The following is a 288,358-nucleotide window of genomic DNA, read 5'->3' as shown; positions in this document are numbered from 1 at the left end:
AACCGGAGGAAACACGCTTACAGATGAACAAGGGAAATTGAAGGCCTCGAACAAATGACCCTACATACATAATGCTAGACAGGAAACAGTGGAACTATAGCATAAAGAGTTTTAGTCTTTCCCTTGGGTCTCACATGCGCATGTGCACACATACACACACTAGCAGGTCCTACAAACTCAGCACTATAAGATCCTACTAATATTCACAGTTTAGGATTATACTTTTTCTAACTACAGTTGTCTATATGCAGACTAAGTTTATTGTTAAGTTAAATAAGACATGTGACTAAATTTGTTCTCAAGTTCCATCCATCTCAGATCCTGAGGACCTAGAAGGTGCCCACCAGATCCTGCCTGATGACTGATTCCTCATCACCAAGAGGTTCAACAGACGTCGTAACCTCAAACCTAGAGATGACAGCCCATTCCAAGTCCTGTCTACTACCACAGAAGTCCATGGGTCCATGCTTCCCACTGCAAGGAGTTGCCAGATCCAGAATCCAGTGGCGGCTGCCACTCTTCATCCGTCTGACACTTATTCTTCACCTAGTCCAAGGGGTAGCCAGTCACCAAAGGGTAGTCACTCATGAGGAGGGTATAGTGACATTTTGGTATAATATCTCCACCCCAAGAGTAACATATCAATTTGACTATTGCCTCATAGTAGAATGCCCAGGCCCCATGGCACAGTTTGACATATGGCTAAACACACAATTCATCTGTGTCACCATTGCTGAAACAGGGGAAGGTTCAATCTGTGAGGATTGGTCACTTGTTGGGTGGCAAACTGGTGAAAGTGACTGGGGATATCAACCAGTCCAGGCCCTGCAACACAGAGACAAATGGGGAATCAGCCTATTAACCCGCATGACCCTGTCCAAAGCCCCATTTCCAGTTTCAATACTCCACAACCCTGCAACTCATTGCCCCAAGGAGGGATGCATAGCTCTGTACCTCACCATTGACAACCCCTCAGAGAATGACCAAGGGTTATATGTACTAGACTCAAGTACTAAACTTGGGAGGGAGAATGGTGGCACAAAAGGTACATTTTGGCTAAGAAGCATAGATACCAGTGAGGGCACACAGGGGGTACCTGATACATTCAAAGCCAGGAACGAGACAGCAGTTGGGCTTAAACCCATCATTCCCATAAATAAGAACATACAGTGGATAAACTACCTATACTATAATCAACAACGGTTTATAAAATACACTGGGGATGCCATAACTTATTGGCCCATTAAGTTTACAATAGCTATTCTATCTGCTTTAACTGTATTAGCCTTAATTCTTTACCCGCATAGCTACATGCCTTAAGAAAATGATGATGAGGACCATGGAAACCAAAGTGATGACGACCATACATGCTGATTTCAAAGATCCCCTAGATGAAAGATGCTGCTGTGAAACCATGAGAGGATCCACGTCCCCCGGAATATGTCTGCCTGAATCACGCCGATGAGGGAGAGACCAGGATCTGACTTCCTCCTGTGCAAAGTCCATTAGGAGGGGTTCCATCTACTAGAGATGGACCATCTCGTGTACTCGTGTATACGGTGAAGATTAGTTAGTTAGGGTCCAGCATTTTGAGTCAGGTAGGCCAGGAGGACAGATCGATAGGTTAGACAAGATTAGAGTTTGATTTTGCATATCTCCAAAGGGGGGACTGTTAAGGGGAGAATGTATGGCATATGAAGATATTCTGAAATCAAACTTATATGGACACTTTGCTTAATATTAGATTCATGTCACTTTCAGGTTTTCTAATTCACTGTTATAAGACTTAATTCTGTTTATTATTTCATCCCAGGATGTGCCAAGATATGCCCCTAGTCTTATCAAGAGTAAATGCACCAGTATGTAGGGAGATCAATTCCCAATAAACCAAAGATAAGTAAAATACGTGCATAGACAGATGTCAGGCCGACCTAAAAGGCCATTAGGGTGATAACGGTACAGAAATAGGCTAAAAGCAATAATCATTAGAATAATGGTCCAATAATAATAAAGATAATAACATAGAACATGTTATGATCAAAGTGACTTGTGATAATTATTACGTTGGAAAGACCTATGATGTAATGTGCTGAGACCGCCCGATTTCTCTTATAAAAAGAGCGGTCCGACCAATAAAATCAGAAATCTATTGAGAGACAATTGCTTGCATTTGTGTCCTGATTTCTCTGGCCGTAAAACCTCACATCCAATTTGGCAGCAGACAACTAAGATGAGAACACACGCATCCTGTGTGCCCTAACAGTATATAGCACTGTCACGCAGTATATAACACAGCCACGTAGTATATAGCACAGCAACATAGTATATAGCACAGCCCACATAGTATAAAACACAGCCCACGTAGTATAAAACACAGCTCATCAGTAAATAACACAGCCCTTTGTTGTGAATTCCGTTCTCGGGCTCCCTCCTGTGGTCGTGAATGGTACTTTGGTGAGTTCTGTCCTTGGACACCCTCTGGTGGCTTTGAGTGGAACTGCTGATCTTTGAGGTTGGCTTTCTCAGCTGCCCTCGCTTATTGCTTCTGCTGGCTTCCCTATTTAACTCTGCTCAGATCGTTAGTTCATGCCAGCTGTCAATGTCTCAGTACTGGTTCAGTTCTCTCTTGGATTTCTCAGATGACCTGTCTACTCCAGCAGAAGCTAAGTCCCTGCTAGTTCATTTGTTTGTTCATGGGTTTTTGAATATATTTCTTAGTACATGCTATGTTTCTAGTCCAGCTTGCTATTATGATATTTCCTTGCTAGCTGGAAGCTCTGGGGGTGCAGAGTTGCACCTCCACACCGTGAGTGGGGGTGGAGGTCTTTTTGCACACTCTGCGTGGTTTTTGTAGTTTTTAATACTGACCGCATAGTTCCCTTTCCTATCCTCTGTCTATCTAGAGAAGATTCGGCCTCCTTTGCTAAAATCTGTTTCATTCCTGTGTTTGTCACTTCCCTCTTAACTCACAGTCATTATTTGTGGGGGGCTACCTTTCCTTTGGGGAATTTCTCTGAGGCAAGGTAGGCTTCTATTTCTGTCTTTAGGCGTAGTTAGCTCTTAGGCTGTGAAGAGGCGTCTAGGGAGAGTTAGGCACGCTCCACGGCTATTTCTAGTGTGTGTGATAGGATTAGGGATTGCGGTCAGTAGAGTTACCACCTCCTCAGAGCTTGTCCCAGGTTTCCCGTTTTAACCATCAGGTCATTCCGGGTGCTCCTAACCACCAGGTCCATAACAGCCAACGTAGTATATAACACAGCCCACGTAGTATATAGCACAGCCATGTAGTATATAACAGCCACATAGTATAATCTCTATACCCATGCGAATGAGGATCCCTCATGATTAAAAAAGAATTAAAATAAAACATAGTTATATACCCACCTTCCGGCGGCCCCTGGATCCAGCCAAGGCCTTTAGCGATGCTCCCGGCAGGTCTGTTCCCAGTGATGCTTTGCGGCAATATCCCATGATGATTTAGCAGTCTTGCAAGACTGCTATGTCATCTAGGGTCATTACCGCAAAGCATTACTGGGACCGGCGCATCGCAAGGAGCGGGAAAAGCTGCCGGGGACGCCGGAAGGTGAGAATATCATGATTTTTTTTTTATTATTTTTAACATTAGATCTTTTTACTATTGATGCTGCATAGGCAGCATCAATAGTAAAAAGTGAGGCGGTGTTTAAATCCCGCCCCAATATCGTTGATTGGTCGCCCCGGCTGCGACAGACAAACAGAAGGAAGTGGACCTTAGACAATTATATATATATAGATATATATGAACAATGAACATCAAACAGAAAGGGATTGGAAAAAAATAACAACAAGAAGCTAATATAGAATAATAAATAAGGCCACGAAATATATATTGGTAAAATTGCCTTTCTTTAATTTTTGGCAGCTGGCACTACAGCATGTGCCTGTACTTGGAAAAGTTAAAAATATATAAAAGAATTGAGCATAATAGATAGTGAATATTGGGACGGACAATAATATATACAACTTGTGTAAGACTTGGAAAAAACAGCACAATATATCAACAAAGGAATAAATAATTATATGTAGCTATTTATAGCTACATCTCATCAGTCCATAGCCATGTGGAAGAAAACTGCAATTGTGCAAACATGCAAGGAACAAAGGTGCATAGTGCCAAACAATATGTGACCTTACGATAGGCACAATATACCCACAAAAAATATATAAATAAAAAATAGATGAATATCTATATAGCACTATATCTCATTCACAATCAAATTGAAACAATTGTGCAGGATATGCAAAGGGGTGTATGATGCCAAAAAATATATAAAAAATAATATATATGTGGAGGTAGTGAAAAAACAACAATGTGCTGATGTAAAGAGTATTATAAATCAAAGGGTGTTAAAGCAACTTAGGCTAGAGACTAATGAGAAGGAATAAATAATAAATCTATGTATATGGGCAGTATATCATGCCCAAATGTAAAATATACCAGAGACAAGTGTTAGGGGAATGTGACCTATATCATAGGAGACGTGTGTTGATGTGCTGAGAGCAATGTGAATGAGGGGAGTATGGTGAGCGACAGCACAATGTAAGAAAAACAATTGACCAATGTCCTGCAGAAAAGTCCCAGAAAAGTGGGATTATACCTAGTAAAGTCCGTTCCTCCAAGTACAGAGTACCCCGACGCGCGTTTCGGATTAAATCCTTCGTCGGGGGTCAAAAAATCTGTGGCTGAAGCCCTGCTATGTGTAGCACAAACAATGGGGATGATCACAGCTTCAAGTGTACTAAGGGGACTATGGAAACAAGTAAAACGTAGAAGAAAAGTTTTTAAAAAAATATATAAAAAATATAAATATAAAAGTTAAAATCGCCCTTTTGTTGCATTTAAAGTAAAACAATAAAAAATACACATTTGGTATTACTGCGTTCAGAGACGCCCAATCTATTAAAGTATAAACTAAATTAACCGATTGGTAAATTGTGTAACGACAAGAAAAATCTGAACACCAGAATTAAGTTTTTTTGAAAGCAGCACCATTGAGATAAAATGCAATAACAGGCGATCAAAACATGTCTATCACAAATTTGTTGGATAAAAAACAACCCCTCACCCTGCCACAGATCCCGAAAAACGGAGACACTGCGAGTCTTGGAATATGGTGGCTTTTTTTTCGCATAAACTTAGGATTTTTTTCACAACTTAAGTAAAAAATAACCTATACATGATAGTACTCTTAATGACCTGGAGATACATAATGACAGGTCCGTTTTAGCATTTAGTGAACATGATGAAAAAAAATAAAAAATGTCGAATTGCACTTTTTTTGCAATTTCATCGCACTTGAAGTTTTTTTCCCTGTTTTCCAGTTTACTATATGGTAGAATCAATGGTGTTGTTCCAAAGTACAACTCGTCCCACAAAAAAAACAGCCCTCACACGGCCATATTGATGGAAAAATAAAAAAGTTAATGCTCTAAAAAGAAAGGGAGCAGAAATTAAAAATGCAAAAGTGAAAAATTCTGAGGTAATGAAGGGGTTAAACACAGCCTAGAAGAATGATATTATCGCCCCCTGAAGAAGAGAGGTGAAATGGCGTCGGAGTGGAGGCACACATGCTGCAGAGCCCTACTGGCAGCTAAGCAAGCCTACCAAAGTAACATTACCATTACATTGTTGTGATGCTATGGTTGCCACATGTTATCTACCTAAAGTCCTAGATTGGTTTTATTTGGCCTCAAAGTTACATGGAGGATTATGAATAGTGAATTATCTAATATAACTGGCCCATGCACTTTACCATTCTTCACCTTACATTTGCAGATATTTTTTCCAATCTCAATGCTCTAATTGGTAAAATTTAGGTCATGTGCTCCTTGCAAAGATCTTTAGTGTTTTATTATATTTTCTTTCTATAAAAATGGTAATTTTGTAGTACTTATTTGGCATACAGTATGTCTTTTCTTATCCCAGGACAATATAATTTACCTATGTTGTGTTTAAACATGCAGTTTATAATTGCCTAGTCAAAGCTCTGCTTTGCATTGTTATTAGCCATAAATATCTTGACATGGTGAAATAAAGGAGATCATAATTCTCTATGAAGCCACTGATGATGTTCTAAAAGCATTATTGAATATGTGCTGAAAGTGTTATATTGCAATGCAACATCTGGTCCTCATAAAATGTACAAATGTTTGCTATGTAAAATATATATTAATTTTGACAGTGAGCTGTTGCACACATTATGCAAGCCAAAGCAAACAATTCATATAAAACTTAAGAGCATCTTATCGCTGTTATAATCATGGATTCTCTAAATGATTTTCCATGCCTTATAAGATGTCCATCAATCATAGGCTATCACAGGAAAAAAAACACAAAATAAAAGGAGATTGAGCTAAAGAAGAAAAGAACAATGACTAATACGTTCCACAGACATCTTTCTATGAAGTATGACTGCAGAGCATGATTACAAAGGTTATGTTTGCACTATGTAACTATAAAGTAATGTATGTGTGCACAGGAGCTCTAGACTTAAAATGGAAAAAGATAAAGTGGTTTTACCGCTGACATAAATATAACTGAAACATTAGATATTGCAAAAAAAAATATTTTTTTTAAATGTCTGTTTTAATAGTTATTGGTTTACCAGTTTTCCATTTCATTATTATGTTTGATTAATCTGTGGCCAAATGTAGCGTCTACTAGCAGCACTTGGATAATTGGTCATGCATGTGCAAGTCTGTGTCTTATCCCCGCAATGTTCAGTGCCTAGTATCTTCTTTTCAAAGACTAACCATTCATGGATTCACTTTTCCTAAACTTGTGTTGTGTGGAGTACCACTGGGGCACTTTACCAATGGGGTCAGCTAACATAGCTCAGCTATACAAAGAGCCTATTGGGATCATAAAAGTTGAACAATCTGTATATCTCATTTAACTTAAGACTATTTGTAAAGTTGCAAATAACACTATTTCTGTTTTCTTTCATGTATTTTCCTTCTTATACTTTACTATGCCAATAAATAATATATATTTCTTATTATCACAAGGAAAAGAGGCCTAAACAGTTTAGAAAGCTTCATGCATATTTTGCTTACCTGTAGAAATTAGTGGATCACCGCAAATCTCATTAACAAAAAACCTCTTATTGCCTGTAAAATATGTGTATAATACTATGATGTCTTGATGTATCTTAGCCCCTTTACCAACTTGGGTTTTTACACTTTTGAGTTGTTTTTTTGCTCCCCTTCTTCCTAGTCATAACTTTTTTTTACTATTCAGTCAATATGGCCGTGTGAGGGCTTCTTTTTTGTGGTATGAGTTGCACTTTTGAACGACACCATTGGTTTTACCACATAGTCTACTGAAAAATGGGAAAAAAAAATCAAATTGCAGTGAAATTACAAATATAAAATAATTTCAATTTTTTTTTACCATGTACACTAAATCTAAATCTGACCAGCCATTAAAATTTTCCAGGTCATTACAAATTCATAGATGCCAAACATGTATAAGTTTCTTTTTATTTAAGTGATGAAAAAATTCCAAAGTTTGTTGGAAATTATTTTTTTGAGACCCACAGCGTCTCCATTTCATGTGATCTTGGGCTGCGTGAGGGCTTATTTTTGGGCACCAAGCTGATATTTTTATTGATACCAGTTTGGGGTAGATACGATATTTTTACCACCCATTATTGCATTTTAGTGCAAAGTTGGGACAACCTAAAAGCCATAATTCTGGCGCTTTGATTTTTTTTCTTATTATGCGGTTTTACCAATCGGATTAATTATTTTTATATATTGATGGGGTTATTCTGAATGCAGCGATATCAATATGTGTTTGTTTTTTTACTGTTTTTTGTTGAATGGGGCAAAAGGGGAGTGATTTGACCTTTTATATTTTAATTTTCTAAATATTTTACAAACTTTTTTTACTGGCTTCAATAGTATCCATGGGAGACTAGAAGCTGCGATCTTCCAATTCCGTGTTCTGCACATGGCAAGCCTACGAGCTATGAGTGCAATTCCATACGTGGCTGTTAACGGGTACATGTCAGCTGAAAAAATCAGCTGATGTGCCAGAAAACTTGCCTGCATCAGCCCACAGCAAAAAAGGGGAGACGGCCTATGTCTTAAGGCCCCATCTCACATAGCGAGATCGCTAGCGAGATCGCTGCTGAGTCACTAGTTTTGTGACGCAACAGCGACCTCAGTAGCGATCTCGCTATGTGTGACACGTACCAGCGATCAGGCCCCTGCTGTGAGATCGCTTCTCATGTCGGAATGGCCTGGACCGTTTTTTGGTCGTTGAGGTCCTGCTGACATTGCTGAATCGGTGTGTGTGACACCGATCCAGCGATGTCTTCACTGGTAACCAGGGTAAACATCGGGTTACTAAGCGCAGGGCCGTGCTTAGTAACCCGAAGTTTACACCCTGGTTACCAGCGTAAATGTAAAAAAAACCAAACACTACATACTCACCATATGATGTCCGTCAGGTCCCTTGCCGTCTGCTTCCTGCTCTGAGTGCCGCCGTACAGTGAGAGCGCAGCACAGCAGTGACGTCACCGCTGCGCTCTGCTCTCACTGTACGGCGGCTCAGTCAGAGCAGGAAGCAGACGGCAAGGGACCTGACGGACACCGAAAGGCGAGTATGTACTGTTTGTTTTTTTTGGCAACCAGGGTAAACATCGGGTTACTAAGCGCGGCCCTGCGCTTAGTAACCCGATGTTTACCCTGGTTACCCGGGTGCTGCAGGGGGACTTCGGCATCGTTGAAGACAGTTTCAACGATGCCGAAGTCGTTCCCCTGATCATTGGTCGCTGAAGAGAGCTGTCTGTGTGACAGCTCCCCAGCGACCACACAACGACTTACCAACGATCACGGCCAGGTCGTATCGCTGGTCATGATCGTTGGTAAATCGCTATGTGAGACGGGGCCTTTAGTTACACGTCATAGGTCATAAAGGGGTTAAACCTGCTTTGAGCTTTGTAATGCAAATACAGCCTTCTTAGTGTCTAGCTAAAGAAAAATGTAATGTAAATAGTGGTATCCAACAGTTGTATTCTGGAGGCATGCTGGTCTGTTTTTGGACTGTTACAACAACGTCTGCAAAAGGAGCACATTTAGGGTATGTGTCCACGTTCAGGATTGCATCAGGATTTGGTCAGGATTTTATGCAGGTAAAATCCTGACCAAATCTGCACCTGAGGTCACTGGCAGGTCACATGCTTTGTCCTTGCGTTGTTTCAGCAATGTAAGGACATGCTGCGTTCTTAAAAGACGCGCCGCATGTCTGTTTCCGCGGGTGTGCCGCATGCATCTTTTAATGCATAGTGGAGACGGGATTTCATGAAATCCCCTCCACTGTGCTGTAACATCTGGACGCTGCGTGTTTGACGCTGCGGCACTACGCAGCGTCAAACACGCAGCGTTTCCTGAACGTGGAAACATATCCTTAGGCCCCTTTCACACATCAGTTTTTTGCTATTAGTCACAATTAGTGTTGAGCGATACCGTCCGATACTTGAAAGTATCGGTATCGGAAAGTATCGGCCGATACCGGCAAAGTATCGGATCCAATCCGATACCGATACCCGATACCAATACAAGTCAATGGGACTCAAGTATCGGACGGTATCCCTGATGGTTCCCAGGGTCTGAAGGAGAGGAAACTCTCCTTCAGGCCCTGGGATCCATATTAATGTGTAAAAGAAAGAATTAAAATAAAAAATATTGCTATACTCACCTCTCCGACGCAGCCTGGACCTCACCGAGGGAACCGGCAGCGTTCTTTGCTTAAAATTTGCACGTTTACTTCCTTACGTGAAGTCCCGGCTTGTGATTGGTCGCGTGCCGCCCATGTGGCCGCGACGCGACCAATCACAGCAAGCCGTGACGTAATTTCAGGTCCTTCAGGATTTTAAAATTACGTTCTGGCTTGTGATTGGTCGTGTCGCGGTCACATGGGCGACGCGACCAATCACAAGCCGTGACGTCACGGGAGGCTGGACACGCGCGCATTTTAAGCAAACAACGCTGCCGGTTCCCTCGGTGAGGTCCAGGCTGCGTCGGAGAGGTGAGTATAGCAATATTTTTTATTTTAATTCTCTCTTTTACACATTATTACATTAATGTTGTTTCGATACCGATACCCGATACCACAAAAGTATCGGATCTCGGTATCGGAATTCCGATACCCGCAAGTATCGGCCGATACCCGATACTTGCGGTATCGGAATGCTCAACACTAGTCACAATCCGTCAAATTTAGAAAAAAACGAATCCCCGGATTAGTTTTTTTCTCATAGACTTGTATTAGCGACGGATTGCGACGGATGGCCTCATGTTTCATCCGTTGTTCGAAAATTGTTTGTCCGGGGACCGGAGGCGACAGACAAAGTAACGTTTTTTGTGTACATCGAAAAATCGGACAGTGACGGATCCGTCGCCATCCGTCGTTTGCTCGAATGGAAGCCTATGGGCACCGAATCCATCAAATGATGGAATCCGTGACGGATTCCATTTTTTTACACCGAGCATGCTCCAATTTATTTAAGATCCAATTAGCCAGATCTGCTAGTTGAATCCGTTGAAAAAACGAATCCGTCACATCAGTTTTTCACAATCTGCAACAGATCCGTCGATCCGTCCAGTCAACGGATTGTGACCGATGGCAAAAAACTGATGTGTGAAAGGGGCCTAAGGCTACTTTCACACTAGCGTTGTTGGCTGCACGTCGCAATGCGTCGTTTAGGAGAAAAAACGCATCTGCAAAGTTGTCTACAGGATGCATTTTTTCCCCATAGACTAACATTAGCGATGCATTGCGACGTAAGGCCACACGTCGCAACCGTCATGCGACGGTTGCGTCGTGTTTTGGCGGACCGTCGGCACAAAAAAAGTTACATGTAACTTTTTTGTGCTTCGTGTCCGTCATTCTCGCCCCCTCCTCCCCGAACCTTATAGTGGGGCAGCGGAAGCGTCATAAGACTGCTTCCGCTGCCCACGTCGGGCATTATTTTCACAACGTGCGTCGGCATGTCGGGCCGACGCATAGCGATGGCCCCGTGCCGACGCTAGTGTGAAAGCAGCCTTAGATAGCTAGACAGTTGTGTTTAAATTTCTGGATTAGGTAGATTTTTCTTTAGGAGGTTAAAAATGGCTTGCTTGTCTTACCATGCGAGAAGCACCCTTTCTGTGATACAAGCCTTGAGTTAAAGATTTTGAATTTGTAGCAGAAACAGCACTATGGGGTTTAATACAGCTATCCTTGTTTTCGGTATGAGAAAAATAAAATATTGATGTCATGCACCCTTGAGTATGTCCTTTGTGGTAGGCTTCTCTGTCTGCTGTATCACAGCAGATGCACCTTTTCTGCAGGTGTTTGGGTTCTGTTATCCTTGCTTATGTCTAAGGTAACAGGTGATTTTATTTACTCATTTTGTCTGCCTGATTACCTATTGGGTGCGGCTTTATATTCTTTCCCCCTGCTGGTATGTTCTGCTGATAATATTCTCATTTAGATGTCCAGTCATACTGCTGTAGTATCAGCCAGTCAGTAAAAGATCAGTTAGGGTTTATTTCTATGCTGTTTATGTTCTTTACCTAGCACCAATCTTCTGTTTCTTTTTGGGAAGTAGGTAGCATAATTCTAACAGTACATACCTTTAATCCTTTATTTTGCATTTCTTCCTTTGTTTTACTCACTGTGGGATTTCTTTCTAGTTCAGTACACTTTCCCTTGTGTGGGTAATTTGCACTCTGCTCTGCCCCACTTTTTTTTTCGGAGGAAATTCTTGGGGACCTTTCAGGCAGCATAGGTCCGAGTTGCGTTTGTCTAATCTGTGGTTAGGGCTAACTCAGCTCATGCAGGAACCACTAGGGACTGTGGGGTCAAGATCTCTAGTCTGTACGGGAACTGGTAAGGGCAGTTGCAGTTTTTAGCATGTTACCTATTTTCCCAAGCTTTTTGCTATACTATCATAACAGGCTGCCATTAATGTGCTATTTTTGCAGTACGGTATATCTCAGATCAATTCTGTCACACTGAGTGACTATGCAAATACAGTACTCCCCTACACATCCCTTGAATATTTGGATTGCTATTCACAGACTGAGGCTAGCACTCCCATTTTAGTCTTTTAGAGCACTGAAGGTAATACATTACCTGACCTTCAATCCTTACGCTGTACAAACATAAAATGGTGCTCCAAAGCCAGGCCCCATCTTTTATTTTGGCTATGACTGCCCCATTAACTGACTGCACTTGACCATGTGAAGTGATAGCTGCAGGTTATTATTTAACCTCTTCATGACCGGAGGTTTTTTCAGTTTTGCTTTTTCGTTTTTTGCTCCCCTTCTTCCCAGAGCCATAACTTTTTTTTTATATTTCAGTCAATATGGCCATTTGAGGGCTTGTTTTTTGCAGGACGAGTTGTACTTTTGAACAACACTATTGGTTAACATATCTTGTACTGGAAAAAGAGAAAAAAAAATCCAAGTGCGGTGAAATTGCAAAAAAGTGCAATTCCACAATGTTTTTTTGTTTTGTTTTTTACTGTTTTCACTAAATGCTAAAACTGACCTGCTAGTATTATCATATCAATATGATTTCATAAACACCAAATATGTATAGGTTGTTTTTTATCTAAGTGTTGAAAAAAAATTCCAAAGTTTGTTAAAAAAAATTGCGCCATATTCTGATACCTGTAGCATCTCCATTTTTCTTGATCTCTACTTGGGTTAGGGCTTATTTTTTGCGTGCCGAGCTGATGTTTATAATGATATCATTTTGGTGCAGATACAATCTTTTAATCGCCCGTTGTTGCATTTCAATGCAATGTTGTGGCAACCAAAAAACGTAATTCTTACGTTTTTAAATTTTTTTTTTCATTACGCTGGTTAGCGTTCGGGTTTATTCTTTTTTTTAATATTGATAGAATGGGCGATTCTGAATGCAGCGATATCAAATATGTGTATGTTTGATTTTTTTATTGTTTTATTTTGAATGGGGCAAAAGGGGGTGATTTGAACTTTTATTTTTTTAATTTTTTAATATTTTTGTAAAACTTTTTTTAAACTTTTGATATGCTTCAATAGTTTCCATTGGAGACTAGAAGCTGTCATAACTCGATCACCTCTGCTACATACAGTCAATAATCAGATCGCCTGTATGTAGCAGAATTGCTGTCTTGCAATGAGCGCCGACCACAGGGTGGCACTCATAGCAAACTGGCAGTGACAACCATAGAGGTCTGCTGGAGACCTCTGGTTGTCATGCCAACCCATCAGTAACCCGAGGTCATGTGACACGGATGCCGATGGGCGGGATTTCCCGCATGCTTGCCGGAAGCACGTGTTAAATACTGCTGTCAGAGATTAACAGCAGCAGGTGGATTCCCCCACAGCTGCTAGCGGCACATGTCAGCTGTTAAAAACAGCTGACATGTGTTGGAAAAGATGTGGGCTCATCGCCAGAGCCCACATCAAAGGGAGGGTGTCTGTCATTGGCGAACTATTGCGCCCGATGTCGGAAAGAGGTTAAAAACCTGCTGGCCCATGCCTGACGCCATTAACCCACTCTTAGTCTACAGTAGTATGTGAAATGGCTCAAAGTATTTTTTACTGCCAATCTCCACAAATCAAATAGAACTGTTGGAATCAGTTGGAACTTCGTATTTCAAGAAATTCTACTCAAACTCGATTCGCCATGGATCCATCTGCTCATCACTACTTGCCAGGAATATGAAGTAGTTTTAAAGGGTTGTCAAGAATTAAAAAAATAGCAAACAGCCACTAATGTTTTAATGGTAAAATCATTATTCAGTCCTTTGCCGTCATTCCAGTGGTCACATAGCCTGTGCATCAATAATGTCAAATGCATTATTTTTATTACTGCTGCAGCCAATCGCCAGCTTCAGAAGTGATGTTTTCATGTATGGGACATGGTAATGGAGGTGAGTGGTTGGGAGGATTGGTTAAATGAATAATTAAAAGACTCCACTTACGCCATCGATGTAAGCAGGAACCACAAGTGCGCTGGTACTGGACTGGCAGACAATCAAATTGGTAATTAATAGTTATTTTATTATGTTAGCACAGTACCAGCTCCCACTTATCTTTTTAAATTTCACAACCAACCCCTTTAAAGAAAGTGAGTTTTGAAAGTTGTCCAGTCATTGAAATTACAGAAAAATTTCTCAGTCAGTCCCTTGGTTTTAATGGCTCAATCTTTTTTGAGCAAATGAATGAAGGCCCCTTTCATATTGACATCAATGTCAGCAGCTCTGTACACTTCTAGTGAATAGGACATTTAAAAAGCCTGTGCTGTGAAAGAATAAATGTTTTTGAAACTTCCAGATGGAAAAATTAGATGTTTTGTTTTTATTCCAATGAGCACAATAGTATTTAGAAGATAATTGTGGTTGAATGTCTTCCAGGCTGTGTCAGAATCTAATGAAGTAGCTTTAGGGGTTTTTCTCAGACTGAAGAAAAAAGTATTGGACAAGCCAGAAGAAGCTTCCTCTGCATGTGGCCAGCCAAGCAGATCACTGCCATTGTTTGTCCAGCATTATAGCAAGGGCCATGGATCAAGTATCTTTTCTTTGCTCTGGACACCTGCAAGATATTTCTTGACCCTTTGTCGCATATTGATTTTTCTTTTTTGTTTCTCTAGCAATGATTGAAAGAGACACATGTTATTTAACTGTTTCAGTGCCTTGTTAATGATTTATGAGTTTACATGAAATGGGTCCATAATTATGACTCACAGATAATAAGCAACATTGTGATATTTTATATGATATCTGCTACTACTATAAATTTAAGTGCTCAAAATATAAATTCTTGTTGATTTCGTCGAACAATTATAGTCCTATCATATTGTCTATATAATCAAGAAATCTATAAAAGATTGTGCTTGTCATAGATGGTAGCATAATGGCTAGACTCAGGGAACAATTCCTATTTGTCTCTTCCCTTCCACTGAACTTCCATTTCATTAAACTACGGTAATCAGTTGAAACAATATTGAAGAGCATTCTTACGTACATTTTTCATCTAATGATTTCTAATAGCCACTCATTTTACTTTGTGTTTTGCATAGTCCCAAATTCCAAAAGTTTATCTTCTTAGTAGAACTTGTAACCATAGCTGAACAATTGGCAACATGGTGCCTTCTTTCGATGTGTAGGTAGAACTCTTTGTAAACATACATCCAGAGTCGGACAATCTGCAAGGACAGTATATTTGCCTTTTGTAGTCCAATGCTTCATCATAATGCACACTTTTATTTGTTTTTGACAGTATCTGTTTTGGGGGTAAAAGTGGGCCCCATTACCTCTTATTCCCCTGTATGGATGCAAACATTCCTTCCTGCCTTTGTTTACAGTCCTGAAGGTTAGACAGACATATGATACTTGTCTGCAGAGTGGAAGGGTCTACATTCACTTAGCCACACACAAATGATACTAGCGCACCGGCGTGCGCCTCTGAGAGCCTTTAAGACATTAGGTTCCACCCCAAACACTCACGCCCAGCCGGCCGTGACATCGCCTACAGGCCAATCCGGAGCTGCCACATCACGGACATGCTCAGTAAGGTGATTTCTGGACTTAGGCTCCAGAGCACAAGACTGCACCTGCGCAACATTGGTTACTATAGGTTTGGCTGGAGAGACAGCAGTAACCAAGCACATACCAGGAGCCTGAGAAATGTTCTGGGAGTGATGTCTATGCTGAGCAGCAATCTCAGCAGGACCTAAATGGGAGATCGCACAGGCAGATAAAGCTTGGGATCTATCCTGTACAGTTTGAGATCCGATGCCTAACATTACTTCCCCTCTTAGCGTCTACTTCCCCTCTTAGCGTCCCCCCGGCAACGTTTGCTACGCTTGGAAGTTGCCACAAGCTGGGAGACATGGATGTTCTCTTGCTCATCGGCTGTAGCTCTCTATGCTTCAACCGTTCGGTGGTCCTTTTAGTACTAGAGGGACCACCCTGTTTAAAAATATGTGCCCCAGAGTGACCCTCTATCTGAATATTAGATGGTACATACAGTACAGACCAAAAGTTTGGACACACCTTCTCATTTAAAGATTTTTCTGTATTTTCATGACTATGAAAATTGTACATTCACAGTGAAGCCATCAAAACTATAAATTAACATATGTGGAATTATATATTTAACAAAAAAGTGTGAAACAACTGAAATTATGTCTTATATTCTAGGTTCTTCAAAGTAGCCACCTTTTGCTTTGATGACTGTTTTGTACACTCTTGGCATTCTCTTGATGAGCTTCAAGAGGTAGTCACCGGAAATGGTTTTCAATTCACAGGTGTGCCCTGTCAAGTTTAATAAGTGGGATTTCTTGCCTTATAAAAGGGACCATCAGTTGTGTTGTGCAGAAGTCTGGTGGATACACAGCTGATAGTCCTACTGAATAGACTGTTAGAATTTGTACTATGGCAAGAAAAAAGCAGCTAAGTAAAGAAAAATGAGTGGCCATTGCTTTAAGAAATGAAGGTCAGTCAGTCCGAAAAATTGGGAAAACTTTGAAAGTGTCCCCAAGTGCAGTGGCAAAAACCATCAAGCGCTACAAAGAAATTGGCTCACATGAGGACCACCCCAGGATAAGAAGACCAAGAGTCACCTCTGCTTCTGAGGATAAGTTTATCCGAGTCACCAGCCTCAGAAATCACAGGTTAACAGCAGCTCAGATTAGAGACCAGGTCAATGCCACACAGAGTTCTAGCAGCAGACACATCTCTACAACAACTGTTAAGAGGAGACTTTGTGTAGCAGGCCTTCATTGTAAAATGGCTGCTAGGAAACCACTGCTAAGGACAGGCAACAAGCTGAAGAGACTTGTTTGGGCTAAAGAACACAAGGAATGGACACTAGACCAGTGGAAATCTGTGCTTTGGTCTGATGAGTCCAAATTTGAGATCTTTGGTTCCGACCACCGTGGATTTGTGCGGAGCATAAAAGGTGAACGGATGGACTCTACATGCCTGGTTCCCACCGTGAAGCATGGAGGATGAGGTGTGATGGTGTGGGGGTGCTTTGCTGGTGACACTTGGGGATTTATTCAAAATTGAAGGCATACTGAACCAGCATGGCTACCACAGCATCTTGCAGCAGCATGCTATTCCATCCGGTTGTGTTTAGTTGGACCATCATTTATTTTTCAACAGGACAATGACCCCAAACACACCTCCAGGCTGTGTAAGGGCTATTTGACCAAGAAGGAGGGTGATTGGGTGCTACGCCAGATGACCTGGCCTCCACAGTCACCAGACCTGAACCCAACCGAGATGGTTTGGGGTGTGCTGGATCACAGTGTGAAGGCAAAAGGGCCAGCAAGTGCTAAGTATCTCTGGGAACTCCTTCAAGATTGTTGGAAGACCATTCCCGGTGACTACCTCTTGAAGCTCATCAAGAGAATACCAAGAGCGTGCAAAGCAGTCATCAAAGCAAAAGGTTGTTACTTTGAAGAACCTAGAATATAAGACATCATTTCAGTTGTTTCACACTTTTTTGTTAAGTATATAATTCCACGTGTTAATTCATAGTTTTGATGCCTTCAGTGTGAATGTACAATTTTCATAGTCATGAAAATGCAGAAAAATCTATAAATGAGGTGTGTCCAAACTTTTGGTCTGTACTGTAGGTCTCACCCGGGGGTACCTGGGTCTTAAGACACAGACTCTCACAGAAACTGCCCCGTTTCTGTATACTCCCTGCTGCCCAATCAATCTGGGGAGAATAAAGGCACTGCCAAGGCATACCCAGAAGTACCTCATCCATACCCTCAGTGATAACCAGAAAAGAGTCTGTCTCCTGATGTTTTGGAGACATAGTGAGAGTAAGAGGTATTGTCTTATGGTAAATCGGGGTTGGTAAAACGGACCCATTAGCTACCCGAATGGATGTCGGCTTAGGGAGTCTCACTAATGGTATTACGTGCCATTGAGCAAAGGTAGCTGACATGAAATTTCCCTCAGCCCCAGAGTCCACGCAAGCCTCTGCATTGAAAGTAGTTGACCCAAATGACAAAAAACCCTAAAGGCTAATTTAGGTGACACATCCACAGAAACTAGTGAGCCTCTCCTCAAAGCCACTAGAGGCTGTGGCTCCATCTGACGCTTGGAACATTTATTGTAAAAATGACCGATTTGCCTTCAGACAAAACAAGTCATTTGTAGATGTTCTGAGCAAGCAATAGATTCCGCTTGTGAGACATCTGTAGGCTCCACGGGGTCAACAACCTGAGTTGAGGAATTCTCGGAATTGGCGAAGTTCAGAGCCAACCAAATCCCAGATCTACTCTGAGCTCGCTCCAATCCCCGCTCAGCATGCCAAAGATCTATGCGGGTGGAGATGGATATTTATTCTTCCAGAGTAGTGGGAATCTCCCTAGTTGCCAAAGCATCCCTGACATGATCAGCTATACCCCTCCAAAAGATAGGTATCAGGACCTTATCAGGCCACTCCAACTCGGCTGCCAGAGTAAAAAAACGGATGGAAAATTGACTAGCCAGGGACGAACCCTAAGTTAAAGCCAGCAGTTGGAGTGCGGTATCATTGGTTACTTGTGGCCCCCAAAATACCTCTTTCAGGGCCCCCAAAAATGAGAGGCATTTAAAATCAGATAGTCATCTCGCTCCCATAATGGCGAAGCCTACTCCAATGCTCTGCCTGACAAAAGCGAAAATACAAATCCCGTCTTGGTTCGCTCAGTAGGGAATCGTGTAGCCAGTAACTCCAGATGAATTGAGCACCGGTTCACAGCACCTCTGCAGGCCTTACTGTCCCCGGAAAATTTATCAGGCAGCGAGAAACGTGGTACAGGTGAAACATGCTGCAGCAGAAACCATAGAGGCTGCTTTGCTAGCTGCCTGCTCTGCCACGACAGCAAAATCAACAGCTGAAGCCACCTGCTCAAGAGAGGACAACTTGCTCTCCAGCTTCTGGATGTACTGCTGGAGACTCTATCACAATGATAAAAAAAAAATAGTAAATCAAACCCCCCTTTATCACCTTATTAGGTAAAAAAAAATACAAAATATATATGTATTTCCATTTTTTCATAAGGTTTGGAGTTGGTCTAAAGTTCAAGTTGGGCTAAAGTTTGGTTTGGGCTAAAGTTAGGGTTGGGCTAAGGTTAGGCATGTGGTTATGGTTGGGATTACAGTTAGGGTTAGTATTAGGGTTAGGGGTGTATTAGGGGAAGATTTGTGGTTAGGGTTAGGGTTAGGCGTGTGGTGGGGTTAGGATTGGAGTTAGAATTGGGGGGTTCCACTGTTTAGGTACATCAAGGGGTCTCCAAACGCAACATGACACCACCATTGATTTCAGTCAATTTTGCGTTCAAAAAGTCAAATGGTGCCCCCCTCCCTTCTGAGCCCTGCCATGTGCCCAAAAACTGGCTTACCCCTACATACAGGGTATTGGCATACTCAGGAGAAATTGCACAACAAATTGTGTGGTCCAGTTTCTCCTGAAATCTTTTTGAAAATAAAAAAATTGATTCCAAATTAAATTTGTAAGCTGTTCATTTTTTCCTTCCACATTGCTTTAGTTGTCGTGAAGCACCTGAAGGGTTAATAAACTTCTTGAATGTTGTTTTGTGCACCCTGAGGAGTGCATTTTTAGAATGGTGTACTTTTGGGTATTTTCTGTTATATTGACCCTCAAAACTCACTTTAAATGTGAGGTGGTCCCAAAAAATTGTTTTTGTAAATATTGTTGGAAAAATGAGAAATTGCTGGTCAAATTTAACCCTTATAAAGTCCTAATGAAAAAATTAGGTTTCCAAAATTGTGCTGATGTAAAGTAGACATGTGGGAAATGGTATTTATTAACTATTTTGTGTGACTCCTCTGTCCAATTTATGAGTACAAAAATTAAAAGTTTTAAAATTTTCAACATTTTTGCAAAATTTCCACTTTTTTCTTAAATAAACGCAAGATATATCTAAGAAACTTTACCACTAACATGAAGAACAGTATGTCATGAAAAAACACTCTCAGAATCAGTGGGAAAGGTTGAAGCGTTCCAGAGGTATAATTTCATAAAGTGACAGTGGTCAGAATTTTAAAAATTGGCTTAGTCATTAAGTACCAAATTGCCTCTGTCACTAAGGGGTTAAACCAATAGAAAATTATTTTTATTTTTAGATTGCCTTGCTGACACACTGCAACAGCGCACTAATGAAAATTATTGCCATTGTTAATTTCTGATGTTTGTTTACCTCTGACCAGATTGTGCTAATCGCACAACTGCTAAATAAAGATACACTATTTATTAAACCAACAGAATTTTTTTTATTTTTAGATTGCCTTGCTGACACACTGCAACAGTGGACTAATGAAAATTATTGCCATTGATAAATTGTGACGTTTGTTTATATCTGTCCAGATTGTACCAGTCGCACAACTGCTAGATAAAGTTACGCATTTTAATAAAGCAATAGACAATTATTTTTATTTTTAGATTGCCTTGCTGACACTGCAACAGCGGACTAATGAAAATTATCGCCACTGCTAAATTGTGACGTTTGTTTATCTCTTTTCAGATTGTGCCAGTCAAACAACTGCTAGATAAATATATGCTGTTTATTAACCCCTTCATGACCTTGGGATTTTCCGTTTTTCCATGTTCGTTTTTCCCAGAGCCATAACTTTTTTATTTTTCCGACAATTTGGCCATGTGAGGGCTTATTTTTTGCGGAACGAGTTGCACTTTTGAAAAACATCATTGGTTTTACCATGTCGTGTACTAGGAAACGGGAAAAAAATTCCAAGTGCGGTGAAATTGCAAAAAAAAGTGCAGTCCCACACTTGTTTTTTGTTTGGCTTTTTTGCTAGGTTCAATAAATGCTAAAACTGACCTGCCATTATGATTCTCCAGGTCAGTACGAGTTCATAGACACCTAACATGTCCAGGTTATTTTTTATCTAAGTGGTGAAAAAAAATTCCAAACTTTGCTAAAAAAAAAAAATTGCGCCATTTTCCGATACTCGTAGCGTCTCCACTTTTCATGATCTGGGGTCGGTTGAGGGCTTGTTTTTTGCGATCCGACCTGGCGTTTTTAATGATACCATTTCGGTGCAGATAGGTTCTTTTGATCGCCCGTTATTGCATTTTAATGCAATGTCGCGGCGACCAAAAAAATGTAATTCTGGTGTTTCGAATTTTTTTCTCGTTACGCCGTTTAGCGATCAGGTTAATGCTTTTTTTATTGATAGATTGGGCTATTCTGAATGCGGCGATACCAAATATGTGTAGATTTGATTTTTTTTTATTGATTTATTTTGATTGGGGCGAAAGGGGGGTGATTTAAACTTTTATATTTTTTTATTTTTTTCACTTTTTTTTACTTTTTTTAAACTTTTGCCATGCTTCTATAGCCTCCATAGGAGCTAGAAGCTGGCACAACACGATCGCCTCTGCTACATAGCAGCGATCTGATGTTCGCTGCTATGTAGCAGAATTGCAGGTGTGCTGTGAGCACCGACCACAGGGTGGCGCTCACAGCTGCCGGGGATCAGTAACCATAGAGGTCTCAAGGACCTCTATGGTTACTATTCTGAAGCATCGCTGACCTCCGATCATGTGACTGGGGTCGGCGATGCGATCATTTCCGGCTGCCTGGACGGAAGCAGTAGTTAAATGCCGCTGTCTGCGTTTGACAGCGGCATTTAACTAGTTAATAGGCGCGGGCAGATCACGATTCTGCCCGCGCCTATTACGGGCACATGTCAGCTGTTCAAAACAGCTGACATGTCCCGGCTTTGATGCGGGCTCACCGCCGGAGCCCGCATCAAAGCGGGGCTTCTGACCTCGGACGTACTATCCCGTCCGAGGTCAGAAAGGGGTTAAACTGATAGAAAATTATTTTTATTTTTAGATTATCTTGCTGACACACTGCAACAGCAGGCTAATGAAAAACATTGCTACTACTAAATTGTGAGGTTTGCTTATTTCGGCACAGACTGCACCAGTTACACAACTGCTATGTAAAAATACACTATTTATTTTACCTATAGAATTTTTGTGGGATTTTTTAGATCACCTTTATGGGACACGCCAACCTCAGACTTAGGGAAATTACTGGTAAATAGTGACGTTTCCGTAGCTTAGTAGGTTTTGCGCCAGTCGCACAACTGCTAGATAAATATCAGCTATTTAAGCAATAGACAAGGAATATTACTGGATCTTACTATATGCTGGCACTGTGGAATATTATTTAGCTGTAAAAAAGAATATTTTTTATAGGCTGCTACACAGGAATATTATATAGTTCCAAAAAAATGGTTTATATGCTGGTATTACCTAATATTATTTGCCTCCAAAAAGAGCTAATTTGCATATTATGGTAGCGGATGAAACCCTCCCTATTTCCCCCTAATCCCACTGTCTGTTCCTAATACTAAACTATACTGTACAACACAATGAAAAATAACAGAGATCTGCAGCATGTACTTGCAATGATGATAACACCCAGGTGCTTGCCTTTTACTCTCCCTCCTATTAAATTTCTCCCTAAGCTATCTCCACCTAACAAAGAACTAATCTTCACAATCTTCAGCTCTTAAAAGAGCTTTTTGGAATGCTTAACTCTCCCTATACTCTTCTATCACTCTCCCTATGCTCACTCTATGCTCTCTCTGCACTGTTTCTGGCTGCATTGTGCACAAGATAGCGCTGGCAGCCATTAAATATCCCTATAGTGCTGTAAGGCCAGCCAATCACCATAATGCTGAACCAAAGATGGCACCGGCATTACTGTTATTGGCAAGCCAGCCCATCATTTTTATTGGCTGCAAATGAAGCGCCAAACATGCTAGGTGGGTCTCTCGAATATAACGAGTATTTTTTAGTGCTTGGAGATTTAGTTTTCATTGCCTCAGCTGAATAATTTACAGCTATTAGCCAGGCTAAGTACATGTGGGGGTTGCCTGGTTGCTAGAGAATCCCCACATGTAATCAAGCAGGCTAGTAGCTGTAAATCATCCAGGTGCAGCAAAGAAAACTAAATCTCCGAGCACTAAAAAATACTCGGAGGACACCCGAGCGTGCTCGGGAAATCTCGAGTAACAAGAATATTCGCTCATCACTAGTAACTAACCACATGTTTTATGTAGCTTCTGTGCTTTCTTTTTGTAGCGCATATGGATATTTTAAGAACATAACACGTGCAGCAAAATTGTGTACAGTATGTTATATTGAAGATGGTATAAATCTAAATGAAGACAACATAAAATGTAAATATGCATTAAAGCGGAAGTGAAAAGCCTTTACATGCCTGACCCAAATGATGCTGCATTCTAATACTTCTTATGTGAAGTGTATTGATTGAGGGCTAAAAATAAAAGATGATAGAAAAAAAGTCAGGTTATAGTATACTTTACAATTACTGGAAGGAAAATAGTAAATATTGATGAAATGGTTTAGCTTTGATTGAATTGACAGCACACAGGACAAGGCAAGAATTTGCGCCCCCTAACTCATGTACCATAAGCATTCCCTGAGTCATTTTTACCACACCAATATTGAAATCCTCAATGCACAAGCACATATATTGCATTTTAAGAAAATCTTGATGTATAGTTCGCCCTTTGACTGTAATTTTTTGCTTTTTGCTGAAATGCAAAACAAAAGTTATATATATTATATCTATTTTTTCATTACATATTTGTGATTTTATGTAACTATTTTATTACCCGTGTCCTAACCCATGTCCTATATACAGTATAACCCTAGAACCTAATCCTTAACTATTTCCTAGAAAGAGGAGGAGAATAGTTGTTAAGATAATAACATGATTGGGATGTAATACATCACAAATAGATTTGATTAAAAAAAAATCTTGTAAAAATAATATTAACTTTATTTTTATATAAGACTACTGAGTAAACACCCAATGATAACAACAATGAGAATAGTGAAAACTATATTAAAGTGTAATGGGAAGTATATAAGGAGTAACTGTGACCAACAGATAAACCACAAGTAGATGGCCTTAGTAATTAGAATCTAAACATAGTTTTCATGTCCCTACGGTAAAGTTCAGTTTTCTAATTATATTTCAATAAAATCATATTTAGCTATTTGATGGGTGTGTTCTTTATTATGCCACGTTACAGTCCTTTATAGGTATTTTATGTTTAAGTAAGATCATAACATAAATCAACTTTCTGGCATCTAGCATCTAAAAGGTTATTTAGGGTCTGGAATCAAGTAACATGTAGTCTTAGGCCACATTCACACGCTCAGTATTTGCTGAGGTTTTCACTTCAGTGTAAGACTAAACTAGGAGTAGAACAATTAAAGGAACAGTAGAATAGAAACATGTCACCACTTGGGCATTTTTTACCCACACCTGGTTCTGGTTTACAAGTACTGACTGAGGTAAAAACTCACCAAATACTCAATGTGTGCACGTGGCCATAGAAAGTAAACTTACTGCAGTATATTGCCTTCAATATAACATCTGCATCAGGCATCCAAATCTCGATATCTATAGTATTATTAGACTTCTTATATTAATCTGAGTGATTTTTTTAGTTACCCCCATTCTCCAGGGTGCAGGTGTGACTGCAACCTCTGCAGACACTATAGTTACACCTGTGATTAGTAGTGTTGAGCGATACCGTCCGATACTTGAAAGTATCGGTATCGGAAAGTATCGGCCGATACCGGCAAAGTATCGGATCTAATCCGATACCGATACCCGATACCAATACAAGTCAATGGGACTCAAGTATCGGACGGTATCCTGATGGTTCCCAGGGTCTGAAGGAGAGGAAACTCTCCTTCAGGCCCTGGGATCCATATTAATGTGTAAAAGAAAGAATTAAAATAAAAAATATTGCAATACTCACCTCTCCGACGCAGCCTGGACCTCACCGAGGGAACCAGCAGCGTTCTTTGCTTAAAATGCGCGCTTTTACTTCCTTCCATGACGTCATGGCTTGTGATTGGTCGCGTGCCGCCCATGTGGCCGCGACGCGACCAATCACAGCAAGCCGTGACGTAATTTTCAGGTCCTCAATGCCTAATTCTAGGCATTCAGGAATTTAAAATTACGTTCCGGCTTGTGATTGGTCGCGTCGCGGTCACATGGGCGACGCGACCAATCACAAGCCGTGACGTCACGGGAGGCAGGAGACGTGCGCATTTTTAAAATTACGTCACGGCTTGTGATTGGTTGCGTGCCGCCCATGTGACCGCGACGCGACCAATCACAGCAAGCCGTGACGTAATTTCAGGTCCTGATGCCTATTTCTGCATTGAGGACCTGAAATTACGTCACGGCTTGCTGTGATTGGTCGCGTTGCGGTCACATGGGCGGCACGCAACCAATCACAAGCCGTGACGTAATTTTAAAAATGCGCGCGTCTCCTGCCTCCCGTGACGTCATGGCTTGTGATTGGTCGCGTCGCCCATGTGACCGCGACGCGACCAATCACAAGCCGGAACGTAATTTTAAATTCCTGAATGCCTAGAATTAGGCATTGAGGACCTGAAAATTACGTCACGGCTTGCTGTGATTGGTCGCGTCGCGGCCACATGGGCGGCACCCGACCAATCACAAGCCGTGACATCACGGAAGGAAGTAAAAGCGCGCATTTTAAGCAAAGAACGCTGCCGGTTCCCTCGGTGAAGTCCAGGCTGCGTCGGAGAGGTGAGTATAGCAATATTTTTTATTTTAATTCTTAATTTTACACATTAATGTTGTTTCGATACCGATACCCGATACCACAAAAGTATCGGATCTCGGTATTGGAATTCCGATACCCGCAAGTATCGGCCGATACCCGATACTTGCGGTATTGGAATGCTCAACACTAGTGATTAGGAAAATTCTAAATTTTGTATATACTCGAGTATAAGCCAACCCGAGTATAAGCCGAGACCCCTAATTTTGCCACAAACAACTGGGAAAACTTAATGACTCGAGAATAAGACTAGGGTGGAAAATGCAGCAGCTACCGGTAAATGTCAAAAATAAAAATAGATACCAATAAAAGTAAAATTAATTGAGACATCAGTAGGTTAAATGTTTTTGAATATCCATATTGAATCAGGAGCCCCATATAATGCTCCATACAGTTCATGATGGGCCCCATAAGGTGCTCCATATTAAAATATGCCCCATATAATGCTGCACAAATGCTGATTATGGTCCCATAATATGCTACATACAGACATTTGCCCCATATAATGCTGCACAAATGTGATTGTGGCCCCATGAGATGCTCCATACAGACATTTGCCCCATAAGATGCTCTACAAATGCTGATTATGGTCCCATAAGATGCTCCATAGAGACATTTGCCTCATATGCTGTTGCTGCAATTAAAAGAAAAAAAAAGTCACATACTCACCTCTCGTCGCTCAGGCCCCCGGCCCTTGCTATAGTCACCTTTCCCCATTCCACCGCCGGGCAACGCTGCGTCTTCTGCACTGAAGTTCAGGCAGAGGGTGGCACGCACACTAATTGCGTCATCGCCCCCTCTGACCTGAGAGTCACTCACTACAGAGGACACGGAAGACTGAGCGGTGGTGGAATGCGGACACGTGAATATCGCGCAATGCCCCTGTTCCTGGCGCGGTCCCTGCACGTCCCTGGTTCTCTGGGCGCTGCAGCTTCTTCCTGTGTTGAGCGGTCACATGGTACCGCTCATTACAGTAATGAATATGCGGCTCCACCCCTATGTGACGTGCAGGGACCGCGCCAGGAACAGGTGAGTATGATTAGACAGCTGCCACTCCCCCTCCCCTGCCAACCCCCTGGGAATGACTCGAGTATAAGCCGTAAGGGGCAATTTCAGCCTAAAAAAATGGGCTGAAATTCTCGGCTTATACTCGAGTATATAAGGCAAATTGAAATACAACGTTAACAAACTAAATTATATTTAAAATGGTATGACTTAAAAGTGTTGCGATTCCTAGATCGATCACCCTCTACTCTACCCTCTAGTGTTTATCTAAACATTAAAAGCTGCTTTATTACCTTGTTATATTAATTGGAAATGTATTCCTTGCCTTTTTTATAGCTTATTTTTGTCACTTGTTTTCTTTTTCTCTGATATTCCCATAAGAGGTTTGTTTGTTTGCGGACAGTCTAATCATAGTATGAAGGATGTTGTACACAGAACTATATACAAATTCTTTTATGTAAAATGTCTTGAGAAAAAGGGTGTAATTCCCAAATCTCAAGAGGTGACAGATCAGCAAATGCAGACACAGCTCTTGACATCATTCCAACAATGATTACTACTGTACACAAATAACCATTTGACAGGTACTTATGTAAATAAATGCAAAAAGTAAAACATTCATGCAGTGCAGGTTCTTCATTGAAAGAGGCTGAATCAATATTGGCTTTAATTTGTCTTTGTTGAACTAAGAAAAAATTATTATTATTATTATTTATTTATATAGCACCATTGATTCCATGGTGCTGTACATGAGAAGGGGTTACATCAAAATACAAATATCTCTTACAGTAAGCAAACTAACAATGACAGTCTGGTACAGAGGGAAGAGGACCCTGCCCTTGCGGGCTTACATTCTACAGGATGGTGGGGAAGTAGGCAGTAGGTCGGGGATTGCAGTACCTCCGATGGTGTTGGGGTGCACGTGTGGTCATTACAGGTTGTAAGCTTTCTTGAAGAGGTGGGTTTTCAGGTTTCTTTTGAAGGATCCAAATGTGGTGGATAACCGGACGTCTGGGGGCACAGAATTCCAGATGATGGGGGATATTCCGAAGAAGTCTAAAAATAGATCATTGTTTCAAAAACCCCTAGAGTTTTAATTTTCTTTTACAATTCAGTTGTTGCTGTTTCAATCCTTTTTATTAAAGTTAATGGTCGCAAGTTGTCTCGCAAAATGAAGAGGTAAAAAACATTATTTTATTGGCAAGGTTTTTTTTTAACCCCTTCACCCCTTGGAGATTTGCCCTTTTTTCGTTTTCGTATTTTTCCTCCCCTTCTTCCAAGAGTCAATTACTTTTTTACTTTTACATCTATTTAACCTAATAAGGTGTTAGGGCTGGCGGAATGCACCAAATAATATTAAGGAGGATATAAGGTGCGTTCGCAGCCTGGGGTCCACTGTACAGAGATGACACCTGCTGCTTAGTAATGGCAGACAGAATATGGCGGTTTAACGTGTACACACGCGGGTTAACTTCATCCAGTATGTAGGAAGCGAACCCTTTTGCGTCACAGGGCCGCAATACTGCAGAGTGAAGGCTACTGTTTTGGTCACAGGACCCTGCCTGTTATGGACCTGGTGGTTAGGAGCACCGGGAATGACCTGAGGAGTAAACTAGAAATCGGGACTAGCTCTGGGGAAGTGGGAACTCTGCTGACCGCAAACCCTACTCCTATCGCACACAATAGAAATAGCCGTGGAGCGTACCTAACTCTCCCTAGACGCCTCTTCACAGCCTAAGAGCTAACTACCCCTAAAGATAGAAATAGAAGCCTTACCTTGCCTCAGAGAAATTCCCCAAAGGTAAAGGCAGCCCCCCACATATATTAACTGTGAGTTAAGAGGAAAGTCACAAACACAGGAATGAAACAGGTTTTAGCAAAGGAGGCCAGACTACACTAAATAGTCAGAGGATAGAAAAGGGAACTATGCGGTCAGCACAAAAAACTACAAAAACCACGCAGAGTATGCAAAAGACCTCCACACCGACTCACGGTGTGGAGGTGCCACTCTGCACCCCCAGAGCTTCCAGCTAGCAAGGAAATATAATGATAGCAAGCTGGACTAGAATTTAGCAGTACTAAGAAATATATTCAGGAAGCAGTAACAACAAATGAACTAGCAAGGACTTAGCTTCTGCTGGAATAGACAGGTCCTCAGAGAAGTCCAAGAGAGATCTGAACCAATACTGAGACATTGACAGCTGGCATGAAGTAACGATCTGAGTGGAGTTAAATAAGGAAGCCAGCATAGCAATAAACGAGGGCAGCTGGGAAAGCCAACCTCAGTGACCAGCAGTACCACTCAAAGCCACCAGAGGGAGTCCAAGAGCAGAACTAACCAAAGTACCATTCATGACCACAGGAGGGAGTCTGAGAACGGAATTCACAACACCTGCCCCAAGGACACAGGGCTTGAGTCCCTCTAGAGCCACTAGTGTGCGGCGCTGCAATTGCAGTGCCATGGAGAAATTAACTAAAGATTTACCACACAATGTGCGTACAGCGCTGCTCTGGCGGACACCACTAACCACCCTAAAAATGGGCCAGGAAAGCGTACTATTTGCGCACTGCGCCGCTCTGACGGACACTGCTATAGATGCTGTACTGTTGTGCCTTGTGCTGAATAGCACAATCTGGCGCTAGTTAGCTCCAATCAGCCACACTCAGTCAACAACACTAGGGAAGGGGATCAATTAGGAGCTCTCATCAGATTGCATACACACATCCACACATACACGAGCGGCCATGCAAACCTTTTATAGCAGCGTCCTTCCAGGACCTTCCCAGTGGTCCAATCAGGGCCGCTTCAGGATCTGAGAATGTGACCCCCGACCACCAATGAGAGGTCATCCCACGGGCATGCTCAGTTGACAAAAACAGGACTTAGTCCCTGGAGCGTCTGCTCGCCACTGATTAATGCTGGTTACAATGGCTGAACCTGGGATGGCAGCAGTAAGCAGATGCTCAGCATCAGCTTGAGCAAGACGCTGGGACTGAGGTCTCTGCTGAGCAGACTCCTCTGTGGCTTGGGAAGAATGGGAGACTGCAGGGGGCATGGTTTGAGATTCCCCCTGTGCAGTGGAGGGAACTTGGCACCTAACATAAGGGCTTTGTTTTTTGCTTTTTTGGGGGAAAAGTTGTATTTTTGATTGACATCATTCATTTTATTATGTCATGCATTGGAAGGCATGAAAAAATTCAAAGTGCAAAAAATTGCAAAAAAAAGTGCAATTTCACTGTTTTTTTTTTTTTTTTTTGGGGGGGTGGAGGAGTATTTTCCATATTCACTAAACAGTAAAAACAATGCGATTATGCAGATACCAAACGTATGCTGTATATTTTTTTCTCATTACACTGTTTAGTGATCAGATTAATTTCTTTTAGATTTTGATGTATCTGACATTTACAAATGCGGCAATATCAAATATGTATTTTTTAATTTTTTATTTTTGCTGTATTTAGTAATCTTTAAGTTGCAATCGAGTGATCACTTGTGCTGTACATAGTAGTGCATCAGCAGTAGTATATATATAGAGCAAATCAAGATCTCCTATGCACACGAGGTTTATGGACACTAGTTCTGAAAAACCTACTGCTTTTCTCTAGTGTTCACAGCGTACGACAGAAAAAGAAGCACCATCAATGTTTCTTTTTTTTTCGGCAACACTTTCTACTGTGCATCTGCAAGCCGCCCGCTACATTCTTGGATTGCAGATATCAGCAGGCATGAATCAGCCTGGTCCTGAGCCAATCAGTGATAAGAGGGGCTTCACTACCTTTCCTCCTCTTCAGTCTGCCTCAGAAGGACAGAAGGCACTACTGCCACCGGCCATATTCTTTTGATGTGCGGCTCCCTCTCTGGTGGATCTCAGGCTCTCTCCAACAGCTCACAGTCTCTCTTCAGCGGCTCCCAAGTTCTCTCTTTCTAGTGGGCCAGCCAGGCGGCAGTGACTCATCGGTACATGTTAAATGCCACTGTCAGAGATTGACAGCGGGATTTAACAGGTTAATAGACATGAGTGCGGCCCGCATCAAAGGCATGTACAAAGTGCATGTATGTCCTACCTCATAAGGGGTTAAGTATTCTCCAAGTGTGTATTTAAACAGTTTCTTCAAAAGACTGTTTCTTCCCAAGACAATTTTCCTCCACGAGGCTTCATATTCACAGTGCCTATAGCTTTGTCATGAGAAATCTAGAGACTTTGTGCACAGAGTCCGACAAGAGTTTAAATGAAAACATAAAATATCCTACATTCAAAAATCATACAACCATAAAACTCTAAATCCTCCACTTTTAGTGAAAATTCTCATCTATGCATAATGTCTTTGCAAATTAAAATTATAAGTAGTCATTTTGTCGTACAGAAGAAATTATATTTTTCCAGTCATAGAGTAAAGCGATTATTATTCTGATATACAGTGTTCATTTATTAGAAGAGCCATTCTGCCTTAAACATTAAGCTGTTATATGCCTGCCCCATCATGCATGAGACCTATTTGATTAATGGTACATAAAGTCAAAATGTACTATAAGGTCTGCAGCAAACTATGTGAAGCCGCATTGATAGAACTCAAAATATATCAGCCAATGGAGCAACTAGCTATGATTAATATAAGGAAAAGTCCATAGGTTGGGTTTATTTTGGAAATTCTTACTGACTTTACTGTACACTGTTGATTTTAAGAAATTATTGAAAGTATTAAGTCTTTTCTGATTGCTTCAAAGCAATTACTTCCGTAAATACAGGTTGCTCATCTATTTTGTATGAGAGCAGCAAAAAGTAGTTTCAAAGTCATAAAGTGATAAAGATATATAGAACTGGAATGATGTCAACATGATACAGCTTCTTAAACCTAAATATTTTTTTTAAAGGGAACCAATGAGGTCCGACAACACTATTAATCTGCAGATATGGGGTTAATCTGTAGGTTAATAACATTATGAAAGTGCCCGGTTACAGTAATGAAAGTGCAGCACCAGGGAGAAAATGAACTTTACTTCTCCCGGGAGCCGCTTGCTTTCCATCATGCAGGAATGGCAGGAGCAATTACAGTCTTCGCTCACACAGAGTGGCAGCTGTAAGCACACCCTGGGACTGACTGACAGCCAGCTCTATGCCGATGCACTTTCGGTATTGCAGCCAGACACCTTGATAACACTATTAAATGCAGATTAACCCAATAATGTTATAGTGTTGGATTAATTAAGTGTTATCAGACGTAACAAGTTCCCTTTTTGTAAGGAATGTGTAAAATATTAGTTCAGAAGATTGTTACATGCAGGAGGTGCAGGAGTAGATATGCAGATTAAATAGTTGACTCATAATCATATTATTAACAGTGCATGGTTAGCTTGAAAATACATAATCCTTGATACCCCCCCAAAAAGTCCATCTGGGTAAGATCTTATGACCGTTGTGGTTATTCAACCACGCCATGTCTGCCTAACTACTTTTTAGGATAAAAATAAATTTTTGAACAGACAACGTATGCCTACATATGTGTCTGTTGTATTTTAACTTGTGGATCGCTCATCATCATTAGTCTTTTATGTGTGATGGATAGAATGAAGCTATGAAGAATCTTGATACATCTATAACCTATATTGAGTTGAATCTATAATATAGTGTATTTTTTTTAACTAGGCTTTCTAATATAGCCTCATTTCTCACTGTTTCTCTTATTCATTCTCATCTGGACTATTGCATCTCTCTACTGATCGGTCTCTCGCTTACTAAACTCTTCCCTCACCAATCTGTCCTGAATGCTGCAGCCAGGATCATATTCCTCACCAATCATTACACCGATGCCTCTATGATGAGCCAGTCATGGCCTCACAAAAACCCATTCATACAATGAAAACACAAAACACTATTGATGTGGATAAAAATGGCCGTGTAGTTTATTTAGGGTTACATAAATTAAATAAATACCAATAAATAAACTCATCAATTAAAACCAAAGTTCCATACTTCTCCAGTAAACCAATCCACCCATACATGGGTGATTTTCCCACAATTAAACTACACGACAGTGAATTACAAGCATTAACCAAGGGGGAGGGAGGGTGGTCTTCTTCTTTTCTTCTTTCTCCGGCAGAGTGACCAAAAACCCCTGAAACCAGGGTTTATATACACAAAAATCGGGTGCCAAACACCCCAACAGCCAATAAAAAACTGCTAAAAAAGGCGCCAGGCAGACCAGAAAAAACTGGATAGAACCAGTTTCTAATCTCCACACCTGACTGACCTGACCTTTAGTTGACCTATCAGTAAAGAACGCCCATACATGGGTGATTTTCCCACCAGGCCAAGGCACAACGAGACATGACCCCCCAAAAACCACACAGCCATTTTTCAATGATCGACTGTAAGTCAAGGTTAAAAATGTCCAAACCAATATCTGATAAATGAACTAGATCAGGCCTATAAAGGCCTGGTAAAAAACCTTCCAATTCAAAATGCCTAAAAGAGAACCCTGAAATCAAAGGGAAAAATTTCTCCATAGATTTGTTGACTCTTTTCCGTATTTTCTCCAGGAAAGAAAGATGACTGTTATGCCATAAGAGTCTGGGGATGATCTCGGAAAAAACAAAAGAAGAATAAGGCAAAATTTGCCTAATACCGATAACATCTGATCTCATAGATGATAACAAGTCAAGAGTCCTGATTTTTCCGAGATCATTACCAGACACATGAAAAATGATTAAATTGGGAGAAGGGTATTTAACTAGCCATTTTTTAACTTGATCAACCACGGAAAACCATTTCAAACCTCGAACTCCAAGCCACCAAACCTGAATATCAGAAGGATTAAAAGATAAGTTTTCTGTGTAAATTTGCTGACTAGCCCTCTTCTGGGCCCAGAAGACAAAAGAATGTCCGACTATCCAGATAACTAATGGACCTAAAAGAAAACCAATAATTAATAATCATAAAGATCATGTCTGATATACAATTTGAACCTCTTGAAGTTCCATCTACCCAATTCTTTTATTCCAGACTCAGAAAGCCCGGCCCTAGAAGCCTCAGTAGCCGCTCCGATTCTAAATGAATGGGAAGTAATTTTAAGATGTTTCAAATCTAAAAAGCTCAAACACTTCTTCATGATAAAGTTAAATTGGAATACTGTCACCGGTGATAAGTCCCTATGAATGAACAATGGGCCTTGATTTAAAGGTCTAGTTTTAATCCAATTTGACAACTTGTTCACAGGGCAAATGGCTGGGTCAGAGGCTGCGTTAATTTTCAACCTGGAACCTCTACCTAACTGATCCGTCTTTGACTTCCTAATAAAAAGGATTAAAAAGGCTTCATGAATTTGAACATCCGATATCATGAGTCCTGACGGTTTAGATTTCTTAGCAGACACTACTTCGCCAATGCGAAGTGCACCGAAAAAAAGACAAAGAAAAAATAGCGCTAAATAATAGCGCCTCATCAGAAATCAAACAGACGTGAATGAGACTAGAGCATAAATCTCTGAGTAGTGATAGAGATATAGGTCTTCTAGCATCAGGCATAAAATTAGACTTTTTAAGGCCCTTCAAAAACTGTTTCACCGGAAAAAGATTGGATAAAGGAATGTTGCCTGAATGTTTAAGGAAAAATGAAACTCCCGCAAGGCATTTAGCTATTGCTGAGTACGACAGACCCCTCTGGACCATGTCTGCAGCAAATTTCAGCGCTGCTACTGGGTTAGAAACCAATGGGTCAAAATAATTTAATTCGCAATAATTATTCCAATTACGCCATGCGGCTGAATAATCAGCCCATGATCTCTCAGATAAAGAATGTTTAATAAAATGTGGTATTAGAGTGTAATCACGTCCCAGATTGAAGGGGATAAGAGGGTCGCTTCTGAGTCCGCACTGGGAACCTGCAGAAAAAAATGTGACCACTGACGATTAAGCAAAGAGTCCGTTAAACTTAAAGTTTACTCTGTCCTAAATTAGCCTTCAGCCATATATTACATTTTAGGCATAAAAAAACCAATTGTCTCAAGATTTTAGCTACAACAGTATTTTTTGAAGATAAAGTATTAATGGCAAAAACCACTGCCTAGTTAGAGGAAAGAAATAAAATTCTAGAGTTCTGCATTAGTGACCCCCAGGTATTAAATCCAGCAAAAATAGAAAAAATTTCTAGGACTGTCAAATTAAAAACTAACCGCTCAGACACCCAATTCGTAGGCCATTGGAAAGAAGTCCAATGGGAAATAAAAAAGATGCTACCGCCGAGATGCTTATCAAAAGAAAAAACAAACGGAAAATAATCAGCTGACACAAAATATGACTGCCACAAAGATCTGCCGTTATGCTCTGATAAAAAGGAGAGCCATATTCTAGCATCCTCCTTCAGATCAGAATGAATCCTAATATGAGAATGAGGTGAAGATACGCCTTTGGTGGCATCATATAAACTTCTACAAAAAGCCCGACCAATCGGAATAACCCGAACTGCAAAATTCAATAATCCTAACAAGGATTGAAGTTCTTTAAGAGTAACCTTATCTTTTGACAAAAAATTAGATAACGCAGTGCGAAGTTTCAAAATTTTTTCAACCGGAGGTCGAGATTCCATTTTTTGAGAATCCAGAGTGATTCCCAAAAACTCAATGGATCTAGAAGGACCAACTGTCTTTTCATGGGCGATAGGGACACCGAAGTATTCACACATATGAATAAATTTATTAAGGGCGTCCTCACATGTGGGGGAGCCGAAAGGACAAATAAACAAAAAATCGTCTAAATAATGGAGGATACCCGCGTCTTTGCAATTATTTTGTAAAACCCAATGAAGAAAAGAGGAAAAACTTTCAAAATAAAAGCAAGACAAGGAAAAACCCATGGGCAAGCACTTATCGTAAAAGAAACAGTCATCAAAATAAAAACCTAGGGAATTAAAACCGGACGGGTGGATGGGGAGGAGTCTAAAAGCAGACTTAATGTCCGACTTAGACATCAAGGCATTGCAGCCGAATTTTTTAAGGATCTCTAATGCAGAATCAAAAGAAGAGTAAGATACTAACTAAGGACTTATCCACTTCATCATTCAGAGATGAACCGGATGGGTGGGATAAGTGATGAATTAGCCGAAATGAGCCCTCGTCTTTTTTAGGTACTATACCCAAAGGAGATATACGAAAATTAAGAAACGGAGGTGTTTCAAAAGGGCCTGCAACTCTGCCTAGCTGGATTTCATTAATAATTTTATCCCTTGCAACCTCCGGGTTGGCCTTTAACCCCTTAGTGACAGAGCCAATTTGGTACTTAATGACCGAGCCAATTTTTACAATTCTGACCAGTGTCACTTTAAGAGGTTATAACTCTGGAACGCTTTATAGTTGACCTATCAGTAAAGAACGCCATATTACTAACAATAGGGTTTATGAGGCCATGAGACCCCCGCTGTATTCTTTTTGTGTTTCCGCGGGGGGGCTAACATTACACTGGTTACCCATCCATTCCTGAATCCAATACAAACTTATTGCCCTCACCCAAAAAGCACTCTATGGCTCAGCACCACTTTACATCTCCTCCCTCGTCTCAATCTACCACCCTACCCGTTCCCTCTGTTCTGATTATGACCTGAGGTTAGCATCCTCAATAATCAGAACCTCCCACTCTCATGTTCAAGACTTTTCATGTGCTGCGACAATTCTTTGAAATACCGTATTTTCCGGCGTATAAGACGACTGGGCGTATAAGACGACCCCCCAACTTTACCAGTTAAAATATAAAATCTTCTTAAAAGTCGGGGGTCTTCTTATACACCCTATGTCGTCTTATAGGGCCGGTGAATATGTGCCTTTTGGGGGGGGGGGGGGGAGTGATCCTGATGACGAGGGGGCGTCTCACAGGAAAGTGAGTATCCCCCATTACCTTATCATAGCGGTGCAGCGTGGGGGTCTCAGTGCTGGGAGTGGCGGCGGCGGCTGCTGTGCTCTGGTGCGGCGGCTGCTGTGCTCTGGTGCGGCGGCTGCTGTGCTCTGGTGCGGCGGCTCCTCTTCTGTGTGGGGCCTCTGTGCTGTGCGGTGGCGGTGGCGGCGGCATATCTTTATCCAGTTGGGGCTCCTCCGGCATCTCCTTAGCCCTGGAGGCCCCGCCGCAACTCCATGAGTGCAATGCAGCGGCCATTTTCCCGGAGGCAGCTCAATAGGTGCGATATGGTGGCCTCCGGGAAAATGGCCGCTGCTCAGATTCAGATCTCGTCCCGAAATCTCGGGACACGAGATCTGAATCTGAGCAGCGGCCATTTTCCCGGAAGCCACCACATTGCACCGATGGAGTTGCGGCGGGGCCTCCAGGGCTAAGGAGATGCCGGAGGAGCCCCAACTGGATAAAGATACGCCGCTGCCGCCGCCACCTCACAGCACAGAGGCCCCACACAGCAGCCGCCGCCGCTCCCAGCACTGACACCCCCACGCTGCACCGCTAGGATAAGGTAATGGGGATTACTCACTTTCCTGTGAGACGCCCCCTCGTCATCAGGATCACTCCCCCTCCCCACCCACCATATACACCGGCGTACAAGTCGATTCCCGGCGTATAAGACGACCCCCGACTTTTAAGAAGATTTTCGGGGGTTAAAAAGTCGTCTTATACGCCGGAAAATACGGTACACTACCCAGGTTAACACCATTAATCCCCAATCACCTCAGTTTTAAGCGTGCTCTAAAAACAGACTGGCCTACCGTCCAATGCATTATCCTAACTATCCCTATGTTGCCCATTCAAAATTTTTACCATAACCAGGTCCCTCGCATCATGTTCTTACATGCTTAATGCATTTAATAGCCCTCTGTGTCTGTACTGTTACATACTTAGGCTGATAACCGATTCATGCAGCTTTACATGAACACCCGATCCTTACACTATGGCTGGTCCGAACAATGAAAGCAATTGTTACCATCCACCTCTCGTGTCTCCCCTTTTTCTCATGGATTGTAAGCTTGCGAGCAGGGCCCTCATTCCTCTTGGTATCTGTTTTGATCTATGTGTTTACTGTTATGCTGTAATGTCTATTGTATGTACAAGTCCCCTCTAAAATGTAAAGTGCTGCGGAATATGTCGGAGCTATAGAAATAAAATTATTATTATTATTATTATTATATGTCCAAGATATTTAGTACTGAACATGGTGCACAAATTAGCCAAAATTACTCTTCTGTTTACTTGGCCAATAAAAAAAAATTCAGCTCTGGCACAGACAGATTTAAGGAAATCATTAAAACCCTTTGGAACTCCTTAATATTCAAGTGAGCTTATTACAGTACATGCTATTAACCCCTTAACCCCTGGAGCTTTTTTCAGTTTTGCGTTTTCGTTTTTCACTCCCCTCCTTCCCAGAGCCATAACATTTTTATTTTTCCATCAATATGGCCATGTGAGGGCTTATTTTGTGCAGGACGAGTTGTACTTTTGAACAACACCATTGGTTTTACCATGTCCTGTACTAGAAAGCGGGAAAAAATTCCAAGTGCAGGGAAATTTTCTAGGTTCACTACATGCTAAAATTGACCAGCCATTATGATTCTCCAGGTCATTACAAGTTCATAGACACCAAACATGTCTAGGTTATTTTTTATGTAAGTGGTGAAAAAAAATTCAAACTTTGCTAAAAAAAAAAAAATTGCCCGTAGCATCTCCATTTTCGGGATCTCGAGTCGGGTGAGGGCTTATTTCTTGTGCACCGAGCCCCACATTTTTAATAATACCATTTTGATCACCCGTTATTGCATTTTAAATCAATGTTGCGGCAAACAAAAAAACTTAATTCTGGCGTTTGGAATTTTTTTCTCGTTACGCCATTTAGCGATCAGGTTAATTCTTTTTTTCATTGATAGATCAGGCGATTCTGAATGCAGCAATACCAAATACACTCACCGGCCACTTTATTAGGTACACCTGTCCAACTTCTTGTTAACACTTAATTTCTAATCAGCCAATCACATGGCGGCAACTCAGTGCATTTAGGCATGTAGACATGGTCAAGACAATCTCCTGCAGTTCAAACCGAGCATTAGTATGGGGAAGAAAGGTGATTTGAGTGCCTTTGAACGTGGCATGGTTGTTGGTGCCAGAAGGGCTGGTCTGAGTATTTCAGAAACTGCTGATCTACTGGGATTTTCACGCACAACCATCTCTAGGGTTTACAGAGAATGGTCCGAAAAAGAAAAAAAATCCAGTGAGCGGCAGTTCTGTGGGCGGAAATGCCTTGTTGATGCCAGAGGTCAGAGGAGAATGGGCAGACTGGTTCGAGCTGATAGAAAGGCAACAGTGACTCAAATCGCCACCCGTTACAACCAAGGTAGGCCTAAGAGCATCTCTGAACGCACAGTGCGTCGAACTTTGAGACAGATGGGCTACAGCAGCAGAAGACCACACCGGGTACCACTCCTTTCAGCTAAGAACAGGAAACTGAGGCTACAATTTGTACAAGCTCATCGAAATTGGACAGTAGAAGATTGGAAAAACGTTGCTTGGTCTGATGAGTCTCGATTTCTGCTGCGACATTCGGATGGTAGGGTCAGAATTTGGCGTAAACAACATGAAAGCATGGATCCATCCTGCCTTGTATGGAGCATCTTTGGGATGTGCAGCCGACAAATCTGCGGCAACTGTGTGATGCCATCATGTCAATATGGACCAAAATCTCTGAGGAATGCTTCCAGCACCTTGTTGAATCTATGCCACAAAGAATTGAGGCAGTTCTGAAGGCAAAAGGGGGTCCAACCCGTTACTAGCATGGTGTACCTAATAAAGTGGCCGGTGAGTGTATGTGTAGGCTTGTTTTTTTAATTTTTTTTATTTTGAATGGGGTGAAAGGGGGGTGATTTAAACATTTATATTTTTTTACATTTTTTTCATATTTTTTAAAACATTTTTTTTTTACTTTTGCCATGCTTCAATAGCCTCCATCGACAGCATTGACAGCGGCATTTAACTAGATAATAGTGGCAGGTGGATCGCGATTCCACCCGCCACTATTGCGGGCACATGTCAGCTGTACAAAACAGCTGACATGTCTCGGCTTTGATGCGGGCTCACCGCCGTAGCCTGCATCAAAGCAGGGGATCTGCCATCGGACATACTATTCCATCCGATGGCAGAAAGGGGTTAAAAACCTTAATACCTGTCACTATAAAAATACAATCCAATCTGCAGGCACCATGTTATAAAGCAGGGAGAGCTGAGTAGATTGATACTTGGTTTTGTGAGACAAAATTCAGTATAACTTGTAATAATCATTTAATCCTCTGCTTTTTCTGTACTTTTCAGTACAGTGTCAATCCTATCAGTGACTGATAGCTTTCTTTGGATAACAGTGCATATAGAATGAGCTGTCAGTAACTGAAATGATTTAAATAAGTTATACTGAATCTTTTCTCCCAAAACTATATATAAATTACTATATGTAAATCTGACTCTTCGGCTTTAGAACGTGATGTCTACCGATTGTAATATTTTTTCATGGTGACAGGTCCCATTTAACTACCATATGTTCTGCTGGGTTCCTTATACCTGTTCAAAAATAATTATGTCTTACCTGGCAGCAATAAGCTCTTTAATTCTTTGAACCATACAGTTGTGTGAAAAAGTCATGGGATGACAACCAGAGACATCAGAAGAATGAGTAACAGCTGTTGTGCATGAGTACACACTTTTTCCATCTCACTCTTCTTTTGCTTATCTACTACCATATTTTTCAGACTATAAAACGCACTTTTTTTCTCCAAAATTGTTGAAGAAAGTGTGGGGGGGTGTCTTATTCACCAGATGTACCTTAGTCCTCTGTGGCTATGGAATGGAGCAGGGGGAGCGTCAGTGGTAGAGGAGTGGGTCACAGGAGGCGAGAGCTGGTTGCTGCAGCTAGCACGTGTGCCTGTTGTTGAAGAAAATTAATATTCACTGCTTCCCATGCCCATAGTTCCTCCCACGTCTACGCACCAAAGCCAGCACCAAGAGGTGGGAGGGATTAAAGGAGTTGAGAGCTGTATATATTCATTTTCTTTAATAGCGGGAACACTGTTTACCCAGCAGCTACAGAAACCAGTGGCTTACAATGTACCCGCTATTAAATAGAATGAGTATTCTCTGCTCCCCACACCCATGGGTACATGGGCACACATAATGCATTTGCTGGTGGCTGTGGCTAATAGTCTGCTCGCTTTTAAAAAAGATGAATATTCACTGCTCTCCACTCCTATTGTCCCATGTGTGGGGAGCAGTGAATATTCCAACAGCTGACGTTGGAGTGCTAGGGCGCATGGCAGTGACGTCATGTGCTTTTACATGCTGAAATCAGCTGCAGGCATTAGGACAGGATGGCACACTGCGGGAAATTATATGTTGGGGGCCATATATACCATGACGGGGGGGGTCATATATACCATGATGGGGGGCCATTTATACCATGATAATTTCCATGTAAATTGGGATGGGGGGCCATATCTACCAGGATAGGTGCCATGTATACAAGGTTGGGGCCATGTATACCAGGATGGGTATGAGGGGGCCATGTATACCAGAATTTGGAGAAGGGGGCCATGTATACCATGATGGGGAGCCATGTATACCAGGAATGGTGGAGCATGTATATCTTGATGGGGGGAGATGTATACTTGGATGGGTGGGCTATGTATTCCAGTATGGAGATGGCGGGCATGTATACCAGGAAGAGGTGCCATGTATACCTGGATGGGGGCCATACATACCAGTTAGGAGGGTGTAATACCCATAAAGCTTCTCAGGCTATTAATATCAGCTTACAACTGTATACTTTGCCTTTACTGGCTGTTCAAATGGGGGACCCTAAAAAATGACGTAGGGTCCCCCTATAATTAATAACCAGCAAAGGCTATGCAGACAGCTGCTGGCTGATATTAATAGCCCTAGAAGGGCCATGGATACTTGCCACCTCCAGGCTAAAACCATCAGGTCTCAGCCACCCCAGAAAAGGTGCATCTCTAAGATACACCATTTCTGGCACTTAGCCTCGCTCTCTCCCACTTGCCCTGTAGCGGTGGCAAGTGGGGTGATAGTTGGGGGAGTTGATGTTACCGTTGTATTGTCAGGTGACATCAAGCCCCAAGGTTAGCAATGGAAAGCCATCAATAAGACACCCCCATTACTAACCCCATAGTCATATTGTATAAAAACTTAAACACCCAGAAAAAATCCTTTAATTGAAAGAAAGACACAGACTCCTTTAATAATCCTAATTAAACCATACTTACGAACTCGCCCATTCCCTCGATGCCCTTGTCATCTGCAAAATAGGTAAAAAAACAACAATATTCCTCACCTTTATGCAGAGATTCTTTTAATCTATTTGTCCCGCATCATGTCTAGCTCTGCTACAGCTAGATGGCAGGCTGCATGGTTGCATAAAGTGACCATGCAGCCTGTCATCCAGTAGATACTGAGCACCATGTGCTCAGTGTCTGCCTGTGAACTACTATTTCCTGTCTGAGGGCACAGCCAGCGTGATAAATTTCTCCTGCTCAGGGTGCCATCTGGCAGGTCCTGCGAATTCATGGCCAATGAACTTACTTCACCTTTCTGACATCAACATGAGCGGCATGGGAAAATAGCAAAAGAGGTAAAAAAACAACAATATTCCTCACCTTTCCGCAGTGATGCTTTTTATTCCATTTGTCCCACGACGGGTCTAGCTCTGCCACATCTAGATGGCAGGCTGCATGGTTGCATTATGTGAACATGCAGCCTGTCATCCAGTAGACGTGACCTCAGCACCATGGAAAAAGTCAGTGATGAGGTCACCACAGTTCAAGCTCAGTGACTTCACCGCTGATCACAGTGATAAATTCTCATGTGATCTGCTGTGAAGTCACTGAGCTTGAACTGCAGTGAACTCAGTGACTTTTTCCCATGGTGCTGAGGTCATGGCAGTTCAGTCCTGCTGGGAAAGCAGCTTCAGTAACTAGAGGTAACCTTGATGACATCACAGACGGTCACTGACGCTCAGTCATCAGTGGTTCTCAGCCTGGACAGTCGCATCTTGGAACCGTCCAGGTTGAAAACTATTAATCCCCCAGATATTGATTACAGTGTGGGACAGAACGACAGACAGTTGAGGGATATTGTTTTTTATTTTAGTTCTATTACAGCCGAATGAGGGCTTCGGTGGAATAAGTGTTGGGTGAGTATAACTGTGTTTGTTATTTTTAAGCAAAATGGAAATCTGTGTTTAGTCTTATTTCTAATAAAGGACTTTATTCTGGATCTGTCTTTATTTACCATGTGACAATAGGATTAGTATTGGATAGGTGTCTTATAGATGCCTCTCCACTAGTAATCCGTAGGCTTGATGTCACCGGACAATACAAAGGTGACATTACCCCACAAATACGAACTCCACTTGCCACCACTACGGGGAAAGTGGGGAGAGCCTAGCAAAATGCCAGAATTGGTGCATCTAATATATGTGCCTTTTCTGGGCAGCTGCGGGCTGCTATTTTTAGGCTGTGGTGGGCCAATATCCATGGCAGCCCCAGCTGTCTGCTTATCCAGGCTGCTTGTCAAAAATGGGGGGACCCTATGCTGGTTTTTTAATTATTTATCTAACTAATTAAAAATACGACATGGGGACCCCTCTATTCTTGATAACCAACCTTGCTAAAGCAGACAGCTGAGGGTTGCAGCCCCCAGCTGTGAGTTTTGCCTGGCTGGTTATCAAAAATTAAGGGGAACCCACGCAGGGTTTTTTTTTTTTATTTATTCACAGTGCAGTAGCGGCTGATGAATACTCCCATCAGCCGCTCCTGCTCTCACTGTTATTAGCGGCAGCAGGTGTCAGCTGATGGGAGCTGTAGTCCCATCAGCTGACACCAGTGACCAGAGGTAAACTTTATTTCTCCGATAACAGCTGAGCGCTCATGCTGTCTTCTGATAGAGTGGGAACCGCAGCTCTCTGACCAGCGGGGATGATTCACCGCCGATCAGAAGTGCTATGCCGGTGTTTCCCACGCTGTCACACAGCATGGGAAACACCAGCTGTTATGCTGCCTATATTCAGCAAATATTTGCTGATCAAATCGTCGAATGTTGCAAATTCAGCAATCTTGAGCAAAACCGAAATTGAAATATTTCCTCATCGCTAGTCATGACCAAATTTTTTTCCTATTTTCCTTTAAATCCTTAGTATATCTTATGGTTCAGTTTGTCTTATGGTCTGAAAAATAAGATACTTATTGATTATGAAATAAGCTATCCAGAAGTTGAACACTGCAATACCTGACGATCAGGTATGAAAACCTTTTGTTTGATCCTGTATTTCTTCAATTTGGATGTAGTAGCAGTGTCAGCATTTTTCTCTTCTATTTTTTTTTTTCTTTACAGAGTAACTACATTTTTGGGAGGGTTATTTTCACATGTTATGGCTCTTTAATTCTGAGGCCCCCACCAGTCGATCAAAAGTGTCTTAAAAGTGCTAAGTAGGCTTGTAATGATAATGATAAAGATAAAGTGCAAAAAAACCCCATTTCAATGTATGCAAGGTATTGGTTCATATTGGGGCCCAATATATAAGCTGGCAACCCACGTCAAGGGTCCTTACATTTTGCCAGTCCTAACGCTAAATATCTCCTAATGCTAATCAAACAAGGCTCACCGATTCAAAAAGAGGACTTAAAAAATTCTCCAAAAATGTTTTCAAAAAGTCACAGAGAAAGAAGCAGAGATGTTTACCTGCTCTGGCCTCCAAATCAAATGCACTGGCAGGGTGCAGCGGACCCGATTAATGATGGCAGAAACACAGGTGCAACAATACTGATGAAACAACCACTTTACCCCCTGCCATGGCGGACAGGCTCTGGGAAATGGTCAGGATGGACTTTGTGGTGGGCTTACCCAAGTCCCATAGCTGCACAGTCATCTGGGTAGTCACTGAACATTTCTCCAAAATGGTGCACCTGGTGTCCATTCCACGGGTACCTTCTGCATGGGTCTTGGTGGCGTTGTTCATTAAGCATATTTTTTGGCTACACGGTATGCCTGACAAAATTGTCAGTGACCGGGGTCCCTAGTTTGCATCTCGGTTCTGGAGAGAGCTTTGTCGCCTACTCAGCATTGAGTTGAACCTCTCTTCAGCTTACCATCCTGAGACGAATGGGTTGGTAGAAATGGCCATCCAGACCCTGGTCACATATCTGCGACATTTTGTTTTGGCCAGGCAGGATGACTGGGCATCCTTACCACCGTGGGCAGAGTTTGCGCTGAACAATGCCATAGCCGATTCCACTGGGCAAACCCCATTTCTCCTTAACTACAGCCAGCATCTGTGGGTTCCTGTACCCATGCCCCTGTCTTCCACCGAATCTAGGGTGGCAGACTGTGCGGTGGAGGTACATGACATTTGGGATCACACACAGGATGCCATCTGGGCCTCCAAGGAGAGAATGAGGGTTTCTTCAGATGCACACTGGTGCCCCGCTCCGACCTTTGCTCCTGGCGACTTAGTGTGCGTCTCCGCCCATAATATCAGGCTGCGAGTTGAGTCTACTAAGTTTGTGCCTCACTACATAGGTCTCTTCAAGCTCCTGGAACAAGTTAACCCTGTGGTCTATCATCTGGCCCTTCCTCCACACCTAGGTATCACCGATACCTTTCATGTGTCCCTCTTAAAACCCGTTCACATGTCCTGGATTTCCGAGTCATCTGCCAGAACATTGTGCTCATCTACGGATGATTATGAGGTGAACGCTATTGTTGGGTGCAAGGTGGTATGTGGCAAAAAATATTATCTCGTGGACTGGAAAGGTCATGGCCCAGATGACAGGGCCTGGGGACCTGTTGAGTACATTCGGGCTCCTCAGCTCATCGCAGCTTTTGAACATAGCGAGGCCCAAGGAGGGGGGCCATGTTAGGTGCTGAGTTCCCACCACTGCACAGAAGGAATCTCGAACCATGTCCTCTGCAGTCTCCCATTCTTCCCCAGCGGAGCCTGCTCAGCAGAGATGTCGGTCCCAGCGTCTTGCTCAAGTTGGTGCTGAGCATCTGGTTACTGCTGCCATCCCAGGTTCAGCTACTATAACCAGCATTAGTCAGCGGTGAGCTGATGCTCCAGGGACCAAGTCCTGCTTTTCGTCAACTGAGCATGCCCATGGGACGACCTCTCATTGGAGGTCGAGAGTGACAATGCTCAGGTCCTGAAGCGGTCCTGATTGGACCACATTGAAGGTCCCGGAAGGACGCAGCTATAAAAGGTTTGCATGGCCGCTCCGCCATGCGGTAGTATAAATCCAAAATCATGTATGTGTGAATATGTGTATGAAATCTGGTGAAAGCTCCTAATTGATCCCCTTCCCTATCATTGTTGACTGAGTGTGGGTGATTGGAGCTAACTAGCTCCAGATTGTGCCATCAGCACAAGGCACGATAGTACTGCATCTACAGCAGCGCCCACCAGAGCGGCACCGTGTGCAAATAGTGCTCTTTCCTGGCCCAAGCTTAGGGTGGTTAGTGGCGTCCGCCAGAGCGGCGTTGTACGCACATAGTGCGGTAAATCTTTAGTTAGTTGTTCCCTGGCACCGCAGTTGCGGTGCCGGACACTAGTGGGTCTAGAGCAGTGTTTGTCAACTCCAGTCCTCAAGATCCACCAACAGGTCATGTTTTCAGGATTTCCTTAGTATTACCCAGGTGATAATTTCATTACCTGCTCAAGCATTAATTCCATCACCTGGGCAATACTATAGAAATCCTGAAAACATGACCTGTTGGTGGGTCTTGAGGACTGGAGTTGAGAAACACTGGTCTAGAGGAACTCTAACCCCAAGTCCTTGGGGCAGGGTCTTGTGACCAAAACACTAGCGTTCACTTGCGGTATTGCAGCCCTGTGACGCATCAGGGTTCGCCTCCTACATACCAGGTGAAGTTAATCCGCATGCGTTTATGTTATACCGCCATATACTGTCCGTCATTACTAAGCAGCAGGTGTCATCTCTGCACGGTGGACCCTAGACTGCGAACGCACCTTATATCCTCTTCAATATTATTTGGTGCGTTCTGCCAGCCATAACACTCCCTCACTTGAGGTACCACACAACTGCTCTCCCTCATTTAATGTCCTATACATGCAATTATGTTCCCACATTTTATGTCCCCTAGAGGCCATAGTGCTCCATCACTTTATGTCTTTATATTATTCATGTACTGCATCCCAACCATCATATAATCAATGTATCGCATCACTTGCCTCACAAACCCTATGTATCACATCACTGCCCTCATATTTTCCATGTACCACATTGCTTCCCCATGTCCATCACATAATTGCCCCATGTACCCCATATACCACATCCCTGCCCCATGTACTCCATGTACCACAACACTGCCCCATGTACTCCATTGTCCAACATCACTGGCCCATATATGCCACCTACCACATCCCTGCCCCATGTACTCCATGTATCACATTACTGCCCCATGTACTCCATGTACCCGATCCCAGTCCTCATATACCCCATGTATCACATCACTGCCCCAGGTACCACATCCCTGCCATCATGTATTCCATGTACAACATTGCCCCATGTGCTACATCACTGGCCTCATGTACTCCATGTACATCACTGCCCTTGTACTCCATGTACCACATCCCTGCCCTCATGTACTCCATCCCTGCCCTCGTGTACTCCATGTACCACATCGCTGCCATCATGTACTCCATCCCTGCCCTTGTGTACTCCATCCCTGCCCTTGTGTACTCCATGTACAACACTGCCCCATGTGCCACATCACTGGCCTCATGTACTCCATGTACCACATCACTGCCCTCGAACTCCATGTGCCACATCACTGCCCTCATACCGTACTCTATGTACCACATCCCTGCCCACATGTACCACATCCCTGCCCTCATGTACCACATCCCTGCCCTCATGTACTAGATCCCTGCCCTCATCTACCACATCCCTGCCTTCATGTACTCCATCCCTGCCCTCATGTACTCCATCCCTGCCCTTGTGTACTCTATGTACTCCATCCCTGCCCTCATGTACTCCATCCCTGCCCTCGTGTACTCATCCCTGCCCTCGTGTACTCCATGTACAATACGGCCCCATGTGCCACATCACTGGCCTCGTGTACTCCATGCACATCACTGCCCTGGTACTCCATGTACCATATCACTGCCCTCGTACCATACTCCATGTACCACATCCCTGCCCTCATATCGTACTCCATGTACCACATCCCTGCCCTCATGTACCACATCTCTGCCCTCGTGTACTCCATCCCTGCCCTCTTGTACTCCATGCACAACACTGCCCCATGTGCCACATCAGTGACCTCATGTACTCCATGTACATCACTGCCCTGGTACTCCATGTACCATATCACTGCCCACGTACCGTACTCCATATACCACATCCCTGCCCTTGTGTACTCCATCTCTGCCCTCATGTACTCCATCCCTGCCCTCATGTACTCCATGTACATCACAGCCTCATGCACCCCATCTACCACCTAATTCGGTACTTACGAGCAAAGAACCTCCTTGAATTCAAAGATCTTCTTTATGTCCTCCACCTGCTTTTTCTAGGAGATGCTATTTTCTCCATTCTCCTGAGCCATGGCAACAAGTGAGACTTGATAAGTCCCCCTCAAACAAGAGTTCACCTCACGATGCCCCTTCCTCTTCTCCGGACTCAATTCCTCTGTCAGCAGATACTTCCTGGTTTGCTTCACCCCAAAAGAGTGGAGCCGATGAGCCCTGCTATCTGGCTGCACTGTCACATTGAAGGTGACTGCTGCTCACTGACGATGTGCTGCTGCGGGCACTGCAGCCTCTCCCTCTGCCCCCAGTCCTGCACTGAGCCTCACACTAGAGGTGAGGACTGGAGAGCTGGTATCCCCTGTCACAGAGCGCTCCCTCCCAGCACACAGCGATGCATGGCAGTGTTATCAGACACAAGCAGGGGGTGGTGCTGCCAATTGCAGGCTGGGCTCGCCACTGCACCGCCAGCAGAGGATTACTGCATGTTGTTATGGGGATAGCACGCTGGAGCGGTGTGTGAGTTCCCTACTCTGGATGGACCCCGGACTAAAAAATAAAACAAAAAAAAAACAAACCTTGCTCAGGTGCTGCCCCCCAGCATCCTGGCACCCTAGGCACATGCCACTCAAGTGTCTAGTGGCAAACACGGCCCTGTGTGTGATAATTTCCTTAATTCTCCTACTGTAGTTTAACCCCATCCTCCACTATCCGGTGTTTACCACTTGTGTTTATGTGTGTATAATTGAATGACTGGTATTTTCCTTTATCCCTGTTTGTATTGCCTTGTTAGTCTGATTGATGTATCATGATACACTACTACTCCCCTCTTCCCTGGGTGGGGAAGGATACAGACAGAGGGTGGATTCAGTAGATAAGGCAAGGTACTTGGCCCAGAATCTTCACCATCAGAAGTAATCCAGAGAACAGAGCGAGCTAGGGTGCCCCTAACTTTAGGGACAGCGAAGGAGCCCGTGATCCTGGGACACCCGGCAACAGTCAACACAATAACACTGCATTTTTTATTAAACGCAGATTTCTAGTAACTCCAATGTTAGGGGAAAGTTGCTAGCACAATCAGAATTTTAATCTTGTTTTGTTGCATATCCTAATTAGCTTGATTAGTGGGGCTAGAATACATTTAGTGCTGAGCTGTACAACCCAGTCAGCCAATATCCCTTAAAATTAACAATTCCAGAAAGGATAATAATAATCTTTATTTTTTTATATAACGCTAACATATTCCGCAGCGTTTTACAGGTTGCACACATTATCATCGCTGTCCCCGTTGGGGATCACAATCTAAATTCCCTATCAGTATGTCTTTGGAATGTGGGAGGAAACCCACGCAAACACAGAGAGAACATACAAACTCTTTGCAGATGCTGTCCTTGGTGGGGTTTGAACCCAGGACTCCAGTGCTGCAAGGCTGCTGTGCTAACCACTGAGCCACCGTGCTGCCCAGGATGAAGAAATGGGGGAAACAAACAAAAAGCATTAGCTGAGCGTAGTAAGCATACACAAATTTTACTAAAGATGAATGCTTGTATGTCACACTTACCTGTGAAAGTTGTGCAATTAAGTACAACTTTAAATGTAGTTTAAATACCCCAAGGGTTCCTTCACTGGTATGCTACTATTCCAGTAACCTGGTACGTAATTATTCCTTTCCAAATAATTTGTTGCCATGTGAGTTTATGTCAAAACGATGCAAAAATTAGGAAATTCTGGCAGGCGCTTCTGTCCAGAAAGAAACTCCAAACTGAGTGTTAGTTAACCAACAGGGTTTCTTCATGAATGCTGACAATTATAAAAATCTATCTTTTTAGTGATGAGTGAATACATTCGGCACTATTTGTTACTCGCACGAATAGTACATATTTTGGCTATTTGTTAATCGGTGAGTAATTTGCTATTCGCCTCGGTATATTCAAGTGACCCGCTCAGCATGTTTGGTGCTTTATTTGCAGCCAATGAATATGCTGGTCTTGCTTGCCAATCACAATAATTCTGGTGCCATATTTGGTGTGGCATTACTGTGATTGGCTGGCCTTACAGTGGCGTAGGGGATATTTAATCCCTGCTGGCGCTATCTTGCGCACATTGCAGCCGGAAACAGCATAGTGAAAGTGTAGTGTGAGTGCAGAGAAAGTGAAAGCAGCATACAGGGAGAGTTTGTGATTCCAAAAGGCTGTTTTAAGAGCTACTGAGGGTGAAGATTAGTTCTTTGTTAGGTGATGATAGCATAGGGACTTGGGAGAGATTTACTACAAGGGAGAGTGAAAGGCAGGCACCTGGGTGTTATCAATCATCATTACAAGTACATGCTGGAGATCTCTGCTAGTTTGCATTGTGTTGTATTGTTTAGGAACAGACTATGGGATTAGGGAGAGATAGGCATGGCTTCATCCACTACCATAATATACAAAGGTCTTTTTAGAGCCAAAAAATATTAGTTAGTGCCAGCATATACTAAATACATTTTTGGAAGCTACATAATATTCCTGCGTACCAGCATAACATTTTTTTTTACAGCTAAATAATATTCGTCAGTGCCAGCATACAGTAAATACCCATTTTAAAACCTAATTGCTAATTAATATTCCTCACCTATTGCTGAAATAGCTAATATTTATATAGCAGTTGTGTGAGTGGTGCAATACTTGCTGAGCTACAGAAACATCACTATTTACTAATAATTTCCCTGAGTCTGCTGTTGGCCTGTCACAAAAAGGTGATGTAAAAAAAAAAAAATTGAATTTGGCTAAATAAATAGCATATCTTTATCTAGCAGTTGTGCAACTGGCCAGCAGAAATAAGCAAACATCACAATTTACCAGTGGCAATAATTTTCCTTAATCTGCTGCTGGTGTGTGTTGCAAAGGCGATATAAAAAATTAGGATTGTCTGTTGATTAAATAAATAGCGTATCTTTATCTATCAGTTGTGCGACTCACCTGTAGACATGCACAAACGTCACAAATTACCAGTAGCAATTATTTTCCTTTATCTGCTGTAGGCATGTGCCATAAAGGTGATATAAAAAAAATTCTATTGGTTAAATAGTGTATAGTTATCTATCAGTTGTGCGACTGGCGCAAAGCATGCAGAGATGTGCAAACATCACTATTTACCAGTGTGCTGTTGGCATGTGTCATAAAGGCAATATTAAAAAAATTAACATTTGAATCTTTGTAGTCTAACACACGGCACAGATTATGTCCAGATGCCTTTCCCAAGACCCTCTCGTGAAAGACATTTTTTCCACCATGAAATACTGGCTGTGCACCTTTCTTGACCCACAGTACAAAGAGAAATTTCCTTCTTTCATGTCAGAGGCAGACATGCCATTTTCAGTGCATGCATGGCAGAGTGTCACAGTTCCACCCCTCAGGGTGTCTGGGATGCAGTTACTGACAGCTCGGCCGTCCAATCTGGTACAGGGGTGTGCTGAATCTGTCAGTACTTTGATGGACAGCATGACCATCCAGTCTGGTTCAGGGGCATGCTGAGCTGTAAGTATGTTTATTGACAGCTCGGCTAGCCAAACTGTGACTGGGAGGCATCGGCTGTCTCAGGTGTTCACTATCCCGGGTAATGGCCATGCCTACTTAACTGAGCAGCTTCTCACAAACCACTGCCATACGTACATTCATCTTGTGAGGTTTGTGCTTTGTGCTTCCGGTGCCTTGAGTTCCATATGCTTGATCGGTTGCATGACCTTGGACTTCGTTCTAACCATCCACCTATTTAACCCCTTCAGCTCTGATCCGTTATCCTCCCGGTATTCTGACCTCAGAACGTTACCTGACTACGCTTTTGTCTCTTCCTTCTGTTTATGACGTACCCTCCTGGCTTCTGACCTTGGACTCCCTGACAAATCTGACTCACGGCTTAGCCGTGAGAAGTGACTACCGTCACACAGTGCCGTTGTGGAAACCTTGCTGAAAAGATTACCCTCAGACAATGCTGTTGGCAGAGGTACCGGCTCTTTTCACCCTCAAGGATTACAAGGGAGGGACACGCACACCAGGTGCAACTCGGGGGGATGTCCACCAATTGGGTCATTTTCATGAAACCATCACATCAGCAAGGATGTAGGATGTAGGTGTAACTATGAGAAGGAGAGAGAAGTTGACCAAGATGGTGAAGGAGTACTTAAGTGACCAAACTAATGTCCTTCCTGATTCTTAAGTGCCCTTTAACTATTGGTTGTCCAAGCTGCACACTTGGCCTGACCTCTCCTTGTATACCTTAGAGGTGCTGCCATTCCCTGCTGCAAGTGTGTTGTCTGTGCGGATTTTTAGTTCAGCCAGTGCAATCATAACGGATAGGAGCACACACCTGTCAACAGAAAATGCAGACAGGCCGACTTTTCTAAAATTGAACAAGGGCTGGATTTCCTCTGACTTTGTAAGCCTTATGGATGACAGCAACCCAAAGTAAGTGCAGCCCAAATGTTCTCTTTTGGAAATTGTCTTAATGTCCATGCCTTACCATGCAAACCCATTTTATTCAGGAAATCACATCCTACTCCTCCTGCTTCTGCAATAAGTACTTAGTGGTCATATATGCAGGGGCGGACTGGGCCGGGTGGCAGGAATGCATTTGCCTAAGCCACTGCACAGGGCCACTGGAGGACCTGTAATGAGCAGGAACAGGAGGGCGGGACATGCAGTGTGCATCTGTGGCCGGAGCCATGGCCAGCTTCAGTAATGTGCATGCTGAGGTGAGAGGGGGAAGCTCCACGCACATAAGAAGAGGAGGAGGCTGCGTTACTTCCATAGTGATCGCACACAGCCTCCTCTTCTTCTGTGTGCAGATCTGTCTCCAATGTCCGATCAGCCAGGCCTGGAGAGGGAGGAGCTACAGTGTGCAGACTAGAGCAGCAGCACAGGACAGCAGGACATAGACAAGATGAGAGGTAGCTGCTCTGTGTGCCCACTGCCCAGCACACGCCAGGTAACCTCTCCAGCTGCCCATCTCAATGCTTGCTGTGCTAAGTGGCAGGGGGAGGGGGGCATTTAACAAATTAAACATGGCAGGTCAGAGAATGTGTTTTCCTGAGTGGGTGTGTGGGTGTGTTTTCCTGAGTGTGTGTGTGTGTTTTTGTGAGTGTGCTTTCCTGAGTGTGTGTGTGTGTGTGTGTATGTATGTGTGTGTGTTTTCCTGAGTTTGCGGGTGTGTGTGTTTTCCTCAGTGTGTGTGTGTTTTGCTGAGTATGTGGGTGGGGGTGTGTGCGTGTGAGTTTTCCTGAGTGTGTGTGCGTGCACGTGTGCCCGCACGGCAGCAGTTAAAGCCGCAAGCTAATTAGAGGCTGGCAGCTGACATCAGCGCACATGTCACCAGCGTATGACATCATTGTTATTCGCTGGTGAGTCCACGTTAAAATGCCAGGGATGGACGTCGGCGCTGGACCGTGGCCAGGTAAGGAGAAAGGTGTTTTTTTTTTATTGAATGCAGCAATCCCGGGGCAGAATGGAGACATGGGGGCAGGAATGGAAACAACACATGGGGCAGGAATGGAAACAACACATGGGGCAGGAATGGAAACAACACATGGGGCAGGAATGGAAACAACCCAGGGGGCAGGAATGGAAACAACACGGGGCAGGATGGAGACAACACGGGGCAGGAATGGAAACAACACGGGGCAGGAATGGAAACAACCCAGGGGGCAGGAATGGAAACAACCCAGGGGGCAGGAATGGAAACAACCCAGGGGGCAGGAATGGAAACAACTCAGGGGGCAGGAATGGAAACAACCCAGGGGGCAGGAATGGAAACAACCCAGGGGGCAGGAATGGAAACAACCCAGGGGGCAGGAATGGAAACAACACATAGGGCAGGCATGGAAACAACACGGGGCAGGAATGGAAACAACACGGGGCAGGAAAGGAAACAACACGGGGCAGGATGTGAGACACGGAGGCATGGGAGACATGGGGGCAGGATGGAGACAAATAGGGCAGGAATATGGAGACAGATGGGGCAGGATGGAGGCAGATGGGGCAGGACCATGGTGCAGGATGGAGACAAATGATGCATGATCAGGGGGCAGGATGCATACGATGGAGACAGATGGGGTGTTAGGATCATGGGACAGATGGGGCAGGATCATGGGACAGATGGGGCAGGATGCGGAGATCATATGGGGGCAGAATGGATCCTCATGAGGGCAGAATGGGAGAACATAAGGCTGGAGCCAGGAATGAGATGCATGGGGCCAGGATGGGGGATATTATTACCATAGGGGCTAATTAAGGGATATTATTACTGCAGTTATATATTTATTTTATTTTTTGAGGATACTGTTTTAAATGAGGGGGCGGTCCTGTTACTGTGCAGAGCGACATTATGTTGCCCTTTTTTCTTCATATCGTGCAGTGTAGAAGTTGGGAAAAAATTAAGTAATGTGTTCTGCAAGCTGAGCTCTAGATAACTGTGTTATTTCCTGCAGGGACCCATCCTGGCTGGAAGATGTGATGGCGTTCTGTGCTGGTTGAGGATGAAAAGCGAAGCTGAAGGACTTCACCTAGAGACGTCACTGGTGAGTCAGTGTGTTACCTGTATACTGACACTATACACTATATGCAGAGTTCCTGTCTACAATGTCACCAGTGATGATCACTGTATTACCTGTACACTGGCACTATATACAGAGGTCCTGTGTACAATGTCACCAGTGATCACTGTATTACATTTACACTGACACTATATACAGAGCTCCTGTGTATATTGTCACTGGTGATCACTGTATTACCTGTACACTGACACTGTATACAGAGCTCCTGTGTATAATGTCACCTGTGATCACTGTATTACCTGTACACAGACACAGCATACTAAGTACAGATCTCCTGTGCATAGTGGCACTTTTGGTGATAGTATTGTGTTTTGTTTTTTATTAAATTAATGATCAGTACTGTAGTATTCAGTCACTATGTGGTGGTAATATGTGGTCCGGTCATCTTGTTGCAGTATTTGTCTCTGTATGTGCTATTATTCGGTAACTCTGGTGGTAATATGTGGACTGGTCATGGTGTGGTGGTATTTGTTCCCTGTATGTGGTATTATTGGTCACTATGTGGTAGTAATATGTGATCTTGACATGGTGTGATGGTGTTTGTTCCTTGTATGTGATATTAGTTGGTCACTGTGGTGGTAATATGTGATCTGGACATGGTGTGGCAGTATTTGTTCCTCGTATGTGGTATTATAGGTCACTATGTGGTGGTAATATGTGGTCTGGTCATGTTGTGTTGGTATTTGTTCCTTGTATGTGGTGTTATTGGTCACCATGTGGTGGTAATATGTGGTTTGGACATGGTGCGGTTGTATTTGTCCCTTGTATGTGATATTGTTGGGTCACTGTGGTGGTAATATGGTGTCTGGTCATGGTACGGTGGTATTTGTCCCTTTGGATGTGACATTATTGATCATTTAAAAAATTGAAAAATAAATAAAAATATACCTAAAATGTATTGCATATTTTAACAAATTTTTTATAGGTTAGCGTAGAGTAGGGCTCGGCCAAATGAGTCTACCTTGTCGTGGTGGCAGATTAGAAAAATCTTTTGGCCAAAACAAAAGCTGCTGGCTATATGTGTGATCTGGTGATGGGAACTGTTAATGTGTGATTGGTGAGAAGTGGAGTTTTTCCAAGAGAGAGCAGTGAGACTGTGGACAGTTCGAGGGGTGGAGACGAGGCTGGGGTTGGAGTCTGGGCAGAGTCTAAATGGGCCCCGAAAATTTGGTCAGTATGGGGCCCCAAAATTCCTAGTGGCAGCCCTGTTTGAAGGTTGAAGGTTTGAAGGTTCTGTATGGTGATGTTAAGGAGGTACTCTATAGTGGAGTTATGGAGGTTTTGTAGGTGCCGTTATCCACATATGAGCTGAAAATTACATGGCCTGACAAGGGGAGAGGAGGGAAGGGAGTATTGGGCAAAGTGTTTTACTGCTAGCGCATTTAAAGGACTGTGGTGTGTGTGTCATTATACAGTGGGGCTGTGCGTGTGTGCCATTATACAGTGGGGCTGTGCATGTGTGTGTCATTGGTGCATTCACTCTGTGTCATTCTATGTGACTGCAGACTTGTGAATCCTCACATTGCTCACAGTGCTGTGCTTATTCAGCGGGTGTGTGACTGCAAGTTTGTGATTTGTATACATGTGGTCACATGCTGACTAGACTTGCATGGCCTTATGCAACTGTATTGAACAAGGCCAGAAACAGTCTAGTCAGAATGTGGCTGGGAATATATATATATTGCATGCTTGTGGTCACAAGACCACCCTTCCCGGCACCTGCACCAGAGAATCTTCACAGCGCACAGTGCGCACGATATGAGGATTCACACATAGTGACTGTAGACATATAGCATATGATCTGACAACCCCTTTAAGGATGGGCCGCTACTCATGGGCCACTGCTGTGTGCTTGCCCCCCAGGCTAAAATTTGCCAGCCAGCCCCTACATATATGTATACCCCACTTTGGTAATGTTTTAACATTTTTGAAAACCTTTGTACATTGTGCAATGGTGAAAATTGTACTCCCTATCTCTACCTATTGTAGTAACTGCAAAATGTATTGCGAGGTTCTCATCACGCCTCTTTTAACATGTACAGTTGTGGCCAAAAGTATTGACACCCCTGCAGTTCTGTCAGATAATACTCAGTTTCTTCCTGAAAATGATTGCAATCACAAATTATTTGGTATTATTATCTTCATTTAATTTGTCTTAAATGAAAAAACACAAAAGAGAATGAAGCAAAAAGCAAAACATTGATCATTTCACACAAAACTCCAAAAATGGGCCAGACAAAAGTATTGGCACCCTTAGCCTAATACTTGGTTGCACAACCTTTAACCAAAATAACTGCGACCAACCACTTCCGGTAACCATCAATGAGTTTCTTACAATGCTCTGCTGGAATTTTAGACCATTCTTCTTTGGCAAACTGCTCCAGGTCCCTGATATTTGAAGGGTGCCTTCTCCAAACTGCCATTTTTAGATCTCTCCACAGGTGTTCTATGGGATTCAGGTCTGGACTCATTGCTGGCCACCTTAGAAGTCTCCAGTGCTTTCTCTCAAACCATTTTCTAGTGCTTTTTGAAGTGTGTTTTGGGTCATTGTCCTGCTGGAAGACCCATGACCTCTGAGGGAGACCCAGCTTTCTCACACTGGACCCTACATTATGCTGCAAAATTTGTTGGAAGTCTTCAGACTTCATAATGCCATGCACACGGTCAAGCAGTCCAGTGCCAGAGGCAGCAAAGCAACTCCAAAACATCAGGGAACCTCAGCCATGTTTGACTGTAGGGACCGTTTTCTTTTCTTTGAATGCCTCTTTTTTCTCCTGTAAACTCTATGTTGATGCCTTTGGCCAAAAAGCTCTACTTTTGTCTCATCTGACCAGAGAACATTCTTCCAAAACGTTTTAGGCTTTTCAGGTAAGTTTTGGCAAACTCCAGCCTGGCTTTTATATGTCTCGGGGTAAGAAGTGGGGTCTTCCTCGGTCTCCTACCATACAGTCCCCTTTCATTCAGATGCCGACAGATAGTACGGGTTGACACTGTTGTACCCTCGGACTGCAGGGCAGCTTGAACTTGTTTGGATGTTAGTCGAGGTTCTTTATCCAACATCCGCACAATGTTGCGTTGAAATCTCTTGTCAATTTTTCTTTTCCATCCACATCTAGGGAGGTTAGCCACAGTGCCATGGGCTTTAAACTTCTTGATGACACTGCGCACGGAAGACAAAGGAACATTCAGGTCTTTGGAGATGGACTTATAGCCTTGAGATTGCTCATGCTTCCTCACAATTTGGTTTCTCAAGTCCTCAGACAGTTCTTTGGTCTTCTTTCCTTTCTCCATGATCAAGGTGGCACACACAAGGACACAGGAAAGAGGTTGAGTCAACTTTAATCCATGTCAACTGGCTGCAAGTGTGATTTAGTTATTGCCAACACCTGTTAGGTGCCACAGGTAAGTTACAGGTGCTGTTAATTACACAAATTAGAGAAGCATCACATGATTTTTCGAACAGTGCCAATACTTTTGTCCACCCACTTTTTTATGTTTTGTGTGGAATTATATTCAACTTGGCTTTAGGAAAATTCTTTTTGTGTTTTTTCATTTAAGACAAATGAAATGAAGATAATAATAACAAAGAATTTGTGTTTGCAATCATTTTCAGGAAGAAACTGAGTATTATCTGACAGAATTGCAGGGGTGTCAATACTTTTGGCCACAACTGTATGATACAGATCCCTAGGATAATTTTTGGAAAACTTTTACTCTATATCTCTTCCTCTTGTAATAATTGTAATAGTGTATTGTGATGTCCCCATCACGGTGTCTTTCAGCTGGTCTGAGAGAGACCCCTTGGCTAATTTTTTGAAACCTTTACACATTGTGCAATGGTGAATCTTGTACTCCCTATCTTTAGCTACTCACATTACAGCAAAATGTATTGTGAGCTCACCATAACAGCATCTTTCAGTGTGTATTATACAGACCTGTTGAGTAATTTTTGGAAAACTTTGCACATTGTGCAATGGTGAATTATGCACTTCCTATCTCTACCTATTGTCAGAACTATAAAACCAAAAAGAGAAAGTACCGAACAAGGATCAGAACACAATAGGGACAAGAAAAGTTAAGATTTCAAATACCTTTATTAGTGAGGGAAAATTTTAGCACTACAAAAAAGAGGTGCCCACATGAATAAATAGGCAATACATAATTAAACAAAAAAAGATGAGTAAATAATCAAAAGAAAAAAATAATATAAAATGATGATAAATAATTACTCAATTTTAGACCAAAATGTACAGTAGTATAAATAAGATAATAAATATAAATAATAAGGGATTAATGTAGTAAATAATAAGGATCAACGTGGAAACCAACACACCATGTTTTATCTTCAAGAAATTAATTAAAGCATTGCAATGCAGATAGTATGAAAAAAGGGAGGTGGGAGGGGAAAAGGAGGGAAAGGGGAATATTTGTGCAAACAATGTAAGAGACACTAATATGGTATAATAAATAAAAAATATGTGCAAAAAAATAGCAAAAATTGCTGAAAAAATGTAATAAATAATCAAGGGTGACCCAAACTGTGTCACACATTACCCCCTTAACCCCCAAGGGTGGTTTGCATGTTAATGATCGGGCCAATTTTTACAATTCTGACCACTGTCCCTTTATGAGGTTATAACTCTAGAACGCTTGCATGGATCCCGGTGATTCTGACCTTATTTTCTCATGACATATTGTACTTCATGTTTGTGGTTTAAATTTCCTTGACATTACTTTCGCAATTTTCCAACTTTGAATTTTCATGCCCTTAAATCACAGAGATATGTCACAAAAAATACTTAATAAGTAATATTTTCCACATGTCTACTTTACATCAGCACAACATTGGAACCAATTTTTTTTGGTGTTAGGGAGTTATAAGGATTAAAAGTTGACCAGCAATTTCTCATTTTTACACCATTTTTTTTAGGGACCACATCACATTTGAAGTCACTTTGAGGGGTCTATATGATAGAAAGTACCCAGTGTGACACCATTGTAAAAACTGCACCCCTTAAGGTGCTCAAAACCACATTCATGAAGTTTATTAACCCTTCAGGTGTTTCACAGGAATTTTTGGAATGTTTAATAAAAAATGAACATTTAACTTTTTTCACAAAAAATGTACTTCAGATCCATTTTGTTTTATTTTACCAAGGGTAACAGGAGAAATTGGACCCCAATAGTTGTTGTACAATTTGTCCTGAGTACGCCGATACCCCATATGTGGGGGCATTCCGCTGTTTGGGCGCATGGCAGAGCTCGGAAGGGTAGGAGTGCCATTTGACTTTTCAATGCAAATTGGCTGGAATTGAGATAGGACGCCATGTCTAATTTGGAGAGCCCCTGATGTGCCTAAACAGTGGAAACCCCATAGAAATGACGCCATTTTGGAAAGTAGACCCCATAAGGAACTTATCTAGATGTGTGGTGAGCACTTTGAACACCCAAGTGCTTCACAGAAGTTTATAATGTAGAGCCGTAAAAATGGAAAATCTTATTTTTTTCGCCAAAAATGATTTTTCGCCCCCAATATTTTATTTTCCCAAGGGTAACAGGAGAAATTGGACCACAAGCGTTGTTGTGCAATTTGTCCTGAGTATGCTGATACTCAATATATTGGGGTAAACCACTGTTTGGGCGCACGGCAGAGCTCAGAAGGGAAGGAGCGCCATTTGACTCTTCAATGCAAAATTGGCTGGAATTGAGATAGGATGCCATGTCTCATTTGGAGAGCCCCTGATGTGCCTAAACAGTGGAAACCCCCAAAAATGACACTATTTTAGAAAGTAGACCCCCTCAGGAACTTATCTAGATACATGGTGAGCACTTTGAACCGCCAAGTGCTTCACAGAAGTTTATAATGTAGAGCTGTAAAAATATAAAATCTTATTTTTTTTCACAAAAATGATTTTTTGCCCCCAATTTTTTATTTTCCCAAGGGTAACAGTAGAAATTGGAACACACAAGTTGTTTTGCAATTTGTCCTGAGTACACTGATACCACATATGTGGGGTAAACCACTGTTTGGGCGCATGGCAGAGCTCAGAAGGGAAGGAGCGCCATTTGACTTTTCAATGCAAAATTGGCTTAAATTGAGATAGGACGCCATGTCTTGTTTGGAGAGCCCCTGATGGGCCTAAACAGTGGAAACCCCATATAAATGACACCATTTTGGAAAGTAGACCCCATAAGGAACTTATCTAGATGTGTGGTGAGCACTTAGAACTCCCAAGTGTTTCACTAAAGTTTATAACACAGAGCCGTGAAAATAAAAAATCTTTTTTTTCCACAAAAATAATTTTTTATCCCCTAGTTTTGTATTTTCCCAAGGGTAACAGGAGAAATTGGACCCCAAAAGTTGTTGTCCAATTTGTCTTGAGTATGCTGATCCCCCAGATGTGGGGGTAAACCACTGTTTGGGCACATGGCAGAGCTCGGAAGGGAAGAAGCACCGTTTTACTTTTTCAAAGCAGAATTGGATGGAATTGAGATCGGACATCATGTTGCATTTGCAGAGCCCCTGGTATGTCTAAACAGTGGAAACCTCCCAATTCTAACTCCAATCCATACCCCAACACACCCCTAACCTGAATCCCAACCCTAACCACACCCTTAACCCCAACACAGCACTAACCCTATTCCCAACCCTAACCACACCCCTATCCCGAACACAACCCTAACCCTAATCCCAACCCCAACACACTCCTAACCCCAACACACCCCTAACCCTAATCCCAACCCTAACCATACCCCTAACCCTGACACACCCCTAACCCAACTGTAAACATAATCCAAACGCTAACCCCAACTCTTGCCCCAACCCTAACTTTAGCCCAACCCTACCCCTAACTTTAGCCCCAACACTAACCCTAACTTTAGCCCCAACCCTAACCCTAACCATAATGGGAAAATGGAAATAAATACTTTTTTGATTTTATTATTTTTGCCTAACTAAGGCAGTGATAAAGGGGTTTGATTTACTATTTATAGCAGGTTTTTATAGCGGGTTTTTATGTTTGGCAGCTGTCACACACTAAAAGACTATTTTTATTGCAAAAAATATTTTTTGCATTACCACATTCTGAGAGCTATAATTTTTCCATATTTTGGTCCACAGAGTCATGTGAGGTCTTGTTTTTTGCAGGACGAGTTGACATTTTTATTGGTACCATTTTTGGGCACATGACATTTTTTGATCGCTTTTTATTCTGATTTTTGTGCTCACCATACATCTAGATAAGCTCATTGGGGGGTCTAGTTTCCAAAATGGGGTCACTTGTGGGGGGTTTCAGCACATCAGGGGCTCTGCAAATGCAATGTGACGCCCACAGACCATTCCATCAAAGTCTGCATTTCAAAACATCAGTACCTCAAGCCTCGACGTATGCCCAAACAGTAGTTTAGTCCCACATATGGGGTATCAGCGTACTGAAGACAAACTGGACAACAACTTTTGGGGTCCAATTTCTCCTGTTACCCTTGGGTAAATAAAATATTGTGGGCTAAAAAATCATTTTGGAGGAAAGAAAAATGATTTTTTATTTTCACGGCTCTGCGTTATAAACGTCTGTGAAGCACTTGGGGGTTCAAAGTGCTCACCACACATCTATATTAGTTCCTTGGGAGGTCTAGTTTCCAAAATAATGTTACTTGTGGGGGAGCTCCAATGTTTAGGTGCACAGGGGCTTTCCAAATGCGACATGCTGTCCGCTAACGATTGGAGCTAATTTTTCATTCAAAAAGTCAAATGGCACTCCTTCCCTTCTGAGCCCTGTAGTGCGCCCAAACAGTGGTCCCCCCCCACATATAGGGTATCGGTGTACTCAGGACAAATTGGACAACAACCTGTTCCAGTTTCTCCTTTTACCCTTGGGAAAATAAAAAAATTGCTGCTAAAAGATCATTTTTGGGACTAAAAAGTGAAATATTTATTTTTTCCTTCCATGTAGCTTCTGCTGCTGTGAAGCACCTGAAGGGTTAATAAACTTCTTGAATGTGGTTTTGAGCACATTGAGGGGTGCAGTATTTAGAATGGTGTCACGTTTGGGTATTTTCAGCCATATAGACCCCTTAAACTGACTTCAAATGTGAAGTGGTCCCTAAAAAAAATGGTTTTGTAAATTTTGTTGTAAAATGAGAAATCGCTGGTCAAATTTTAACCCTTATAACTTCCTAGCAAAAAAAAATTTTGTATCCAAAATTGTGCTGATGTAAAGTAGACATGTGGGAAATGTTATTTATCAATTATTTTGTGTCTCATAGCTCTCTGGTTTAACAGAATAAAAATTCAAAAATTTGAAAATTGCTAAATTTTCAAAATTTTCACCAAATTTCTGTTTTTTTCCCACAAATAAACACAAAAATTATCGACCTGAATTTACCACTAACATAAAGCCAAATATGTCACGAAAAAACAATTTCTGAATTGCTAGGATCCGTTGAAGCGTTTCTGAGTTATTACCTCATAAAAGGACACTGGTCAGAATTGCAAAAATGGCCAGGTCATTAAGGTGAAATTAGGCTGGGTCATGAAGGGGTTAAAAAAAATTCAGCCCAAAATAGTGTTTACTATTTAGAGCTAGGGTAACACACAGCAAAAAAAGGTGAATGGAAGCCTGAAAAGCACTCTTTGTAGACCAAAGATACATGAGGCGTGTCATGGAGATACCACACTGTAAAATATGTGGCCTGTGTTTTTATTTGGGCCCTAAAAATAGTGTATAGAAATCAGGTCAAAGACAGTAAATGTAGTGGAATGTAGCCCAGAAATACCACAATTTGTAGGCCACAGATACATCTGGCTTTTGACTGAGATACCAGACTCTTAAATAAGTGGCCTGTATATATGTTTTTTAATGCTAAATAGTGTTTATCGCTAGGGTAACACACCGCAAAAAGAGGAGAACAGAAGCCTCAAAAGCACACTTTGTAGCCCACAGATAGATGTGTGTCACCTAACTACCACACTGTAATATATGATTGTTTGTTTTTTTTACCAAGATAGCGTATAGACCTAGGGTATTAGACAGACTAAAAATTGGAATGTATGCATGAAAAACAATTATTTTTAGACCATACATAGAAAGGGCGTTGGACGGAGATAAGTGGCCTGTCAATATGTGGCCTGTATTTTTACAAATTTTTAAAACCACAAAATACTGTATACACCAAGGGTATCAGACCAAAAACTGTAATGTATGGCTGAAAAGCCAAGATTTGCAGACCACTGATAGACAAGACGTGTGACTGAGAAAACAAACTGTTTCAATGTGTGGCCTGTATTTTGTCCAAATAATAAAAAAAAATACTGTATACAGCAAGGGTAGCAGACCACAAAGTGGAATATACACTCACCGGCCACTTTATTAGGTACACCTGTCCAACTTCTTGTTAACACTTAATTTCTAATCAGCCAATCACATGGCGGCAACTCAGTGCATTTAGGCATGTAGACATGGTCAAGACAATCTCCTGCAGTTCAAACCGAGCATCAGTATGGGGAAGAAAGGTGATTTGAGTACCTTTGAACGTGGCATGGTTGTTGGTGCCAGAAGGGCTGGTCTGAGTATTTCAGAAACTGCTGATCTACTGGGATTTTCACGCACAACCATCTCTAGGGTTTACAGAGAATGGTCCGAAAAAGAAAAAAAATCCAGTGAGCGGCAGTTCTGTGGGCGGAAATGCCTTGTTGATGCCAGAGGTCAGAGGAGAATGGGCAGACTGGTTCGAGCTGATAGAAAGGCAACAGTGACTCAAATCGCCACCCGTTACAACCAAGGTAGGCCTAAGAGCATCTCTGAACGCACAGTGCGTCGAACTTTGAGGCAGATGGGCTACAGCAGCAGAAGACCACACCGGGTACCACTCCTTTCAGCTAAGAACAGGAAACTGAGGCTACAATTTGTACAAGCTCATCGAAATTGGACAGTAGAAGATTGGAAAAACGTTGCTTGGTCTGATGAGTCTCGATTTCTGCTGCGACATTCGGATGGTAGGGTCAGAATTTGGCATAAACAACATGAAAGCATGGATCCATCCTGCCTTGTATGGAGCATCTTTGGGATGTGCAGCCGACAAATCTGCGGCAACTGTGTGATGCCATCATGTCAATATGGACCAAAATCTCTGAGGAATGCTTCCAGCACCTTGTTGAATCTATGCCATGAAGAATTGAGGCAGTTCTGAAGGCAAAAGGGGGTCCAACCCGTTACTAGCATGGTGTACCTAATAAAGTGGCCGGTGAGTGTATGTCTGAGAAGCCAAGATTTGAAGACCACAGATAGACCAGACGTGTGACTGAGATAACAGCAAGGATAGCTGACCAAAAAATGCAATGTATGCCTGTAAAGCAAGGATATGGACACCACAGATACACCGTGCCTCTGATGGAGATAACAGAGTAATCAAAATGCGACCTTGATTTTTTTTGGCCCACCAAAATTGTGTCAATAAGTAGGCTATGAGACTAAAATAAAACATATGTAGTAATAAAATTGTACAATATTTAGCGCAACGATATGCACTGCGTGTGACGTACAAATAACAGTGCTAAATATAAGAACTGTAGCTAAATATGTTTTTGCCAGCTAAAGATTTTTTGGTCACCAAAATGTTGTCCAAAAATGTAGTAATACACTCCAATAAAAATATATAGTTCACAGAAAAAATCTGATGCCTGGGACAAAAACAACCATTTTAAATTGCTAGATTTTAATGCTGCTGTATTAAAATTACCTGGCTGTAGTCTGCAGTGTGACCAAGCCAATAATTGCTGTAAAAAATGGGGCTCTGTATTGCTTTGTAATAACATTTGCAGGTATAAGGTGCCCCCTAAAAAAAATCATGGCCACGGATAACTGCAGCTAGGTATATATAAAATACGCAGCAGCAGACAGTAATGGAGCCTTTTGATGTATGCAGGGAGATCTATAGACTCACATACAGTGCCTGCATGCCTTGCAGTGATGTAGATATGTGTACATAGACCCCTGACTACCTAGCACAATTAAAAACTAGGCCCAATGTAAAGGAGCATGTCTCCTAGACTTGTAATGCCCATACACAAAGTGTATGGGCTGACAAACATGTCCCCATTGGTTACATATTTTAAAATTATTTTATGGGCATCATAGATACCCTTTCCAAAAATTGGACTGGCTGTAGCAGCACAGAACATGTTCACCCTGGTAATCTAGTGGCGGAGAATGAGAAGACATTAGAATGATAAATCATACAAATGAATAAAGCATGTGAATCCACCTATGAAAGAAAATAACAGAAGGGAGGGGTGAGCACAGGTTCACAGATATGAAGCCAGAATGTGTCCAATAAGATATGTTGGTCCCCAGCAACAGCTTGGAGACAGGGATATAAATAAAAATATAATTTAATGGTATTTCAATTTTTTTATATGGGAGAGGTATACACTAGGTCATAAGAGGGTGGTCCAGAGATAGGAAAAATGGAAAATATAACAATAAATGGGAAGAATATACATACATCTCATTTTTATGACATTTCCCCCTGGGTGAGTAACATTTGTTTTGGTTTCAAATTAGTAACGGGCATCATAAAAATACCCTTGCACAAAAATTCAGTGACTTTTGCATCATGGAATACGTTCAACCTGGTGTTCTACTGATTGTGGATGATGAGGATGAGGATAAGGAGGAGGAAAACACCAAACAGACCAAATCAGGAAGCGGATAACAATGTGTGGTTGTAAAGAGGTGCATGAGAATACACCTCCAAAAAAAAGTCAATGTATTTGAGGTTATGTTTCGCTGTTTTCATTCGGTGGTGTACAGAATTCATGCCCAATCCAGCCATTGTTCATTTTTATAAGAGTCAGCCTGTCAGCATTTTCAATCGACAGGCAGATGCGCTTAACTGTTATAATTCCACCAGCGACACTAAAAGTCCGCTCTGACAGAACGCTAGCAGCAGGACAGGCCAGGACCTCCAAGGCATAGAGAGCCAGTTCATGCCACGTGTCCAGCTTGGATACCCAATAATTAAAAGGCACAGAGGAATCATGGAGGATGTTTGTACGATCTACAAGTACTCCCTCAGCATCTTCCCAAACATTGCACTTCTTGTGACAGCACCCCTTTCCTCTGTGCTGGCACGATGGGAGGGTCTGAGAAAACTGTCCCAGAACTTTGCCATTCTTCCCCTGTCTTCCTCCTCCTCCTCACTGTCCTCAGGCCATCCACGCTGAATAGACGGTATGACAGCTGTGCTTGTAGTACCATCTTATAGCTCATGAAAGTAGCTCCTGTTCTTCCTCCTCCTACTCCTTGTCTACTAATCCACGTTGGGACGATGGATCACCCCGTCAGGGCAGCGGGGTACTCGGTATCAGGTCCTCCTTTTATCCCTCATTTAAATGCTCCATTTTTGGTTGTCTCAGGATGTTTTTCCTTTTTCCCAATTAATTCCGAGGGCTAAATCCTGCTGTTATTGTTAGAATCTGTTTAGTTTGTGACTATCCGCCATTTTCTTGTGGAGTTCTGTCTGCCAGTCTTTTTCCTCTGGTGCTGGGTTTGTCTTGGATCAGGTGTTTGTTTCACTCTTTATTAACCAGCCCCTGCCTCCTACTCCTTGCTGGATAACAGTCTTTATCTGCTTGAGCTCTAGCTTGGTGCTTTGCTGTGTCTTCTGTGTGTGTTATTTGTGCAGTGCTGGTACCTCTGGTTCTGCTAGCCTTAGTTTCTGTTTTCTATTGGTTTCTGCATGTAGAATAAATTTCTTAAGTAGGGGATCATTTTGGAGAAGATATCAGTATTTATTTAATATACTCCTAATAAATTTATTGCCCTTGTTGTAAGCAGTTATAAAACTATATTTCCATCTTGATATCTCCCTATAAGTTTTGACGATTTTTGTTTTTGTTTAAAAAGGGACACGTTTAGACATTTTTTCAGTGTTAGACTAAGATTGTTTAAATAGGCTATTTCAATTAGTGTTCTGGGGTACCGCATCTCTTTAAAGCGAACCTTTCAGCAGAATTTTGCTTAGTAAACTACACACAGTGCCAGGTTGTTGCCGTTATACTGATTAAAATGACACCTTGGTTGATGAAATCCGTCTTGTGGTGGTTGTTTAATCTGGAACACAAAGTCCATTTACTAAGAAAGGAGTACCAACGGAGCATAGAGGTAATGAAAAATAGTAAATTTTATTAAGTTAACAAGCATAAAGTGCATCATTAGTCAATATACAATAAGGTGCAAAAGGATGGTTAAAAAGAAAGGTGAGTATCCCCCGGTGTGAACTGCCACTATATATATCTCATGCATCATGCCAGAAAGGAAAGGCCGGAGCAAGCCGTACCCCCTCACCCCACGGCGTAGGCGAAGGCCTGCATGACAATGGGGGGGAGTGGGGTAGGTAAGGGGTTAACGAGAGGGGAGGGAAGGTCTTTTGGCCTGAGGGTTTATGGGAGTTTGGGGGGTGGGATTAGTCACTTCCCGCACTTTTGGATCGAGAGCAGTCCCGCCCTCCCGCCCTATTGCTGTTTTTTCTATAAAAAAAAAAAAAAAAAAAATGGAGATAGTTGTGTCATGTTTTCGATCATTCAATGGCAAGGTTGTTTTACTTCGGGTCATTGTGGCCGTGGCGGCTGGGGGGAGTCCTGGGAGTTGGTAATAAATTGGTTTGGGGATCCATTTTGGCTTATGGCTCCTCTGTTTTGGTGTTGGTGTCTTTTGAATCTGGTGAATGGTGGTTGGGGAGTTCCGGCAGGGGTGGCCGGATCTCCTGGGATTTTTTACCGTGAACAGGGAACCCTTGGGTGGGTTTTTGGTGCTCCCGAGCCAGGGTTTTGAACGGCTGGGAGTAAAGTTGGTGTTATGTACGTTCACGGTATGGGTTGTCAATCACCAGATTCTTGGGGCTCCGAGGACTCCTTCTAGCCTTTAAAAATGTTTTGATTGCTTTGTATTTATGTATTTATTGTTTATGTTTAATAAAAAGGCTACTGTGGCCTATATCATTCCAAAGAATTAATGATGTCTTGTCTTTATTGTTTATAGGAATGATAGATGGGGGTCACGGTGGGAGAAGAGGTGTGGGTGGGGGTGGGTCTTTTTCCTAGAAGACTACCCCGTCTACAATACCAGGGTCAGGGAAAAGCAGCCCAAAATCAATGATTTTGCAATTGATCGCTGTGCTGAACTTTATGTGTTCTTGTACTGATGGTGGTTCTGATCCTGTAGCAATCACACTTGATAATAGATCATTATTAGGTCAGTGAGCTGTACATTCTACATGGACAACACAAATACTAAAAATACAGCCAAACAACACTTTAGAATACTGTCCGCTGAATGACTGTTCAGCCAATCTTTCAGCCGGCAGCTATCTTGTCCAAGTCTCCTACGCACAGGAGAGCTCTGTGTCTTCTGTTAGAGAGCCGCTGCCAGACAACTTTGGTGGCAGCCTATCTCTTACAGGACAAAGGAATCTGCAGTCAGATATTGGACATGCCAGATCATTATCTCCCCCAGCAATCATCTCTCAAGGGGCCCATTACATTTTATTCTAAGTTCTTATGGTGAGTGTGGAGTGTATGAGATTTATGGAAATTTCATGCCCAGTGTGCATTTTACACTGCAGAAAATCACCTACCGTGCAACTTTGAAATCTAAAACATGTCAATTTCTCTTGCAGGAAATATGCATTTTATCTGTAGATTTTACCCATAGACTTGAATGAGATGAGAGAAATCAACAGATAAAAAACATATATATGTTTTAGCGCATTTCAGCAGTGGAAACACAACAAAGGTGTTTGTATTCTACAAATTACTATTTTAATGAAGTTATTTCAAAGCTAAGTAGCAGGATTTATTCAAAACAATCTAGCGCTATTCACAGCATGACACACCAAAAAGAGACAGAGAGAAGAAAAAAACGTGATAAAAACACAGGTAAAAAATGCAAATAACCTAATTTATCTAATTGGCACAGAAAATCTGCAAGATGAAAATCTCACCAAATACTCATTGTAGGGCGTGAGACCACTTAAAGTGCTTAAGGCAGCATGAACGCCAAATTCTTCCCTGCATGTACACCTAGTCTAAATATATTTAATTATAATATTCATTACTAAGCATGAATTTGTTTTTTGACAAGCTCTTCTGACTTAACACCAAATAAATTAGGTATAAATAATGTTCATCACTAGTGGCTGCAATTTTAGAAATTACCAATGCTTCTCTTATATGAAAACTTTGATTTATAAAAGTGCTCTGTTATTTGGGTGACTTTCCTGCATGATGACTTTCTAAATCTACACAGAGAAAATAGAGAACTGAATCCTAGAATATGTTTTAGTAAAATACATAGTATGTATGAATAAATACATTTTACTACTTGATTTATTTGGACATTTTGCGTGACCATTGAAAGAATTACAGTCCGTCACATGTGCATGTCAGATTGGAAAAAAAGCATATAACCAGATGCCCTTCAAACATTTTTATAATCCATATCAAAGTCTTACATCCCCCAAAAATGATTTTGACAGAATTGTTTTCATGACTTGTCCTATATTTAATGTTGTGACAGCAGATGATAAGACTCCTTTATGCTTCCATCGAGCATCGTACCAGATGTCAGTGTATCCAGAAAAAGATGCTGCACCTCCTTATTTTCTGTTTCTAAGGCTATGTGCAGACAAAGTTTTTGAGGTTTTTTCTGAGTGGACAAAGTCTAAGAAAAGCTAAAAAAAAAAAAATAGCTTAAAAGGATTCTTCCTATACAGTAGTGTTCAAACTAATAGCAGTATGTTCAAATACATTAGTTAATCACAGTCTTTATACTAGTTTTTATTTGCATGCATTGGGAACATTGCACACTGTTTTCTAATTCAAAACATGAAGAGAAATGTATATAATGTTTAACTACGTTACAGAAAATTACAAAAAATGAACATTGAGCTGGCCTAAAAAATAGCAGCGTCTGCATATGACTTTCCAAACTCACGATACGTACTATTTTTTGTGGATTTAGCATTCCTGTAAATCACTAACCTAATTTTTAGCTGTAGACTTACAATTTTTTAGAACTGCTTCATATCTATGTTGCATAGATTCAACGAACTTCTGGCACCTGTCAACTGTTGTTCCAGCCAAGAATGCTGGGACTACATCACAAATTTTTGGCATTTTTTGGCTTTGCCTCAGAAATGACATTTTTAATGTCACCCCACAAGTGTTCTATCTGATTAAGGTCCACTCAATAACTTCAATTTTGTTGGATTGAAACCAAGATTTTGCTCTTTTACTGGTTTGTTTAAGGTCCTTGTCTTGCTGAAGCACCCATTTCAAGGTCATATCATCTTCAGCGCAAGGCAACATGACCTCTTCAAGTATTTTAATATATACAAACTAGTCCATGATCCTTGGTATGCTGTAAATAGGTCTGGCACCATAGTAAGAGAAACATGCCCATATCATGATACTTGCACCACCATACTTCCCTGTCTTCAGAGTGTACTGTGGCTTGAATACAGAGTTTGGGGTCATCTGACGAACTGTCTGCAACCCTTGTACCCAAAAGAACAATTTTACTTTCATCAGTCCACAAAATATTTCTTCATTTCTGTTTAGGCCTGTTGATGTGTTCTTTGGCCAATTTGATTTGCTTCAGTACATGTCTTTTCCACGTTGGGTCTTCATCGTGTGGGTTGCCAGTGTAAGTAGGGCTCCCAGACAGGCGGGCCAGCACTTATTTTCAGTCAATTACCTGTGTTACTATTCTTACATTTTTCTAGCAATAGTAGTCTATAAAACAGATGTTTGTGCCATCTGAGTGTGGCTGGAATAAAAAAAAATATATAAAAAATTGGAGGTGTTGCATGAGGGGTGAGGTCTACCAGCTCAGAAGGCTTACATAGCTCCCTTAACTGCAAGGTCCTAATTGAAACTTCAATGTCAAGCTGTGGATCAATTGATGCCACTTTTCATGTTGTCTGCCCCTAGTTTTAGCTGTTTGGGAAGCTTTTGTCACCCTTAAGGTGTTGCCTATGTGTTTGGTTTTGCCTCCCATTGAATCTAATGGGGTTTGGGTACATTCATCGAATCGTTCGGCGAACTGTTTGTTGGTCCATTTGGCGAATGCAAACCTTGAAAGGTTTGCTGATTTCTAGTTAGGTGCTACATACACACCAAAGAAGACACTTTAAATACTAGCCAGGGTAAAGGATACAATCTTCTGTGGTTTTTTTCTCCATTTTAATATCTTATCATATGTACTTGTTTTTATTGCTTGTTTAATAAATATGATTTTATCCTTTACTCTGGCTAGTATTTAAAGTGTCTTCTTTGGTGTGTGTATATAATATATAACTTTAAGGCCCTGTATTGTAGGATCTACTTTATCAGTGTTTCTAGTTAGGTAATACACATCATGTATTGCATATCAATGGGAGTCTGAGTCCTGAGACATACAGTACATCGATCACTGAAAAAGTAACTGCAGCAAACTGCTTGTAGGCAGAAGCACTGCTTGACCTCAGGGCCGCCATCAGGGCATTACTGCCCTTACTGCTGTATGGGGCCTGGTGAATAGCAGTACACAGAGGGGACCACATGTCCGGGGCCCCGCTTATGTGCTACTGTTCATCGGGCCCCATCCTGCAGCACAGTTGTGGTGCTGCAGCGCACATGTCGGCGCTGGGGCCCGGATGCTTTCCCTGAGCTGTGAATGGCCATCTTACCGGGTGACAGCACATACACAATAACGCCATCGCATACGTGCCACCCGACATGTACCGGATGCTGGAGGCTGTTGTGAAATTGGATTTTGGGCTCCCCCGGTGGCCACTGGTGGAATTGAACTGGTGTGCATCATCCTCTCTGTTCACCTGTTTCCATCAGGATGTGGGAGTCGCTATTTAGCCTTGCTCCTCTGTCACTTCCATGCCGGTCAACATTGTAATCAGAAGCCTTTCTGTGCATGTTCCTGCTGCTAGACAACTCCCAGCTAAGTTGGACTTAGTCCTTGTTTGTTTTTGCATTTTGTTCCAGTTCACAGCTGTAGTTTCGTTTCTGTGTCTGGAAAGCTCTTGTGATCTGAAATTGCCACTCTGATGTTATGAGTTAATACTAGAGTCTTAAAGTAATTTCAGGATGGTATTTTGATAGGGTTTTCAGCTGACCATGAAAGTGCCCTTTCTGTCTTCCTGCTATCTAGTAAGCGGACCTCAATTTTGCTAAACCTATTTTCATACTACGTTTGTCATTTCATCTAAAATCACCGCCAATATTTGTGGGGGCCTCTGTCTGCCTTTCGGGGAAATTTCTCTAGAGGTGAGCCAGGACTATATTTTCCTCTGCCAGGATTAGTTAGTCCTCCGGCCGGCGCTGGGCGTCTAGGGATTAAACGCAGGCTACGCTACCCGGCTACTGTTAGTTGTGCGGCAGGTTTAGTTCATGGTCAGTTTAGTTTCCATCCTTCCAAGAGCTAGTTCTTATGTTTGCTGGGCTATGTTCTCTTGCCATTGAGAACCATAACAGTTTGACCGGCCTAAAAGGGTTAAATTAATTGACAGAGAAAGGAGAGAAAAGAGAAGTCTGCTGAAGATTTTTTTTTTTTGTTTGTTTCTCAGTTCTGAGTGTGCTTGTAATTGAATCTCTTGCAAGTCTGCCTATATTGCAGCCTTTCTCTCTCTCTCTCCTTCTAATCCTGGAATGGCTCTGTGTTCACCTGTTTAAAATGGATATTCAGAGTTTAGCTGCAGGTTTGAATAATCTCACCACGAAAGTTCAAAACTTACAAGATTTTGTTGTTCATGTTCCTATATCTGAACCTAGAATTCCTTTGCCTGAATTTTTCTCGGGGAATAGATCTTGCTTTCAAAATTTCAAAAATAATTGCAAGTTGTTTTTGTCCCTGAAATCTCGCTCTGCTGGAGATCCTGCTCAGCAGGTCAGGATTGTGATTTCTTTGCTCCGGGGCGACCCTCAGGATTGGGCTTTTGCATTGGCTCCAGGGGATCCTGCGTTGCTCAATGTGGATGCGTTTTTTCTGGCCTTGGGGTTGCTTTATGAGGAACCTCAGTTAGAACTTCAGGCGGAAAAGGCCTTGATGTCCCTATCTCAGGGGCAAGACGAAGCTGAAATATACTGCCAGAAATTCCGTAAATGGGCTGTGCTTACTCAGTGGAATGAGTGCGCCCTGGCGGCGAATTTCAGAGAGGGTCTCTCTGATGCCATTAAGGATGTTATAGTGGGGTTCCCTGTGCCTGCGGGTCTGAATGAGTCCATGACAATGGCTATCCAGATCGATAGGCGTCTGCGGGAGCGCAAACCTGTGCACCATTTGGCGGTGTCTACTGAGAAGACGCCAGAGAATATGCAATGTGATAGAATTCTGTCCAGAAGTGAACGGCAGAATTTTAGACGAAAAAATGGGTTGTGCTTCTATTGCGGTGATTCAACTCATGTTATATCAGCATGCTCTAAGCGTACTAAGAAGCTTGATAAGTCTGTTTCAATTGGCACTTTACAGTCTAAGTTTATTCTATCTGTGACCCTGATTTGTTCTTTATCATCTATTACCGCGGATGCCTATGTCGACTCTGGCGCCGCTTTGAGTCTTATGGATTGGTCCTTTGCCAAACGCTGTGGGTATGATTTGGAGCCTCTTGAAACTCCTATACCCCTGAAGGGGATTGACTCCACCCCATTGGCTAGCAATAAACCACAATACTGGACACAAGTAACTATGCGGATTAATCCGGATCACCAGGAGATTATTCGCTTTCTTGTGCTGTATAACCTACATGATGTGTTGGTGCTTGGATTGCCATGGCTGCAATCTCATAACCCAGTCCTTGACTGGAAAGCTATGTCTGTGTTAAGCTGGGGATGTAAGGGGACGCATGGGGATGTACCTGTGGTTTCCATTTCATCATCTATTCCCTCTGAGATTCCTGAATTCTTGACTGAATATCGTGACGTTTTTGAAGAACCTAAGCTTGGTTCATTACCTCCGCACCGGGAGTGCGATTGTGCCATAGATTTGATTCCGGGTAGTAAATACCCTAAGGGTCGTTTATTTAATCTGTCTGTGCCTGAACATGCTGCTATGCGAGAATATATAAAGGAGTCCTTGGAAAAGGGACATATTCGTCCTTCGTCATCTCCCTTAGGAGCCGGTTTTTTCTTTGTGGCTAAGAAAGATGGCTCTTTGAGGCCGTGCATTGATTATCGGCTTTTGAATAAAATCACGGTTAAATATCAATATCCGTTGCCACTGCTGACTGATTTGTTTGCTCGCATAAAGGGGGCCAAGTGGTTCTCTAAGATAGATCTTCGTGGGGCGTATAATTTGGTGCGAATTAAACAGGGGGATGAGTGGAAAACCGCATTTAATACGCCCGAGGGCCACTTTGAGTATTTGGTGATGCCTTTTGGTCTTTCAAATGCCCCTTCAGTCTTTCAGTCCTTTATGCATGACATTTTCCGTGATTATTTGGATAAATTTATGATTGTGTATCTGGATGATATTTTGATTTTTTCGGATGACTGGGACTCTCATGTCCAGCAGGTCAGGAGGGTTTTTCAGGTTTTGCGGTCTAATTCCTTGTGTGTGAAGGGTTCTAAGTGCGTTTTTGGGGTTCAAAAGATTTCCTTTTTGGGATATATTTTTTCCCCCTCTTCCATCGAGATGGATCCTGTCAAGGTTCAGGCTATTTGTGATTGGACGCAACCCTCTTCTCTTAAGAGTCTTCAGAAATTTTTGGGCTTTGCTAACTTTTATCGTCGATTTATTGCTGGTTTTTCTGATGTTGTTAAACCATTGACTGATTTGACTAAGAAGGGTGCTGATGTTGCTGATTGGTCCCCTGCTGCTGTGGAGGCCTTTCGGGAGCTTAAGCGCCGCTTTTCTTCCGCCCCTGTGTTGCGTCAGCCTGATGTTGCTCTTCCTTTTCAGGTTGAGGTCGACGCTTCTGAAATCGGAGCTGGGGCGGTTTTGTCGCAGAGAAGTTCCGATTGCTCCGTGATGAGACCTTGTGCTTTTTTCTCGCGTAAATTTTCGCCCGCCGAGCGGAATTATGATGTTGGGAATCGGGAGCTTTTGGCCATGAAGTGGGCTTTTGAGGAGTGGCGTCATTGGCTTGAGGGGGCTAGACATCAGGTGGTGGTATTGACTGACCACAAAAATCTAATTTATCTTGAGTCCGCCAGACGCCTGAATCCTAGACAGGCGCGCTGGTCGTTGTTTTTCTCTCGGTTTAATTTTGTGGTGTCCTACCTGCCGGGTTCTAAGAATGTTAAGGCGGATGCCCTTTCTAGGAGTTTTGAGCCTGACTCCCCTGGTAATTCTGAACCTACAGGTATCCTTAAGGATGGAGTGATATTGTCTGCCGTTTCTCCAGACCTGCGGCGGGCCTTGCAGGAGTTTCAGGCGGATAGACCTGATCGTTGCCCACCTGGTAGACTGTTTGTTCCTGATGATTGGACCAGTAAAGTCATTTCTGAGGTTCATTCTTCTGCGTTGGCAGGTCATCCTGGAATCTTTGGTACCAGGGATTTGGTGGCAAGGTCCTTCTGGTGGCCTTCCCTGTCTCGAGATGTGCGAGGCTTCGTGCAGTCTTGTGACGTTTGTGCTCGGGCCAAGCCTTGTTGTTCTCGGGCTAGTGGATTGTTGTTGCCCTTGCCTATCCCAAAGAGGCCCTGGACGCACATCTCGATGGATTTTATTTCGGATCTTCCTGTTTCTCAGAAGATGTCTGTCATCTGGGTGGTGTGTGATCGTTTCTCTAAGATGGTCCATTTGGTTCCCCTGCCTAAGTTGCCTTCTTCTTCCGAGTTGGTTCCTCTGTTTTTTCAAAATGTGGTCCGTTTGCATGGTATTCCGGAGAATATCGTTTCTGACAGAGGTACCCAATTCGTGTCTAGATTTTGGCGAGCATTCTGTGCTAGGATGGGCATAGATTTGTCTTTCTCGTCTGCTTTCCATCCTCAGACTAATGGCCAGACCGAGCGGACGAATCAGACCTTGGAGACATATTTGAGGTGTTTTGTGTCTGCAGATCAGGATGATTGGGTTGCTTTTTTGCCTTTAGCGGAGTTTGCCCTCAATAATCGGGCCAGCTCTGCCACCTTGGTGTCTCCCTTTTTCTGTAATTCGGGGTTTCATCCTCGATTTTCTTCTGGTCAGGTGGAATCTTCGGATTGTCCTGGAGTGGATGCTGTGGTGGAGAGGTTGCATCAGATTTGGGGGCAGGTAGTGGACAATTTGAAGTTGTCCCAGGAGAAGACTCAGCTTTTTGCCAACCGCCGGCGTCGGGTTGGTCCTCGGCTTTGTGTTGGGGACTTGGTGTGGTTGTCTTCTCGTTTTGTCCCTATGAGGGTTTCTTCTCCCAAGTTTAAGCCTCGGTTCATCGGCCCGTACAAGATATTGGAGATTCTTAACCCTGTGTGCTTCCGTTTGGACCTCCCTGCATCTTTTTCTATTCATAATGTTTTTCATCGGTCATTATTGCGCAGGTATGAGGTACCGGTTGTGCCTTCCGTTGAGCCTCCTGCTCCGGTGTTGGTTGAGGGCGAGTTGGAGTACGTTGTGGAAAAAATCTTGGACTCCCGTGTTTCCAGACGGAAACTCCAGTATCTGGTCAAATGGAAGGGATACGGTCAGGAGGATAATTCTTGGGTGACTGCCTCTGATGTTCATGCCTCCGATTTGGTCCGTGCCTTTCATAGGGCTCATCCTGATCACCCTGGTGGTTCTGGTGAGGGTTCGGTGCCCCCTCCTTGAGGGGGGGGTACTGTTGTGAAATTGGATTTTGGGCTCCCCCGGTGGCCACTGGTGGAATTGAACTGGTGTGCATCATCCTCTCTGTTCACCTGTTTCCATCAGGATGTGGGAGTCGCTATTTAGCCTTGCTCCTCTGTCACTTCCATGCCGGTCAACATTGTAATCAGAAGCCTTTCTGTGCATGTTCCTGCTGCTAGACAACTCCCAGCTAAGTTGGACTTAGTCCTTGTTTGTTTTTGCATTTTGTTCCAGTTCACAGCTGTAGTTTCGTTTCTGTGTCTGGAAAGCTCTTGTGATCTGAAATTGCCACTCTGATGTTATGAGTTAATACTAGAGTCTTAAAGTAATTTCAGGATGGTATTTTGATAGGGTTTTCAGCTGACCATGAAAGTGCCCTTTCTGTCTTCCTGCTATCTAGTAAGCGGACCTCAATTTTGCTAAACCTATTTTCATACTACGTTTGTCATTTCATCTAAAATCACCGCCAATATTTGTGGGGGCCTCTGTCTGCCTTTCGGGGAAATTTCTCTAGAGGTGAGCCAGGACTATATTTTCCTCTGCCAGGATTAGTTAGTCCTCCGGCTGGCGCTGGGCGTCTAGGGATTAAACGCAGGCTACGCTACCCGGCTACTGTTAGTTGTGCGGCAGGTTTAGTTCATGGTCAGTTTAGTTTCCATCCTTCCAAGAGCTAGTTCTTATGTTTGCTGGGCTATGTTCTCTTGCCATTGAGAACCATAACAGGAGGCAGTGCCGCACTGCTGGGGAACGACTGTGAAGTAAGTTTTCAAAACTTTTTTGTTTTCTGTACAAAATGAATTAAATGAGTGAGGGAAGGAGGAGGAACTGCACATGATGACGGGAGGAAGGAGTAAGAGGGACTGCACATGATGATGTGCGGAGGGAGGTTAAAGAGGGGACTGCACATGATGATGTGGGGGTTAACAGGGGACTGCACATAATGATGTGGTTAAAGGGGGACTGCACATGATAATGTGTGGGTTAAAAGGGGGAATGCACGTGATGTGGGGATGGGGTTAAAGGGGGACTGCACATGATGATGTCAGGGGTTAGGGGGGCTGCACATGTGGGAAGGGGGTTAAAGGGGACTGCACATGATGATGTGGGGAGGCTGTTAAAGGGGGACTGCACATGAAGTGAGGATTAAAAGGAACTGCAAAGGATGACATGGGGTAAAAAGGACCACACATGATGAAGTGGGGGAGGGGAAGGGAGACTGCAAATGATGAATTGAGAGTGAGGGAAGAGGGACAGCAATTGAATTGAAGGTGACTGGTGAGGAGAGCAAATGATGATCAGAGATAGCAAATAATAATGAATTTTGAGGATGGTGGAGTAAATGATGTATTGAATGTGGGGGTAGAGCTGTTGATAATGAATAGAGGGTGGGAGAGAGAAGACATGACAATGAATTGGGGCATAAGGGACATGTAAATATAATGAGTCGGGGGAGCGGGAGGTACATAGTGGGGGATGTTGAGTTTGCAGTGACTGGTAATGAATTTGGGGAAAGAGTAGAGGGGCTAATTAGTTTATATATTTATTAGGTGGGGAAAGTAACTAAGTATAGCAAGAAGGGGCTCAGTGGCATATTATAATTTATATTTGGAATGGTGGGTTGCATAATAACCAATTATACATTAATGGTGGGTGCATATCTATATTCAGATATGTAGTGTAGAAGAGAGGGGAATGTGCTCTGGAAGTCTTGCTCTAGGTAACTGTTATTTTATGCAGAGGTGAGTCCTGGCTGGAAAAGTGATGGTGGTCTATGCTGCATGAAAAGAAAAGCAAAGATAAAGGACTTCAGCTAGAGACATCACTGGTGAGTCAGTGTGTTACCTGTACACTGACACTATACACTGTATACTCTCTACAGAGCTCCTGTGTATAATGTCACCAGTGATCACTGTATTACCTATACACTGACATTGCATACTATATACAGAGCTTCTGTGTATAATGTTACTGGTGATCACTGTTTACCTGTATACTGACAATAAATACAGAGTTCCTGTGTATAATGTCACTTAGTATTGTTTTTTTATTAATGATCAGTATTGTAGTATTCAGTCACTATGTGGTGGTAATATGTGGTCTGGTCATGGTATGGTGGTATTTGTTCCTTGTATGTGGTATTATTTGGTCACTATGTGGTAGTAATATGTGGTCTGGTCATGGTGTGATGGTATTTGTCCCTTGTATGTTGTACTAATGGTCTTTTAAAAAAAAGTATTTGACTCATTCCCTTGAAGAAAAATACATAAAAATATATTTATATTTAATAGGTTAGAGTAGAGTAGGGTCCAGCCAAAAGAGCCTACCGTGTCGTTGTGGCGGCTTAAAAATTATTTTGGCCATAACAAAAGCTGCTGGCTATGTGTGTGATATGGTGTTTGATGGGAACTCTTAATATCTGATTGATGAGGATGTGGTGGAGAAGTTGAGTTTTTCCAAGAGTGAACGGTGGGACTGTGGAAGGTTCGAAGGGTGGAAGCGGAACTGGGCTGGGGTGGAGCCTGGGTGGAGTCTCAAGGGGGCCCAAAAATTTTGCCAGTATAGGGCCCCGAAATTCCTAGTGGTGGCCCTGCTTGAGCTTATACCTTAGCATGCACACAGATCAGAGAAAAGACTTTTATTGTGCCCGGTCACTTCTCTGAGCTTAACCCCCCTGACCTCGGACGGGATAGTACGTCCAAGGTCAGAACCCCTGCTTTGATGCGGGCTCCGACGGTGAGTCCGCATCAAAGCCGGGACATGTCAGCTGTTTTGAACAGCTGACATGTGCCCGCAATAGCGGCTGGTGAAATTGCGATTCTCCCGCCGCTATTAACTAGTTAAATGCCACTGTCAAACGCAGACAGCGGCATTTAACCAGCGCTTCCGGCCGGGCGGCCGGAAATGAGCGCATCGCTGACCCCGTCACATGGTGGGGGGTCAGCGATGCTTCTGTATAGCAACCGTAGAGGTCCTTGAGACCTCTGTGGTTACTGATCCCCAGTAGCTGTGAGCGTCACCCTGTGGTCGGCGCTCATAGCACACCTGCATTTCTGCTGCATAGCAGTGATCTGATGAACGCTGCTATATAGCAGAGGCGATCGAGTTGTGCCAGCTTCTAGCCTCCCATGGAGGCTATTGAAGCATGGCAAAAATTAAAAAAAAGTAAAAAAAAATGAAAAAAATAAAAAATATATAAAAGTTCAAATCACCCCCCTTTCACCCCATTCAAAATAAATCAATAAAAACAAATCAAACCTACACATATTTGGTATCGCCGCGTTCAGAATCGCCCGATCTATCAATAAAAAAAAGCATTAACCTGATCGCTAAACAGCGTAGCGAGAAAAAAATTTGAAACGCCAGAAGTACGTTTTTTTTGGTCGCCACGATTTGCATTAAAATACAATAAAAGAATGTATCTGCACCAAAATGGCATCATTAAAAACACCAGCTCAGCACACAAAAAATAAGCCCTCAACCGACCCAGATCATGAAAAATGGAGACGCTACGGGTATCGGAAAATGGCGCAATTTTTTTTTTTTAGCAAAGTTTGGAATTTTTTTTCACCACTTAGATAAAAACCTAGTCATGTTAGGTGTCCATGAACTCGTAATGACCTGGAGAATCATAATGGCAGGTCAGTTTTAGCATTTAGTGAACCTAGCAAAAAAGCCAGACAAAAAACAAGTGTAGGAGTGCATTTTTTTTTGCAATTTCACCGCACTTGGAATTTTTTTTCCCGTTTTCTAGTACATGATATGCTAAAACCAATGATGTAGTTCAAAAGTACAACTTGTTTCGCAAAAAATAAGCCCTCACATGGCCATATTGACGGAAAAATAAAAAAGTTATGGCTCTGGGAAGGAGGGGAGCAAAAAACAAACACAGAAAAATGTAAAATCCCAAGGTCATGAAGGGGTTAAAAATAGGCAATAGCCCCGCCCTTCTGCCTGCTGAGCAGCGTTTTTGAGCATTGAGTGGGGTCTCATAACATGAAGCCACACAAATCTTCCACGCATATAAGTTGGTATCAATAAATAAAAAAAGTGATATGTACTATTAAAAAACAAGCAACGTCTTTAAGAAAACTTAAAATTTTCAATGAATAATCTGTTTTATTTTTCACGGCAATTTTAAATGTAAATACATGTCAGAGCTGGAAGCAGCTAACGTTGTGTTAATTATTTTGCTTAAGACTTATAAACTCAAATTCTCACAAGTATGAATTGCGTCTTGGAATCTTGAATGAATTAGCAGCCAACTCCTTAATTAATTCACAGAAGCTGCAAAGCTTCACAGACTATAATAACACTGTCACTTCTGTCCAACAAATGAATCATAAATTTGCTCACTAAACTCAAAAACGTTTATTGGTAATGATATCATTATAGAGCCATAAAACAATATTATAAAACAAAGAGCAACAATTAAAGACAACTTCAAAAGGCGGCAAAAGCTTTTCTGTGTCGAAATAAGGAGATCAGCTGGATACAATAATGCTGCCCTTGATGAATTCATTTTATTTCTGCTTATGTTCAGCCTTGATTAGGTGTTACTCCAGCACTGTTCCTCACCTTCCTCTGATCACAAGACTCCAGACACAAGTTGTTTTGCTCTATTTCACTCAACACCTTACACCCCTGCAGGCTTCCACCCTCTCAATTTCCTCTTCAGCGTAAAATGCTTTTTAGAGAATTACCAAATTCTTCCTTTCATTATAAGGATTTTTTTTTTTATTAGTTTATTTTGGTTTGGTATTTATCTATGATATAACTGTTTAGTGGCATAGAACTGAAAAGTAACTGTAAGCTAAAAACAAGACTATATTGATAGATATTTTTTTTAAAAAGATTCATATTTGGGGCTTTAGTTTAAGACTTTATATACAGCACCACAGTCATATGAAACTTCAATTTACCTGTATGGAAAAAAAAGTTGCAAAAGCTTCAACTATGCAACTTTTGGAAACACTGTGATTGTTTCAGTCAGGTCAGGGTAATATTTCAGTTTTTCCACTGCTCATGCTGAGGTCATGTTGATGTGGTGCCTTGTATTCCCTTGTGTTGAGATTAGAGATGAGCAGATCGATCCGTGGAGGATAGAGTTTGAGTCGAATTTTCTGCAAGACAAAAATATAGAATTTAGTGAAATTCACGGTTTCACGCAAATCATTTTGAGATTCGATTTGAAAAAAAAAATTGACTGGTACAATTTCATACACTGCTGACACCGCTAAAGCAACAGAGAGCAGGCTTTTCTCATTTTGCATTGCTGCACTGGCTTCCCTAAAATGCACTGCAGCTATGACATCTTATGGATTATTACACCTTGTATACATTGGGTTAGTTCCCGGGCCATCAGATAAGCGATTCCCATAGGAGGACGGTTTGTAGAGCAGAATCGTTTTAAATCTCCTGTAGAGTATAAGCTCTTATAATTAGTGGGGTCCTCTCTTTTCATCTCTGTAGAGTGTAAAAGCCCTGATGGTCAATGGGGTCATCTCTCTCCTGTAGAGTGTAAGCTCTTATGGTCAATTGGGTCCTTGCTCTCCTGTTGAGTGTAACTTTTATGATCAATAGGGTCATTTCTCTCTTACTTGTAACATGTAAGCTCTTATGGTGAGCGGGGTTTTCTCGCTCTCTGCCTCCTCTCTCCTACATGTATATTGAGAGCAGTTACAAAATTTCCAGTTTGCGTAAATTTATTAACCACAAATCAATTTTTTTGTGGAACAGTTAGCCAAGATGGCGAATTCGAATTTCAAAACATTTACTCATCTGTAATTAAGATATTGGTATACTACTATTTATGTTGGGCAATAATGCTCTTTTACAAAACAAACCACACAGCTGTGCCCAAATGTTATAGTCAGATCAACACAATTCAGTGTGGTTGTTTTTTCCATTTTTCCTAACTAAAGCCAGGAGTATGGACTTATGAAACTGTATGCCCATTAAAGGGAACCTGTCAGCAGGATTGTGCCCAGTAATCTAGGCACAGTGTCAGGTCGGCGCCGTTATACTGATTAAAATGATACGTTGGTTGATGAAATCTGTCTTGTGGTTGTTTTTAATCTTTATTTTCAGTTTTGTGTTAATGATATGCCCGTGCTATGGGCGCAAAAAAGTACACCCCCACGTACATGGCAGCCTTTAATGACCTTACAAGGGTTTACAAGGAACAAATCTCCTCCTGGTGGGAAATACAAAGTTTGGATAGCTATACAAAGACCAATATAGTACCCAGAGGTTTACGCATCACTCTCCTACCAGAACAACATTGCAGAACCCCCCAATTGATGAGTATATACTCGAGTATAAGCTGAAGCACCTAATTTTGCCATGAGAAATTGGGTAAGTTTATTGACTCAAGTATAAGCCGGGTATGTATTGTCCCCTCATTCCTATCCTGGTATGCGTGGTTCCCCCATCCTGTTCTGATCTGTGTGGCACCCCCGAGGGGGGCGTTTTCAGCACAAAAAATGTGCTGAAAATCTCAGCTTATACACAAGTAATATGGTAAGTGGGAAAAAGAAGCAACCGCGAGCTCCTTGAGACTGATGCAACTCCTCCTTAATGAGGAGAAGTTAAACTTTGAAATTCTCAATGAAAAACTAAAAGAGCAAATTGAAATTACAAAAATTTTTTACACGGAAAGTGACTTCAGTGTTAAAGAAATGTTATTGCAGAATACAATCGAAAAATATTTTTAACATCATTTGAAAGAAAGAATACACAAATAGTTCTTGTCATGTCGGACGCTGTTCACACTAGGGTGTCCGACAGACAGCAGTAATTCCACTTACGTCCACTACACGCTCAGTGGTATCGGCTAGATTTTATCCAGCTTTCTCAGGGTTAATCTAGCTGGTAATCAGGTTGGAGGTTGGGTCACGCCCACGGCCTTTAAATAGTCGCGCTGGACTTTGGGCGTCGCCGATTATAGCTTTTGCTTTATGCCTGGTGATTCCGGTCTGGAGTGGTGGTCTTGTCTTGTATCTGGTGGTGTATAATCCTTTGTCTTATTCCTCCTTCCTATTTGTATTTGTTTTGCCCTGTGCACATTATAGTGTATTCCTGTGTGTCTGCGGTGTGGTGCGTTTTTCAGTTTTCCCTGTCTGTGCTTTCTGTGGGGATTGGTGTGTGGTCTCTTCACGGGGTGGCGGGTGGTGGTTTCAGCTTAGGGCTGAAACAGGAGTCAGGGTCAGGCCTGGTGGCCCAGACATGCACACCTTTATTATAACTTCTGGGAAAGGGACAGACAGGGTTTCTCTAGCCAGAGGGATATCGCAGGGGCCCGGGTAACCAACCTTAGTCTACCCAGTTCCCCCGTGACAGTTCTGCAGGGATCTGCAGGACTTTAAGGATAACAAGGTCTATCAATTTTTGGGGAGTAGACAAGATAGGGAGAGGGAAACAGACCAGTCTTCTACTGAAACTGAACACTCAGATACTGATGTGAGACATAAAAGCTTCAGGGGGCGACATAGAGGAAGAAATAGGGGTTTTGCTGGAAGGGAACATTATACATCTTCCTCACCCAGGGGAGGCTTTTTAGATTGAGCGCATCCCCTACGGAATCACAACCACTTTCACAATGAGTTGATTTGCAGGTTATTAACCTCTCTCAAAGACTCATAACAGAGACAGAAATGACCATTTTAAGTAATGGACTTTCCTTCATACCCACTACAAATATGTCACTCTTTGATACCAGTAAAGATATCAACCTTTTTGTAATAAAATTAAGGTGGCTTAAATTATTTATACAAAGGGACAATAAAACCTGTAAGGATTTTAATATCCCACCTGATTTATTTTCAGATGTTCAGTTTGTAGCTAAACTTGATGAAATTATGCCAACATCTCAGAGGCAAGGTCTGTTCACCTCTCTCAAAAACGCCAGCTCGAAAATGCCACCACCAAGAGGATATTTTTCTGCCATAGATATTTTCCTTAATTTGGTCACAAGTGAAATTAAAGGAATTAAGAAATCGCATGGCCCAAGTAACTTATCAAGGGAGCAGATGATAGCACTGTGATTTGGAGAGAGATGCATTCATAGTAATAAAACCCTATAAGATGGGGAATGTTGTGATTATGGATGTGAAACAGTATAAAAACATATGCCTATCCTCATTACAGGGCTCCTCAACATACAAGACATTGAGAGGTAACCCCATACCAGCATCCTTGGGTAGTCTCAGGAAACTTCTATCGATGGCTAAAAATAACAAACTTACCAGTCAGGATGAGTTTTCCTTTCTTCTCCCTCAGCATCCGTCATGATCATATTTTACCATTTACCAAAAGTTCATAAGGAATATACCCCCCCTTAGGGTAAGACCCATTGTGTCCCGGAATTGGAAGTATATGTCACAATATAGGGACCTATGTTGATGACATACTTTTGTGAGCACACTGCCATCATATATCAGGGACACTAGTTGAACCACAAACAATGCTGGCAAGCATCGATGTGGAGGCATTGTACTCCTCCATACCACATGACAAGGGTATTGGAGGTGTTAAACACTTCCTGCACACCAGAGGATGACAGTACGAACAGCATAATAATTTTGCAATCAATCTTCTTGAATTTTCTCTCAGAAATAACGTTTTCATTTTTGATGGCAAGACCTACCACCAACTCAGGAGCACCGCTATGGGCAGTCCATCTGTGCCAAGCTATGCAAATTTGTTCCTGGGCTGGTGGGAAGGCACCATCTTTCTCTCTGGAGATCTTAGTGGTTACACAAATTCATTGAACTTTGGATAAGATTTATCAGCAATGTCTTCATTCTCTGGAAAGGCACTAAAGAAATGTTCAAATCTATCGTTGACCGTCTCAATATCAACAAGATAGGTTTATGCTTCACCTTTGAAATAGAAACAGAAACTTTGTAATTTCTGGATGTACAAATAAGCAAAACAGGGAATGGAGAGACTTTGACCAAGTCAATATTTTGTAAACCTAATTCAACTAATTCTTTATTGAGGTGGACAGCCACCACCTTTTCGCACAGAAGAGAGGAATCCCGAAAGAGCAGTATCTGAGATTGAAACGTAATTGCTCTAATAATTAAGACTTTAAGGTTAAAGCCAACGATCTGAGAGAAAGATTCTGGAGAAGGGGGTATCCTGACCGGGTGCTGAGGGATGCATATCAACACGCACAGCGACAAAGAAGGGAAGACTCACTGATGCCAAAAGTGAAAACTAAGGGAAATGAAAAGATTATCTATCTATTTGCCACCTTTGACAATGGAGCACCTTTGGTCAGAAACATTCTTATGAAACATTGGAGTATACTCCAAATGGACAGGGACATTGCGGATGCTATTGGTGAATCACCACAGATCATGTATATAAAGAGCTAGATCCTGAATGATAGACTGGTACATAGTCATCTTTTGAAATCCCAAGAGAAGGGAACTTGGTTGCCAGAGAAACCAAAAGGATGTTATAAATGTGGCACATGTGTGGCATGCAATTCAATTCAAACAGGAAGGATATTTCAGAATGACCACACATGAAAAATTTCAGGTCAAACAATTTATTAATTGTAAAACAATAGGTGTCATATACAAGCCTACGTGTGATTGTGGAAAGTCATACGTGGGAAGAACTATCAGGGAATTCAGGAGGAGGGTGGGGAAACACTTCTGAGCTATAGGTAATGGAAGAGATACACCACTGGCCAAACACATGAATAGTCATCGTGGGGGGAACTGTGGGGCCATCAAATTCATGGGCATTGATAAAGTCGAACCACCGGTGAGGGGTAGCAATTTTGACAAAATGGTGCTACAAAGAGAATGCCGATTGATATTTTGGCTAGATACACAACAACCCTTGGGGTTAAATGAACAATTAAATTATAGTTGTCTTTTATAACCATCATTGTTGGATCACATGGAAAGGGTAATATGTTATCAGTTTTTATCATTATAATTTATTTGATTCCCTCCCCCTACCCCCTTCCTCCATTTTTTCTGTGATGAGGTGTCAGTTGGAATTTAGGAGGCTAAGCCTTAAAAACAGTTTTGGGTTATTTACATATACCCACATTATATTTATCAACCTAGACTGTATTTACAGTGAAATCCAGGACTGTGACTTCATTTTTGTAATCACGAATGGCGATGGTGATAATTGGGATTCACCTACACTATTGAATAGTGAAGACACCCAGCTAAGTGTACTGGTTTTGGGGGTCCTATATATTCTATCATGCCAGCTATTAGATATGGATACCCCTTTCTTGACATCCCTCACTTTGTAATATACCCTCTGCAAGGGGATTAATAGGGATATCGATAGAGAGATGCAGCGATCATGTGACATGTATAGTAATAGAATTTTGATCCGGCTGCAGGACCTGCGGTCAGGTGACCGGAAGTTACGTCATGGTATATCCATGCATTCCCCAAGGAATGCAGTGAGGTTCAACGGACTGAAGTGGTCCAGTGGAACTAATCTGCCTCTTACCGGTAAGAAGCAGGTAGTCACAAAGACGCCATAAGCGTTCCACGAGTACATGGTTTTGGAACACTAACCAGCAGAAGGGACATAGAGGTGAATACTAGGGGTTTGTGTATAGCACAGAATACAGTATGGGCACTATAATTGAAGGGACCAATCAGCTCTCAACGGGATATGATGTCAGACACCACAGAAACATGGGACCACCCACTGACCCTATTTAAGGCAGCATACCGGAGAAGGGATGAGACCATATGTCCCTAGATAGAGGCAATGACATCATTAGTCAGTTAGCCGGGTTTGACTTGCCACTGCAAGTACCCACATATCTTTTTCTTCCCTCCTCTGATGAAACCCCTAAACAGGGGAAGAAACGCGTACATAAACTATATGGGCATTTGATAAATAGGCTAACACTTGGGTACTGCTCTCGTCAGGGTGGGAGCAAAGCAGGGGCACAACAAGGAGGAACATAGGGACCTGTCATGATTCCCAATGGCAAGGGAAAGTCAGAGAACATAAATAACAGAACAGCTCTTGGGTGATGGAATCTCGAGCTGACCGTGAGCTAAACCTACCACACAACTAACAGTGGCCGGGTGGCGTACCTACGTTTTATCCCTAGACGCCTAGCGCCAGCCGGAGGACTAACTAACCCTAATAGAGGAAAAGACAGACCTGGCTTACCTCTAGGGAAATTCCCCCCAAAAGGAGACAGAAGCCCCCCACATATATTGACGGTGAGTTCAGAGGAAAAGACATACGCAGTATGAAGGTAGACGAGAGGAGAAATGGGGATTTCCAGCACATCCATCCAGTATAAGTAAAATAACCAAAATTTATTAGGACATTTTAAAAAACAATATTAAAAAAGAGAGAAGAACTCTCTTTGCCTGACGCGTTTCTGGCGCACCACGGCGCCCTTAGTCATAGGAACCTATGACCTATGTTCCTATGACTAAGGGCGCCGTGGTGCGCCAGAAACGCGTCAGGCAAAGAGAGTTCTCTCTTTTTTTAATATTGTTTTTTAAAATGTCCTAATAAATTTTGGTTATTTTACTTATACTGGATGGATGTGCTGGAAATCCCCATTTCTCCTCTCGTCTACATCAGCTGTTAATCACCAGCAGGTACGGCACCCACCAGTTATATTCATTTGCAACGGTTCTTAGATGCCTGTCTCGGCGTGTCAAGCTTCAACCCTTCCTCTTCCCCCCTCCTCCCCTTCTGAATTGTTTATGCAGTATGAAGGTAGGTTCAGCAAAGCGAGGTCCGCTTACTAGATAGCAAGAAGATACAATAGGGAACTTCACGGTCAGCTGAAAACCCTATTAAAATACCATCCCAAAATTACTTTAAGACTCATGTGTCAACTCATGACACCGGAGTGGCAATTTCGGCCCACAAGAGCTTCCAGCTACAGAAAAATAACATAACTGTGAACTGGAACAAAAATGCAAAACAAACTTAGGACTAAGAGTCCAACTTAGCTGATAGTAGTCTAGAAGCAGGAACATGCAACAGAAAGGCTCTGGTTACATTGATGGCCGGCACTAGAATAACTGAGCAGCAAGGCTAAATAGGATACTCCCATATCCTGATGGAAACAGGTGAACAGAGAAAGTGAAGCACACAAGTCCAGTACCACCAGTGACCACCGGGGGAGCCCAAAAACCAAATTCACAACAGTACCCCCCCCTCAAGGAGGGGGCACCGAACCCTCACAAGAACCACCAGGGCAATCAGGATGAGCCCTATGAAAGGCACGGACCAAATCAGAGGCATGAACATCAGAGGCTGTCACCCAAGAATTATCCTCCTGACCGTAGCCCTTCCACTTGACCAGATACTGAAGTTTCCGTCTGGAAAAACGGGAGTCCAAGATCTTCTCCACAACGTACTCCAATTCACCCTCAACCAACACCGGAGCGGGAGGCTCAACGGAAGGCACAACCGGTACCTCATACCTGCGCAATAATGACCGATGGAAGACATTATGGATAGAAAAAGTTGCTGGGAGGTCCAATCGAAAGGACACGGGGTTAAGAATCTCCAAAATCTTATACGGGCCGATGAACCGAGGCTTAAACTTAGGAGAAGAAACCCTCATAGGGACAAAACGAGAAGACAACCACACCAAGTCCCCAACACGAAGACGAGGACCAACACGACGACGGCGGTTAGCAAAATGCCGAGTCTTTTCCTGGGACAACTCCAAATTGTCCACCACCTGTCCCCAAATCCGATGCAACCTATCCACCACAGTATCCACTCCAGGACAATCCGAAGACTCCACCTGACCGGAAGAAAAACGAGGATGAAACCCCGAATTGCAAAAGAAAGGAGAAACCAAAGTGGCAGAACTAGCCCGATTATTGAGGGCAAACTCCGCCAACAGCAAAAAGGCAACCCAGTCATCCTGATCCACAGACACAAAACACCTCAAATAAGTCTCCAAGGTCTGATTAGTTCGCTCAGTCTGGCCATTAGTCTGAGGATGGAACGCAGACGAAAAAGACAAATCAATGCCCATCCTAGCACAGAACGCCCGCCAAAATCTAGACACGAACTGGGTCCCTCTGTCAGAAACGATATTCTCCGGAATACCATGCAAGCGAACCACATTTTGAAAAAACAGAGGAACCAACTCGGATGAGGAAGGCAACTTAGGCAAGGGCACCAAATGAACCATCTTTGAAAAATGGTCACACACCACCCAGATGACAGACATTTTCTGAGAAACAGGGAGATCAGAAATAAAATCCATAGAGATGTGAGTCCAAGGCCTCTTCGGAATAGGCAAAGATAACAACAATCCGCTAGCCCGAGAACAACAAGGTTTGGCCCGAGCACAAACATCACAAGACTGCACAAAAACTCGTACATCTCGAGACAGGGAAGGCCACCAGAAGGACCTAGCCACCAAATCCCTGGTACCAAAGATCCCGGGATGACCTGCCAACACAGAAGAATGAACCTCCGAGATGACTCTACTGGTCCAATCATCAGGAACAAACAGTCTACCAGGCGGGCAACGATCAGGTCTATCCGCCTGAAGCTCCTGCAAAGCCCGTCGCAGGTCTGGGGAAACAGCAAATAATATCACCCCATCCTTAAGGATACCTGTAGGTTCAGAATCACCAGGGGAATCAGGCTCAAAACTCCTAGAAAGGGCATCCGCCTTCACATTTTTAGAACCTGGTAAGTATGAGACCACAAAATTAAACCGAGAGAAAAACAACGACCAGCGCGCCTGTCTAGGATTCAGGCGCCTGGCAGACTCAAGATAAATCAAATTCTTGTGATCGGTCAATACCACCACCTGATGTCTAGCCCCCTCAAGCCAATGACGCCACTCCTCAAAAGCCCACTTCATAGTCAAAAGCTCCCGATTACCAATATCATAATTTCGCTCGGCGGGCGAAAATTTTCGAGAAAAGAACGCACAAGGTCTCATCACGGAGCAGTCGGAACTTTTCTGCGACAAGACCGCCCCAGCTCCGATCTCGGAAGCATCGACCTCAACCTGAAAAGGAAGAGTAACATCAGGCTGACGCAACACAGGGGCGGAAGAAAAGCGGCGCTTAAGCTCCCGAAAGGCCTCCACAGCAGCAGGGGACCAATCAGCAACATCAGCACCCTTTTTGGTCAAATCAGTCAAAGGTTTAGCAACATCAGAAAAACCAGTTATAAATCGACGATAAAAATTATCAAAGCCCAAAAATTTCTGAAGGCTCTTAAGAGAAGAAGGTTGCGTCCAATCACAAATAGCCCGAACCTTGACAGGATCCATCTCAATGGAAGAGGGGGAAAAAAAGTACCCCAAAAAAGAAATCTTTTGAACCCCAAAAATACACTTAGAACCCTTCACACACAAGGAATTAGCCCGCAAAACCTGAAAAACCCTCCTGACCTGTTGGACATAAGAATCCCAGTCATCCGAAAAAATCAAAATATCATCCAGATACACGATCATAAATTTATCCAAATATTCACGGAAAATGTCATGCATAAAGGACTGAAAGACTGAAGGGGCATTTGAAAGACCAAAAGGCATTACTAAATACTCAAAATGGCCCTCGGGCGTATTAAATGCGGTTTTCCACTCATCCCCCTGCTTAATTCGCAACAAATTATACGCCCCATGGAGATCAATCTTAGAGAACCACTTAGCCCCCTTTATTCGAGCAAACAAATCAGTAAGCAGTAGCAGAGGATACTGATATTTGACTGTAATTTTATTCAAGAGTCGATAATCAATACACGGCCTCAAAGAGCCATCTTTTTTAGATACAAAGAAAAAACCGGCTCCTAAGGGAGATGAAGAAGGACGAATATGTCCCTTTTCCAGGGACTCCTTAATATATTCTCGCATAGCAGCATGTTCAGGTACAGATAGATTAAATAAACGACCCTTTGGAAATTTACTGCCCAGAATCAGATCTATGGCACAATCGCAATCTCTGTGAGGAGGTAGTGAACCAAGCTTAGGCTCCTCAAAAACATCACGATAATCAGATAAAAATTCCGGAATCTCAGAGGGAATAGATGACGAAATAGAAACCAAAGGTACGTCCCCATGAGCCCACTGACATCCCCAGCTTAACACAGACATTGCTTTCCAGTCAAGGACTGGGTTATGAGATTGTAACCATGGTAATCCGAGCACCAAAACGTCATGTAGATTGTACAACACAAGGAAGCGAATCATCTCCTGATGGTCTGGATTCATACGCATAGTCACTTGTGTTCAGTATTGTGGTTTATTACTAGCCAATGGTGTAGAGTCAATACCCTTCAGAGGTATAGGAACTTCCAGAGGCTCTAGATCAAACCCACAGCGCCTGGCAAAGGACCAATCCATTAGACTCAAAGCGGCGCCAGAGTCGACATAGGCATCCGCGGTAATTGACGATAATGAACAAATCAAGGTCACAGACAGAATAAACTTAGACTGTAAAGTGCAAATAGAAATAGACTTATCAACCTTTTTTGTACGTTTAGAGCATGCTGATATAACATGAGTTGAATCACCACAATAGAAGCACAACCCATTTTTTCGCCTAAAATTCTGCCGTTCGCTTCTGGACAGAATTCTATCACATTGCATATTTTCTGGAGCCTTCTCAGAAGACACCGCCAAATGGTACACAGGTTTGTGCTCCCGCAAACGCCGATCAATCTGAATAGCCATTGTCATGGACTCATTCAGACCTGTAGGTGCAGGGAACCCCACCATAACATCTTTAATGGCATCAGAGAGACCCTCTCTGAAATTCGCCGCCAGGGCGCACTCATTCCACTGAGTAAGCACAGACCATTTACGAAATTTTTGGCAGTATATTTCAGCTTCATCTTGCCCTTGAGATAGGGCCATCAAGGCTTTTTCAGCCTGAATCTCTAAGTTAGGTTCCTCATAAAGCAACCCCAAAGCCAGAAAAAACGCATCCACATTGAGCAACGCAGGATCCCCGGGTGCCAATGCAAATGCCCAGTCTTGAGGGTCACCCCGCAGCAAGGAAATTACTATCCTAACCTGCTGTGCGGGATCTCCAGCGGAGCGAGATCTCAGGGAAAGAAATAATTTACAATTATTTTTGAAATTCAGGAAACGAGATCTATCCCCGGAGAAAAATTCTGGTATAAGAATTCTAGGTTCAGATATAGGAGCATGAACAACAAAATCCTGTAAATTTTGAACCTTCGTAGCAAGATTATTCAAACCTGTAGCCAAACTCTGAGGATCCATTTTAATCAGGTGAGATCAGAGCCATTCAAGGATTAGAAGGAGAGAGAGATAGAGGCTGCAATTAGAGCAGAAATGCAACTAAGTCAACTATAGAGCAAGCTCAGAGGAAAAAAAAAAAATAAAAATCTGCAGACTTCTTTTTCTCTCCTTTCTTCTGCCAACGGTTTTAACACTGGGCCGGCCATACTGTCATGATTCCCAATGGCAAGGGAAAGTCAGAGAACATAAATAACAGAACAGCTCTTGGGTGATGGAATCTCGAGCTGACCGTGAGCTAAACCTACCACACAACTAACAGTGGCCGGGTGGCGTACCTACATTTTATCCCTAGACGCCTAGCGCCAGCCGGAGGACTAACTAACCCTAATAGAGGAAAAGACAGACCTGGCTTACCTCTAGGGAAATTCCCCCAAAAAGGAGACAGAAGCCCCCCACATATATTGACGGTGAGTTCAGAGGAAAAGACATACGCAGTATGAAGGTAGGTTCAGCAAAGCGAGGTCCGCTTACTAGATAGCAAGAAGATACAATAGGGAACTTCACGGTCAGCTGAAAACCCTATTAAAATACCATCCCAAAATTACTTTAAGACTCATGTGTCAACTCATGACACCGGAGTGGCAATTTCGGCCCACAAGAGCTTCCAGCTACAGAAAAATAACATAACTGTGAACTGGAACAAAAATGCAAAACAAACTTAGGACTAAGAGTCCAACTTAGCTGATAGTAGTCTAGAAGCAGGAACATGCAACAGAAAGGCTCTGGTTACATTGATGGCCGGCACTAGAATAACTGAGCAGCAAGGCTAAATAGGATACTCCCATATCCTGATGGAAACAGGTGAACAGAGAAAGTGAAGCACACAAGTCCAGTACCACCAGTGACCACCGGGGGAGCCCAAAAACCAAATTCACAACAGGGACCCTTTCTTTATTGTAATCTCCCCCCTCCCCTGCTCTTGATTTTCCTGAATGATGGACAGACTACCGAGGAATAGGAATCTGTATTGGTGAGACCGAATCATTTTTTAACTAGAGCATCATTAAACATGAGCACCTGCACTTTGTGACAATTGTTGCATGTTTGTCTAAGGTATATGTTGGCCACCATTTTAAGTATACTTAGTAAAGGTTAAGTTTTAACTATATGTTTTTCTGGTCATGGTTTGATCTCATCTTGCCTGATTGGTTTGTTTTTTTTGGATTAGTACAAAAACTGATCCTTTTTGGTAGTTATTATTAAAAGAACATAATTGCCTGACATAAATAGTAATATAGATTACTGCACAATCCTAAAGCCTACAAGAAAAAAGTAAGCAAAAAGGGACAGTCCTACACTGTCTAATATTAAAACCTTTCCATGTGTCAATGTTGACCTCAGTGTGAATAAGGGCATACAAAAGGACTGGGCCCAACCAGTGAAACACCAGACTGGAGAAGCCTTATAAATAGTCTCTAGCTCAGAAACAGGGAGGCCACACCCCGGCTTGCACAGAATGCAACAATACAGAGAAAAAAACCACAGAAATTGAGCTTAACTTGAGTTGGTACACATGCAGAGGTTAAAAGCACAATCCTGCTGACAGGTGCCCTGTAAAAAGAAAGTTTTATGCACAGTTGACTAGGCTCTTCAGAAAAGCTGAGGCAAAAGTACCCTTTTTTTTACTTTTTTGCCATTTGCTGTTTACCAAGTCTGTGAGTACTTTAAATGAGTAGGTTGGTGCATTTGTCTAGTGTATACACCAAAAAATTAAAACTAAATACAATTGATTATTTCTATTATTATATATCTCTTTATAAAGACACATATCAAAATCTGCATTGAGCTGACCTAACAATAGTGGATTTCTATTATTTCCATTTGTAGTAATGAAACTCCAAACTATACTCACTAATCTGTAAAGATATTTAAACTGAAAATCCACAACAAGTTTGTGGCTAATCCTTATGCAGAAACATAGCCAAAGTGTTTCGTAGCTGAATCTCTAACTTTATTAATTGCCTTGTTTTTTTGGATTTTAAATAAATAATATAAATATTTTAACTATAAGTTCGATGTAATTACATTCTATGCAAGTATGTAACAACCTACTATATTTAACACTTGGTCATGTAGCTCTGAAAGGGGTTGTCTCATTAATTGTACTGGGTAAAAAAAGAGAGTGTGAAAAGAAGTATATTTGCAATATATATAAATTAAAAACAGTCAATGGTTTTGTAAATAGTAGTGATGACTGAATATTTTGCAATTCGAATTTGGCACGTTCAGTTCATTTTTCCTAAAAAGTAGATGAACATAGAATAGATTTTCCACAAATCGCAATCACTCTGAAAAGATTGGTGTAACATACTGCCATCTCCTAAGGGGTGTTTCACATGTCAGTGTCTCTGGTAAGTGTGCTGACAGTTTTCGCACTTACAGGAGACACTTAAGGTACTTTCACACTAAACTTTCCAACGAGAACGTCAACGATCCGTGACGTTGCAGCGTCCTGGATAGCGATCTCATTGAGTTTGACATGCAGCAGCGATCTGTTATATCGCTGGTCGGAGCTACAAGTCTGGAACTTTATTTGGTCGCTAGATCGGCGTTACGTCACTGGATTGCCCCTGCATCGTTCTGGAGTTGCTGTGTTGGACGTCTCTACAGCGACCTAACAGCGACGCTCCAGCGATCTAGTTTAGGTCGGATCGTTGTCTATATCGCTGGAGCGTCGCTTAGTGTAACGGTACCTTTACACAAGTAGCACATCTTCCCAGTCTGAAAGGTTACCTGAGTTCAAGCCACTGGGTCTCATGGTAGATCCAGTGATGAACTGTTGAAAGACGAAGTGCCGAGTGCCAGACAAGCGGCCATTCATCAGTCCGGCACTAACACTTGCAAAGCAAGAGAAACAGCTATTATGAACTCAAGTGACCATACTGTTCTTGTTGACAATTAAAAAGTAATAAAAACAAATCCTTGTGTGTCCTCTGTAATTCTCATAATCAGCAGAGGTAAAGCTGGGGCTGATGTTAATGAATAAAAGACAAAGAAAAAAGACAATATTCATAAAAGTTTCCAGACTAGTAATATCAGTTCACAGCTGAATTCTTAGCCTTTCCTGGTTATTAAAATGGGAGACCCCCCAAAAAATGACATAGGTCCCCCTATAATTAATAACAAGCAAAGGGTAGGCAGAAAGCTACGGGCTGATGTTACACCCGGTCCCAGTCCTCTACCTTTTTGGGGTCCCCGCCGGAACTCCCATTCTGTGCCGGCCCCACACCATCCTGCTGCAGCCTCTGCTTTCTCTCTTCCCCTTGCTTCCTGGTGAGTGACCAGCAGGTTCTTGGGTAGAGTGCTTAGGTCGCGCGCGAGCGCTCTCCCGTTCTCTTAAAGAGACAGCGCACACTTTTCAAAAAGTACTTCTGACCAATGGCGTGTTAGTAATTACTATTTCTAGCCCCTCCACCATAGGGAGGGTGTCAAAGCAACAAGTATCCTCTGTTGCTAGCTTCCGGTTTCGGCTAGTGTGTGCTTTAGCTTCTGAAGTGTTCTGACAGTGCTTCGCTTACACTGTTTGTCTCCGCAGACTATCAGCTACCTGTTACCCGGCTATCCTGGATGACGACTGTTCTGTCTACACCAGTTCCGTCATGTTCTGCCATTCAGCCATCCGTATCTCTGGACAACTCCAGTACCACCTGTGTCAGCTCCATGACATCTGTTAACCCTGCTTGTCTGTCTGTCCCGCTGGGAGAGCTGCCACGTGTCCGGGGTCTAACTGGAGGTAGCACCCATGTCCCCCAGGCATTCCATTCTGACCCTTTTTGAAGGGACTTATTATGGGTGCCTGGGGCTCACGTAGTCATGCCCCCTTCGGAGCCCCCCAGACCGTGGTGCCGAGGTTCCACAAAAATATCAATAAAAATCGAATGTGAACTTCACCACCTGTGCCTCCGCTTCCATTCATTACAGTTTGCTCTGGTCAAGGAACCCATTGGATCCCTGGTACCTTCGGCTTTGGAGCTATGTCAACCCATCTGAGGGATCAACAGGACAAGATCTCGACCTATCTGTGCAAGTTGTCTACTCGCATGGATTCCCTGATTTCTTCGACTGGATCCGTCTCTGCTACCGGCATCCAGCTATCTAGTTGCACAGCAAGAAAAGGCCCTTGCCTGACAGCCCCCACCCACTTCCATGGTGACCACGTTCAGTGTCAGGGGTTCACTAACGAATGCATGATGCACTTTGAACTCTTGGGGCATATGTTTGCTTCTGATTGGCTAAGGTGGGCTTGATTATGTTTCACCTTGCTGGAGAGGCCCTCGACTGGCTGAATCTGCTGTAGAAAAGAGGGGATCCTCTGGTTACTAATCTTCAGTCTTTTCTAGAAGCATTCTGCAGGACCTTTGACAAACCCAGTCGTGTCACGTCGACAGCTTCAGCTCTTCTTCGGCTATTCTAGGAGGCTCTTACAATGGCTCAATATGCTGTTCGGTTCCATACCCTTTCGTCTGAGTTATCCTGGAACAATGAGGCCTTGGTGGCCGGTCTTTCAGGAAGATTAAAGGATAAGCTGGTGGGACGGGACATGCCTATAACTCTGGATAACCTGATTTCCCTGGCAGTCCGGATAGACCTATGGTTTCAGGAACGTTCCAAGGAAATCAATCGTGATAAGCGGCCCTACCACCTGGTTTCTAGTTCAGCAAAACCTGCGGCCTCCCTGACTTTGTCCTCCTCTCCTGAGGCTATGGAAGTGGATCAAGTAAGCTTGGCCAACCACCGCCAGGAGGCGCGTCACCTGGAGGGGAACTGTTTCTACTGTGGCAGTTCTGAGCATCTGATCCGCTCCTGCTCAAAGAAGTCGGGAAACTCCAGTGCCTAGGGTCTGTAGGAGGGGCTACCCTAGGTAAGCAACATCTCTCTCCATCACTGTAAATAGTGGTCTCTATGTTCTTAGGCACGATAAAATGTTCGGAACTCTATCACCTGGACTCTGGAGCCGCAAGGAATCTCATTCAGCAGGCGGTCATGGACCGATACCAGATACCAGTCCAGTATCTTCCAGATCTGTTGCAGGTGACATCCGTGGATGGCAAACCCCTGACCAAGCCCATTCGGTTCCAGATTGTGCTAGTGGAATTTTGGGTTGGTCTAACGCATTAAGAAAGAATCTGCTTTTATGTGCTGCCTGGTTTGTCTGACCCCTTGCTTTTAGGTCTACCCTGGCTCCGGATGCATGTTCCAGTCTTAAATGGGAAGACAGGAGAAGTTCTGTGCTGGGGAGACTCTTGCTCAGACCAATGTATCATCCCTGTTCAACCTGTTCCACCTCCGGTCCAGCCAACTGCCATGCTGGGTCTACCTTCCTTTTACTGGGCCTTCGCTGATGTCTTTGGGAAGAAGGAAGCAGAAAGACTACCACCGCACAGGTCGTATGACTGTCCGATTGATGTGCTTCCTGGAACATCTCCTCGATGGAGAATCTATCCTGTTTCTCAAGCACAGACCCTGTCCATGTCTGATTACATCCAGGAGAACCTGGCCAGAGGGTTTATCCGAAAGTCATCTTCGCCGGCAGGGGCAGGATTCTTCTTCGTGAAGAAAAAAGACGGATCTTTACGGCCCTGCATCACTTACAGGGGGGCTGAACCAAATCACAGTAAAGAACAGGAACCCATTATCTCTTATTTCAGAGCTATTTGATCCTCTCTCAGGGGCCAAGATCTTCACTAAACTGGATCTCAGAGGGGCCTATAACCTGATTCGTATACGTAAAGTAGATGAGTGGAAAACAGTTTTTAACACCCGGGATGGACACTATGAATACCTGGTAATGCCGTTCGGCCTAAGTAATGCACACGCAGTTTTCAAGGAATTTGTAAATGACATTTTCAGAGTTCTGCTCTATTCTTCTGTTGTTGTTTACTTGGATGATATCCTGATCTTCTCTGCAGACTTAAGGTACCGTCACATTAAGCGACGCTGCAGCGATATAGACAACGAGCCGATCACTGCAGCGTCGCTGTTTAGGTCACTAGGAGACGTCAGACACCGGCAACAGCAGAACGATGCAGGAGCGATCCAGTGACGTACTTATCGTTCTCGCTGGTTGTTCGCTCCAGTTCGCTCCATGAAGAAACATTGCAGGCATCGTTGCTTTTGCTGTCAAGCATTACGATGCACGCCGATCTGACGGCCAAATAAAGTTCTGGACTTCTAGCTCCGACCAGCGATATCACAGCGGGATCCAGATCACTGCTGCGTGTCAAACACAACGAGATCGCTATCCAGGACGCTGCAACGTCACGGATCGTTGTCGTTCTCGTTGGAAAGTTGTTTAGTGTGAAGGTACCTTTAGCCTCACACTGGAGGCAAGTACGTCAGGTCTTACAAAGACTCAGGGAGAACAGACTTTATGCCAAATTTGAAAAGTGCCTCTTTGAACAATCCTCTCTGCCTTCCCTCGGTTATATAGTCTCATCCACGAGGTTAAAGATGGATCCGGAGATGGTGTCCACCATCCATAAGTGGCCCAGGCCATCCAGGCTGAAAGCCATACAACAGTTCCTGGGGTTCACCAACGACTACCGTCTATTCATTCCACACTTTTTCACCCTAGTGGCACCCATCTCAGCTTTGACCCTGAAAGGTGCAAACACCAAGGATTGGACTCTCGAGGCAGAGGAAGCTTTTAATTCTCTAAAACAGGACTTCTCTTCCACACCTGTTTTCCATCGACCGGACTCTGATAAGCAATTTTTGCTTGAGGTTGAAGCTTCCTCCATAGGTGCTGGAGCGGCTCTCACCCAGAAATTGTCTAACGGTCTTATGGTCACCTGTGTTTTTTTCTAGAAGGTTTTTTCCACTTCTAAAAGGAACTATTCCATGGGAGATCAAGAATTGCTGGCAATCAAGTTGGCTCTGCAAGAGAGGTGACATCTCCTTGATGGAGCAGTCCATCAGGTTTTCATTTTCACAAATCATAAAAACCTCGCTTATCTCCAATCCGCTCAGAGGCTGAATCCCAATCCAGCCCGGTGGGCCTTGTTTTTTGCCCAATTTAATTTTGTCGTTCATTTTCGTCCAACTGACAAGAACATTAAAGCTGATGCACTCTCTAGAGCTTTCTTGCCTCCTGATTCTGAGGAAGAACCGCAACACATCATCGAGCCATCAAGGTTGATGCCCATAGCCTCAGTTTACCTTGCTAGGCTTCCCCCAGGAAAGACTCTCATGCCCACATCGGACCGAAGTCGTGTCGTCCGGTGGGGTCACTCCTCCAAGTTGGCTGGCCATGCTGGTCAGAAAAAGACTCTGCAACTCATCTTCTGTTATTACTGGTGGCCTACCATGGGCAAAGATATCCAGGAATATGTCGCAGCCTGTCCTTCCTGTGCCTGCAGCAAGACTGCTAAAAATCTGCCCTTCGGGCAGCTATTACCTATTTCTGTTCCTTCAGTTCCCTGGCAGCACATCGCAATGGACTTCATTTTGGATCTTCCCATCTCTTGCAGATGTTATCTGGGTAGTGGTGGATAGCTTCTCAAAGATGGCTCTCTTCATTCCGTTACCCAATCTTCCATCTGCTCCAGAGCTCACTAACCATTTCATACCGCACATCTTCCCTCTTCATGGGCTTCCTCTCCGTATTGTGTCCAACAGAGGAGTCCAGTTCACCTCTAAGTTCTGGAGAGCAGTTTGTAAATTAGTGAAAGTGGAGCTGGAATTTTCTTCTGCATACCACCCTCAATCCAATGGGCAAGTAGAGAGGACCAATCAAATCTTGACCGGATTCCTGTGTCACTTAGTCAATGCGCATCATGATGATTGGGTCAAGTTGCTGCCTTGGGCAGAATTCTCGTATAACAATCAAGTGAATCCTCAGGAAGATCTCCCTTTCAGATTGTGTTTTGACTCCAACCTGGGATCCCTCTTTGCATCTCTGGGTCTTCAAGCATCCCTGCAGCTGACACCTTTACAGAGGAATTCTCAAAAGTGTAGAGCGACACCAATGTCGCCTCGGAGAAAGCCTCACAACGTATGAAGAAGCATATGGACAAAAGACGCCTGTATGGTCCAATCTTTCGGAGATAAGGTGTGGCTCTTCTCCAGGTACATCTGACTGAAGGTGTCCTCCTACAAACTGGGTCCCCACTTCATTGATCCTTTTGAAGTCTTGAAACAGATCAACGCAATCTCGTACAAATCGAAATTGCCTGCTTCCTTACGTGTGCCTAACTCTTTCCATGTTTCCCTCCTCAAACCAGTAGTTTTGATCTCCTTCTTAAAGACCCAGATTCCACTCCTGATCACGTCAGTGAGGAAGATGTCTTTGAGGTAGAAAATATCTTGGCCACTAAGAGAGCAAGGGGTAAGACCTATCATTTGTTGGATTGGAGGGGCTTTGGTCCCAAGGAGAGGTCATGGGAGCCTAAAGAGACTATCCAGGCCCCTCTCCTACTGAAAAGATTCCATGCAGGCTTGAAAAAGAGGGGGTGTAAAGAGGGGGATACTGTAACACCAGTCCCGGTCCTGTACCTTCGTGGGGTCCTCGTCAGGACTCCCACTCTGTGCCGGCCCCACTACGTCCTGCTGCAGCCTCTGCTTCCTCTCGTCCCCCTGCTTCCTGGCACGTGGCCAGCAGGTTCTCCGGTAGAGTGCTTAGGCACGCGCTACCAGTCTCTTAAAGAGACAACACATTTTTCAAAAAGTACTTCTGACCAATGGCGTGTTAGTAATTATTATTTCTAGCCCCTCCGCCATAGGGAGGGTGCCGGAGCAACAAGTATCCTCTTCCTAGCTTCCGGTTTCAGCTGGTGTGTGCTTTAGCTTCTGAAGTGTTCTGACAATGCGCCGCTTACGCTGCTTGTCTCGGCAGAATATCAGCTACCTGTTACCCGGCTATGCTGGACGACGACCATTCTGTCTATGCCAGTTTCGTCACGTTCCACCATTCAGCCATACGTACCTCTGGACAATGCCATTACCACCTGTGTCAGCTCCATGACATCTGCTAACCCTGCTTGTCCTTCCGTCCCGCAGAAACAGATGCCAAGTGTCCGGGGTCTAACTGGAGGTAGCACCCATGTCCCCCAGGCATTCCATTCTGACCCTGTTCGAGGGGACTTACTATGGGTGCCTGGGGCTCACGTAGTCAGCCCCCTTTGGAGCCCCCTGGACCGTGGTCTCAAGGTTCCACAGAAATATCAATAAAAGTGAATGTGAACTTCACCACCTGTGCCTCCGCTTCTAATCGTTGCAGCTGATATTATTAGCCTAGGAAGGGGCCATGAATATTGGCCCCTACAGTCTACAAACATCAGCTCCTAGCAGCCCCAGAAATGGGGCATCAATAAGATGTGCCAAATCTGGCACTTAGCGTCGCTCTTCCAACTTGCCATTGTGTGGTGGCAAGTGGGGTGATAGTTGGGGGGTTGATGTCACCTTTGTATTACCAGATGACATCAAGCCCAGGGGTTAGCAAAGGAGAGGCATCTATAAGTTTCCCCCTTTACGAACACCATAGTCAAATTGTAAATAAAAAAACACAGCCATAATTAAGTCCTTTATTAAAAATAACAAACACAGTTTTACTTTTTTATCTAAAAATAACAAAGTTATACTTACCTAACACCAATTCAAATGGCCCTGGTCTCCTGTAAGAAAATAAAAATAAAAATAAAAAAACCCATATCTCTCACCTGTACGAACTGAAGATGTCTCACATCGTTATCCATGTCTGCGATAAATGGTTTTCAACCTGGATGGTGCCAAAATGCCCGCATCCAGGCTGAAAATCATGGGAAGAATGAACTGCTGCGAGCGCAGCATCAGTGACTAGCAGTGACATCGTCGAGGTTACTGCACGTCACTGTGGCTGCTTTCCCAGGTGGGCCAATAAACTGCGGAGACCTCAGTGAGATCACTGCTCTCAGTGTGAGACAAAGTGTCATAGTGTGGTGCTGAGCAGTTCAACCGGTGAACTCACTGACACTTGCACGGTGCAGCACTGAGCTCAGTGAGTTTACCTCAATGGGCTCAGCAGCTGAACAGTGGTGAACTCACTGAGCTCAGAGCTGCACTGAGACACTTTGTCTCATGGTGCGAGCAGTGATCTCACTGAGTTAAAGCAAAGAAAGGCGGGCACCGCACAAAAGATATATAAGCTCCAGGGATCAGCCACGTGCATATAAAATATATACACTCAACACAAAGAAAAAGAATATGCACACAGTGGGATCAACCTTATATGATAAATTTCATTTTATTATAGAATAACACCTCACTACACATAAAGGCAAAACAGGAAGGAACATACATTTAAAAACATCTAAAAACCGGACAGACCTACCCTCAACCCCCCACATGTACAATCAAGGGCCTATAAATGCAAAAATGTGCATATGCAAAATACCGTAGAGAGCATACAAATGGGCAAATAAGAGACAATACAGGTATATAAATTTAATTTCTGATATAGCCAATTGGCATAATGCCCCTACACAAACAAATATATTAATAGAACCCTAAACAATAGCCCTACCTCCCAGTCCTGTTACAGGCCTGTGGTAAAAACACAATACCATTTACCAGGTTAATACCTGGTGTAACCACAGCCTGTCCTAGGTCTAACACCCCAAGTCATACATTACCAAGCTTTATGTGAAGTGTCCTGCCACCAAAGATGATAGTGTATCTAAGTCCAAGGAATGCCTATGGGGCAGGAACACAACAGGCTGGTGGAGGTATATATACCTAAGTGCGGCTGGGGTAGATGAAAAAGTCCAGGACCGGATCCAAGGCAACATAGAGAAGGGGGGGGGGGGAAGGGGGACAAAGGCCCCACGCGTATCGACGCTGCTAGAGCGTCTTCGTCAGGGGAAGGTAATCACTGAGGTCACCGCAGTTCATAGGCCCAGCTGGGGATGCATCCTCAGTGACATGCAGTAATCTCGATGACGTCACCGCTAGTCACTGAGGCTGCACTCGCAGTGGCTCATTCTCCTATGGTTTTCAGCCTGGCTGGTTGCATCTTGGCACCATCCAGGCTGAAAACTGTTTATCACCAGGCATGGATTACGACGTGGCACAGAATGACAGACAGGTGAGAGATACCATTGTTTTTTTATTTATGTTTCTTTTTTTACAGGAGACCAGGGATCCACTGGAATGGGTGTTAGGTGAGTATTTTTGTTTATTATTTTATTTTTTTTTTATTCAGGAGACCATGGCTTCAATGGAAGGAGCATAAGGTGAGTACAACTATGTTTGTGATTTTTAAATAAAAAGTAAACCTGTGTGTCTGTTTATTTCTAATAAAGGACTTTATTCTGACTGTGTGTTTATTTACAATTTGGCTATAGGGTTAGCAATGGGGGCATCTTATACACACCTCTCCATTACTAACCCCCTGGGTTTGATGTCACCTGACAATGCAAAGGTGATATCAACCCCACAACCATTACCCCACTTGCTACCGCCACAGGGCAAGTGGGAAGAACCCGGCAAAGCACCAGAATTGATGCATCTAATAGATGCGCCTTTTCTGGGGTGGCTGAGGGCTGCTATTTTTAGGCTGGATGGGCCAATATCCATGGCTCCTTCCCAGCATGAGTATACCAGCCCCCAGCTGGAACACTGAGTGTACTCTCATGCACTATAATGGTGGTCTAACATGCTCAGTAGCTTTTTAGCTCTGTCCGTGCTCATGCTGCATAGTGATCCGTCTTTGAAGTGGTCAAAATTACATGATAGGGGCAGGAAAACTACAGCATGTAGATGTAGCAAGCTAGGATGAGAGAGGAAATAGAATATGTAAATATATGTAGACAAATGTAAAGATATGATGAAGACAATAGAAAGATGTGATATTAAGTAAATGATAGATGAGAAATTAGCAAAATCTGCCTTCAAGGCGCTCAAGGAAATTCAGTTGCTCCCTGGTCACATGGAGCTGCTACCCTCTTAATAGAATAAAAAAGATAAAAAATGCAGAGCAGTGAGTAGACAAGCAGAAAGGGGGAAAGTTGTATGAAGAATGGTGTTTTTTTACATGGATCCAGAGATTGTTTTTTTTTCAATTCGTGGAATAACCATACATTTGCATAAGTAAGCAATGTAGCAATACTAGAGAAATTCACACCATGTTTAATATCAATTTTTAACAGAAGCATTTGAACATAAATATCTGATCAGTAGTGTTGAGCATTCCGATACTGCAAGTATCGGGTATCGGCCGATATTTGCGGTATCGGAATTCCGATACCGAGTTCTGATATTTTCCGTATATCGGATACCGGAATCGGAAGTTCCCAGAATTCAAAGTGCCCGAATTCAGCCAATGAGGAATGATTAGAAGTGCGGGCACATCCTGTTCTGCATGGTGGGCATGTAACTACTGGCATGGCTGTGATTGGCTGCTGAAATGATGTCATGATGCACTATAAAAGTCGCTGCCGCCATTTTGGGCTCACTCTGCTGTGAATTCAGTTAGGGACAGGACGCTGTGTTCTGACTGAGGGCCAGTTTAGAGATAGCGATTTGCTTCATTGTGTTTTACCCAGGCTAATTTAGCAACTGCTGTGTGAGAACCTTGCTTTTGCCTTGCAGCACAGTTCACAGCTGTCTGCAAGGTCTCTGTGTGTGAGTGCAGCTCACTCTGTAGTCTGTCCGCAGCCAAAGCCGATTGTAGTCAGCTCAGGGTGCGTCACTGCCTCATACTGTTCTATCCATTGTCCTTTTTTGCAATTAGTGCAGCCTGCTGCACATTTTTTCAAATATTTCCTATTAGTGGCTTTCCATCCGTATCCAGCTAAATTGTGGAAAAACACTACATAGGATAACATAGAGGAGGTTTTTTTGGCCTTGCAGAGCCATTAATGGCTGTCTGCACGGTCTCTGTGTGAGTGCACATTGCTCTGTAGTCTGTCCGCAGCCACAGCCAGTTGTAGTCAGCTCAGGGTGCGTCACTTCCTCATACTGTTCAATCCATTTCCTTTTTTGCAATTAGTGCAGCCTACTGCACATTTTTCAAATATTTCCTATTAGTGGCTTTCTATCCCTATCCAGCTAAATTTTGGAAAAACACTACATAGGATTACATAGAGGAGGTTTTTTTGGCCTTGCAGCGCCATTAACGGCTGTCTGCACGGTCTCTGTGTGAGTGCACATCGCTCTGTAGTCTGTCCGCAGCCACAGCCGGTTGCAGTCAGCTCAGGGTGTGTCACTGCCTCATACCGTTCCATTGTCTGTTTCTCAATTAGTGCAGCCTGCTGCACATTTTTTCAAATTTATCCTATTAGTGGCTTCCCCTCTGTATCCTGCTAGATTGTGGAAAAACACTATATAGGAGCTTGTTTTGGCCTTGCAGTGCCATTCACGGCTGTCTGCTTGGTCTGTGTGTGAGTGCAGCTCACTCTGTAGTCAGTTCTGCAAAAAAAAAAAAATAATAAAGTTCACCAAACACACCACTTTACAGTTGAAGAACAAATTGAATCCATTGTTGGATGGATGGCAGCTAATGCATCGATTTCAATTAGTGCCACATCCTCTCAGGCACAGAGCACTGGAGAGCACCCATCTGTCTCTTCACCACCTGCCAAATTACCCAGGCAGTCAGAAAGCCCAGGACAGGAGCCATCTCTACTTCTGTTCTCTGAATCTCTTGGCTTGGAAACAGGGGGCCAGCCAAGCAGCATTGGAGAAATGGAAGAAGAGGCAGTATGCAGTGATGCCCAACAGCTTTGTCTCTCTGACTCTGAAGAGACGGGTGAGCCAGTGCCTCCGGTCACCACACCTCAGTACGCATCTGATGATGAGACTCAGGTGCCACTTTCAGGTGCATACTGTGCTGCCAAGACTACCCAGGAGAAGCAGTTGGTGGAAGAGGGGAGTGTAGATGATGAGGTCCTTGACCCATCATGGCGTGAGGTACGGGAAGGTGGTGGGAGCAGCTCTGAGGAAGAGATTCCCCGAACGGCCCAAAGAGGGAGAGGGAGGGGGAAGACTGCGGAGCCTGTAGCCTCCACTTTGGCACCCGTTAGGGGCATGCCTCTTCCAAAAGCCAAAACGGGCGCTCCCAAGACTTGCAGTGCCTGGTCCTTTTTTGACACAGTTGCAGATGACATTTGCTTTGTCAAATGCAAGGTGTGTCATCAGAAAGTCAAAAGAGAGAAATGTCAGCAACCTCAATACCACAAATATGTGGAAACATGTGCGGACCAGGCACGCGGTGGAGTTACAAAAACACACTGAAGACCTAGGCCAACCTATAGCAGCACCTACCACCTCTTCAGCTCATGTTGTTGCCTCTTCCTCCAGCTCCCACACAGCTGGTTCGGCTTCCTCACAGGATCGCCATGGAAGAACCTCTGGCACTGTTGTCCACAGACCCAGTGTAATTCCACCCACAGCACCACGTTCCCAGTCATCCTCACACTCCCAGCCCAGTCTACAGCCATCGGTAGCACAGGCATGGAAGAAAAGGTGGCCATTCTCGGCAAACCACCCCCGAGCACAGGCTCTGAATGCAGGCATTGCAAAACTACTGTCCCTTTAAATGCTGTCATTCAGGCTGGTGGAGACTGACAGCTTCCGTATCTTGATGGCATTGGCAGTCCCACAATACAATGTGCCCAGCCGCTTTTATTTCAGCAGGCAAGCTGTCCCTGCCCTGCACAAGCATGTGGAGGGACACATAAAATACGCGCTACTGAATGCCGTCAGTAGCAAGGTCCACCTCACCACCGATGCGTGGACCAGTCACCATGGACAGGGGCGATACCTTTCCCTCACTGCCCATTGGGTTAATGTTGTTGAGCCGGGTACAGATTGTGCGAGTGGCGCAGGGCGTGTTCTGCCAACTCCAAGGATTGCAGGAATCCAGTCTGTATGCACTGACTCCTCCTCATACACAAGTTCCTCAGAATCTTCGCCGCAGGAGCCGTCACATTCCACCTCCACATGGACCCATGAACATTTACCTGTTACGACCGATATGAGCACAGCCGTGGACAAATGTCAAAAGACTGTCTTGAAATTAATTTCTTTGTGGAATCGAAGCCACACAGCTCAGGAGCTCTGGAATGCCATCAAGCAGGAGAGCGACGTGAGGTTTATGCCAGCGAATCTCCAGCCAGGCATGGTAGTGTGTGACAATGGCTGAAATCTGATGGTAGCTCTGGGCCTAGGCAACCTCACTCACATCCCATGTCTGGCACATGTGCTCCACTTGGTCATGCAGAGTTTTTTGAGGGACTATCCGGATCTTGATGCACTGCTGCACAAGGTCCCCCTAGAGTGTGCTCACTTGTGGCGTTCCAGCATGGCAAGATCGCGCATTGCAGCTCTGCAGCGCCAATTCCGCCTTCCAGAACATTGCATCATATGTGACCTACCCACCAGGTGGAATTCCACGTTACATATGTTGGAGCGGTTGTGTGAGCAGCAGCAAGCAGTAATGGAGTACCAGCTGCATCAGGCGCAAAGAAGTCGCACTGCGCGCTGTTCAGACTTCACAACCACAGAGTGGGCCACTATGAAGGACGTCTGCCAGGTTTTGCGTTCCTTCGATGATTCCACGCAGATGGCGAGTGCAGATGATGCACTAGTCAGCATGACTGTCCCCTTATCTACCTGCTTCAACAAACACTGCAAGCGATAAAGGGATGATGTTGTGGAAGAGGTGGAGGATGAGGAGTCACCAATTCCATCAGCTTCTGGACAGTCAGCGCTTCGTGGTTCCTCACAAAGGCCTAGGCAGGGGACACTTTGTGAGGAGGATGAGGAGGAGTCAATGGAGGAGGAAGACATCGGTCCAGAGGAGGGAGTTACACAATTCTCCAATAGTCAGTGTGTAGAGCGAGGGTGGGGTGATGCAGAGCAGGCAGAGATCACGCCTCAAGCAGGGGACAGCATTTCTTGGCCAGTTGGCAGTCTGCAGCACATTGTTGATTACATGCTGCAGTGCCTGAGAAATGAGCGCCACATCACCCTCAACATGGCTGATTATTGGGTGTACACCCTCCTAGATCCTCGCTACTGGGACAACTTACAATGCCTCATAACACCGTTGAACCAGGAGCGTAAAATGCGGGAGTACCAAGACACACTGGTGAATTCCATAATCTTCTCCAGTCCAACTGAGAGCAGTGCCGCTAGTGGTTTGCAAAGCAGCTTAGTGCGTCGAGGCAGTGGAGGAGGCTCTGCACAAATAGGGAGCAGATGCAGTGCCTCAGCACAAGGCAAGACCAGTATGGCCCAACTGTGGCACAGTTTTGTGTGCCCGCCACAAATGTCTACACCATCACAGGCGGCTCCAGTCAGCAGGAGGCAACGTTTCCGTCAGATGGTGACAGACTACATGTCTTGCCCTCTTACTGTACTCCCAGACGGCTCTTCCCCCTTCAAGTTTTGGGTCTCTAAGCTGGATACATGGCCAGAGCTAAGCCAGTATACATTGGAGGTTCTGGCTTGCCCTGCTGCTAGTGCATTATCGGAACGCGTCTTTAGTGCTGCAGGTGGTGTACTAACAGACAGTCGCATGCGACTATCCTCCAATAACGTTGACCGGCTTACTTTTCTGAAAATGAACAAGGCCTGGATCTCGCAGGAATTTGCCAATCCTCTTCCAGATTAAATAATTGGTTGTCTACAGTATCCAGGTCTCCTGGTCCCCCCCCCCCCAGGTGTTTGTTACTGAAAGAGCCACCTTGTGCAGCAGTAATGCTGCACAAGGAAAAGGTAGCTCTTTTAGTTTTGCTCCTTGCACACGCTGAACTTAACACTTATAAAATGTGTCCCCTGATAACGTAAAACCATTCCAGAGGTGGGACTTTCCTTCGTAATGGAACGCAGCCCAGCCGTCATCCCTACCCCCTTGGCGCCGTGCGCTTCTTCCGTAGCGTTGTTTAAATCTGTCCCTTAGCCTGCGCTGTTATGTTCAACCTTGGCCATGCGCTCTTTGCGCTGCCCGTCTTCTGACATCATTTGGTGTCAGGCGGACTGGGCCTGTGCGGCCGCGCTCCCCGAGATCCCACCTCGCAGTCTCTTCTGATTTAATCATACTGCGGGCCTGGGATCCATGGGCATGCGCAGTGCATATCTTCACCTCAGGCTCTCACTCATCTCCCTCCACCTTCTTCAGACTCGGCACCACCAGCTGATCCCTAATAGCATGCCACGGCCATCATGCTGAACAGTCTGAGGAAGCCGAAAGTAGGTGAGTGAGAGGCAAAGATATGCCCATGGATCCCAGGCCCGCAGTGTGATTACATTAGACGACACTGCGAAGTGGGATCTCGGGCAGCGCGGCTGCACCGGCACAGCCTGCCTGACACCAAATGATGTGAGAAGACGGGCAGCGCTAACTGCGCATGGCCAAGGTTGAACATAACAGCGTAGGCTCGGTGACAGATTCAAACAACGCTGAGGAGGCGGTGCACGCCACCAAGGGGGTAGGAATAACGGCTGTGCTGCGTCCCATCACGAAGGAAAGTCCCACCTCCGGGACGATTTCACGGTATCAGGGGACACATTATATAAGTGTTTAGTTCTGCGTTTGCAAGGAGCATAATTAAAAGAGCCACCTTTTCCTTTTGCAGCATTAGTGCTGCACAAGTTGGCTCTTTCAGCTACAAACGCCTGCGGGGGGGGTTAAAGGTACCCTTTCAACTTGCTCCAATTAGGCCTCAGCCTACACTCTGCTCCTCCTGCTTTCCCTGGGCTTCAACACCGCCAGTTGCTGCCCGGAAGTGCTGTCTGCACAGTTAACAGTTGCTCCTCTGTTTTGGGGGTTCAGTAACGCCAGCTGCTCCCATGCTGTGTTGCGGCAATAACTCTAGCCTGCTCCTCCTGCTATCCCTGGGCTTCAACACCACCAGTTGTTGCCCTGAAGTGCTGTCTGCACAGTTAACAGTTGCTCCTCTGTTTTTGGGGTTCAGTAACGTCAGCTGCTCCCCTGCTGTGTTGCGGCAATAACTCTAGCCTGCTCCTCCTGCTATCCCTGGGCTTCAACACCACCAGTTGTTGCCCGGAAGTGCTGTCTGCACAGTTAATAGTTGCTCCTCTGTTTTTGGGGATCAGTAACGTCAGCTGCTCCCCTGCTGTGTATCCAGCAATGTGTCCAGCGACCGCCACGCGGACACTCCATCAGATATAAAGCGGCCTCGAGTGCAGGCTTCGGCCTACACTCTGCTCCTCCTGCTGACCCTGGGTTCCAACACCACCAGTTGGTGCTTGGAAGTGCTGTTTGCACAGAGAAAAACACTTGCTCCTGTGATAGTGGGGTTCAGTAATGTCAGCTGCTCCCCTGCTGTGTATCCGGCAATGTGTCCAGTGACCGCCACGCGGACACTCCATCAGATGTAAAACTGCCTTGAGTGCAGGCTTTGGCCTACACTCTGCTCCTCCTGCTGACCCTGGGTTCCAACACCGCCAGTTGGTGCTCGGAAGTGCTGTTTGCACAGAGAAAAACACTTGCTCCTGTGTTAGTTGGGTTCAGTAATGTCAGCTGCTTCCCTGCTGTGTATCTGGCATTGTGTCCAGCGACCGCCACGCGGACACTCCATCAGATATAAAACTGCCTCGAGTGCAGGCTTCGGCCTACACTCTGCTCTTCCTGCTAACCCTGGGTTCCAACACCGCCAGTTGGTGCTTGGAAGTGCTGTTTGCACAGAGAAAAACACTTGCTCCTGTGTTAGTGGGGTTCAGTAACGTCAGCTGCTCCCCTGCTGTGTATCCGGCAATGTGTCCAGCGACCGCCACGCTGACACCACAACACAAATTAAAGAGAACCTTTCCCCCCCAGGCGTTTGTAACTAGAAGAGCCACCTTGTACAGCAGTAATGCTGCATTTTTACAAGGTGGCTCATTTAGATATTCTCCTTGCACACGTCGAACTAAACACGTATAAAATGTGTCCCCTGATACCGTTAAACCGTCCCTGAGGTGTGACTTTCCTTTGTAATGACACGCAGCAACCCCCTTTGCGCCGTGCGCCGCCTCCTCAGCGTAGTTTGAATCTGCCTCGGAGCCTGCGCTGTTATGTTCAACCTTGGCCATAAGCAGTTAGCGCTGCCCGTCTTCTGACATCATTGGTTTTCAGGCTGGCTGTACATGTGCGGCCGCCCTGCCCGAGATAACGCCCAGCAGTGTCTTATTTATTCTCACTGCGGGGGTGTGATTCATGGGCATGTGCAGTGCATATCTTCGCCTCTCACTCATCTCCTTCCTCCTTCTTCAGACTATGCGGCTTCACGGTCATGGCATGCGATAAGGGATCAGCTGACGCCGCACAGTCTGAAGCAGGTGTAAGGACCCGAGTGAGAGGTGAACATATTTACTGTGCAAGGCCATGAATCCCAGCCCCGCAGTGTGAATAAATAAGAAGACACTAAGGGGCTTGGATTCATGGGCATGCGTGGTGCATATTTTCGCCTCTCACTCATCTCCTTCCGCCTTCTTCAGACTGTGCGGCTTCACGGCCGTGGCATGCGATAAGGGATCAGCTGACGCCGCACAGTCTGAAGCAGGTGTAAGGACATGAGTGAGAGGTGAACATATTTACTGTGCAAGGCCATTAATCCCAGCCCCGCAGTGTGAATAACTCTGAAGACACTGTGGGGCTGGGATTCATGAGCAGTGCGACTGCACCGGCTGACATCAATTGATCTCAGAAGACGGGTAGCGCTAACAGCGCATGCCCAAGGGATAACACAACAGTGCAGACTCCGGTACACCAAAAAACAATGCTCAGGAGGCTGCGCCCAGCACCAAGGGGTTACTTTTGACAGCTGTGCTGCAGCTCATTAAGAAGGAAAGTCCCGCCTCTGAGACAGTTTCACGGTATAAGGGGCAAATTTTTATAAGTGTTTCATTCAGCGTGTGCAAGGAACATAATTAAAAGAGCCACCTTTTCTTTGTGCAGAATTACTGCTGCACAAGGTGGCTCTTCTAGTTAGTAATGCCTGGGGGGTTTAGAGGTTCCCTTTCAATTTGCTCCAATTAGGCTTCGGCCTACACTCTGCTCCCCCTGCTGACCCTGGGCTCCAACACCTCCAGTTGGTGCCCGGAAGTGCTGGCTGCACAGAGAAAAACACTCGCCACTGTGTCAGTGGGGTTCAGTAATGCCAGCTGTTCCCCTACTGTGTAGCCGGCAATGTGTCCTGCGACCGCCATGCAGACACAACAACAGATATTAAACTACCTCGAGTGCAGGCTTCTGCCTACACTCTGCTCCTCCTGCTGACCCTGGGCTCCAACACTGCTAGTTGCTGCTCGGAAGTGCTGTTTGCACAATCAACACTTGCTGCCGTGTTATTGGGTTTCAGTAACGTCAGCTGAACCCCAGCTGTGTATCCGGCAATGTATCCTGCGACCGCCACGCTGACACTCCAACAGATGTTAAACTGCCTCGAGTGCAGGCTTTGGCCTACACTAGGGTTGAGCGAAACGGGTCGATCATTTTCAAAAGTCGCCGACTTTTGGCTAAGTCGGCGTCTCATGAAACCCGATCCGACCCCTGTGCTTGTCGGCCATGCGGTACGCGACTTTCGCGCCAAAGTCGCGTTTCAATGACGCGAAAAGCGCCATTTCTCAGCCAATGAAGGTGAACGCAGAGTGTGGGCAGCGTGATGACATAGATCCTGGTCCCCACCATCTTAGAGAAGGGCATTGCAGTGATTGGCGTCACAGGGGCTATAAAGGGGCGTTCCCGCCGACCGCCATCTTACTGCTGCTGATCTGAGCTTAGGGACAGGTTGCTGCCGCTTTGTCAGAAGCAGGGAGAGCGTTAGGCAGGGTCCACTAACCACCAAACCGCTTGTGCTGCAGCGATTTCCACTGTCCAACACCACCTTCGGTGTGCAGGGACTGTGGAAGCTATTTTTTTTTTTTTTCCCCTCAGCGCTGTAGCTCATTGGGCTGCCCTAGAAGGCTCCGTGATAGCTGTATTGCTGTGTGTACGCCACTGTGGAAACCAACTGCTTTTTTCAAAGCACATATCCTCTTGTTCCTTCCTTTCTGCACAGCTATCTTTTTTGTTTGTCCACACTTTTTATTTAATTTGTGCATCAGTCCACTCCTATTGCTGCCTGCCATACCTGGCTTAGATTACTGCAGGGAGATAGTAATTGTAGGACAGTCCCTGTTTTTTTTTTTTTTTTTTTTGTGGGAGATTAAGATTGGCATTTCTGCTACAGTGCCATCCCTGTGTGTGCCATCTCTCACTGAGTGGGCCATAGAAAGCCTATTTATTTTTTCCGTGATTTGAGTTCTAAATTCTACCTCAACACAAAAACACTACATCAATCAGTGGGAGAAAAATATTGGCCTCAGTCAGGGCTTGTGTGCCACTGCTGTGTGTGCTATCTCTCATTCAGTGGGCTATAGAAAGCCTATTTTTTTTTTTTTTTTTTTTTAATATTATTTGGTTTCTAAAGTCTCCCTGAAAAAAAAAAATACCTAAAAAAACAGTGGGAGAGTAATATTGCCCTTTCAGCTTGTGTGCCAGTCTTGACTCCTGGGTGTGCCACCTCTCTCTCTCATTCAGTGGGCCATAGAAAGGCTATTTTTTTTTTGTTTTTTTTAATATTATTTGGTTTCTAAAGTCTCCCTGAAAAAAAAAAAAAAAACATAAAAAAACAGTGGGAGAGTAATATTGCCCTTTCAGCTTGTGTGCCAGTCTTGACTCCTGGGTGTGCCACCTCTCTCCCTCTCATTCAGTGGGCCATAGAAAGCCTATTTTTTTTTTTTTTTAAATATTATTGGGTTTCTAAAGTCTCCCTTAAAAAACAAAAAATACATAAAAAAACAGTGGGAGAGTAATATTGCCCTTTCAGCTTGTGTGCCAGGCTTGACTCCTGGGTGTGCCACCTCTCTCCCTCTCATTCAGTGGGCCATAGAAAGCCTATTTTTTTTTTTTTTTAAATATTATTGGGTTTCTAAAGTCTCCCTTAAAAAACAAAAAATACATAAAAAAACAGTGGGAGAGTAATATTGCCCTTTCAGCTTGTGTGCCAGTCTTGACTCCTGGGTGTGCCACCTCTCTCTCATTCAGTGGGCCATAGAAAGCATTTTTTTTTTTTCCTTGATTTGTGTTCTAAAATCTACCTCAACACAAAAACACTACATCAATCAGTGGGAGAAAAATATTGGCCTCAGTCAGGGCTTGTGTGCCACTGCTGTGTGTGCTATCTCTCATTCAGTGGGCTATAGAAAGCCTATTTATTTATTTATTTTTTTTCTTATTATTTGGTTTCTAAAGTCTCCCTGAAAAAAAAAAAAAAAACATAAAAAAACAGTGGGAGAGTAATATTGCCCTTTCAGCTTGTGTGCCAGTCTTGACTCCTGGGTGTGCCACCTCTCTCCCTCTCATTCAGTGGGCCATAGAAAGCCTATTTATTTTTTTTTTTTTAAATATTATTGGGTTTCTAAAGTCTCCCTTAAAAAACAAAAAATACATAAAAAAACAGTGGGAGAGTAATATTGCCCTTTCAGCTTGTGTGCCAGTCTTGACTCCTGGGTGTGCCACCTCTCTCTCTCATTCAGTGGGCCATAGAAAGGCTATTTTTTTTTTGGTTTTTTTAATATTATTTGGTTTCTAAAGTCTCCCTGAAAAAAAAAAAAAAAACATAAAAAAACAGTGGGAGAGTAATATTGCCCTTTCAGCTTGTGTGCCAGTCTTGACTCCTGGGTGTGCCACCTCTCTCCCTTTCATTCAGTGGGCCATAGAAAGCCTATTTTTTTTTTTTTTAAATATTATTGGGTTTCTAAAGTCTCCCTTAAAAAACAAAAAATACATAAAAAAACAGTGGGAGAGTAATATTGCCCTTTCAGCTTGTGTGCCAGGCTTGACTCCTGGGTGTGCCACCTCTCTCCCTCTCATTCAGTGGGCCATAGAAAGCCTATTTTTTTTTTTTAAATATTATTGGGTTTCTAAAGTCTCCCTTAAAAAACAAAAAATACATAAAAAAACAGTGGGAGAGTAATATTGCCCTTTCAGCTTGTGTGCCAGGCTTGACTCCTGGGTGTGCCACCTCTCTCCCTCTCATTCAGTGGGCCATAGAAAGCCTATTTATTTATTTTTTTAAATATTATTGGGTTTCTAAAGTCTTCCTTAAAAAACAAAAAATACATAAAAAAACAGTGGGAGAGTAATATTGCCCTTTCAGCTTGTGTGCCAGTCTTGACTCCTGGGTGTGCCACCTCTCTCTCATTCAGTGGGCCATAGAAAGCATTTTTTTTTTTTCCTTGATTTGTGTTCTAAAATCTACCTCAACACAAAAACACTACATCAATCAGTGGGAGAAAAATATTGGCCTCAGTCAGGGCTTGTGTGCCACTGCTGTGTGTGCTATCTCTCATTCAGTGGGCTATAGAAAGCCTATTTATTTATTTATTTTTTTTCTTATTATTTGGTTTCTAAAGTCTCCCTGAAAAAAAAAAAAAACATAAAAAAACAGTGGGAGAGTAATATTGCCCTTTCAGCTTGTGTGCCAGTCTTGACTCCTGGGTGTGCCACCTCTCTCCCTCTCATTCAGTGGGCCATAGAAAGCCTATTTACTTTTTTTTTAAAATATTATTGGGTTTCTAAAGTCTCCCTTAAAAAACAAAAAATACATAAAAAAACAGTGGGAGAGTAATATTGCCCTTTCAGCTTGTGTGCCAGTCTTGACTCCTGGGTGTGCCACCTCTCTCTCTCATTCAGTGGGCCATAGAAAGGCTATTTTTTTTTTGTTTTTTTAATATTATTTGGTTTCTAAAGTCTCCCTGAAAAAAAAAAAAAAACATAAAAAAACAGTGGGAGAGTAATATTGCCCTTTCAGCTTGTGTGCCAGTCTTGACTCCTGGGTGTGCCACCTCTCTCCCTTTCATTCAGTGGGCCATAGAAAGCCTATTTATTTATTTTTTTAAATATTATTGGGTTTCTAAAGTCTCCCTTAAAAAACAAAAAATACATAAAAAAACAGTGGGAGAGTAATATTGCCCTTTCAGCTTGTGTGCCAGTCTTGACTCCTGGGTGTGCCACCTCTCTCCCTCTCATTCAGTGGGCCATAGAAAGCCTATTTATTTTTTTTTTTAAATATTATTGGGTTTCTAAAGTCTCCCTTAAAAAACAAAAAATACATAAAAAAACAGTGGGAGAGTAATATTGCCCTTTCAGCTTGTGTGCCAGTCTTGACTCCTGGGTGTGCCACCTCTCTCTCTCATTCAGTGGGCCATAGAAAGGCTATTTTTTTTTTGGTTTTTTTAATATTATTTGGTTTCTAAAGTCTCCCTGAAAAAAAAAAAAAAAACATAAAAAAACAGTGGGAGAGTAATATTGCCCTTTCAGCTTGTGTGCCAGTCTTGACTCCTGGGTGTGCCACCTCTCTCCCTTTCATTCAGTGGGCCATAGAAAGCCTATTTATTTATTTTTTTAAATATTATTGGGTTTCTAAAGTCTCCCTTAAAAAACAAAAAATACATAAAAAAACAGTGGGAGAGTAATATTGCCCTTTCAGCTTGTGTGCCAGTCTTGACTCCTGGGTGTGCCACCTCTCTCTCTCATTCAGTGGGCCATAGAAAGGCTATTTTTTTTTTGGTTTTTTTAATATTATTTGGTTTCTAAAGTCTCCCTGAAAAAAAAAAAAAAAACATAAAAAAACAGTGGGAGAGTAATATTGCCCTTTCAGCTTGTGTGCCAGTCTTGACTCCTGGGTGTGCCACCTCTCTCCCTTTCATTCAGTGGGCCATAGAAAGCCTATTTATTTATTTTTTTAAATATTATTGGGTTTCTAAAGTCTCCCTTAAAAAACAAAAAATACATAAAAAAACAGTGGGAGAGTAATATTGCCCTTTCAGCTTGTGTGCCAGTCTTGACTCCTGGGTGTGCCACCTCTCTCTCTCATTCAGTGGGCCATAGAAAGGCTATTTTTTTTTTGGTTTTTTTAATATTATTTGGTTTCTAAAGTCTCCCTGAAAAAAAAAAAAAAACATAAAAAAACAGTGGGAGAGTAATATTGCCCTTTCAGCTTGTGTGCCAGTCTTGACTCCTGGGTGTGCCACCTCTCTCCCTTTCATTCAGTGGGCCATAGAAAGCCTATTTATTTATTTTTTTAAATATTATTGGGTTTCTAAAGTCTCCCTTAAAAAACAAAAAATACATAAAAAAACAGTGGGAGAGTAATATTGCCCTTTCAGCTTGTGTGCCAGTCTTGACTCCTGGGTGTGCCACCTCTCTCTCTCATTCAGTGGGCCATAGAAAGGCTATTTTTTTTTTGGTTTTTTTAATATTATTTGGTTTCTAAAGTCTCCCTGAAAAAAAAAAAAAACATAAAAAAACAGTGGGAGAGTAATATTGCCCTTTCAGCTTGTGTGCCAGTCTTGACTCCTGGGTGTGCCACCTCTCTCCCTTTCATTCAGTGGGCCATAGAAAGCCTATTTATTTATTTTTTTAAATATTATTGGGTTTCTAAAGTCTCCCTTAAAAAACAAAAAATACATAAAAAAACAGTGGGAGAGTAATATTGCCCTTTCAGCTTGTGTGCCAGTCTTGACTCCTGGGTGTGCCACCTCTCTCTCTCATTCAGTGGGCCATAGAAAGGCTATTTTTTTTTGGTTTTTTTAATATTATTTGGTTTCTAAAGTCTCCCTGAAAAAAAAAAAAAAACATAAAAAAACAGTGGGAGAGTAATATTGCCCTTTCAGCTTGTGTGCCAGTCTTGACTCCTGGGTGTGCCACCTCTCTCCCTTTCATTCAGTGGGCCATAGAAAGCCTATTTATTTATTTTTTTAAATATTATTGGGTTTCTAAAGTCTCCCTTAAAAAACAAAAAATACATAAAAAAACAGTGGGAGAGTAATATTGCCCTTTCAGCTTGTGTGCCAGTCTTGACTCCTGGGTGTGCCACCTCTCTCTCTCATTCAGTGGGCCATAGAAAGGCAATTTTTTTTTTGGTTTTTTTAATATTATTTGGTTTCTAAAGTCTCCCTGAAAAAAAAAAAAAACATAAAAAAACAGTGGGAGAGTAATATTGCCCTTTCAGCTTGTGTGCCAGTCTTGACTCCTGGGTGTGCCACCTCTCTCCCTTTCATTCAGTGGGCCATAGAAAGCCTATTTGTTTATTTTTTTTAAATATTATTGGGTTTCTAAAGTCTCCCTTAAAAAACAAAAAATACATAAAAAAACAGTGGGAGAGTAATATTGCCCTTTCAGCTTGTGTGCCAGTCTTGACTCCTGGGTGTGCCACCTCTCTCCCTTTCATTCAGTGGGCCATAGAAAGCCTATTTATTTATTTTTTTAAATATTATTGGGTTTCTAAAGTCTCCCTTAAAAAACAAAAAATACATAAAAAAACAGTGGGAGAGTAATATTGCCCTTTCAGCTTGTGTGCCAGTCTTGACTCCTGGGTGTGCCACCTCTCTCTCTCATTCAGTGGGCCATAGAAAGGCTATTTTTTTTTGGTTTTTTTAATATTATTTGGTTTCTAAAGTCTCCCTGAAAAAAAAAAAAAAACATAAAAAAACAGTGGGAGAGTAATATTGCCCTTTCAGCTTGTGTGCCAGTCTTGACTCCTGGGTGTGCCACCTCTCTCCCTTTCATTCAGTGGGCCATAGAAAGCCTATTTATTTATTTTTTTAAATATTATTGGGTTTCTAAAGTCTCCCTTAAAAAACAAAAAATACATAAAAAAACAGTGGGAGAGTAATATTGCCCTTTCAGCTTGTGTGCCAGTCTTGACTCCTGGGTGTGCCACCTCTCTCTCTCATTCAGTGGGCCATAGAAAGGCTATTTTTTTTTGGTTTTTTTAATATTATTTGGTTTCTAAAGTCTCCCTGAAAAAAAAAAAAAAACATAAAAAAACAGTGGGAGAGTAATATTGCCCTTTCAGCTTGTGTGCCAGTCTTGACTCCTGGGTGTGCCACCTCTCTCCCTTTCATTCAGTGGGCCATAGAAAGCCTATTTATTTATTTTTTTAAATATTATTGGGTTTCTAAAGTCTCCCTTAAAAAACAAAAAATACATAAAAAAACAGTGGGAGAGTAATATTGCCCTTTCAGCTTGTGTGCCAGTCTTGACTCCTGGGTGTGCCACCTCTCTCTCTCATTCAGTGGGCCATAGAAAGGCAATTTTTTTTTTGGTTTTTTTAATATTATTTGGTTTCTAAAGTCTCCCTGAAAAAAAAAAAAAACATAAAAAAACAGTGGGAGAGTAATATTGCCCTTTCAGCTTGTGTGCCAGTCTTGACTCCTGGGTGTGCCACCTCTCTCCCTTTCATTCAGTGGGCCATAGAAAGCCTATTTATTTATTTTTTTTAAATATTATTGGGTTTCTAAAGTCTCCCTTAAAAAACAAAAAATACATAAAAAAACAGTGGGAGAGTAATATTGCCCTTTCAGCTTGTGTGCCAGTCTTGACTCCTGGGTGTGCCACCTCTCTCCCTTTCATTCAGTGGGCCATAGAAAGCCTATTTATTTTTATTTTTTTAATATTATTGGGTTTCTAAAGTCTCCCTTAAAAAACAAAAAATACATAAAAAAACAGTGGGAGAGTAATATTGCCCTTTCAGCTTGTGTGCCAGTCTTGACTCCTGGGTGTGCCACCTCTCTCTCTCATTCAGTGGGCCATAGAAAGGCTATTTTTTTTGGTTTTTTTAATATTATTTGGTTTCTAAAGTCTCCCTGAAAAAAAAAAAAAAAACATAAAAAAACAGTGGGAGAGTAATATTGCCCTTTCAGCTTGTGTGCCAGTCTTGACTCCTGGGTGTGCCACCTCTCTCCCTTTCATTCAGTGGGCCATAGAAAGCCTATTTATTTTTTTTAAAAAATATTATTGGGTTTCTAAAGTCTCCCTTAAAAAACAAAAAATACATAAAAAAACAGTGGGAGAGTAATATTGCCCTTTCAGCTTGTGTGCCAGTCTTGACTCCTGGGTGTGCCACCTCTCTCTCTCATTCAGTGGGCCATAGAAAGGCTATTTTTTTTTTTGGTTTTTTTAATATTATTTGGTTTCTAAAGTCTCCCTGAAAAAAAAAAAAAAAACATAAAAAAACAGTGGGAGAGTAATATTGCCCTTTCAGCTTGTGTGCCAGTCTTGACTCCTGGGTGTGCCACCTCTCTCCCTCTCATTCAGTGGGCCATAGAAAGCCTATTTATTTATTTTTTTAAAATATTATTGGGTTTCTAAAGTCTCCCTTAAAAAACAAAAAATACATAAAAAAACAGTGGGAGAGTAATATTGCCCTTTCAGCTTGTGTGCCAGTCTTGACTCCTGGGTGTGCCACCTCTCTCTCTCATTCAGTGGGCCATAGAAAGGCTATTTTTTTTTTTTTTTTTTTTTATATTATTTGGTTTCTAAAGTCTCCCTGAAATAAAAAAAAAACTTAAAAAAACAGTGGGAGAGTAATATTGCCCTTTCAGCTTGTGCGCCAGTCTTGACTCCTGGGTGTGCCACCTCTCTCTCTCTAATTGTGGGCCATAGAAAGCCTTTTTTTTTTTTTTTTTTTAATATTATTTGGTTTCTAAAGTCTCCCTGAGAAAAAAAAATAAATAAATTAGGTGGGAGATTAATATTGACATTAGTGCTTGAGTGACAGTCCTGCGTGTGTGTCATCTCTGTGATTTTGTGCCACAGAAAACAGAGTGTGTAACATTGTGCCTGATTTTCCTTGTGGTCTCACCAACCTGTTAAGGGATATTGAAATCATACTGAAGTTGTAGCTCACCGTGTAAGTTGTTTGACAGCAACAAATAAAGTTACTTTGGTTAAGATTTTAAAACAATGAGGAAGTCTGGTGCAAGAGGTTGTCGTGGGCGTTCATTGTCAGCTGGTAATGATGGTAGTGGTAGTGGAGCATCAGGTGGTCGTGGGGATAAAAATATTCCACCTAAGTCTGGAGCTGTGGAGCCAGTTTCGTCGTCAGGCTACACAAGGCCTCGAACGCTCTCTTTTCTGGGAGTAGGAAAACCGCTTTTAAAGGCGGAGCAGCAACAGCAAGTTTTGGCTTACATTGCAGACTCAGCCTCTAGCTCTTTTGCCTCCTCTTCCGAAACTGGTAAATGTAAAAGCAGCGCGTCGCTTGTGGATGTTCACGGTCAGGGACAAGTCGCTTCCTTGTCCTCCTCAGCAAAAACTACAACAAGAGAGAAGGATGCAGCAGGCGACACAACGGGTCACTCCATGGAGCTCTTTACACATACCGTCCCTGGCTTAGAAAGTGAAACATTTAACAGGCCATGCCCATTACAAGTATATTCTGACATGGAGTGCACTGATGCACAGCCACAGCCAGAGTACTATGCTGCTCCTTTGACTCAGACCACCACATTGCCCTCTCAGGGTACAGATCCACAATCAGACCCTGATGAGACTATGTTGCCCCGCCACGAACGCTATACCACCGACCGACACAGTGACACAGACGAAGTTGCACACGAGCTCGAAGAGGAGGTAATAGATGACCCAGTTATTGACCCCGATTGGCAGCCATTGGGGGAACAGGGTGCAGGCGGCAGTAGTTCAGAAGCGGAGGTGGAGGAGGGGCCGCAGCAGGCATCAACATCGCAACAGGTTCCATCTGCCGGGCCCGTATCTGGCCCAAAACGCGTGTCAAAGCCAAAACCTGTTGGAGCACAGCGTTGCCATCCGGTTAAAGCTCAGTCTGCAATCCCTGAAAAGGGATCCGAGTCTAGGAAGAGTGCAGTCTGGCATTTTTTTAAACAACATCCAACTGATCAGCGCAAAGTCATCTGTCAAAAATGTTCAACTAGCTTAAGCAGAGGTCAGAATCTGAAAAGTCTAAATACTAGTTGCATGCATAGACACTTAACCACCATGCATTTTCAAGCCTGGACTAACTACCAAACGTCCCTCAAGGTTGTAGCACCCTCGGCCAATGAAGCTAGTCAGCAACGCAACATCCCTTCCGTCACTGTAAGGCCACCATTTTCCGCACCACCGGCAGTATCTGTGCAGGTTTCTTTGCCAGCCAAAAGCAGTCAGGGTCAGGGAATCACCAGTTTTGTAGGAGGAAATATTGCATCTAGGGCACCGGCGGAAACAATACCGTCTCCAACCGTCTCTCAGTCTGCCATGTACACCGGCACACCCGAAAGTTCCACGATCTCCAGCTCTCCAGTCCAGCTCACCCTACATGAGACTCTGGTTAGAAAAAGGAAGTACTTATCCTCGCATCCGCGTACACAGTGTTTTAACGCCCACATAGCTAGACTAATCTCGTTAGAGATGATGCCCTACCGGTTAGTTGAAAGCGAAGCTTTCAAAGCCCTGATGGAGTACGCTGAACCACGATACGAGCTACCCAGTCGACACTTTTTTTCCAGAAAAGCCATCCCAGCCCTGCACCAGCATGTTAAACAGCGCATCGTCCATGCACTCAGGCAATCTGTGAGTACAAAGGTGCACCTGACTACAGATGCATGGACCAGTAGGCATGGCCAGGGACGTTATGTGTCCATCACGGCACACTTGGTGAATGTGGTGGATGCAGGGTCCACAGGCGACATCAATTTAGGGACAGTTGTGCCTAGCCCACGGTCTAGGAAACAGTTGGCTGTAGGCGTTCGCACCCCCTCCTCCTCCTCCTCCTCGTCCTCCTGCAGAAGCTACAGCTCTTCCACAGAACGCAGTCTGCCAACCACTCCATCGGCAGATGACACTGTTGCACACCAGTTGTCCCATTATGGGCCAGCTACTGCCAAGCGTCAGCAGGCTGTATTGGCTATGAAGTGCTTGGGCGACAACAGACACACCGCGGAAGTTCTGTCCGAGTTCTTGCAACAAGAAACGCAGTCGTGGCTGGGCACAGTAGATCTTGAGGCAGGCAAGGTAGTGAGTGATAACGGAAGGAATTTCATGGCTGCCATCTCCCTTTCCCAACTGAAACACATTCCTTGCCTGGCTCACACCTTAAACCTGGTGGTGCAGTGCTTATTGAAAACTTATCCTGGGTTCTCCGACCTGCTCCTCAAAGTGCGTGCACTTTGCTCACATATCCAACGTTCGCCTGTACACGCCAGCCGTATGCAGACCTATCAGCGGTCTTTGAACCTTCCCCAGCATCGCCTAATCATAGACGTTGCAACAAGGTGGAACTCAACACTGCACATGCTTCAGAGACTGTGCGAACAGAGGCGTGCTGTTATTTATTTGTGGGAGGATACACGGGCAGGCAGTAGGATGGCAGACATGGAGTTGTCAGGTGTGCAGTGGTCTAAGATACAAGACATGTGTCAAGTCCTTCAGTGTTTTGAGGAATGCACACGGCTGGTTAGTGCAGACAACGCCGTAATAAGCATGAGCATCCCCCTAATGCGTCTGCTGATGCAAAGTTTGACGCACATAAAGGAGCAGGCGTCTGCACCAGAGGAAGAGGAAAGCCTTGATGACAGTCAGCCATTGTCTGGTCAGGGCAGTGTACAGGACGAGGTAGCGGGCGAAGAGGAGGTGGAGGACGAGGAGGATGATGGGGATGAGTATATTTTTAATGCCGAACCTTTCCCGGGGGCACAGGAAATTGGTTGCGTGTCACGGCCGGGTTCTGGTTTTTTGAGGGACACAAGTGACGTAGATTTGCCTGCAACTGCCCCTCAACCAATCACAACCGGAGATTTGACAACTGGAACTTTGGCCCACATGGCGGATTATGCCTTACGTATCCTAAAAAGGGACACACGCATTACGAAAATGATGAACGATGACGATTACTGGTTGGCCTGCCTCCTTGATCCACGCTATAAAGGCAAATTGCAAAATATTATGCCACATGAGAACTTGGAACTAATATTAGCAACCAAACAATCAACTCTTGTTGACCGTTTGCTTCAGGCATTCCCAGCACACAGCGCACGTGATCGTTCTCACACGAGCTCCAGGGGGCAGCAGACTAGGAGTGTTAGGGGTGCACACATCAGAAGTGGCGTTGGACAGAGGGGTTTTCTGACCAGGTTGTGGAGTGATTTTGCTATGACCGCAGACAGGACAGGTACTGCTGCATCAATTGAAAGTGACAGGAGACAACATTTGTCCAGTATGGTTACTAACTATTTTTCATCCCTTATCGATGTTCTCCCTCAACCGTCATTCCCATTTGATTACTGGGCCTCCAAATTAGACACCTGGCCAGAATTGGCAGAATATGCATTGCAGGAGCTTGCTTGCCCGGCAGCAAGTGTCCTATCAGAAAGAGTATTCAGTGCTGCAGGTTCAATATTAACCGAAAAAAGGACTCGTCTGGCTACCCAAAATGTTGACGATCTAACATTCATTAAAATGAACCACAACTGGATTTCGAAATCTTTTGCCCCACCTTGCCCGGCCGACACCTAGCTTTCCTATGAAAGGCTCTTGCCTGTGAATTACTTTTCTAATGTCTAATTTGCTGCAGCTGATTGTACAGCATACGACATGTTTACACCTCCCTAAATGGCCAAACTCCCCACACGGGGCCGTGGTATCGCGACTTGGCGCAAGCACCCGTGAGACTGCTGTTTGTCTGAAGAGGTGGGTGTGCTCGCTTTTGGTTGACGGCATTGCTACTGGGTCCCTCATAGTACAATGTAGTGTCTCTGGCGGTGGTGGTGCGCACCCAACGTCAGACACACCGTTGTAACATGAGGGGCCCTGGGGCGGTCCCGCCGGCCTCTAGAGAGTTCCCCCCTACCCCAGCTCAAAATGTGCTCTACCACATGCAAAATTATGTCGCACAGCTCCACCAATCTTTAGTCTATTCGCTGACATCATTCAATGTCTGGCACTGACAATACAAATTTGTAGACATCTATGATGCAACTTAAAGTAGTCTGTGTCTGTGTCCTATATTGGCACCATTAAATAGTTACTGCCAAATTACTATGTCAGAAACTCAGCAGATGAGCCCACCCCTGTACCTAAGTATGCCACCTTTTTTTTTGTTTTGGTTGTTTTGCGAGACATTAACATCTATTTATATTTTGGGAGTACTGGGACAGACACTCCTTGCACTACTCCTCCACTCACCACCAAGCTGCCCGTGTATCCATGTAACCGCTGTAAAACTGCCATGAGCCTATTGTTTGTTATTTTAGGCCTTTGAAGCCTGTCTGCGGTCCCTCCTTCCACTAGTCCTCCACTGGCCAGACCACTGCTGCCCGTGTACCCCTGGAACCAATTATAAAGTGCCTACAGCCAGCCCATTTTTTTATGTTAGGCCTTTGAAGCCTGTCTGCGGTCCCTCCTTCCACCAGTCCTCCACTGACCAGACCACTGCTGCCCGTGTACCCCTGGAACCAATTATAAAGTGCCTACAGCCAGCCCATTTTTTTATGTTAGGCCTTTGAAGCCTGTCTGCGGTCCCTCCTTCCACTAGTCCTCCACTGACCAGACCACTGCTGCCCGTGTACCCCTGGAACCAATTATAAAGTACAGCCAGCCCATTTTTTTATGTTAGGCCTTTGAAGCCTGTCTGCGGTCCCTCCTTCCACTAGTCCTCCACTGGCCAGACCACTGCTGCCCGTGTACCCCTGGAACCAATTATAAAGTGCCTACAGCCAGCCCATTTTCTTATGTTAGGCCTTTGAAGCCTGTCTGCGGTCCCTACTTTAAATACTCCTCCACTGACCACCAAGCTGCCTGCCCGTGTATCCATGTAACCGCTGTAAAACTGCCATGAGCCTATTGTTTGTTATGTTAGGCCTTTGATAGCCTGTCTGCGGCCCCTACTTGCAATACTCCTCCACTGACAACAATGCTGCCTGGAGTGCCTGCCTGTGTATCCATGTAACCGATGTAAAACTGCCATGACTGCCTACTGTTTGTTATTTTAGGCCTTTGATAGCCTGTCTGCGGCCCCTACTTGCAATACTCCTCCACTGACCACAATGCTGCCTGGAGTGCCTGCCTGTGTATCCATGTAACCGATGTAAAACTGCCATGACTGCCTACTGTTTGTTATTTTAGGCCTTTGATAGCCTGTCTGCGGCCCCTACTTGCAATACTCCTCCACTGACCACAATGCTGCCTGGAGTGCCTGCCTGTGTATCCATGTAACCGATGTAAAACTGCCATGACTGCCTACTGTTTGTTATTTTAGGCCTTTGATAGCCTGTCTGCGGCCCCTACTTGCAATACTCCTCCACTGACCACAATGCTGCCTGGAGTGCCTGCCTGTGTATCCATGTAACCGATGTAAAACTGCCATGACTGCCTACTGTTTGTTATTTTAGGCCTTTGATAGCCTGTCTGCAGCCCCTACTTGCAATACTCCTCCACTGACCACACCAATGCTGCCCGTGTACCCCTGGAACCTATTTAAAAGTTCATAGAGCCTAGTTATATATTTTATTTACTATTAATAAGGCCATGATGGACTACGCTGTACCACGCTACAAGCTAACCAGTCGACACTTCTTTTGCGAGAAAAGCCATCCCAACCCTCCACCAGCATGTAGAAGACCGCATTGTCCATGCACTCTGGCAATCTGTGAGTACAAAGGTGCACCTGACAACAGACGCATGGACCTGTAGGCATGGCCACGGAAGATTACGTGTCCATTACGGCGCAATGGGTTGATGTGGTGGATGCATGGTCCACAGGGGACAGCCTACTAAGTCTGTCTGCAGTCCCTAATTCAAATTGTCCTCCACTGTCTAAATCGGAGCTTCCACCTTCTGGCTTTCGGCCTATAGTATCAGAAATTAAACTGCATTTGGCCTTCAACTTTGGTTAGGGCCTACTAACGGCTTCTGCCCCTCCCTGGTGTTGCCCTCAACTAAATAAAGCTGAGCTTCAACCTTCTGCTCCAAATTACCATTTTAAAAAATGCAATAGGCTTTTCCGGCCTACTAAAGGTGTCTGTCTGTGTGCCCCTGCCTGGTGTTGTCCTCAACTAAATAAAGCTGAGCTTCAACCTTCTGCTCCAAATTACCATTTTAAAAAATGCAATAGGCTTTTCCGGCCTACTAAAGGTGTCTGTCTGTGTGCCCCTGCCTGGTGTTGTCCTCAACTAAATAAAGCTGAGCTTCAACCTTCCGGCTCTCATTAAGTGGTTTTAAAAAAAAAAAATGGTGGTTAGGGCCTACTAACGGCTTCTGCCCCTCCCTGGTGTTGCCCTCAACTAAATAAAGCTGAGCTTCAACCTTCTGCTCCAAATTACCATTTTAAAAAATGCAATAGGCTTTTCCGGCCTACTAAAGGTGTCTGTCTGTGTGCCCCTGCCTGGTGTTGCCCTCAACTAAATAAAGCTGAGCTTCAACCTTCTGCTCCAAATTACCATTTTAAAAAATGCAATAGGCTTTTCCGGCCTACTAAAGGTGTCTGTCTGTGTGCCCCTGCCTGGTGTTGTCCTCAACTAAATAAAGCTGAGCTTCAACCTTCCGGCTCTCATTAAGTGGTTTAAAAAAAAAAAAATGGTGGTTAGGGCCTACTAACGGCTTCTGCCCCTCCCTGGTGTTGCCCTCAACTAAATAAAGCTGAGCTTCAACCTTCTGCTCCAAATTACCATTTTAAAAAATGCAATAGGCTTTTCCGGCCTACTAAAGGTGTCTGCCCCTCCCTGGTGTTGTCCTCAACTGAACAAAGCTGAGCTTCCACATTCTGGCTTTCGCCCTATACTATCAGATATTAAACTGCATTTGGCCTACTAGTGTGGTTAGGCCCTTGAAACAGTGTCTGCTGCTCTTGGGTTTGCTACTCCACTGAACAAAGCAATGCCGCCTGTTTAGTCCTGTTACCAATTTTGAACTGCATGTAGCCTACTTTATTCTTTGGCCCTATATCTGTTTCCTCCTCATCCTGCCCATTGCCCAGCCACTGCTAAATGAGTCTGCTGGTACATTGACCTAGACCACTACATTCCCCTTGTACTCTACACAGCCAGAATCTGACCCTGCTGAAAGTAAGGTTCGACTTCCCGCATGTTATACCACCTTACACAGGGACAAAGAGGAAGGTGCAGATGAAAGTGCAGGTTCCTTCATCAGGTGGGGGGGCATACTCGTTGGCGACGTCACTGGCACAGGGCCCCTCAGAGTACGCAAAAGTGTCGCTGCTGGTGGGAGGCGCCCCCGCCATGCAAACACACCGCCGTACTTTGAGGGGCCCTGTGCCAGTGGCAATGCGAACGAGTGGGCCCCCCCCTGCTTGCTCAGGATCACAGCACTTGCAACGTTTAAATACTTACCTTTCCCTGCAACACCGCTGTGACGTAGTCCGCATTTCCTGGGCCCACGAAAAACTTGAGCCAGCCCTACTCCCCCCACAACTTTCCCCCAATTCCCTATGCCCAACTATTATTATACAGTTAATTAAGATTGGCAAGCTTCAGAAACAAGAATGGATGTTTTTGGCATTAAAATGGGCACTGTAGGTGTTTTCCTGGCCTCCACTCACTGCCGACTATGCTTCCCCATTGACTTGCATTGGGTTTCGTGTTTCGGTCGATCCCCGACTTTTAGCGATAATCGGCCGACTGCACTCGACTCGACTCTGGACAAAATCGGGTTTCCCAAAACCCTACTCGATCTTAAAAAAATGAAAGTCGCTCAACCCTAGCCTACACTCTGCTCCCCCTGTTGACCCTGGGCTCCAACACTGCCAGTTGGTGCTCGGAAGTGCTGGCTGCACAGAGAAAAACACTTGCCACTGTGTCAGTGGGGTTCAGTAACGCCAGCTGTTCCCCTGCTGTGTAGCCAGCAATGTGTCCTGGGACCGCCACGCAGACACAACAGATATTAAACTGCCTCGAGTGCAGGCTTCAGCCTTCCCTCTGCTCCTCCTCCTGACCCTGGGCTCCAACACCGCTATTTGCTGCTCGGAAGTGCTGTTTGCACAGTCAACCCTTGCTGCCGTGTTATTGGGTTTCAGTAACATCAGCTGATCCCCAGCTGTGTATCCGGCAATGTGTCCTGCGACCGCCACGCTGACACTCCAACAGATGTTAAACTGCCACGAGTGCAGGCTTCGGCCTACACTCTGCTCCTCCTGCTGACCCTGGGCTCCAGCACCGCTAGTTCGGGCTGTAGGAAGACAATCTTGAATCGGTCCCCCTGGTTCCAGTACTGTCAGCTGGTTCTGGGCAGAGCCTTTGGCTTAGGTGCCTCCTTCTGGGCATCCGAGTTCCACCAACGTCAGGTGGTCCTTGGTAGTGCTTTCTGGCACGGGTACCTCCTGCTTAGTAACCGGGTTCCAGTAACGTTAGCTGGTCCTCGGTAGTTCCATTGGCTCCTGTACCTTCGGCTACCCATCCGGGTTCCAGTACCGTCAGCTGGTTCTCCGCAGTGTCTTTTGCTCTTGTACCTTCTGCTCCCCATCCTGTTTCCAGTACCATCAGCTGGTTCTGGGCAGAGCCTTTGGCTTAGGTGCCTCCTTCTGGGTATCCGAGTTCCACCAACGTCAGGTGGTCCTTGGTAGTGCTTTCTGGCACAGGTACCTCCTGCTTAGTAACCGGGTTCCAGTAATGTCAGCTGGTCCTCGGTAGTTCCATTGGCTCTTGTACCTTCGGCTACCCATCCGGGTTCCAGTACCATCAGCTGGTTCTCCACAGTGTCTTTTGCTCTTGTACCTTCTGCTCCCCATCCTGGTTCCAGTACCGTCAGCTGGTTCCTGCAGAGCCTTTGGCTTAGGTGCCTCATTCTGGGTATCCGAGTTCCACCAACGTCAGGTGGTCCTTGGTAGTGCATTCTGGCACGGGTACCTGCTGCTTAGTAACCGGGTTCCAGTAACATCAGCTGGTCCTCAGTAGTTCCATTGGCTCTTGGACCTTCGGGTAGCCATCCGAGTTCCTGTTCCATCAGCTGGTTCTCGGCATTTTCTCAGCCTTCTTGTACCTTCTGCTACATTTCCAAGTTCAAGACCCTAAAGACGAAGACCCTGAAGACCACCCCTAAGATGACGACGACACCAGAGACGACAACCCCTGAGACGACGACCCTGGAGACGATGACCCTGAAGACCACCCCGATGACGACGACGACCCCAGAGATGACGACCCTGGAGACGACGACCCGGAAGACAGAGAAGCAGAAGAACAAGAAGCTGCAGAACAAAGAGCAGAAGAACATTAAGCATAAGACTAAACATCAGAGCAAAAGATATTATCTAAATTATAAGCAGAAGAAGACTAAGCAGTGTATGGGGGTGAGTCCTTTCCTCCTCGTGGTGCCCCTGGATAAAGCCTGCTGCTGCAGGCCAAACTGAACGCGGACAAATCCTGTTGTAACTCTTTTGTGACAGGCAGAACGGAAGGTGTAATCTTCAAACTTTTATAGATAACAACTACAGGAATGCTTATCACAAATAAGAATATGATGAAGAAGTAGAATACGAAGAAGAATAATAGTTGACTAAAAAGAATATGAAGAATGTAACAAAAAAGAATAATAGGAAGAAGGTGAAGAAGAAGAAGAAGATAAATAAGGTGAAGAAGAAGTTGATGTAAAAGATGCTGCTGCTGAGGATGATGAAGAAGAAAGTGTTGGAGAAGTAAAAAAGAAGATGAAGAGCATGGAATTAGTGAAACATCAATATCTGACAAAATATAAAAAATCTTAACATAGTCAATATCTTTGTAACTCCGAACGTCTTAAAAAAAAAATTAATTCCTGCTATTCCATTTGATTGGGCTAAACCTCTATGCCTTTAATGTGTCCTCCACCTCCCCCAATACATCCTACATTATTCTTTATGTTGAATGAATCTACAAGGAAAGAAAGGGTTTATTTTAATTCCGATATTTTTGTCCCATTGACTTGCATTGGTATCGGGTATCGGTATCGGCGATCCAATCCGATAACGATATTTTCAAATATCGGAAGGTATCGCTCAACACTACTGATCAGTTACATATGCTTGCCATTATAAAAAAATTTAAGTGTTCATTTCGGTGTACATTTTACTAAAAAGTTATCTTAAAAGCACTGTAACTGTACGTTTCCATACATGTGAGGCTGCAGGATAAGGATTCATATAGGCCCTACATATGCAAAAGGACACAGTTTATGCTAACATTTTCTTAAATAAAAGGAAATAAAACAACCTGTGAACTATTTACCTCAATTGGCAAGGATTTTTGTTGTGTAGAATATTTAGCTATATGACAAGAATCATAAACTTTCTAGTGTGTAGAAATAGGTGATTGAAGCCAGGTGACTGCTGTGAAAATATATTGCTTTCGAATGTAGAGAAAAATGTTCTTGTCTTTTGAGTGTTTATACTTATGAAAACCATCCATATTTACCAGACTATGGATTACTTCTAATTCCCAGTGAATGAGATAGAAAGATGTATGGTGTGAGGGAAGGGGAGGCTTCCCGAGGAAGCAGCTGGGGAAGATTACCTTCCTATGAGCTGTTATACTATACTCGCTTTTACAGCTGTTTTTTGGCACTCTGAGTAAATGAGTTGTACTCCACAGACAGACAATATGCTGACACGAGAGATCATTTTCCTATGTAGGATTATTGTCTTATTGCCAGGGGGATAACCTAAAAAAAAGTCATAGTTCACCCTATCCATAACCTTTCAGAGGTAAATAAATGTTTAAGCAATTTTTAAAAAATAAGAATTACAATGAGATGTGTTGTGAATTTGGATTCTGGGCTCCCCCGGTGGCTACTGGTGGAATTGAACTTGTGACATCATCTTCCCTGTTCACCTGTTCTGATTAGATCTGGGTGTCGCTATATAACCTGGCTTCTCTGTTAGATGCTTGCCGGTCAACAATGTTATCAGAAGCCTCTCTGTGCTTGTTCCTGCTCCCAGACATCTACTAGATAAGTTGGACATTCGTCCATGTTTTGTTTTTGTATTTTGGTTCCAGTTCACAGCTGCAGTTTCGTTACTGTGTCTGGAAAGCTCTTGTTGATCAGGAATTGCCACTCTGGTATTATGAGTTAATGCCAGAGTCCTAAAGTAATTTCTGGATGTGTTTTGTTAGGGTTTTCTACTGACCATGAAAGTATGCTTTCTGTCTTCTGCTATCTAGAAAGCGGACCTCAAATTTGCTAAAACTATTTTCCTGCTGCGTTTGTTGTTTCATCTCATATCACCGCCAATATATGTGGGGGGCCTCTGTCTCCTTTTTGGGCATTTCTCTAGAGGTGAGTCAGGTCTTATATTTCCCTCTGCTAGCATTATTTAGTTCTCCGGCCGGCGCTGGGCATATAGGGATAAAAAGTAGGACATGCTACCTGGCTACTTCTAGATGATGCGGTAGGTTTAGTTCATGGTCAGTATAGTTACATCTTCCAAGAGCTTGTTCCTATTGAGGCTTATGCTAGTTCTCTGGCCATGGAGATCATGACAGTTTGACCGGCCCGCTAAAGGGTTAAAATCCTTGGCTGAGAAAGGAGAGAAATAAGAAGTCTGCTGAAAATTTTTTTTTTTTTTTTTTTTTTTTCTCTAGTAGTTAGTGTGCTCTTAATTGGATCACTTGTCAGTCTGTCTATGCTGCAGTCTTTCTTTTTTTTCTCTCTCCTTCTAATCTTTGAATGGCTCTATGTTCACCTGTCTATAATGGATCTACAGAGTGTAACTGCAGGTTTGAATAATCTCGCCACGAAAGTACAAAGTTTGCAAGATTTTGTTGTTCATGCTCCGGTATCAGAGCCGAGAATTCCTTTGCCGGAATTCTTCTCAGGGAATAGATCTAGCTTTCAGAATTTTAGAAATAATTGTAAGTTATTTTTGTCCCTGAAATCTCGTTCTGCTGGAGACCCTGCACAGCAGGTTGGGATTGTGATTTCCTTGCTCCGCGGCGACCCTCAAGATTGGGCTTTTGCATTGGCACCAGGGGATCCTGCGTTGCGCAATGTGGATGCGTTTTTTCTGGCCTTGGGGTTGCTGTATGAGGAACCTCATTTGGAACTTCAGGCAGAAAAAACTTTGATGTCCCTATCGCAGGGGCAAGATGAAGCTGAAATTTACTGCCAAAAATTCCGTAAATGGTCTGTGCTTACTCAGTGGAATGAGTGTGCCTTGGCGGCTACTTTCAGAGAGGGTCTTTCTGATGCCATTAAGGATGTTATGGTGGGGTTCCCTGTGCCTGCAAGTCTGAATGAGTCCATGACAATGGCCATTCAGATCGATAGGCGTCTGCGGGAGCGCAAACCAGTGCACCATCTGGCGGTGTCCACTGAGAAGACGCCAGAAAACATGCAGTGTGATAGAATTCTGTCCAGAAGCGAGCGGCAGAATTTTAGACGGAAAAATGGGTTGTGTTTCTATTGTGGGGATTCTACTCATGTTATATCAGCATGCTTTAAGCGTACTAAAAAGCTTGATAAATCCGTTCCCATTGGCACTTTACAGTCTAAATTTATTTTGTCTGTGACCCTGATTTGCTCTTTGTCATCTATTACTACGGACGCCTATATCGACTCTGGCGCCGCTTTGAGTCTTATGGATTGGTCCTTTGCCAATCGTTGTGGGTATGATTTAGAGCCTTTGGAGACTCTTATTCCTCTGAAGGGGATTGACTCCACCCCATTGGCTAATAATAAACCACAATACTGGACACAAGTGACTATGTGTATTAATCCGGATCACCAGGAGACTATTCGTTTTCTGGTGCTGTATAATCTACATGATGATTTGGTGCTGGGATTGCCATGGCTGCAGTCTCACAACCCAGTCCTTGACTGGAGAGCTATGTCTGTGTTGAGCTGGGGATGTAAGGGGACTCATGGGGACGTACCTTTGGTGTCCATTTCATCATCTATTCCCTCTGAAATCCCTGAGTTCCTGTCTGATTATCGTGACGTCTTTGAAGAACCCAAGCTGGGTTCACTACCTCCGCACCGTGAGTGCGATTGTGCTATAGATTTAATTCCGGGTAGTAAATACCCAAAGGGTCGTTTATTTAATCTGTCTGTGCCTGAACATACTGCTATGCGAGAATATATAAAGGAGTCCTTGGAAAAGGGACATATTCGTCCATCGTCATCTCCCTTAGGAGCCGGTTTTTTCTTTGTGTCAAAAAAAGACGGCTCTTTGAGACCATGTATTGATTATCGGCTTTTGAATAAAATCACGGTTAAATATCAATACCCATTGCCGTTGCTGACTGATTTGTTTGCTCGCATAAAGGGGGCCAAGTGGTTCTCTAAGATTGATCTCCGTGGGGCGTATAATTTGGTGCGGATCAGGCAGGGGGATGAGTGGAAAACCGCATTTAATACGCCCGAGGGCCACTTTGAGTATTTGGTGATGCCTTTTGGTCTTTCTAATGCCCCTTCAGTCTTCCAGTCCTTTATGCATGATATTTTCCGCGATTTTTTGGATAAATTTATGATAGTGTATCTGGATGATATTCTGATTTTTTCGGATGATTGGGACTCTCATGTCCGGCAAGTTAAGAGGGTTTTTCAGGTTTTGCGGTCTAATTCTCTGTGTGTCAAGGGTTCTAAGTGCGTTTTTGGGGTTCAGAGAATTTCCTTTTTGGGATATATTTTTTCTCCCTCTTCCATTGAGATGGATCCTGTCAAGGTTCAAGCTATTTGTGATTGGACGCAGCCCTCTTCTCTTAAAAGTCTTCAGAAATTTTTGGGCTTTGCCAACTTTTATCGTCGATTTATTTCTGGTTTTTCGGATGTCGTTAAGCCATTGACCGATTTGACTAGACAGGGTGCTGATGTTGCTAATTGGTCCCCTGATGCTGTGGAGGCCTTTCAGGAGCTTAAGCGCCGTTTTTCTTCTGCCCCTGTGTTGCGTCAGCCTGATGTGACTCTTCCTTTTCAGGTTGAGGTCGACGCTTCTGAGATCGGGGCTGGGGCAGTGTTGTCGCAGAAAAGTTCTGACTGCGCCGTGATGAGGCCTTGTGCCTTCTTTTCCCGTAAATTTTCGCCCGCTGAGCGGAATTATGATGTTGGGAATCGGGAGCTTTTGGCCATGAAGTGGGCGTTTGAGGAGTGGCGCCATTGGCTCGAGGGGGCCAGACATCAGGTGGTGGTATTGACTGACCACAAAAATTTGATCTATCTTGAGACCGCCAGGCGCCTGAATCCTAGACAGGCGCGCTGGTCATTATTTTTCTCTCGGTTTAATTTTGTGGTATCGTACCTACCGGGTTCTAAGAATGTTAAGGCGGATGCCCTTTCTAGGAGTTTTGAGCCTGATTCACCCGGCAACTCTGACCCCACAGGTATTCTTAAGGAGGGAGTTATCTTGTCAGCCGTTTCTCCAGACCTGCGGCGGGCCTTGCAGGAGTTTCAGGCGGATAGACCGGATCGTTGTCCGCCTGATAGGTTGTTTGTTCCTGATGATTGGACCAGTAGAGTCATCTCTGAGGTACATTCTTCTGCATTGGCAGGTCATCCTGGAATTTTTGGTACCAGGGATTTGGTGGCAAGATCCTTCTGGTGGCCTTCCCTGTCACGAGATGTGCGAGGCTTTGTGCAGTCTTGTGACGTTTGTGCTCGGGCCAAGCCTTGTTGTTCTCGGGCTAGTGGATTATTGTTGCCCTTGCCTATTCCTAAGAGGCCTTGGACACACATCTCGATGGATTTTATTTCAGATCTGCCTGTTTCTCAGAAGATGTCTGTCATCTGGGTGGTGTGTGACCGTTTTTCTAAGATGGTCCATTTGGTTCCCCTGCCCAAATTGCCTTCTTCTTCCGAGTTGGTGCCCCTGTTTTTTCAAAATGTTGTTCGTTTGCATGGTATTCCTGAGAATATCGTTTCTGACAGAGGAACCCAATTTGTGTCTAGATTTTGGCGGGCATTCTGTGCTAGGATGGGCATAGATTTGTCTTTTTCGTCTGCTTTTCACCCTCAGACTAATGGCCAGACCGAGCGGACTAATCAGACCCTGGAGACATATCTGAGGTGTTTTGTGTCTGCTGACCAGGATGATTGGGTTGCTTTTTTGCCATTGGCGGAGTTCGCCCTCAATAATCGGGCCAGCTCTGCCACTTTGGTGTCCCCGTTTTTCTGTAATTCGGGGTTCCACCCTCGATTTTCCTCCGGTCAGATGGAATCCTCGGATTGTCCTGGAGTGGATGCGGTGGTGGAGAGATTGCATCATATCTGGGGGCAGGTGATGGACAATTTAAAGTTGTCCCAGGAGAAGACTCAGCTTTTTGCCAACCGTCACCGTCGTGTTGGTCCTCGGCTTTGTGTTGGAGATTTGGTGTGGTTGTCTTCTCGTTTTGTCCCTATGAGGGTCTCATCTCCTAAGTTTAAGCCTCGGTTCATCGGTCCGTATAAAATATTGGAGATTCTTAACCCTGTTTCCTTCCGTTTGGACCTCCCTGCATCCTTTTCTATTCATAACGTTTTTCATCGGTCGTTATTGCGCAGGTATGAGGCACCGGTTGTGCCTTCCGTTGAGCCTCCTGCTCCGGTGTTGGTTGAGGGTGAGTTGGAGTACGTTGTGGAAAAGATCCTAGACTCCCGTGTTTCCAGACGGAGACTCCAGTATCTGGTCAAGTGGAAGGGATACGGCCAGGAGGATAATTCTTGGGTCACTGCATCTGATGTTCATGCCTCTGATCTGGTTCGTGCCTTTCATAGGGCCCATCCTGATCGCCCTGGTGGTTCTGGTGAGGGTTCGGTGCCCCCTCCTTGAGGGGGGGGTACTGTTGTGAATTTGGATTCTGGGCTCCCCCGGTGGCTACTGGTGGAATTGAACTTGTGACATCATCTTCCCTGTTCACCTGTTCTGATTAGATCTGGGTGTCGCTATATAACCTGGCTTCTCTGTTAGATGCTTGCCGGTCAACAATGTTATCAGAAGCCTCTCTGTGCTTGTTCCTGCTCCCAGACATCTACTAGATAAGTTGGACATTCGTCCATGTTTTGTTTTTGTATTTTGGTTCCAGTTCACAGCTGCAGTTTCGTTACTGTGTCTGGAAAGCTCTTGTTGATCAGGAATTGCCACTCTGGTATTATGAGTTAATGCCAGAGTCCTAAAGTAATTTCTGGATGTGTTTTGTTAGGGTTTTCTACTGACCATGAAAGTATGCTTTCTGTCTTCTGCTATCTAGAAAGCGGACCTCAAATTTGCTAAAACTATTTTCCTGCTGCGTTTGTTGTTTCATCTCATATCACCGCCAATATATGTGGGGGGCCTCTGTCTCCTTTTTGGGCATTTCTCTAGAGGTGAGTCAGGTCTTATATTTCCCTCTGCTAGCATTATTTAGTTCTCCGGCCGGCGCTGGGCATATAGGGATAAAAAGTAGGACATGCTACCTGGCTACTTCTAGATGATGCGGTAGGTTTAGTTCATGGTCAGTATAGTTACATCTTCCAAGAGCTTGTTCCTATTGAGGCTTATGCTAGTTCTCTGGCCATGGAGATCATGACAGAGATGAGTTTGTTGATAAAAATTCTTTAACCTGTAAAGTTTAACAGAGTTCACATGGAGATATGAGGGATTGAGACAATAGTTCTTTGATAGAGATGGGCGAACCCGAACAATAAAGTCCGAGGGTTCGTACCGAACACCTAGTGTTTGGGCACAGACCTCAAACACGGACTTCTCCAGCAAGTCTGTTTTACTATTCGGGTTCGGCAGTACAAACATCGTGTGTTTCCCCTGCAAGAAACACTGGTGGCTCTGATCTGCGATAAGATTATTATCAGCGGTCAGAGAGCTGCTATTCCCATGCTGTCAGGTGACAGTGTTAGCCAGCAGCTGTGACCAGCGCTAAAAAGATTACCACCCATCATAGGCGTCGACTGATAAGAGAGTGCTACTTCCATCAGCCTATTCCTGCTGTCTCTGATAACACCTAAAGTAGGTGCTGATGGGAGTATTCATCAGCTGAAGGCTATGCTATAAATAAATATATATTTTTAAAAATTTCAAGGGGTCTTCTCTATTTTTGATAACCAGTGCAGGTAAAACTGACTGCTGTGAGGCCCAAACCTCAGCTGTCAGCTTTATCATGGCAGCTTATCAAGAAAAGAGTGATCCCACACCATTTATTTTATTATTTAAATAAATAATTAAAAAGGTGTGGTATCCCCCAATTTTTGACAACCATCCAAGCTAAAGCAGTCAGCTGGGGTCAGGTACTCTCAGGCTCTCAATGGGTCCTGCAGATTTCCAAACAATGTGGGCAACTTTATCTTCGGTTTACTTTTATCATATACTTTGAGGTTTAGTGCTTCCTTAAGCACAATCACATGACACCCCCGGCTGGATACCAGCAGGGAACACATTACCAAATTTGGTTTGCTTTTTCAAATAAGGTTAACTCAGTAGTAGTAGACAGCACCGAGATTAACAACACCGGCGCCAGATTTCAGACAGGTGAGCAAGACACAGACACAGGTGATCAGTCAGTCACTGATAGGAAATTGGCAGTGAGAGGAGAAAGAGTAAGTGATGCCAGAGAGCGACTAGTGCAAGCTAAGTCCTCTGCACTTGCAAGCTCATTTGCATAAACATTCACAGACGGATTTCTAGAAAATGGAGAAACAGACTTATATTATAAAGGTGATACAGAAGGAATCTGTCAGTAGGATGAACCCACCTAAGCTGTCTACGTGGACATGTATGTCATAGGAATAGTGATGGGTGAGCACGAAAATGCTCGAGTGCTCATTGCTCTGGTGGAGCGTATATTAATGCTCGGGTGCTCGACCCGAGCAACTAGCCCAATGTAAGTCTACCGGCTATCGAGCATTTTTGATGGGGCCCCTCCAGGGTCTTTAGAGGGACTAAAAATTGCAGCAATTGATGGGAGCAGAGCTCAAATTACATGTCACTGCTATGAACAATGTTGTCAGAGTCTTATGCCACTTTTACAGACTCACAATAAAACATACAAAAAACGAAACCAAAATGGATTTTCCTAGGAAATATGTTAAGGAACATCCTATCCAGGGTAATGACTTGTATATAAGGCAAAATAAATAACCAAAAACAAAAATGCTCCTCCACACCTTGTGCTATGTTCACATGTAGCGTTTTTGAACTTTAGCATTGCTTTTAACCAAGACAAATGCATTCACTGGGAAATGTCATTTTATATTAATAATAATAATAATAATCTTTATTTTTCATTTATATAGCGCTAACATATTACGCAGTGCTTTTCATTTTAATATTTGACAGCCTTATCTTGTCATGTGGTGTGTGACACATCATCAGACACATCTTGTTTCAATTATGAAGAATGAACTTTGAAAGTCACAAAGCCTATTTTTATAGGGCCAACAGGCGGCCTTTACTATTCTTAAAGGGCCAGCAGTCAGCCGTCACTATTCTTAGAGAGCCATCAGCCGGCTATGCTTTGTTGTTCCCATTATTAAACAGTGGGTCTCCTCTACTGTTATTGTGTATGCAGTGAGTGGCAGGGCTGCCCATAATTTGGACACACCCCAATACCCCTTGGTAGAGACGCACAGGAGGACCTCCTAAAAGCAATGTTCCCATTATTAGGAAGTTGGTACTCCCATACTGTTTGCCCATGAAGTGAATGCAGCACCTGCCCCAAATTTGGACGCACCCCAATAAACCTTTGAACAGACGTACAGGATGGACCCCTGAAAGCAAAGTTCCTATTATTAGGAAGTTTGTACTCCCATTCTGTTTGCCCATGAAGTGAATGCAAGTCCTGCCCTGTCCCAAATTTAGATGCAGCACAATAACCCTTAGAACAGATGTACAGGATGGCCCCCTGAAAGCAAAGTTCTTATTATTAGGAAATTGGTACTCCTATACTGTTTGCCATGAAGTGAATGTAAGGCCTGCCCTGCCCTGCCCCAAATTTAGAAGTGCCAAAATAACCCTTTGAACAGATGTACAGGACGGCCCCCTGAAAGCAATGTTAATATTGTTAGGAAGTTGGTACTCCCATACTGTATGCCTATGCAGTGAATGTGCAGCACCCCAGAGTCCTGGTCATTGCAGTAATGTCGCTCTGCCACTAAGGGGAGTGATGTTACGTCTGATTGCACTAAAGGAGTTCACCTGACCAGGTATCACAGACACACACTACACTCCACACTCCGGCCACCAGGGGGGGTGGTTCTATCTATTAGGCCACTGTTCACACACTCTGGTAAAACTGGGGGTTGGACAGGAAGTTAGGGAGAAAAAGAGAGTTCGGGAGAGGACCTGTCAGGGGTGGGATCCTGACAGCGGCCTAGCAAAAAGGATAGAGCGTTACGGAGCTGTGCCTGTAAGGTATAGCGGCAGGCTCCTTAGAGAGGATACGAAAGCGGAGTATATTGCGGAGAAGTGAGAAGCGAGATCACAGCGCAGAGGAGATAGAACCAGAAGGAGTCGTGCTCGTAAGACCGTGGCAACATCCTTCTGAGGCGCGTAGCCGGTGGCCGGAGCACCAAGGAAGTAAGAGACTCTATGTACTACTTCAAACAGCGGCAGCACAGTTGACTATAGGTTGGCTGTCTCACCTAAATCACCTAACAAAGACAAAGGAGGCAATTGCGGGAGAGGGGCGTCTCTAGGGTCCCAGAATAACTCCAGGCCTACCCCGTCATACGGGTGCGTCCCATCCATATCATCTGGGGGGACGGAGAGAGAATATCAGAAACAGACACAACAGTTGTGAGGACTATCCCGTGGTGCTCAGCAGGGAGGTACTACAACACACAGGCGCTAGAAGGTAGGCACTGATTTCCACCTGCAAATGGAACTCTGGATGTGCCTTCGGACCGGCCGGTCTCAGCCAGCCCTGTTAGCAGTGCTCTGGATTGTGGATCCTGAAGCCTTCAGTAAAGAGGTAAAGAGACTGCAAACTTGTGTCCTCGTTATTCATCGCGACTTGCACCACGCATCACATCTTTCATTGGACGCCCCTTAGCAGGGTCACAGACCGGGTCTAGCCACCATGACAACCCCAGAATGGAGACAGAGAGGCCCGATACCAAGTACCCCGCGGCCCTGTGTCTTGGGGCGCTCCAACTGCAACACCTGCCCCAAATGTGGATGAACCCTAATAACCCTTTGAACAGATGTACAGGAAGGCCCCCTGAAAGCAATGTTCCTATTATTAGTAAGTTAGTACTACAATACTGTTTGACTATGCACTGAATTGCAGTGTTGAGGTTGAAGACCCGGCATTGGTGAATTGCAATGTTGAGGCTGAAGACCCGGCATTGGTGAATTGCATTGTTGAGGCTGAAGACCCGTCGTTGGCAAATTGCAGTATTGAGGCTGAAGACCCGACAGTGTCGAATTGCAGTTTCGAGGCTGAAGACCCGCCATTGGCAAATTGCAGTGTTGAGGCTGAAGACACAGCAGTGGCAAAATGCAGTTTTGAGGCTGAAGACCAGGCATTGGTGAATTGCAGTGTTGAAGCTAAAGACCCAGCAGTGGCAAATTGCAGTTTTGAGGCAGAAGACCTGCCATTGGCAAATTGCAGTTTTGAGGCTGAAGACGTGGCAGTGGTGAATTGCAGTGTTGAGGCTGAAGAATCTACAATGGAGAATTGCAATGTTGAGACTGAAGACCAGGCATTGGTGAATTGCAGTGTTGAGCCTGAAGAACCTGCATTGGCAAATTGCAGTTTTGAGGCTGAAGAATCTACAGTGGAGAATTGCAGTGTTGAGGCTGAAGAATCTACAATGGAAAATTGCAACATTGAAGCTGAAGAACCTGCAGTGGAGAACTGCATTGTTGAGGCTGAAGATTCTACAATGGAGAATTGCAATGTTGAGGCTGTTTGAAGGGGTCGCCGAGCAGGAGAAACTCCCGCCAGAGCAGTGGGCATAGGTACTGGCGACATAATTGACAGGGGAACCCCATAAAGCATACTAAGATTTATCTTTGCAGGACACTAAAGAGTAATGCAAGCTAAAAACGAATATTCTTGCATGCTTGGGGGTAACAATCACTATAGCACAGTGGGTTCACCATTGAGCGTATCACCAGGACAAACCACTGCGCTCCCAAATGTTTGACCTGTTGCACCTGGTCCAGAAGTGGATGCAGCCAGAGTCCTCTACACCTGTGCAGATGGTAGAACTGGAGGTTATGGACCGGTTTGTGCACTTCCTGCAGAGGCCTGTACACACTTGGTTTGCCCAGGACGATCCCCGGAATGGCGATGAACTGGTCAAATTGCTCAAGAGATGCCAGGGAATGGAAGGTTCCGTGGGAAAGCAGCCCACTCCATACTGAGTATCCCAACAGGGGGTGGATGCCAAAAAGGGGTGAGGCGCCCATACTGTTTGCTTATGCTGTGAATGCAAGAGCTGCCACAAATTTGGACACACCCCAATACCCCTTGGAAGAAACGTGGAGGAGGGCCTCATAAAACAATTTTCCCATTATTAGGAAGTGGGTATCCAATACTATTTGCCTATGCAGTAAATGCAAGGGCTGCCAAAAATTTTGAGCTACTCTAATGCCCCTTTGAAGCGACGTAGAGGGGGGCCTCAGGAAAAAAGGTTCCCATTATGAAGAAGTGGGTCTCCCATACTATTTGCCTATGCAGTGAATGCAATAGCTGCCAAAAAATGGGAGCCACTCCAATGCCTCTTTGAAGAGACATAGAGGAGGGCCTCATGAAAAAAGGTTCCCATTATAAAGGAGCGGGTTTCCTATACTTGTAATGCCCATGCAGTAAGTGTACGGGCTGACAAATATTTCCCCCTTGGTGGGAATACATCAACATACTGTATAAAATTTTTTGTTATGGGCATCATAAACACCCTTTCAAAAAATTATGTATGTGTTGCATCACGGACCACATTCACCCTGGTGATCTAGTGATGGTGGCTAAAGAGACGTGGAGGAGGGCATCATAAAAATCTGTTCCCATTCCAAAGGAGCGGGTCTCCTATACTTGTAATGCCCCTGCAATAAGTGTATGGGCTGACAAAAATTTCCCCTTTGGGGGTATACATTCACATACTGTATAAAAAAGATTGTTACGGGTATCATAAACAACCTTTCAAAAAATTATGTGGGTGTTGCATCACGGACCACGGTCACCCTGGTGAGCTAGCGGTGTTGGATGATAATGATGAGGAGAAGGAGGAGGACAACAGCAAATAGCCAAAATCAGGAAGCATATACCCAGGTGTGGGTGTGAAGAGGTGCGTGGGAAAAGACCTCCCAAAAAAAGATGCTGGATTTGAGTTTGTTACGCTGTTGTCATTCGGTGGTGTAGAGAAATCTGGCCCAATCCAGCCTTTATTCATTTTTATAAGTGTCAGCCTGTCAGCATTTTTAGTTGACAGGCGGATACCCTCATCAGTTATAATTCCACCAGCATCACTAAACATCCGCTCTGACAAAATGCTAGAGGCAGGGCAGGCCAGGACCTCCAAGGCATAGAGAGCCAGTTCATGCCACGTATCAAGCTTTGAGATACAATAATTACAAAGCACAGAGGAATCACGAACAATGTTAGTACGGTCAGCAAGGTACTCCCTCAGCATCTTCCCAAACTTTGCACTCCTTGGGTGAGTACCCCATGCCTCAGGGCTTGTGCGATGGGAGGGTCTGAGAAAAGTCTCCCAGAACTTAGACAGTGTTCCCCTGCCTCTGCTGGATTGGAGTTGTGTCTCTCTTGCCTGTACTCCTTGGTTGTCTATTGATCTGTGACCTCTGCCGCAAGTGTTTTGAGATGGGAATTTTTAAATAATTCTGCAGCAAGGGCTTTCTGGTACTGATCCATTTTAGTAGCCCTGTCCACCTTAGGAATAAGCGATAGAAAGTTCTCCTTGTATCGTCGGTCTAGAAGTGTCACCAACCAGTAATGAATGTCACCCAAAATTTTGAGAACGCGATGGTCACGGTCAAGGCAGCGTAACTTAAACTCAGCCATGTGTGCCAAACTGCTAACAGGCAAGGTCTCACCAAGAGGATGACAGATAATGCTCTCCTCCTCCTTTCCTGTCTTCACACCATCCATGCTGAACAGACGGTATGACAGATGTGCAGGTAGTACCATCTATAGCGCATTAAACTAGCTCCTGTTCTTCATCCTCCTCTTCCTCATTGTCAACCAATCCACATTGGGTGAGATGAGGCTGGGCTGTTTGTAATCACCCTGTATGGTTCCTTGCTCCATCTCATCGTGCTCCACCTGCAATGCATTCTCTTGATTGTGAGCAGAGAGCATTTCAGAAGACAGAGAAGCGGGATGGTGACACTAATTATGGAGTAATTGCCGCTCACAATCTTGGTGGAGTCCTCAAAGTTTTGGAGGATGGTACATATGTCTTACATCCATGTCCACTCCTGAGGTCTTATGTGTGGAGTCTGAACTGAATAGCGACCATCTTGTTGATGTTGATAGTCAACTACTGCACTCTTCTGCTCACCAATCCTTCCCAACATCTGCAGTGTACAGTTCCAATGCGTGTGGACATCACACACCAATCGGTGAGCTGGAAGTTGCAAACACTGCTGAAGCACGGCAAGGACGGCGGAAGCTGTAGCTGACTTTCTAAAATGGGCATACAGGTGGTGTACTTTTACTAACGGATCCAGCAGCTCTGAGTAGGTTTTGAGAAACTGCTGAGCCACGAAGTTAAGCACATGGGCAAGGCATGGTACGTGTGTGAGCTCGCCTCACCTTAGAGCCACCACCAGGTTCCGGCCATTGTCACACATGGAAAAAGAAAACAAAAAGCAGCACCAAAAGAAAACAAAGGGTGCAAAAAATCCTTCCAGGTATATACCAAACCTCATGCTATTGTCCATAAAAATGAAGGCAACACTCCAATAGAAAAAATAAACACATGACCATGCATGGCTGTAGGTTCAGCGGTGTCAGCCACAGATCTGCCTGCTCTTTCAGAGCTGTCCACAACTCTTCAGCATTGTGTGGTTTTTCACCTAAGCATATCAGCTTCAGCACAGCCTGTTGCCACTTGGCTGAGGCAGTGCTGCGGTGCTTCCAGCTTGAGACTGATGTGGTCTTTTCAGAGATGGAGGCTGAAGAGGAGGAGGAGAAGGTGCAGGAGCTGTATACTGTGGAGGTAACCCTAATTGACCTTGAGCCTGCAATACTCCGCGTTGGGAGGATGTGTTCCATCCCAAAGTCCGACTGGATCCCGGCTTCCACTATGTTAACCCAGTGTGCTGTCAGCGAGATGTACTGTCCCTGCCCACAAGCACTTGTTCACATGTCCGTGGTTAGGTGGACTTTCCCAGTAACTGCATTTTTGAGTGCACGGCTAATATTAAGAGACACATGCTTGTTTAATGTGGCGACGGCACACGGGGAGAAATAGTGGCGACTGAGTACTGAAGGAGGCTGCCACCACCAGGTTGTGGAAAGCTGCTGTCTCCACGAGCCTAATAGGCAACATTTCAAGTGCAAGCAGTTGAGAAATGTGTGAATTTAGTAGCGTGGCCTGAGGGTCGTTGGCTGTTGTGATCCTTAGTGGCTGAGGATCACGAATAGACCAGCAAGTGAATAAACTAAGGACAAGCTCTAGGGAGATGGTAACTGGACTGATCGCAAATCTGAACCTATCCAACACAACTGAGGTAGCCTGTGAACGTGCCTAAAAAATTCCTAGACGTCTCGAGCCAGCCTGAGGAACTAGCTACCCCTAAAGAGAAAGAAAGACCTCGCTTGCCTCCAGAGAAATAATCCCCAAAGATATAAAAGCCCCCAACAAATATTAATGGTGAAGTAAGAAGAAGGCACATACGTAGGGATGAAATCAGATTCAGCAAAAGAGGCCCACTAGTACTAGAAATCAGAAAATAGAGCAGGGGTCTATGCGATCAATAAAAAACCCTTACAAAATATCCATCCTGAGATTTCAAGAACCCACGCACCAACTAATGGTGTGTGGGGAGAAACTCAGTCCACTAGAGCATCCAGCAAGCGAGGAATCACATTTTAGCAAGCTGGACAAGAAAACATGATAAACACTGCTGATCAAAAAATGAGCAAACAAAACTTAGCTTGTGCTGGATGGACTGGGAGCAAGGTAGTCAGAAGGAATCTGAGTAGCACTGATTACATCGACAGCCGGCAACAAGTGGCAGTAAAACAGAGCTATATAGGAACCTCCCAGAGGATAACGAACCAGCTGATAGCCAGAGACCAGCAGGATAACAAACAAAGCCACCAGGGGGAGCCCAAAGCAAAAGTCACACCACACCACCAGTGACCACAAGAGGGAGCCTGAAAACAGAGTTCACAACAGTTGGCTGTGTATTTGTACTTGCATTCCAAGGCCTGGTGTATGGACAACTGAACACTGAGCTGGGACAAGAACGTGGACGTGCTTGCTGATGGTGCTAGTTGAGTGTGTGCAATGACAGGTGCAGGGCAGGAGGCATCTTCGCATGCACCATGGACAGAGGATTGGCTTGCATGCACAACAGTGAATAAAGCAGTGGGGTCACCTGCAGAAACAGTTCCTGGACCCTGGGGTTCGCCCCCACAAAGTTGGCTTTGCTGGCATGTGCCTGATTATGCTGGTGGTGGTCAGGCTGGTAGTTTTGATACCCCTGCTAATGCTGGTATGGCAGGTGGTGCAAATGGCCTTTTTGGGGTTATCGTCAGAGTCTTTGAAAAACAACCAGACTCAGGAAGACCTAACAGTTGTACTGGCAACTTCCGTCGTGTTGGTGTTAAGGGGAACTGACAAAACAAGAGGCTGGAGGGCACCACACAATAAAGAGGGGATACACCTGAGGCCCGTATAATCAAGGGATGCAAATAGAGAGAAAAAAAGCTACAGATCATAAAAAACAGGGATTATCACAGAAATAGGTGCACAACTGGATTGCCCATAATAGGGCTACAGTCCCTCAAACGTGTGTCTTAACCCTAACCCCCATGCTCAATAAGCAAAATAGTATACTTATATGAAATAAGAATGGATATAGTAAGCACATTGAAGATTATAACTAGACTAAGTTAAATGTCTCAAATTGACACACAATGCTGTGGGTAAGACCAACCATAATATACATACTATACACAGCAGACAGATAGAAAATGTGTGAAACATCCCTGTGTGTGAAGCAATACAATGTGAAGTGGATCAAATCAATCCTCAAATGAGAATATATACGCACTGAAAAATTTCACACCAGGTCACATGGATAATAATGCAGAGGCAAAAGTAATCAGAAAGGTAATAACAACCAGGAATTCCTGAGTGAGCATGAGGTAAGAAGAGGCAAGAAATGTCCAAATGTAAAATACATAGAAAAAAATTCACCCATACAAATTAGAGATACCCAGAATCGGGGATACCTCACCAAAATGATCAAGGGCAAGGTGATCTTGTCAAAGATAGAGTCACACATGGAGGGCCAGAAGGATGCCCTACATGTGTCGCCACCCTAAGTGGCTTCGTCAGGGGCTGGTGTTACTGGGAACAGTTGCCCAACTTCTGTCTGTGGTCACCACTCTGCTTCTTCCTGCCTGTTTGGGTGCTATGCCTCCCTCCCACTGTGTGCTGCTGTCCTCGCTCTGCATGTCCTCCTGTCAGGTTGGGTCAGTTACTATATCATCCACCACCTCGTCTTCCACTTCCGCACCCTGGTCCTCCTCCTGACTTTCTGGCAATTGTGTCTCATCATCGTTCACCTCTTGTGACACATTCCCACCATTGCCTTCGTGTGAACGTGGCTGAACAAATATTTGGGCATCGCTACATGCCATCCCCTCTTGCCCTGCTTCAATGCTTCAAGTGGACCTGGCAAGAGGCCTGAATCTATAAATGGAAAAGTGAACAGCTCTTCGGAATGTTCAAGTGTGGGATCAGTTGTGTCTGGGCACTCAGCATAGTGAGAGGAAGGAGGATCAGGGTGAGGAATATGCTGTCCAGACTCATGGCTACTCAGACTTGACCATGTTGAAGACAGGGTGGTGGTGGTGGTGGCAAACTGACTGGAAGCAATATCCGCTGTCCAATCAACAACCTTTTGACACTGCTCTGGGTTCAATAGTGGTGTGCTGGTGTGGTCCCCTAGTAATTGGGACAGGAAGGTCGAGTGAGAAGATGTGGGTGTTTGTTGTAGCACAATTTCAGCTTGCCCACAGCCTCGGCATCTGCATGAACCATCAGCATCACGTCCACTTCCCTGTCCCTTGCCACATGCCTTGCCCATTTTAAATGGAGGCCAATATTTTCAATGGTCACTACAAATTGCTGAGTTTAAAATAGCTGGCCTGTAGGTAACAATTTTTTTTCAGCAAACTGGTGTCAATAATAGATTTTGGCCATTGTCACATATGACCATGCCTGGTTGCAGGTTCAGCAGTGTCTGCCACAGATCTGCCTGCTCTTTCAGAGCTGTCCACAACTTTTCAGCATTGTGTGGTTTGTCACCTAAGCATATTAGCTTCAGCACAGCCTGTTGCTCCTTGGCTGACGCAGTGCTTCCAGCTTCTGACTGATGTGGTCGTTTCGGAGATGGAGGCTGAAGAGGAGGAGGAGAAGGTGCTGGAGCTGTAGACTTTGGGGGCAACCCTGATTGACCTAGGACCTGCAATCCTCGGCATCGGTAGGACGTGTTCTATGCCAATGTCCGACTGGGTCCTGGCTTCCTCTGTGTTAACCCAGTGTGCCATCAGCAAGATGTACCTTCCTTGCCCACAAGTACTTATCCATGTGTCCATGGTTAGGTGGACTTTCCTAGTAACTTCATTGTTGAGTTCATGGCTAATGTTGTGGGACACGCGCTTGTGTAATGCAGGGATGGCACACCAGGAGAAATAGCGGCTGGGGACTGAGTACCAAGGCATGGCCACCACCATCAGGTTGCGGAAAGCTTCCGTCCCCACAGCAAAATTTTGAGAGCAAGCAGTCGTGAATTGTGGGAATTTAGCAGTGTGGCCTGTGGGGCATTGGTTGCGTATTTGTGCTTGCGTTCCAAGGACTGGGGTATGGACAATTGAGTGCTGCACTGGGACAAGGACGTGGATGTGCTTGCTGATGGTGCTAGTTGAGTGTGTGCAACAACAGGTGCAGGGCAGGAGGCATCCTTGCATGCATCATGGACAGGAGATTGGCTTGCATGCACAACAGTGGCATAGAACATGTCCTAGGCATGGTCATGTGTGACAATGGCCAGAACCTGGTGGTAGCTCTGAGGCGAGGCAAGCTCACACATGTACCATATCTGGCCCATGTGCTTAACCTCATGGTTCAGCGGTTTCTCAAACCTAGCCGAGCTTCTGGATCTGCTTGTCAAAGTACGCTGCCTGTGTGCTCATTTTAGAAAGTCAGCTACAGCTTCCGCCGTCCTTGCTTTTCTTCAGCAGCATTTGCAGCTTCCGGCTCACCGACTGGTGTGTGATGTCCCCACACATTGGAACTCTAGACTGCAGATGTTAGGAAGGATTTGTGAGCAGAAGATGGCAGTTGTTGACTACCAGCATCAACAAGACTGTCAATATTCAGTTCAGTCTCTACACATAAGACCTCAGGAATGGACATGGATGTCAGACATATGTAATATCCTCAAGAATTTGAGGACTCCACCAAGATGGTGAGTGATGTTGATGCCATAATTAGTGTCACCATCCCGCTTCTCTGTGTTCTGAAACACTCTCTGCTCACAATCAAAGAGGATGCATTGCAGGTGGAGCACGAAGAGATGGAGCAAAAAACTATACCGGGTGATTACACACAGCCCAGCCTCATTTCATCCCAATGTGAATTGGTTGACAATGAGGAAGAGGAGGAGGAGGAAGAACAGGAGCTAGTTTCATGCGCTAAACACGGTACTACCTGCACAACAGTCATACCGTCTGTTTAGCGTGGATGGCCTGAGGACAGGGAGGAGGAGGAGGAGAGAATGGTCAGTTGTTCTCTTGGTGATGACACGAAAGTCTTGCCTGTTAGCAGTCTGGCACACATGGCTGAGTTTATGTTATGCTGTCTTTACCATGACCCTTGCATTCTCAAAATTTTGGCTGACAGTCATTACTGGTTGGTGACACTTCTAGACCCACGCTACAAGGAGAACTTTCTATCTTTTATAGACAACTTTGCAAGGAGAACTTTTTTTTATCTTTTATGCCCCATCTACTAAGATGGGGCAGTACCAGAAGGTCCTTGTTGCAGAATTATTAAAAAAATTGCCATCTGAAAATGCTGGCGGCAGAGGTCACAGTTCCTTTGACAACCAAGGAGTACAGTTGAAAGAGACACAACTCCAATACAAAATACAAAAAAACTGGGAAAGAAAAAGCGCAATACGGTCTTATCCAATGACAATGGGGTGTCAGAAAAAAGGGGAGATACAGTCACCAGTCACCTTGCTAAGTTGCTAAATAGCAACACAGAAACGGCATGCAACAGCTGCTGCACAGATAGTGGTCGAGAGCATGACCACAGAAATCAGAGAAGCACGAATGGAGGTATCACTTAAGCGCTGCTGAGATGGAATACCCTTAGGATAAAAACATTTATTGGAACAGGTTAAAAGCCTACGTGTTTTGAGGTCACGCAGGACCTCTTCATCAGGTTTGTCCTGATGAAGTCCTGCATGAGGCAGGGGAACACTGCCAAAGTTCTGGGAGAGATTTCTCAGACCTTTCCATCGCACATGCCCTGAGGCGCGGGGTACTCACACAAGGAGTGCAAAGTTTGGGAAGATGCTGAGGAAGTACCTTGCTGACCGTAATAAAGTCCTCCATGATTCCTCTGTGCCTTATAATTATTGGGTATCCAAGCTGGACACGTGGCATGACCTGGCTCTCTACTCTTTGAAGAAGGTCCTGGACTGCCCTGCCTCTAGCGTTTTGTCAGAGCGCATTTTTAGTGCCGCTGGTGGAATTATAATTGAAGTGCATCCGCCTGTCAACTGAAAATGCTGACATGCTGACTCTTATAAAAATGAACAAAGACTGGATTGGGCTAGACTTCTCAACACCACCGAATGATAGCAGCATAACATAAACTGAAATCCGGTGTCTTTTTTTGAGAGGTCTATTCCCTTGAACCTCTTCAAACTCACACATGGGTATACACTTCCTGATTTTGGCTATTTGCTGTTGTCCCCCTCCTTCTCTTGATCCTCATCCTCCACCACCATATCACCAGGTTGATAAAGCAGATACTGGCGACAGGACTTCCATGAGAGTAATTGCCAATGAACAAGTAAAGAGGGCAGTCAGAGGAGGGGATACAGTATCTACTTTGTGAGCCAGAGAGGCAGCTTGGATTTTAAAATTAGATACTTGTTTCCCCAAAGGAATGAATTATAAAGCAGATCTGATGTATTTTTATTAACTGATGCTTTCATGCATAAATGTAATAAAGATATGTGGTTTATGTATATATGTGTGGGTATTTATATGTGTTTACATGTATTTACATATATTGGGGAAGGGTATTGTTGTAGTTTTACAATTTGTATTTGCAATATTGTACATAGACTTAGTGGCTGTAACTTTTGTATGACACTCAGGTTGGTCAGGGTGTGTGACTTCGTTCAATGGGTGCTCAGTAGGGTTGAGCGAAACGGGTCGATCATTTTCAAAAGTCGCCGACTTTTGGCTAAGTCGGCGTCTCATGAAACCCGATCCGACCCCTGTGCTTGTCGGCCATGCGGTACGCGACTTTCGCGCCAAAGTCGCGTTTCAATGACGCGAAAAGCGCCATTTCTCAGCCAATGAAGGTGAACGCAGAGTGTGGGCAGCGTGATGACATAGATCCTGGTCCCCACCATCTTAGAGAAGGGCATTGCAGTGATTGGCTTGCTGTCTGCGGCGTCACAGGGGCTATAAAGGGGCGTTCCCGCTGACCGCCATCTTACTGCTGCTGATCTGAGCTTAGGGACAGGTTGCTGCCGCTTCGTCAGAAGCAGGGAGAGCGTTAGGCAGGGTCCACTAACCACCAAACCGCTTGTGCTGCAGCGATTTCCACTGTCCAACACCACCTTCGGTGTGCAGGGACTGTGGAAGCTATTTTTTTTTTTTTTCCCCTCAGCGCTGTAGCTCATTGGGCTGCCCTAGAAGGCTCCGTGATAGCTGTATTGCTGTGTGTACGCCACTGTGGAAACCAACTGCTTTTAAAAGCACATATCCTCTTGTTCCTTCCTTTCTGCACAGCTATCTTTTTTGTTTGTCCACACTTTTTATTTAATTTGTGCATCAGTCCACTCCTATTGCTGCCTGCCATACCTGGCTTACATTACTGCAGGGAGATAGTAATTGTAGGACAGTTGTTTTTTTTTTTTTGTTTTTTTTTGTGGGAGATTAAGATTGGCATTTCTGCTACAGTGCCATCCCTGTGTGTGCCATCTCTCACTGAGTGGGCCATAGAAAGCCTATTTATTTTTTCCGTGATTTGTGTTCTAAAATCTACCTCAACACAAAAACACTACATCAATCAGTGGGAGAAAAATATTGGCCTCAGTCAGGGCTTGTGTGCCACTGCTGTGTGTGCTATCTCTCATTCAGTGGGCTATAGCAAGCCTATTTTTTTTTTTTTTTTTTTAATATTATTTGGTTTCTAAAGTCTCCCTGAAAAAAAAAAAAAAACCTAAAAAAACAGTGGGAGAGTAATATTGCCCTTTCAGCTTGTGTGCCAGTCTTGACTCCTGGGTGTGCCACCTCTCTCCCTCTCATTCAGTGGGCCATAGAAAGCCTATTTATTTTTTTTTTAAAATATTATTGGGTTTCTAAAGTCTCCCTTAAAAAACAAAAAATACATAAAAAAACAGTGGGAGAGTAATATTGCCCTTTCAGCTTGTGTGCCAGTCTTGACTCCTGGGTGTGCCACCTCTCTCCCTCTCATTCAGTGGGCCATAGAAAGCCTATTTATTTTTTTTTTAAAATATTATTGGGTTTCTAAAGTCTCCCTTAAAAAACAAAAAATACATAAAAAAACAGTGGGAGAGTAATATTGCCCTTTCAGCTTGTGTGCCAGTCTTGACTCCTGGGTGTGCCACCTCTCTCCCTTTCATTCAGTGGGCCATAGAAAGCCTATTTATTTTTTCCATGATTTGTGTTCTAAATTCTACCTCAACACAAAAACACTACATCAATCAGTGGGAGAAAAATATTGGCCTCAGTCAGGGCTTGTGTGCCACTGCTGTGTGTGCTATCTCTCATTCAGTGGGCTATAGCAAGCCTATTTTTTTTTTTTTTAATATTATTTGGTTTCTAAAGTCTCCCTGAAAAAAAAAAAAAAAACTAAAAAAACAGTGGGAGAGTAATATTGCCCTTTCAGCTTGTGTGCCAGTCTTGACTCCTGGGTGTGCCACCTCTCTCCCTCTCATTCAGTGGGCCATAGAAAGCCTATTTATTTTTTAAAAAAAATATTATTGGGTTTCTAAAGTCTCCCTTAAAAAACAAAAAATACATAAAAAAACAGTGGGAGAGTAATATTGCCCTTTCAGCTTGTGTGCCAGTCTTGACTCCTGGGTGTGCCACCTCTCTCTCTCATTCAGTGGGCCATAGAAAGGCTATTTTTTTTTTTGTTTTTTTAATATTATTTGGTTTCTAAAGTCTCCCTGAAAAAAAAAAAAAAAACATACAAAAAACAGTGGGAGAGTAATATTGCCCTTTCAGCTTGTGTGCCAGTCTTGACTCCTGGGTGTGCCACCTCTCTCCCTTTCATTCAGTGGGCCATAGAAAGCCTATTTATTTTTTTTTTTAAATATTATTGGGTTTCTAAAGTCTCCCTTAAAAAACAAAAAATACATAAAAAAACAGTGGGAGAGTAATATTGCCCTTTCAGCTTGTGTGCCAGTCTTGACTCCTGGGTGTGCCACCTCTCTCTCTCATTCAGTGGGCCATAGAAAGGCTATTTTTTTTTTGGTTTTTTTAATATTATTTGGTTTCTAAAGTCTCCCTGAAATAAAAAAAAAACTTAAAAAAACAGTGGGAGAGTAATATTGCCCTTTCAGCTTGTGTGCCAGTCTTGACTCCTGGGTGTGCCACCTCTCTCTCTCTAATTGTGGGCCATAGAAAGCCTTTTTTTTGTTGTTTTTTTTTTGTTTGTTTTTTAATATTATTTGGTTTCTAAAGTCTCCCTGAGAAAAAAAATAAAATAAATTAGGTGGGAGATTAATATTGACATTAGTGCTTGAGTGACAGTCCTGCGTGTGTGTCATCTCTGTGATTTTGTGCCACAGAAAACAGAGTGTGTAACATTGTGCCTGATTTTCCTTGTGGTCTCACCAACCTGTTAAGGGATATTGAAATCATACTGAAGTTATAGCTCACCGTGTAAGTTGTTTGACAGCAACAAATAAAGTTACTTTGGTTAAGATTTTAAAACAATGAGGAAGTCTGGTGCAAGAGGTCGTCGTGGGCGTTCATTGTCAGCTGGTAATGATGGTAGTGGTAGCGGAGCATCAGGTGGTCGTGGGGATAAAAATATTCCACCTAAGTCTGGAGCTGTGGAGCCAGTTTCGTCGTCAGGCTACACAAGGCCTCGAACGCTCTCTTTTCTGGGAGTAGGAAAACCGCTTTTAAAGGCGGAGCAGCAACAGCAAGTTTTGGCTTACATTGCAGACTCAGCCTCTAGCTCTTTTGCCTCCTCTTCCGAAACTGGTAAATGTAAAAGCAGCGCGTCGCTTGTGGATGTTCACGGTCAGGGACAAGTCGCTTCCTTGTCCTCCTCAGCAAAAACTACAACAAGAGAGAAGGATGCAGCAGGCGACACAACGGGTCACTCCATGGAGCTCTTTACACATACCGTCCCTGGCTTAGAAAGTGAAACATTTAACAGGCCATGCCCATTACAAGTAGATTCTGACATGGAGTGCACTGATGCACAGCCACAGCCAGAGTACTATGCTGCTCCTTTGACTCAGACCACCACATTGCCCTCTCAGGGTACAGATCCACAATCAGACCCTGATGAGACTATGTTGCCCCGCCACGAACGCTATACCACCGACCGACACAGTGACACAGACGAAGTTGCACACGAGCTCGAAGAGGAGGTAATCGATGACCCAGTTATTGACCCCGATTGGCAGCCATTGGGGGAACAGGGTGCAGGCGGCAGTAGTTCAGAAGCGGAGGTGGAGGAGGGGCCGCAGCAGGCATCAACATCGCAACAGGTTCCATCTGCCGGGCCCGTATCTGGCCCAAAACGCGTGTCAAAGCCAAAACCTGTTGGAGGACAGCGTGGCCATCCGGTTACAGCTCAGTCTGCAATCCCTGAAAAGGGATCCGAGTCTAGGAAGAGTGCAGTCTGGCATTTTTTTAAACAACATCCAACTGATCAGCGCAAAGTCATCTGTCAAAAATGTTCAACTAGCTTAAGCAGAGGTCAGAATCTGAAAAGTCTAAATACTAGTTGCATGCATAGACACTTAACCACCATGCATTTTCAAGCTTGGACTAACTACCAAACGTCCCTTAAGGTTGTAGCACCCTCGGCCAATGAAGCTAGTCAGCAACGCAACATCCCTTCCGTCACTGTAAGGCCACCATTTTCCGCACCACCGGCAGTATCTGTGCAGGTTTCTTTGCCAGCCAAAAGCAGTCAGGGTCAGGGAACCACCAGTTTTGTAGGAGGAAATATTGCATCTAGGGCACCGGCGGAAACAATACCGTCTCCAACCATCTCTCAGTCTGCCATGTACACCGGCACACCCGAAAGTTCCACGATCTCCAGCTCTCCAGTCCAGCTCACCCTACATGAGACTCTGGTTAGAAAAAGGAAGTACTTATCCTCGCATCCGCGTACACAGGGTTTTAACGCCCACATAGCTAGACTAATCTCGTTAGAGATGATGCCCTACCGGTTAGTTGAAAGCGAAGCTTTCAAAGCCCTGATGGAGTACGCTGAACCACGATACGAGCTACCCAGTCGACACTTTTTTTCCAGAAAAGCCATCCCAGCCCTGCACCAGCATGTTAAACAGCGCATCGTCCATGCACTCAGGCAATCTGTGAGTACAAAGGTGCACCTGACTACAGATGCATGGACCAGTAGGCATGGCCAGGGACGTTATGTGTCCATCACGGCACACTGGGTGAATGTGGTGGATGCAGGGTCCACAGGCGACATCAATTTAGGGACAGTTGTGCCTAGCCCACGGTCTAGGAAACAGTTGGCTGTAGGCGTTCGCACCCCCTCCTCCTCCTCCTCCTCGTCCTCCTGCAGAAGCTACAGCTCTTCCACAGAACGCAGTCTGCCAACCACTCCATCGGCAGATGACACTGTTGCACACCAGTTGTCCCATTATGGGCCAGCTACTGCCAAGCGTCAGCAGGCTGTATTGGCTATGAAGTGTTTGGGCGACAACAGACACACCGCGGAAGTTCTGTCCGAGTTCTTGCAACAAGAAACGCAGTCGTGGCTGGGCACAGTAGATCTTGAGGCAGGCAAGGTAGTGAGTGATAACGGAAGGAATTTCATGGCTGCCATCTCCCTTTCCCAACTGAAACACATTCCTTGCCTGGCTCACACCTTAAACCTGGTGGTGCAGTGCTTATTGAAAACTTATCCTGGGTTCTCCGACCTGCTCCTCAAAGTGCGTGCACTTTGCTCACATATCCAACGTTCGCCTGTACACGCCAGCCGTATGCAGACCTATCAGCGGTCTTTGAACCTTCCCCAGCATCGCCTAATCATAGACGTTGCAACAAGGTGGAACTCAACACTGCACATGCTTCAGAGACTGTGCGAACAGAGGCGTGCTGTTATTTATTTGTGGGAGGATACACGGGCAGGCAGTAGGATGGCAGACATGGAGTTGTCAGGTGTGCAGTGGTCTAAGATACAAGACATGTGTCAAGTCCTTCAGTGTTTTGAGGAATGCACACGGCTGGTTAGTGCAGACAACGCCGTAATAAGCATGAGCATCCCCCTAATGCGTCTGCTGATGCAAAGTTTGACGCACATAAAGGAGCAGGCGTCTGCACCAGAGGAAGAGGAAAGCCTTGATGACAGTCAGCCATTGTCTGGTCAGGGCAGTGTACAGGACGAGGTAGCGGGCGAAGAGGAGGTGGAGGACGAGGAGGATGATGGGGATGAGTATATTTTTAATGCCGAACCTTTCCCGGGGGCACAGGAAATTGGTTGCGTGTCACGGCCGGGTTCTGGTTTTTTGAGGGACACAAGTGACGTAGATTTGCCTGCAACTGCCCCTCAACCAATCACAACCGGAGATTTGACAACTGGAACTTTGGCCCACATGGCGGATTATGCCTTACGTATCCTAAAAAGGGACACACGCATTACGAAAATGATGAACGATGACGATTACTGGTTGGCCTGCCTCCTTGATCCACGCTATAAAGGCAAATTGCAAAATATTATGCCACATGAGAACTTGGAACTAATATTAGCAACCAAACAATCAACTCTTGTTGACCGTTTGCTTCAGGCATTCCCAGCACACAGCGCACGTGATCGTTCTCACACGAGCTCCAGGGGGCAGCAGACTAGGAGTGTTAGGGGTGCACACATCAGAAGTGGCGTTGGACAGAGGGGTTTTCTGACCAGGTTGTGGAGTGATTTTGCTATGACCGCAGACAGGACAGGTACTGCTGCATCAATTGAAAGTGACAGGAGACAACATTTGTCCAGTATGGTTACTAACTATTTTTCATCCCTTATTGATGTTCTCCCTCAACCGTCATTCCCATTTGATTACTGGGCCTCCAAATTAGACACCTGGCCAGAATTGGCAGAATATGCATTGCAGGAGCTTGCTTGCCCGGCAGCAAGTGTCCTATCAGAAAGAGTATTCAGTGCTGCAGGTTCAATATTAACCGAAAAAAGGACTCGTCTGGCTACCCAAAATGTTGACGATCTAACATTCATTAAAATGAACCACAACTGGATTTCGAAATCTTTTGCCCCACCTTGCCCGGCCGACACCTAGCTTTCCTATGAAAAGCTCTTGCCTGTGAATTACTTTTCTAATGTCTAATTTGCTGCAGCTGATTGTACAGCATACGACATGTTTACACCTCCCTAAATGGCAAAACTCCCCACACGGGGCCGTGGTATCGCGACTTGGCGCAAGCACCCGTGAGACTGCTGTTTGAAGAGGTGGGTGTGCTCGCTTTTGGTTGACGGCATTGCTACTGGGTCCCTCATAGTACAATGTAGTGTCTCTGGCGGTGGTGGTGCGCACCCAACGTCAGACACACCGTTGTAACATGAGGGGCCCTGGGGCGGTCCCGCCGGCCTCAAGAGAGTTCCCCCCTACCCCAGCTCAAAATGTGCTCTACCACGTCCAAAATTATGTCGCACAGCTCCACCAATCTTTAGTCTATTCGCTGACATCATTCAATGTCTGGCACTGACAATACAAATTTGTAGACATCTATGATGCAACTTAAAGTAGTCTGTGTCTGTGTCCTATATTGGCACCATTAAATAGTTACTGCCAAATTACTATGTCAGAAACTCAGTAGATGAGCCCACCCCTGTACCTAAGTATGCCACCTTTTTTTTTGTTGTGGTTGTTTTGCGAGACATTAACATCTATTTATATTTTGGGAGTACTGGGACAGACACTCCTTGCACTACTCCTCCACTCACCACCAAGCTGCCTGTGTATCCATGTAACCGCTGTAAAGCTGCCATGAGCCTATTGTTTGTTATTTTAGGCCTTTGATAGCCTGTCTGCGGTCCCTACTTTAAATACTCCTCCACTCACCACCACCAAGCTGCCTGCCCGTGTATCCATGTAACCGCTTTAAAACTGCCATGAGCCTATTGTTTGTTATGTTAGGCCTTTGATAGCCTGTCTGCGGTCCCTACTTTAAATACTCCTCCACTGACCACCAAGCTGCCTGCCCGTGTATCCATGTAACCGCTGTAAAACTGCCATAAGCCTATTGTTTGTTATTTTAGGCCTTTGATAGCCTGTCTGCGGTCCCTACTTTAAATACTCCTCCACTCACCACCACCAAGCTGCCTGCCCGTGTATCCATGTAACCGCTGTAAAACTGCCATGAGCCTATTGTTTGTTATGTTAGGCCTTTGATAGCCTGTCTGCGGTCCCTACTTTAAATACTCCTCCACTGACCACCAAGCTGCCTGCCCGTGTATCCATGTAACCGCTGTAAAACTGCCATAAGCCTATTGTTTGTTATTTTAGGCCTTTGATAGCCTGTCTGCGGTCCCTACTTTAAATACTCCTCCACTCACCACCAAGCTGCCTGCCCGTGTATCCATGTAACCGCTGTAAAACTGTCATAAGCCTATTGTTTGTTATTTTAGGCCTTTGATAGCCTGTCTGCGGTCCCTACTTTAAATACTCCTCCACTGACCAGACCACTGCTGCCCGTGTACCCCTGGAACCAATTATAAAGTGCCTACAGCCAGCCCATTTTCTTATGTTAGGCCTTTGAAGCCTGTCTGCGGTCCCTACTTTAAATACTCCTCCACTGACCACCAAGCTGCCTGCCCGTGTATCCATGTAACCGCTGTAAAACTGCCATGAGCCTATTGTTTGTTATTTTAGGCCTTTGATAGCCTGTCTGCGGCCCCTACTTGCAATACTCCTCCACTGACCACAATGCTGCCTGGAGTGCCTGCCTGTGTATCCATGTAACCGATGTAAAACTGCCATGACTGCCTACTGTTTGTTATTTTAGGCCTTTGATAGCCTGTCTGCAGCCCCTACTTGCAATACTCCTCCACTGACCAGACCACTGCTGCCCGTGTACCCCTGGAACCAATTATAAAGTGCCTACAGCCAGCCCATTTTCTTATGTTAGGCCTTTGAAGCCTGTCTGCGGTCCCTACTTTAAATACTCCTCCACTGACCACCAAGCTGCCTGCCCGTGTATCCATGTAACCGCTGTAAAACTGCCATGAGCCTATTGTTTGTTATTTTAGGCCTTTGATAGCCTGTCTGCGGTCCCTACTTTAAATACTCCTCCACTCACCACCACCAAGCTGCCTGCCCGTGTATCCATGTAACCGCTGTAAAACTGCCATGAGCCTATTGTTTGTTATGTTAGGCCTTTGATAGCCTGTCTGCGGTCCCTACTTTAAATACTCCTCCACTGACCACCAAGCTGCCTGCCCGTGTATCCATGTAACCGCTGTAAAACTGCCATAAGCCTATTGTTTGTTATTTTAGGCCTTTGATAGCCTGTCTGCGGTCCCTACTTTAAATACTCCTCCACTCACCACCACCAAGCTGCCTGCCCGTGTATCCATGTAACCGCTGTAAAACTGCCATGAGCCTATTGTTTGTTATTTTAGGCCTTTGATAGCCTGTCTGCGGTCCCTACTTTAAATACTCCTCCACTCACCACCACCAAGTTGCCTGCCCGTGTATCCATGTAACCGCTGTAAAACTGCCATGAGCCTATTGTTTGTTATTTTAGGCCTTTGATAGCCTGTCTGCGGCCCCTACTTGCAATACTCCTCCACTGACCACAATGCTGCCTGGAGTGCCTGCCTGTGTATCCATGTAACCGATGTAAAACTGCCATGACTGCCTACTGTTTGTTATTTTAGGCCTTTGATAGCCTGTCTGCAGCCCCTACTTGCAATACTCCTCCACTGACCACACCAATGCTGCCCGTGTACCCCTGGAACCTATTTAAAAGTTCATAGAGCCTAGTTATATATTTTATTTACTATTAATAAGGCCATGATGGACTACGCTGTACCACGCTACAAGCTAACCAGTCGACACTTCTTTTGCGAGAAAAGCCATCCCAACCCTCCACCAGCATGTAGAAGACCGCATTGTCCATGCACTCTGGCAATCTGTGAGTACAAAGGTGCACCTGACAACAGACGCATGGACCTGTAGGCATGGCCACGGAAGATTACGTGTCCATTACGGCGCAATGGGTTAATGTGGTGGATGCATGGTCCACAGGGGACAGCCTACTAAGTCTGTCTGCAGTCCCTAATTCAAATTGTCCTCCACTGTCTAAATCGGAGCTTCCACCTTCTGGCTTTCGGCCTATAGTATCAGAAATTAAACTGCATTTGGCCTTCAACTTTGGTTAGGGCCTACTAACGGCTTCTGCCCCTCCCTGGTGTTGCCCTCAACTAAATAAAGCTGAGCTTCAACCTTCTGCTCCAAATTACCATTTTGAAAAATGCAATAGGCTTTTCCGGCCTACTAAAGGTGTCTGTCTGTGTGCCCCTGCCTGGTGTTGTCCTCAACTAAATAAAGCTGAGCTTCAACCTTCCGGCTCTCATTAAGTGGTTTTAAAAAAAAAAATGGTGGTTAGGGCCTACTAACGGCTTCTGCCCCTCCCTGGTGTTGTCCTCAACTAAATAAAGCTGAGCTTCAACCTTCCGGCTCTCATTAAGTGGTTTTAAAAAAAAAAATGGTGGTTAGGGCCTACTAACGGCTTCTGCCCCTCCCTGGTGTTGTCCTCAACTAAATAAAGCTGAGCTTCAACCTTCCGGCTCTCATTAAGTGGTTTTAAAAAAAAAAAAATGGTGGTTAGGGCCTACTAACGGCTTCTGCCCCTCCCTGGTGTTGTCCTCAACTAAATAAAGCTGAGCTTCAACCTTCCGGCTCTCATTAAGTGGTTTTAAAAAAAAAAATGGTGGTTAGGGCCTACTAACGGCTTCTGCCCCTCCCTGGTGTTGTCCTCAACTAAATAAAGCTGAGCTTCAACCTTCCGGCTCTCATTAAGTGGTTTTAAAAAAAAAAAATGGTGGTTAGGGCCTACTAACGGCTTCTGCCCCTCCCTGGTGTTGTCCTCAACTAAATAAAGCTGAGCTTCAACCTTCCGGCTCTCATTAAGTGGTTTTAAAAAAAAAAATGGTGGTTAGGGCCTACTAACGGCTTCTGCCCCTCCCTGGTGTTGTCCTCAACTAAATAAAGCTGAGCTTCAACCTTCCGGCTCTCATTAAGTGGTTTTAAAAAAAAAAAATGGTGGTTAGGGCCTACTAACGGCTTCTGCCCCTCCCTGGTGTTGTCCTCAACTAAATAAAGCTGAGCTTCAACCTTCCGGCTCTCATTAAGTGGTTTTAAAAAAAAAAATGGTGGTTAGGGCCTACTAACGGCTTCTGCCCCTCCCTGGTGTTGTCCTCAACTAAATAAAGCTGAGCTTCAACCTTCCGGCTCTCATTAAGTGGTTTTAAAAAAAAAAAATGGTGGTTAGGGCCTACTAACGGCTTCTGCCCCTCCCTGGTGTTGTCCTCAACTAAATAAAGCTGAGCTTCAACCTTCCGGCTCTAATTAAGTGGTTTTAAAAAAAAAATGGTGGTTAGGGCCTACTAACGGCTTCTGCCCCTCCCTGGTGTTGTCCTCAACTAAATAAAGCTGAGCTTCAACCTTCCGGCTCTCATTAAGTGGTTTTAAAAAAAAAAATGGTGGTTAGGGCCTACTAACGGCTTCTGCCCCTCCCTGGTGTTGTCCTCAACTAAATAAAGCTGAGCTTCAAACTTCCGGCTCTCATTAAGTGGTTTTAAAAAAAAAAAATGGTGGTTAGGGCCTACTAACGGCTTCTGCCCCTCCCTGGTGTTGTCCTCAACTAAATAAAGCTGAGCTTCAACCTTCCGGCTCTCATTAAGTGGTTTTAAAAAAAAAAAATGGTGGTTAGGGCCTACTAACGGCTTCTGCCCCTCCCTGGTGTTGCCCTCAACTAAATAAAGCTGAGCTTCAACCTTCTGCTCCAAATTACCATTTTGAAAAATGCAATAGGCTTTTCCGGCCTACTAAAGGTGTCTGTCTGTGTGCCCCTGCCTGGTGTTGCCCTCAACTAAATAAAGCTGAGCTTCAACCTTCTGCTCCAAATTACCATTTTGAAAAATGCAATAGGCTTTTCCGGCCTACTAAAGGTGTCTGTCTGTGTGCCCCTGCCTGGTGTTGTCCTCAACTAAATAAAGCTGAGCTTCAACCTTCCGGCTCTCATTAAGTGGTTTTAAAAAAAAAAAATGGTGGTTAGGGCCTACTAACGGCTTCTGCCCCTCCCTGGTGTTGCCCTCAACTAAATAAAGCTGAGCTTCAACCTTCTGCTCCAAATTACCATTTTGAAAAATGCAATAGGCTTTTCCGGCCTACTAAAGGTGTCTGTCTGTGTGCCCCTGCCTGGTGTTGCCCTCAACTAAATAAAGCTGAGCTTCAACCTTCTGCTCCAAATTACCATTTTGAAAAATGCAATAGGCTTTTCCGGCCTACTAAAGGTGTCTGTCTGTGTGCCCCTGCCTGGTGTTGTCCTCAACTAAATAAAGCTGAACTTCAACCTTCTGCTCCAAATTACCATTTTGAAAAATGCAATAGGCTTTTCCGGCCTACTAAAGGTGTCTGTCTGTGTGCCCCTGCCTGGTGTTGCCCTCAACTAAATAAAGCTGAGCTTCAACCTTCTGCTCCAAATTACCATTTTGAAAAATGCAATAGGCTTTTCCGGCCTACTAAAGGTGTCTGTCTGTGTGCCCCTGCCTGGTGTTGTCCTCAACTAAATAAAGCAGAGCTTCAACCTTCCGGCTCTCATTAAGTGGTTTTAAAAAAAAAAAATGGTGGTTAGGGCCTACTAACGGCTTCTGCCCCTCCCTGGTGTTGCCCTCAACTAAATAAAGCTGAGCTTCAACCTTCTGCTCCAAATTACCATTTTAAAAAATGCAATAGGCTTTTCCGGCCTACTAACGGCTTCTGCCCCTCCCTGGTGTTGTCCTCAACTGAACAAAGCTGAGCTTCCACATTCTGGCTTTCGCCCTATACTATCAGATATTAAACTGCATTTGGCCTACTAGTGTGGTTAGGCCCTTGAAACAGTGTCTGCTGCTCTTGGGTTTGCTACTCCACTGAACAAAGCAATGCCGCCTGTTTAGTCCTGTTACCAATTTTGAACTGCATGTAGCCTACTTTATTCTTTGGCCCTATATCTGTTTCCTCCTCATCCTGCCCATTGCCCAGCCACTGCTAAATGAGTCTGCTGGTACATTGACCTAGACCACTACATTCCCCTTGTACTCTACACAGCCAGAATCTGTCCCTGCTGAAAGTAAGGTTCCCCTTCCCGCATGTTATACCACCTTACACAGGGACAAAGAGGAAGGTGCAGATGAAAGTGCAGGTTCCTTCATCAGGTGGGGGGGCATACTCGTTGGCGACGTCACTGGCACAGGGCCCCTCAGAGTACGCAAAAGTGTCGCTGCTGGTGGGAGGCGCCCCCGCCATGCAAACACACCGCCGTACTTTGAGGGGCCCTGTGCCAGTGGCAATGCGAACGAGTGGGCCCCCCCCTGCTTGCTCAGGATCACAGCACTTGCAACTTTTAAATACTTACCTTTCCCTGCAACACCGCCGTGACGTAGTCCGCATTTCCTGGGCCCACGAAAAACTTGAGCCAGCCCTACTCCCCCCACAACTTTCCCCCAATTCCCTATGCCCAACTATTATTATACAGTTAATTAAGATTGGCAAGCTTCAGAAGCAAGAATGGATGTTTTTGGCATTAAAATGGGCACTGTAGGTGTTTTCCTGGCCTCCACTCACTGCCGACTATGCTTCCCCATTGACTTGCATTGGGTTTCGTGTTTCGGTCGATCCCCGACTTTTAGCGATAATCGGCCGACTGCACTCGACTCGACTCTGGACAAAATCGGGTTTCCCAAAACCCTACTCGATCTTAAAAAAATGAAAGTCGCTCAACCCTAGTGCTCAGTAGTGTTGAGCATTCCGATACTGCAAGTATCGGGTATCGGCCGATATTTGCTGTATCGAAATTCCGATACCGAGTTCCGATATTTTTGCGATATCGGAAATCGGAATCAGAAGTGTGCGGTGCGTATAGTTCCCAGGGTCTGGAGGAGAGGAGACTCTCCTTCAGGCCCTGGGATACATATTCATGTAAAAAATAAATAATAAAAATAAAAAATATTGATATACTCACCCCTCCGGCGGACCCTGGACCTTAGCGATGTAACCGGCAGCCTCCGTTCCTAAGAATGAGTGAGTGTAGGGCCTGCGATGATGTCGCGGCTTGTCCTTGGTCGCGTGAGCGGTCACATGAGCGGTCACGCGACCAATCACAAGCCGCGATGTCATCGAAGGTTCTTCACTCTGCATTCTTAGGGAACGGAGGCAGACGCTTGGACCGGTGAGAGCCGGGGCCGTCAGAAGGGTGAGTATATCAATATTTTTTATTTGTATTCTTTATTTTATACATGAATATGGATCCCAGGGCCTGAAGGAGAGTTTCCTCTCCTTCAGAACCTGGGAACCATTCCGATATTTTGTGTCCCATTGATATGCATTGGTATCGGGTATCGGTATCGGTGATATCCGATATTTTTGGGTATCGGCCGATCCAATCCGATACCGATACCTTTGCATATCGGAAGGTATCGCTCAACACTAGTGCTCAGGTGTTTGATATATGGTTATTTGACATGTATTGTGATTGGTTGTAGCCTTTTGTTATGTGCCTTTATATATTGTGTCGCAGTGTGTTTTTATTATGCTATGACTAAGGGCAGTATTGCCTGAAACGCGTCTGCTTGTTTTTATGACGCACCAATAAAGTACAAGATTTTATTCTATTTTCATTTCGTCCATTCAATATTTGCATGAGCTGGATAAGTGAGTGATTTGCATTCACTGTATAGGTAAACAGTATGGGAGACCCACTTCCTAATAATGGGAACATTGTTTTCAGGAGGCCCTCCTGTATGTCTCTTCAAAGGGTTATTGGGGTGCGTCCAAATTTTGAGCAGCCCTGCCACTCACTGCATACACAAAAACAGTATAGGAGACCCACTGTTTAATAATGGCAACAACAAAGCATAGCCGGCTGATGGCTCTCTAAGAATAGTGAAGGCTGACTGCTGGCCCTTTAAGAATAGTAAAGGCCGCCTGTTGGCCCTATAAAAATAGGCTTTGTGACTTTCAGAGTTCATTGTTCATAATTGAAACAATTATGTGTGGAGGAGCATTTTTGTTTTTGGTTATTTGTTTTGCCTTATATACAAGTCATTACCCTGGAAAGGATGTTCCTTAACATATTTCCCAGGAAAATACATTTTGTTTTTGTATGTTTTATTGTGAGTCTGTAAAAGTGGCGTAAGACTCTGGCAACATTGTTCACAGCAGTGACCTGGGAGTCAGAAATGCTTCCAGGGGTCTTCCCCATGCTGTTCCCATGCCATTTGAGCACTGTTTCCATCGATTTCCACAATTTATAGTCCCTCTGCAGCCTGGGGTGGCCGCCGGAAAAATGCTCGAGCTTCCCCTAGACTTACATTGGGCTAGTTGCCCGGGTCGAGCACCCGAGCATTCCAATTTGCTCAACCCGAGCAATAAGCACCCGAGCATTTTAGTGCTCACCCATCACTAGCTCTGACATCACACTAAGAGCCAGGCAGGCCAGAACCTCCAAAGCATATAAGGAGAGGTTGCGCTAAGTGTTCAGCTTGGACACCCAATAATTAAAGGGAACTGAAACATCAAAAAGGGCACACATATGGTCACTTAAGTCCTCCTTTACCATGTTCTGCAACTTCTCCCTCCTTGACATTGTTACAGGCACAGATAGCACTTGCTGTTGTGCTGGTTTATTGAAAATTGCCCAATTTGTGCACATTTTCCCCCAACCTCTGTAAGGCCTGGTGTTTGTGTCTCTCTACATTATCCCTTGGTGTGAAAGCAGCTGCTAACTCTGCCAGCAGCATTGTCTGAGGGTGATGTTTTCAGCAACTGATCTACAATGGCCCTCTTGAACGATTTCATTGTAAAACCCTTTGGTGACTCCAAATGGAGAGGAGGAAATTTCTCCTTGTACTGTGGATCGAGAAAGGTGGCCAACCAGTATTGGTTGTTGGATAAAATGTGTATCAAGCGGAGATCTTGCCACAGACACTTAACCCCTTCCCGACATGCGCCGTACTAGTACTGCTCTGCGGGAACTGAGTTCCCGCAAACCACATTACTAGTACGGCAGCACGATTGCACGGTCTCACAGTGAACACTGTGGCGATCACGTGCGGGTGTCAGCTGTATGTGACAGCTGACACCCCGCAACAATGCCAACGATCGGTGCTAGCGCTGATTGTGGGCATTTAGCCCCTCTGATGTCACTGTCAGTAGTGACAGCAACATAGAGGGGCATCGCGCAGGGACGGGGCTCCCTGCGCTCTCCCACTGGAACAACGCGATGTGATCGCGTTGTTCCGGTGTTCTGGAAGGAGTCCCCGGATCCAAAATGGCTGCGGGGCTCCCTCTGGGTCTCTCACTGAGGTGGCTTGCTGGCGCCTGCTCAGAGCAGGCGCCGGAAAGCCTCCTGCACTGCCTGTCAGATCGCTGATCTGACACAGTGCTATGCAAAAGACAAAAAACTGACTGGCACATCCAGACTAGTGTGAATAAGTGCATACCAGGAGGAGATACCTCCACATACAATATACAAACAAGGTTGCACTCTATCATGCTAAAGCATGTCAATTTTGAATATGTGAAATTTGAAGAGCAATATGACTTTGGAGAATTAAGAAAAAATATGAGACGCTTAGCATAAAATTTGACCAAATATTATGTGCCCATCAACCAACGTCAAGGTGGTCTCAGTCTGATGGGTCCCTGGCCTGTGTAAATACCTCTCTATGGCTGATGACTGAATTCCTGGGTGAATGTGGACACCTCTGTCAGCAATGCCTGCATTTATGGGTAAGCTAGTGACCTGCTGCAATTAAAATCACCACCTGGTGGAGGGCAGAGTGCTCGGTCAGTAAGCTAACATACAAAAGACAAAAAACTGACTGGCACATCCAGACTAGTGGGAATAGGTGCATACCAGGAGGAGCTACCTCCATATACAATAGAAAAACAAAGGTTGCACTCTATCATGCTAAAGCATGTCAATTTTTAATATGTGAAATTTGAAGAGCAATATGGCTTTGGAGAATTAGGAAAAAATATGAGACGCTTAGCATAAAATTTGGCCAAATATTATGTGCCCATCAACCAACATCAAGGTGGTCTCACCTGGTGGAGGGCGGACTGCTTAATTTTATGCTAAGCGTCTCATATTTTTTCCTAATTCTCCAAAGCCATATTGCTCTTCAAATTTCACATATTCAAAATTGACATGCTTTAGCATGAATTTCTCCTTCTTGCACCTAAGTAGGATTAGACGGCTGCTGAATGTGCTCTTCTGCTTCAAGAACAGCTTGTATAGTGGGTATGTAATATTGATCGTTATAGCCCTACACTTCCTCTGAATTCTATCCTTCAATAACTCCTCAAAAGAGTACAGATAGAGGCCAACAACAGTGCTTGCCTTCTTGATAAGTTTGTTGAGCTTATTAGTGTCAGAAACTCGCACACTACTGCCCCAGCATATGATAGCAAAAAAATGGCGCTTGCCACAACGGACTTGTAGAACATTTCCAGCATTTTACTGCACACATTGAACGACTTGAGCTTCCAAAGACAGTACAGTCTGCTCATCCCTTCTTGTAAACCTTTTCTGTATGACACCTCCAATTGAGTTTACTGTCATGGTGAACCCCCAAATATTTGTAGCCCTCAACAATCTCAACTTCCTGGCCAGCAATATTGATTGGTAAGTAATCCTCCTTCCTTCTATAACTCACCACCAACTCCTTGGTTTTCTTTACATTTAGTTCTAGACAGTTAGTCCGGCACCAATCCATAAAGTCAGAAGCAACCCTTCTACATTTCTCCTCCCCCCGGCCCCCCACAATGCCCCCTACAATCACTGAGTCATCTGAGAATTTTTGGAGTTGACAAAAATCTGATTTGTACTGAAAGTCAGCTGTATACAATGTGAAGAAGAAAGGCGACAGTACTGTACCCTGAGGGGCTCCAACACTGCTCCATACACTGCCAGATACCACCTCCCCCATTCTTACAAACTGCGGCCTTTCCGTCAGGTAGTCGTTTATCCAGTTCACCATCCCCTCATCTACCGCCATATCAGTCAGAGAAGTCAAAGAACATGGCGCGCACTGCAGATCTATCATTGTACAAGAATGAATGTACTGTATGTAGCAGAGACACTACCGCATCATCCGCCCCCAATCTCTGCTGGTATGCAAACTGTAGGGGTCAGTGTAGGCCCTCACCCTTGGGCACAAGGGACATTATTAAACATTGGGTCTCCTATGCTGTTATTGCCTATGCAGTGATTAGCTGGGCTGCCAAGAGTTACAACACACTCCCATACCCCTTTCACAAGAGGTACAGGAGGGCCTCCTGAAAAAAAGCTGCATCGAATGCAAGGACTGCCCTGTTATCAAGTCATATGCACCCCAATAAGCCTTTGAACTCAGGTACTGGATGGACACAGGAAAATACACTTCACATTATTCATTTTGTAATTGTATACTGTTTTCTTATGTATTAACTGCAAGGCCTGCCCTGCTACCAAGTCATATGCACCCCAATAAGCCTTTCAACCCAGGTACTGGATGGCTACAGGAAAACCCACTTCACATTCTTCAGTTTGTCCTGCCATACTGTTTCTTTGTGCATTTTTATTCAAGGGCCGCCTTGACCCAAATTTGCACGCAACACAATCCCCCTTAGAAGAATCATGGAGGAGGGCCTCATAAAAAAATTCAAATTAAAAAGGAGCGTGTCTCCTAGACTCGTAATGCCCATACACTAAGTGCATGGGATGACAAACATTTCCCCGTGGGGGTTACATTATTAAAAAATTATTTATGGGGATCATAGATGCCCTTGCCCAAAAATTGAATGGCTGTAGCAGCTCAGAACACGTTCACCATGGTGTTCTAGTGGGGAGAATGAAGATGTGTGGAGGAAGGCATTATTAAAAACTATGCCCAATGTTAAGGAGTGGGTCTTAAAGGCTTGCAATGCCCATACACTAAGTGCATGGGCTGACAAACATTTCCCCATGGGGGTTACATTATTAAAAAAGTATTTATGGGGATTACAGACGCCCTTGTCCAAAAATTGAATGGCTGTAGCAGCACAGAACACGTTCACCATAGTGTTCTAGTGGCAGAGAATAATGATATGTGGAGGAAGGCATTATTAAAAACTAGGCCCAATGTAAAGGAGTGTATATCCTAGACTTGTAATGCCCAAACACGCTGTGCATGGGCTGACAAACATTTCCCCAAGGGGGATACATTTTTTAAAAATATACTGTGGGCATCATAGACACCCTTGTCAAAAATTGGACTGCCTATAGAAGCACAGAACACGTTAAGCCTGGTGATCTAGTGGTGGAGAATAAGGAGACATTGCTGAAACCCTCATGAAAAATAGACCCAATGTAAAGGAGTGTGTCTCCTAGACTTGTAATGCCCATACACGCAGTGCATGGGCAGGCAAACATTTCCCCAAGGGGGATACGTTTTTAAAAAATATACTATGGGCATCATAGACACCCTTGCCAAAAATTGGACTGCCTGTAGCGGCACAGAACACATTAAGCGTGTTGATCTAGTGGTGGAGAATGAGGAGACATAAAGATAAATCATAATGAAATCAAACAAATAAATAAAGGATGTGAATCCACCGATGAAAGTAAATAACAAAAGGGAAGGGCAAATACAGATTCATAGATATGAAGCCAGAATGTGTCCAACGAGATATGTTTGTCGCTAGCCCCAGCTCAGAGACAGGGATATAAATAAAAATTTAATATAATAGTATTTCAATATTTTCATATTGTAGAGGTATACACTAGGTCATAAAAGGACGGTCCAGAGATATTAAAACTGGAAAATATAAGAATAAATGGGAAAATATATGTACATCTCATTTTGATGACAGTTCCCCTTGGGGGAGTTTATTTTGGTTTCTAATTAGTAACGGGCATCATAAAAACACTCTTGCACAAAAATTGAGTGACTTTAGCATCATGGAATACATTCACCCTGTTCACCCTGGTTGTGGATGATGAGGATGAGGATAAGGAGGAGGATAACACCAAACAGATCAAATCAGGAAGCGGACTGGGCTGAGTGTAATCCCCCTGTTTGGTTCCTTGCTCCATGTCCTCGTGCTCTGCCTGCAATGCTTCCTTTTTAATTGTGAGCAGAGAGATTTTCAGAATGCTGAGAAGTGTGATGGTGATGCTAATTATGGCATCATCGTTGCTCGCCATCTTGGTGCAGTCCTCAAAGTTTTATAGGATAGTACATATGTCTGACATCGATGTCCACTCCTGAGGTCTTATGTGTGGAGTCTTAACTGAATATCGACGGCCTTGTTGACGTTGGTAGTCAACAACTGCCCTCTTCTGCTCACAAATCCTTTCCAACATATGCAGTGTAGAGTTCCAACGCGTGGCAACATCACACACCAGTCAGTGAGCCGGAAGCAGCAAACGCTGCTGAAGCTGTAGCTGACTTTCTAGAATAGGCAGAGAGACGGCGTACTTTCACTAGCTGATCCGGCAAGGTTCGGGTAGCTTTTGAGAAAACGTTGAGCCACGAGGCTAAACACATGGGCCAGGTAAGGTACGTGTGTGAGCTCACCTTGCCTCAGAACCGCCACCAGGTTCCGGCCATTGTCACACATGACCATGACTGGCTGTAGGTTCAGCGGTGTCATCCAAATATCTGACTGCTCTTTCAGCGCTGTCTACAACTTTTCTGCATTGTGCAGTTTGTCACCTATGCAGATTAGCTTCAGCACAGCCTGTTGCTGCTTGGTTGAGGCAGTGCTGCAGTGCTTCCAGCTTCTGACTGATGTGTTGATTTCAGAGATGGAAGCTGAAGAGGAGGAGGTGCAGGAGCTGTAGACTGTGGGGGCAACCCTGATTGACGTAGGGCATGCAATCCTTTGCGTGGCGAGGATGTGTTCCATCCCAAGGTCCCACTGGGTCCTGTTATCCACTATGTTAACCCATTATGCCATCAGTCAGATGTACCATCCCTGCCCATAGTCTAGTCTCTGGTTAGATGGACTTTTCTAGTAACAGCATTGTTGAGGGCATGGGTAATGTTGTGGGACACATGCTGGTGTAATGCCTGTACGGCACACTGGGAAAAATAGTGGCGACTGGGGACCAAGTACCTTGGGACGGCCGCCGCCATCAGGTTGTGGAAAGCTTCCATCTCAATGAGCCTAAAAGCCAATATTTTGAGCGCAAGCAGAAGAGAAATGTTCAAATTTAAGACTGTGGCCTGTGGGGCGTTGGCTGGGTATTTCCACTTGCGTTCCAAAGACTGGGGTATAGACAACTGAAGGCTGTGCTGGGACAAGGATGTGGACAAGCTTGATGATGGTGCTGCTTGACTGTGGGCAACAACAGGTGCAAGGCTAGAGGCATCTTCACATGCACGGTGGACTGGGGATTGGATTCTACACAAAACAGTGGAATAAGAAGTGGTGTCACCTGCAGACAGTGTTCCTGGAGCCTGGGGTTCGGCCCACAAAGTCGGGTGCTTTGTTGCCATATGCCTGATTATGCTTGTGGTGGTCAGGCTGGTAGTTTTGCTACCCCTGCCGATGTGGGCATGGCAGGTGCTGCAAATGGAGTGTTTGGGGTTATCAGGAGAGTCTTTAAAAAATAAGCAGACTCGGGAAGATCGAACAGTTGGAATGGCAACTTCCGTCATGCTGGTATTACGGGGAACGGATGCATCCTTCCCCATGTGTGCTGCTGTCCTTACTCTGCATGTCCTCCAGACAGGTTGGGTCAGTTACTATATCATCCACCACCTTATCTTCCACATCCGCACCCTGCTCCTCTTCCTGACTTTCTGGCAATTGTGTCTCATCATCGTCCACCTCTTGTGACACTTTCCCACCATCGCCTTAGTGTGACCGTGGCTGGACAAAGCTTTGGGCATCGCTACATGTGATCTCATCTGGCCCCACTTCAAGTTGACCGGACGAGAGTAGGAATCTTTAAAGGGAAAACTGTGGGCAGGGCACTCATCATGGTGGGTAGAAGGAAGATCAGGGTGAGGAATATCCGGTCCACACTCACGGCTACTTAGACTTGATCATGTGGAAGACATGGTGTTGGTGGTTCTGGCTAAGTGGCTGGAAGCATTATCCGCTATCCAACCAAAAACCGTTTCCACCTGCGCTGGCTTCAATAGTGGTGTGCTGCGGTCCCCTAGAAACTGGGACAGGAAGGTTGAGCTAGAAGATGTGGGTCTTTGTTGTGGCCCACTTTCAGCTTGGCCACGGCCTCGTCCTTTGCATGCACCATCAGCAGCACATCCACTTCCCCATCCCTTTCCCCTTGCATTGCCCATTTTAAATGCAATACTGAACTATTTCAATAGCCCAAGACAAATGTATTTATTTGTAGCAAAATTATATCTGATCATTACGCCTGCAAAGCTACGATTTTTCCACCAAAGATAAACCAGGCTGCAGCCACAGATAACAGACTGTATAATTTTTTTTTTCTGTTGTATGTGAAATTTGCAAAAAAAAAAATGAGAAAAACAAGGCTAGCAGACAGAACTAGGAATCTTATCCCTGCGAAGCTGCAATTTTTCCACCACAGACACACCAGGCCTCAGCCTGACATAACAGACTGTATACATTTTTTTCGGGGGGTTTTGGTGAATTTTTGAAAAAAAAAATGAGTGGAACAAGGCTAATAGGCAGAACTAGGAAACATGCCTGCAAAGCAACAATTTTTCCACCACAGATACAACAGGCCTCAGCCTGACATAGACTGTATAAATAAGTTTTTTGTTTTTTTGTGAATTTTTGAAAAAAAAAAACAGTAGAACAAGGCTAGCAAACAGAACTATGCTACGTACTGTATGCCTGCAAAACTATGATTTTTCCATCACAGATACACCAGGCCTCATAATGCAAAGTTTAAACAGATGCAGCACTCACCCGAGTATTGCAGAAATCAATGTTTTATTCGCTCTATGCGGCATTAGACATTTGCGGAGAGGCAGCAGAAGACAGAGAAGGGTGCGGGGAGAAGAAAGTGGACGACGGCCGTTTCGCGCAGGTGCGCTTCTACGGGTCCAGGACCCACTTTGAGTGAGTGCCGCATCTGTTTACTTTGCATTATGTGGACTTCTATTTTCTTGTTATATGAAGAGCACCTCCTGTACATGCAAGAATAGAGCTTTGTGTTAGAAGTCTTTGAAAAATTTGTCCTCCATAGTCACAGCCTGTGAAGATTATTCGTATTACCTGGTGCCGTCCAATTCTGGATCTGGTGTTTGGTGTACACCAGGCCTCAGCCTGACATAACATTCCAAATTAAATGCTAAACTTGCAAAATACTGGTCCCCACATTGATTATACATTCTCCCTAATGATTGGAATTCTTCACAACACTATAGAGCAGGAATGTTAATACTTTTTTCATTTTGCATTTTCAGAAAGACAACATACAGTGAACTCAATGTCTGACTGGCAAAGTCTTGACTATAAGACAATATATAAAAATGGAAACCCACTTTCCCTGTTATACTAATTGTGCTATGTACCATATTTTTTTGATTATAAGACACACTTTTTTCCCACAAAATTGGGAGAAAAATTGGGATGTGTTTTATACTCAAATGTAGCTTACCAGGGGAGTGGGTGTTGGAGCGAGGTCACAGGAGGCAGATTCTCTGCTGCAGGAAGCCGGCAGCAGTAATGGGGCGATGATGCAAACCCTGGGATGGGAGGAAGATGCACCAATTCTGGTGCTTTGCCCGGCTCTTCCCACTTGCCCAGTGGCAGTGGCAAGTGGGGTTCATATTTGTGGGGTTGATGTAACCTTTGTATTGTCCCGTGACATCAAGTCCACAGTTTAGTAATGGAGAGGCGTCTATAAGACTCCTATCCATTACTAACCCCATAGTGATATTATATAAAATCACACACAGAATAAAGTCCATTATTTTAAATAATGACACAGACTCCTTTATTGACTCTAAATTAAACCATACTCACATCATCACCCAGTCCACTGAAACTAATGTCCCCTGCAAATGAATTCTAATTATAAACAACCATATTTGTCACCTGTCCAAAGCGAAGAGATAATCTATAATGTCCACAACAATCCTGATGACTGGTACAGCAGTCACTAATGAGACTGTTCTACCCAGCAGCCGACGACACACTGACAGGATCATGTTATCATTGCTGCAGTATGTAGCACTCAGCTGTGGGGAGAAATTTCACCAGAGTCCATCAGCTGATGAGCCCCAGTGATCTCACTTATGGCACCTCTGCTGAGTGAGAACTTTCTGGTGACGTCACTTACAGCAGCTCAGTGCTACACATTTCAGGAGTGATTAGTCGCTCCTGTTAGGGTGTAGCCGGCTGCCGGGTAGAGCAGTCACATTAGTTGATGTGACTGCTTTACAAGTGATCTGAATTGTCATGGGGCAGTATGGATAATGGTGGATAGGTGAGGGATATGGTGTTTTTTTATTTCTTCTCTTTTCCAGGTAACATGGGCATCAGGGATTAGGCGTTAAGGTGAGTATGGTGTTTTTTTATTTTATTTTTTTCTTACAGAAGACAAAGGCTTCAGGAATTAGGGGTATGGTGAGTATATGCTATGTTTTTTTTTATTTCAATATTCATAGGTTGTATAATAGTAAATGGAGAGGAGGTTGAGTATATGCACAGCTGCTCTTTTCACACACTGGTCTTTGAAACCCCTGTTATTTGTATGAGCTGGGGACCCAGTGATTAGACACCAGATCATCTCACATTTTCCACTTTTCCTTGTGATACTGTATGTAAGAAGATCATGCAGTGAAGATGAATAATATTGTTAGATACTGCTCTCTCCTGCTTGATGTGCATATGTTGATCTAGGCTGGAGTTGACTAGTGCCGATGCACAGACAAAGCTGGTGAGGCTCCAGACAAACTTGATAAAGTATAATAATAGTTTGAAGTCCAGTACGCAATAGTTTAAAGTCCAATAATATTTATTGTAAATCCACTAAAATATAGAAGGTACAGAAGAGTTTTCTGACGCATTTTATTTTCAAGTCGATACGACTCTTAATCGTAAAATAAGTTGGTTCGACTCTTCAAGCTTAGGCATTTATTTTGTGCTTTAATCATTCTAATGAATACACAAAATCTCAGTAAGGATATAAATACAGCAATTGACAAAAAGTCTTAAAACTTAAAGAGGTTGTTCAATACTTAGACAAACCCTTATTAATTGCCATTTTCTCCCTTGTAAAATATATTCAGCATCTTCGGACCTCCGTGGAAGAGCAGTTACAGCGATGTCAGTGCTGGATCTCTATAAAAAATGTCACGTCAGCCCTGCAGACAATCAGAGGCTCCTATTAGGCCAAATCACTCTTCCTTCAGATGAAATTGCTGCAGCTCTCTTACGTCTTCTTGATAAAAGAGTTTTGTCCAAAGGAAGTGAGAGAAAAAAGGACCATTAGCCGTGAGTCTTAGGAGATCTGGTGTCGACATCAGTAGTACCGTACTGACATTTGAGGAGAGTATATGCTGTTTTTACTTGCAAGGGGAAAAATAGTAAATAAGAAGGGGTTGTCTGAGTAGTGGACACACCCTTTAATGTACAAGGCATCTGCATTCCACTTTGATGAGCATAGTGAATACTTTTTAGCTCGTGCTAAGAATGTGTTCACCGATACATTTATAACCTCTGCTTTGGGTTCCATTGAAGTTTCTGTCACTTTAGCTACATTTATACTGGAAGATTATTTTGAGCAAGGATTTCTAGGAATGCTCAGGTCATAATAGCCTGGTTGTGCAAATTGATTACAAATCACCCTATGAACGAGCAAAATGGTGAAATTAAGTTTTCGTGCTGAACAAAAAGTTTATCATTCTTGGCAAAGCATCATTCTGTGTAAACAGGTCTTACCCTATCAGGAATAATGGCAGTCTGTGTGCACTGATCGATCTATTACAGATTGCTCAATGTGCATCATTAAAGAGGTTGTCCGATCTTAAGCTACTATCTTGCAGTCACTCTATGTGACAACAGACTTATGAATCTTCACTTTGTGCACACTATGTGCTTTGAGAGTATTCAAGTGCCCATGACGAGTCGGCGGTTATGTGATCGCAACTTCAAGTATGCAAAATGAATATTCCTGGCCACATTCTGAATAGATTGTATCAGGCCTCGCTCATTGTAGGTGTATTGAGCAAGGTTAAAATCAGTCTAACAGTCTAGTCGGAATGTGGCCGGGAGTATGTAAATTGAATACTTGCAGTCACATGATGACTTCTCCCAGCACCGGAGAGTAATCACAGCGCCAAGTGTACACATGAGGATTCACAACTTTGTAGTCATAGAGTTACTGTAGACTTGTAACTTAAGTCTGAACAACCTCTTTAAGTGCAGTCTTTGTCTTAATGGGTTATTTAAGGACCACCACATGGCAAAAATGTACCGAATGGTGGTCGTTTTACACCACTGGAAGGTTTAAATAAAGCAGACCTTTACATGTGAAGAATTGTGTATATAACACAATTCTTTATATAAACATAATGATGTAATTCTCTATGAAACATCAATGGACCACATTTTAAAGTAAACTTGACACTCGATTCAAGCTGCCCAATCCTTGGGCAGCATGTATCAGACATTCGCTGAATGATTTCAGCCATGTACAATGTGTTTGACTCAGAAACTCTGTGGCATTTAAGGCTATGTGCACACGATGCGTTTTTCATGCATTGTCGTGGCTTTTTTTAATGCTCATAAATGGTCCAAAAACGCAATGCAATACTTATGCAAGGTAATGCAATAACAATCCTGGAGTGTTGTGCACATGGTCATTAAATTTCCGCCCGTATTTGCAGCATTTCATTTTCTGCAGCATGTCAATTCTTTCTGCTTTTCTGCAATGCTTTTGACTCAGTGACTTCAATGGAGTCAGTCAAATCTGCAGCAAAAACACAGGTGTAAGTCTATGTGCACACGTTGCAGATTTTGTTGCGTTTCCGCAGCATTTTTGGACATGCAGCACTGCATTAAATCCGCAGTGTAGTGCCCAAGCAATGATAGTTAATTGGAAATTAAGAATTGTGTACATGCTGCAGAAAAATCTGCGTGGAATCGCCGTGTTTTTTTTTCCGCAGCATGTCTATTCTTTTTGCAGATCTGCAGCGTTTCTGCACCCAATGCCTTCCATTGTGTCAGGCAAATCCACAGCAAAACCGTAGGTTTTAAAAAGATTTGCGTATTTGCAGTGGATGTGCCTGCGAGAAACGCTCCAGATCGGGAGGAGGAAGAGTGTGTGGGTGGAGTGTGGGCGTAGAGTATGTGTTTGGGCAGAGACTATGTGTGTGCGGAGAAGACGTGCATGTCTGTGTGCGGGTGTTTGTGTGTGTCTGCGGGGATCTGTGGGGCTGTGTGTGTGGGTGGAGACTGTGTGCGGAGGAGATGTGCATGTCAGTGTGCAGGTGTTTGTGTGTGTTTGTGTGGGTCTGCATTTTCTGCTAAGAGATGCAGAATCTGCACAGAAAATTCCACAGGCATTGAGAGATGTGACTGCTCTGCCCATCCGCCGGCGATACACTGACAGGAGGTGATTGCTCCCACAGTGTATCACTAAGCTGCCGTGAGAGTTCACTGGAGTTCATGAGCTATCAGCTCCGGTGCTCACTTACGACACCGCTGCTTGAGAATGTTCTCACACAGCAATAAAGTGAGAGCACCAGAGCTGATGAACTCCGGTGAACTCTCACGGCAGCACAGTGATAGACTGCAGCAGCGATCACATCCTGTCAGTGTATCATTGGAGGCCGGGTAGAGCGGTCACATCTCCCAATGTCACTGTTCTACACGTGAGATCGTCGTGGGACACTTGGTATTAAATGGACTGCATCAGACAGGATAGTAATTTATGTTTGTTTATTATTTTTTGAGTGTTTGCAGGAGACAAGGACGTCAGGGATTAGGCATTCAGTATGTATGGTAAATTTAGAATCAATAAAGAAGTCTGTGTGATTATTTCAAATAAAAGACTTTATTCTGGGTGTCTGTGTTTTATACAATATCACTATGGGGTTAGTAATGGATAGGTGTCTTATAGATGCCTCTCCATTACTAACCTGTGAACTTGATACAATAAAAAGGTGACATCAACCCCACAAGTATGAACTCCACTTGCCACCGCTACAGGGCAAGTGGGAAGAGCGAGGCTAAGTGCTAGAAATGACGCATCTATAAAAATACACCATTTCTGGGGAGACTGATAGCTGAAGTTTTTTTTTATCCTGAGGGGTACCAATATCAATGGCACCTTCCCTGGCTATTAATATCAGCCTGAGATGTCTGTTTAGCCTTTGCTGGTTTGATTTTTATAGGGGGACCCATGTCAATTTGTTTCTGGGGTTCCCCCGTAAACTAGCCAGCAAAGGCAAAGCAAACAGCTGTGAGCTGATATTAATAGCCTGTGAACCTATTTGGCTATTGGCTCCTTCCCAGAATATTATCATGAGCCCTCAGCCGTCGGCTCTACCTTTGCTGGTTATCAAAATTATACGGGAGCCCATGCAATTTTTTTTTTTTTTTTTTTTTTAAATAAACAGATATTTCATTTCATGCAGACTTCTGACAGTTTCTGATATGTTATAGCATGTATAGGTTAATTATGTTACTGTTCCTACATAGGCTGGTGGCTGTGTGTGTGTCTTAACTCTATATGTACCATTTTATTAATGAGGGTATCTGTCTGACACCTGTTCATCATTACTAAACCTCAGGCTTGGTACTAAATAAATAAATATATATATATATATATATATATATATATATATATATATATATATATATATACACTGCTCAAAAAAAATAAAGGGAACACTTAAACAACAGAATATAACTCCAAGTAAATCAAACTCCTGTGAAATCAAACTGTCCACTTAGGAATAGTGTTGAGCGATACCGTCCGATACTTGAAAGTATCGGTATCGGATAGTATCGGCCGATACCCGAAAAGTATCGGATATCGCCGATACCGATACCCGATACCAATACAAGTCAATGGGACACCAAGTACCGGAAGGTATCCTGATGGTTCCCAGGGTCTGAAGGAGAGGAAACTCTCCTTCAGGCCCTGGGATCCATATTAATGTGTAAAATAAAGAATTAAAATAAAAAATATTGATATACTCACTTCTCCGGAGGCCCCTGCACCTCACCGCTGTTAACCGGCAGCCTTCTTTGCTTAAAATGAGCGCGTTTAGGGCCTTCCATGACGTCACGGCTTCTGATTGGTCGCGTGCCGCTCATGTGACCGCCACGCGACCAATCAGAAGCCGTGACGTCATGGAAGGTGCTGAACGCGCTCATTTTAAGCAAAGCAGGCTGCCGGTTACTACCAGGGCGCGTCAGAGGGTGAGTATATCCCTATTTTTTATTTTAATTCTTTATTTTTTACATGGATATGGATCCCAGGGCCTGAAGGAGAGTTTCCTCTCCTTCAGACCCTGGGAACCATACACTGGGAACTTCCGATTCTGATTCCCGATACCACAAAAGTATCGGATCTCGGTATCGGAATTCCGATACCGCCAGTATCGGCCGATACCCGATACTTTCGGTATCGGAATGCTCAACACAAATTAGGAAGCAAAACTGTTTGACAATCAATTTCACATGCTTTTGTGCAAATGGAATAGACAACAGATGGAAATTATGGGCAATTATCAAGACACACTCAATAAAGGAGTGGTTCTGCAGGTGGGGACCACAGACCGCATCTCAGTACCAATGCTTTTTGGCTGATGTTTTGATCACTTTAGAATGTTGGTTGTGCTTTCATACTCGTGGTAGCACGAGACAGACTCTACAACCCACACAAGTGGCTCAGGTAGTGCAGCTCATCCATGATAGCACAATGAAGTTACAGGCTGATCCAACTTCAGTGGAAATGCCTCAAGACAAGGAAATGATGCTCAATAGTGTGTGTGGCAACCACGTGCATGTTTGACCTCCCTACAATGCCTGGGAATGCTCCTGATGAGGCAGTGGATGGTCTCCCCAGTGATCTCCTCCCAGACATGGACTAAAGCATCCACCAACTTCTGGACAGTCTGTGGTGCAACGTGACGTTGGTTGATGGTGCGAGACATGATGTCCCAGATGCGTTCAATCGGATGTAGGTCAGGGGAACGGGCGGGCCAGTCCATAGCTTCAATGCCTTCATCTTGCTGGAACTGCTGACACAATCCAGCCACATGAGGTCTGGCTTTGTCCTGCATTAGGAGGAACACAGGGCCAACCGCACCAGCATATGGTCTCACAATGGGTCTGAGGATCTCATCTCGGTACCTAACGGCAGTCAGGCTACCTCTGGCGAGCACATGGAGGGCTGTGCGGCCCTCCAAAGAAATGCCACCCCACACCATATATATAACTCTAACTCCAAGTAAAAAAAACTTCTGTGAAATCAAACTGTCCACTTAGGAAGCAACACTGTTTGAAAATCAATTTCACATGCTGTTGTGCAAATGGAATAGACAACAGATGGAAATTACTGGCAATTATCCAGACACACTCAATAGAGGATTGGTTCTACAGGTGGGAACCACAGACCACATATCAGTAACAATGCTTTCTGGCTGATGTTTTGGTCAATTTTGAATGTTGGTTGTGCTTTTACACTCGTGGTAGCATGAGACAGACTCTAAAACCACACAAGTGGCTCAGGTAGTGCAGCTCATCCAGGATGGCAAATCAATGCAAGCTGTGGCAAGAAGGTTTGCTGTGTATGTCAGTGTAGTGTCCAGAGGCTGGAGCCGCTACCAGAAGACAGGCCAGTACACCAGGAGACATGGAGGGGGCAGTAGGAGGGCAGTAACCCAGCAGCAGGACCTCTACCTCAGCCTTTTGCAAGGAGGAACAGGAGGAGCCCTGCCAGAACCCTGCAAAATGACCTCTAGCAGGCATTTGTCTGCACAAGCAGTTAGAAACTGACTCCATGAGGATGGTCTGAGTGCCTGAAGTCCACAGATGGGGGTTGTGCTCACAGCCCAACACCATGCATGACACTTGGCATTTGCCACAGAACACCAGGATTGGCAAATTCGCCACTGGTGCTTTGTGCTCTTCACAGATGAAAGCAGATTCACACTGAGCACATGTGACAGATGTGACAGAGTCTGGAGACGCAGTGGAGATCGATCTGCTGCCTGCAACATCCTTCAGCATGACCGGTTTGGCAGTGGGTCAGTAATAGTGTGGGGTAACATTTCTATGGAGGACCACACAGCCCTCCATGTGCTCGCCAGAGGTAGCCTAACTGCCATTAGGTAACTAGATGAGATCCTCACACTCCTTGTGAGACCATATGCTGGTGCGGTTGGCCTTGGATTCCTCCTAATGCATGACAATGACAGACGTTATGTGGCTGGAGTGTGTCAGCAGTTCCTGCAAGATGAAGGCATTGAAGCTATGGACTGGCCCGCCTGTTCCCCAGACCTGAATCCGATTAAACACATCTGGGACATCATGTCTCGCACCATCCACCAACGTGACATTGCACCACAGACTGTCCAGGAGTTGGCGGATGCTCTAGTCCAGGTCTGGGAGGAGATCCCTCAAGAGACCATCCACTGCCTCATCAGGAGCATACCCAGGCTTTGTAGGGAGGTCATACAGGCATGTGGAAGCCACACACACACAACAGAACATAATTTCCTTGTCTTGAGGCATTTCCACTGAAGTTGGATCAGCCTGTAATTTGATTTTTCACTTTGATTTTGAGTATCATTCCAAATCCAAACCTCCATGGGATATTAATTTTGATTTACTGTATGCTGTTCATTTTTATGTTTCATTCTCCTCCATGCTTTCCACTATGTAATGAATAAAGATGTGCAACTGAAATATTTCATTCAGTGATACCTAGGATGTTGTATTTTAGTGTTCCCTTTATTTTTTTGTGCAGTACACACATATATATATATATATATATATATATATATATATATATATATATATATATATATATATATATATATATATATATATATATATACTAGCTGTACTACCCGGCTTCGCCCGGGTTAATGACTGCTGTTAGCAAAATAGAATGTGTTAACAAAAATTTATTCTGCACACAAAAACCACAAAACAAATAGATAGAAATGTAATTATTAAAAGGCAAAAACTAAGCAAATAGAAGCATTTCACAACATATATTAGCTTTGTTATACTGAGAATGTCTTTGTTGCCTATATTAACCAATCAGAGCTCAGGTTAATTAACTGTAGCAAAATAGAAGCTGAGCTGTGATTGGTTGCTATTGGCAGCCTGATAAATCCCCAGCCAACAGGAAGCCCTCCCCCCTGGCAGTATATATTAGCTCACACATACACATAATAGACAGGTCATGTGACTGACAGCTGCCGTATTTCCTATATGGTACATTTGTTGCTCTTGTAGTTTGCTTATTAATCAGATTTTTATTTTTGAAGGACAATACCAGACTTGTGTGTGTTTTAGGGCGAGTTTTATGTGTCAAGTTGTGTGTGTTGAGTTGCGTGTGGCGACATGCATGTAGCGACTTTTGTGAGATGAGTTTTGTGTGGCGACATGCGTGTAGCAACATTTTGTGTGTTGAGTTGCATGTGACAGGTTAGTGTAGCAAGTTGTGTGCAGCAAGATTTGTGCATGGCGAGTTTTGCGCGTGGCGAGTTTTATGTGTGGTGCATTTTGAGTATGTGCAAGTTTTGTGTGAGGCAACTTTTGCATGTGGTGCAACTTTTGTACATGTGGCAATTTTTCTGTGTGTGCAAGTTTTGCATGAGGTGAGTTTTCCATGAGGTGAGTTTTGCACGTGTGGCGAGTTTTGCGTGAGCCTAGTTTTGCATATGGCGAGTTTTGCATGTAGCGAGTTTTGAGTGGTGACTTTTGTGTTTCGACTTTTATGTGGCGAGGTTGGTGTGTGTGTGTGGTGAAATGTGTGCTGAGGGTGGTATATGTGTTCAAGCACGTGGTAGTGTGTGGCGCATTTTGTGTTTGTGTTCATATCCCCGTGTGTGGTGAGTATCCCATGTCGGGGCCCCACCTTAGCAACTGTACGGTATATACTCTTTGTCGCCATCGCTCTCATTCTTTAAGTCCTCATTGTTCACATCTGGCAGCTGTCAATTTTCCTCCAACACTTTTCCCTTCACTTTTTCCCCATTATGTAGATAGGAGCAAAATTGTTTGGTGAATTGGAACGCGCGGGGTTAAAATTTCACCTCACAACATAGCCTATGACGCTCTCGGGGTCCAGACGTGTGACTGTGCAAAATTTTGTGGCTGTAGCTGCGACGGTACAGATGCCAATCCCGGACATACACACATACATACATACACACATTCAGCTTTATATATTAGATATACCTGTATGTAATCTCCTGTATATAGTATATACCTGTGTGTCATCTCACCTATATATAGTATATATCTGTGTGTCATCTCCTGTATATAGTATATACCTGTATGTCATCTCCTCCTATACATAGCATATACCTGTGTCATCTCCTCCTGTATATACTATATACCTGTAGGTAATCTGCTCCTGTATATAGTATATACCTGTGTGTCATCTCCTCCTGTATATAGTATATACCTGTATGTCATCTCCTCCTGTATGTAGTATGTACCTGTATGTCATCTCCTCCTCTATATAGTATATACCTGTGTGTCATCTCTCCTGTATATAGTATATATCTGTGTGTCATCTCCTCCTGTATATAGTATATACCTGTGTGTCATCTCCCCTGTAAATAGTATATACCTGTGTGTCATCTCCTGTATATAGTATATAGCTGTATGCCATCTCCTCCTGTATTAGCCCTCGTTCACACGTTATTTGGTCAGTATTTTTACCTCAGTATTTGTAAGCTAAAATGGCAGCCTGATAAATCCCCAGCCAACAGTAAGCCCACCCCCTGGCAGTATATATTAGCTCACACATACACATAATAGACTGGTCATGTGACTGACAGCTGCCGGATTCCTATATGGTACATTTGTTGCTCTTGTAGTTTGTCTGCTTATTAATCAGATTTTTATTTTTGAAGGATACCAGACTTGTGTGTGTTTTAGGGCGAGTTTCGTGTGTCAAGTTGTGTGTGTTGAGTTGCGTGTGGCGACATGCATGTAGGGACTTTTGTGAGATGAGTTTTGTGTGGCGACATGCGTGTAGCAACTTTTTGTGTGTCGAGTTGCATGTGACAGGTTAGTGTAGCAAGTTGTGTGCAGCAAGTTTTGCGCATGGCGAGTTTTGCGCGTGGCGAGTTTTATGTGTGGTGCCTTTTGAGTATGTGCAAGTTTTGTGTGAGGCAACTTTTGCATGTGTTGCAACTTTTGTGCATGTGGCAATTTTTCTGCGTGTGGCAATTTTTCTGCGTGTGCAAGTTTTGCGTGTGGCGAGTTTTGCACGTGTGGCGAGTTTTGCATGTGGAGAGTTTTGCGCGTGGCGAGTTTTGAGCGGCGACTTTTGTGTTTCTACTTTTATGTGGCGAGGTTGGTGTATGTGTGGTGAAATGTGCACTGAGGGTGGTATATGTGTTCGAGCACGTGGTAGTGTGTGGCGCATTTTGTGTGTGTGTTCATATCCCCGTGGTGGTGTGATTATCCCATGTTGGGGCCCCACCTTAGCAACTGTACAGTATATACTCTTTGGTGCCATCGCTGTCATTCTTTAAGTCCCCCTTGTTCACATCTGGCAGCTGTTAATTTGCCTCCAACACTTTTCCTTTCATTTTTTCCCCATTATGTAGATAGGGGCAAAATTGTTTGGTGACTTGGAAAGCGCGGGGTTAAAATTTCACCTCACAATATAGCTTTGACGCTCTCAGGGTCCAGACGTGTGACTGTGCAAAATTTTGTGCCTGTAGCTGCGACGCCTCCAACACTTTTTCTTTCACTTTTTCCCCATTATGTAGATAGGGGCAAAATTGTTTGGTGAATTGGAAAGCGCGGGGTTAAAATTTCACCTCACAACATAGCCTATGACGCTCTCGGGGTCCAGACGTGTGACTGTGCAAAATTTTGTGGCTGTAGCTGCTACGGTTCAGATGCCAATCCCGGACATACATACATACATACATACATACACACACACACACATTCAGCTTTATATATTAGATATATATACTGTATATATCTACTATATAATTGTCTATGGTTCATTTCCGTCTGTCTGTCTGCCCTGTCTGTTTGTCTGTCTGTCACGGATATTTATTGGTCGCTGCCTCTTTCTGTCATGGAAATCCAAGTCGCTGATTGGTCGCGGCAAAACGGCCACAACCAATCAGTGACGGGCACAGTCCAGCGGCAAAATGGCCACTCCTTACTCCCCGCAGCCAGTGCCCACTCCATACTCCCCTCCAGCCAGCGCTCACTCAGGGTTAATGGCAGCGGTAACAGACCGCGTTATGCCGCGGGTAATGCACTCCTTTACCGCTGCTATTAACCCTGTGTGACCAACTTTTTACTATTGATGCTGCCTATGTGGCATCAATAGTAAAAAGATCTAATGTTAAAAATAATAAAAAAATAAAAAATAGTTATATGCTCACCGTCCGTCGGCCCCTCGGATCCAGAACCGGCCTTTCCCGCTCCTCGCGACGCCCCAGTGACCGCTCCATGCATTCCGGTCTCGCGAGATGATGACGTAGCGGTCTCGCGAGACCGCAATGCACTCTTGGGACCGGAGTGCACGAGGAGAGTCGGTAACCACTTCACCTGTATCTGGGGCCAACGGAAGGTGAGTATATAACTATTTTTTATTTTAGTTCGTTTTTTTAACAGGGATATGATGACCACATTGCTATATACTGCGTGAGCTGTGCAATATACTACGTGGGTTGTGCTATATACTACGTGGCTGTGCAATATACTACGTGGGCTGGGCAATATATTACATCGCTGAGCAATATACTACCTGGGCTGTGCAATATACTATGTGGCTGTGCAACATACTACGTGGGCTATGCTGTATACTGCGTGGGCTGTGCAATATACTATGTGGACTGTGCAATATACTACGTGGGCTGTGCAGTGTACTATGTGGGCTGTGCAATATATTACGTGGCTGTTCAATATACTATGTGGGCTGTGCAATATACTATGTGGCTGTGCAATATACTACGTGGGCTGTGCTATACACTGCGTGGGCTGTGCAGTATACTATGTGGGCTGTGCAATATACTATGTGGGCTGTGCAATGTACTACGTGGGCTGTGCAATATACTGTGTGGGCTGTGCTATATACTCTGTGGGCTCTGCAATGTACTACGTGGGCTGTGTTATACACTACGTGGCCTGTGTTATACACTACATGGCCTGTGTTATACGCTACGTGGGCTGTGTTATACACAACGTGGCCTGTGTTATACACTACGTGGACTGCGTTACACACTATGTGGGCTGTGTTATACACTACGTGGCATGTGTTATACGCTACGTGGGCTGTGTTATACACTATGTGGCCTGTGTTATACACTGCGTGGACTGTGTTATACACTACGTGGGCTGTGTTATACACTACGTGGCCTGAGTTATACACTACGTGAGCTGTGTTATACACTACATGGTCTGTGTTATACACTACATGGGCTGTGTTATATACTGCTACGTGGGCTCTTATTAACTACGTGGCTGTGTTATATGCTATGTGGGCTGTTATACACTCCGTGGGCTGTGCTATATGCTGCGTGGCTGTGCTTTATACTCTGTGGGCTGTGTTATATACTACGTGGCTGTGCTATTTACTCCGTGGGCTGTGCTATATACTACATGGCTGTGCTATATACTACGTGGCTGTGCTATATACTGCATGGCTGTGCAATATACTATGTGGCTGTGCAATATACTACGTGGCTGTGCTATTTACTACGTGGGCTGTTATATACTACATGGCCGGCCGCGAACAATCAGCGACAGGTGCAGTCCGGCTGCGAATTGGCGCGGAATTTGAACCACGCTTCCCTAATTGGTCACGGCAGTCCGAATCCTGTGTATTCAATGTATTATTCTAAAATCTTCATAAATAAACTACGTACATATTCTAGAATACCCGATGCATTAGAATCGGGCTACCATCTAGTATATATATATATATATATATATATATATATATATATATATATATATATATATACAGCTCTGGCAAAAATTGTGAAACCACTGCAAAATGTTCAGTTTGTCTAATTTTTCTCTTTATAGGTACATTTTTGAGTAAAATGTAAATTGTTCTTTTATTCTATAAACGTCTGACAACTAGTGATTTCACCACACGAACACTGCCGGAAAAAGCTGAAGACTGCCCAGTGCATTGAATACTGCCGTCAGTTAATTAGCGGCCCCGGAACCAGATGTGGATGGGAGACAGCGGGACGGGAGGACGCATCACTGGTAAGTATAATTCTAATGTTTTTTATTAAGTTTCTGTCCCGAACTGGAACTGAACTGTAACATGGGTCTCCCATGGAAACCCATGTTCAGGACTGTGTGACCGAACACTCTGTGTTCGGTACGGTCCCAAACTTTACAGTTCGGTTTCGACCCTCCCTACTGACAACATGTCTCCAAATTTCCAAGCAATAAATTTAGTATTTTTTTTCTGACAAAGTTAAATGGTCAAAGTAAAAAAAAACAGTGCTTTCAGACCTCAAATAATGCAAAGAAAACAAGTTAATAATCATGTAGAAACAACAAAACTAATGTTTTAACTCAGGAAGAGTTCAGAAATCAATATTTTGTGGAATAACCATGATTTTTAATCACAGCTTTCATGCATCTTGGCATGCTTTCCACCAGCTTCTGGTGCAAAAATTTAGCAGTTCTTCTTTGTTTGATGGCTTGTGACTAACCATCATCCCCTTGATTACATTCTAGAGGTTTTCAATGGGGTTCAAGTCTGGAGATTGGGCTGCCCATGACTAGTGTTGAGAATTCCGATACCGCAAGTATCGGGTATCGGCCGATATTTGCGGTATCGGAATTCCGATACCGAGTTCCGATATTTTCAGTATATCGGATACCGGAATCGGAAGTTCCCAGAATTCAAAGCCAATGAGGAATGATTAGAAGTGTGGGCACATCTTCTGCATGGTGGGCATGGAAGTACTGGCATGGCTGTGATTGGCTGCTGAAATGATGTCATGATGCACTATAAAAGTCGCTGCTGCCATTTAGGGCTCACTCTGCTGTGAATTCAGTTAGGGACAGGACGCTGTGTTCTGACTGAGGGCCAGTTTAGAGATAGCGATTTGCTTCATTGTGCTTTACCAAGGCTAATTTAGCAACCGCTGTGTGAGATCCTTGCTTTTGCCTTGCAGCGCTGTTCACAGCTGTCTGCAAGGACTCTGTGTGTGTGAGTACACATCGCTCTGTAGTCTGTCTGCAGCCAAAACCGGTTGTAGTCAGCTCAGGGTGCGTCAGTGCCTCATACCGTTCCATTGTCTGTTTCTCAATTAGTGCAGCCTGCTGCACATTTTGTAAAATTTATCCTATTAGTAGCTTTCCCTCCGTGTCCTGCTAGATTGTGGAAAAACACTATATAGGATTACATAGAGGAGCTTGTTTTGGCCTTGCAGCGCCGTTCACGGCTGTCTGCACGGTCTGTGTGTGAGTGTAGCTCACTCTGTAGTCAGTTCTGCAAACTTTACAGTTGTGTAGGCCACATTAGCTAATATTAAAGTCTAATCCACACTTTAGAAAATTAGTGTTTCTTATACCTGTTAGGAGCTGTTCAGGAATAAGCACACTAAGCCCTTAGTACTTTTCTGCTTCTCTTTATCAGTCAACCAAGATGAAGAAGGCAGGGAGTAAGGCACGTGGGCATGGGCGTGGGTGCGGAGCAGGGAAAGGACGTGGGGATTCTGTGCCTGCTGCGGGCACTGGTGACTCATCATCACCCAGTTTCAGCAGGGAACAGTCCTTCATGCACAGCTTTGTAGGAGATTGCCGTACGCAGCTGCTGCGTGAAGAACAAATTGAAGCCGTTGTCGGATGGATGGCAGCTAACGCATCGACTTCAATTAGTGCCACTTCCTCTTAGGCACAGAGCACTGGAGAGCACCCATCTGTCTCTTCACCACCTGCCAAATTGCCCAGGCAGTCAGAGAGCCCAGGACAGGAGCCATCTCTACTTCTGTTCTCTGAATCTCTTGGCTTGGAAACAGGGGGCCAGCCAAGCAGCATTGGAGAAATGGAAGAAGAGGCAGTATGCAGTGATGCCCAACAGCTTTGTCTCTCTGACTCTGAAGAGACAGGTGGGCCAGTGCCTCTGGTCACCACACCGCAGTACGCATCTGATGATGAGACTCAGGTGCCACTTTCTGGTGCGTACTGTGCTACCGAGACTACCCAGGAGAAGCAGTTGGTGGCAGAGGGTAGTGTAGATGATGAGGTCCTTGACCCATCGTGGCGTGAGGTACAGGAAGGTGGTGGGAAGAGCTCTGAGGAAGAGATTCCCCGAACAGGCCAAAGAGGGAGAGGGAGAGGGAAGACTGCAGTTCCTGTAGCCTCCACTTCGGCACCCATTAGGAGCATTCCTCTTCCAAAAGCCAAAATGGGCGCTCCCAAGACTTGCAGTGCCTGGTCCTTTTTTGACACAGTTGCAGATGACATTTGCTTTGTCAACTGCAAGGTGTGTCATCAGAAATTCAAAAGAGGGAAAAATGTCAGCAACCTCAATACCACAAATATGTGGAAACATGTGCAGAACCAGCAAGCGGTAGAGTTACAAAAACACACTGAAGACATAGGCCAACCAACAGCGGCACCTACCACCTCTTCAGCTCGTGTTGTTGCCTCTTCCTCCAGCTCCCACACAGCTGGTTCGGCTTCCTCACAGGATCACCATGGAAGAACCTCTGGCACTGTTGTCCAGAGACCCACTGTAATTCCACCCACAGCACCACGTTCCCAGTCATCCTCACACTCCCAGCCCAGTCTACAGCCATCGGTAGCACAGGCATGGGAGAAAAAGTGGCCATTCTCGGCAAACCACCCTCGAGCACAGGCTCTGAATGCTTGCATTGAAAAACTACTGTCCCTTGAAAGGCTGTCATTCAGGCTGGTGGAGACTGACAGCTTCCGTAACTTGATGGCATTGGCAGTCCCACAATACAATGTGCCCAGCCACTTTTATTTCAGCAGGAAAGCCGTCCCTGCCCTGCACAAGCATGTGGAGGGACACATAAAACACGCGCTACTGAACGCCATCAGTAGCAAGGTCCACCTCACCACCGATGCGTGGACCAGTCACCATGGACAGGGGTGATACCTTTCCCTCACTGCCCATTGGGTTAATGTTGTTGAGCCGGGTACAGATCGTGTGAGTGGCGCAGGACGTGTTCTGCCAACTCCAAGGATTGCAGGAATCCAGTCTGTATGCATTGACTCCTCCTCATACACAAGTTCCTCAGAATCATGGCTGCAGGAGCCGTCACAGTCCACCTCCATATGGACCCGTGAACGTTTACCTGTTACGACCGACATGAGCACAGCTGTGGCCAAACGTCAACAGGCTGTCTTGAAATTAATTTCTTTGTGGAATTGAAGCCACACAGCGCAGGAGCTCTGGAATGCCATCAAGCAGGAGAGCAATGTGTGGTTTGTGCCAGCGAATTTCCAGCCTGGCATGGTAGTGTGTGACAATGGCCGAAATCTGGTGGCAGCTCTTGCCCTAGGCAACCTCACTCACATCCCATGTCTGGCACATGTGCTCAACTTGGTCGTGCAGAGTTTTTTGAGGGACTATCCGGATCTTGATGCACTGCTGCACAAGGTCCGCCTAGAGTGTGCTCACTTGCGGCTTTCCAGCATGGCAAGATCGCGCATTGCAGCTCTGCAGCGCCGATTCCACCTTCCGGAACATTGCATTATATGTGACCTACCCACCAGGTGGAATTCCACGTTACATATGTTGCAGCGGTTGTGTGAGCAGCAGCAAGCAGTAATGGAGTACCAGCTGCATCAGGCACAAAGAAATCGCACTCCGCGCCGTTCAGACTTCACAACCGCTGAGTGGGCCACTATGAATTATGTCTGCCAGGTTTTGCGTTCCTTCAATGATTCCACACGGATGGCGAGTGCAGATGATGCACTAGTCAGCATGACTGTCCCCCTTATCTGCCTGCTTCAACAAACACTGCAAGCGCTAAGAGATGATGTTGTGGAAGAGGTGGAGGATGAGGAGTCACCAATTCCATCAGCTTCTGGACAGTCAGCGCTACGTGGTTCCTCACAAAGGCCTAGGCAGGGGACACTTTGTGAGGAGGATGAGGAGGGGTCAATGGAGGAGGAAGACATCGGTCCAGAGGAGGGAGTTACACAATTCTCCAGTAGTCAGTGTGTAGGGCGAGGGTGGGGTGATGCAGAGCAGGCAGAGATCACGCCTCAAGAAGGGGACAGCGTTTCTTAGCCAGTTGGCAGTCTGCAGCACATGGCTGAATACATGCTGCAGTGCCTGAGAAACGACCGCCGCATCGCCCACATTCTCAAAACGGCTGATTATTGGGTGTACACCCTCCTAGATCCTCGCTACCAGGACAACTTACAAAGCCTCATAACACCGTTGAACCGGGAGCATAAAATGCGGGAGTACCAAGACACACTGGTGAATTCCATCATCTTCTCCAGTCCAAATGAGAGCAGTGCTGCTAGTGCTTTACAAAGCAGCTCAGTGCGTCGAGGCAGTGGAGGAAGCTCTGCACAAAGAGGGAGCAGAAGCAGTGCCTCAGCACAAGGCAAGACCAGTATGGCCCAACTGTGGCACAGTTTTGTGTGCCCGCCACAAATGTCTACACCATCACAGGCGGCTCCAGTCAGCAGGAGGCAACGTTTCCTTCAGATGGTGACAGACTACATGTCTTGCCCTCTTACTGTACTCCCAGACGGCTCTTCCCCCTTCAAGTTTTGGGTCTCTAAGATGGATACATGGCCAGAGCTAAGCCAGTATGCATTGGAGGTGCTGGCTTGCCCTGCTGCTAGTGTATTATCGGAAAGCATCTTTAGTGCTGCAGGTGGTGTACTAACAGACCGTCGCATGCGACTATCCTCCGATAACGTTGACCGGCTTACTTTTCTGAAAATGAACAAGGCCTGGATCTCGCAGGAATTTGACACTCCTCTTCCAGATTAAATAATTGGTTGGCTACAGTATCCAGGTCTCCTGTTGCGTTCATGTTTCTACCACCTGACCTGTAATACCTGGGCTCCAACACCGCCAGTTGATGTTCAGAACTTAAGTGCCGTCTGCACAGTCAAAACACATGGACCCGTAGAAGTGCTGATTGCACGAAACTGCCATCGTCCACCTGCACTCCCCGCACCCTTGTCACTTTTCAGCATGAGACTGTATTAATCCGCAAATGGATTAAACACTTTGAATCTGCAAACTGGTGAGTGCCGCTATCTTCTTACTCTTTTCATGAGAATGTGTATTGTACGACTTGGACAAAGCTGAGCACCATAAAACCAGTTGCTAATTATCGCTGGCATGAGAAGGAGAAACGTGATTGTAAGATCTCCTGCTGTGAGTTATATGGTCCTAGTGCCATTCCACTCCTGAACACATGACCCAGTGTTATTGGGTTTCAGTAACGTCAGCTGATCCCCAGCTGTGTAGCCGGCAATGTGTCCTGTGACCCCCACGCTGACACAACTACTGAAATTTAAGGGAACCTGTCCCCTCCCAGGCGTTTGTTACTGAAAGAGGCATCTTGTGCAGCAGTAATGCTGCACAAGGAAAATGTAGCTCTTTTAGTTTAGCTCCTTGCACACACAGAACTTAACACTTATAAAATGTGTCCCCTCATACCGTAAAACCGTCCAGGAGGTGGGACTTTCCTTCGTAATGGGACGCAGCACAGCCGTCATTCCTACCCCCTTGGTGCCATGCACCGCCTCCTCAGCATTGTTTGAATCTGTCCCGTAGCCTGCGCTGTTATGTTATCCCTTGGCTATGCGTACTTAGCGCTGCCCGTCTTCTGATATCATTTGTTGTCAGGCTGCCTGCGCCTGTGCGGCCGCGCTGCCTGGGATCCCGCCTCGCAGTCTCTTCTGATTTAATCACACTGCGGGCCTGGGATCTATGGGCATGCGCAGTGCATATCTTCACCTCAGGCTCTCACTCATCTCCCTTCGCCTTCTTCAGACTGTGCGCCATCAGCTGATCCCTAATAGCATGCGACGGCCGTGACGCCGCACAGTCTGAAGAAGCCGGAAGGAGGGGAGTGAGAGGCGAAGTGATGGGGAAATCAGGGACCACCCTGGTCTACATATAGGATTTTAATCCTCATATACTGATTTCTAGGTTGACAGAATATGTTCTGACATGTTGGAGACTTTCTGCTAAATCATACCTGCTGACAACGTGATTATTGATTAGACCTGCTGACTGCTAATTACCGTATTTTCCGGCGTACAAGACGACTTTTTAACCCCTGAAAATCTTCTTAAAAGTCGGGGGTCGTCTTGTACGCCGGAAATCGCCTTGTACGCCGGGTGTATATGGTGGGTGGGGGGGGGAGTGATCCTGATGACGACGAGGGGGCGTCTCACAGAAAAGTGAGTATCCCCCATTACCTTATCATAGCGCTGCAGCGTGGGGTCTCTGTGCTGGGAGCGGCGGCGGCTGCTGTGCTGTGGCGGCTCCTCTTCTGCAGTGTGGAGCCTCTGGTGCTGTGGGGCGGTGGCGGCGGCGGCGTATCTTCATGCAGTCGGGGCTCCTCCGGCATCTCAGCCTGGAAGCCCCGCCGGCAACTCCATCGGTACAATGCGCTGGCCTCCGGGAAAATGGCCGCTGCTTAGATTCAGATCTCGTTGAGATCTGAATCTGAGCATGCGCAGCCCCCAGCGGCCGGGCCACCGCATCGCACCTATTGAGCTGCCTCCGGGAAAATGGCCACTGCTCAGATTCAGATCTCGTCTCCCGAGATCTCGGGACGAGATCTGAATCTGAGCAGCGGCCATTTTCCCGGAGGCCACCTGACCGCATTGTACCCATGGAGTTGCCGGCGGGGCTTCCAGTCTTTGAGATGCCGGAGGAGCCCCGACTGTATGAAGATACGCCGCCGCCACCGCCCCACAGCACCAGAGGCTCCACACTGCAGAAGAGGAGCCGCCACAGCACAGCACAGCAGCCGCCGCTCCCAGCACAGAGACCCCACGCTGCAGCGCTATGATAAGGTAATGGGGGATACTCACTTTCCTGTGAGACGCCCCCTCGTCCTCATCAGGATCACTCCCCCCCCCCAAAAGGCACATATTCACCGGCCCTATAAGACGACATAGGGTGTATAAGAAGACCCCCGACTTTTAAGAAGATTTTATTTTTTAACTGGTAAAGTTGGGGGGTCGTCTTATACGCCCAGTCGTCTTATACGCCGGAAAATATGTTGTTGATGAGCTAGGTCTAATAAAGATGAGACTTAGACCTTTAGCTTGTGACATGGCTAAACTTGAGTTACCCCTTATGTAAGACTCACCTGGCCAGCAAGATGACCTTATTAGGAATTAGACCTGATATCTTAAGAATGATTTCATATGTAATAAACAGCTGATTGGCGCTCGGACATAATGAATACGCCTACTCAAACGTGTATATAAGTTCATGTCTCAATAAACCAGGCTCATGGCCTGATCAGATACCACATCTGTCTGTGTCCATCACTTTCCGGAAAGGTTCCTCCAATTTGGCAGCCATCCAATATCTCTCAAGGGTCTGACTTGCAGACCACCCCAACATATTTGGCATCCCTGGGTGGGCGGCCACAACAGGAGACCGTCAATATCTGGAAGCCGGCATCTCGTAGACCTGAGACCAGGACACACAGACAACATCACCGGTGAAGGTAAGAACCTTTAGCTTCTTACAAACTCTCTCTGTGTCTCCCTTTGTCTCAGTAAACTGCAAGCCGGCCTCCGAGGTATGTTGTAGTTGGGACTCCTACAAAGCCGTCCAGATTGACTGGCAAAGAACCGTAGAATATCCTAGTGATACTTAAAAGGCATATTGGATTGGTTAATTTTATGTGCTGCTATATCTGTTGTCTGTCCTGTTACATGTTTAGTACATGACTGGAGAGTGACTGACTGTGTGAATTTGCCCTTGAGGAGACGTCCTCTCGGGACAGGTGTGATAGAGATACGGTGTAAAAACCGGGCTGAATCGGGTCAGGGTCTTTGCAGTTCCCAATAGCGACCCCCCAGTGGGCACTTTGGGTCAGAGACCAGTATCACGTCCGTCTGTCTGTCTTATGTATGCATAGACGCTGCCCACCACCTAGATGGTGCTAGTAGATCGAGAGATAGTTTTCATCACATTACTCTGCCTAGCGTTAGTTAGTTACGTTCTCTGGTTAGTATTCAGGGTCTCTGTGTATGTCAGATTAAGTCAGAGACAGGTGCCCTAAGGTAGACAAGGCCTAAGGTGGATTAGTGGGTGACGCTGCGGCGGTCACATACGGGCCAAACCACTAATCATTAATCCCCACAAACCTATTGGCTGAGTTTTTAGCGTAGGTTACGAAATGAGCGGAGAAGGGGAATTGCGTTTCTACACACCTTACCTGTGAGAAACAGGGTAGGTTAGAAAGTGTAGATAGGGTGCTAGCACCATAAAGTAGAGAAAAGGCCGTCAGAGAAGGGCACCTTTAGAAACTGCACATGAATAGAGTAGTTAGTTGTCAGCGTAACCAGAGAACGTAGAGTCTTCGGCTGATAACAGAGAGCAGAGGACAGAGGTAGGCAGATAACAGAGAAGCACTAGCACAGGCTGAAGTGATATCAGGCAGCGAGGAAGGGCAGGTCAGAGTACACAGATAAGGAAAAGACAGTGACAGCCACTTGGCAGCTGAGCGAATAAATGAGTATGTCAGAGAGTGATTGATATATGAGACTCCTTGTTTGTTCTCGCATGATGTGTGTATCCATAAGGATTTACAAATAAAAATCCTGCGTGTATAAGGGAGTCCAAACTAGGTGTGGTCCTTTGGTCAATTGGTACCGGGACAAAAACATAGGAACGCTAGTAGTTAAAACACATAGTCACATGTGTATGATGAGCTGAAACCAAATATTTGTTACCCGGCTAACTGATATTTGGGGAGGCTGTAAGTGAATAATTGTGCTGAATGATCTGCAGAGTGTGTTAGAGTTTAGAGAGTCAAGTTTTTCAGACCAAGTGTGTATATGTGTTAGAAATAGAGCTCATTTCTGAACACATAGGTCTGGATATAGGTTTTGATGTTTTTGTTGTATGGACAATAGTACCAAAGATTGTGGACATCCTTTTAAGTACATTAATCTATATTGTCCTGAAGGTTTTGCTTTTGTCTTTCTGGGACTTTTCGTATTTACATGGTGTATAGGAATTAGGATTACTTGTAATCTTGTAAAGAACCGACCCCCAGCACAAATTTAGTAAATGTCTTGCCCAAATTGTAAACTCGGGCTGATGCTGGCTATCTCATCAGAGGGATGGTGGATAGTAAAAGCAGTGGAACACGGTTATAGTCAGGAGCACACTGGGTTTGGACCTCTGTCACTTAGTTTCCCTGAGTTGAAGTGTTTCCGACTTAACGTGCACGGGACCATTTTGTTTAGTCCAGGAACCTTGCTGAGTCACATAGAGGACAACAATCTCTGGCATCCTAGTGACATACCATTCAGGTGTCCCCTGAATAGAGCGCAACCTGAGGATTATATCCAGATTGCTAGACACTTTGCTTATCTCTGTGGGTTTGACGTGGACGAACTGGTTGTACCTGTCGCACAGACAGATCAATAGAGGGTAAAAGCATGTTGATAAGAAGGAACAACTGTATGGTTGTTAAAGAAATGTTAAATATACCGTAGATTGGTAAAAGAAACTGTTGAATGATAACCGCAAGTGTGATTTAGATAAGACCGCCCAGCAGGTACGCGAACTTGGCACTCTGCCAACTGTCCAAAATTTGCACGTAGGTTCTGCACCCCAAGTATATCCCACCCTATTACCAGATTTTTCTGTTTTTGCTTAGTCGATAAGTTGTTGAAGTTTCAAATTTTTGGCTCCCTGCCAGCAAACTTTTTCTTTCCTTTTCCTGTTATTTGAATCCAGCTACTCTCCTGCACTGAGGTAGTGGATTCAAAAGGGGGGAGGAGTACTAGTAAATTACTGTGGGTTTGCTGTTTTCTGTTGATTTTGTAAGATTATATAGCCCTTATGGCTCAAGAAGTAAATGCAGATTTCTCACATGTCTCGCGTGTACCTCTCAGTAATCCAGATGTTGAGCTTTTTGTAGATGGTGGAAGGAGCATTGGAAAGGATGGATGGCTCTACGCTGGGTATACGGTGGTCACACAGCATGAGGTAATAAAATCACAACCACTCCCTCCTCGCATGTCCACAAGAGAGGTGGAGCTGGTGGCACTCATTGAGGCGCTTAGAGGGGCAAAAGGGAAAAGATACAATGTTTATGTAACGTCAGGATATCTTTTGAGAGTGAACCATGAGTTTGGCCCCACATGGAGGGCAAGAGGTTTTCTTACAGACACAATTACTCCTGTCAAACACTGGTACCTCATTAAGCAGGTGATGGACGCACTATTGCTCCTGAAAGAGGTTGCCATAGTTGAGTTGAGGACACATTGGAGGCTCTCTACCAACAAGGCACGAGGCACGAACAAGAAGAACAAAGCAGCCAAGGAAGCTGCAGGAATGCACAGGCGACACGAGACCTCTGCGGCCACCCCACTGACTATGGTAAGCACGGAGTATAACCTGTTAACTGTAAGTATCTTGCAGGCTCTGACTTGGGCATCCACCGGGGAGGAGTCGAAGGTCTGGTTGCAGAGTGATACCCGTCACCATGCAGGTTTGTGGAAGGTGGAACAGCAGGTGTGTCTGCCAAGGTCTTTGAACTCTGTGACGGCCCAAGAGGCTCACAAACCGACGCACCAGTCCAAGGATATATGTGCCATGGTAGATGAGAGGGTCACTCACAACTTCATAATGCTCCCTTTTGGGTTCTGCTCAGGCATGTACCCCATTGCACAACACAGGTAGTATAGGCAATGCACCACATACACATGCCCAGGCCTCTCTTCTCGTTTCAATGACTGCAAATTGACTTCATACAACTACCCCCAGGTAGGAATGTATGTGCCCGTGTGTGCTGATCTCTTCCCAGGGTATCCAGAAGCCTTCCAGATGCCAAAAAGCTACGACAGAAGGGAGGTAATACCAAATGTTGTGTACCTAAGGCCGCATGGGAGAATGTCCCCTCCCAGACAACCTTGTAGCTGCGTCTAGAGCCACAAGGAAAGACTGTTGCTTATGCATGAATAAGTTTTGATTCTGTTCCAGGAGGTTGTGTAGTGATCCAAAGACACGCAAGGAAACCACTGGAGCTGGAATCTTACGGTTCTCCCACCACAGCTAAACCGTTGGAGGGAAGACCCTGCTTGGAATCATGCAAGCCAGTGTATGGTCCGGGAGTGGAAGAGTGATATCCCTGCTCCTGATAATGTCGACAGTCTCATCCCAAGAAGGACGGATACCCATGCTAGTTAATGATGCCGCCGGGATACCAACAATTTGGTTTGATGCCGTGGGAAAATCTGTGACTTTTAGATTTGACTTTTGTAGGATAGTAGAATGTCAATGGAATCTTAAATTTGGGAAAAAGAGCAGTAAGCCCAGTTATAAATTCTTAACAACAATTGAAGGGGCGGTGGTATATATCTGTGTAAAAAAACACCATTAGAGGAAAAACCTCCACTATACTAAGCAAAAAAACACCAGAACACAGGCAGAGATGCTTACCTGTTCAAGGCCTCCAACAATTGCACTAACCAGGGTGCACCCTGGTTAGTGCAATTGCTGGAGGCCTTGAACAGGTAAGCATCTCTGCCTGTGTTCTGGTGTTTTTTTATATATCTGTGTAACCAGACCAGGGAATGAGAACTGTGCTTCATGGTCTGATGTAGCTTGGAATACTGGAGATACCTGGGGATATGAGCCAGAGGAGGCTAAGACTCGCCTTAGTGCATCAGGACAGCCTCTCCTTCACAGGGTAAAAATTGCAGCAACAGGGGGCAGATGGGACTGTAAAATAGAGGAGTATGCATGGGGAGCATCCTGCAACCCTATCCTTATGATAATGAATGAACCCTCTCGGGTAGATGAAGGTCTTTATGTGTTAGGACTATATTCCCCGGGAAATAGGGCTCAGTTGGGGAAGTTCTGGCTAAAAGCTTACCCACCAGAAGAGAGTGGGAATGCAGGAAAGGAGCCCCAAGAAACAACAGCAGGAGGAAAGCCAAGATTCAACGTGTTTAAGGAAGTGAGCTACAAAGAGAAAGTTGCCATAGAAACAGGCTATACTGAAAGAAATGAGTGGCTCATGTGGATGAGATTTACAGCAGGACAGCATAATAAGTCCAACTGTATTGCATGTGCTACTGCCAGGCCTCATCTAGGGACAATCCCTGTCAGGTCTTCAGAACCAGACCAAACAGACTTGCAATGCATTATAGCCTTGTATGATGCTACATATGACCCCTCTGATAATACTCTGTGCCATGCTCTATCAGCTTTGTATCCACCTGTAAAACTCGATCAGGTACCCCCTAGAGTCTTTGCATATCCAGGGAATTACACCTGTTTCCAGAGACAAGGGACAGGGACAGGCAAACCAGTATCAGTAGGAAACCTCACGTCAGAGTTCTGTGACACGGCCATCCCCATAGACCAAGACACGGGGGGCTTTAAGGCTAAATGGTTCCAAGGACAGGCCACAGCAAGGAGTGATATATGGTGGATATGTGGAGATATGCTACTTAGAGCCAGATTGCCAGCAGACTGGGTTGGCAGCTGTGCCCTAACACAGATACTCATGCCATTTCAGATAATCTCATCAGAAGAGATACAAAGGGGTAAATTGAGAGTTGATGCTCTGCGTAGAAATAAGAGATCAGCACCTGCCGGATCCTTTGACCCAAGGATTTACATAGATAGCATAGGAGTTCCTAGAGGTGTACCGGATGAATACAAAGCTAGGAACCAGATTGCAGCAGGGTTTGAATCAGTTTTCTTTTGGTGGGTCACACTTAACAAAAATGTGGACTGGATAAATTATATATATTATAATCAGCAAAGATTTATAAATTACACAAGAGATGCTATAAGAGGGATAGCAGACCAATTAGGCCCTACTTCATTAATGACGTGGCAGAATAGAATGGCTTTAGACATGTTGCTAGCAGAAAAGGGAGGTGTCTGTAAAATGTTTGGCACTTACTGTTGTACTTTCATCCCTAACAACACAGACCCAGATGGAAGCATCACTAAAGCTCTGGAGGGTCTTACATCACTGTCTGAGGAGCTGGCAGAGAACTCGGGTATCGACAATCCCTTCACAGATTGGCTCGAGTCATGGTTCGGGAAATGGAGCCACCTGGTGTCCAGCCTCCTCATCTCCCTCTCCGTCGTCACGGGAATCCTTGTGATCGCCGGATGCTGCTGCATACCCTGCATCAGAGGGCTCCTCCAGAGACTAATCGATGCGTCCCTTAACAAGACCATGTACATGCAGATGAAACCCCGCAATGATGAATACGAACATGTGATATGATTGAGATGGGATATGATCTCCCCATCCTATGGGGGATTCGGCCGAAGAATTGACAAGAAAGTCCGACATTGGCATTAGGCCAGTGATAGCACCTGTGGGCTAGGGGTAGAATCATATCTAATCTCAAAAGGGGGGACTGATAGGGAAATCAGGGACCACCCTGGTCTACATATAGGATTTTAATCCTCATATACTGATTTCTAGGTTGACAGAATATGTTCTGACATGTTGGAGACTTTCTGCTAAATCATACCTGCTGACAACGTGATTATTGATTAGACCTGCTGACTGCTAATTAATGTTGTTGATGAGCTAGGTCTAATAAAGATGAGACTTAGACCTTTAGCTTGTGACATGGCTAAACTTGAGTTACCCCTTATGTAAGACTCACCTGGCCAGCAAGATGACCTTATTAGGAATTAGACCTGATATCTTAAGAATGATTTCATATGTAATAAACAGCTGATTGGCGCTCGGACATAATGAATATGCCTACTCAAACGTGTATATAAGTTCATGTCTCAATAAACCAGGCTCATGGCCTGATCAGATACCACATCTGTCTGTGTCCATCACTTTCCGGAAAGGTTCCTCCAATTTGGCAGCCATCCAATATCTCTCAAGGGTCAGACTTGCAGACCACCCCAACAGAAGATATGCACTGCGCATGCCCATGGATCCCAGGCCCGCAGTGTGATTACATTAGATGACACTGCGAGGTGGGATCTTGGGCAGCGCGTCCACACAGGCGCAGCCAGCCTGGCAACAAATGATGTCAGAAGACGGGCAGCGCTAACTGCGCATGGCCAAGGGATAACATCAGCGCAGGCTCCGGGACAGAATCAAACAACGCTGAGGAGGCGGTGCACGGCACCAAGGGGGTAGGAATGACCGCTGTGCTGTGTCCCATTTTAAAGGAAAGTTCCACCTCCGGGAAGGTTTCACGGTATCAGGGGACACATTTTATAAATGTTTAGTTCTGCGTTTGCAAGGAGCATAATTAAAAGGGCCACCTTTTCCTTTTGCATCCTTAGTGCTGCACAAGATGGCTCTTTCAGCTACAAACGCCTTGTGGGGGTTAAAGTTTCCCTTTCAACATCTCCATTCAGGCTTCGGCCTACACTCTGCTCCCCTTGCTGTCCCTGGGCTCTAACACCACCAGTTGGTGCTCTGAAGTGCTGGCTGCACAGAGAAAAACACTCACCACTGTGTCAGTGGGGTTCAGTAACACCAGCTGTTCCCCTGCTGTGTAGCCGGCAACGTGTCCTGCAAACGCCACGCAGACCCAACAAACAATAAGCTGCCTCCAGTGCAGGCTTCGGCCTACACTCTGCTCCTCCTGCTGTCCCTGGGCTCTAAAACCACCAGTTGGTGCTCGGAAGTGCTGGCTGCACAGAGAAAAACACTCGCCACTGTGTCAGTGGGGTTCAGTAACGTCAGCTGTTCCCCTGCTGTGTAGCCGGCAATGTGTCCTGCAAATGCCACGCAGACACAACAGACAATAAGCTGCCTCCAGTGCAGGCTTCGGCCTACACTCTGCTCCTCCTGCTGTCCCTGGGCTCTAACACCGCCAGTTGGTGCTCGGAAGTGCTGACTGCACAGAGAAAAACACTCGCCACTGTGTCATTGGGGTTCAGTAACGTCAGCTGTTCCCCTGCTCTGTAGCCAGCAACGTGTCCTGCAAACGCCACGCAGACACAACAGACAATAAGCTGCCTCCAGTGCAGGCTTCGGCCTACACTCTGCTCCTCCTGCTGTCCCTGGGCTCTAACACCGCCAGTTGGTGCTCGGAAGTGCTGGCTGCACAGAGAAAAACACTTGCCACTGTATCAGTGGGGTTCAGTAACGTCAGCTGTTCCACTGCTGTGTAGCCGGCAACGTGTCCTGCAAACGCCACGCAGAGACAACAGACAATAAGCTGCCTCCAGTGCAAGCTTCGGCCTACACTCTGCTCCTCCTGCTGTCCCTGGGCTCTAACACCACCAGTTGGTGATCGGAAGTGCTGGCTGCACAGAGAAAAACACTTGCCACTGTGTCAGTGGGGTTCAGTAACGTCAGCTGTTCCACTGCTGTGTAGCCGGCAACGTGTCCTGCAAACGCCACGCAAACATAACAGATATTAAACTGCCTCCAGTGCAGGCTTTGGCCTACTCTCTGCTCCCCCTGCTGACCCTTGGCTCCAACACCGCTAGTTGGGGCTCTAGGAAGGCAATCTTGAATAGGTCCCTCTGGTTCCAGTACCATCAGCTGGTTCTGGGCAGATCCTTTGGCTTAGGTGCCTCCTTCTGGGTATCTGAGTTCCACCAATGTCAGGTGGTACTTGGTAGTACTTTCTGGCACGGGTACCTCCTGCTTAGTAACCAGGTTCCAGTAACGTCAGCTGGTCCTCGGTAGTTCCATTGGCTCTTGTACCTTTGGCTACCCATCTGGGTTCCAATACCATCAGCTGGTTCTTGGCAGTGTCTTTTGCTCTTGTACCTTCTGCTCCCAATCCTGGTTCCAGTACCGTCAGCTGGTTCCGGGCAGACCCTTTGGCTTAGGTGCCTCCTTCTGGGTATCCGAGTTCTACCAACGTCAGGTGGTCCTTGGTAGTGCTTTCTGGCATGGGTACCTCCTGCTTAGTAATCAGGTTCCAGTAACGTCAGCTGGTCCTCGGTAGTTCCATTGACTCTTGGACCTTCGGGTAGCCATCCGAGTTCCAGTTCCATCAGCTGGTTCTCGGCATTTTCTCAGCCTTCTTGTACCTTCTGCTACATTTCCAAGTTCAAAACCCTAAAGACGATGACCCTGAAGACCACCCCGATGACGACGACGACCCCGGAGACGAAGACCCTGGAGACGACGACACGGAAGACCGAGAAGCAGAAGAACAAGAGGCTGCAGAACAAAGAGCAGAAGAACATTAAGCATAAGACTAAACATCAGAGCTAAAGACATTATATAAATTATAAGCAGAAGAAGACTAAGCACTGTATGGAGGTGAGTCCGTTCCTCCTCGTGGTGCCCCTGGAAAAAGCCTGCTGCTGCAGGCCTAACTGAACGCGGACAAATCCTGTTGTAACTCTTTTATGACAGGCAGAACGGAAGGTGTAATCTTCAAATGTTTATAGATAACAACTACAGGAATGCCTGTCACAAATAAGAATATGATGAAGAAGTAGAATATGAAGAAGAATAATAGTTTAATAAAAAGAATATGAAGAATGTAACAATAAAAATAATAGGTAGAATATGAAGAAGAAGATGAATAAGGTGAAGAAGTTGATGTCAAAGATGCTGCTGCTGAGGATGATGAAGAAGAAAGTGTGGGAGAAGTAAAAAAGAAGGTGAAGGGCATGGAAGTAGTGAAACATCAATATCTGACAAAATAAAAAAAATCTTAACATAGTTAATATCTTTGTAACTCCGAGCGTCTTAAAATTTTTTAAAAATTCCTGCTATTCTATTTGATTGGGCTAAACCTATATGCCTTTAATGTCTCCGCCACCTCCCCCAATACATCCTACATTATTCTTAGTTGTTTTCCTTCATGTAAAATGAACCTACAAGGAAAGAAAAGGTTTATTATAATTCCGATATTTTGGTCCCATTGACTTGCATTGGTATCGGGTATCGGTATCGGAGATATCCGATATGTTTTGAATATCGGCCGATCCAATCTGATACCGATACTTTCCGATATCAGAAGGTATCGCTCAACACTACCCATGACAGGGTTTTGATGTGGTGGTCTCTTAATCTCTTAATATATATATATATATATATATATATATATATATATATATATATATATATATATATATATATATATATATATATATATATAGTGTGTGTGTGTGTATAGCATGTTTAATGTTCACTGATAACCTTCTAAACAATCAAACGACTTGCAAATAAGATTCATTTCAATAATATTTATTTTGCCTGCTAGAATCCTTCATGACACATAGGAAGTGGGCTGAATAGCGTCTGGGAACCCACCAGCCTGACTAGTCTACATCAAGGCTTGTTTCCTGGTGATCATTAAAGTATGTTTTCCTGTGAATAGGCACACTGGTTCAGAGTCTAAGGGTATGTTTCCACAGCCAGGAAACGCTGCAGATTGGACGCTGCATACAGCTGCATTGTCCAACCTGCAGCGGCCAGTTGTTATAGCATAGTGGATGGGATTTTCTGAAATCCCATCTCCACTATGCGTTCAAAGGTCTCTATAAACCGCGGCATGTCTATTTATCTTGCGGAGACACTCAGTCTCCGCGCGTACAAAAGCCGGCAGCACTTTGGGCGGAGCTTTCATCATAAAATTAAGTCATGATGGCAGTGTGACCAGAGCCTAATCCTTTAAAACAATCTGAAGGTCTCAATATCCTTTGTCATACCAGTTCAAGCTTCTCATTTTCTAAACTTACTGGTCAAAGAGTAAGATTTCAGAAAACCACCAAATAACGTGTTTTCATTTTGATGCAGAAACTATAGCTGTGATTCAGTCAAGCATAAAACACACATCTTGATACAATTAGAGATGGCTGCACGTACTCTCGTTGTGCAGTTGGGAGTTGGGACATAAGTGGTTCTGTTCTGACAGAGCAATGTACTTTCAGTCTAAATAAGTGCAGACATCTCTGCTTTGTACATCTACACTGTATGTCAAGCATTTGTAAGTCTCCTAGGTACTACCATTTTTGACTAGCCATTTCATAACATAGATCATTATTCATGTGATGCCAAATAAAGGGAGACAATAAACCCATTTGACTCTGAAAATGACTGCTGTATCATGTGGGATTTATTTTAGGAGGATAAAGCTGATGTGCAGCAAACCAGCAGCTGTGATCCATTATCTTTCATTGATGTTTAATCGTGTGCGTTTGTACTTGTGTGTTTACGTATTGAATAGATTATGTAATTATCATAGAAATGATTTAATACATTGGTAGAAAATATATGAGCAATTATTCTTTCCCATTTAAAGGGAAACAATACTTTAAGAGACGTATCCATCAACATTTTTTCTCACTTCTTAGCAATAGAGGTGAACAAAAGGGTTTGCAGGACCTTGGTCAAGCAGCCATGTTGGTGCTCTGTGGCAGGACAAAACTTCATAATATCTGCATATTGGGTGCTTTTACTGGTTATGTTATGTATACACGACTCTATTTTCATTATGAGAGCTACTGTGAAAAATATGACAACACTAGTATCAACATTATTCAACAAAGTGGTACATTAGACTGTTTTGTTGTTTTTTTCACATGTGAAAAACAGTGCAGTATGTAGCAGTCTTTGTATTTCTGATGAAACTCACCTGATCAAATCTATGGGTGTAAAAAGAAAATTGAATTCCATACTGATCAACGGATAACAGACAATTATTAAGGATACCTTTAACATAGGAAACTGTATCCAGTTTTGTAAATTTTAACCCCTTTACCCCAAGGGTGGTTTGCATGTTAATGACCAGGCCAATTTTTGCAATTCTGACCACTGTCCCTTTACGAGGTAATAATTCTCGAATGCTTCCATGTTTCCTGGTGATTCTGACATTGTTTTCACAAAAAAATTTAATTCAGACCAAATTTTTTTCATTTTACCAAAGGTAACAGGAGAAATTGGACACCAAATGTTGTTGTGCAATTTGTCCTGAGTACGCTGATACCCAATATGTGCAGGTAAACTACTATTTAGGAGCATGACAGTGCTTGGAAGGGAAGGAGTGCCGTTTGACTTTTTCAAAACAAAATTGGACGCCATGTCGCGTTTGGAGAGCCCCTGATTTGCCTAAACAGTGGAAACCCCCACAAGTGACACCATTTTGGAAACTAGAGCCCCTATGGAACTTATCTAAATGTGTGGTAAGCACTTTGAACCCCCAAGTGCTTCACAGACGTTTATAACATAGAGCCATAAAAAAAAAAAATATTGTTTTCACAAAAATTATGTTTTCGCCCCAATTTTTTATTTTCCTAAGAGTAACAGGAGAAATTAAACCCAAAGATTTGTTGTGCAATTTGTCCTGAGTACGCTGATACTCCATATGTGGGGATAAACCACTGTTTGTGCGCATGGCAGAGATCAGAAGGGAAGGAGCACCAGATTTTACTGTTAAGGTTTGCAGGTGCCATGACCCACTGGGAGAGCCCAAGAGGTGTCAAAACAGCAGAACCCCCATAAGTGACCACATTTTACAAACTGCACCTCTCAATAAATTCATCTAGGGGTGCAGTGATTATATTGACACCATGGGTGTGTCACAGAATTTTATACCATTGGGCAGTGAAAACAAAATACCTACATTTTTACCACCAAAATTTAGTTTTTGCCAAAGATTTTACATTTCACAAAAGAAGTGGGTAAAATGGCAACAAAATTTGTCCCACAATTTCTACCAAATGTGGCAATACTCCATATGTGGCTGTACAGTGCTACTTAGCTATGCGGAGAGACTTGGGATCAGTCGCGTAACTACAAAGTGAGGGGCACCGATGCGAACTTTCAAATGGGGCCCCCCCGCGCCAAAATATTTCCCACCGAAATTCGCATTTTCCCTATTCATTTCGCACGCTATAGTTTTGTTGCTTTGTTGTATAGTCTGACCTAATACTGCCCTGTAATCACTGAGAAAAATGATTTTATAACTAACAAGTCCCTATACTATTTATGGTGATGTCTTCGGAAGTGCAGACTCTGGGCGTTCATGTCCTTCCTCGCTCTAATTCCAAGCACACTCCCGGCATTTGAAATCTGTGTGCTGTTTCTTCCTGGTATGACGCTGCAGTGCATCATTTCCGGACCTGTGCAGTGTGGGGGTGTATTGGGTTTACTGGTCGGCTCCGGAACATATGCACTGCACATTCTGACGCTGGTGAGTACACCCGATACTCCCCCACAGTGCACATGCTGGGCTCTGCCCACAGCCGTGTACCATCCTTCCCGACTCGGAAATTTACAGCCCGTACACACGCGGCTTCGCTCCGTGAACCCCGTGCACACACAGCTCTGCTCCGTACACCTTGTACACATGCAGCTCCGCTCCTTACACCTGCGGATCTGCTCCGTACACCTCATACACACGCGGATCCACTCCGTACACCTCACACACACAGCTCCGCTCCGTACACACGCGGCTCCACTCCGTACACACGCGGCTCCGCATCGTACACTCCATACACACACGGCTCCGCTCCGTCCAACCCATACACATGCGGCTCCGCACACCTCGTACACAAGCGGCTCCACTCCATACACCTGGTAAACACGCAGCACCACTCCATACACCCCATACTTACACGACTCCGCTCACCTCTTTCACACTCGGCTCAGCTTTGTACACCTCGTACACACCTGACTCTGCTCCGTACATCTCGTACACATTGCTCCACTACACACATATATGGCTCTGCTCTGTACACCTTGTACACACACGGCTCTGCTACATCCACACTATAAACCCCTCCTGACCCCACACATAAACTGCCCCTCATTCAGCACCATGACAATCAGCACAGCAGAGTCCTGCATACAATTAATTGAGACATCAGTAGGTTAAGTGTTTTTGAATATCCATATTGAATCAGGAGCCCCATATAATCCTGCATAAAGGTTAATGGCCCCATAAGATGCTCCATTCACACATTTGCCCAATATAGTGCTGCAGAAACGTTGATTATGGCCCCATAAGATGCTCCATAAAGATATTTGCCCCATATAGTGCTGCACATACGTTATGGCCCCATACAGACACTTGCCCTGTTATAGTGCTGCACAAACAATTATGGCCCCATAAGATGCTCTATACAGACGCTTGCCCCATATAGTGCTGCACAAGCGTTATGGCCCCATAAGATGCTCTATACAGACACTTGCCCCATATAATGCTGCACAAATGTTATGGCCCCATAGATGCTCCATTGTTGTGAACTCTGTTCTGGAACTCCCTCCTGTGGTCAGGAATGGTATTTCTGTGAGTTCTGTCCGTGGGTTCCCTCTGGTGGCTGAAAGTGGAGCTGCTGGTCTGGTGTTGTGAATTTGGATTCTGGGCTCCCCCGGTGGCCGTTTGTGGAATTGGACTTGTCATCTTCTTTCCTGTTTCACCTGATTCCATCAGTAGTGGGTGTCGCTATTTAAGCTCATTTCTCTGGTGGTTTCTTGCCGGTCAACAATGTTATCTGATGCCTCTCAGTGCTTGTTCCTGCTTCTAGACAACTACTGATAAGTTGGACTTTTGTCCATGTTTTGTTTTGCCTATTTGTTCCAGTTCACAGCTGAAGTTTTGTTACTGTGTCTGGAAAGCTCTCGTTGATCAGGGATTGCTACTCTGGCGTTATGAGTTAATGCCAGAGTTTAAGGTAATCTCTGGATGGTGTTTTGTTAGTGTTTTTCTGCTGACCATGAAAGTATACTATCTGTCTTCTGCTATCTAGTAAGCGGACCTCAAATTTGCTAAGACTATTTTCCTGCTGCGTTTGTTGTTTCATCTGAACTCACCGTCATTATATGTGGGGGGCTACTGTCTTCTTTGGAATATTTCTCTAGAGGTGAGCCAGGTCTTATATTTCCCTCTGCTAGCTATTTAGGTCTTAGGCCAGAGCTGGGCATCTAGCGATAAATAGGAAATGCTACCTGGCTATTTCTAGTTGCGCGGCAGGCTTAGTTCATGGTCAGTATAGTTCCATCTTCCGAGAGCTTGTCCCTCTATAGGCTTGCTATGATCTCTGCCTGCAGAGATCATGACAGTTTGACCGGCCCGTAAAGTGTTAAAGACCCAGGTTGAGAAAGGAGAGTTATAAGAAGTCTGCTGGAATTTTTTTTTTTTTTTTTTTTTTTTCCTCCAGTCTGCCTTGCTGCAGTCTTTTTTCTCTCTCTCCTCCTAATCTCTGTATGCTCTGTGTGCACCTGACAATAATGGATCTCCAGAGTGTAACTGCGGGTTTGAATAATCTCATCACGAAAGTACAAAATTTACAAGATTTTGTGGTACATGCTCCGGTATCTGAGCCGAGAATTCCTTTGCCGGAGTTCTTCACAGGGAATAGAGCTAGCTTCCAGAATTTCCGAAATAATTGTAAGCTTTATTTGTCCCTGAAGTCTCGTTCAGCTGGAGACCCTGCTCAGCAGGTTAGGATTGTGATTTCCTTGCTCAGGGGTGACCCTCAAGATTGGGCCTTCTCATTGCCAGCAGGGGATCCTGCGTTACGCGATGTGGATGCGTTTTTTCTGGCCTTGGGCTTGCTTTATGAGGAACCTCATTTGGAACTTCAGGCAGAAAAAACTTTGATGGCACTATCTCAGGGGCAAGACGAAGCTGAAGTTTTCTGCCAAAAATTCCGTAAATGGTCTGTGCTTACTCAGTGGAATGAGTGCGCCTTGGCGGCAACTTTCAGAGAAGGTCTCTCTGATGCCGTTAAGGATGTTATGGTGGGGTTCCCTTTGCCTGCAGGTCTGAATGAGTCCATGACAATGGCTATTCAGATTGATAGGCGTCTGCGGGAGCGCAAACCGGTGCACCATCTGGCGGTGTCTATGGAAAAGACGCCAGAGAGTATGCAGTGTGATAGAATTCTGTCCAGGAGCGAGCGACAGAATTTTAGACGGAAGAATGGATTGTGTTTCTATTGTGGGGATTCTACTCATGTTATATCGGCATGCTCTAGGCGTACAAAGAAGCTTGATAAGTCTGTTTCCATTGGCACCATTCAGTCTAAGTTTATTTTGTCTGTAACCCTGATTTGCTCTTTGTCATCCATTGCCACGGACGCCTATGTTGACTCTGGCGCCGCTCTGAGTCTTATGGATTGGTCCTTTGCCAATCGTTGTGGTTTTGATTTAGAGCCTTTGGAGACTCTTATTCCTCTGAAAGGGATTGACTCCACCCCATTGGCCAATAATAAACCACAATACTGGACACAAGTAACCATGCGTATCAATCCGGATCACCAGGAGATTATTCGTTTCCTGGTGCTGTATAATTTACATGACGATTTGGTACTGGGATTGCCATGGTTGCAGTCTCACAACCCAGTCTTGGACTGGAGAGCAATGTCTGTGTTGAGCTGGGGATGTAAGGGTATTCATGGGGACGTACCTTTGGTTTCTATTTCGTCGTCCATTCCCTCTGAAGTCCCTGAGTTCCTCTCTGATTATCAAGACGTCTTTGACGAACCCAAGCTTGGGTCGTTACCTCCGCACCGTGAGTGCGATTGTGCCATAGATTTGATACCGGGTTGTAAATATCCAAAGGGTCGTTTGTTTAATTTGTCTGTGCCGGAACATGCTGCTATGCGGGAATATATAAAGGAGTCTTTGGAAAAGGGACATATTCGTCCATCTTCTTCTCCCTTGGGAGCTGGGTTTTTCTTTGTCTCAAAAAAAGACGGCTCTTTGAGACCATGTATTGATTATCGGCTTCTGAATAAGATCACTGTTAAGTATCAATACCCATTGCCATTGCTTACTGATTTGTTTGCTCGTATAGAGGGTGCTAAGTGGTTCTCTAAAATTGATCTTCGTGGGGCGTATAATTTGGTGCGGATCAGGCAGGGGGATGAGTGGAAGACCGCATTTAATACGCCCGAGGGCCACTTTGAGTATTTGGTCATGCCTTTTGGTCTTTCTAATGCCCCTTCAGTTTTCCAGTCTTTTATGCATGATATTTTCCGCGATTTTCTGGATAAATTTATGATAATATATCTGGATGATATTCTGATTTTTTCTGATGACTGGGACTCTCATGTCCAGCAGGTCAGGAGAGTTTTTCAGGTTCTGCGGTCTAATTCTTTATGTGTGAAGGGGTCTAAGTGCGTTTTTGGGGTCCAGAAAATTTCCTTTTTGGGGTATATTTTTTCTCCCTCTTCCATTGAGATGGATCCCGTCAAGGTGCAAGCTATTTGTGACTGGACTCAGCCCTCCTCTCTTAAGGGTCTTCAGAGATTTTTGGGCTTTGCCAACTTTTACCGCCGATTTATTGCTGGTTTTTCGGATGTCGTTAAACCACTGACTGATTTGACCAGACAAGGCGCTGATGTTGCTAATTGGTCCCCTCATGCTGTAGAGGCCTTTCAGGAGCTTAAGCGCCGTTTTGCCTCTGCCCCTGTGTTGCGTCAGCCTGATGTGAATCTGCCTTTTCAGGTTGAGGTTGACGCTTCGGAGATCGGAGCTGGGGCAGTGTTGTCGCAGAAAGGTTCCGACTGCTCCGTCATTAGGCCTTGTGCCTTCTTTTCTCGCAAATTTTCGCCCGCAGAGCGGAATTATGATGTTGGGAATCGGGAGCTTTTGGCCATGAAGTGGGCGTTTGAGGAGTGGCGCCATTGGCTCGAGGGGGCTAGGCATCAGGTGGTGGTATTGACTGACCACAAAAATTTGATTTATCTTGAGACTGCCAGACGCCTGAATCCTAGACAGGCGCGCTGGTCTTTATTTTTTTCTCGCTTTAATTTTGTGGTGTCATACCTACCGGGTTCTAAGAATGTTAAGGCAGATGCCCTTTCTAGGAGTTTTGACCCGGACTCTCCTGGTAATTCTGAACCCACAGGTATCCTTAGGGAGGGAGTAATTTTGTCGGCCGTTTCTCCTGATCTGCGGCGGTCCTTGCAAGAGTTTCAGGCGGATAGACCGGATCGTTGTCCGCCTGATAGACTGTTTGTTCCGGATGATTGGACCAGCAGAGTCATCTCTGAGGTACATTCTTCTGCATTGGCAGGTCATCCCGGAATTTTTGGTACCAGGGATTTGGTGGCAAGATCCTTCTGGTGGCCTTCTCTGTCACGAGATGTGCGAGTCTTTGTGCAGTCATGTGACGTTTGTGCTCGGGCCAAGTCTTGTAGTTCTCGGGCTAGCGGACTGCTGTTGCCCTTGCCTATTCCTAAGAGGCCTTGGACACACATCTCGATGGATTTTATTTCAGATCTGCCTGTTTCCCAGAAGATGTCTGTCATCTGGGTGGTCTGTGACCGTTTCTCTAAAATGGTCCATTTGGTTCCTCTGCCCAAGTTGCCTTCTTCTTCTGAGTTGGTTCCTCTGTTTTTTCAGAATGTTGTCCGATTGCACGGTATTCCTGAGAATATTGTTTCTGACAGAGGTACCCAATTTGTGTCTAGATTTTGGCGGGCATTCTGTGCTAGGATGGGCATAGATTTGTCTTTTTCATCTGCTTTTCACCCTCAGACTAATGGCCAGACCGAGCGGACTAATCAGACCCTTGAGACATATCTGAGGTGTTTTGTCTCTGCTGACCAGGATGATTGGGTTGCTTTTTTGCCATTGGCAGAGTTCGCCCTCAATAATCGGGCCAGTTCTTCCACCTTGGTGTCCCCGTTTTTCTGTAATTCGGGGTTTCACCCTCGATTTTCCTCCGGTCAGGTGGAATCCTCGGATTGTCCTGGAGTGGATGCGGTGGTGGAGAGATTGCATCACATCTGGGGACAGGTTATGGACAATTTGAAGTTGTCCCAGGAGAAGACTCAGCGTTTTGCCAACCGTCATCGTCGTGTTGGTTCTCGGCTTTGTGTTGGAGATTTAGTGTGGTTGTCTTCTCGTTTTGTCCCTATGAGGGTCTCTTCTCCTAAGTTTAAACCTCGGTTCATCGGCCCTTATAGAATATTGGAGATTCTTAATCCTGTTTCTTTCCGTTTGGACCTCCCTGCGTCCTTTTCCATTCATAACGTTTTTCATCGGTCGTTATTGCGCAGGTATGAGGTACCTGTTGTACCTTCAGTTGAGCCTCCTGCTCCGGTGTTGGTTGAGGGTGAGTTGGAGTACGTTGTGGAGAAAATTTTGGACTCTCGTGTTTCCAGACGGAAACTCCAGTATCTGGTCAACTGGAAGGGTTACGGCCAGGAGGATAATTCTTGGGTCAATGCATCTGATGTTCATGCTTCTGATCTTGTTCGTGCCTTCCATAGGGCTCATCCTGGTCGCCCTGGTGGATCTGGTGAGGGTTCGGTGCCCCCTCCTTGAGGGGGGGGTACTGTTGTGAATTTGGATTCTGGGCTCCCCCGGTGGCCGTTTGTGGAATTGGACTTGTCATCTTCTTTCCTGTTTCACCTGATTCCATCAGTAGTGGGTGTCGCTATTTAAGCTCATTTCTCTGGTGGTTTCTTGCCGGTCAACAATGTTATCTGATGCCTCTCAGTGCTTGTTCCTGCTTCTAGACAACTACTGATAAGTTGGACTTTTGTCCATGTTTTGTTTTGCCTATTTGTTCCAGTTCACAGCTGAAGTTTTGTTACTGTGTCTGGAAAGCTCTCGTTGATCAGGGATTGCTACTCTGGCGTTATGAGTTAATGCCAGAGTTTAAGGTAATCTCTGGATGGTGTTTTGTTAGTGTTTTTCTGCTGACCATGAAAGTATACTATCTGTCTTCTGCTATCTAGTAAGCGGACCTCAAATTTGCTAAGACTATTTTCCTGCTGCGTTTGTTGTTTCATCTGAACTCACCGTCATTATATGTGGGGGGCTACTGTCTTCTTTGGAATATTTCTCTAGAGGTGAGCCAGGTCTTATATTTCCCTCTGCTAGCTATTTAGGTCTTAGGCCAGAGCTGGGCATCTAGCGATAAATAGGAAATGCTACCTGGCTATTTCTAGTTGCGCGGCAGGCTTAGTTCATGGTCAGTATAGTTCCATCTTCCGAGAGCTTGTCCCTCTATAGGCTTGCTATGATCTCTGCCTGCAGAGATCATGACAGTCTGGAGGTGGCTTCCTCAGCTGCATCGTTTAAGGCTGGGCTGCTTCCTCTATTTAACTCTGCTCAGATCGTTACCTGATGCCAGTTGTCAATGTATCTGTACTGGTTCAGCAGAAGCTAAGTCCCTGTTAAGCTCATTTGTTGTTCATTTGTGTGCTGAATATATTTCTGAGTACCTGCTAAGTTTTGTCCAGCTGGCTATCATGATATTGTCTCGCTAGCTGGAAGCTCTGGGTTGCAGAGTGGCACCTACCACGCCGTGAGTCGGCGCGGGGGGGTTTCTTGCTCACTCTGCGTGGCTTTTTGTAGTTTTTTGTGCTGACCGCAAAGATCCCTTTATCTATCTTCTGTCTATTTAGTAAGTCGGGCCTCCTTTGCTGAAACCTGTCTCATTCCTATGTTTGTGCCTTCCTCTTAACTCACAGTCAATATATGTGGGGGGCTGCTCTTTTCCTTTTGGGGAATTTCTCTGAGGCAATGTGAGGCTATATTTCTCTTTAGGGGAAGTTACCTCTCAGGCTGTGAAGAGTCGTCTAGGCAGAGTCAGGTACGATCCACGGCTAATTCTAGTGTGTGTGATAATAGATTAGGGCTGCGGTCAGCAGAGCTCCCACTTCCCAGAGCTCGCTCTATTTTGCAGTTTTGACTATCAGGTCATTCCCGGTGCTCCTAACCACCAGGTCCAGCCATAACACTCCATACAGACACTTGCCCCATTATAGTGCTGCACAAACGTTATGGCCCCATAGATGCTCCATACGGGCACTTGCCCTATATAATGCTGCACAAACATTATGGCCCCATATATGCTCCATACAGACACTTGCCCCATTGTAGTGCTGCACAAACGTTAGGGCCCCATAGATGCTCCATACAGACACTTGCCCCTTTATAGTGCTGCATAAACATTAGGGCCCCATAGATGCTCCATACAGACACTTGCCCCATATAATGCTGCACAAATGTTATGGCCCCATAGATGCTCCATACAGACACTTGCCCCATTATAGTGCTGCACAAACGTTATGGCCCCATAGATGCTCCATACAGGCACTTGCCCTATATAATGCTGCACAAATATTATGGCCCCATATATGCTCCATACAGACACTTGCCCCATTTGTTGTTGCTGCAATAAAAAAAAAACACATACTCACCTCTCCGTCACTCAGGCCCCCGACACTTTCCATATTCACCTGCAGGCTGCTCCTCGTTCCAGCCGCCACTCCATCTTCCGCCTCCTCTGCACTGACGCTCAGGCAGAGGCGCACACTAACTACGTCACCGTGCCCTCTGACCTTCAGCGTCACTGCAGAAGAGCAGCGGCTGGAATGAGGAGAGGTGAATATCGCGCAGCGCTCCCCCTCCCCGTTATACTCACCTGCTCCTGGTGCGGTGCAGTCCCTGGTTTCCCGGCATTGCTGCTTCCTGTACTGAGCGGTCACCGTTACCGCTCATTACAGTAATGAATATGCGGCTCCACCCCTATGGGAGGTGGAGCCGCATATTCATTACTGTAATGTGCGGTACCATGTGACCGCTCAGTACAGGAAGAAGCTGGGGCGCTGGGCAGCCAGGGATCTGCAGGGACCGCGCCAGGAGTAGGTGAGTATAATTAGACAGCCCCCGCTCCCTGGCCCTGAAAACCCCTGGATACACCACTTGGCGGGCCCCTAAGCACTCCGGGCCCAGTCGCAGCTGCGACCCCTGTGACCATGGTTGTTACGCCCCTGCTTGGGATGAACAGAGCGCTATTTGCCTGTTCAAGTGAATGGGTCTGTGCACGTCAGTGTGTTTTCATGGACCGTGTATCCGGGGGCAAAACACGGTGACAAGCCCATTTTTTAATGTCAGCACGGGCTAAAAAACATCCCGCACACATTCATACACATAACACACATGGATGTCATCCACGTGACACACATCGGTGTCGGGGAAAAAGCATTACAGTAAGCGCTGTTCCCCTGTGTTGGGTGCTGAACATGGCTCACCTCATTCTTCCCTGCTCTGCCGGCGATCGGCGCAACATTTTGACATCGGCATGACATTTTTTGATCGCTTTCTATTCTGATTTTTGGGAGGCGGAATGAACAAAAACAAGCAATTAATGAATTTCTTTTGGGGGGGCGTTTATACCGTTGCATGTGTGGTAAAATTGCTAAGGCAGTTTTATTCTTATGGTTAGTATGATTACAGTAATACCTCATTTATATCTTTTTTATGTTTTGGTGCTTTTATACAATGAAAACTACTTTTATATAAAAAAATAATTATTTTTGCATCCCTTTATTCTAAGAGCTATAACTTGTTTTACTTTACTGCTGATGGAGCTGTATGAGGGCTTGTTTTTTGCTGAACAAGATGACGTTTTCAGCGATACCATGTTTATTTATATCTGTCTTTTTGATCACGTGTTATTCCACTTTTTGTTCAGCGGTATGATGATAAAGCATTATTTTGCCATGTTTTTTTTTATGCTGTTCACTAAAGAGGTTAACTAGTGGGACAGTTTTATAGGTCGTTACGGACGCGCTGATACCAATTATGTGTACTTTTATTGTTTAGATTTTTTTTATTCAAATATTTATTTAGTGATAGAATATATATTGATTTTTTATTATTTTTTATTTTTTATTTTTTTTTATATTTTTACAATTATTTAAACTTTTTTCTTTACCTTTTTCTGACTTTTTACTTTGTCCCTGGAGCGCCCCCACTGCCGCAGGGCCGAGGGGCACCCGGTACCGGGCCTCTGTGTCTCAGGTCTGGGGTTGTCACGGTGGCTAGGCACGGTCCGTGACCCTGCTGAGGGGCGTCCAGTGAAAGTTGAGAATGTGAGGATGTTGTGATGTGGTGTAGGTCACGGTAAATAACGAGGACACCAGGTTGCAGTCTCTTTACCTCTTTACTGAAGGCTTCAGGATCCTCAGTCCGGAATAACCGGGCTACCTGAGTCCGGATGGTCCGATGGCACCTCCAGAGTTCCCTTTGCAGGTGGAAATCTGTGCCTACCTTCTAGCGCTTGTGTGTTGTAGTCCTTCCCTGCTGTGCTTACGGGATAGTCCTCACAACTGTTGTGTCTGTTTCTGAAGTTCCCTCACAACTCAATTATGATGTTCTTCTTCGTCCCCCCAGATGATATGGCTAGGACGCACCCGTATGACGGGTAGGCTCGGAGGTCTTCTGGGACCCTAGAGTCGCCCCTCTCCAAATGTTGCCCCCTGTGTCTGCTTAGGTGATTTTGGGTGAGACAGCCCACCTAGAACTGACTGTCCTGCCGTAGGTTTAAAGTAAGGCCTGGAGCTCAATACTTCCTCTGCGTTTCCGGCCACCGGCTACGCGCCTCAGTAGGATGTTGCCTCGTCTTACAGCACGACTCCTACTGGTGTTTCTCCTTGTTGCGTTGATCTCGTTTCTCACTCAGCACAATAAACCTCGCTTCTTGTCCTTTCTTGGGGTACCGCTGCGATGAAGTGCAGGCGTGGTCCCGTAACGTTCTTTCTGTTCGCTAGGCCTCTGTAAGGATCCCACCCCTGACAGGGACCCCCCTGAATCTTCCCCTGCAACACCCTCTGCCACAGGATGTTGCCTGGTTCCAACCCAGTCAGCTTCTCACTAACTTCCTATCTAACCCCCAGTTTTACCAGATTGTGAGGAGTGGCCTAATACATAGCACCCTTAGCTCCCCCTGGAGGCCAGACTGTGAAGTGTATTGGTGTCTTTGATACCTGGTCAGGTGAACTCCTTCAGTGCCATCAGACATACCATAGCCCCCCTTAGCGGCGGAGCATCAGTACTGCCTCGACCAGGACTCTGGGGCGCTGCATCCCACTATGGGATAATCATTTTTTGCAGGCTGATCACTTCTGCAGAATGCAAATAGAAGCTGTCAGCGCTGCATTTAGAGAACTGACACTGAGATACGTCCTGATCATGCACTGTGCATGACAGGAAGTTTCTTAGCTCTGGTGACACGGCTGTCGTCATGTGCGCCGGCTTCTGAAATGCTGCTATCGTCATCAATCACAGTATTTTGAGGGTTAAAGTGGCGGGAGGGGTCTGTGACCATTCCTGACACCTGGTGTCGGGTGTCAGCTGTGAGAATCACAGCTGATCGTGATGATGTACTATCCCATCCATGGTCAGACAGGCCCAGGTCACATGGATGGGATAGTATGTTGGATGTCAGAGAGAGGTTAATAACTGGTGATATATAAAAACAAATGCCATACGGATTGTATACAGATGACAGCACAGTTGAAATATCATCCGTTTTTCTGAATGAATGAAAAACAAACAATTATTAATAGTCACAAATGAACTTATTTTTTTTAAACCTCCCCACAATATACAATTGTAGTATAACACAGTCTGATCAAGGAGAAATTAAGGGTGATTTAATTTAAACTCTACACTTACCTCATTAACTGTCAAATAACATAGGAGGCCTTGAGGGACATGGCTAATCTAATGCATTTACCTTGGATGGCTTCTCCATAAAACAAAGAGCTCCAAATATGCAGTATATTAGTATATTGTAAGAAGCCTTAATTGAAAAGCATAGGATCCCTCCCGAACATTACCCAGAGGAAGACCAAAGAACTGTGTGAGCTTCCAAGAGTTAGACAGACCATAGTGAATAGTCACCTACAATGAGAGAACATCATGTTTGCCTATTCTATACATATTCACAAAGAACTGCCAAGATGCTTATAAGTAACCTCCAGATACTTGCATGTCCTCTCCTACACATCTTCTCCCTTCTCACAATAGTTATTGCTCCAATCCTTTAAACGCTTTAACCCCTTCACCCCAGAGCCTGTTTTCTTCCTGACCAGGCCAAATTTTACAGTTCTGATTTAACTCTGGAATGCTTCAATGAATTCCAGTGATTCTGAGACTGTTTAATTGTGACATTGTACTTAAGGTTAGTGGTAAATTTAGGTCTACATTTTTTTTGTGAAATTATCAGAATTTTGATGAAAATTATTAAAAATTTAGCAATTTTCAAAATTTAGATTTTTATTTTCATATCCTTAAACCAGTTAGCTATGCTGCACAAAATAATTCAGAAATAACATGTCCCACGTTCATCTGCAAAAACAAATGTTTTGTTAGGAGATTAAAAGGGTTAAACTTTTATCAGTAATTTCTTATTTTTCCAACAAAGTTTACAAAACCTTTTTTTAGGGACCACATAATGTTTGAAGTGACTTTGAGTGGCCTATATAACAGAAAATACCTAAAAGTGAATCCATTTTAAAAACTGCACCCCTCAAAGTACTTGAAATCACTTTCTAGAAGATTATTAACCTTTCAGGTGCTTCATAGGAATTAACCCCTTAAACCCCAAGGGTGGTTTGCACGTTAATGGCCGGGCCAATTTTACAATTCTGACGACTGTCCCTTTATGATGTTATAACTCTGGAACGGATACTGATGATTCTGACTAAGTTTTCTCATGACATATTGTACTTCATGATAGTGGTAAATTCTTTGATATTACTTACGTTTATTTGTGAAAAAAACTGAAATTTGGCGAAAATTTTGAAAATGTCGCAATTTTCCAACTTTGAATTTTTATGCCCTTAAATCACAGATATATGTCACACAAAATACTAAATAAGTAACATTTCCCACATGTCTACTTTACATCAGCACAATTTTGGAACCAAATTTTTTTTTGTTAGGAAGTTATAAGGGTTAAAAGTTGACCAGCAATTTCTCATTTTTACAACACCATTTTTTTTAGGGACCACATCACATTTGAAGTCATTTTGAGGAGTCTATATGATAGAAAATAACAAAGTGTGACACCATTGTAAAAACTGCACCGCACAAGGTGCTCAAAACCACATTCAAGAAATTTATTAACCCTTCAGGTGTTTCACAGGAATTTTTGGAATGTTTAAAAAAAAAAACGAACATTTAACTTTTTTTCACAAAAAATTTACTTCAGCTCCAATTTGTTTTATTTTACCAAGGGTAACAGGAGAAAATGGACCCCAGAAGTTATTGCACAATTTGTCTTGAGTACATTGATACCTCATATGTGGGGGTAAACCACTGTTTGGGCGCATGGCAGAGCTCGGAAGGGAAGGAGCGCCGTTTGACTTTTCAATGCAAAATTTACAGGAATTGAGATGGGACTCCATGTTGCGTTTGGAGAGCCCCTGATGTGCCAAAACATTGAAACCCCCCACAAGTGACAGCATTTTGGAAAGTAGACCCCCTATGGAACTTATCTAGATGTGTGGTGCGCACTTTGACCCACCAAGTGCTTCACAGAAGGTTATAATGTGGAGCAGTGAAAATAAAAAATAATAATTTTTCACAAAAATGATTTTTTGCCCCCAATTATTTATTTTCCCAATGGTAAGAAAATAAATTGGACCCCAAAAGTTGTTGTGCAGTTTGTCCTGAGTATGCTGATACCCAATATGTGGAGGTAAATCACTGTTTGGGCGCATGGCAGAGCTCGGAAGGGAAGGAGCGCCTTTTGACTTTTCAATGCAAAATTGACTGGAATTGAGATGGGACGCCATGTTGCGTTTGGAGAGCCGCAGATGTGCCTAAACATTGAAAACCCCACAAGTGACACCATTTTGGAAAGTAGACCCCCTAAGGAACTTATCTAGATGTGTGGTGCGCACTTTGACCCACCAAGTGCTTCACAGAATTTTATAATGTAGAGCCGTTAAAATAAAAAATCATATTTTTTTCACAAAAATGATATTTTCGCCCCAATTTTTTATTTTCCCAAGGGTAACAGGACAAATTGGACCACAAAAGTTGTTGTGAAATTTGTCCTGAGTATGCTGATACCCCGCATATGGGGGTAAACCACTGTTTGGGTGCATGGCAGAGCTCAGAAGGGAAGGAGCGCCGTTTGACTTTTCAATGAAAAATTGACTTGAATTGAGATGGGACGCCATATTGCGTTTGGAGAGCCCCTGATGTACCTAAACATTGAAACCCCCACAAGTGACACCATTTTGGAAAGTAGACCCCCTAAGGAACTTATCTAGATGTGTGGTGTGCACTTTGATCCACCAAGTGCTTCACAGAAGTTTATAATGTGTAGCCGTAAAAATAAAAAATAATATATTTTTACAAAAATAATCTTTTCGCCCACAATTTTTCATTTTTCCAAGGGTAAGAGAAGAAATTGGACCCCAGGTGTTGTTGTGAAATTTGTCTTGAGTACACTGATACCTGATATGTGGGGGTAAACCACTGTTTGGGCGCATGGCAGAGCTCAGAAGAGAAGAAGCGCCGTTTGACTTTTCAATGCAAAATTGAATGGAATTGAGATGGGACACCATGTCGTGTTTGGAGAGCCCCTAATGTGCCTAAACATTGAAACCCCCCACAAGTGACACCATTTTGGAAAGTAGACCCCCTAAGGAACTTTTTCTAGATGTGTTGTGAGAGCTTTGAAGCCCTAAGTGCTTCACTACAGTTTATAAAGCAGAGCTGTGAAAATAAAAATTCTTTTTTTTTTCACAAAAATTATTTTTTAGCCCCCAGTTTTGTATTTTCCCAAGGGTATCAAGAGAAATTGGACCCCAAAAGTTGTTGTCCAATTTGTTCTAAGTATGCTGATACCCCACATGTGGGGGGAACCACCGTTTGGGCGCATGGCAGAGCTCGGAAGGGAAGGAGCGCCGTTTGGAATGCAGACTTAGATGGATTGGTCCGCGGTTGTCACATTGCATTTGCAGAGCCCCTGATGTACTTAATCAGTAGAAACCCCACACAAGTGACCCCATATTAGAAACTAAACCCCCCAAGGAACTTATGTAGATGTTTTGTGAGAACTTTGAACCCCCAAGGGTTTCACTACAGTTTACAACGCAGATCCGTGAAAATAAAAAATCATTTTTTTCCACAAATATGGTTTTTTAGCCCCCCCAAATTTTTATTTTCCCAAGGGTAACAAGAGAAATTGGACCCAAAAAGTTGTTGTCCAATTTGTCCTGAGTATGCTGATACCCCAGATGTTAGGGGGAAGGGAAGGAGCACTGTTTAACTTATTCAACGCAGAATTGGCTGGAATTGAGATCGGATGCCATGTCGCGTTTGGAGATCCCTTGATGTGCCTAAACAGTGTAAACCCCCAGTTCTAAGTGAAACCCTAACCCAAACACACCCCTAACCCTAATCCCAACTCTATCCATAACCCTAACCACACTCCTAACCCGAGCATGCCCCTAACCTTATCCCCAAACACACCCCTAACCCAAACACATCCCTAACCCCAACAGACCCCTAACCCTAATCCCGACCCTAACCACATCCCTAACTCCAACACACCCCTAACCCTAATCCCAACCATAACCCTAACCACACCCCTAACCCTAATCCCAACCGTAAATGAAATCCAAACCCTAACCCTAACTTTAGCCCCAACCCTAACCTTTACTTTAGCACTAACCCTAACCTTTACTTTAGCCCCAACCCTAACCCTAACTTTAGCCCCAACCTTAACTGTAGCCCTAGTGCCAACCCTAGCCCCAACCCTAACTGTAGCCCTAACCCCAATCCTAACACTATCCCCAACACTAACCCTAGCCCTAACCCTAGCCCCAACCTTAACCCTAGCCCCAACCCTAGCTCTAGCCCTAACCCTAGCCCCAACCCTAACCCTAGCCCTAACCCTAGCCCCAACCCTAACCCTATTCCTAGCCACAACCCTAACTCTAGCCCCAACCCTAACCCTAGCCCCAACCCTAACCCTAACCCTAATCGGAAAATGAAAATAAATACATTTTTTTTATTTTATTACTTTTCCCTAACTAGGGGGGTCATGAAGGGAGGTTTCATTTAATATTTATAGCAGGTTTTTTAAGCGGATTTTTGTGATTGGCAGCTGTCACACACTAAAAGATGCTTTTTATTACCCAAAAAATTTTTTGCGTCTCCACATTTTGAGAGCTATAACTTTTCCATATTTTGGTCCACAGAGTCATGTGAGGTGCTGTTTTTTGCGGGACGAGATGACATTTTTATTGGTACCATTTTTGGGCATGTGATATTTTTTGATCACTTTTTATTCCTAATTTTGTGAGGCAGAATGACCAAAAACCAGCTATTCATGAATTTCTTTTTTGGGGGCGTTTATACCGTTTCACGTTTGGTAAAATTGATAAAGCAGTTTTATTCTTCGGGATAGTATGATTACAGCGATACCTCATTTCTTTTTTTATGTTTTGGCGCTTTTATATGATAAAATCTATTTTATAGAAAAAATAATTATTTTTGCATCGCTTTATTCTGAGGACTATAACTTTTCTTTTTTCACTGATGATGCTATATAGCAGGTCGTTTTTTGCGGGACAAGATGACGTTTTCAGTGGTACCATGGTTATTTATATCTGTATTTTTGATCGTGTGTTATTCCACTTTTTGTTCGGCCATATGATAATAAAGAGTCGTTTTTTGCCTCTTTTTTTTTTTTAACGGTGATCACTAAAGGAGCTAACTAGTGGGACAGTTTTGTAGGTCGGTTTGTTGCGGACGCGGCAATACTAAATATGTGTACTTTTATAGTTTTTTTTTTTAGGTAAAGAAATGTATTTATGGGAACAATATTTTTTTTTCTTTGTTTTGGAATTTTTTTTTTTTTTATGTATGTGAATATATTTTTTTTAACTTTCTAACATTGCCCCAGGGAGGGGGGCATCATGTTTTAGGGTCAGATCGCTGATCTGACACTTTGCAGAGCACTGTGTCAGATCAGCGATCTTACAGGCACTGCAGGGACGCTTGCAAGCGCTTGTTCTGAGCAGGCGCTTGCAAGCCACCTCCCTGCAGGACCCGGAAGCAGCCCCGTGGCCATATTGGATCCGAGGCCTGCAGGGAGGAGGAGGTAGGAGATCCTCGGAGCAACGGGATCTCATCTCGTTGCTCCGAGGATCTCAGGGAAGCACGCAGGGAGCCCCCTCCCTTCACGATGCTTCCCCATGCCGCCGGAATGCTGCGATCATGTTTGATTGCAGTGTTACGGGGGTTAATGTGCCGGGAGCAGTCCATGACTGCTCCTGGAGCATAGTGCCGGATGTCAGCTGCGATAGTCAGCCACAAATGACCCCATTTTGAAAACTGAACCCCTCTGAGAAATTTACCTAAAGGTATGCTGAGCACTTTAAACCTATGGGTGCATCACAAAATTTTATAACGTTGAGCAGTGAAAATGAAAAAACATATTTTTTTGCTCAAAAATGTTGTTTCAGACCCAAATTTTTAATTTTCACATGGGTAACAGGAAAAAAATGGACCATACAGTTTGTGGTGCAATTTGTCCTGAGAACACAGATACTCAATATGTGGTGGAAAACTACTGTTTGGGCACATGGCAGGGTTTGGAAGGGAAGGAAGACCAACTGAATTCTGCAGCGCAATTTTGGCTCGAACAAATTGCGGATGCCATTTCACATTTGAAGAGCCCCTGACATGCCAAAACAGCAGAAACCCCAACAAGTAACCCCATTTTGGAAACTACACCTCCTCGGGAATTTAGCTAGCAGTGTTGTGAGCCTTTTTAACCCTTCGAAAATTCACAGAATTTTATAACATTTAGGTGAGTCAATGGAAAAGGGAGTAATAGGAGCATATGCACCAGAAAATATGTTATGCAATTTCTCCTGAGTACAACAAAATCCCATGTGTAGTCAAAAACTACTTTTGAGGCAAAGTGCAAAGCTCAGAAGGGAAGGTGCACTGTATTCTATTGCACATTTTGCTGGAATGGTTCGAGAGTGCCATGTCACATTGGTAGAGTGCCTGAGGTGTCAGAACAGCAGAACCCCCATAAGTGACCGTATTTTACAAACAACACCTCTCAATGAATTCATCCAATGATGCAGTGGTTATAGTGACACCGTGTGTCACAGATTTTTATAACTAAATACATTTTTACAACAAAAATTTTGTTTCAGCCCCATATTTTACATTGTTTCAAGGGGAAATGGGTAAAAATGCCACTAAAATGTGTCATACTATTTCTGCTGAATGTGGAAATACTCCATATGTGGCTGTACTTTATTGCTTAGCCACACAGCATGACTTGGAATGGAAGAAGCGCTGTTTGACTCTTGGAGAGGAAATTATTGTAGAATAGATTTCTGACTCCATATACAGAGCCCCATAGTGCCAAAAGAGCAGAATCCACCATCCAGAGACCCCAGTTTGGAAACTACACCCCTCTGGATGATTTTGACTCCATGGGTGTTTTCCAAAAGCAAGCAGCAGTGGATGTTGCTAAGTGAAAATTGCATATCTGGCAATTGCAAATCTTCCAATGTAGTGCCCATACATTGCAATGTTGTCTGTACGTTAAAGGGCCCATACATTATAATGCCCATACATTGTAGCACCCATACATTGTGCTCAGCTCATGCTTTTGGAGACATGCAACCCGTAAATTAAGAGTGCTCTTATTTCTACAGAAATGCCAAATGTGGATGCTAACTACAGTTTAGGCACACTGTGGGGCTCAGAAATAAGGAGGGTATTTGGATTTGGGAGCGCTTCACTGGATTTCTTTTAGGGGGATGAGGAGCCATAGCACTTTTCAAGAGCCATTGTGCTGCCTGTAACATGGAAGCCCCCTATATTTCCATTGATGAATGGGTTTGAGTGGGGACTTGCTTTTTTGTGAATTGCATTGATGCTTTTATTGGGAACATTTTACATATCATTTTGGATCACATTTATCCTTGGCTCTATTTTGAGCAATTACATAGGGGTTTCCATCTAAATATGAATGTCATGATTCAGATTAAACCTGTCACGAGTTTGCCATGACTGTCAGAAGAACAGAGCACCTGAATTCACGTACTCCTGCACTGAATAGAAGCACTTCTCCCTCATATTAAATTGTGCAGCTTTCTTTCAGTAGCGCAGGGGCTAAACTGTTCAGCTTACAGTCTCTGAAGCTTCCTGCCTGGAGGATTTCAACTGTGCAGAATCAGCTACTCCTCTCTCCTATTGATTCTCCTCCCTGGTAATCTGGATTGCCAGTGTTAAGCCTTGTACTGCCTGGTGAAGGAGTGGAGGATTTAGTGTTCAGTAAAAGAGAGTTTTTGGAGAGTTGTTCTGTGACTGTCGCTTGGTGTTTGGGTTTTGTTCTTAGACCAACATCCTCTCCTATTTTGCTTACCTTCCTTATCCCTAAGCTGTATCCCTCTGTTGTTTATGGGTGTAAATTTGTATGATTGGTATTTTCATTTATCGCTGTACGTCCATCCTTGCACAAACACTATTCCTCCCCTCTTCCCTGGAAGGTGGAGGGGACAGATAAAGGCTGTTTCAGGAGTACAGCAAGGTATGTGGCCCCGGCATCTACACCATCAGAAGTAACCTAGGAAGCAGGAATAGCTAGGGTGCCCCTAGCATTAGGGACAGTGTAGGAACTCTTGGCCCTGGGTTATCAGAAACAGAATTGTGAGGGATCCATTCACTATAATGAAGTAGCAGAGTTACTCTGGGCTCCACCTGGCTTCTGTTCACTGGTTTTAATTATTTTCAGAAATGCACAAAACTGTGGTCGACCACGTATTTATGCACGCTTAAAAAGACGGACACTGCCAGGTCATAGTCCAGACAGCGTCCACAGTGTCTTCATCTGCTTGATTATATGGAATGTTCTGTCAGGGGTTTAATCTAAATCATATATTTCAGAGAATTACACGGAAACCTCAGAGTAAGCGCTCAGTGTAGAGTGCAGGATAAATGTGATCTTTGTAAGGCAGAATGAACAAATTAACTGCCTGTGAAAAATTTGTTCTAATTAGCTTTTATGCCATTTCTCATGCTCTATAAGTGATTAGACTATTTTATTTCCAGAGTTGTTGCAATTACACCGATACTAGATTTAAATAGTCTTTTTTTATGTTTGGCTGCTATCACACGCTAAAAACCGCATTTTTTGCAAAACAAAGTTTTTGCATCGTCATATTTTGAGAGCTAAATTATTCTAAATTTCTGCCAACAGAGTTATGTGAGTGCTTGTTTTTTGTGGGACGAGTTGACATTACCATTTTCAGGCACTTACCATTTTTTGATCGCTTTCTATTCAATTTTTGTGAGGCAGAATGAACAAAAACCAGCAATTCAGGAATTGTTTTTTAAGGTTTTTTATGCTGTTCACCATGTGATCAAATTGATAACATAACTTTACTCTTTGGGTCAGTACGATTACATATCTTTGTTTTTGTTTTGGCGCTTTTACACAATGAAAACCATTTTACACAAAAAAATTGTTTTTGCATCCCTCTATTCTGAGAGCTATTACTTTATTTTTCCACTGGTAAAGCTGTATGACAGTTTGTTTTTTGTGGTACAAAATTCTGTTTTCAGCTAAACCATTTTTATTTACATTCATCTTTTTGATCGCGTTTTATTACACTTTTTGCTGAGCAAAAGAATGAAAAGCATACTTTTTTGTTTGCAGTGTTCACTGAAGGGGGTAAGTAGTGAGGCTGTTTTATAAGTTAGGTGGTTCCAGATGTGGCGATACTAAATATGTGTAGTTTATTTTTGTTTTTACATAAATATATGTATTTATTGGATTAATATTTTTTTCTTGTTTTTTGTTCTTGTTCTTTTTTTTTATATTTTTTACAATTTTTTAAATTTTCTTTTAATTTTTACCTTGTCCCAGTATGGGACGTCAACTTTCCTTGCCCTGATTTCTGATCTAATATGAATACATTACATACGTGCATGATAGACAGGGTGGAGGCGTGTCAGCTCCTGCTCTGAGCAGGAGCTAACAAGCCACCATACCTAGGTGACCCATCTTTCAGCCCAGGGTCACCATGTGCTATACCGATCGATGTCGCTGTCTCTATTGACAGCATCCGTAATTGTCATTAGCGCTGAACGTGGGCATTGCTACAGGGTGTCAGCTCTCATATGCTGACACCCACTTTTGACTGCATCAGCGCTCAGAGTGAGCCTGAGAAATCGTCATGCCATATATGTATGGCGGCTTGCAGGAACACACCTGATGCAGCACCATACAGGTACAGCGGATGTAGTGAAGTGGTTAAAGAAAGTCTGTCAGTAGGTTCAACCATACAATGCCATTTATATTGGTGTGTAGATCATAGGAATCTCAATAATGTGATACCTTAATATCTGCAATCTGATGTCTTATTCTAGAGAAATCCAGAGTTATGTAATGTCACTGTGTAAATGAGCTGTTAAGATCTATGAGCCAGACACTGATTTTCATGAGAATTTGCCTCCAGAGCTTGTTTTTTAATAAAAGGATGAGCTATGTCTGTGACATATGTAAGCAACACAGAACAGTAGAACTGAACTTTGTCTGGTAACAAAGACATTTACTGCAGCTCTCACAGCTTTGCTGTATTGCAACAATATTGTAACCCTGACTGCCTGTGAGATGGCAACTGAAGCTAAGAGGAACCTATAGATATGTCAGCTATAATCACACACAGTTCTGCAGTGAGACATGGACAGCAGAGAGCGACTATTACATATCACACTGGTAATTCTCCCCAGTATTTAAAATAGGCTCTGGAGGCAGATTCTCATGCAGATCATTGTCCAGCTCATAGTCCTGAATAACTCTTTTTCATATAAGAAAAATGTGGATTTCTCTGGAATAAGACATCAGATCACAGATATCCAAGGTATTATTTTATTCAGCTTCTTATGACCTACATGCCCATATAGATGGCTCAGGAGAGTTGATCCTACTGACAGATTCCCTTTAAGAACTTTGCTGGATGCTTTGATCCAGGAGCACCTCCACACTACTGTGCTGGAATCAAGCTCTCCTAATGATCACAACAGTACATTCATTGCAAGCTCTCGGATAGATGAGTTACAGCTCTATTGTGACATTGTGAGACAGCTGCTGAGACTAGGAATGCAATGTTACAGCCAAGTGATTATATGATCTCGAATTGCTACTGAGACTTGGAAAGCTGGTTTACAAAAAATGTATACTATGTTGTACATTTGATTTTTTTTTTCCTTTGGGGTTAGTCCACCATAACAACTTATGATATGACCTATCCAACTAGGGTGATAAATTCTTGATTGTTGCTGGGCTATCTACATCAGTCTCATAGACCATAAATGCTTAACTTGTCTATTTGCTTAGGGGTAGGGATCAGTGAACCGGAACTGTAAAGCTTGGAGTTCCTACCAGACATCTAGTGTCTGGTACTAAACACATATGTACTTCTTACTCTATGACAGGGTTACTTTTCAGGTTTAGCAGACTAATAAAGTGTAATAATTATAGGGGATAATTCAGGAGACTCTTTGCGTGGAACAAGACAACAGGACACAGTTTTATAAGTGGTAAAGTTTATATTATCACACGGTGATTCAAGCAGGTGCAGAGAGAAACTCAAGTCCACAACACTTGGTGCAAATAATAAACGCAGCTTAGCAGTCAATAGGAAACTTCAGAGGTAGATGCAAACAAACCGAAAGTCTATGAAGCACAGTTATTCTTGAGGAAACTTGACACGAATAGATTCTTGACTTAGTCCAGACACAGATAGATATGCTATTAGGCAGTTCAAATCATATCTTAGCTCAACCAGGAATGCCTGGTTAATAGTCTCAGGTTTTGCAGAGCAGAAATAGCTTACATGTCCAGCAAATGCAGATGAAAGTAACATGAGCAGCAGATGAAGGAGGATCACTGAACACCAGTGTATGCAGCAGGAACTCAGAGCAGAGTGGCAGGATCTCCAACACAGGTTCACAGGAGCAGGTGCAGGTGCAAGGCCAGGGAGTAATCAGGAGCTGGATGCAAAGCAGAATAATCTAGCATAGACTGAATGCTGGGGTGGAGTTTTATAGCAGGAAGACAAGTGCACATGAGACCAAAGACGCCATGTTGGAAAAGGGCAGTAATGCACAAAAGGTAAAAAATGTTCAGTCCTGACATTACTCCCTCCTTAGAAGCGGCCTCAGGACGATCCTGGACCTGGTTTCTCAGGGAATCTCTGATGAAAACGAGAAATCTTCTGTTGGGCATTGATGTTTTCTGCAGGTTCCCAAGAGTCTTCCTCAGGGGAATATCCCTGCCATCTTATCAGATATTGGAGCCAATTCCTGCGAATCCTGGAATCAATAATTTCCTCCACCACTAATTGTTCTTGCCCATCAATCACCACAGGCTGCGTAGGTGGCACAACACGTCCCTGGAAGGTATTAGGAGATACAGGCTTTAGTAAAGATACATGAAAAACTGGGTGTACCTTCATTGTCCTAGGTAGCTTCAGCCGGCAGGCCACAGAGCTCACAATACCGTTGATCTTGAAAGGGCCAATGAATTTCTCTCCAAGCTTTTGTGAAGGAACATTTAACTTCAGATTCTTAGTTGCTAACCACACGGAATCTCCTACCTTGAACATGGGTGCAGGTTTACGGAATCTATCAGCCGATCTCTTATAACGTTCTTGAGCCGTGGTCAGGGATTCCTTCAGAACCTCCAGATTTTGTCTCATCGCAGTCAGCCTTTCCTCCACTGCTGGAACCGGAGAATTAATTGGAGACCTAGGTAAAATACACGCTTGATAACCCAGATTGGCAAAGAAAGGTGTAAATTTAGTGGAGGCGCTCTGAGAATTATTATATGAAAATTCGGCTAACGGCAACAACTCCAACCAATCATCCTGGAGATGGCTGACATAGCATCTTAGATATTGTTCCAGCATCTGGTTGGTATGCTCAGTCTGACCATTTGTCTGGGGATGGTAAGCAGAAGAGAGACAGACATTAATATTGAGTGCAGAGCAAAACCCCTTCCAGAATCTTGAAGAGAACTGTACTCCACGGTCAGAGATGATCTCATCCGGCACCCCATGCAACCGAAAGACATTCTGTATAACCAAGTTCACTGTATCTTTAGCAGAGGGGAGGCCGGTGCATGGAACAAAATGAGCAGCCTTAGTCAGGCGATCAACTACCACCATGATTGTATTAATGCCCCCCGATGTAGGCAGCTCCACAATAAAGTCCATTGATATAGACCCCCAAGGGCGGGTTGGAACAGGTAATGGTTGTAGAAGACCCGTAGGTGCCACATGAGGAGTCTTGTAATGGGCACATACCTCGCAAGAGAGAACATAGTCCTTGGTATCCTTCAGGCAAGTTGGCCACCAGAAGAATCTGCTCAGGAACTCTTGTGTCTTCTGTACTCCCTGTGACCAGCCAACTTGGAGTCATGTACCAACTTGAGGATCTGCAGACGGACGACCTCCGGGACGTAGATACGTCGATCTCTGAACCACATGCCACCCTTAAAGATAAGATTAATATCCACAGGTGGGGTGGCCAGAAATACATCACCTTCATAGGCCTCCCTGCACTCCTTCCACAAGTCCTGATCGTGGATAACTATGATGAAATTGGCATCAGATAGAATGGTCTTGGACGGGGCTCCAGGTACGGAATCCGCAGCATGGATTCGGGATAAAGCATCAGCCTTCCCATTACGAGAACCTGGATGGTACGAGATAACAAAGTTAAATTGATTTAAGAATAAGTTCCAACGAGCCTGACGAGGAGAAAGACATCTAGCGGATCTAAGGAACTCTAGATTGCGATGGTCAGTTAGCACTATGATCTGTTGTGCAGCTCCTTGCAGATGATGCCTCCATTCTTTGAAAGCCGCAATAATAGCCAGCAACTCCTTGTCTCCCACATCATAATTCTTCTCTGCTGAGGTTAGTCTATGGGAAAAGAAAGCACAAGGATGTAGCAGACCCTTCTCTCCAGTTCTGTGGGAGAGAATAGCCCCAAAGCATTATCAGAAGCGTCCACCTCCACAATGAATGGATGTGTTGGATCTGGGTGTATCAACAGCGGTGCTGATGTGAAACAGATCTTCAGCCAATCAAAAGCTTCTTGAGCCTGTGATGACCACTTAAAGGGCTTTTCCTTCTTTGTCAAGGAAGTAATGGGACGGACAATATCAGAAAAATTTCGAATGAAGCGTCTGTAGAAATTTGCAAAACCAATAAAAAGTTGCACCTCCTTAATGTTCTTGGGTACCGGCCAGTCAAGGATAGCCTGAATCTTACCAGATTCCATGTTCAGCCCCTGGGGAAAGATGATATAACCCAAGAACTGTATCTCAGAACGATGGAACTCGCATTTCTCCGGCTTGATATACAGTTGGTTCTCTTTCAGACATCTTAAAACAGTTTTGACATGTTCTTCCTGTTCCTGTAGAGAGTCAGAAAAGATTAGTATATCGTCCAAATAGATCACCACAAACTGGTCAAACAAATCTCTGAAGATGTCATTAACAAGGTGTTGAAATGCTGCAGGGACGTTACAAAGCCCGAAGGGCATCACAAGAGATTCAAAGTGTCCATACCGGCATCTGAATGCTGTCTTCCACTCATCCCCTGGACGAATACGCACCAAATTATAAGCCCCACGAAGATCCAGCTTAGCGAACACCTTAGCATGGCGGACTCTTTCCAGTAATTCGGGAATCAGAGGCAAAGGGTAACGGTTTCGTACTGTTACCTTATTGACTTCCCGATAGTCAACACAGGGTCTCAGGGTCCCATCCTTCTTCTTTACAAAAAAAATGGGTGCCCCTGCTGGTGAGAAAGAAGGGAGGAAGAAGGACGTATGAAGCCTTTGGCCAGATTTTCATCAATATACTCCTTTAAGGCTTGAAGCTCAGGTGCCGCCAAAGGGTATATGTGACCAAAAGGAATATCTGCCCCGGGAAGCAACTCAATGGAACAGTCATAATGCCTGTGTGGAGGAAGTTGATCTGCATTCTTCTTGTCACAGAGGTCAGAGAACTCTTTATATGCTGGAGGTAAAGATACCTGTACATGTGGTTCTGTAGCCGTGGACTCAGGGACAGCTTCTGTTAACGCTGAGTTGCTCCTTGTTGGAAAGATAATCTCCTTTGTCTCCCAGTTGATAATTGGATTCTGAGAACGCAACCAAGGAATGCCTAAAATCACAGGAAAATGAGAAGAAATTAGCAAGAAAGAAAGTTGCTCCTGATGATTAGGCTGCAACAAAATTTCAAGGGGTACGGTCTCCTGATCCACAGGCCCAGAGATTAAAGGTGACCCATCCACTGTTTCCATGGTAATTGGAGAGGCCCTTTGCTGAATTTTAATACCATGTTCCTTGGCAAATGCGATATCCATGAAATTGACACCTGCACCAGAGGTGCATAATAATAATAATAGGTGCATATAATCATATATGATTATAGCTGAACTGGAAATCCACTTTCCTGAACACAGGATCTTAATAGGGAGAGAACAGTGAGAGTTCTTTTCCTTCAGCTCCTTGGGGGGTGAAGTCATAGAAAGTGAATGGAATACAGCGTTTAAAGGCAGGCTACATTCAGAGATGTCAGATTCATCATCACAGTTGTCATACTCCCCTATTGCTGCTAGCACCTTGTTAGGCCGTCTAGGACACTTAGGACAATTGATCAAGAAGTGGTCAGACTGGCCACAGTAGAAACATAGACTTTCACGAAGGCGATGCTCCCGGCGCTCATTGATCTCGCATCTCTGAACGGAATCAATTTGCATGGGCACCTCCTCCACTTTCCGAGATGTTTTACCTGCAGGCTCTTTGTAAGGAAGGGAAAAGTTAGAAATACGGTTATATGCAGCAAATTTCTCCTGCCTACGCTCAGTAAGGCGAATGTCTATGCGCACACAATGCTGTATAAATTTCTCTAGTTCTTGTGGTGACTCTGAGCGAGCTAGTTCATCTTTTATAATACTAGACAGACCCCTTTTAAAAATAGGCAATTGTGCATAACTGTCCCAATTGGTATCTACCGCCAATCTCCTGAATTCAGTGGCATACTCAATAACAGAACGTTTAGCCTGGCATAAAGACAACAAAGCAGATTCAGCGGTTGCACGGCGATTAGGGTCATCAAACATTACTGCCATAGCGGCCAAGAAATCCTCCAAGTCATTTAACCATGGGTCACGAGACTCAATCATCGGATTCGCCCAGGTGAGTGCTCGTGAGGTCAGTAGCATTATTACACACAATAATATTTGGCTCTATCAGTAGGAAAACGGTCAGCATGCACATCAAAATATAGCATACATTGATTCCCAAAGCTACGAAATTTGTCGCGATCACCATTAAATCTGAATGGGGGCAACTTAGGTGGGCTAGCTGGTGGCGGTTGCCCAGAAAGTAAAGTCACTTGTGCAGCTATTTGCGTGCTTATGTCCGGAAAAGCCCGTCCATACTGGGACTCTATGCCAGCAAGTTTGTTTTCCTGGGCTGCCATGCGATTCCTTAAGTCCTGCAAAGTTTGTCTAAACACTTGTTGATTGTGTTCAAAGCTTCCAAACTTCTTTTGCAGGAGACTCTTTGCGTGGAACAAGACAACAGGACACAGTTTTATAAGTGGTAAAGTTTATATTATCACACAGTGATTCAAGCAGGTGCAGAGAGAAACTCAAGTCCACAACTCTTGGTGCAAATAATAAATGCAGCTTAGCAGTCAATAGGAAGCTTCAGAGGTAGATGCAAACAAACCGAAAGTCTATGAAGCACAGTTATTCTTGAGGAAACTTGACACGAATAGATCCTTGACATAGTCCAGACACAGATAGATATGCTATTAGGCAGTTCAAATCATATCTTAGCTCAACCAGGGAGGCCTGGTTAATAGTCTCAGGTTTTGCAGAGCAGAAACAGCTTACATGTCCAGCAAATGCAGATGAAAGTAGCACGAGCAGCAGATGAAGGAGGATCACTGAACACCGGTGTATGCAGCAGGAACTCAGAGGGGAGTGGCAGGGTCTCCAACACATGTTCACAGGAGCAGGTGCAGGTGCAAGGCCAGGGAGTAATCAGGAGCTGGATGCAAAGCAGAATAATCTAGCACAGACTGAAGGCTGGTGTGGAGTTTTATAGCAGGAAGACAAGTGCACATGAGACCAAAGACACCATGTTGGAAAAGGGCAGAAATGCACAAAAGGTAAAAAATGTTCAGAGTCCTGACATAAAGCTTGTTGAAAGGCTACAGCACAGCCAGGGCCGTATTTGGCATTCTTGCTGGCCTAGGCACTTAAATGGTCACATCATCTACTGGTGAATGAGACTACAAATGCCCGTACCATTTAGATAGTAGTTAAGGTTCTCTGTACACATCAGGCTAATGTTGGCCAAACTTGCCGGTATCACCAGTTTCGGCTTACAGTGTAAGAGTGCCTGCAAGCAAGCATATGAGAAATCACGTTACTTTCATCCAGAAAACTCAGATGATTTTTTTCTAGTTTACATCAGATTTTCATTCATGTGCCATCCGTGTGTCTGTTTTTTTCATGTCCGTGTCTGGTGAAAACATTTTTAAGCTTGCTTAAATATCATTGTTCTGGGCAGCAGATCATCCAGTGTAAATATGTGCTGCAGAGAACATTTTTATTCTATGCACACAGAGCTAAAGGCACCCAGAAACACTTAGCCACCTACTCCACTGCCCTCAGAATGGTTTCACAGCAAACCTCAATCACCAGGACAATACATAAAAATTCATCCAAATAATGTATCAGTGAATCAAACCTAACACATAACGGACAACCCATTCCAAAAAGGAACTGAAAGCCTCAAAGAATGCACAAGATAGAGCACATCCCATTGGTAAACATCTATCAACTAAAAATCCCCCCTACAATAACAGCCTAACAATCTAACGCTCTCTGGATGAACTGGTAACAACTAGTGATGAGCAAATATACTCGTTACTTGAGATTTCGTGAGCACGCTCGGGTGACCTCCGAGTATCTTTTAGTGCCTTGTGCAGGCATGTACTACGGAGGACAGAGAATGAACTTCAATCCAATATTGCAGCCAGCATGCAGCCAGCGGGTAAGGAAAGGGTGAATCAAACACCCGAAAACCCCGTCCATATGACCCAAAACTGGTCCCGCCAAATTCAGGTGACAGGTTCCCTTTAATAGGAGACTTTATGCAGCAGGCATTCATGGTAAAATTGCTGCTAGGAAACCACTGCTAAGGACAGGCAACAAGTAGAAGCAGCTCACCCCAAACCATCTCGATTGGGTTCAGGTCTGGTGACTGTGGAGGCCAGGTCATCTGGCGTAGCACCCCATCACTCTACTTCTTGGTCAGATAGCCCTTACACAACCTGGAGATGTGTTTGTGGTCATTGTCCTGTTGAAAAATAAATGATGGTCCAACTAAACGCAAACCGGATGGATTAGAATGCCACTGCAAGATGCTGTGGTAGCTATGCTGGTTCAGTATGCCTTCAATTTTGAATAAATCCCCAACAGTGTCACAAGCAAAGCACCCCCACACCATCACACCTCCTCCTACATGCTTCAAGGTGGGAACCAGGCATGTAGAGTCCATCCGTTCACCTTTTCTGCGTCTCACAAAGACACGGTGGTTGGAACCAACGATCTCAAATTTGGACTCATCAGACCAAAGTACAGATTTCCACTGGTCTAATGTCCATTCCTTGTGTTCTTTAGCCCAAACAAGTCTCTTCTGCTTGTTGCCTGTCCTTAGCAGTGGTTTCCTAGCAGGTATTTTACCATGAAAGCCTGCTGCATAAAGTCTCCTCTTAACAGTTGTTGTAGAGATGTGTCTGTGCTAGAACTCTGTGTGGCATTGACCTGGTCTCTAATCTGAGCTGCTGTTAACCTATGATTTCTGAGGCTGGTGACTCGGATAAACTTATCCTCAGAAGCAGAGGTGACTCTTGGTCTTCCTTTCCTGGGGCGGTCCTCATGTGAGCCAGTTTCTTTGTAGCGCTTGATGGTTTTTGCCAAGTTTTCCCAATTTTTCGGACTGACTGACCTTCATTTCTTAAAGTAATGATGGCAACTTGCTTTTCTTTACTTAGCTGCTTTTTTCTTGCCATAATACAAATTATAACAGTCTATTCAGTAGGACTATCAGCTGTGTATCCACCCGACTTCTGCACAACACAACTGATGGTTCCAACCCCATTTAAAAGGCAAGAAATCCCACTTATTAAACCTGACAGGGCACACCTGTGAAGTGAAAATCATTCCCGGTGACTACCTCTTGAAGCTCATCAAGAGAATGCCAAGAGCTTGCAAATCAGTCATCAAAGCAAAAGGTGGCTACTTTGAAGAGCCTAGAATATAAGACATAATTTCAGTTAACACATTTTTGTTAAATATATAATTCCACATGTGTTAATTCATAGTTTTGATGCCTTCAGTGTGAATGTACAATTTTTATAGTCATGAAAATACAGAAAAATCTTTAAATGAGAAGGTGTGTCCAAACTTTTGGTCTGTACTGTATATTAGAGCTGCCAATACATATGTGACATAGATGAACATAGATCGACGTTTCGACCACTCCCAGGTCTTTAGCACCAAGTTGCTGGGTCTAGGATGAAGGAGGTGAGCGTTCCTGTGCTTACACCATGCATTCACCTCTTCCATCCTTGACCAAGCGACTTTATGATAAAGACCTGAGAGTGGTAGAAATGTTGATCTGTATTGATCTATTGTATGTCGCATACGTTCTTGCACATCTAATATTTGACTACATGTCTAAAAAATGCCTGGACAATAAATTAACTATTCACATCCTCAATGCAAGTTTGTGAGGTGAATTACTCCCTTACATTTTGTACTTTTAAACCCACATTTCAGAATATCAAGCAAAAATTAAATCTGCCTTAATGCTGCTGATCCATTTCTTTTTGGGGGTGTTCGGGTGCGAAGAAGCAAAATGGATCACATAGGTCACATTAAATGATTTTGCGTATGTAGAAAATATCCTTTTTTGCCAAAGAGGAATTTCCTGGTAGTGCTGTTGGGAATGAAGAAAATAAACTCTAAAAAAGTGTAAGGGTGGTGAGGTCAGGGAGTCTGGCTTGCTTCCTCACAGTCTCAAAGAATGCTGGCAAACAAACTTAACCCAATATCCTAAATAAACACTCCATCACAATGACTTACTTTTTCCATAGCATTAAGTCACTTTGCAAATGTTATACAGTATGTGTATTTTACTTCTTTTCCTAAAATGCTTTAATTAGCATTTTCATGTGGATCTCAAAGCAAGCCACTAGACTGTAAAAATGAAAGATATGGATTAAAGATACAGCAGGAAGATAAAGGCTTTTTTTTATCAGACACATCATGCACACCTGATCCTTTCTTTTGGCTTCAAATATATATGGCTTAATCACATAGCTTTTTTGTGACTGGTGAATACAATATTATCAGTATTAGTTGAAATGGTTTCCACTTTCTGGAACATGTTTTTCCTTGTTATATTATTAATAATAATAATAATAATAATAAGTCTGGAACTCAGTACCTTATTAAATATATTCTAAGAAAGGTTTCTATATTTGTATTAATATACCAGGCAGTTAGCTATCTTAGCACATCACAGAAAGAAAGTAGCCATAATTACCAATACATGTCCCGGTGTTACCACGACAGAGAGGAGCCATAAGACTGAAGTGTCTGATTTCACCTACTTCTGCACTGATTAGAAGCACTACACCTTCATATTAAACAGTGAAAATTTCTTCTAGCAGTGCAGAGGTTAATTTGCTCAGTTGAGAGGTCCTGGAAGCTTTCCTGCATTAAGGCTCTCAGCTGTGCACTGCTGGCCACTCCCATCTCCTATATAATCTGGGTCCTGGCTAACACTCATTGTCAGAGTAGCTTATGCTGCATGGCTTGATGTTGTCTGTGGTTATTATTGGAGAAGGCATTTGTTGGATTTATCTGTGATTGTTACTAGGTTCTGAGTGTGTGATTATTCCCTTTCTGCTCCTACTTTGGTTTAACGCCATTCTCTACAAGGGTGTAAATAGAAGGTACAAGGGACCATATTTGGAGGAAAAATTTTAGAAGGACAATACGGGAATTAATTAAATAAGTGAGGTGAAGCATTATACCAGTCGAAAGAGATTTTTATGACACACTTAAAACTGTGGGTATTGCGAGTTAATCTAATTGTTTGGGGCAGTCCAGAGAATTGATGCAGCACCCAAGAAGTCTTGGAGACGGTTTAGGTAGGTTCCGATTATTGAGGATGTTAGTGTTATGTCATTCACGGAATGGAGGGCGCAGTTGGAACACCCGCCAGGGCCGTGGGGTACTCGGTACCGGGTCAGGTACTTAAAGGGATGTGTCACGGTGGTGGTGACCTGGTCCGTGGCCCTGGGTGCCCATGTTAAAGGGATGGTCCTTAAAGGGGTTTGTAAATAAATAAATGTTCGTGACCAGTGTTGAGCGATACCGTCCGATACTTGAAAGTATCGGTATCGGAAAGTATCGGCCGATACCGGCAAAGTATCGGATCTAATCCGATACCGATACCCGATACCAATACAAGTCAATGGGACTCAAGTATCGGAAGGTATCCCTGATGGTTCCCAGGGTCTGAAGGAGAGGACACTCTCCTTCAGGCCCTGGGATCCATATTAGTGTGTAAAAGAAAGAATTAAAATAAAAAATATTGCTATACTCACCTCTCCGACGCAGCCTGGACCTTACCGAGGGAACAGGCAGCGTTCTTTGCTTAAAATGCGCGCATTTACTGCCTTCCGTGACGTCACGGCTTGTGATTGGTCGCGTGCCGCCCATGTGGCTGCGACGCGACCAATCACAGCAAGCCATGACGTAATTTCAGGTCCTGAATGCCTAATTCTGCATTCAGGACCTGAAAATTACGTCACGGCTTGCTGTGATTGGTCGCGTCGCGGTCACATGGGCGGCACGCAACCAATCACAAGCCGTGACGTAATTTTAAAATGCGCGCATTTCCTGCCTCCCGTGAAGTCACGGCTTGTGATTGGTCGCGTCGCCCATGTGACCGCGACGCGACCAATCACAAGCCGTAACGTAATTTTCAAATCCTGAATGCCAAGAATTAGGCATTCAGGACCTGAAAATTACGTCACGGCTTGCTGTGATTGGTCGCGTCGCGGCCACATGGGCGGCACACGACCAATCACAAGCCGTGACGTCACCGAAGGCAGTAAACGCGCGCATTTTAAGCAAAGAACGCTGCCGGTTCCCTCGGTAAGGTCCAGGCTGCGTCGGAGAGGTGAGTATAGCAATATTTTTTATTTTAATTCTTTCTGTTACACATTAATGTTGTTTCGATACCGATACCCGATACCACAAAAGTATCGGATCTCGGTATCGGAATTCCGATACCCGCAAGTATCGGCCGATACCCGATACTTGCGGTATCGGAATGCTCAACACTATTCGTGACGCCACCTATGGTATTCGGTCAGGGATGACCAATGCTGCTTAAAGGGGTCCATTGAGGTGATGTTATGGCAACTGGGATGGTATAGCTTCCCACAGGTGACGCTGGGTTCCCAGGGCTCCCGGTGTAGTTGAGGACAGGTGGTAGGTGGTGTAGAAAGAAACGGAGGACACAGGGTTGCTGCTGGTGTCTTAAGCCTAGTATCTTTTAAATCAGGAGCAGAGTCTTTGTACTTCCTGATGTTCAAGGCATACCATCCCTTGTCACCCATATGCCGGGTATAGATTACACTGTCCTGTGGATATTAGTCCCTGTCCAGGTGTCCTTCCAGGAGGTGAGATTCTACATCCCTTCTATTGAAAAACACCTCTGATAACAGGTCTGGTTCCTTTATGAATCCCCAGGCTCCTTTTAGTCTGAAGGCAACTACAGTGCCCTGCCTCATCGGGACCTGGTTTGCTTGTCTGTCTCTATGGGTCTGGGCCTTAGTTTGCAGATACCTCTCATCAAATCCTTTACGCCTGGCCTGGCGTTCTTTATCATTCGCTTAAAACTTACTGGCCAGCTGCTTCAGATATTCCCCCCAGCTGCGGATTTCCATCACTTAACCTTCCTTTCGTTCTACCCCTGGGAATCCGATTCGGTCAGTTCCAGGGTTCAACCAGCGGTATACCGTTCTCTCGGCATATAGTTCCCCCGGTATATTGGCGAGTTGAATCGGAGCCCCCAGGTGACCCTCTATGCCCGAGGCCCGGTCCCATTCCCCAAGAGACTGAACCAGGCCAGGTTCACAGAGTGGTGGTGCAGCTAACAGGCCCACAAGAGTTCCTTGGCTCCCCGCTCTCTACTACATGAGCAAAGCTTCTTCTTCTTTCTCCCGCCAGGTGGTAGGTGGTGTAGAAAGAAACAGAGGACACAGGGTTGCAGTCTCTTTACTTGGTTTACTCATGAATTCAGGCAGTCACAGTCCAGGGTACCGGATCATAGGTACAGGTATGGTCCGGCCGGCTTGGAAGTGAATCTGGAATCCATTTTACTAGGTGGGGTAGGAAGCCTTCCTTTTAGTGCTGCGTTGTAGTCCCTTGCTGCCTTAGGCCTCACACAAGGTCCTCACATTTTCTTTCTGTCCCCCTGGTAGGTAGGACACTACCCATATGACAGGTTCCTCGAGCCTTTTTACAGGATATATATCACGACCCAGGCTCTATGTGCTACTGTGTCCTCGGGTGTTAATGGTGGACAGGTAACTTGCAATCTGCTGTCCGCCGGTTTCTGCTGTGGGGCATAGAGTTACCCCTACAACCTCCGTCTCTGTATCTGAGCTTCAGCATGGAGGAAGCCCAGTTGCAGCTTCTCTCTCCAGCTCTCAACACTCCTTTGCACCTTTTCCTCCTTCACGCTATCTACAGCTTGTTTTGTCCTTTTCTATCTCCTTTCCAGAAGCTGCAGCATCTCATGTGGCTGCACGTCCCCTCTGAGTTCCTGACTCTCTCTGTCTCTCTCACAAACTGACTCCTTACTCCTCTGTGACAGACTGCTCTAACTTCCTTTCCAGCCAGAATATATATAGGGGAGCCACCCACAAACTGGATCAGTGCTCTCCCATCTGGCCTGGAGTAAGAACATGTTGCATGTTTGTGAATACCTGGTAAAGGGATCCTTCCTTGCTTCCAAGCATGACATTACTCTCCCCATGAGGAAAGCAATGCCACTGTAACAACCAGGAACCTGGGGTGTTACACTCCCCCCCATTAAATTCAGTACTCCCGGACTGGGAAAACAAAAGCAACAGTACAGGTTAGATAAAGACATATGCAAAACATTTTTGGGAGATGCATTTCAACTGGTAAAAACTTTTGCTTCCCTTTATGGGAGGTAATTAGCTTTGAACGTTGCAAAACCTTTATACAAGATAAAATATAACTCTTTCAAAATAGAACTTTCTATTACACTAAATATTAAATATGAAATGACAATCTCTCCTTACGGGTATCCTATCTTTTAGCAACACCAATACTAACACTTCTTCTGGTACAGTGCAACAAAATCAAGACATATTCAGGAGTGCAACATTTAAAAGTGCAAACAGTTATCATTTTTCATTCAACATATTGTGAGATCTTTCTCATCAATAACAGCAGTGAGTGGGGAAACCGTCATAAACCCCCAACATAGGCTTTGGGCGTTCTTTAAGGCATAATATCCAGACCTTGTCTTCAGCCACGCCAATCGGTTATCTTCAGGTCACTTTAAGACAAAACAACTTTTTAAGGAAAACATTAATAAACAGTTTATTCAGTGTAAATAATGAATGGTCTCTTCTTTGGTCATATGTAAAACCAGTAGAAAGCACCTAAGGAGGTGCCAACTATTTACAGGAAAGTTTGTGGACCATTCACTGTCCATGGCCTCAGTGTCTTTTTTAAACAAATGAACTTTTGAACTTTTTTAACAGAAACATTGCCAGGTTAAATGAATTTTAACTATTCACAATCTCTCAGTCACATCACTCTTCTTATTTACTTTTGCTGTTTCCAGGGCTATTCCTGGTGCTGACTACTTCCTGGCCTGGGAAGTTCATGGGCTAATGTTACTCCTGGTAACACAAAAAGGTCATGGCCTATGAAATCATGTACTGTCAAATCATGTCCTGCGATGGGGTCTGTGTGGCCTGTGTACGCATGGCAACTGGTGCTGTTGCCACTGCAGTCTCAGTAGTAGTCATTGTACAAGCTGTTGTTTTAGTGAAGGCTTTAGGGACTGGTGCTGTAGTTGAAGTGGTAGCTGCGACCACTTTGGCGCTAGATGGAAGTGGCGCTGCTGGTGTCTTAGGCCTGGTAACTTTTAAATCAGGAGCAGAGTCTTTGTACCTCCTGACGTTCAAGGCATACCATCCCTTGTCGCCCATGTGCCGGGTGCAGATTACACTGCCCCCTGGATATAAATCCCTGTCCGGGTGTCCTTCCAGGAGGTGAGATTCTACATCCCTTCTATTGAAAAACACCTCTGATAACAGGTCTGGTTCCTTTATGAATCCCCAGGCTCCTTTTAGTCTGAAGGCAACTACAGTGCCCTGCCTCATCGGGACCCAGTTTGCTTGTCTGTCTCTATGGGTCTGGGCCTTAGTTTGCAGATCCCTCTCATCAAATGCTTTACCCCTGGCCTAGTTTTCTTTACCTTTTGCTTAAAACTTGCGGGCCAGCTGCTGCTGATATTCCTCCCAGCTAAGGACTTTCATCTCTTCACCTTCCTTTCATTCTACCCCTTGGAATCCGATTAGGTCTGTTCTAGGGTTCAACCAGTGGTATACCATTCTCTCAACATATACTTCATCCGGTATATTAGCGGGTTAAATTGGAGCCCCCAGGTGACCCTCTATGCCCGAGACCCGGTCCCATTCCCCAAGGGACTGAACCAGGCCAGGTTCACAGAGTGGTGGTGCAGCTAACAGGCCCACAAGAGTTCCTTGACTACCTGGGCAGAGTCGGCTACAGTGGTGCTCGTGGCTGTGTCTCGGTGTCGGTTGTCTCCTCTGCTGGAGTCAGGGGCTGCCGGATAGGATGGTGCTCCAGCAGCTTCACCTTCAGTGCCTCTTTCCATTTGGTCACGATGCTCAGCTGCATCCACAGGAGTTGGCCGCTGAGCTCCTCTACTTCTGCTTTCAAGAACTCTGGGACCTCTGTTGACGGCTTGCTGTGGCTTTCACGCTGGCTGCTGGGGGAGTCCTTGGCTTCCACCCCACCCTCCGGGTCTTTGCCACTCACCATCTTGTCATCCAGGTTTTTCTCTGGCTCTAGGTCCGGTACCCACTCTCCTGCATGGGCAGAGCTTCTTCTTATTCCCACCATTTAGGATCAGGAGGCGGATCTCACTTGCTGACTAGAATGTCCTTAGGGTGCAGAAGTATTTATGGGTGGCCATAACTTTTCGCGCCCTTGTTCTGGTGCTGCCCACGATGTCATGCCCCCAGTGCACCATATGGGGCAGCAATGATGGCAATTCAATAGTTCACTAATTTCTCAATAAAGCACAGTCTCTTAGGTGCAAAAGACCCATTCCAATGGGTCGGTCCATCCTGTTCGTGACGCCAAGTTGGAACCCCCGCCAGGGCCGTGGGGTACTCGGTACTGGGTCCGATATGGAAAGGGATGTGTGACAGTGGCGGCGACCAGGTCAATGGCCCTGGGTGCCCATGTTAAAGGAACGGTACTTAAAGTGGTTTATAAGTTAATAAATGTTCATGACGCCACCTGTGGTATTCGGTCAGTGATGACCGACGCTGCTTAAAGGGGTCCACTGGGGTGATGTTATGGCAGCAGCAATGCGACAGTAACTACCAGGAACCTGGGGTGTTACACAGGTAGGGTAGACAGAGATGAGGGAGGAGAGAGGTGTTGCAGAGATGTTTAGAGCTTTGTGGGTGAGAGTGATACAGTGAATTCATACTGGACTCTAGCAAATGGGCAACAAGTGCAATAACTGACACAAAGTTTAAAAATAAGTGTAACAGTTAAACAGGAATACGATCCTTGCTGCTTTATTCAGGATGGATTGGAGAGGATAGAGTTTAGTAAGAGGGAGACTGAAAAGTATGAGAGTTGCAGTAGTTTGGTCAAGATTCAGTAAGAGCAACAGTAAGAGTCAAAGATAAAAAAAGGTCGAACTCGAGATATTTTTTTTAGGTGTAGGTGACATGAGCGAGCAAGTGATCAGATGTAGGAAGTAGAGGATAGATCTGAGTCAAGTATAACCCCAAGATAGCAGGCATGCTGCTTGGGGTTTATGGTAGAACCACACACAGAAATGGCAATATTGGGTTTTGGAAGGCTAGTAGAGGGAAGAAACAGAAGTTCAGTTTTTGACAGATTCAGTCTTAGATAGAGGAAGGACATGATGTTAGAGTCAGTGGGTAGATAATCATTGGTATTTTGCAGTAATGCAGGGGTGATGTCAGGAGACAATGTGTATAACTGGGTGTCATCAGCACAGAGCTGATGCTGAAAACCAAATCTATTGATGGTTTGTTCATTAGGGGCAGTATATAAAGAGAAGAAGAGGAGGGACTAGGATTGAGCCTTGAGCAACCCCAATGGTAAGGGGAAGAGGAGACAAAGAGGATCCTGCAAAAGATACAGTGAAGGAGTGTTCAGGAAGGTAGGAGAACCAATAGAGAGCAGTATCCTTGACATCGGTAGAGAGGGACATAGCAAGGAGAAGCTGGTGATCCATAGTATCAAATGATGCAGAGAATTCCAAAAGAATCTACAGGGAGTAGTGACCATTAGGTTTAGCTGTCAGTAGATCAGTAGGAACTTTAGTAAAAGCAGTTTCAATAGAATGTAAGGAGCGGAAACCAGATTGTACAGGATCAAGAAGAGCATTTTCTGTGAAATATGGGATTATGTGGGAGTAGACCAAACGTTCCAGAAGTTTAGAGATGAAGGGGACATTAGCAACAGGTCTGTAGTTAACATTGTGGCTCTGGTTGAGGGATGTTTTTTTCATGGTCATGGACAGGATTCCGTTGTACTTCCTCTTAGAGTTAATTCTGTGTGGCCTCCCTTTGAATTACGGTGGAATATATGTACCCGCCTCTGTGTTGAGATCCTTGTCAGTGATACTTCCGTTCTCGGCTGAGCAACTGACCCCGTATATCTGTGTGTACTGCTTGTCTCCATATGCTTGCTTGTGTATGACCCAGTCTGTTTCCCGTTTGATATCTGCCTTCTGATCCTGTACCTCCTGTGTCTCTCCTGGTTTGACCTCAGCTAGGTCCCCTTTCTTTCCACTAGTTTGTCCCTCTGATACCACGTTTCTCTCTCTGACTTCTGACACCGGCTTGCTTCTTAGTACGCTATTCATCTTTTCCTCCAGTTACTGCGCCGTCCTCTGGTCAGACCTCAGCTTACCTGATACTTCTCTCATCTCTGCCAGCCCACGCTAGCGCACTCTGGGGTTCAGGATGTGACTCCACCTCCTGCCACTTCCTCGGTGTTCATGTGCCACAGATCCTGCTCACCTATGGCACACTCACAGCTGTGGCCACAAGGCATGGTAGGGATCCACGAGCACCCTCCAGCACGTCTGTGGAGGGTGTCCGTGATCACTTACCTCAAAGTTTTTCCCTTCTTGTTTGTTGAGTTTCTGTGGCAGTACTGGTTATATTATGGATCCTCTGCACACTCTCTCAGAGCAGGTTAACAGTCTCACTCAGATGATGTAAAAATTGCCTGTTGAGCAGAGAGCCCTTGCTCAGTCTCAGCAACAAGTTCAGAGGGAGGTAGTAGATGCTGTGAAAGGTGCTTTTTCCTAGGGGGCTTGGAAGGAAGGTGCCAGTGATGTTTCCCTTATCTCTTATGAACTACCGGTTAAGTTGCCTGACACCTTCTCTGGAGATAAAAAGACGTTTAGAGCTTTCAGAGAGGGGTGTAAGCTGTTTTTTTGTTACGACCCCGTTCTTCGTGGAATGAGAGTAACAGGATGGTAGTCATAATTTCTTTGTTAAGGGAGGTGTTATGGACTGGTAATTTAGGAGCGACATGCGACTAGCTCTGGGCAAGTGGTAACTATACAGACCGCAGTTCCTGATCTTAACACAACACTAGCAGTAGCCGTGGAATGTTCCTGTCACTCCCTGGACATCTTGTCACAGCCGGAGAACTAGCTACCCCTAAAGGTAGAAAAAGGAAAGCTATCTTGCCTCAGAGAAAATCCCCAAAGGATAGGACAGCCCCCCACAAATATTGGCTGTGAGAGGAGAAGGAAATGACATACGTAGTATGAAACAAGATTTAGCAAAGGAGGCCAATTCTAGCTAGATAGACAGTAAGGAAAGAAACACTGTGCGATCAGTAATAAAAACTAGAAAAAGTCCACCGCAGAGATATGCAAAAATCTCCACACCTGACTAAAGGTGTGGAGGGCAAAATCTGCAGCCCAGAGCTTCCAGCTTAGCTAAATACTGATAAGCTGGACAAATGAACAAAACATAAATGTGCTGAACAATAAGTCCACAACAAGTGGACTGCAAAAGGACAAGCAAGGACTTATCTTTGCTGAACGGGTCAGAGAGTCAGGGAAATCCAAGAGCCGTGCCTCCAAGCAGGACAATTGACAACTGGCATTGATTGAGGGATAAAGGAGACTAAAATAGCAGAGCAGAAAGAAGATCAGTGGAAACAGCTGCTAATGCTAAATCCAAGAAGCAGCTATACCACTCAAAACTACAGGAGGGAGCCCAAGAGCAGAATTCACAAAAGTGCTACTTACAACCACCGGAGGGAGCCCAAGAGCGGAATTCACAACAGTACCCCCCCCTTGAGGAGGGGTCACCGAACCCTCACCAGAGCCCCCAGGCCGATCAGGACGAGCCAAGTTAAAAGCACTAACCAAATCGGCGGCATGGACATCGGAGGCAACCACCCAAGAATTATCCTCCTGGCCATAACCCTTCCACTTGACAAGATACTGAAGCCTCCGCCTCGAAAAACGAGAATCCAAAATTTTTTCAACCACGTATTCCAACTCCCCCTCAACCAACACCGGGGCAGGAGGATCAACAGAGGGAACCACAGGTACCACATATCAACAACGATCTATGGAAAACATTGTGGATGGCAAAAGAGGCTGGAAGGGCCAAACGAAAAGACACTGGATTGATAATCTCAGAAATCTTATAAGGACCAATAAACCGAGGCTTGAACTTAGGGGAAGAAACTTTCATAGGAACATGACGAGAAGACAACCAGACCAAATCCCCCACACGAAGCCGAGGACCAACACACCGACGGCGGTTAGCTAAACGCTGCGCCTTTTCCTGAGACAACGTCAAGTTGTCTACCACATGAGTCCAAATCTGCTGCAACCTGTCCATCACGGAATCAACACCAGGACAATCAGAAGGCTCAACCTGCCCTGAAGAAAAACGAGGATGAAAACCAAAATTACAAAAAAAAGGCGAAACCAAAGTAGCCGAACTGGCCCGATTATTAAGGGCAAACTCGGCCAATGGCAAGAAAGCCACCCAATCATCCTGATCAGCAGACACAAAGCATCTCAAATAGGTTTCCAAGGTTTGATTAGTTCGTTCAGTTTGGCCATTTGTCTGAGGATGGAACGCTGAAGAAAAAGACAAATTAATGCCCATCTTAGCACAAAAGGACCGCCAAAACCTGGAAACAAACTGGGAACCTCTGTCAGACACAATATTCTCCAGAATGCCATGCAAACGAACCACATGCTGAAAAAACAATGGAACCAAATCAGAGGAGGAAGGCAATTTAGGCAAAGGTACCAAATGGACCATTTTAGAGAACCGGTCACAAACCACCCAGATAACAGACATCCTCTGAGACACAGGAAGATCCGAAATAAAATCCATGGAAATATGCGTCCAGGGCCTCTCAGGGACAGGCAAAGGCAAAAGCAACCCACTAGCGCGGGAACAGCAAGACTTAGCCCGGGCACAGGTCCCACAGGACTGCACAAAAGAACGCACATCCCACGACAAGGAAGGCCACCAAAAGGACCTAGCAACCAAATCCTTGGTACCAAAAATCCCACGATGACCAGCCAACACAGAACAATGGACCTCAGAAATTACCTTACTTGTCCATCTATCAGGAACAAACAGCTTCCCCACAGGACAGCGGTCTGGTTTATCAGCCTGAAATTCCTGAAGCACCCGCCGTAAATCAGGGTAGATAGCAGAAAGAATCACCCCTTCCCTAAGAATGCCAACCGGCTCAAGAACTCCAGGAGAATCAGGCAAAAAACTCCTAGAGAGGGCATCTGCCTTAACATTCTTAGATCCCGGAAGATATGAGACCACAAAATCGAAACGGGAGAAAAACAGGGACCATCGAGCCTGTCTAGGGTTCAGCCGCTTGGCCGACTCGAGGTAAATCAGATTCTAATGATCAGTCAAGACCACAACGCGATGCTTGGCTCCCTCAAGCCAATGTCGCCACTCCTCAAATGCCCACTTCATCGCCAACAACTCCCGATTGCCGACATCATAATTGCGTTCCGCAGGCGAAAACTTTCGGGAAAAGAAGGCACATGGTTTCATCAAGGAACCATCAGAGTTCCTCTGTGACAAAATGGCCCCTGCCCCAATCTCAGAAGAGTCAACCTCAACCTGAAAAGGAAGAGACACATCAGGCTGACGCAAGACCGGGGCAGAAGTAAATCGGCGCTTAAGCTCCTGAAAGGCCTCCAGAGCCTCAGAGGACCAATTTGCCACATCAGCGCCCTTCTTCGTCAAATCGGTCAGGGGCTTAACCACACTAGAGAAGTTGGCAATGAAACGGCGATAAAAATTAGCAAAGCCCCAAAATTTCTGAAGGCTCTTCACAGATGTGGGTTGAACCCAGTCATGAATGGCTTGGACCTTAACAGGATCCATTTCTATAGACGAAGGAGAAAAAATAAACCCCAAAAAAGAGACTTTCTGGACCCCAAATAGGCACTTAGACCCCTTCACAAATAGAGCATTATCACGAAGGATCTGGAATACCATCCTGACCTGCTTCACGTGAGACTCCCAATCATTGGAAAAAATCAAAATATCATCCAAATACACAATCAAGAATTTATAAAGATAATTGCTAAAAATATCATGCATGAAGGACTGAAATACAGAAGGAGCATTAGAAAGCCCGAAAGGCATCACCAGGTATTCAAAGTGGCCTTCGGGCATATTAAATGCAGTTTTCCATTCGTCACCCTGTTTAATACGAACAAGATTATACGCCCCTCGAAGGTCAATCTTGGTAAACCAACTAGCCCCCTTAATCCGAGCAAACAAATCAGAGAGCAAAGGTAAAGGGTATTGGAATTTGACCGTGATCTTATTAAGAAGGCGATAATCAATACAGGGCCTCAAGGAGCCATCCTTCTTGGCAACAAAAAAGAATCCCGCTCCCAATGGTGACGAAGACGGCCGAATATGCCCCTTCTCTAAAGACTCTTTAACATAGCTCCGCATAGCGGAATGCTCTGGCACAGACAGATTGAAGAGTCGGCCCTTAGGGAACTTACAGCCAGGAACCAAGTCGATAGCACAATCACAGTCCCTATGAGGAGGAAGGGAACTGGACTTGGGCTCATCGAATACATCCTGGAAATCTGACAAAAATTCAGGAACATCAGAAGAGGGGGAAGAGGAAATTGACATTAAAGGAACGTCACTATGTACCCCTTGACAACCCCAACTAGTCACAGACATCGATTTCCAATCCAACACTGGATTGTGTACTTGTAACCATGGAAAACCCAGTACAACAACATCATGTAAATTATGCAACACCAGAAAACGACAATCTTCCTGATGTGCTGGAGCCATGCACATAGTCAGCTGAGTCCAATACTGAGGTTTATTCTTGGCCAACGGTGTAGCATCAATACCCCTCAAAGGAATAGGACTCCGCAAAGGCTGCAAAGAAAAACCATAGCGCCTGGCGAAGTCTAAGTCCATTAAGTTCAGGGCAGCGCCTGAATCCACAAATGCCATGACAGAGAAAGATGACAATGAGCAAATCAGGGTCACAGACAGGAGAAACTTAGGCTGTACAGTACTAATGGTAACAGATCTAGCGACCCTCTTAATACGCTTAGGGCAATCAGAAATAGTATGAGCAGAATCACCACAGTAAAAACACAGCCCATTCTGACATCTGTATCCCCTCTGTTCCGCTCTAGTCAGAATCCTATCACATTGCATAGGCTCAGGACTCTGTTCAGAGGACGCTGCCATATGGTGCACCACTTTGCGCTCGCGCAGGCGCCGATCAATCTGAATGGCTAGGGACATAGATTCGCTCAAACCAACAGGCGTGGGAACCCCACCATAACATCTTTAAGGGCTTCTGAAAGACCCTTTCTGAAAATTGCTGCCAGAGCATCCTCATTCCATTTAGTGAGCACAGACCATTTTCTAAATTTCTGGCAGTACAATTCTGCCGCTTCCTGACCCTGACACAGGGCCAAAAGTGTTTTCTCAGCATGCTCTACAGAGTTAGGTTCGTCATACAATAATCCGAGGGATTGAAAAAATGCATCTACATTAAGCAATGCCGGATCCCCTGAGTCAAGGGAGAATGCCCAGTCCTGAGGGTCACCACGCAGCAGAGAAATAACTATTTTAACTTGCTGAGTGAGGTCACCAGAGGAACGGGGTTTCAGAGCAAAAAACAATTTGCAATTATTTTTAAAGTTCAAAAACTTAGATCTATCCCCGTAAAACAAATCTGGAGTAGGAATTCTAGGCTCTAAGGCTGGAGTCTGAACAACATAATCTTGGATACTCTGAACTCTTGCAGCAAGCTGATCCACACGAGAAAAAAAACCCTGAACATCTATGTCCGCGCCCAAATCCACCCAGAGATTAAGAGGAAGGAAAAAGACAAAACAGACTAAAGAAAAAGAAAAATGGCTCAGAACTCTTTTTCTTTTCCTTCTTTTGAGATGCATTCAACTCATTTTTGGCCAGTTGTACTGTTATGGACTGGTAATTTAGGAGCGACATGCGACTAGCTCTGGGCAGGTGGTAACTATACAGACCACAGTTCCTGATCTTAACACAACACTAGCAGTAGCCATGGAATGTTCCTGTCACTCCCTGGACATCTCGTCACTAGGGTTGAGCGAAACGGGTCGTTCATTTTCAAAAGTCGCCGACTTTTGGCTAAGTCGGCGTCTCATGAAACCCGATCCGACCCCTGTGCTTGTCGGCCATGCGGTACGCGACTTTCGCGCCAAAGTCGCGTTTCAATGATGCGAAAAGCGCCATTTCTCAGCCAATGAAGGTGAACGCAGAGTGTGGGCAGCGTGATGACATAGGTCCTGGTCCCCACCATCTTAGAGAAGGGCATTGCAGTGATTGGCTTGCTGTCTGCGGCGTCACAGGGGCTATAAAGGGGCGTTCCCGCCGACCGCCATGTTACTGCTGCTGCTCTGAGCTTAGGGAGAGGTTGCTGCCGCTTCGTCAGAAGCAGGGAGAGCGTTAGGCAGGGTCCACTAACCACCAAACCGCTTGTGCTGTAGCGATTTCCACTGTCCAACACCACCTTCGGTGTGCAGGGACAGTGAAAGCAATTTTTTATTTTTTTTCCCTCAGCGCTGTAGCTCATTGGGCTGCCCTAGAAGGCTCCCTGATAGCTGTATTGCTGTGTGTACGCCACTGTGGAAACCAACTGCTTTTTTCAAAGCACATATCCTCTTGTTCCTTCCTTTCTGCACAGCTATCTTTTTTGTTTGTCCACACTTTTTATTTAATTTGTGCATCAGTCCACTCCTATTGCTGCCTGCCATACCTGGCTGAGATTACTGCAGGGAGATAGTAATTGTAGGACAGTCCCTGTTTTTTTTTTTTTTTTTTGTGGGAGATTAAGGGTATGTGCACACGTTCAGGATTTCTTGCAGAAATTTCCTGAAGAAAACCGGAAATTTTCTGCAAGAAATCCGCATTTTTTTTTCTGCGTTTTTTTTCCGGTTTTTTTGCGTTTTTTTAACATTCTGCAAGCGTAATTAGCTTGCAGAATGCTTTCCAAGCGATCTGTAGCATCGCTTGGAAAACTGACTGACAAGTTGGTCACACTTGTCAAACATACTGTTTGACAAGTGTGACCAACTTGTTACTATAGATGCTGCTTTTGCAGCATCTATAGTAAAAGATAGAACGTTTAAAAATAATAAAAAAAATAAAAAAAATGCTTATACTCACCCGCAGACATCAGATCTCCTCACCGGCGTCCGTTCCTATAGCTGATGTGTGCGCGCAGGGCCTTCCATGACGTCACGGTCACATGACCGCTCACGACCAATCACAGGACAGTGACGTCATTCGGCAAGGTCCTTCTCCGCACACCAGCTACAGGAACCAGCCAGCGTGCAGCACAGAGGCGGGAACACTGCGCTGGACATCGAGGGTGAGTATAGGACTATTTTTTATTTTATTTCTTATTTTTTGACCACTTATATGGTGCCCAGTGCGTGGAGGAGAGTTTCCTCTCCTCCACCCTGGGTACCAACCGCACATAATCTGCTTACTTCCCGCATGGTGTGCACAGCCCCGTGCGGGAAGTAAGCAGATCAATGGACTCCTAGGTGTGCGGAATCCCCGCAATTCCGCATTTTTAATGAACATGTTGCTTTTTTTTCCGCTATGCGATTTTTTCGTGGAAAAAATCGCAACATTTGCACAAAAAATGCGGAATACCTTGTAAATAATAGGAGGCATATGTTAGCGTTTTTTTCGCGTTTTTATCACGTTTTTATAGCGAAAAAACGCGAAAAAAACGCTAAAAATCCTGAACGTGTGCACATGGCCTAAGATTGGCATTTCTGCTACAGTGCCATCCCTGTGTGTGCCATCTCTCACTGAGTGGGCCATAGAAAGCCTATTTATTTTTGTCCTTGATTTGTGTTCTAAAATCTACCTCAACACAAAAACACTACATCAATCAGTGGGAGAAAAATATTGGCCTCAGTCAGGGCTTGTGTGCCACTCCTGTGCGTGCCATCTCTCATTCAGTGGGCCTTAGAAGGCTTTTTTTTTTTGTTTTTTTTAATATTATTTGGTTTCTAAAGTCTCCCTGAAAATAACAAAAAAAAAACTTAAAAAAACAGTGGGAGAGTAATATTGCCCTTTCAGCTTGTGCGCCAGTTTTGACTCCTAAGTGTGCCACCTCTCTCTCTCTAATTGTGGGCCATAGAAAGCCTATTTATTTTTTTCCTTGATTTGGGTTTTAAAATCTACCTTAATAAAAAAAACACTACATCAATCAGTGGGAGAAAAATATTGGCCTCAGTCAGGGCTTGTGTGCCACTCCTGTGCGTGTCATCTCTCATTCAGTGGGCCATAGAAAGCCTTTTTTTTTATTTTATTTAATTATTTGGTTTCTAAAGTCTCCCTGAAAAAATAAAACATAAAAAAAAAACAGTGGGAGATTAATATTGCCCTTTCAGCTTGTGCGCCAGTCTTGACTCCTGGGTGTGCCACCTCTCTCTCTCTAATTGTGGGCCATAGAAAGCCTATTTATTTTTTTCCTTGATTTGGGTTTTAAAATCTACCTTAATAAAAAAACACTACATCAATCAGTGGGAGAAAAATATTGGCCTCAGTCAGGGCTTGTGTGCCACTCCTGTGCGTGTCATCTCTCATTCAGTGGGCCATAGAAAGCCTTTTTTTTATTTTATTTAATTATTTGGTTTCTAAAGTCTCCCTGAAAAAATAAAACATAAAAAAAAAACAGTGGGAGATTAATATTGCCCTTTCAGCTTGTGCGCCAGTCTTGACTCCTGGGTGTGCCACCTCTCTCTCTCTAATTGTGGGCCATAGAAAGCCTATTTATTTTTTTCCTTGATTTGGGTTTTAAAATCTACCTTAATAAAAAAACACTACATCAGTCAGTGGGAGAAAAATATTGGCCTCAGTCAGGGCTTGTGTGCCACTCCTGTGCGTGTCATCTCTCATTCAGTGGGCCATAGAAAGCCTTTTTTTTTTGTTTTTTTTTAATATTATTTGGTTTCTAAAGTCTCCCTGAAAAAAAAAAAAAAAAAACATAAAAAACAGTGGGAGAGTAATATTGCCCTTTCAGCTTGTGCGCCAGTCTTGACTCCTGGGTGTGCCACCTCTCTCTCTGTAATTGTGGGCCATAGAAAGCCTATTTATTTTTTTCCTTCATTTGTGTTTTAAAATCTACCTCAACACAAAAACACTACATCAATCAGTGGGAGAAAAATATTGGCCTCAGTCAGGGCTTGTGTGCCACTCCTGTGCGTGTCATCTCTCATTCAGTGGGCCTTAGAAGGCTTTTTTTTTTTGTTTTTTTTTAATATTATTTGGTTTCTAAAGTCTCCCTGAAAATAATAAAAAAAAAACTTAAAAAAACAGTGGGAGAGTAATATTGCCCTTTCAGCTTGTGCGCCAGTCTTGACTCCTGGGTGTGCCACCTCTCTCTCTCTAATTGTGGGCCATAGAAAGCCTATTTATTTTTTTCCTTCATTTGTGTTTTAAAATCTACCTCAACACAAAAACACTACATCAATCAGTGGGAGAAAAATATTGGCCTCAGTCAGGGCTTGTGTGCCACTCCTGTGCGTGTCATCTCTCATTCAGTGGGCCTTAGAAGGCTTTTTTTTTTTGTTTTTTTTTAATATTATTTGGTTTCTAAAGTCTCCCTGAAAATAAAAAAAAAAAACTTAAAAAAACAGTGGGAGAGTAATATTGCCCTTTCAGCTTGTGCGCCAGTCTTGACTCCTGGGTGTGCCACCTCTCTCTCTCTAATTGTGGGCCATAGAAAGCCTATTTATTTTTTTCCTTCATTTGTGTTTTAAAATCTACCTCAACACAAAAACACTACATCAATCAGTGGGAGAAAAATATTGGCCTCAGTCAGGGCTTGTGTGCCACTCCTGTGCGTGTCATCTCTCATTCAGTGGGCCTTAGAAGGCTTTTTTTGTTTGTTTTTTTTTAATATTATTTGGTTTCTAAAGTCTCCCTGAAAATAAAAAAATAAAAACTTAAAAAAACAGTGGGAGAGTAATATTGCCCTTTCAGCTTGTGCGCCAGTCTTGACTCCTGGGTGTGCCACCTCTCTCTCTCTAATTGTGGGCCATAGAAAGCCTATTTATTTTTTTCCTTGATTTGGGTTTTAAAATCTACCTTAACAAAAAAACACTACATCAATCAGTGGGAGAAAAATATTGGCCTCAGTCAGGGCTTGTGTGCCACTCCTGTGCGTGTCATCTCTCATTCAGTGGGCCATAGAAAGCCTTTTTTTTTGTTTTTTTTTAATATTATTTGGTTTCTAAAGTCTCCCTGAAAAAAAAAAAAAAACATAAAAAAACAGTGGGAGAGTAATATTGCCCTTTCAGCTTGTGCGCCAGTCTTGACTCCTGGGTGTGCCACCTCTCTCTTTGTAATTGTGGGCCATAGAAAGCCTAATTTTTTTTTTCCTTCATTTGTGTTTTAAAATCTACCTCAACACAAAAACACTACATCAATCAGTGGGAGAAAAATATTGGCCTCAGTCAGGGCTTGTGTGCCACTCCTGTGCGTGCCATCTCTCATTCAGTGGGCCATAGAAAGCCTTTTTTTTTTTTTTTTTTTTTTTTAAATATTATTTGGTTTCTAAAGTCTCCCTGAAAAAAAAAAATAAATAAATTAGGTGGGAGATTAATATTGACATTAGTGCTTGAGTGACAGTCCTGCTTGTGTGTCATCTCTGTGATTTGGTGCCACAGAAAACAGAGTGTGTAACATTGTGCCTGATTTTCCTTGTGGTCTCACCAACCTGTTAAGGGATATTGAAATCATACTGAAGTTATAGCTCACCGTGTAAGTTGTTTGACAGCAACAAATAAAGTTACTTTGGTTAAGATTTTAAAACAATGAGGAAGTCTGGTGCAAGAGGTCGTCGTGGGCGTTCATTGTCAGCTGGTAATGATGGTAGTGGTAGTGGAGCATCAGGTGGTCGTGGGGATAAAAATATTCCACCTAAGTCTGGAGCTGTGGAGCCAGTTTCGTCGTCAGGCTACACAAGGCCTCGAACGCTCTCTTTTCTGGGAGTAGGAAAACCGCTTTTAAAGGCGGAGCAGCAACAGCAAGTTTTGGCTTACATTGCAGACTCAGCCTCTAGCTCTTTTGCCTCCTCTTCAGAAACTGGTAAATGTAAAAGCAGCGCGTCGCTTGTGGATGTTCACGGTCAGGGACAAGTCGCTTCCTTGTCCTCCTCAGCAAAAACTACAACAAGAGAGAAGGATGCAGCAGGCGACACAACGGGTCACTCCATGGAGCTCTTTACACATACCGTCCCTGGCTTAGAAAGTGAAACATTTAACAGGCCATGCCCATTACAAGTACATTCTGACATGGAGTGCACTGATGCACAGCCACAGCCAGAGTACTATGCTGCTCCTTTGACTCAGACCACCACATTGCCCTCTCAGGGTACAGATCCACAATCAGACCCTGATGAGACTATGTTGCCCCGCCACGAACGCTATACCATAGACCGACACAGTGACACAGACGAAGTTGCACACGAGCTCGAAGAGGAGGTAATAGATGACCCAGTTATTGACCCCGATTGGCAGCCATTGGGGGAACAGGGTGCAGGCGGCAGTAGTTCAGAAGCGGAGGTGGAGGAGGGGCCGCAGCAGGCATCAACATCGCAACAGGTTCCATCAGCCGGGCCCATATCTGGCCCAAAACGCGTGTCAAAGCCAAAACCTGTTGGAGGACAGCGTGGCCATCCGGTTAAAGCTCAGTCTGCAATCCCTGAAAAGAGATCCGATGCTAGGAAGAGTGCAGTCTGGCATTTTTTTAAACAACATCCAACTGATCAGCGCAAAGTCATCTGTCAAAAATGTTCAACTAGCTTAAGCAGAGGTCAGAATCTGAAAAGTCTAAATACTAGTTGCATGCATAGACACTTAACCACCATGCATTTTCAAGCCTGGACTAACTACCAAACGTCCCTTAAGGTTGTAGCACCCTCGGCCAATGAAGCTAGTCAGCAACGCAACATCCCTTCCGTCACTGTAAGGCCACCATTTTCCGCACCACCGGCAGATTCTGTGCAGGTTTCTTTGCCAGCCAAAAGCAGTCAGCGTCAGGGAATCACCAGTTTTGTAGGAGGAAATATTGCATCTAGGGCACCGGCGGAAACAATACCGTCTCCAACCGTCTCTCAGTCTGCCATGTACACCGGCACACCCGAAAGTTCCACGATCTCCAGCTCTCCAGTCCAGCTCACCCTACATGAGACTCTGGTTAGAAAAAGGAAGTACTTATCCTCGCATCCGCGTACACAGGGTTTTAACGCCCACATAGCTAGACTAATCTCGTTAGAGATGATGCCCTACCGGTTAGTTGAAAGCGAAGCTTTCAAAGCCCTGATGGAGTACGCTGAACCACGATACGAGCTACCCAGTCGACACTTTTTTTCAAGAAAAGCCATCCCAGCCCTGCACCAGCATGTTAAACAGCGCATCGTCCATGCACTCAGGCAATCTGTGAGTACAAAGGTGCACCTGACTACAGATGCATGGACCAGTAGGCATGGCCAGGGACGTTATGTGTCCATCACGGCACACTGGGTGAATGTGGTGGATGCAGGGTCCACAGGCGACATCAATTTAGGGACAGTTGTGCCTAGCCCACGGTCTAGGAAACAGTTGGCTGTAGGCGTTCGCACCCCCTCCTCCTCGTCCTCCTGCAGAAGCTACAGCTCTTCCACAGAACGCAGTCAGCCAACCACTCCATCGGCAGATGACACTGTTGCACACCAGTTGTCCCATTATGGGCCAGCTACTGGCAAGCGTCAGCAGGCTGTATTGGCTATGAAGTGTTTCGGCGACAACAGACACACCGCGGAAGTTCTGTCCGAGTTCTTGCAACAAGAAATGCAGTCATGGCTGGGCACAGTAGATCTTGAGGCAGGCAAGGTAGTGAGTGATAACGGAAGGAATTTCATGGCTGCCATCTCCCTTTCCCAACTGAAACACATTCCTTGCCTGGCACACACCTTAAACCTGGTGGTGCAGTGCTTATTGAAAACTTATCCTGGGTTCTCCGACCTGCTCCTCAAAGTGCGTGCACTTTGCTCACATATCCGACGTTCGCCTGTACACGCCAGCCGTATGCAGACCTATCAGCGGTCTTTGAACCTTCCCCAGCATCGCCTAATCATAGACGTTGCAACAAGGTGGAACTCAACACTGCACATGCTTCAGAGACTGTGCGAACAGAGGCGTGCTGTTATTTATTTGTGGGAGGATACACGGGCAGGCAGTAGGATGGCAGACATGGAGTTGTCAGGTGTGCAGTGGTCTAAGATACAAGACATGTGTCAAGTCCTTCAGTGTTTTGAGGAATGCACACGGCTGGTTAGTGCAGACAACGCCGTAATAAGCATGAGCATCCCCCTAATGCGTCTGCTGATGCAAAGTTTGACGCACATAAAGGAGCAGGCGTCTGCACCAGAGGAAGAGGAAAGCCTTGATGACAGTCAGCCATTGTCTGGTCAGGGCAGTGTACAGGACGAGGTAGCGGGCGAAGAGGAGGTGGAGGACGAGGAGGATGATGGGGATGAGTATATTTTTAATGCGGAACCTTTCCCGGGGGCACTGGAAATTGGTTGCGTGTCACGGCCGGGTTCTGGTTTTTTGAGGGACACAAGTGACGTAGATTTGCCTGCAACTGCCCCTCAACCAATCACAACCGGAGATTTGACAACTGGAACTTTGGCCCACATGGCGGATTATGCCTTACGTATCCTAAAAAGGGACACACGCATTACGAAAATGATGAACGATGACGATTACTGGTTGGCCTGCCTCCTTGATCCACGCTATAAAGGCAAATTGCAAAATATTATGCCACATGAGAACTTGGAACTAATATTAGCAACCAAACAATCAACTCTTGTTGACCGTTTGCTTCAGGCATTCCCAGCACACAGCGCACGTGATCGTTCTCACACGAGCTCCAGGGGGCAGCAGACTAGGAGTGTTAGGGGTGCACACATCAGAAGTGGCGTTGGACAGAGGGGTTTTCTGACCAGGTTGTGGAGTGATTTTGCTATGACCGCAGACAGGACAGGTACTGCTGCATCAATTGAAAGTGACAGGAGACAACATTTGTCCAGTATGGTTACTAACTATTTTTCATCCCTTATCGATGTTCTCCCTCAACCATCATTCCCATTTGATTACTGGGCCTCCAAATTAGACACCTGGCCAGAATTGGCAGAATATGCATTGCAGGAGCTTGCTTGCCCGGCAGCAAGTGTCCTATCAGAAAGAGTATTCAGTGCTGCAGGTTCAATATTAACCGAAAAAAGGACTCGTCTGGCTACCCAAAATGTTGACGATCTAACATTCATTAAAATGAACCACAACTGGATTTCGAAATCTTTTGCCCCACCTTGCCCGGCCGACACCTAGCTTTCCTATGAAAAGCTCTTGCCTGTGAATTACTTTTCTAATGTCTAATTTGCTGCAGCTGATTGTACAGCATACGACATGTTTACACCTCCCTAAATGGCCAAACTCCCCACACGGGGCCGTGGTATCGCGACTTGGCGCAAGCACCCGTGAGACTGCTGTTTGTCTGAAGAGGTGGGTGTGCTCGCTTTTGGTTGACGGCATTGCTACTGGGTCCCTCATAGTACAATGTAGTGTCTCTGGCGGTGGTGGTGCGCACCCAACGTCAGACACACCGTTGTAACATGAGGGGCCCTGGGGCGGTCCCGCCGGCCTCAAGAGAGTTCCCCCCTCCCCCAGCTCAAAATGTGCTGTACCACGTGCAAAATTATGTCGCACAGCTCCACCAATCTTTAGTCTATTCGCTGACATCATTCAATGTCTGGCACTGACAATACAAATTTGTAGACATCTATGATGCAACTTAAAGTAGTCTGTGTCTGTGTCCTATATTGGCACCATTAAATAGTTACCGCCAAATTACTATGTCAGAAACTCAGCAGATGAGCCCACCCCTGTACCTAAGTATGCCACCTTTTTTTTTGTTTTGGTTGTTTTGCGAGACATTAACATCTATTTATATTTTGGGAGTACTGGGACAGACACTCCTTGCAATACTCCTCCACTGACCACCAAGCTGCCTGTGTATCCATGTAACCGATGTAAAACTGCCATGAGCCTATTGTTTGTTATTTTAGGCCTTTGATAGCCTGTCTGCGGTCCCTACTTTCAATACTCCACCACTGACCACCAAGCTGCCTGCCGTGTATCCATGTAACCGCTGTAAAACTGCCATGAGCCTATTGTTTGTTATTTTAGGCCTTCGAATCCTGTCTGCGGTCCCTCCTTCCACTAGGCCTCCACTGACCTGACCACTGCTGCCCGTGTACCCCTGGAACCAATTATAAAGTGCCTACAGCCAGCCTATTTTATTATGTTAGGCCTTCGAAGCCTGTCTGCGGTCCCTCCTTCCACTAGGCCTCCACTGACCTGACCACTGCTGCCCGTGTACCCCTGGAACCAATTTTAAAGTGCCTACAGCCAGCCCATTTTATTATGTTAGGCCTTGGAAGCCTGTCTGCGGTCCCTCCTTCCACTAGGCCTCCACTGACCTGACCACTGCTGCCCGTGTACCCCTGGAACCAATTTTAAAGTGCCTACAGCCAGCCCATTTTATTGTGTTAGGCCTTCGAAGCCTGTCTGCGGTCCCTCCTTCCACTAGGCCTACACTGACCAGACCACTGCTGCCCGTGTACCCCTGGAACCAATTTTAAAGTGCCTACAGCCAGCCCATTTTATTGTGTTAGGCCTTCGAAGCCTGTCTGCGGTCCCTCCTTCCACTAGGCCTCCACTGATCTGACCACTGCTGCCCGTGTACCCCTGGAACCAATTATAAAGTGCCTACAGCCAGCCTATTTTATTATGTTAGGCCTTCGAAGCCTGTCTGCGGTCCCTCCTTCCACTAGGCCTACACTGACCAGACCACTGCTGCCCGTGTACCCCTGGAACCAATTTTAAAGTGCCTACAGCCAGCCCATTTTATTGTGTTAGGCCTTCGAAGCCTGTCTGCGGTCCCTCCTTCCACTAGGCCTCCACTGATCTGACCACTGCTGCCCGTGTACCCCTGGAACCAATTATAAAGTGCCTACAGCCAGCCTATTTTATTATGTTAGGCCTTCGAAGCCTGTCTGCGGTCCCTCCTTCCACTAGGCCTCCACTGACCTGACCACTGCTGCCCGTGTACCCCTGGAACCAATTTTAAAGTGCCTACAGCCAGCCCATTTTATTATGTTAGGCCTTGGAAGCCTGTCTGCGGTCCCTCCTTCCACTAGGCCTCCACTGACCTGACCACTGCTGCCCGTGTACCCCTGGAACCAATTTTAAAGTGCCTACAGCCAGCCCATTTTATTGTGTTAGGCCTTCGAAGCCTGTCTGCGGTCCCTCCTTCCACTAGGCCTCCACTGATCTGACCACTGCTGCCCGTGTACCCCTGGAACCAATTATAAAGTGCCTACAGCCAGCCTATTTTATTATGTTAGGCCTTCGAAGCCTGTCTGCGGTCCCTCCTTCCACTAGGCCTCCACTGACCTGACCACTGCTGCCCGTGTACCCCTGGAACCAATTTTAAAGTGCCTACAGCCAGCCCATTTTATTATGTTAGGCCTTGGAAGCCTGTCTGCGGTCCCTCCTTCCACTAGGCCTCCACTGACCTGACCACTGCTGCCCGTGTACCCCTGGAACCAATTTTAAAGTGCCTACAGCCAGCCCATTTTATTGTGTTAGGCCTTCGAAGCCTGTCTGCGGTCCCTCCTTCCACTAGGCCTCCACTGACCTGACCACTGCTGCCCGTGTACCCCTGGAACCAATTTTAAAGTGCCTACAGCCAGCCCATTTTATTGTGTTAGGCCTTCGAAGCCTGTCTGCGGTCCCTCCTTCCACTAGGCCTACACTGACCAGACCACTGCTGCCCGTGTACCCCTGGAACCAATTTTAAAGTGCCTACAGCCAGCACATTTTATTATGTTAGGCCTTCGAAGCCTGTCTGCGGTCCCTCCTTCCACTAGGCCTACACTGACAAAGGTACACCTGACAACAGACACATGGACCTGTAGGCATGGCCACGGAAGGTTACGTGTCCTTTGTGGCTCAATGGGTTAATGTATTGGATGCATGGTCCACACAGGGGACAGCCTGCTAAGTCTGTCTGCAGTCCCTAATTCAAGTTGTCCTCAACTGAATAAAGCTGAGCTTCTACCTTCCGGCTCTGATTAACTGCTGTTTTTAAACACATTGGTGGTTCCGGCCTACTAATGGTGTCTGCCCCTGCCTGGTGTTGTCCTCAACTGAATACAGCTGAGCTTCAACCTTCTGCCTCTCATTAACTGCTGTTTTTTTTTTTTTTTTTTTAAATGGTGTTTAGGGCCTACTAACGGTGTCTGCCCCTCCCTGGTGTTGCCCTCAACTGAATAAAGCTGAGCTTCAACCTTCTGGCTCTCATTAAGTGTTTTTTAAAAAACAAAATGGTGTTTAGGGCCTACTAACGGTGTCTGCCCCTCCCTGGTGTTGCCCTCAACTGAATAAAGCTGGGCTTCAACCTTCTGGCTCTCATTAAGTGTTTTTTAAAAAACAAAATGGTGGTTAGGGCCTACTAACGGTGTCTGCCCCTCCCTGGTGTTGCCCTCAACTGAATAAAGCTGGGCTTCAACCTTCTGGCTCTCATTAAGTGTTTTTTAAAAAACAAAATGTTGTTTAGGGCCTACTAACGGCTTCTGCCCCTCCCTGGTGTTGTCCTCAACTGAATAAAGCTGAGCTTCAACCTTCTGGCTCTCATTAAGTGTTTTTTAAAAAACAAAATGGTGGTTAGGGCCTACTAACGGTGTCTGCCCCTCCCTGGTGTTGCCCTCAACTGAATAAAGCTGGGCTTCAACCTTCTGGCTCTCATTAAGTGTTTTTTAAAAAACAAAATGGTGTTTAGGGCCTACTAACGGCTTCTGCCCCTCCCTGGTGTTGTCCTCAACTGAATAAAGCTGAGCTTCAACCTTCTGGCTCTCATTAAGTGTTTTTTAAAAAACAAAATGGTGGTTAGGGCCTACTAACGGTGTCTGCCCCTCCCTGGTGTTGCCCTCAACTGAATAAAGCTGTGCTTCAACCTTCTGGCTTTCAGCCTATAGTATCAGATATTAAACTGCATTTGGCCTTCAACATTGGTTACGGCCTACTAACGGTGTCTGCCCCTCCCTGGTGTTGCCCTCAACTGAATAAAGCTGAGCTTCAACCTTCTGGCTCTCATTAAGTGTTTTTTAAAAAACAAAATGGTGTTTAGGGCCTACTAACGGTGTCTGCCCCTCCCTGGTGTTGCCCTCAACTGAATAAAGCTGAGCTTCAACCTTCTGGCTCTCATTAAGTGTTTTTTAAAAAACAAAATGGTGTTTAGGGCCTACTAACGGTGTCTGCCCCTCCCTGGTGTTGCCCTCAACTGAATACAGCTGGGCTTCAACCTTCTGGCTCTCATTAAGTGTTTTTTAAAAAACAAAATGGTGGTTAGGGCCTACTAACGGTGTCTGCCCCTCCCTGGTGTTGTCCTCAACTGAATAAAGCTGAGCTTCAACCTTCTGGCTCTCATTAAGTGTTTTTTAAAAAACAAAATGGTGTTTAGGGCCTACTAACGGTGTCTGCCCCTCCCTGGTGTTGCCCTCAACTGAATAAAGCTGTGCTTCAACCTTCTGGCTTTCAGCCTATAGTATCAGATATTAAACTGCATTTGGCCTTCAACTTTGGTTACGGCCTACTAACGGTGTCTGCCCCTCCCTGGTGTTGCCCTCAACTGAATAAAGCTGAGCTTCAACCTTCTGGCTCTCATTAAGTGTTTTTTAAAAAACAAAATGGTGTTTAGGGCCTACTAACGGTGTCTGCCCTTCCCTGGTGTTGCCCTCAACTGAATAAAGCTGGGCTTCAACCTTCTGGCTCTCATTAAGTGTTTTTTAAAAAACAAAATGGTGTTTAGGGCCTACTAACGGCTTCTGCCCCTCCCTGGTGTTGTCCTCAACTGAATAAAGCTGAGCTTCAACCTTCTGGCTCTCATTAAGTGTTTTTTAAAAAACAAAATGGTGGTTAGGGCCTACTAACGGTGTCTGCCCCTCCCTGGTGTTGCCCTCAACTGAATAAAGCTGTGCTTCAACCTTCTGGCTCTCATTAAGTGTTTTTTAAAAAACAAAATGGTGTTTAGGGCCTACTAACGGCTTCTGCCCCTCCCTGGTGTTGCCCTCAACTGAATAAAGCTGTGCTTCAACCTTCTGGCTTTCAGCCTATAGTATCAGATATTAAACTGCATTTGGCCTTCAACTTTGGTTACGGCCTACTAATGGTGTCTGCCCCTCCCTGGTGTTGCCCTCAACTGAATAAAGCTGAGCTTCAACCTTCTGGCTCTCATTAAGTGTTTTTTAAAAAACAAAATGGTGTTTAGGGCCTACTAACGGTGTCTGCCCCTCCCTGGTGTTGCCCTCAACTGAATAAAGCTGGGCTTCAACCTTCTGGCTCTCATTAAGTGTTTTTTAAAAAACAAAATGGTGTTTAGGGCCTACTAACGGCTTCTGCCCCTCCCTGGTGTTGTCCTCAACTGAATAAAGCTGAGCTTCAACCTTCTGGCTCTCATTAAGTGTTTTTTAAAAAACAAAATGGTGGTTAGGGCCTACTTACGGTTTCTGCCCCTCCCTGGTGTTGTCCTCAACTGAACAAAGCTGAGCTTCCACATTCTGGCTTTCGGCCTATACTATCAGATATTAAACTGCATTTGGCCTACTAGTGTGGTTAGGCCCTTGAAACAGTGTCTGCTGCTCTTGGGTTTGCTACTCCACTGAACAAAGCAATGCCGCCTGTTTAGTCCTGTTACCAATTTTGATCTGCATTTAGCCTACTTTATTCTTTGGCCCTATATCTGTTTCCTCCTCATCCTGCCCATTGCCCAGCCACTGCTAGATGAGTCTGCTGGTACATTGACCTAGACCACTACATTCCCCTTGTACTCTACACAGCCAGAATCTGACCCTGCTGAAAGTAAGGTTCCCCTTCCCGCATATTATACCACCTTACACAGGGACAAAGAGGAAGGTGCAGATGAAAGTGCAGGTTCCTTCATCAGGTGGGGGGGGCATACTCGTTGGCGACGTCACTGGCACAGGGCCACTCAGAGTACGCAAAAGTGTCGCTGCTGGTGGGAGGCGCCCCCGCCATGCAAACACACCGCCGTACTTTGAGGGGCCCTGTGCCAGTGCCAATGCGAACGAGTGGGCCCCCCCTGCTTGCTCAGGATCACAGCACTTGCAACGTTGAAATACTTACCTCTCCCTGCTCCACCGCCATGACGTAGTCCACGTTTCCTGGGCCCACTAAAACCTTGAACCAGCCCTACCCCCCACAACTTTTGCCAAATTACCCCCAATTTCCAGTGCCCAACTATTATTATAAAGTTAATTAAGATTGACAAGCTTCAGAAAACAAGAATGGATGTTTTTGGCAGTAAAATGGGCACTGTAGGTGTTTTCCTGGCCTCCACTCACTGCCGGCTATGCTTCCCCATTGACTTGCATTGGGTTTCGTGTTTCGGTCGATCCCCGACTTTTAGCGATAATCGGCCAACTTCACTCGACTCGACTCTGGACTAAATCGGGTTTCACAAAACCAGACTCGATCTTAAAAAAATGAAAGTCGCTCAACCCTACTCGTCACAGCTGGAGAACTAGCTACCCCTAAAGGTAGAAAACGGAAAGCTATCTTGCCTCAGAGAAAATCCCCAAAGGATAGGACAGCCCCCCACAAATATTGGCTGTGAGAGGAGAAGGAAATGACATACGTAGTATGAAACAAGATTTAGCAAAGGAGGCCACTTCTAGCTAGATAGAATTAGTACAGGACAGAACACTGTGCGGTCAGTAATAAAAACTAGAAAAAGTCCACCGCAGAGACATGCAAAAATCTCCACACCTGACTAAAGGTGTGGAGGGCAAAATCTGCAGCCCAGAGCTTCCAGCTTAGCTAAATACTGATAAGCTGGACAAATGAACAAAACATAAATGTGCTGAACAATAAGTCCACAACAAGTGGACTGCAAAAGGACAAGCAAGGACTTATCTTTGCTGAACGGGTCAGAGAGTCAGGGAAATCCAAGAGCCGTGCCTCCAAGCAGGACAATTGACAACTGGCATTGATTGAGGGATAAAGAAGACTAAAATAGCCGAGCAGAAAGAAGATCAGTGGAAACAGCTGCTAATGCTTAATCCAAGAAGCAGCTATACCACTCAAAACCACAGGAGGGAGCCCAAGAGCAGAATTCACAAAAGTGCTACTTACAACCACCGGAGGGAGCCCAAGAGCGGAATTCACAACAGGGAGGCTCCACAGGCTTGGACTTTCTCTCACTCTCTCATGGCCTCTGAAATAATGTCAGTGGATGGATTTTTTGAGGCCTTCAGGCATATTTATGATGAGCCTGATTGTGTGCGTCTTGCTGAGGACATGGTTATGAGTGTGGTGCAGGGGAAGCACTCAGCCAAGTGGATTTGTTCAGAATTCAGGCGTTGGGCTGCTGAGGTATCCTTGAACAATGCTTCTCTCAGGGGTTTGTTCCACAGAGGTCTGTCCGAGCACCTGAAAGATGCATTAGCATTACATCCCCCACCAGTCTCCCTTCAGGACGCTATGACATAGGCTGTATGCATTGACCGTAGGCTTCGTGCCAGAGGGGTGATGCAGCTGGAAACTTCTTTGTATCCCAGTAAAAGTGATACGTCATCGACTGCTGAACCTATGGAGGTAGGGACCATTTTGTTCAAGGAGAAGGGAAGGAGATGCTGCAGGAATAATTGACTGTGTTTTTATTGTGGAATGTCAGGACATTGGAAAAAGGATTGTCCTTCCTGTCCTTCATCGGCTAACATGTGGGGAAACGTCTAGGTCTGGGTAACGGTCGAGGAAGTTACCCAGACCCTCAGGTACAATTTTCCTTGTTTTCTAAAGTTCTACTTCAAGTGGAGCAGAAGGTAGATGGTTGTCTGTCCCTTACCACGGCCTATCTTGATTGTGGCTCTGCCATAAATTTGATTGACTCTCGTTTGGTGACTCACTGCAAGATAGGGACAGTTAGGCTGGAATCTCTTGTTAAAGTTGTGGCCAATGACTAATCTCCTCTCACCAAAAAGGGATCCTCTTTGTCTCAGAGGTCTTCTTACTTAAGGTGGGCCCTGGGCATGTTGAAAACATAAGTTGCTTTGTTTTGGATAATTGTTATGATCCTAGTGGCAAGGATCGCAAGTAGGACTAGCTAAGTAACTAAACCGACTACAAACTCTGGGGAAGTGGTAACTGAATTGACCGCAACCTGATCCTATCCGCAAACAACTATAGGCAGCCGTGGAACGTTACCTGAAAATCCTAGACGTCTCTTCACGGCCTGAGAAACTGACTATTCCTAGAGGGAACGAAAGTCCTCACTTGCCTCAGTGAAATGACCCCAAAGATATAGAATAGCCCCCCACAAATATTAACGGTGAGTTAAGGGGAAAGCACAAACGCAGAGATGAAATTAGATTTAGCAAATGAGGCCCGCTAACACTAGAAAGCAGAAAATAGAAAGGGAACTGTGTGGTCAATTAAAAACCCTATTCAAAATATCCACGCAGAGATAGCTCGAGCCCCCGCACCAACTAACGGTGCGGGGGAAGCAACTCTGTACCCCAGAGCAAACCAGCAGAAGAAATCACATATTAGCAAGCTGGACTAAACTCATCATACACAGAAATCATATTGCAGACTGATGAGCAAAAAATAATTAAACAGAACTTAGCTTCTCCTGAAGAGACTGAAACCGAAGATAATCAGGAGTAATCAGAATAGCACTGAGTACATTGACAGCCGGCAACAAGTGGAAGTGAAACAGAGCTAAATAGGAAACTCCCAAGTGAATAACGAGGCAGCTGATCAGCCACAGACCCGCAGGATAACAAACAAAGCCACCAGGGGGAGCCCAAAACAAAAGTCACACAATACCACCTGTGACCACAAGAGGGAGCCTGAAAACAGAGTTCACAACAGATAATCTACTTGCGGGGTTGGTTTTGGGTATGCCTTGGTTGCAACCTCATAACCCGGTTATCAATTGGGAAACCGGGGAAACTGTTCAATCGGGGTCAAACTGTACCAATCTATGTTGCAAATCTGTGTACTTGTCTAAACCCTTGAAATCTGTATATGTATCGTCTGTCAGTCTGGAACGTATTCCGAAGTACATGAAGGACTTTGAAGACATGTTTTCCGAAAGAGATGCTAAGGTTTTACCGCCACATCGATCTTTTGATTGTGCAATTGAGTTAATTCCTGGGGCTAAATTGCCCAAAGCCTGTTTATTTAATCTGTCTGGTTCTGAACGCCTGACCATGAAGGAGTATATGTAAGGGACATATCCACCCTTCGGTTTCTCCTGTGGCAGCTGTTTTTTTGTTTGTTAAATAAAATGATGGTGGTTTGCATCCTTGCCTCGACTTTCGGAAACTCAACAAAATTATTGTGAGAAACACGTACCCACTCTCTCTTATCTTCCTAATTTATGCAACAAATTGTCCAGGGCTAAATGGTTTTTGAAACTAGATTTACGGAGAACCTATAATTTGATAAGGGTTCGAGAAGGGGACGAGTGGAATACAGCGTTTTTCACATCTGAGAGGCTTTTTGAAAACCTGGTTATGCCCTTGGGGCTGACTAATGCCCCTGCCATTTTTCAAAATTTTATTAATGTGGTGTTTTCAGACCTGATCGGTCATTTTGTGGTTACCTACCTCGACGACATCTTGGTTTACTCCTCAGATAGTCAAACCCATTTGCAACATCTGCGTACTGTCCTTCAGAGACTCAGGGAAAACCAACTTTTTGCAAAATTGGAAAAATGTTCATTTTTTGTACAGGAGTTGTCATTTTTGGGATTGATTGTTTCTAGTGAGGGGTTTCACATGGATCCCAAGAAGGTGCAGGCTATCGTTGATTGGGTTCAATCCTGAGACCTGAAAGGGTTGCAATGCTTTTTGGGATTCACAAACTAATATCGAAAATTCATCAAGGGAGGCCATCGCAAGGGTTTTTTGGTGGCCTTCACTGGTTACTGATATTAAAAAAATTGTGTCTGGATGTGGGGTTTGTGCACGTTCCAAGAGCTCTCATGGCCGGCCATCTGCAGAATTGGTTCCTTTGCCAGTTCCGGATAAACCATGGAATCATCTTTCCATGGATTTTATCACCAATATCCCTCCTTCCAGGGGCAACATCATGCTGTGGGTAGCGGTGGACAGATTTTTGAAACAAGCTCATTTTGTACCCTTATCCACATTACCCTCAATGGAAACCTTGTCCAGGCTCTTTGTGCAACATTTGGTGCGTCTGCATGGGGTGCCTCTGAATGTGGTGTCTGACAGAGGTGTGCAATTTGTGGCCCAGTTTTGGAAGGCATTCTGCAAAAAAATGGGGGTTTCTTTATCCTTTTCTTCTGCTTATCACCCTGAGTCTAATGGGCAGACCAAACGTACTAGTCAGTCCCTGGAGCAGAATTTGCGGTGTTTGGCCTCTACCAGGCAAGAGGATTGGTGTGATGCTTTACCTTTGGCTAAATTTGCTTTGAACAGTCATGTGAGTCAGACCTCTGGTATGTCCCCCTTCCTGGTCAACTATGGATTTAATCCACATTTTGGAGAGTTTTCACACTTGGATTCTGGTTGTCCTGTGGCTGAAGGTTCTGTGCAGCATTCGAAGGTTCTGTGGGCAGAGGTTTGTTGAAACATCACCAAGGCTCAAGGGAAATACAAGCTTTTTTGCAGATAGCAAAAGTGTGTGGTCCTACTTTCCAGGTAGGGGAGAAGGAATGGTTTCCCACCCATAATTTGAAGCTCCAAATTCCCTCTGCAAAGCTAGATCCAAAATTCATTGGCCCGTATGAAATTGTGGAAATTATTAACCCAGTGACCTGTAGGTTACGCCTCCCGGCTTCTTTTAAAATTTCCAATGTTTTCCACAAGTCCCTTTTTAAACCTTTGGGTACTGTTGAGGTGGCTTTGGGTCCACTTTTCCCCTGGTATTGGTGGAAGGTCACATAGAATATGAGGTGAGGCGCTTTGTTACTTCTGGGTGGGTGCGCCGTACCTTGCAGTATTTGGTACACTGGAGGGGGTATGGTCCTGGGGATCAGTCATGGATCCTGTCCCGATCTGTACATGCTCATCGTCTGGTTTGGACATTCCATGCCAGACCTTCTGGAAGCCTGGGGGTCCAGTGGCCCCCCATTATGAGGGGTATAATGTCATGGTCATGGACGGGATTCTGTTGTCCATCCTCTTAGGTTTAATTCTGTGTGGCCTCCCTTTGAATTAGGGTGGACTATATGTACCCGCCTCTGTGTCGAGATCCTCGTCAGTGATGCTTCCATTCTCAGATGAGCAACTGACCACATATATCTGTGTGTACTGCCTTTTTTGATATGCTTGCTTGTGTATGACCCCATCTGTTTCCCGTTTGATATCTGCCTTCTGATCCTGTACCTCCTGTGTCTCTCCTGGTGTGACCTTGGCTACATCCCTTGACTTTCCACTAGTTTGTCTCTTTCATACCACATTGCTCTCTCTGGCTTCTGACCCTGGCTTGCTTCTTACTACACTATTTGTCTTTCCCTCTTGTTACCATGCTATCCACCTCCTGCCACTTCCCCAGTGGTCACGTGCCACAGGTCCTGCTCACGGCACTCTCACAGCCATGGCGACACGGCACAGTAGGGATCCACTAGCACCCCACAGCATGTCCCCGGACACACGCACAGGCTCACGTGGTGAGTCCGATGCAATGTCGGTGACAGATTTTTTTATATAATGGTTGTATGCTGGCATGTTTGAAGGAGTAAATAAAGATACCAGATGAGAGAAGGAGGGTACATTTTTTACTTAAGTGGTGACAGCCATTGAGAGGGACTGAAGGAGATGTGAGGAAATAGGATCAGTGGTGAAGATAGTAGGGTGAGAAGATGCAAGGAGCCTGGGAATTTGAAGTTAGAGGCTTTGCAGTATTATGATTCACAGAGAATTTATTTCATGAAAACTGAATTCTCTTGGAAAATTTGCCAGAGCTGGAGAATTCAAATTCCAAAAGGATTGTTTATCTCTAATTATAAGAGTACATGTTTCTGTTACAGAAGTAATAGACCACAACTGATCACTTGTTTCCAAAGGCTATAACAATTAAATTTAAATGTGATGATCTCATATCTCATATGATGATTGGCTGTTTGGTGACTGTTTCCAATGAGCTGTGCTGAGCCAGCAATAAAAAACTGTCATGATGATCTATTTCAAGCATTCAAATTTGCAATTTAATCTGTTCTAATAAACTTTAGATGATAATGCCTTTCATAGGGTGCATTTACACAACACGATTGTTGGGAACAAGCATTCCTGAAAATGTTCATTTCCCAACAGTCATGCAATGTAAACGGACTGGTGATCCCTTGATGAAGAAGCAAAATGCTTGTTCGTCAGATTATATGAACTTTTGGCTGTATTAAAAAATCATTGTTCTCAGCAGCGCATCATTATCCTGTGTAAACAAGATTTATGCTGCTGAAAACAATGACAATGTATGCATTTAGAGCTTTGTATTACTGAACTTAACAGGCTATTTAACGACATGCAGCAAATCAAAGGTTGTTTTCGGCTGCAGATCATATGGTATAAGCCGACCCATAAGTGGTGAATTGCTTATCTCAGGAGACAATAAATAATTCTGGATATTATGCAATAACATGAAAAAGAGGGTGCAAGAGGTGATCAAATCAGTACTTCACTTAAATATACTCATCCAGTAATATATTCAGTTAACACCTAGGTGAAAATTATTAGGTTGAGGTCTCTGGGAAGATCAGAGAATGCTTTGATGTCACAATATTGTGCTAAAGCGTCATCACAGTAGTGTGGAGTCAAAGGTATTAGACACATTATAGTAACTCGTAAAAGCTATTGACAAGGTCCACTACATTCCGTTTTTTCTAACTACTGATTAATACTTCCCTCTGCTATTCCAATAGATTAGTTATTCCTTGTTAAATATATAAATGCGCCAAATCATAAAGCCAAACTATAGACCCAAGTACTCACTGTGTTTATGAGATTCCCATTCATTCAATAATGTTTTTTGCAAGCATTTTACTTCAGCGTTGTCTGAGTTTGAAATTAAAAACATTTCTTCAATCCTAAACTGCTAATCTGCATTTTCTATCATATTCCAATAAAGCCTCTAGATCTAAATTACACCTGATAAATGCTATGACTGTGGATGCTGGGTCTATGATTGGAAATCAATTTGCTGCTTGCTGTGAATGTGCACATCCTGCTGTAAAAACTATCCTTCCTTTCTATTTTCTGTAAGTAAGATAATTGTATGTATAATATAGTACTTAATTCAAAATTAAGACAAGATTTTAGTTAAAAAGTCAACTTGAGTGCCACAGATTAATAATTATAAAAGTACTTTGAGCTACATAGTCTTTTAACCTCTTCAACACACAAAATCTGTGTGTAATATTAGGGGCTGGAGCTAAGCTCCAATTACCATATTTTTTGGACAATAAGACGCACCGGACCATAAGACGCACCTAGGTTTTAGATGAGGAAATTAGAGAAAAATTTAAGCAAAAATTGTGGTCAGTGTCGTACTGGGGTGACAAGGGCCTACCAATAACATTGACTTTGGGGGGCCCACTTTTCACCTGCATGCAAATATTATACTACCTTCGTTCACAAATTTACTTATATCTCTGTAAAATAATACATTGGGTAGCATGGTTAATAAATGATGAGATGCTGCTTTTTTCTGTACAGAGTGAATCAAGTGAATTATGCCAAGTATTGCCCATACAGTGGGGTTGGGGGCCCAGATCTACACAGGGGCCCACTGGGGGATTCCCCTCTTACCCTGTGGGCCAGTCCGAGCCTGTTTGTTACACGTGGAGGAAAGACAATTATGGCAGCTAAATAGGAAAGGGTTCTTTACAGTAAGAGCAATCAGACTGGAATGCCGACCACAAGAGCTAGTAATGGCAGTTACTATAACAACATTTAAAAAAGGTCTGGATGCTTTTTCAACAAATCATGACATTGTGAGTTATAATCTAGCAATATAAAATAAATAACTTTGAAGATGGGTTGAACTTGATTGTCCTGGGTTTTTTTTCAACCTATGTAATTATGTGAACTGTACATTAGGAAAATGCTTGAAATGTAATTCCCTATATTATTTTACAAGTAATTTCCCCTTATTTTTTTCTGTGTAAAGTGCTAGCTATAAATCCAATCTCTGGATTTATAAAGTGCAAAACACTCCTGAAACACTTGCACGTTTAATCTGTATTTCTTATGGTGCCTAAGGGAAGCCATAATGATCGGCACCTGCTTGGTAACAAGTGTAGTTATTTGCCTCTATAATGAAGTGAATTACCAAAGATGAAAGGGTTAATACTTGGGTCCTGCATCAGTAATAGCCCATGCAGTAACCATGACAACTATTATGAGGTCATAAACAAGTGTGATAAAGAAGATTCCATAATAGAAGTCTGCGCTGCCACAATCAGTGCCATTAATAATGCGCCTGAGGATGTTGAGCTTGTCCACCCCACGTAATGTGCCGACCTTGGTGAAATTTGGAGGTTCTAGCAGGGAAAGGGTTTGTCTGCTTTAGACGCCCCCAGGGCATTAGAAAGGTTACCGAGGGGGGTCCCCAGCACAGGATCCTGTTCTGTTACCCTCTACAAAGAACTGCTCTCCTTTGGGAATTCATGGAAGCACCTATGACTTTAATGGGTGATAAATTGGGATGGGAGAAGGGGGGAGGGGGTATTTCTCCTATTAGAGGTTATCTATTATGAACAATCCATGTAACCAAAAGTCTAAATTTATAAAAGGTTGATCTGGATCTGTAAGGAAGAAATGGTTCATCCATCTGGGAAATCAGATTAACCAAATTGGGTATAACAACCAATGTGGTGACCGATATCGTAGCCAGATCTCTCCCACATCCGTTTTATCACATTTATAGTCTATATTTGTTTTGTCATTCTCTGTAAATCTGGTAAAATGTGCCAATGTTAAAACTTGTTACATCTGTTATATATCGGCACTAACTCTCTAAGCCCAAGGGAAGGGCGATCCTCCAGCCATGGTTTCCTAGAGGTTTCCACCACAGTGGGTTTTTCGTCTCCTGAGTGCTGGAGGGTGACTCTTCGTGAGTCAGGGGTTGTGCCATTTTTGGTGTCATGTGAATGTAATTAAAATTGAGAATGTTTGACACCTAATTACAATGCTTTGTGTATTTATTTTATGTGCGTCTGTGTGATTCATTTTGTTTGGGAGTCGGGATCCATCACATGCCACTGTGTCATGGGGCCGGACATCTGCCGGCCAAAGTTTTGCCCCAGGTATTGCTCCTGCTCTGCTGAATATCATGGAGCAGAGAAGACAAGCAAGTGTGCACTCATCATTGGAATAAGGACTTATATTACAGCAGGATTACAAGCAGCTCCTTGCCTCATTTACACAGTGAGTATTTTGGCCAGTATTTTACATCAGTATTTGTCAGCTAAAAAATAGACGGGAGCAGGCACTGAGAAAAATAATAACTGAATGACTTTCACCTCTTCTGTGTTTTGGATCCACTCCTGGAGTCTGTTAACAAATACTGATGCAAAATAATGCCATGTAAAAGTGCTGTAAATCCTTACTGACTTCATCATTACATTGATAACAGCGCTGCAGCCAGTAGCTTAGCTCAGTGATCTGCTTGAGTAGAAATCATAAGCTGTTGAGCTCCCTAATTGTCTGAAGTGCTGTGGATGTGAAGTCTGGACTGCAGACAATAACAAATACCATGGGTAGCACCAGAGATTTCACTTTCTGAATACCCTTCATAAAAACCGACGCATTTCGAACCAGAACTAAGAACGTTGTAACGTTTGAAACGCGTTGGCATTCTTATAGAAATTGTTCACTTCAACCTTTTGCAAAGTTTGTATATTTTTTCACTTTTTAATGAAGTAAATTAAAAAATTATATTCTGGAAGCTGGATCCTTTATCGTTATTGGACTTGTTTACTTTTTTAATGCTACAATAATTGAGGTGTGTTTTTTTAATTTTTTAAATCTTACGAATTATATGTGTTTTATTTGCGTGTTTTTTTCCATACACTTTAATGAGATGCTGAATATTCGCATATAAAAAATTCATATGGGTTTTTATTAAATTTTTATTACATTTCAGCAGCAAAAAAATGGATGTTATTCACATGCACACATATCAATAAAGCATTATCAAAGCTCACAGCAAACAGGAAGTTTACAAAACAAAGTAATTTTTAATTAAAAAATTATATTCAAAAAGAAGCAAGCAACCTGTGGCTACACCAAAAACTAAACAAAAACACACCGTGAAAAAACTGGGATGGGAAAAGAGACATACCCTGATGTGTGTCTATGCTGAAGTCTGCCTGTCTGCAGGGGTTGGTGCCCTAGGGGGAGCATATTGGCGTCCCCGCTCAGCAACGGCTGACCCTGGGGTCCCTAGATTGACCCTGATTGGCCCAAAGGGTCCCTCTAACCACATAATGATGCACTAAAGGTACCCCTATGGACTATACATAAAACACACCTATAAATAGGGAGACCTATACCCCACACCGTGCAATTAAAAACAATTAGAGAACATGTTAGTAGGCATTTGACGGAAATGAAAATGCACTTGTAACAATGATTATGGGTAATTTGTGACAAAAGTACCTTTGTACAGATTACTGCATTTTCCATTCACCTCAACCATAATACAATTGAAAAAGCATTTTCCACCGAACAGATCCAAGCTGACCAGCAAACCAATGATAAATACTCTCTGGGCCAAATTAATATATGTCTCATACAAGCATGATGTTGAGTAGAAAAAATAATAATGAACACCAACCAATGCGAATATACATGATCAACCTATAACAGATGCACCTCTGCCAAATTCACTAAACAATATTTCGCAAAAGCTGGAGCATGCAAATAGACTTGGTACTCATCGTTAGGTGAGGTGCCGTCCGCCGGGTATATAAGTAGCCTCAACGCGTTTCGCCTCTCTGGCTCATCAGGAGGTCCGATTTTATGTCATGTGTCTCGATAGGTTATGATAAGTCTGAACCGCGATGTTTTTACCTTAGTTTTAAAGCCGGGATGCCGGAATTTTCAATACACGTGCTTCCTATATTCAGGCCGGAAGTGCAACCAAAAGATTGCCCCCTGCGGTCGCTAAGATAAGTTCCTACACCTGCGCCAGATACACTGCCTGGCACCTCCCAGTATGTCATATTCTAATTCCTGCGCAGGATCTCCACCGCCCCTAGGAGTCTCGGATATACATCAGAATCAAACTCCGCCTACAAACCTATTGCGCATGCGTCGGGTGGAAGGCTTACAACTTACCTGCGTTCCATAGATTCCCCTGCATAGAACCGCTATGATAGCCATAGTCCAACCTCGTGGAATCTTAAATGCTACTGCGCATGCGTCGGGCGGAACCCTAAAAACTTTCCTGTATTCCACAACCTTTTACTGCGCAGAATCAGCGGAGTAGATAAAATTAACTAATGCAAATTTTCATTAATAGATACTGCGCACGCATAAGGTGGACAATATAGTTGTGCTGCGCATGCCGAGATTTCTCTGCGTTCCATATCTTTATCCTGCTCAAAATCAAATGGAATAGAAAAATGTCCCTAATACAAAAAACATACCTGGATACTGCGCCAATACAGATCCCAATTCATGGATACCATGCACGCGTAAAGGCGGAGTGCAACTGCCATATGGATTCAAACTGGTATATGAAAGTCTCCTTTATCACCTTCCAAACCAGGTAGATAATTAAACAAATCCCAATATTCTCTTCCCGATGCGAAAGCTGATAATTAAAAGGGAAAATGCTTCCCATCGGGCATAAGCTCATAACCACCCCTCCATGGTCTGTACCCATAATGTCAAGAACAGATTTATATCAATATATGTGCACACCTACAATGTATACATTATTTTCCATTTCTGAAGGGGCTATTTAGTCTAGCCAACAATTATATATCTCTCTTCAATGAGCCAGTTCTACCTGATGGAGAGATATGACCATTTCCTATTTGGGCACAGACACACATCACTGTGAAAGCATGGAGGGGTTAAAATAGCCTAATTGTCGCTGCAGCTACAAAGGAAGTTTTTCATTAAGAAGGGTCCCAATAAACTAAGGATTTCTATTTAATCTATTATACACATGGATCTGTGTCAACCCCCCCGTAAGGGGGGAACATCAACAGAATAGAGCATAAAAAAGCTTCCTAAATATTACAAAATACAGATTGTCCAACAAGACTTCATATCTCTGGAGATGAAGGTCCGCACAGGGATTTAATACTAAACAAAACACGTGAATGACTGTTGTTCGTTTAGTCCCCTAGGGGTCATTGTGTCCATCCTGAAGGTCCACTCACACTCCCTTTGTAGGATGGTCCTATCCAAATTCCCACCCTTCGGTGTCATGATTCCCCAATGGCATGGGAACATCAGAAACACAAAAATAACAGACTAGCTCTCGGGTGATGGAAACTCAAGCTGACCGTGACCTAAATCTACCACACAACTAACAGTAGCCAGGGAGCATTCCTACGGCTGCGTGGATGCCACGCGCCAGCCGGAGAACTAACTACGCCTGAAAGAGGAAGGAACAGACCTGGCTTACCTCTAGTGAAATTCCCCAAAGATGATAGCAGCCCCCACATATATTAACGTTGAGTTCAGAGGAAAAGACATACACAGTATGAAGGTAGATTTAGCAAAGCGAGGTCCACTTACTAGATAGAGGAAGGATACAAAAGAGGACTTCACGGTCAGCTGAAAAACCCTTTCAAAAACCCATCCTGAAATTACTTTAAAACTCCTGTGTCAACTCATCACACAGGAGTGGCAATTTCAGTCCACAAGAGCTTCCAGTAACAGGAAATGACAAAACTGTAAACTGGACAAAAATACAAAACAATAAGGACAAGAGTCCACTTAGCTGATCAGCAGACTAGTAGCAGGAACATGCAACTGAATGACTCAGGATACAATGATGACCGGCAAGGAAGTGACTGGAGAGCAAGGCTAAATAGGGAACTCCCAAAACTGATGGAAGCAGGTGAGCTAAGGCAGAAAAGCACACACAAGTCTCCAGTACCACCAGCCACCACCAGGGGAGCCCAAAAAGCGGATCACAACAGTACCCCCCCCCTTAAGGAGGGGGCACCGAACCCTCACAAGAACCGCCAGGGCGACCTGGATGAGCCCTATGAAAGGCACGAACCAAATCCGAGGCATGAACATCAGAGGCAGTTACCCAAGAATTATCTTCCTGACCATAGCCCTTGCATTTAACCAGATACTGGAGTCTCCGCCTGGAAATACGGGAGTCCAAGATCTTCTCTATAACGTACTCCAATTCACCCTCAACCAGCACAGGAGCAGGAGGCTCAGCAGAAGGAACCACCAGCACCTCGTATCTCCGCAACAACGACCGATGGAACACATTATGGATAGCGAAAGATGCCGGAAGGTCCAAACGAAAGGAAACAGGGTTAATAATCTCCAAAATCCTATAGGGACCGATGAACCGAGGCTTAAATTTAGGAGAAGAAACCCTCATTGGGACAAAACGGGAAGACAACCACACCAAGTCCCCAACACGAAGGCAAGGACCAACCCGACGCTGGCGGTTAGCAAACCGCTGAGTCCTCTCCTGGGACAAATTCAAATTGTCCACCACTTGTTCCCAAATCCGATACAACCGATCCACCACAGCATCTACTCCAGGACAATCCGAAGACTCCACCTGACCAGAAGAAAAACGGGGATGAAACCCCGAATTGCAAAAGAAAGGGGAAACCAAGGTGGCAGAACTAGCCCGATTATTAAGAGCAAACTCCGCCAGCGGCAAAAAGGCAACCCAATCATCCTGATCCGCAGACACAAAACACCTCAAATACGTCTCCAAAGTTTGATTAGTTCGCTCCGTCTGGCCATTAGTCTGAGGATGGAAGGCAGACGAAAAAGACAAATCAATGCCCAACCTGGCACAGAATGCCCGCCAAAATCTAGAAACGAACTGGGTACCCCTATCAGAAACGATATTTTCAGGAATACCATGCAAGCGAACCGCATTTTGAAAAAACAAAGGAACCAACTCAGACGAGGAAGGCAACTTCGGCAATGGCACCAAATGAACCATCTTAGAAAAACGGTCACACACCACCCAGATAACAGACATCCTCCGAGAGACAGGAAGATCAGAAATAAAGTCCATCGAGATGTGCGTCCAAGGCCTCTTCAGAATAGGCAAGGGCAACAACAACCCGCTAGCCCTAGAACAACAAGGCTTGGCCCGAGCACACACATCACAAGACTGCACAAAAACACGCACATCTCGAGACAGAGATGGCCACCAGAAGGATCTAGCCACCAAATCCCTGGTACCAAAAATTCCAGGATGACCCGCCAGCGTAGAAGAATGAACCTCCGAGATGACTCTACTGGTCCAATCATCAGGAACAAACAGTCTACCAGGTGGACAGCGATCAGGTCTATCCGCCTGAAACTCTTGCAAAGCACGTCGCAGATCTGGGGAAATAGCGGATAATATCACCCCATCCTTAAGGATACCTGTAGGTTCCGAATCACCAGGGGAATCAGGCTCAAAACTCCTAGAAAGGGCATCCGCCTTCACATTCTTAGAACCTGGTAGATATGAGACCACAAAATTAAACCGAGAGAAAAACAACGACCAGTGCGCCTGTCTAGGATTCAGGCGCCTGGCAGACTCAAGGTAAATCAGATTCTTGTGATCAGTCAAAACCACCACCTGATGTCTAGCACCCTCAAGCCAATGATGCCACTCCTCAAATGCCCACTTCATGGCCAAAAGCTCCCGATTACCGACATCATAATTTCTTTCGGCGGCAGAAAATTTTCGAGAAAAGAACGCACAAGGTCTCATCACTGAGCAATCGGAACTTTTCTGCGACAAAACCGCCCCCGCTCCGATCTCGGAAGCATCGTCCTCAACCTGAAAGGGGAGAGAGACATCGGGCTGGCGCAACACAGGGGCAGACGAAAAGCGGCGCTTAAGTTCCCGAAAGGCCTCCACAGCGGCAGAGGACCAATTGGCAACATCAGCACCCTTCTTAGTCAAATCCGTAAGAGGCTTAGCAACACCAGAAAAACCAGTTATAAATCGACGATAAAAATTAGCAAAGCCCAAGAACTTCTGAAGACCCTTTAGAGAAGTAGGCTGCGTCCAGTCACAAATAGCCCGAACCTTGACAGGGTCCATCTCAACAGAAGAAGGGGAAAAAATGTACCCCAAAAAGGAAATCTTTTGAACCCCAAAAACACACTTAGAACCCTTTACACACAGAGAATTCTCCCGCAAAACCTGAAAAACCCTCCTGACCTGCTGAACATGAGACTCCCAGTCCTCAGAAAAAATCAAAATATCGTCCAAATACACAATCATAAATTTATCCAGATATTCATGGAAAATATCATGCATAAAGGACTGAAAAACTGAAGGTGCATTAGAAAGGCCGAAAGGCATTACTAAATACTCAAAGTGGCCCTCAGGCGTATTAAATGCGGTTTTCCACTCATCCCCTTGCTTAATTCGCACCAAATTATACGCCCCACGGAGATCAATCTTGGAGAACCACTTAGCCCCCCTTATGCGAGCAAACAAATCAGTAAGCAGCGGCAACGGATACTGATATTTGACAGTAATTTTATTCAGGAGTCGATAATCAATACAAGGCCTCAGCGAGCCATCCTTTTTAGAGACAAAGAAAAACCCAGCTCCTAAAGGTGATGAAGAAGGACGAATATGTCCCTTTTCCAGGGACTCCTTAACATACTCTCGCATGGCAGCATGCTCAGGTACAGATAGGTTAAACAAACGACCCTTTGGAAATTTACTGCCTGGAATCAGATCTATGGCGCAATCACACTCTCTGTGGGGAGGGAGAGACCCAATTTTAGGGTATGTGCACACGTTCAGGATTTCTTGCAGAAATTTCCTGAAGAAAACCGGAAATTTTCTGCAAGAAATCCGCATTTTTTTTTTTGCGTTTTTTTTGCGTTTTTTTTGCGTTTTTTTCGCGTTTTTTTAGCATTCTGCAAGCGTAATTAGCTTGCAGAATGCTAAAGTTTTCCAAGCGATCTGTAGCATCGCTTGGAAAACTGACTGACAGGTTGGTCACACTTGTCAAACATAGCGTTTGACAAGTGTAACCAACTTTTTACTATAGATGCAGCTTATGCAGCATCTATAGTAAAAGATAGAATGTTTAAAAATAATAAAAAAAATAAAAAAATGCTTATACTCACCCAGACATCTCCTCAGCGGCGTCCGGCTCCTCTTCCTATAGCTGGTCTGTGCGCACAGGACCTTCCGTGACGTCACGGTCACGTGAGCGGTCACATGACCGCTCACAACCAATCACAGGACAGTGACGTCATCGGCAGGTCTTTCGCCGCACACCAGCTACAGGAACCGAACGGCAGCGTGCAGTGGAGGCGGGAAGACATCGAGGGTGAGTATAGGACTGTTTTTTATTTTAATTCTTATTTTTTTGACCACTTATATGGTGCCCAGTGCGTGGAGGAGAGTCTCCTCTCCTCCACCCTGGGTACCAACCGCACATAATCTGCTTACTTCCCGCATCGTGGGCACAGCCCCGTGCGGGAAGTAAGCAGATCAATGGACCCCTAGGTGTGCGGAATCCCCTGCAATTCCGCATTTTAATGAACATGTTGCTTTTTTTTCCGCGATGCGATTTTTTTCGCGGAAAAAAAGGCTACATTTGCACAAAAAATGCGGAATACACTTAAAATAATAGGAGGCATATGTAAGCGTTTTTTTCGCGTTTTTATCACGTTTTTATAGCGAAAAAACGCAAAAAAACGCGAAAAATACTGAACTTGTGCACATGGCCTTAGGCTCTTCAAAAATATCCCCAAAATCCGACAAAAATGCCGGAATCTCAGAGGGAATAGATGACGAGATAGAAACCAAAGGTATGTCCCCATGAGCCCCTTGACATCCCCAGCTTAACACAGACATAGTTTTCCAGTCCAGTACTGGGTTATGAGATTGTAACCATGGTAATCCAAGCACTAACACATCATGTAAATTATGCAACACGAGGAAGCGAATCATCTCCTGATGGTCTGGAGTCATACGCATAGTCACTTGCGTCCAGAACTGTGGTCTATTACAAGCCAGAGGTGTAGAATCAATACCCTTCAGAGGTATAGGAACTTCCAGAGGCTCCAAATCAAACCCACAGCGCCTGGCGAAGGACCAATCCATGAGACTCAGAGCGGCGCCAGAGTCCACATAGGCATCCACGGTAATAACTGATAATGAACAAATCAGAGTTACAGACAGAAGAAATTTAGACTGTAAAGTGCCAATAGAAACAGACTTGTCAACCTTCCTAGTACGTTTAGAGCATGCTGATATAACATGCGCGGAATCACCACAGTAGAAGCACAAGCCATTTTTGCGCCTATAATTCTGCCGCTCGCTTCTTGACAGAATTCTGTCACATTGCATTTTCTCTGGCGTCCCTTCAGAAGATACCGCCAAATGGTGCACGGGTTTGCGCTCCCGCAAACGCCGATCAATCTGAATCGCCATTGTCATGGACTCATTCAGACCTGTGGGCGTAGGAAACCCCACCATGACATCCTTAACGGCATCAGAAAGGCCCTCTCTGAAATTTGCCGCTAGGGCACACTCATTCCACTGAGTAAGCACAGACCATTTATGAAATTTTTGGCAGTATATCTCAGCTTCATCTTGCCCTTGAGACAGGGCTATTAAAGCTTTTTCAGCTTGAATCTCCAAATTAGGTTCCTCATACAGCAACCCTAAAGCCAGAAAAAACGCATCCACATTGAGCAACGCAGGATCCCCTGGTGTCAATGAAAATGCCCAATTTTGAGGGTCACCTCGCAGCAAAGAAATCACAATCTTAACCTGCTGAACAGGATCTCCAGAGGAGTGAGGTCTGAGAGAAAGGAATAATTTACAATTACATTTGAAATTCAGAAACCGAGATCTATCTCCGGGAAATACCTCTGGTGTAGGAATCTTAGGTTCAGAAATAGGAGTACGTATAACATAATCTTGTAAATCCTGAACCTTCGTAGCAAGATTATTTAAACCTGCAGCCAAACTCTGAGGGTCCATCCTTAAACCGGAGAGATCAGAGCCATTCAAGGATTAGAAGGAGAGAAAGGCAAGGCTGTAAATAGAGCAGAAATACAACTGAGCCAACTAAGTAGCAAACATGAGAGGAAAAAAAAAAAAAAAATCTACAGACTTCTTTTACTCGCCTTTCTTCTGCCAATTACTTTAACAGTGGCCGGTCATACTGTCATGATTCCCCAATGGCATGGGAACATCAGAAACACAAAAATAACAGACTAGCTCTCGGGTGATGGAAACTCAAGCTGACCGTGACCTAAATCTACCACACAACTAACAGTAGCCAGGGAGCATTCCTACGGCTGCCTGGATGCCACGCGCCAGCCGGAGAACTAACTACGCCTGAAAGAGGAAGGAACAGACCTGGCTTACCTCTAGTGAAATTCCCCAAAGATGATAGCAGCCCCCACATATATTAACGTTGAGTTCAGAGGAAAAGACATACACAGTATGAAGGTAGATTTAGCAAAGCGAGGTCCACTTACTAGATAGAGGAAGGATACAAAAGAGGACTTCACGGTCAGCTGAAAAACCCTTTCAAAAACCCATCCTGAAATTACTTTAAAACTCCTGTGTCAACTCATCACACAGGAGTGGCAATTTCAGTCCACAAGAGCTTCCAGTAACAGGAAATGACAAAACTATAAACTGGACAAAAATACAAAACAATAAGGACAAGAGTCCACTTAGCTGATCAGCAGACTAGTAGCAGGAACATGCAACTGAATGACTCAGGATACAATGATGACCGGCAAGGAAGTGACTGGAGAGCAAGGCTAAATAGGGAACTCCCAAAACTGATGGAAGCAGGTGAGCTAAGGCAGAAAAGCACACACAAGTCTCCAGTACCACCAGCCACCACCAGGGGAGCCCAAAAAGCGGATCACAACACCTCGGGCTCGATTTTACCACTTCTATGATCATGAATTTTATATTCAAAATGTCGTTGGGGTGTTGTTGAAGTCTCATATGTCTACCTAGGGTGGTATCTCTGTTGTTTTATATGTCACCTAGGTGCTCACCCACCCTCCTGTGAAACTCTCTTTTAGTCTTCCCAATATAGTCTTTGGGGCAAGGGCATGTAGCCATGTATACAACCCCTGTTGATTTACAATTTGAGAAATCTCATTGGAAGAAAACCTTCTCTGTAGATGCACTAATAAAAGACTTCCCTGTTCTCCACCCACAGAATTTGCAACATCCATATCAATAGAAGCCACAAGGCCTCCTATCTAGCCAAGTGCCTTCCACTGCTGGCTTCGTATAGTGGCTGTGAACCAAATGGTCTTTTAGGGACCTCCCTTTTCTAAAGGTGATATTGGGGTGTTCCCCTAAGACATCCCCAAGGTCTGGATCTATCTTAAGAATGTCCCAGTGCTTTTTGAACACCTCCCTCACCTTCTGATGTTGGTGATCGAAAGTCCCT

The sequence above is a fragment of the Ranitomeya variabilis genome, chromosome 5, assembly GCF_051348905.1.
Source record: "Ranitomeya variabilis isolate aRanVar5 chromosome 5, aRanVar5.hap1, whole genome shotgun sequence".
Taxonomy (NCBI): domain Eukaryota; kingdom Metazoa; phylum Chordata; class Amphibia; order Anura; family Dendrobatidae; genus Ranitomeya; species Ranitomeya variabilis.
This window is presented reverse-complemented; position numbering follows the sequence as displayed.